At 41.6% G+C, this 288,358-nt stretch overlaps 6 protein-coding genes, 1 long non-coding RNA gene and 2 pseudogenes across 16 annotated transcripts; 6 read left to right on the top strand and 3 right to left on the bottom strand.

The window, feature by feature from the left end:
* The first annotated feature begins 102,532 nt into the window (after positions 1–102,532).
* Positions 102,533–117,100, top strand: LOC135555121 (calcium-activated potassium channel subunit beta-2-like). The gene is made up of 4 exons (XM_064987481.1): positions 102,533–102,645; positions 103,363–103,533; positions 104,579–104,774; positions 116,816–117,100. The coding sequence occupies exons 1-4, from the start codon at positions 102,593–102,595 to the stop codon at positions 117,098–117,100; spliced, it is 705 nt and encodes a 234-aa protein (XP_064843553.1). The 5' UTR covers positions 102,533–102,592.
* A 7,131-nt stretch (positions 117,101–124,231) lies between these two features.
* On the bottom strand, positions 124,232–137,622 carry LOC135556381 (zinc finger matrin-type protein 3-like). 6 transcript variants are annotated; one of them, XM_064989541.1, is made up of 6 exons: positions 137,493–137,622; positions 134,664–135,067; positions 132,679–132,819; positions 132,213–132,382; positions 131,797–131,897; positions 124,232–125,137 (listed from the first exon to the last, which is right to left on the bottom strand). In XM_064989541.1, the coding sequence occupies exons 1-6, from the start codon at positions 137,608–137,610 to the stop codon at positions 124,908–124,910; spliced, it is 1,164 nt and encodes a 387-aa protein (XP_064845613.1). In that variant the 5' UTR covers positions 137,611–137,622; the 3' UTR covers positions 124,232–124,907. The 6 variants fall into 6 exon arrangements, with proteins under 6 accessions (XP_064845613.1, XP_064845611.1, XP_064845615.1 ...); XM_064989543.1 differs by lacking the exon at positions 124,232–125,137 and adding an exon at positions 129,035–130,585; XM_064989539.1 differs by lacking the exon at positions 137,493–137,622 and having other exon boundaries at positions 124,233–125,137; positions 134,664–137,409.
* An 844-nt stretch (positions 137,623–138,466) lies between these two features.
* LOC135555193 (phosphatidylinositol 4,5-bisphosphate 3-kinase catalytic subunit alpha isoform-like) lies at positions 138,467–149,893 on the top strand (annotated as a pseudogene).
* Positions 149,894–150,087: 194 nt separating this feature from the next.
* Positions 150,088–156,396, top strand: LOC135555192 (phosphatidylinositol 4,5-bisphosphate 3-kinase catalytic subunit alpha isoform-like; annotated as a pseudogene).
* A 1,283-nt stretch (positions 156,397–157,679) lies between these two features.
* LOC135556380 (kininogen) lies at positions 157,680–160,948 on the bottom strand. Its single transcript, XM_064989538.1, has 7 exons — positions 160,605–160,948; positions 160,334–160,450; positions 160,161–160,236; positions 159,763–159,935; positions 159,027–159,134; positions 158,744–158,842; positions 157,680–158,593 (listed from the first exon to the last, which is right to left on the bottom strand). The coding sequence occupies exons 1-7, from the start codon at positions 160,815–160,817 to the stop codon at positions 158,261–158,263; spliced, it is 1,119 nt and encodes a 372-aa protein (XP_064845610.1). The 5' UTR covers positions 160,818–160,948; the 3' UTR covers positions 157,680–158,260.
* Positions 160,949–165,905: 4,957 nt separating this feature from the next.
* LOC135556385 (lysosome-associated membrane glycoprotein 3-like) lies at positions 165,906–168,571 on the top strand. Its single transcript, XM_064989550.1, has 6 exons — positions 165,906–166,045; positions 166,696–166,880; positions 167,111–167,236; positions 167,499–167,553; positions 167,672–167,845; positions 168,051–168,571. The coding sequence occupies exons 1-6, from the start codon at positions 166,000–166,002 to the stop codon at positions 168,191–168,193; spliced, it is 729 nt and encodes a 242-aa protein (XP_064845622.1). The 5' UTR covers positions 165,906–165,999; the 3' UTR covers positions 168,194–168,571.
* Positions 168,572–168,929: 358 nt separating this feature from the next.
* LOC135556383 (methylcrotonoyl-CoA carboxylase subunit alpha, mitochondrial-like) lies at positions 168,930–188,073 on the top strand. The gene is made up of 19 exons (XM_064989549.1): positions 168,930–169,326; positions 169,993–170,036; positions 171,690–171,829; positions 171,915–172,010; positions 172,147–172,268; positions 172,389–172,536; positions 172,659–172,780; positions 172,869–172,980; positions 175,656–175,737; positions 175,904–176,031; positions 177,593–177,776; positions 177,881–177,990; positions 178,078–178,294; positions 183,884–183,970; positions 185,918–185,967; positions 186,062–186,199; positions 186,466–186,570; positions 186,919–186,990; positions 187,135–188,073. Exons 1-19 carry the CDS (start codon positions 169,274–169,276, stop codon positions 187,249–187,251), a joined length of 2,127 nt encoding a protein of 708 aa, XP_064845621.1. The 5' UTR covers positions 168,930–169,273; the 3' UTR covers positions 187,252–188,073.
* A 111-nt stretch (positions 188,074–188,184) lies between these two features.
* LOC135556382 (phospholipid-transporting ATPase IF-like) lies at positions 188,185–248,142 on the bottom strand. Of its 3 annotated transcripts, XM_064989547.1 has the most exons (30): positions 247,895–248,142; positions 230,138–230,254; positions 229,919–230,008; positions 229,456–229,536; positions 229,005–229,112; positions 227,208–227,336; positions 225,769–225,872; positions 221,548–221,595; positions 221,369–221,433; positions 221,157–221,238; positions 220,876–221,026; positions 215,974–216,171; positions 215,692–215,850; positions 215,277–215,455; positions 214,918–214,986; positions 214,738–214,811; positions 214,434–214,537; positions 213,848–214,029; positions 206,842–207,045; positions 205,494–205,647; positions 203,227–203,329; positions 201,424–201,569; positions 201,257–201,316; positions 200,793–200,920; positions 200,513–200,651; positions 199,622–199,687; positions 199,336–199,439; positions 198,884–199,049; positions 193,081–193,217; positions 188,185–189,579 (listed from the first exon to the last, which is right to left on the bottom strand). In XM_064989547.1, the coding sequence occupies exons 1-30, from the start codon at positions 247,922–247,924 to the stop codon at positions 189,498–189,500; spliced, it is 3,459 nt and encodes a 1,152-aa protein (XP_064845619.1). In that variant the 5' UTR covers positions 247,925–248,142; the 3' UTR covers positions 188,185–189,497. The 3 variants fall into 3 exon arrangements, with proteins under 3 accessions (XP_064845619.1, XP_064845618.1, XP_064845620.1); XM_064989546.1 differs by having other exon boundaries at positions 189,486–193,217; XM_064989548.1 differs by lacking the exon at positions 201,257–201,316 and having other exon boundaries at positions 189,486–193,217.
* On the top strand, positions 222,810–263,842 carry LOC135556386 (uncharacterized). Of its 3 annotated transcripts, XR_010457982.1 has the most exons (4): positions 222,810–223,173; positions 246,949–247,119; positions 254,678–254,819; positions 263,086–263,842. It is a non-coding gene; the product is annotated as an uncharacterized LOC135556386 (long non-coding RNA). The 3 variants fall into 3 exon arrangements; XR_010457981.1 differs by lacking the exon at positions 263,086–263,842 and having other exon boundaries at positions 254,678–255,187; XR_010457983.1 differs by lacking the exons at positions 222,810–223,173; positions 263,086–263,842 and adding an exon at positions 237,906–237,981 and having other exon boundaries at positions 254,678–255,187.
* Positions 263,843–288,358: the final 24,516 nt, after the last annotated feature.

Genomic DNA, 288,358 nt, shown 5'->3' with positions numbered 1-288,358 from the left:
TGTCCTTTTCCCAACAGAGTTTAATTTCCCATGCAGGTTGTTGAGATGGAATACTTCAGGTAATTAACTTCAAAATATGGCCCTGGTGGAAACAGTGAGGGACATGTTGAGGGACAAAGGACAGAAGCATCTACTGTGAGAGCAGAGGAAGGTTGCAGTACATGCCCTGGTGCTGGAGGTCAGGGTTGATCTACTGGCCAATGTGGAATGTTCTAGCTATCCCCACATCCCAACATCCTCCTTCCTTCTGGTGGAGTCATTGAGTGGCAGGGAGGCCCAGACCTGAGCAGACAAGCCAGGGATCTTCGTCCCTGTGGACTGTCTACTCCACTGCATGACCTCATTACAGTTATGAGAAATCCTTTCATATCTCTAGAGTTCTCTACACACTAAACACGGGCCAGGGTCACTAAACTAGGGCTCACGTCATACGGGTCCAACTGGAATGCAGATCTTTTAATTTTTTTTTTACACACACTGAAGGCAAAAGCGTTTTTTGATGATTTCTAACATTTCTCAATGGGTGGTATGTGCTGCTTTTCCAAGTATCTGTTCATATTCAAGCAACGTATCCACCTGTTTAGCATGCTTCTCATGTGGGGGTGATTATTTTACTCGCCTCTATATGGATGCCAAAAGCAATCTGTTCAGTCTACTTTCATTGTCTTTGATTTCAAATCTGGAATTGACTTGATATTTATATATTATATTTATTTTTTATTTAACTAGGCAAGTCAGTTTAAGAACAACTTCTTATTTACAATGACAGCCTACCAAAAGGCAAAAGGCCTCCTGCAGGGACAGGGGCTGGGATTAAAAATAAAATACAAATATAGGACAAAACACACTTCACGACAAGAGAAACACCACAACACTACATAAAGAGAGACCTAAGACAACAACATAGCATGGCAGCAACACATGAAAACACAGCATGGTAGCAACACAACATGACAACATGGTAGTAACACAACATGGTAGCAGCACAAAACACAATACAAACATTATTGGACACAGACAACAGCACAAAGGGCATGAAGGTAGAGACAACAACACATCACGCGAATCAGCCACAACTGTCAGTAAAAGTGTCCATGATTGAGTCTTTGAATGAAGAGATGGAGATAAAACTGTTAGGTTTGAGTGTTTTTTTGCAGCTCGTTACAGTCGCTAGATACAATGAACTAGGGAGCAAACTAGGGATGTGTATTCTTTGGGGACCTTTAACACAATGTGACTGGCAGAATAAGTGTTGTATGTTTATTTATTTGACCAGGTAAGTTGACTGAGAACACATTCTCATTTACAGCAACAACCTGGGGAACAGTTACAGGGGAGAGGGATGAATGGGCCAATTATAAGCTGGGGATGATTAGGTGACCGTAAGAGGGACGGGTTGAGAATTTAGCCAGGACACCAGGGTTAACACTCCTACTCTTACAATAAGTGCCATAGCATCTTTAGTGACCACAGAGAGTCAGGACACCCATTTAACGTCCCAGCCAAAAGACAGCACCCTACACAGGGCAGTGTCCCCAATCACTGCCCTGGGGAATTGGTATATTTGTTTTGAACTGCGGTAAGAGGGCCTCCTGCTGGCCCTCCAACACCACTTCCATCAGCATCTGGTGTCTCATCTAGGGACTGACCAGGACCGATCCTGCTTAGCTCCAGAAGCAACCCAGCAGTATGCTGCTGGTTATGTGGACAGTCAGGGCTGCAGTAGGTATCTCAGATAGCGGGGAAGTGAGGCCTGCGAGGGTTTTTATAAATAAGTGGGTCAATCAACCAGTGGGTCTTGTGACGGGTATACAGAGATGACCAGTTTACAGAGTAGTATAGAGTGCAGTGATGTGTTCTATAAGGAGCATTGGTGGCAAATCTGATGGCCGAATGGTAAAGAACATCTAGCCGCTCGAGAGCATCCTTACCTGCCGATCTATAAATTATGTCTTCGTAGTCTAGCATGGGTAGGATGGTCATCTGAATCAGGGTTAGTTTTGCAGCTGGGGTGAAAGAGGAGCAAATACGATAGAGGAAACCAAGTCTAGATTTAACCTTAGCCTGCAGCTTTGATATGTACTGGGAGAATGACAGTGTACCATCTAGCCATACTCCCAAGTACTTCTATGAGGTCACTACGTCAAGCTCTAAACCCTCAGAGGTAGTAATCACACTACATGACCTTTGTTTTGGAGGTGTTCAGAACAAGGTTAAGGGCAGGGAGAGCTTGTTGGATACTAAGAAAACTTTGTTATAGTGCGATTATTACACTCCACATCTCTAGGCATGGGCAAAGTATGGCACTTATGACCACCATTGACAGGGACGCAGGTAGCTCTAAAATACATGAAATAGAGCAGGTATTGCTCTTTTTACAAGATAGTATATTCTATATGAGTAGTAAGCTTGATTGTATAATCCCACAGTGTATAAAGGTGTTACAGTACAGTAAGAATGATTAATTAATTTCCATTCTTATGCTATTGAGTTTCTTGCCCCTCTCTCTTGCAGTAAAAAACTGGAAACTCGATGAGCTGACCTTAGAGCGGATGGTGGCAGGTAGCCAGGAAAGCTTGTGTTCTCCATAAAAGCACTGATTGAAATAGAGGAAGGAGGCAAGCAGGCGGTTCCTTCTCTGTAGAGTGGGGGAAGGGCTGAGGAGTGAGAGGGGGAAGGGCTGAGGAGTGAGAGGGAGGAAGATAGAGGGAGAGACTGGGGGAGGGGAAGACGGAAATGCCTTTTTGTTCTACCCCAGACTAGTCTGTCTGGTTTCCCTATACACACTAGAAAATGGGGAACACCCATGGTTGTCATCTCTCTCTACAGAGGACTATACACCCAAATAATATTTCAGACAGATAGCTAATCTACAGATGTAGGATCTTAACTTCATCACTCTTTGTTGCTGAGAATTTTTTTTGCACAGCAGGAAATGCAAAACAGTAGTGAATGTGTAATGAAATTTCCACTTTAAAATGTCAGACTTAATTTGCCCTAACCAAAATGTCCATGAATTATTATCAACATAATAATTCACATATCCTGTTGCTAAAGGATTATTGTTCTGCTGTAGCAAACTGGCTCAAATTAAGATCCTACATCTGTAGAAAAGAAGTCAACCCTATTATTGTATGATCAGGTTTCCAGCATACTCAGAATATCACAGATTACAACCTCATCCCCGGCCACTTTCCCTTGGCAACACTGTCTTCTGCTTTCACAGTGAGTTGTTTTTTTGTTGAAATCCCTGAATGGGCTTATTGTCGAAAAATAAAACTCACTAATCAGCATCTTTGGCTCTGTACTCGGTGCATAAAAGCTGGAAGCCTCAAGGGAAACTGCCCTAAATGAACTTAATTGCTCTTTGGCAACTAAAGCACCCTGAAAAACAAGACTCTAATATCTAAGTATTCCTCCAGCCACTGTTAATGTGAGGGGGCTTCTAATTTGGGGTGGTAAGTAACCTAGTGGTTAGAGCGTTTGGGCAGTAACCAGACGATTGCTGGATCGAATCCACATTCATCTGTACTTAACAATAGTATGCAAGTACAAACACCACGGGACCATGCAGCCATCATACCGCTCAGGAAGGAGACGCATTCTGTCCTCTAGCGGAAAACGTACTTTGGTGCGAAAATTGCAAATCAATCCCAGAACAACAGCAAAGGACCTTGTGAAGATGCTGCAGGAAACAGGTTCAAAAGTATCTATATCTGTCACGTTCTGACCTTTATTTCCTTTGTTTTGTATTCATTATTTAGTATGGTCAGGGCGTGAGTTGGGGTGGGCAGTCTATGTTTGATTTTCTATGATTTGGGGATTTCTATGTTTCGGCCTGGTATGGTTCTCAATCAGAGGCAGGTGTCATTAGTTGTCTCTGATTAAAAATCATACTTAGGTAGCCTGGGTTGCACTGTTTGTTTGTGGGTGATTGTCTATGTTAGTTGCTTGTGTCAGCACAGTCCTTATGATAGCTTCATGGTCTTTATTTGTTTATTGTTTTTGTATTCAGTGTTCAGTTCTTTCTTTAATTAAACATTCATCATGAACACATACCACATCGCATTTTGGTCCTCTGATCCTTCTCGCCTCTCCTCTTCAGGTGAAGAGGAGGAAGATCGTGACAATATCCACAGTAAAACGAGTCCTATATCAACATAACCTGAAAGGCCACTCAACAAGGAAGAAGCCACTGCTCCAAAAATGCCATTAAAAAAACAGACTACATACTTTTTGGAGAAATGTCCTCTGGTCTGATGAAACAGAAATAGAACTGTTTGGCCATAATGACCATAGTTATGTTTGGAGGAAAAAGGGTGATGCTTGCAAGCCGAAGAACAACATCCCAACCTGTGAAGCACGGGGGTGGCAGCGTCATGTTGTGGCGGTGCTTTGCTGCAGGAGGGACTGGTGCACTTCACAAAATATATGGCATCATGAGGAAGGAAAATTGTGTGGATATATTGAAGCAACATCTCAAGACATCAGTTAAAGCTTGGTCGCAAAGGGGTCTTCCAAATGGACAAAGACCGGAGCATATTTCCAAAGTTTTGGCAAAATGGCTTAAGGACAACAAAGTCAAGGTATTGGAGTGGCCATCACAAAGTCCTGACCCCCATTTCATAGAAAATGTGTGGTCAGAACTGGTAAAAAGCATGTGCGAGCAAGGAGGCTTACAAACCTGACTCAGATACACCAGCTCTGTCAGGAGGAATGGGCCAAAATTCACCCAACTTATTGTGGGAAGCTTGTGGAAGGCTACCCAAAATGTTTGACCCATGTTCAACAATTTAAAGGCAACACTACCAAATACTAATTGAGTATATGTAAACTTATGACCCACTGGGAAAGTGATGAAAGACATAAAAGCTGAAATAAATAATTCTCTCTACTATTATTCAGACATTTCACATTCTTAAAATAAAGCGGTGATCCTAACTGACCTAAGACAGTGGATTTTTATTTGGATTAAATGTCAGGAATTGTGAAAAACTGAGTTTAAATGTATTTGGCTAAGGTGTATGGTAACTTCTGACTTCGACTGTACATTTCTATTGACATACTGTCCATGCAGTAATAATTGCACTGTTGGAGCTAGAAACAGAAGCATTTCGCTGCACCAGCAATAACATCTGTAAATATGTGTATTTGACCAGTAAACTTTGATTTGATTGAAGGTGTGTGTGGAGAGTGCTAATCCTACTGCCTCATTTACAGTGTCAACACTGAAATGTGTGGTGTTGAGGAGATACTATTAATTGTATGTAACTCACTGAAAAATCTTGACAATCAGTGGGTAAATGGTGAGATCCAAACCTACTTGTTCATTATGACACATAATCATAAATAACAACTTGCCTCAAGAGTTATTTTTGCTAATAGTAATCTTACAGATATTGTTCATAAATTCAATGTAGAGACTGTTGTCAGGCTGTTATGTCAGGCTATTACTCTTACATTACTGTCCAATTAAACTCAATGCTGAATCAAACACGGTGGCAGGGTGAGGGGGGTGGACTTTGCTACACAACTTAGTCTGTACACTGCTGCAGGATCCCTTATCTTTCATCCATGGAGTAGTAGGTCTGAATATACAACTTCAACATGACACCCTGCTCTCCATTTATTCTGATTGATTATCTACAGTATAATATGTCTACGGTACAGAGTCCCTAGGGGAAATACTTATATTAGATTATATTGGTACATTTAAGTGTACAAATGCTTTACTCATGGTTTACTATTCACCATGATGCAGTAAGTTACTCAAAGGCTTGTGCCAGCAATGTGCAAATAAAGTAATTTAACAAAAATGTATGTTAGTTTATCTCTGAACATTGAAACATTAGAGTGAACATTTCTGTGTGCAATCTCAGATCTATCCTCCAATGCATGCTGTGATGGGGAGAAAACTGGACTGAGAAGGTGCATGTCAAACTCTACAAAGCTCCACATGGTAGCCAAATGGCTTGAGTCTTGGATGCATGTAGAATAACTGATGCTTTTTGGATGATACGTAACAATCTAAATTGTGTGTGTGTGTGTGTGTATGTGTGTGTGTGTGTGTGTGTGTGTGTGTGTGTGTGTGTGTGTGTGGGTGTGTGTGTGTGTGTGTGTGTGTGTGTGTGTGTGTGTGTGTGTGTGTGTGTGTGTGTGTGTGTGCGCGCGCAGCCTGCTTTCGGGTTGAGCCTGGTAGAGGCTTTCTGGGGAATGGCAGAGGGATGTGCAGGTATTGTCTAACTGCCTGGATACAGCTAAGCCAATAAAAGCCATTGCCGTTTCCTTAGCAACAGTATGTAAGTATTCACTCTAAATTAAGCAATGTATGCTCTGAAAATCAGAAAGGGACAATCCTTGAAGATTAATTCACCTGTTCATACAATGTAGGCTGTTCATACTGTTCATACATTGTATCTTAAAACGCATATGAACTTAACATGAATCTTATAACGAATACCTAGCGGACACCCAAAGACAGAGAAAGATAAAAGGGAAAGTCTGTGTGGTTGAGCAGGTTTTATATCAGTCAAGGTCATTCCACAAAGACATGGTAATGATAAGGGTTTAGAGAGGAATGGGATGGGATATGGTGAAGGAGACACTGCATGCCTGTGCTAACCTACAGGATCCTGCATGCCCAGCAGTTACTATGTGGTTACTATGTGGTGTTATGCCAATATGCTTCATTGAAACTCCTGTTTCTCGATTGGATCCATCTCTATGTGTTAGATATACATATGTGAATTCGGCACCGACAGAGATGGCCGCCTCGCTTCGAGTTCCTAGGAAACTATGCAGTGTTTTTTTTACGTGTTATTTCTTACATTGGTACCCCAGGTAATCTTAGGTTTTATTACATACAGTCGGGAGGAGCTATTGGATATAAGAGCGATGTCAACGCACCATCATTACGACCAGGAATACGACTTTCCCGAAGCGGATCCTATCCCAGATCGGATCCCAGCCGGCGAACCAAAACAATGACTCCGTAAAAGAGGCAGACGAAGCGGTCTTTTGGTCAGGCTGCGAAGACAGGCACATCGTGCACCGCTCCCGAGCATACTCCTCGCCAATGTTCAGTCTCTTGACAACAAGGTAGATGAAATCCGAGCAAGGATAGCATTCCAGAGAGACAGAAGAGACTGTAACATTCTATGCTTCACGGAAACATGGCTCACTCGAGACACGCTATCGGAGTCGGTACAGCCAACTGGTTTCTTCACGCATCGCGCCAACAGAATCAAGCATCTTCCTGGTAAGAAGAAGGGAGGGGGGGTATGCTTTATGATTAACGAGACGTGGTGTGATCATAACAACATACAGGAACTCAAGTCCTTCTGTTCACCTGACTAAGAATTCCTAACAATCAAATGTCGACCGCATTATCTACCAAGAGAATTCTCTTTGATTATAATCACAGCCGCATATATTCCCCCCCAAGCAGACACATTGATGGCCCTGAACGAACTTCATTTGACTCTATGTAAACTGGAAACCACATATCCTGAGACTGCATTCAATGTAGCTGGGGATTTTAACAAGGCCAATCTGAAAACAAGACTCCCTAAATTCTATCAGCATATCGATTGTGCAACCGGGGCTGGTAAAACCCTGGATCATTGTTATTCTAACTTCCGCGACGCATATAAGGCCCTACCCCGCCCTCCCTTTGGAAAAGCTGACCACGACTCCATTTTGTTGCTTCCAGCCTATAGACAGAGACTAAAACAGGAAGCTCCCACGCTCAGGTCTGTTCAACGCTGGTCCGACCAATCTGATTCCACGCTTCAAGATTGCTTCGATCACGTGGACTGGGATATGTTGCGTCAAACAACAACATTGACGAATACGCTGGTTCGGTGAGCGAGTTTATTAGCAAGTGCATCGGCGATGTCGTACCCACAGCAACTATTAAAACATTCCCAAACCAGAAACCGTGGATTGATGGCAGCATTTGCCGAACCACTGCTTTTAATCAGGGCAAGGTGACCGGAAACATGACCGAATACAAACAGTGTAGCTATTCCCTCCGCAAGGCAATCAAACAAGCTAAGCGTCAGTATAGAGACAAAGTAGAGTCACATTTCAACGGCTCAGACACAAGAGGTATGTGGCAGGGTCTACAGTCAATCACGGATTACAAAAAGAAATCCAGTCCCGTCGCGGACCAGGATGTCTTGCAACTTCTTTGCCCGCTTTGAGGACAATACAGGGCCACTGACACGGCCCGCTACCAAAATCTGAGGACTCTCCTTCACTGCAGTCGACATAAGTAAAACATTTAATCGTGTTAACCCTCGCAAGGCTGCAGGCCCAGACGGCATCCCCAGCCGCGTCCTCAGAGCATGCGCAGACCAGCTGGCTGGTGTGCTTACGGATATATTCAATCAATCCGTATCCCAGTCTGCTGTCCCCACATACTTCAAGAGGGACACCATTGTTCCTGTTCCCAATAAAGCTATGGTAACTGAGCTAAATGACTACCGCCCCGTAGCACTCACTTCCGTCATCATGAAGTGCTTTGAGAGACTAGTCAATGACCATACCACCTCCACCCTACCTGACACCCTCCACCCTACTTACTCCAATTTTCTTACCGCCCCAATAGGTCCACAGACAAAGCAATCACAACCGCACTGCACACTGCCCTAACCCATCTGGACAAGAGGAATACCTAAGTGAGACTGCTGTTCATCGACTACAGCTCAGCATTTAACACCATAGTACCTTCCAAACTCGTCATCAAGCTTGAAACCCATGGTCTCGACCCCGCAACTGGGTACTGGACTTCCTGACCGCCCCCAGGTGGTGAGGGTAGGTAACAACATCTCCACTCCGCTGATTCTCAACACTGGGGCCCCACAAGGGTGCGTTCTGAGCCCTCTCCTGTACTCCCTGTTCACCCACAACTGCGTGGCCATGCACGCCTCCAACTCAATCATCAAGTTTGCAGATGACACTACAGTGGTAGGCTTGATTACCAACAACGACGAGACGGCCTACAGGGAGAAGGTGAGGGCCCTCGGAGTGTGGTGTCAGGAAAATAACCTTACAGTCAACAAAACAAAGGAGATGATCGTGGACTTCAGGAAACAGCAGAGGGAGCACCCCCCTATCCACATCGACGGGACAGTAGTGGAGAGGGTTTTAAGTTCCTCTGCGTACACATCACGGACAAACTGAATTGGTCCACCCACACAGACAATTGGTCCACCCACACATCTCATATGTGTATGCTGTACTCGATACCATCTACTGCATCTTGCCTATGCCGTTGTCGTGTCTTTGGCTATGCCGGATTAAGTGATATGACATGCTATTCTATAAAATAATTTCTTAGTAATTAATATTACCAGAGCTAATCATTTAAATGTAATTAACTAGAGAGTCGGGCACCACAAAATAATATTTATAGAGCTATTATCTTCCGAATAAACTCTTAAAGTCCTAGCAATATTTTACATCAATAGTAGTCAATATTAATCGTCATCTTAATTCAGTCTCATCTGAAAGTTGTAAATTCTTGGTTATCTGCATGAACCCTGACTAACAAGTTGAATCAGCAATACTAAATTGGGTTTAATTATTTATTTACTAAATACCTAACTAATCACACAGAATTACACATACACATATTTAAATCATAACTTGATTACAAATTACGTCATAAAGGAAAACGTCCCTAGCGGGCAGAACAGATATGACAGCTGGTTACACAAAAGAAAAGAGGCTGGGTTTGTGTGAAAGAGCGGGAAGACTGAGGAACAAAGGGTGAAGCTGTGCTATCGTAAATACAGTATCTTATGCATTCTAAATTACTGCCCATTTGGAAAAGGAAAATGCAATAGATATTTACTCTGAGCTGCGCTTCGGTAGGTTGGTGGTAGATAGAAGGCCGTGTTGCCCAACCGAGTCCTTTAGCTTTCGAAGAATGTCTCTGCTGGTAAATTGAATACGTTGTAGTAACGTCGTTGTGTGGTAGATGGGATAATCTGTCTGTTCCTTCCTAACCGTCGTTTGCAGCGGCTGTTGCTAACTCAACGGCTAGGAGGTATCACTTCTGTAGTGAATAAGAGTTCAAAGTTCATACCATTCGCAACCAAAACTCACATTGATGTTGGCTTCGTTCTGTAGTTATTATCTGAACCATTTTGACATCGGACTGTCATCCTCACGTCCTCAGAGCAGGAAGTTATATTGTCATTAAGGGCTTATATAGGGTCACTGATTGAGGAGCGGGCAGAGCCTTATTTTATGAAATCCCAAATCTCACATTTTAGAAACTAAATCACATTTCATCCCATCACAAATAATTTCATATTCAAACATTTAAATTGAACAACAAATCCATGTGAATCCGATAACTCTGATGTGTAGACTTTCCACTGTAGAGTTTATGTCATCTTATCATTGATGAGAATGCCTCAGATGACAACCGAACTGACATCATATTTATTTAGTACCACCGCATATATGTTCAATTGGTCGGATTACCAGAATATTGTTCATTTCCCCCCACCTTCTGATGTTCCCAGAATCTCTATGTTAACGAAGGATTTTGCAAATGTAACATCAGTAGGGTAGAGAGAGGAAAAAGGCGGAAGAGGTATTTAGGACTGTCATAAACCTAACCCCCAGGCAAACAGCATGACACCGTTCTGTACTATCACTCATTCATATATTTTTATGTACATATTCTTCATTCCTTCACACTTGTGTGTATAAGGTAGTTGTTGTGAAATTGATAGGTTAGATTACTCGTTGGTTATTACTGCATTGTCGGAACTAGAAGCACAAGCATTTCGCTACACTCACATTAACATCTGCTAACCATGCGTATGTGACAAATAAAATTGGATTTGATTTGATTTGATATACACTACTGTTCAAAAGCTGGGGGTCACTTAGAAATGTCCTTGTTTTTGAAAGGAAAGCATATTTTTTTGTCCATTAAAATAACATAACATTTATCAGAAATACAGTATAGACATTGTTAATGTTGTAAATGACTATTGTAGCTGGAATTGACTGTTTAAAAAAAATGGAATATCTACATAGGCATACAGAGGCCCATTATCAGTAACCATCACTTCTGTGTTCCAATGGCACATTGTGTTAGCTAATCCAAGTTTATAATTTTAAAAGGCCAATTGATCATTAGAAAACCCTTTTATAACTTTGTTAGCACAGCTAAAATGTTGTTCTGATTAAAGTAGCAATTAAGTGGGCCTTCTTTAGACTTGTTGAGTATCTGGAGCATCAGCATTTGTTGGTTCGATGACAGGCTCAAAATGGCCACTTTCTTCTGAAACTCAGTCTGTTCTTGTTCTGAGAAATGAAGGTTATTCCACGTGAGAAATTGCTGTGTACTACTCCCTTCACAGAACAGCGCAAACTGGCTCTAACCAGAATAGAAATAAGAGTGGTAGGCCCCGGTGCACAACTGAGCACGAGGACAAGTACATTAGATGGTCTAGTTTGAGAAACAGACGCCTCACAAGTCCTCAACTGGCAGTTTAATGAAATAGTACCCGCAAAACACCATTCTCAACATCAACAGTGAAGAGGTGACTCCGGGATGCTGGCCTTCTAGGTAGAGTTGCAAAGAAAAAGCCATATAATAGCCCATCCAACTACCTCATCCCCATATTGGATTTCTTTATTTATTTTTGCTCCTTTGCACCCCAGTATCTCTACCTGCATATTCATCTTCTGCACATCTATCACTCCACTGTTTAATTGCTATATCATAATTACCTCGCCACTATGGCCTATTTTATTGCCTTACCTCCCTTATCTTACCTCATTTGCACACACTGTATATAGACTTTTTCTACTGTATTACTGACTGTATGTTTGTTTAATCCACGTGTAACTCTGTGTTGTTATTGTGTCAAACTGTTTTGTTTTATCTTGACCAGGTCGCAGTTGTAAATGAGAACTTGTTAAATAAAGGTGAAATAAAAAACATAAAAAAATAAATATCTCAGACTGGCCAATAAAAATAAAATATTAAGATGGGAACACAAACACTGGACAGAGGAACTCTGCCTTGAAGGCCAGCATCCCGGAGTCGCCTATTCACTGTTGACGTTGAGACTGGTACTTTGCGAAAGAGTTTTCTAATGATCAATTAGCCTTTCAAAATGATAAACTTGGATTAGCTAACACACCGTGCCATTGGAACACGAGTGATGGTTGCTTATAATGGGCCGCTGTACGTCTATGTAGATATTCCATAAAATATCTGCAGTTTCCAGCTGCAATAGTCATTAACAACATGTGCAATATCTACACTGTATTTCTGATAAATTTTATGTTATTTTAATGGACAAAAAAAAAGGTTTTCTTCAAAAATCAAGGACATTTCCAAGTGACCCCAAACTTTGGAACGGTAGTGTATCTCCAGACATCATAGTGGATGGTTATTGGTGTTATCATGATGGAAATATGGGCATATGCTTTTGATGAGGGACTTGGTGGCTTATGCAGTATATGTATATCATATGTATGCGTCAATATGATTCCACTTAGCTCTGTGATTCTCATGTCTGGGATTCCCCAAGTGCATGCATGCATAAGGGGTCATGCATCACAGCACATTTAGAGAAGTAACACACAAACACACACACACAAACATGAACATACACACGTCAAAGTGCCTTCTAGTGAAAACTGGATATGATTCCAGTCTCCCTCCCTCATTGCTCAACAGTGACGGCCTGCCTCCAAATCCCCATCCCTCCCTGGGGGTGAGATTTTACAGGAACTCAGCCCTGCTCTGTGAAAGAAGCCCTTTCACCTACATTTCAAAAGGGGCTGGGCCTGCCTGGGCTTGTCATGCAGAATGCAGCACTGCACCACAAGACAAGAGTGCTCCCTACAGTGAGAGCTGTTCAGCCATCTGCTACGAAGCACATTCATACAGCAGACATACAGATAAAGAGACGAGCATGATATCCTATTTAAAAAGTGGAGGAGGATGATTCTTATTCAGAAATAACTCTTACTTAAGAATCCCGTGTAGGCTGTTACTTTTGTTACATATTCACAATATCACTCCCACGCGCTGCCATCCAGTCACTCCTCTACATATACAGTACCAGTCAAAAGTTTGGACACGTTTACTCATTCAAGGGTTCTTCTTTATTTGGACTATTTTCTACATTGTAGAATAATAGTGAAGACATAAAACAACTATGAAATAACACATAAGGAATATTGTAGTAACCAACAAAGTGTTAAACAAATCAAAATATATTTTATATTTGAGATTCTTCAAAGTAGCCACCCTTTGCCTTGATAACAGCTTTGCACACTCTTTGCATTCTCTCAACCAGCTTCACCTGGAATGCTTTTCCAAAAGTCTTGAAGGAGTTCCCACATATGCTGAGCACTTGTTGGCTGCTTTCTCTTCACACTGCGGTCCAACTCATCCCAAACCATCTCATTTGGGTTGAGGTTGGGTAATTGAGGAGGCCAGGTCATCTGATGGTGCACTCCATCACTCTCCTTGGTCAAATAACCTTTACACAGCCTGGAGGTGTGTTGGGTCATTGTCCAGTTGAAAAACAAATGATAGTCCCACTAAGCGCAAACCAGGTGGGATGGCGTATCTTTGCAGAATGCTGTGGTAGCCATGCTGGTTAAACATCATCATGGGGCATCATAAGCTGGCCATCATAAAACATATATTTTTTAATCTGTCTTTTTAAGATAGAAATTTTCATGTATGAATCAGTTATTCAATGCGTTCAACATCTATCAATCTCTCCTACCCATGATGCACTGACAAGGGTGGACTTAGTGATTTGGAGACCCCAGGCAGAGGCAAATGTTTAATAAAAAAAATAAAAAATTCTATTTTTTTTGTTATACCTACAGGGGTCCTAAAATTCAAAATCAAATAGCTAAATTATCCTTGGTATGACCATATTAAAACCCTGCCTTATGCTAGCTTATTAGTAGTCTCGCGTTGCCATATCTCCAAAATCACTTTGCTGTCACACCTCCCTTGGAGGTCTGAAGGTATTACAAAAAACATTTTGAATGGACGTTTCATTTCAACAACCCTCCCACCACATGCTTGTTGGTGCTACGTGTTGTTTGTCACTGTTTTCAGACCGAGAAGGACAGATTTTGCAGAGAGTTGTTCTGTATGCTAGTTTGCAACATTTTACAACATTTAAGAAAACTTGGGCAAAAAACTTAATTCTGATTTGTCAGATGTGTGTTCTAAACACAAAATCGACATACATCAACATATTTTGATTTTAATTTGCAATTTCCATCTTCACCATAGACTTTCAAAAATCATCACGCACAGTTGCACCTACGACAATAATTGTAGTGAGCACTATTGGAGCTTCACCCAAGCAAGGCATTTGATTGGTTTGACGTGTAGGAAGGAGTAACTGATTTACACTGGATCTCCACCCTTATTTAGCAGGTTTACCCAGGTTTACCCGTATTAGGGAAGCCTGGTTCTCGATGCAGCGAGCTTAGTAGAAACCCAGTCCCGGGCCCTTAGACTCTAGGAGCATACAATACACATTTCTTCAGTAAAAATTCTGGTGCTGCTGATAATACTGCCATCATAGTCGAGGCATATGGAGGCACAGGACGTGTACAGTTATCATACCCCTTGACTTATTCCACATTTTATGTTACAGCCTGAGTTCAAGATGTATTAAAAAAAAAAAAACTCACCCATCTACACACAACACCCCATAATGTGAACAAAATGTTTTTAGAAATGTTTGCAAATTTATTGCAAAAAATATATATTTTATCCGATAAGATAGTTTCAGCCAATTGCAAATTGAAAGAAAGTTGGTGGGTGCACAGCCACCGTTCAGGCACGGAATTATTTTGGATGAACATGCAAAGGTAACCTACTTTCTGAAGTGACTGGTTGTGTTCATGGCACATTAAAAGCTAATACATTTTTACTGTTTAATGATGTCTTTACTATAAAACTCATAATAAAACACACAGGTTGGGCGGGGGAGGGGGGCTCCAAATCGCTAAGTCTGCGCCTGTTAGTGCATCATGGGTAGGAGAGATTGATAGATGTTGATATCACAGAATCACAACAGTGAATACCGCTGTGTGACTCAGCACTCATCAATCCCCTCGAGCCAGACTGTAGATTGTTTACTCTCAGACCCTGATGCAGCATCGGCCAACTTGCAGCAAACAACCTAGACATGGGCATCAGTTGAAACTGGAGATGCAGTGATATTAAGAGCACAGAACACTCATTAGTTTTGGTCTTCTGAAGAGATATGATTTTTATTGAAACAAATATATGGCGTTCTTTTTGTGGAATATAAAACGTTCAAATCAATACCCGCCCAAGTAATCATTATTGGCAATTACTTAATGTCAAAATAAAGGCACGAAAAAGTATCACCTACTGATTGAAAAACAAAGCACCTTTAACCCAAGGCAGGTGTTCGCCACTCACAGTGAGAACATTCTGAGGCTTCTACCTGTCTCCCCATACAGCCACAAAGGCTTCTACATTTCCACATCACACAACTGTTATTTTCCTGGAATTATGGTGGACTTACATGAGTAAAATATGATCTATATCTCAACATCAGATGTTCAACTATTCTGTTTACACTATCCTTACTTTAGCCTTTAATGTGGTGCGGCCAAAGACACATTCCTGCTTCATGTGTGTGTGCATCTACTAGCATACCGTAAATACCACATTATTTAGACAAACAAAATAAGGATATAGTATACAGGATCTTCTCATCTTAACCATATTGCACATAATGTTGCGTACTTGATTAATGCAATGATTGTCAAATGTGTGGATATTTTAAAAGCCTTTAATTTTCTATTTGGCTAACAGAGCAAAAATGCTGTCTACTGGTATTAAGGCAATGAAGGTAATTATTGCAGGAGAAACCATTGTCTTTACACTATACCACTCAGAGGGGGGGTTGAGGTTTAGAGGCTTTTGTGCTTGGTTGAGTTTAATGATGAATTGCTCGTGAAGAGGGGGTTGGTGGTGACACGGTTATCCTTGGCCACTTTGTCTCACAGGATTTATACTGAACAAAAATATAAATGCAACATGTAAAGTGTTGGTCCCAGGTGTCATGAGCTGAAATAAAACATCCCAGAAATGTTCCATATGCACAAAAAGTTAATTTCTCTCAAACATTGTGTACAAATTTGTTTTCTCATTTTCCAAGATAATCCATCCATCTGACATGTGTGGCATATTCTGTTTTAGAGAATTTTTCAGTATGTCCAACCAGCCTCATGTATAATAAGACCTCCACATCTGGCTTCTTCACTTGAGGGTTTGTATGAGTATGTTGTGGAGTATTTCTGTCTGTAATAAAGCCTTTTTGTGAGGAAAAACTCATTCTGATTGGCTAGGCCTGGCTTCCCAGTGGCTGAGCCTGAGAAAACCATAGATTAGGGCCTAATTTATTTATTTCAAATGACTGATTTCCTTATTTGAACTGTAACTCAGTAAAATCTTTGATATTGTTTCTTATTGCGTTTATATTTTTTGTTCTGTAAACTCAGTCAGTAATTCCTTGAGGTTGTTACATACATAAGTAAAATGGTGCAGTATATTCCCATGGTGTAGATGTCTCCCACACTACCTCTTGAGGTAATGTGGGTCGACATCTCCCAGCGATTTGAATCTAGATCCGTCTCGTTAAACTAAAAAAGTATCTTCCCTGGGACTAGTATGTGTTGTCCAAGTAGTGTAGTGTAAAGAAGCCCTTACTTTCTCTATCCACCTGCTGCAGGATTTCACACTCTCACTTTCACTCTCACATGTTTCATTATATGTGCTACTTTAACTCCTTTAGTCTGAGGTGTCTAGACTGGAATAGCTTTTTTTTATGATATCCACTTTTAACTTGGAGACAACAGACCATTGTCAAACATAGCTTAATATTAATCTCTAATCAGTTACATATTGTGTTTAATTGTGAGCCATGATTTAATCTGTTGTTTATATGAACAAACTCCTTGTTAACAATACTGTACCTTACATAACACACATGACATTATACAGAACTGAAACACCAATGTACTTTAGGATATGGTTATTTCTCACGAGGGAAAGATCATTTGCAACAACTGCACAACAAGACAGCTATAGCAATATAACAAGATAAGAATTCTGCAGTCTGTGTGCGTTCCAGAATGAGTGTCTTTTTGATCCATGTGGTTATAGATGCTTTCTTCCCGCACTCACTGGGCTGACAGGCGGAGAGGGGGATAGACAATCAAAAATCGCAGGGGGAGGGAAGCAGGCTGAAATTCTAAATGAGGTTTTTGTGCTTGGTTATGTTTATAATCAATTGCTCGGTTGGTGGTTCCCAGGGGTGGATAAAGCACTCAATTGTCATACTTGAGTAAAAGTAAAGATACCTTAAAAGAAAATGACTCAAGTCAAAGTGAAAGTCACCAAGTAAAATCCTACTTGAGTTAAAGTGTAAACGTATTTGTGTCACGCCTTGGTCTTAGTATTTTGTGTTTTAGTTAATTAGTTGGTCAGGCCAGGGTGTGACATGGGTTTATTGTTTGTTGTAATTCTTAGTGGGGTTTTTTAGTTATTGGGATTGTAGCTGATTAGGGGTGTGTGTTACATAGGTTTGGCTGCCTGAGGCGGTTCTCAATCAGAGTCAGGTGATTCTCGTTGTCTCTGATTGGGAACCGTATTTAGGTAGCCTGGGTTTCACTTTGTATTTCGTGGGTGATTGTTCCTGTCTCTGTGTTAGTGTTCACCAGACAGGCTGTATAGGTTTTTCACGTTCCGTTTGTTGTTTTTGTTTTTTCATGTATCGTCGTTTGTTCAATTAATAAACATGAGTAACCAACACGCTGCATTTCGGTCCGACTCTCTTTCGACAAACGAAGAACGTCATTACAATTTGGTTTCTAGACATACTTAAGTATCAAAATAAGTTGTAATTGATAAAATTACAACTTAAAACCAGACGTTACCATTTTCTTGTTTTTTTAGCCAGGGGCACGCTCCAACCCTTAGACATCATTTACAAACGAAGCATGTGTTTAGTGAGAATGCCAGATCAGTGGCAGGAGGGATGTTCTCTTGATAAGTGTATGAATTAGACAATTTTCCTGTCCTGCTTAGCATTCAAAATGTAATGAGTACTTTAGGGTGTCAGGGAAAGTGTATTACATAATTTTCTTTAGAGAAGTAGTGAAGTAAAAGTAAAATATAAATAGTCAAGTAAAGTACAGATACCCCAAAAAGCTAAGTACTTTCAAGAATTTTTACTTAAGTATTTTACACCATTGGTTGTGACAAGGTTATCCTAGGCCACTCTGTCTCACAGGATGTGTATCAAATCAAATCAAAATCAAATCAAATGTATTTATATAGCCCTTCGTACATCAGCTGATATCTCAAAGTGCTGTACAGAAACCCAGCCTAAAACACCAAACAGCAAGCAATGCAGGTGTTGAAGCACGTTGGCATGGAAAAACTCACTAGAAAGGCCAAAACCTAGGAAGAAACCTAGAGAGGAACCAGGCTATGAGGGGTGGCCAGTCCTCTTCTGGCTGTGCCAGGTGGAGATTATAACAGAACATGGCCAAGATGTTCAAATGTTCATAAATGACCAGCATGGTCAAATAATAGGTCTGGGACAGGTAGCACGTCCGGTGAACAGGTCAGGATTCCATAGCCGCAGGCAGAACAGTTGAAACTGGAGCAGCAGCACGGCCAGGTGGACTGGGGACAGCAAGGAGTCATCATGCCAGTTAGTCCTGGGGCATGGTCCTAGGGCTCAGGTCCTCTGAGAGAGAGAAAGAAAGAGAGAAAGAGAGAATTAGAGAGAGCATACTTAAATTCACACAGGACACCAGATAAGACAGGAGAAGTGCTCCAGATATAACAAACTGACCCTAGCCCCCGACACATAAACTACTGCAGCATAAATACTGGAGGCTGAGACAGGAGGGGTCAGGAGACACTGGGGGGGGGGGGAGGGGTCGCCAACCCAGAAAGGAAGATCACATTGGACTCTGTAAACCCAGCCAGTAGTTTAAATAAATAAATAAATAAATAGGTGCAGTGTATTACCATTCCATTTCTAATTATGAGTGAAGAATGTGCAGGGTTGCAGAATCTATTAACTTTCTAAAAGTTCCCAGGTTTTCCAGAAATCCTTACGATTCTGGGAATCTTCCAAACATGATTTTAATTTAAGGAAAATAACAGGAATTTTAAAACCCTAAGCAAGTGTGAAACACAGCATCACTTTAGAGTGGTCAAGTATTAATACACAGTAGAGAGAACCAATAAATCGTAGGGAGAAAATCCCACAGGTGAATTCCATAGCCTGACAGAGAATTGAGTGTGCCTTCTGTCTGTGCTGCTATGTTCTATCAAGCATTTTTAGAAGGTACTGTACATTTATAGTATGCCATTTTCACACATACTGTATCACAACATATGTTTTACATGCAATGAAATGGTTTTTCTTCTCATGCAAATTACACATTTGCCATACTTTTTATTTTTCAAATGTAAAGATATCATTTTTAACTGTTATGAATATGGCTAAGGTTAGGAGTAATCTAACTATAAATACCCTATAACTAATACCTTGAAAACCAAGCACAAAAAGAGTCAAAAAGCAAGAGTAGCATGAAATGTCAAATGTACAATGTGAAATATACATATTTGTCACAGAACACAGATGATTGTCAGTCTACATTCATGTTAACTGTTTTCAATTTTCAAAACTAGGAAACTAAGTTAAATCTCCAAGTAAATTCTCCATGCCTACTTTCTATTATTTAAAAGTTTTAGGATTTATATGGTACACAAATTAAATTAAATGCTTTGAGAATCTACTAAACAGCATCTAAACATTGTGAGAATACCAGGGGAAAAGGCCCAGAAACACTTATAAATCCAGCTCATTTGATCAAGCTTGATGCCAGGCACACAGAGTTTCTTCCAAGTCTTTTTGGAAGTCATTCCAGTCATGGATAAAATTAATGAAGGCTTGGTTCTAGTTAATGTGGAAAGGAATGAGAATCAGCCCATTTTATGTCTCCCAGTAAGCCCTCTCTCATGGTTTCTCTGCAATAAAAAATCACTACAGTGGGATGGAGCATTTCCAAACACTTTTACATTAAACATCTGTCAGGATAGTCACTTCTGTTGGAAAGAACTGGGATGTAACTGATAAAAAAACTTGTCTGTTGTGTGGACGTGACACCAACAACAATTTAGCAGAAAGAAACATTCTCTTCAGATGTCCTATGTGCTTAACCTCTCTACATTGTCCTCAGATGTGTTACTCTAAACATTCCATTTGTCAAGGACATTTAGCCTTGATGAATTTAACCATCTTGACAATTACCCCCTAGCTATATATTGTTTTGCATCCACTCCGATGTCTTGGGGTTAGAGACTGATTATATTACTATAAGCTGTCCAACCTTTCTACCTGCACACATTACCACAGTATTCTGACATAAGAAGCATTTGGGTCCGATGTCTTCTTGAGTTCAGAGAGCCAGGACCTTTCAGCAGGCAGTCCTATCACTCAAGCTAATATTTCAACAACCCAGGGCACAGGGTTGAGAATGCATTAGTAACGGGATAATTGGAGAAAGATAAATGACAGATGCTTAATTAGAAATGCTGCAGAATTAGCAGAGGTGATTAACCTTTAGAGGCTTCATATCAATCTCTGCCCTCCACATTCGGCAGGATATCCACAACATCTCAATTTAAGCCAACTAGAAAGTTTGTGCCCTCAGGCCTGGAGGGAAACAAAAGTTATTCCCCTACCTAAGAATAAACCTCAACTAAATTTTGCAATGAATAATGTGGAAATTGAGCAGGTTGAGGTGACTAAACCTCTTGGAGTAACCCTGGATTGTAAACCTTAATGGTCAAAACATATTGATACAACAGTAGCTAGGATGGGAAGAAGTCTGTCCATAATAAAGCACTGCTCTGCATTCTTAACAGGACTATCAACAAGGCAGGTCCTACAGGCCCTAGTTTTGTTGCACCTGGACTACTGTTTATTCATGTAGTCAGGTGCCACAACGAGGGACTCAGGAAAATAGCAATTGGCTCAGAACAGGGCAGCACGGCTGGCCCTTGGATGTACACAGAGAGCTAACATTAACAATATGCCTGTTAATCTCTCTTGGCTCAAAGTGGAGTAGAGACTGACTTCATCACTACTTGTATTTGTGAGAGATATTGACATGTTGAATGCACAAGCTGTCTGTTTAAACTTCTGGCACACAGCTCGGACACCCATTCATACCTCACAAGACATGTCACCAGAGGTCTCTTCACAGTCCAGAACAGACTATGGGAGGTGCACAGTACTACATAGAGCCATGACTACATGGAACTCTATTCAACATCAAGTAACTCATGCAAGAAGTAAAATTAGATTTTTTTTAAACAGATACAAATGCACCTTATGGAAGAGAGTGGACTGTGAAGCAACACATCATAGGCACAGACACACGCATACAAACACACGATAACATAGACACTATACACACACGTACACATTGCTTTTGTGTTGTACAGATGTGATTGTAGGGTAGGGGCTTGAGGGCACACACTTAATATGTTGTGAAATCTGTTGTGATATTATTGGAATGTTTTTAAAATTGTAAACTGTCTTAATATTGTTTGATCCCAGGAAGAGTAGCTGCTGCTTTGACAGCAGCTAATGGGGATGCATAATAACTACAAATCTCATTCATACAAGGCACTGAAGAACTTCTTCATTGAAGATCATGCTTAGAGTGAAATGGTTTTTAAAATACTACTTCAGATACTGAAATATTATGTTCAGTATATAAAACACTAATATTTTACTAACATTGTAGTTCTAATTGATAACATGTACCATACAGTTGTAGTTAGACGTTTACATACACCTTAGCCAAATACATTTAAACTCAGTTTTTCACAATTCCTGACATTTTATCCTAGTAAAAATTCCCTGTCTTAGGTAAGTTAGGATCACCACTTTATTTTAAGAATGTGAAATGTCAGAATAATAGTAGAGTGAATGATTTATTACTTTCATCGCATTCCGAGTGGGTCAGAGGTTTACATACACTCAATTAGTATTTGGTAGCATTGCCTTTAAATTATTTAACTTGGGTCAAATAATTTGGGTAGCCTTCTACAAGCTTCCCACAATAAGTTGGGTGAAATTTGGCCCATTCCTCCTGACAGAGCTGGTGTAACTGAGTCAGGTTTGTATGCCTCCTTACTCGCACACACTTTTTCAGTTCTGCCCACAAATATTCTACAGGATTGAGGTCAGGGCTTTGTGATGGCCACTCCAATCCCTTAACTTTGTTATACTTAAACCATTTTGCTACAACTTTGGAAGTACGCTTGGGGTCAGTGTCCATTTGGAAGACCCATTTGTGACCAAGCTTTAACTTCCTGACTCATGTCTTGATGTGTTGCTTCAATATATCCACATAATTTGCATGCCTCATGATGCCGTCTATTTTGTGAAGTGCACCAGTCCCTCCTGCAGCAAAGCACTCCCACAACATGATGCTGCCACCCCAGTGCTTCACGGTTCGGATGGGGTTCTTCGGCTTGCAAGCTTCCCCCCTCTTCTTCCAAACATAACAATTGTCATTATGGCCAAACAGTTCTGTTTTTGTTTCATCAGACCAGAGGACATTTCTCCAAAAAGTATGATCTTTGTTGCAAACATTAGTCTGGCTTTTTTATGCCGGTTTTGGAGCAGTGGCTTCTTTCTTGCTGAGCGGCCTTAAAGGCTGTCGATATAGGACTTGTTTTACTGTGGATATAGATACTTTTGTACCTGTTTCCTCCAGCATCTTCACAAGGTCCTTTGCTATTGTTCTGGGATTGATTTGCACGTTTTGCCCCAAAGTACGTTCATCTCTAGGAGACAGAATGCGTCTCCTTCCTGAGCAGTATGACGGCTGTGTGGTCCCATGGTGTTTGTACTTGCGTACTATTGTTTGTACAGATGAACGTGGTACCTTCAGGCATTTGGAAATTGCTCACAAGGATGACCAAGACTTGTGGAGGTCTACAATTATTTTCTGAGGTCTGATTTCTGTTGATTTTACCATGATGTCAAGCCAAGAGGCACTGAGTTTGAAGGTAGGTCTTGAAATACATCCACAGGTACACCTCCAATTGACTCAAATGATGTCAATTAGGCCTATCAGAATCTTCAAAAGCCATGACATCATTTTCTGGAATTTTCCAAGCTTAGTGTATGTAAACTTCTGACCCACTGGAATTGTGATACAGTGAATTATAAGTGAAATAATCTGTCTGTAAACAATTGTTGGAAAAATGACTTGTGTCACAATGTAGATGTCTTAACCGACTTGCCAAAACTATAGTTTGTTAACAAGAAATTTGTGGAATGGTTGAAAAACGAGTTTTAATGACTCCAACCTAAGTGTATGCAAACTTCTGACTTCAACTGTAAGTACTTCATGTAAATTGTGTATTTGGATATTATAGTATTCTCGCTTAATAATTTGCCCTTAAATATAGTTTTTCCTTAGTGATGTTGGCTCCCCTTATGAAATGCAAAGACAAATCGGTAAACACTGCAAGGTGTGCTGAGATTGATACATGGCCTTGATGGATTGTAGTACATGAACTTATCCACATTGTTCATTATGAAGTGCTGTTCAAGCTAAAATTACCTGGAGAGGCCATGTAGCTGAGACACGTTGAGAATATCTTTAACACACAACGTAATTAACATCAGACACAGTATCTGTCACCATCAACATCCATACATCTCTCTCACACACACAAAGGGAGTAATTTAACTGTCCAGTCTTGATATTGGGAAGCCACAAAGCTTGAGAGATGTATTTCCGTTCATGTTAGAAAACTTCCCCCATTTTAATTGAGACTCACTGATCAAGCTGATAAAATGTGTGCACATTAATGGCCTGCTTTCGAAAATGTTGTCTATAATTTTCTGGTTGAATGTGGATTCTGTCATGCATGTGCAGACAGAACGTAGTGAGGATATAAGCCAAAAACCAACAAGCCTGCTCAGATGACGAATGAGGATGATATCACACCATACTCTGACCCCTCCAGGCATTAAATATCTGCCTCAGACATTTTCTTTATCCTGGAGTGAGAGCATGGAAACATTTCCATCACAGTGACCCAGTTTGGGGAATATACTGAGAGCATTTTTGATAATGACAGGTCTTTGGAACAAGTCAACATTTATCTTACCAGTGTGCATATAGTTGGATTTTGTTAGTGTTGATACAGATGTAGGATTTAAATTTGATCACCTGTTGAAGGAGACAATTAAAATGTGTTGTATATTTGAGGTTTAAAAGGATTTCAGAAGTTTGTAATTTCCATTTTAAAATTTCCCAAAGAATTCTCAACCCCTACAAAAATGTAAATAAATTATACTCCACGTGATAATTCCCATTTCATGTTTCTGTAGGAATGTTTTCCTGCTGTAGCAAACTAGCTCATCTGTAAATGTATGAAGTCATAGTCCATGTTGTATTACTTTCATTCTCAATTTTATTTTTTTGTGTCAATTTCATTGGACTCAGATCCTTCACAGGGAGTTGAATTCCATAATTGCCAGTGGTGATATAATAATCCATGTGGAACAGCATGCTATGTGCACCTTCCTTGAAAGGTAATTCCCTCCAGTCCTTATGATTCCTAACACAGGAGGTTGGTGGCACCTTAATTGGGGAGGACGGGCTTGTGGTAATCGCTGGAGTGGAATTAGTGGAATGGTATCAAATACATCAAACATATGGTTTGATGCCATTCCGTTTGTTCTGTTCCAGCCATTATTATGAGCCGTCCTCTGCTCAGCAGCTTCCACTGATTCCTAATAAAGGCTGAGGGGGCTGGGCAGACGACTGGGGAGACAGACAATGACATCCATGATACGGTAATTGATTATCTTCCCCCAAAGGACCAAACCGCCAGACTATAGTGTCTTCTCTTCTGATTCAATAGGGTTGGATTGACTACATGTTTCTGTTATGGTTTTTATGTACACTGTATACAGAGTAAGCAGAAGCTGTGGTTTGTTTTATCAAGGTAGAGAAGTAATATTAATCATCCTCTAGCTTGGACATGATGAAAGATGCAGACTAAGGAAAAGCACAAAGAATAACAACATGGGGTTGAGGAGGGTAGATAACTTATTCACATCTTCATATTTGCTTTGGAAATAGTTTATTTGAAGAGGTATGAGACATGAAATTTTTCACGTTTGTGTTTTGTCATCAGAAATGATTGCTTATGGGTAAGCAATAAGCAATACATCTGTGTGTAAAATATTACTGTTCTCAGATTTGTTTTATTCATAGATTTTTGATGTGAATTCAAATGTTTTATTTTTTTGCAAAACACTATACAATTCATTGTTTAGCTGGAATGGAATGTTCGTATCCTATATATTTTACTTGGATATGTGACTCTCACCCAGCTATTTTAAGATGAATGCACAGTAAGTTGCTCTGGATAAGAGACATGTAAATGTTTAACAGACAGGTCTCAATTTTTTATAGATTGATGTCACAAATGTATCATTTAACAGTTTGTTATTACAAATGTTGTTATTTGTTCCATTTGACTGCGTAAAACCTTGCAGTACTACTTATTTCTCAAACAGTGAGGCGGATACAGTGGGGCAAAAAAAGTATTTAGTCAGTTTTCCCACTTAAAAAGATGAGAGAGGCCTGTAATTTTCATCATAGGTACACTTCAACAGACAAAATGAGAAAAAAAATCCAGAAAATCACATTGTTGGATTTGTAATGAATTTATTTGCAAATTATGGTGGAAAATAAGTATTTGGTCAATAACAAAAGTTTGTCTCAATACTTTGTTATATACCCTTTGTTGGCAATGACAGAGGTCAAACGTTTTCTGTAAGTCTTCAAAAGGTTTTCACACACTGTTGCTGGTATTTTGGCCCATTCCTCCATGCAGATCTCCTCTAGAGCAGTAATGTTTTGGGGCTGTTGCTGGGCAACACGGACTTTCAACTCCCTCCAAAGATTTTCTATGGGGTTGAGATCTGGAGACTGGCTATGCCACTCCAGGACCTTGAAATGCTTCTTACGAAGCCACTCCTTCTTTGACCGGGCAGTGTGTTTGGGATCATTGTCATGCTGAAAGACCCAGCCACATTTCATCTTCAATGCCCTTGCTGATGGAAGGAGGTTTTCACTCAAAAACTCACAATACATGGCCCCATTCATTCTTTCCTTTACACGGATCAGTCGTCCTGGACCCTTTGCAGAAAAACAGCCCCAAAGCATGATGTTTCCACCCCCATGCTTCACAGTAGGTATGGTGTTCTTTGGATGCAACTCATCATTCTTTGTCCTCCAAACACGACGAGTTGAGTTTTTACCAAAAAGTTATATTTTGGTTTCGTCTGACCATATGACATTCTCCCAATCTTCTTCTGGATCATCCAAATGCTCTCTAGCAAACTTCAGACTGGCCTGGACATGTACTGGCTTATTAAGCAAGGGGACACATCTGGCACTGCAGGATTTGAGTCCCAGGCGGCATAGTGTGTTACTGATGGTAGGCTTTGTTACTTTGGTCCCAGCTCTCTGCAGGTCATTCACTAGGTCCCCCCGTGTGGTTCTGGGATTTTTGCTCACCGTTCTTGTGATTATTTTGACCCCACGGGGTGAGATCTTGCGTGGAGCCCCAGATCGAGGGAGATTATCAGTAGTCTTGTATGTCTTCCATTTCCTAATAATTGCTCCCACAATGATTTCTTCAAACCAAGCTGCTTACCTATTGCAGATTCAGTCTTCCCAGCCTGGTGCAGGTCTACAATTATGTTTCTGGTGTCCTTTGACAGCATAGTGGAGTTTGGAGCGTGACTGTTTGAGGTTGTGGACAGGTGTCTTTTATACTGATAACAAGTTCAAACAGGTGCCATTAATACAGGTAACGAGTGGAGGACAGAGGAGCCTCTTAAAGAAGAAGTTACAGGTCGGTGAGAGCAAGAACGTTTTGGAAATAAACTCTTAATATACTGTACACATATTCAAGTATTATTTTTGTTTCAACTGACATAAACTGCAATGTCTTATTGATATAATCCTACTTGCATGGTATTGCACTCCAATTAATGCTTCATGTCCACACCCAAGCTCAACACTAACCCTATCCATTACCCTAACCCTAACCCTAGCTTCATGTACCCATCCTGGTTTAACATTAACCCTATCCATTACCCTAATCCTAGTTCATACAAATCACTTAATTGCAGTGTTGAGGAGTAGTGCACTACATGTAGTTCAACTAGTAATTAACCTCTAAAATGGTTAAACTAAGCTAACAAATTGAAATGTTTTAAGATGGTTATACCATGGATCATTAAGCTATTTTATTTAGAACTTTAGGAGCGCTGTATGTATAAAACAATATATAATAATAATAGTAATAATTTGATAAAATAACTTTTGAACAGAAATGCAATGGTTCATTGGAGCAGTCTAAAAGTTTGCACATACACTGATGCCATTTAGTGGCTAAAATGTAAATAGCACCTGGGCTGGAATAATACATTATGGCCTTTCTCTTGCATTTCAAAGATCATGGTAACATGGTAAAAAAAAATACAAAAAAACGTTTTTTTTTCTTTGTATTATCTTTTACCAGATCAATTGTGTTATATTCCCCTACATTCCTTTCACCTTTCCATAAACTTCAAAGTGTTTCCTTCTTTTCAAATTATACCATGAATATGCATATCCTTACTTCAGGGCCTGAGCTACAGGCAGTTAGATTTGGGTATGTCATTTTAGGCGAAAATTTAAAAAAGGGGCTAATCCTTAAGAGTTTGCATCTGCCCTATATCTAGGAGACATGAAAAAGCTCACATATTTAACCCCCTTTTTTTTACACACAAAACTACATCCATCCTTCAATTCATTTGTATGGGTTACCTTCATAAGAGTCCCATGACACTTGTGGGGGATGTAGAGCAAAAGGGAGAACTTTGCATAGAGTGGTCATAACCATTTGGACGCTACAGACATTTTTATGAGAAGGCCGATTTTTTTTATGTCTCCAGGTCTGACAAACAGCATTGTAGCTGCAGAGGCGGAATGCAGAGGCGGAATGCAGAGGCGGAATGCCAACATAGACGGATGCAGTGCATGGAGACACAGCACATGCAAAACAACAGAAATCTTTAGCTTAAACTGATGGATTTTGATGGGGATTTTTTATTATGTTAATTAAATTGGCACACACGTGCTTCAATAGCTCTTAATGATTTAAACTATATTTTGTGGTAGCTTGGTGGTAGTTGAACTAAATTATAATCTGGGTTGTGTTTTGAGTAAAGGTTAAAAAAAACTACACACAACCTTTTGCAAAAATTAAATATGGGTGAAGTAGGCAAGATTTTCCTTTCTTTTTCTGCATCAGACCTGCCTGCATAGTGATCTGTTTTTGCAACTTGTATTCTATTACATTTTAATAATAATTTATATATAATGATTTTTCACTAAGTAGTTTGGAAGCAGTGAACTACAGTGCCCTGTGATAGTTTCAACCTATAAACACAGTGACACAGAGGGGGAGGTCTCACTTTAAACCCTCCTGTGCATCAGCGTGTCAACATGGCAGCATTCCTCTCCTCAGCAGCAACACGGAGGAGGAGTGTAAGGTGACCTTGGTTTTGAGGTCAATGCATCCTCTGACAGCTTTGGCAAAACAAAGCAGGAAATCGATACCAGATAGACCAGAGATCAATAAGTGTAACAGAACGCCAGCATACCATGGGTAGAAGTCAGGGGAAGGGAGAATATATAGGTAAGCAATAGGTGGATTTATACTGCTGTCCTATTCTATGTCATTTCCTTTCTGTGCATCCTTTATTGATAATATGGTAGATTAAAAGTTTTTTTGTTGTTGGTATAATTAAGATAATTTTGTAATTATCTTTGAAGATTCAGTTGTCGGTTAAGTATGATTTGAAACCATACCATCAAAATACTTATGAGTCTTATTTTTGTATATATTTTTATATTTATATAGTTTTAAATGTTGTTATTATTTATTTGTGTTGTTCTAAATGTCTGAATAAAAATTACAGTTAGTGCAGAAGGTGCTTTTTTTGTGGGGGGGGGTTGGACCAGGGAGCCATACAAGCTAGAACCACCACTGCCACTTGCATTACGTGCACGAGCGTTGCAAAATAAATGTACACATACAGGTTATTCAATAATTTTATCCAAACTGCTCACACACGTCAACGAGCATCTGCATAGCCAGGCGCTAAAATAGAACTTGGTTCTATTTTTTATGTTTCATTCCCTGCAAGCCCCACCTCTCCCATCTCCTCATTGGTTTTAAGGAGCATATACCCACTAGGGTGATTGAAAGATGAACTGAGGTTCACACTCCAGTCCAGTTGGTGGTGGTAATACACCTTAAAGTTGGTTGCCAACCACCATATAAAGTCCACAGAAGAAGAAGAAGACTGAAGGAGATGTTACTGGAAACTAACTAGGTTTCCCCTTTTATCTGTGGATGAATTGTCGGAGTAGAGAATACACATTTTTGTGTGACTCAAAATGGGTCAAAATTCTACCTGATCCAGAAAAAAGGACCTTGTGCACTTCAGGTAAAATAACAACCCAATGTTAATATCCAAGGACAAATTAGCTAGCAACAGCAAGCTCGCTAGCTAAATGGCCATGAATGTTGGATGTATTTCAACCTTTCCCTAAATTAATATAGTTGGTTCAGAGTTGTTTTTGATATTTCAACCTGCGTGTTCTGATTGTGTCTGGTGTGGATGGACAACATCAACATGCACATGTGTGCCAGGTCTAGTCAGCATGTAACACTTTGAACATGGTGATTTTGCTGCATCTGTCCCCCCTACCATTTGTGCTGACATTTTGCAAATATCAAACCATCCAGTGCACTCTCTCTCTCCCCTTGCCCTCTCTAATCAAAGGGAATTTGTGAATTGATTCTCCTCTCTATTGTTGGCTTGAAGCAGCATAAATCAAAATACTGAATCGCCACTGTGTCCTGCAGTTCTGCCTTCTAACGTATTCTAATAAATCACGTCTTTAACAGCTAAGATGCAGCTTTTGGCTAACTGTGGACACAAAATACCCCTCTGTATTCAAAGTAGTCCACATTACAATGCTAGAAAGCAATTGCCTTGGAAAGGGATCTACTATGTTCAATACCCATGATTGAAAGCTGTTTGATTCAAGATATAATATTTCTCCACTCTTTAAAAACCTAAAAGAAGTTGGTTGTAACTCTCACACTAATTGACTATATACAATAATTGATGTTACTATTCTGGGTATATATCCTGCTGAGTAGAGGAGATGCTTCCTCGATGGACATTTCCAGATAAAGTAACAGTCGTGACAGCCAGCCACAGTAGACTGAGAGACACAGCCAGTGCATAGAAGTGGGTATTTTTGGAATGAGGAGAGAATTAATCATGCATCAAGGACACAGTTTCATATTCTACATATTTCAGCACCACCTCATAGTTGCAGACTTGCTTTCCATTTGAATATTGTTCGTTACATTTTGAGGAGAACAAAGCAGAAAGACACACCATGTTTATACGGGAACAGCTGCTCCCTGCCCTGGGGAAATGTGAGGTCAGATCACTGCACCTCATCACATGCCAACAGTGATCCTCTAACACACTACTGTATCTACGGCAAATTTAGCTGATTAAACCCACAAAAGACTGCTGTCTGAGATCGCTCTATGAGTGCCTAGTGGTAACATGCCAGAGATAGCGCCTGCTACAAACCTTGCCTGTTTACTAGGATGGGAGCTCAGAAATACCGATAGACAGACAGCGACTAATCCCCAAAACGGAATATTCCTCTACAGTTGAGTCCTGAGAATTATTCCACACACTGACCTAAATGCATTGAATACCTCAACATGACTTTATGCTCTTTTACCCCTTCTCTAATGGATATTCTAAACAAAACTACCATAAAAACATAGTAGGATATTGAATAACTGGATTAATATGATTTTATCTTCAGGATTGGCATTCAATAGTGTTGACCTCTACTTGAAAATATATTTGGGAGTGTAATTGACCTTTTTAGTCCTTGGCAAGCTCTAGCTTTCTCTATTGTCCAAAACCTGGCCAAGATGCCTTGTTTTGTGCGGTTATGAACCCTACAGTCTTAGAAAAAGAGGGTTCTTCAGCTGTCCCCAGAGGAGAACACTTTTTGGTTCCAGTTAAACCCTTTTTGGTTCCATGTAAAACCCTCTGTAGAAAGAGTTTTACATGGAACCCATAAGGGTTCTACCTGCAACCAAAAAGGGTCCTTCAAATGGTTCCCCTATGGGGACAGCCAAAGAACCTTTGGCATGTTTTTTTCTTAGAGTGTACTGAATGTTTTGTTAAAAGTAAAGACTGAGCCAGGAAAAATAAGATGTCTTTACCTTGATGTAGGAACATTATCATGATGAAACACCTACGTATATAGCATTGGATTCAAGCCGATACTGTACATAGTAACTTGACAGTGACTTGAGAGTTGTTTTCATGTTATACTCGTGTAAGGTACAGTGATATCTGCAGTATAGAGTGCTATCTGATATCCTGCTCTCACAGTGTACAGTGTAGTGAAACTCGCAATGATCCCTTTTTCACTGGGGAAAGATGAAAACCTTGGCTGACATTCTGGATTTATTGTAAATTATAGTCGGGTGGAGGAGAGATGGAGAGAGATGGAGAAAGAGAGATGGAGAAAGAGAGCCTGTACATTCCGGGCAGTGTCAGCAGCAGAGCTGAGCTGAGCTAAGCGCTCAGCAAGGCTATTTATAGAGCATTGGTAACAGGCAAAACTAGACCAGAAGCAGGAGCACTGCAGATAACAGAGTACATTTATGGGGCCTAATCTGCCATTACAATGCGGCTGATTGCTCTCCAAATGCTCTCTCTCTGACTTGCTCTCTTTCGGCTCCAATTGACCCTGTGAAACGCGACTGGACGGTTTGGTTTAATGCTACGTTTAATATGATGATGTCTCTGGGTTTACATAAAATTGCATATCAATAGTGTGTGGCACAAGATGATACAAAATGGTACACATTACGGCGGCTGACGCTGCTAGGGAACATTCGCAGAGCCAAAGCATGTAAACATTGCAGACAGCGTTCTAGATTGGTGGAATAAAAACATGAAATTACAATGTCATACAAACGAATTAAGCTAATTATGTGTTTGAGATCTTGAAGAGTATGTTTCAGTTGAATGGCTTTCATCATCAATACAGAAGATGGTCTTCCCCTTGCACCCAGTCATACTCTTGACCAGTGATGACTACAGGATCACCTGATTGTCATCGGAGAGGACAGAACACCTGGGAGCAAAATATGACCACAGGACACGGGCTATAATTCACAGCCATAGTGCACTATTTACAGCTGGTGCAGGTATTCTTTCTCCCTCTCTCTCTCTCTCTCTCTCTCTCTCTCGACGTCCTGCAGCAATGAAATAGAGCGTCTCTACAAAGTCATGCAGAGAATTTACACTGCATGATAACTGGAACGAGAGGAACTTTGCTGCATCTGTTGTCACCAATTACTTTTAACCTTCGCTTTAGTGGATTACACAACTGCCTCTGTCTATCTTCCATTAGCCTGCTGCATCTTGTTTTCCTTCTAACTCAGGGGCTACAGCTGACAGTCATGGCAGTCTACAATACAGCTCACACCTCTAGACTACAGCACCCTTTTTTAGTTGACTTGATCTTAATTACTAAAAAATAGCCCAGGGCCAGAATGGTAGACATAACATGTTGGCGTAGGACCTCTACTAATTCCCTTTAGAACACCCCCCATCACCACGACTAGTCAGGCCAGTCAGAAGCAATGTTTCTAGAAGTCACTCACCATTTTAAGGTTCAGAGAGCAGGACAGAAGGTGAAAATAGCCCCACGTCATCCATCAAGAACAACTGCACTCAGTGCTCTCTGGCTACACAGCCGATACTGGAGTGGTAAAATGACAAGCTACAGAATATATACAGTATATATGAGTTATATAGAGATTGAATACCCATTTGCTTTTTCCCCCCCTATTGTGTCATTGACTATGTTTGCTTATTCCATGAGTAACTCTGTTGTTGTTTGTGTCACACTGCTTTGCTTTATCTTAGCCAGGTCGCAGTTGTAAATGAGAACTTATTTCAACTGGCCTACCTGGTTAAATAAAGGTTAAATAAAAAAAATTAAAAAATAATAATAATATTGTGTGATTAATGCAGTAAAATTCTATTTTCATTCTATATTCTATTTCTCCAAACACACTTCTTTGGACCTCAGGAAGAGTAGCTGATGACTTGGCAGCAGCTAATGGGGATCCATAATAAAAATACAAAATACAAAATGTCAATATGAACCGGTCTGGTTTTCTTTGGTACTGTAGGTCTGAAAGCACAAGAATGATTTATTTTCCCATCTGGTTTGCTGTTGGTTTAGAGGTGGCTAATGCCTTCATGCATCTCGTTTGACATAACTGAAAGGTATGACCAATTCACCATCATAACCCCTGTGTCTGCGTGTGCATGAGTGGTTGGATGCGGGTGTGTGCAGATACTTGTATGCATGTTTGTGAGATGTTGGCACAATTTTTTTTTGCTTTCATTTGGGGTTGTTTTCCTCCCCTCATGTTACCCTGAGTGTTCACACTTGAGAAGGCTGCTTAATAAGTATATGCCCCCTTATTTTCGCCTAAAATGACATACCCAAATCTAACTGCTTTGTCTTGGGCAGGTCGCAGTTGTAAATGAGAACTTGTTTCAACTGGCCTACCTGGTTAAATAAAGGTGAAATAAAATGTATAAAAAAAAGGATGCTTGCATAATTTGTGCTTTTGGTAAGGACAAATAAAAGGGCAATAGAGAGAGGGGAGTGAACAATAAGAAATGTCCTCAAATGTTATTTTTTTCTGTGGTGGCTTTTCTCACCACAGTTCATCAGTGGTAATGACAGTAAGAGGGTGTGAAAATGAATTGTTTCATTACGTTATCACTCTGCTGTTTCTCTGGACATCCCAAGTTACACTTGGGCTGGCTAATGGATACTCTGGTACTTTACACACTGTGAACCTGCTGGACTTATGTGTATCCCTATTTCTACACAGGTCAAATTCTCATTGATTCACAGAGCTGTGATACAGTGCCTTCAGAAGGTTTTCACACCACTTTACTTTTTCAAAATGTTGTAGTGTAACAAAGAGGGAGACTAACGTTTATTTAATTTTCTTAAAAATATATATATATAACACTAATATACCTATATTAGATAAGTATTCAACCCACAGAGTCAATACATGTTCGAATCAACTTTGGCAGTGATTACAGCTGTGAATCTTTCTGGGAAAGTCTCTAAACACTTTGTACACCTGGATTGCCCATTATTCTTTAAAATAAATTGTAAAACTCTGTCAAGTTGGTTGTTGATCATCATGAGACAGCCATTTCCAAGTCTTGCCATAGATTTTCAAGCCGATTCAAGTCAAAACTGTAACTAGGACACTCAGGAACACTCAATGTCGTCTTGGTAAGCAACTCCATTATATATTTTGCCTTGTGTTTTAGGTGATTTTGTCTCCCAGTGTCTGTTGGAAAAGCATATTGAATCAGGTGTCCTCTAGGATTTACCTGTGCTTAGCTGTATTACATTTATTTTTATCCTAAAAATACTCCATTGTCCCTGCTGAAGACAAGCATTCCCATAACACGATGCAGCCACCACCATGCTTGAAAATATGAAGAGTGGTACTCAGTGATGTGTTATGTTGGATTGCCCCAAACATAACGTTTTGAATTCAGGACAGAAAGTTAATTCTTTGCCACATTTTTTGCAGTATTACTTTAGTGCCTTATTGCAAACAGGATGCATGTTGGGAATCTTTTTATTCTGTACAGGCTTCCTTTTCACTCTGTCATTGTTAGCATTGTTGATCCATCCTCAGTTGTCTCCTATCCCAGCCAATAAACTCTGTAACTGTTTTAAAATCACAATTGCCCTCATGGTGAAATCCCTGAGTGGTTTTCTTTTTAAAAATCATCATTGGCCTCATGGTGAAATGTCTTAGCAGTTTCCTTCCTTACAACCTATTTTTAAAGCACATTTTTACTCCTGAATTTATTTACTGTATGCTTGCCATAACTAAAGAGTTGAAAACCTATTGACTCAAGACATTTTAGCTCTTCATTTTTTTATGAATTTGTAAACGTTTCTAAAAACTTAATACCACTTTGATATTATGTGGCATTGTGTGTAGGCCAGTGACACAAAATCTCAATTTAAACCATTTTAAATTCAGGCAGTAACACAACAAAATGTGGAAAAAGTCAAGGGGTGTAAATACTTTCTGAGAGCACTGTACAGTATTTGATGCATTGAATATACATTCACTATGCAGTTAGATGTTCAGTGGAAAGCATGTGGGAATAAATCCAGCTAATTTCATGAAACTTTCATCACTTGGGACCTCACTGTTAAAATATACAGACCAAAAAATGAATTACAGTATGTAGTAAAACCATAAAAAGTAGTGCACCTAAGCTGAGATCTGGTGTTTGAATGTAAACCCAATTTAAGTGTTATGATACACTGAAAGTGCTTTAAAACAGAATGGAAGTACTCTGAAACACCCAAAGTGGTTCTTCCATCTGAATAATTGTGTTTTTAAGACTGTTCTGAAAAACAAACGTGTTGGTGTAAAAGGCAGAACACAAAAAGGCAAAACACAAAAAGAATGTGTGTCTCATATAATAACACAGTAAAATGTACAAATGGTTTATAGTATGAATATTGATAGGGTTATAAACATTTTATTTAATTTTCAGTCAATATTTTGAATGAAGTTTTAAAGAAGACTGGGAAGTGGATACTTTTCCTATGGTAGACTTTGGCACTAATTATAGGCTACAGTTGCAGAGGCAACTTTGTAAGATTATACAATGTTTCATTCAGAATGTTTAGGGAAATGTACGTTATAGTAGAAGTAAGATGTAAAAGTGTGCCTTCATTACTGGTATTCATGTGAGAAGGTGGATGTGATCCCAGGGCTCCTACCTGTCAAAACACTGCCTTAATCCTCTCAGCCAGTCTTCAGGACTATGCTGAGCACATGGGACCCTATTCAGACTTGAGATAAGTAGATTTAACATGGACTCAATAAAAAATGTACTGAAGTAAACAAATTAATCGGGTCCACATTAAATCAACTTATCTCAAGTCTGAATATTCTTTCATGCATTCATATCAGAATAATTGTGAACTTCAAGCATTGTTCTGCTGTTCTGTTCAGAATTCTCCCAGTCTGAGGAATGGAGGTGGAGAGAGGGCATTCGTGGGAGATTTGCCCTCTGTCAAACCCTATGGCCATGTATAAAACAAGCAAGTTCGCGGGCATCTCCCTTCGCCAAACACTCCAAAACACAGATGAAACTCTCCAAAACAATCCAAGAAAGTATGTGTCAATGAAAATGTGAGTACACAATGTTGTCACATTGAAGAAAGAAACAGAAAAGGAATTCTCTCAATAAGAACCATTTGTTTTGTGTAGTATTTTGGCCACGAATGCCAATAGTCCAAGTAAAACAGCCATTTTGATTCATGGATCTGTTTTCTTGATGCTACATGTAGTTGTTAATTGTTTGCACCTTTCGTGTACTTGTTTTTTATGCAAATCATGGTCTGCTTTTTAGTTATGCTGCAGATTCTTTTGCCTATTAACTTTCCTACTAAGTTTTATCTACAGTTTGATGTATACTCCACACGCTAAATGCAATGTTATTGAATCCCACCTTTGGCATTCATGTTATCTTATTGTTATATATGTATAGTTTAATCGCGTATATGCTTTTTGCATATTGCTATTGATATGTTTAATAATTGTATTCTTATTGTAATTTATTTATATTATAGCATTTGATAACCTCATTTTGCATTAATGTACTATCATTACTGTTTATAATTTCTCGGTCTCGCAACAAAAAAACCATGCATACTGTACATACTGTACTACAGTACCCACCAGCTGGCCAATCCTAACCAAAGCCAATCAAGACAAGGATCACAGAATAATGATAACTAAACTGTGAACTGTCAATCATATCATGCCATGTACCATCATCTGAATATAAAGACTCAGGTCAGGACATTAGCATAATGGAGGAATGGTGGATTGCATTGAGCTCTGGGCTGAAGTTTTGTACAAGTTTTGTATGAGTGCTACTGCTAAAATGATCAGTCATTAGCTCGGTTTCTACCCAATTGGCGACAGAATTTCATAACATTTTTCTAAAATCTGCATATAAAACTATGTGTGCATTTTCCCACCTGAGTTGTTTCCATCAAATTGACTTGTTGCGGATGAAAGGCTGTGCATGATGACATAGTGCACATACAAATTACTTTTGTGGTTAAATTCCCATGTACCGAATAAAAAATACAATTTAAATGGGTTTCAACTCCACTGAGGGTTTTGTCACAAGGTCTAAATATGTGCCAACTCCTGAATACTAATAATCTGTTCACCCGGTTTACCCCTGTACCTCAGCTTCAGTCTCCTAGAAACAGGTCTACACCTTTAACTGAGTCCCAATACTATTTTTAAACCAGATCTACTAATGCATCTCAGCCCAAATACCCATACGAACCAGGTTTAGACATGTGGCCATATGCCAATACTCTGATAAACCAGGTCTACCCTTGTGACTATTCAGCAAAACTCACATACACCTGCTCTACCCTTGTGCAAGAGACAGTAAACAAACCTATTGACATTCAATATTTGTTAAGTTATTACACTCATTTGGTTTACGGTCTATGCATGGCTAATTCTCCCTGAAATAACAAAATATTACAGTTTTACAGACAGAATCACCGATTGAAACATTTGTAATGTATAATGGAAAAACCTTTGTAAAATAATCTTGATCAAGTAAATCCATAACCCAACTCCACTTCAATCTACTGAAAAACAAAACATATGCTATGATTAAATATATACAGTGCCTTCGGAATGTATTTAGACCTCTTAAGTTTTTCCACATTTTGTTACATGACAGCATTATTCTAAAATTGATTAAATTAAATAAAAACAAATCAATCTATAAACAATACCCCATAATGACAAAGCAAAAACAGGTTTTAGACATTTTTCAAATGTGTAAAATATGTAAAACAGAAAAACCTAATTTACATAAGTATTCAGACCCTTTGCTATGAGACTAAAAATTGAGCTCAGGTAGATCCTGTTTCCATTGATCATCCTTTATATATATATATCTGTCGTTTTGAAAGTCCCCAAAAACAGTGGCCTCCATCATTCTTTAATGGATGAAGTTTGGAACTACCAAGACTCTTCCTAGACCTGGCTGCCCGGCCAAACTGAGCAATCAGGAGAGAAGCGCCTTGGTCAGGGAGGTGACCAAAACCTGATAGTCACTCTGAGAGAGCTCCAGAGTTCCTCTGTGGAGATGGGAGAACCTTCCAGAAGGACAACCATCTCTGCAGCACTCCACCAATCAGGACATTACAGCCCGCTTGGAGTTTGCCAAAAGGCACCTAAAGACTCAGACCATGAGAAACAAGATTCTTTGGTCTGATGAAACCAAGATTGAAATCTTTGGCCTGAATACCAAGTGTCAAGTCTGGATGAAACCTGGCACCATCCCTATGGTGAAGTATGTTGATGGCAGCATCATGCTGTGGGGATGTTTTTCAGCGGCATGGACTGGGAGACTTGTCAGGATTGAAGCATAATGAACGGAGCAAAGTACAGAGCGATCCTTGATGAAAACCTGCTCCAGAGCAGGACCCCAGACTGGGGTGAAGATTCACCTTCAAACAGGACAACGACCATAAGCACACAGCCGAGACAACACAGGAGTAGCTTTGGGACAGGTCTCTGAATGTCTTTGAGATGCCAAGCCAGAGCCCGGACTTGAACCCTAACAAATATCTTTGGAGAGTCCTGAAAATAGCTTGAGAAGATCTGCAGAGAGGAATGGGAGAAACTCCCCAAATACAGTTAAGCCAAGATTGTAGTGTTACACCCAAGAAGACTTGAGGCTGTAATCACTGCCAAAGGTGCTTCAACAAAGTACTGAGTGGTGTGGGGGCTGTGCTTTGGCAAAGTGGGTGGGGTTATATCCTTCCTGTTTGGCCCTGTCCGGGGGTGTCCTCGGATGGGGCCACAGTGTCTCCTGACCCCTCCTGTCTCAGCCTCCAGTATTTATGCTGCAGTAGTTTATGTGTCAGGGGGCTAGGGTCAGTTTGTTATATCTGGAGTACTTCTCCTGTCCTATTCGGTGTCCTGTGTGAATCTAAGTGTGTGTTCTCTAATTCTCTCCTTCTCTCTCTCTTTCTCTCTCTCGGAGGACCTGAGCCCTAGGACCATGCCCCAGGACTGCCTGACATGATGACTCCTTGCTGTCCCCAGTCCACCTGGCCGTGCTGCTGCTCCAGTTTCAACTGTTCTGCCTTATTATTATTTGACCATGCTGGTCATTTATGAACATTTGGACATCTTGGCCATGTTCTGTTATAATCTCCACCCGGCACAGCCAGAAGAGGACTGGCCACCCCACATATGCTCTCTCTAATTCGTTCTTTCTTTCTCTCTCTTGGAGGACCTGAGCCCTAGGACCATGCCCCAGGACTACCTGACATGATGACTCCTTGCTGTCCCCAGTCCACCTGACCGTGCTGCTGCTCCAGTTTCAACTGTTCTGCCTTATTATAATTCGACCATGCTGGTCATTTATGAACATTTGAACATCTTGGCGATGTTCTGTTATAATCTCCACCCGGCACAGCCAGAAGAGGACTGGCCACCCCACATAGCCTGGTTCCTCTCTAGGTTTCTTCCTAGGTTTTGGCCTTTCTAGGGAGTTTTTCCTAGCCACCGTGCTTCTACACCTGCATTGCTTGCTGTTTGGAGTTTTAGGCTGGGTTTCTGTACAGCACTTTGAGATATCAGCTGATGTTCGAAGGGCTATATAAATAATTTTGATTTTGATTTGATACGGAGTAAAGGGTCTGAATACTTATGTAAATGTAATATTTCATTTTATTTTTATACATTTGCTAAAAAAAGTTGTGAATACTTTCCAAATGCACTGTATTTATACATAAATTAGAGCCACTGTATTTCACCATTGGTCACAAATGTGATCGCTAGATGTTTTCATACCATGAGCAGCATGGATTCAATGTATTGAAAATGAAGGCACATATGTAAACTAGACCCTTTAAACATTCTATTTATAAACAAAATATTTTAACATTACAACAATGTATTTGTTTTTAAAGTTGTTGAATGCAGACTTTGTCTGTAAATGTACAGCTTGGTGAAACATGACCATTTTGAGAAATAATTTGAAACATCTCTAAATCATACTAGACACCTTAATAATGCATAATATGACACATCTGTTGATAAGTACAACTAACTTCTCTAGAGCTTGTTTAAGCACAAAAGCTTTGTGCTGGCACTATTGTGACCAATGGGATTAAATGGGTTAAGCCATCTGCAAGGTGAGGAACAGAACATTAGGATATTGGATGAATAAAATATGATGCTGGAGGAACTCAGCCAAGTTCTGAGATGAAGAAAAATGTGCAGTGCACTCAGTATCAGGGCAGGATGAAAAAGGGAGCTGCCTACTCAAGCTAATCCCTGAACAATTTACTGTTCACTCTATCGTGCCTGTGTATCTTCACCCAATATACAGAATTGCAATTCTTTACAAAATAATGTTTAACTTGCTTTAAAAATAATATAAACATTCCCAATAAAGATATATATAAAAAAATGTTTTTAGTGTTTCACTTAAAAGGAACTGTGTTTGGTTATGATGCATTATGATTGCATTATAGTGATTATGTTGAATTTAGTAATGCATTATAGTGATGTAACGGTTTTCTTTACTTGAAGGAGAGGCGGACCAAAACGCAGCGTGGTGGTTATTCATGTTTAATTTATAAAGACACTATACATGAATAAACTAACAAAACAAGAAATGTGAAAAAAAAACAGCCCTATCTGGTGCAAAGACAGAGACAGGAACAATCACCCACAAACCCACAAATGAAACCCAGGCTACCTAAGTATGATTCTCAATCAGAGACAACTAATGACACCTGCCTCTGATTGAGAACCATACTAGGCCGAAACATAGAAATAGCCAAATCATAGAAAAACAAACATAGACTGCCCACCCCAACTCATGCCCTGACCATACTAAATAATGACAAAACAAAGGAAATAAAGGTCAGAACGTGACAAGTGAATTATAAGCTGGATAGTTCGAGCCCTGAATGTTCGTCTGAAAGCTGTGGTGCATCAGTCCGTATACCACATGTATAACAAAATATTTATTTTTAAATTTGTAACCAGTTTATAATAGCAATAAGGCACTTTGGGTGTTTGTGGTAAATGTGTTGAGTCGTGTGTTTGTGTTGCGTCGTGCCTAAGAACAGCCCTTAGCCGTGGTATATAGGCCATATTCATACCAATTCCTTTCAGCCAATTTGTATCTTTAATATATGGCAGGTAAACAAGTTCCCTACCTTCTCCCTTTTCCACTTGCTTCAACCATTTTTGTGGTAATGCTGCAATCAGTTGGTTCGGATTGAGCAAACATCCCCATATTTATTTTCGATAGCTGCATATGTGACATAACTCCACCATTTACATTCATAAAAACATTAATACATATACCATTTTGTTTTGTTTAACCATAACATTTGTTGTAATATTTGTTCTATTTTTTTCTGGAGGACAAAACTGAAATTGTCACCAGCTTTGTATGGCTTGTTTAAGAAAGGTGAAACTTTAAACAAAATGTCATTTTAAATTAGTCAGAAATGAGAAGTTGTAATCTGCATAAAGCCAAAAATGACATTTTTTAACAAAGGAGAAAACTCTTAAAAATCTACTGGAGAACCATTTTGAGTTTAACTTATGTATGAGTGAAGCTTTTAGTGAGAGGTTTAAGGTTTTAATATTTCATAATTTTAGCCCTACAAACTCAAATTAATGATATAAATATGTAAGTTTTATTTTGTCTGACTTATCATTCCAAATAAAATGAAATATTTTTTGCTCATATGAGTTAAAAATTAGTTGTCTGGAGTAGGCAGTACAATTAGTAAGTAAGTAAATTGTGATAGGACCAAAGAGTTAAATAATAGTATTCACTATTGTATTTACTTCTCTGTGGTTGCAAAATCGTATCTATTTTTGCAAACTTTCTATTGAAATTGATTGTGGTAAATTCATTTAAATTTGTTTAGATGTGAATACCAAGTATGTCGACTTCTCCATCTGCCCATTTTATTGGTAAACTACAAAGGTAGTGTAAATATTGGGTCTTTTAACAATTCAATATGTAATATTGTACACTTTTCATAATTATGTTTTAGTCCAGAGAGGCTAGAAAAGTGATCAAGATCTTAAATGTGCAGGGATCCAGATTGCAGACGTAAGAAAAAACTTGAGTCATTGGCACACATTGACACTTTTGTTTTTATAGCCTGGATTTCTAACCCATTGATGTTCTTGTTGGATCTAATGTTAATAGCTAACATTTCAATGGCCATAATAAATAGATATGGAGACCACGGACAGCCTTGTTGTACTCCTCTTAAAAGCTCAACACTTCTGAGAAGTAACCATTATTTAGAGATTCACCGAAATTAAAGTAATCCAGGCATTTATATATAAATTCTAGTTGTACTTTATCAAATGCCTTTTCAAAATCTGCTACAAAGACCAGGTCTGGTATCATTGATGTTTCATAATGTTAAATTGTTTCAAGTAGTAGAAGACTTTGCTTAGACAAACTAGTCTGACTAATCAACGTTTGTACTAGAAGTATGAAACCTCGTGGAATGCTCATGTGTGTGCATGTGTGCGTGCGCATGCATGTACACTATATACAGTTGATGTCGGAAGTTTACATATACCTTAGCCAAATACATTTAAACTCAGTTTGTCACAATTCATGACATTTAATCCTAATAAAATTTCCATGTCTTAGGTAAGTTAGGATCACCACTTTATTTTAAGAATGTGAAATGTCAGAATAATAGTAAAGAGAATGATTTATTTCAGTTTTTATTTCTTTCATCACGTTCCCAGTGAGTCAGAAGTTTACATACACTCAATTAGTATTTGGTAGCATTGCCTTTAAATTGTTTAACTTGGGTCAAATGTTTCAGTTAGCCTTCCACAAGCTTCCCACAATAAGTTGGGTGAATTTTGGCCCATTTCTCCTGACAAAATTGTTGTAACTGAGTCAGGTTTGTAGGCCTCCTTGCTTGCACATGCTTTTTCAGTTCTGCCCACACATTTTCTATAGGATTGAGGTCAGGGCTTTGTGATAGCCACTCCAATACCTTGTCTTTGTTGTCCTTAAGACATTTTTCCACAACTTTGGAAGTATGCTTGGGGTCATTGTTCATTTGGATGACCCATTTGCGACCAAGCTTTAACTTCCTGACTGATGTCTTGTCTTTGGATGTTGCTTCAATATATCCACATAATTTTCATGCCTCATGATGCCATCTAGTTTGTGAAGTACACCTGTCCCTCCTGCAGCAAAGCTCCCCCACAACATGATGCTGTTCTTCAGCTTGCAAGCCTCCCCCTTTTTCCTCCAAACCTAACGATTGTCCTTATGGCCAAACAGTTCAATTGTTGTTTCATCAGACCAGAGGACATTCTCCAAAAAGTACAATAGTTGTCCCCATATGCAGTTACAAACAGTAGTCTGGAATTTTATTGAGGTTTTGGAGCAGTGGATTGTTCCTTGCTGAGCGGCGTTTCAGGTTATGTCAATATAGGACTCGTTTTACTGTGGATATAGATACTTTTGTACCTGTTTCCTCCAGCATCTTCACAAGGTCCTTTGCTGTTGTTCTCGGATTGTTTGTCACTTTTCGCACCAAAGTACGTTCATCTCTAGGAGACAGAACGCGTCTCCTTCCTGAGCGGTATGACGGCTGTGTGGTCCCATGGTGTCTGTACTTGCGTACTGTTGTTTGTACAGATGAACGTGGTACCTTCAGGCATTTGGAAATTGCTCCCAAGGATGAACCAGACTTGTGAAGGTCTGCAATTTATTTTCTGAGGTCTTGGCTGATTTCTGTTGATTTTCCCATGATGTCAAGCAAAGAGTCACTGAGTTTGAAGGTAGGCCTTGAAATACATCTACAGGTACACCTCCAATTGACTCAAAAGATGTCAATTAGCCTATCAGAATCTTCTAATGCATAGTGCGAACTTTAATGTTTGGTGGAGAAATTATGTTCTGGGGCTGTTTTTTATGGTTCTGGCTAGGCCCCTTAATTCCAGTGAAGGGAAATCTTACCGCTACAGCATAGAGTGATTTTCTAGACGATTCTGTGCTTCCAACTTTCTGTGCTTCCAACAGTTTGGGGGAAGGCCCTTTCCTCTTTCGGCATGACAATGCCCCCGTGCACAAAGCGAAGTCTATACAGAAATAGTTGTCGGGATCAGTGTGGAAGAACTTGATTGGCCTACACAGAGCCCTCAACCCCAACGAACACCTTTAGGGTGAATTGGAATACTGACTGCGAGCCAGGCCTAATTTCCCAACATCAGTGTATGACCTCACTAATAGTCTTGTGGATGAATGGAAGCAAGTCCTCGCAGCAATGTTCCAAAATCTAATGAAAAGCCTTCCCAGAGGAGTGGAGGCTGTTATAGCAGCAAAGTGGGGACCAACTACATATTAATGCTCATGATTTTGGAATGAGATGTTTGACGGATGAGTGTCCACATACTTTTGATCATGTAGTGTATGTGAACATGAATTTTTGGAATGAACATTGCCATAATAGCATGTGACAGATCCAGGCCATACTCCAGCTTTCATAAAAGAGCAGCGAGTGCTATTGATCCTGGTATTTTCACTGGGGATTTTCTGCTCTGGTCAATTTAGAAGACATCTACTAAAACTGGCAGAGCAGAGATAGGAGAAGCAGGTTTCGCGGCAGACCCCTGCTCTCACACTGTGGCTACGGTAAAGACATAAAATAATATCAACCATTGGCATAGTTTTATGAAAAAATTACATTATAAAAAAATGGTGTCATAATAACTCGTTATTACAGATGACTTAAGGAAATGTACCTCATTGCTATGGATGACGCTAACTGACATACAGAAAGGCGCCTTAATGGTCAAGTGCCCCTCTCCCTCCAACTGCACCTCTCAGGGAAGTACTTTCCTACAACACTTTACACCCAATATTTTAATCTGAAAGAGTTATTTTAAATCTGGGTAATGTTGACAACCAACAATTTATTTCTAAGGAGTGGAGTGGACCATGGCTGTCCTGCATCTTTACTATGATAATGACTCTTACATAATTCCTTATTCTGCATATAGGTGTTGTCGCTATTATTATTACTGAGTGATGAAAACATCATGAAAACAACAGTTTCAGGAATTCAGTTTCATTTAGGAAATCTATTCACAAAGTATATAATACCAGTCAAAAGTTTGGACACACCTACTCATTTAAGGAGAGTGCTGCAACAGATGATCTGGCCTCCACAATCACCCGACCTAAACCCAATTGAGATGGTTTGGGATGAGTTGGACCACAGAGTGAAGCAAAAGCAGCCAACAAGTGCTCAGCATGTGGGAACTCCTTCAAGACTGTTGGAAAAGCATTCCAGGTTGAGCTGGTTGAGAGAATGCCAAGAGTGTGCAAAGCTGTCATCAAGGCAAAGGGTGGCTACTTTGAAGAATATAAAATAACTTATATTTTGATTTGTTTAACACTTTTTTGGTTACTACATGATTCGATATGTGTTATTTCTACAATGTAGAAAATAAGAAAAATAAAGAAAAGCCCTTAAATGAGTAGTTGTGTCCAAACTTTTGACTGGTACTGTATTTAAAAATAAAAATAAATACACGTGATCCTGTTTCAATATAATCAAGATATGAAATGATTGCTCTTTTCAAATACAATCTCTTTTTGGGCTTAGTTAAATTTTCAGTGTACAAATTACGTTTGTCCCCCCCTAACCATCCACTCTGTAAAAAATTAGGCCATGGCTGAATCTACTTGCTTACCCCTGGCTTGGACTGTGTTGGACAGGGCAGAGCAGAGAAACTCTGTTATTAATTCAATTATGAAAACGAGGCAACCCAGAACCTCCCTGGGCATCCAACAGATCTGCTGTTTGTTTATGGAGAAGAGGATCTGCGAAGGGATAATTATCTTAAAGGAGGACAGGCCAAAGGATAATTAAATCGACACAAGATAGATGTAAGAGAAGGAAGTGAGAGAGAATTTACAGATGCTCTACCCGATAGAGTACTGAGCATTTTGATGTGGTAGGGATCCAAAATAGAAAACAGAGGGGAGGAAGGGAGGTTGCTGTGGGATATTCAGGAGAAAAAACATAAGTAATTGAAACGATCCACAATGCTGAAGTTCAAATGAAGTTTATATGAATAAAATTATAGAAGTTGCGCAATGAGCTAAGCACTTCCATCACTCCTATTTTTTTCTCTCACAATGTCAGTCTTCAATACAACCCTAATTTTGTATTCAGAATGCTGTTTGGAGAATACGATCAGTATGCAATCTAAGTATTTATTAATCACACAAAGACCCCTGATATGCTCCCCTCTTTTCCCCCCACACCATCATATTTCACAGTGTCAAAGCAACCCATGAGTTCTTTGTCATGAATTTATAGGCCAGCAGAAGCTAAAAAAAATATTCCTGCAGAATATGATAGCCTGAAGTGCAGTGACATAGATAAGTTCCTCATTAGTAATCACTTGAAATATTCATTAGATGGGGCGATGCAGCAGGATGAGCAGCATGTTTGAAAGTTCCAGAGGTCAAGACACTCACTGTTTCTTTTTTCTGGTATATTATGCATGCATCAGTCTAGGTTATTTCAGGCAAGTCATTTGGCAATCTTCATTTTCACTATGGTAGTTCTCCCTCTCTCTTCAGCTACTCCTTAGTCTAGCCTTGCATCCGTTCAGTAAGTACAGAGACTGAAACTGGAGACCAGATTCTTCTGATGGTTCTAAATGAGACCATAGAACCATAATCCTGTGTTGCTATCAGGCTGACACAAAGTACTTTTTAATACTGCCATTAATCAGGATGTATCGTCATTTTTGGGCCTAAGCAGTCCTGATATGTGAACATTAATATGGGCTTTGTTGAGCCAAGGTCCTCATCGTGTCTGGATGTGAATTGAAGTGTTAGGGACAGACAGAACTCAATCAGAGGATTAGCGCCACTACCTCAAATTACACTAAAACTTCCTTCGTTGTTTTTTACCATCTGTCTCTAGTTACGAACCCACCATATAATTATACACAGTAGCTTAGTAGCTTAGATGCACGTAAAAGGAAAGGACCAACAGACCAGCTAATTTACATAGCTTTGTCCATATCAAACTCTAGTCCCAAGTCAAATCCAATGTTTGGTATTTGTGTTACAGGTTGAATAAGGGATGTCCTGAAGGCATTATGGAAAGATCCCTCTAATCCCATCAACAACATTCATCCATTACCAGGTTCCATCCTGGGAGTACAATGTCCCTGGTCACAATGGGTTTTCCCACACTCTTTTGTTGTCTCTCCTTAGAGGTGGACAGGGGACTATAAATAGTGTTGTTGTGTGCCGTAGGATCCTCTGAGTTAATGGTGACAGGGAATGTGTGTGAGTCCGTTCCAGGAACCAAAGGCTTAGTGGGCTGGCCTGCTTATGGAGGTAACCGGGTTCAGAGTCACCAGCCCCGAAACCATCAGCCTCGCCTCATCGGCTTTATCTCCCTGAGCCATCGGTAAAAGGGGATCAGAGGTCGACGACCTCCCTTGACATGCTGCAAAAGCATCATGACCTATGTATGTGTCATTAAGGAAAACACAATGGAGCGTATGCTAGGTCAGGCTTAGCAAGACGATACAAAAACGTTGAGGCATGTTTGCTGTATGATGAGCTATGGCTACACTGTAAAACTGAAATGGGTTTGCACTTGAGATTAGTGATCTGAGAAGTTGTAGGTTAAAGGTTTAGGGTCAACTGTAATCACAGCTGCCTGGACACACAATAACATGGGGAAGGTCAATATCCTTGAGATTAGATGCAGCATTCAATCAATGTGGCACAGTAGTCACAATGTTATTTTTCCCTTGAGCAGCTTTACCCCAGTTGCGGGATTGATTGAATTTCTGCTTTTGACTGCCAACAAAGCCAAATCCAACAACCATATTTCCGTTAAACTCACTGCAGCATTGTGAAAATACCATAGTCATACATAGCAAATGGATTCAATAGTTTTCTCGTCAAAATACACAACTCACAAAGCATAACACTTCAGTAAAAGCTGCTGAATCCAGATATCCATTTTATACAGTGCCTTGCAAAAGTATTCATCCCCCTTGGCATTTTTCCTATTTTGTTGCATTTCAACCTGTAATTTAAATGGATTTTTATTTGGATTTCAGTTAATGGACATACACAAAATATTCCAAATTGATGAAGTGAAATGAAAAAAATTCATTGTTAAAAAAAATGCTAACTAAAAGGTGGTGGGTGCATATGTATTCACCACATTTGCTATGAAGCCCCTAAATGCAACCAATTGCCTTCAGAAGTCACATTATTAGTTAAGTACTTAAAACTTCTTCGGGATAGGGGGCAATATTCGGGAAGTTTGGATGAATGAGGTGCCCAATGTAAACTGCCTGTTACTCAGACCCAGAAGCTAGGATATGCATATAATTGATTGTATTGGATAGAAAACACTCAACGTTTCCAAAACTGTTAAATAATGTCTGTGAGTATAACAGAACTGATATGGCAGGCAAAAACCCGAGGGAAAATCCATCAATAATTTTTTTTTTCAGCTCACCACTGATTACAATGGCTGGCAATGGGAATATAAAAGGAAAACCTCCCAGATTGCAGTTCCTAGGGCTTCTACTAGATGTCAACAGTCTTTAGAAAGAGTTTCAGGCTTGTTTTTTTAAAAGTGGTAGGCATGTTGTGTAAATCAAATGTTACAACCCCCCCCCCCCCCCCCCCCCAAATGTATTTTAATTCCAGGTTGTAAGGCAACAAAATAGGAAAAATGCCAAGAGGGTGAATACTTTCGCAAGCCACTGTGCCTTCAGAAAGTATACACACCAGTTGACTTATTACAAATGTAGTTGTGCTACAGTCTGAATTCATTTTTTCCCCTCATCTATCTACACACAATACCCCATAATGATAAAGTGAAAACATGATTTTAGAAATTTTAGCAAATGTACTGAAAATTAAATTCAGAAATATCTCATTTACATGACTATTCACCCCCCTGAGTCAACACATTCTAGAATCACCGTTGGCAGCGATTACAACTGTGAGTCTTTCTGGCTAAGTCTCTAAGAAATTTGCACACCCAGAATGAGCAATATTTGCACATTATTGTCTTAAGAATTCTTCAAGATTGTTGATCATTGCTAGACAGCCATTCTAAAGTCTCACCGTAGATTTTCAAGATGATTTAAGTGAAAACTGTTACTAGGCCACTCAGAAACATTCAGTGTCATCTTGGTAAGCAACTACATTGTGTATTTGGCCTTCTGTTTTAGGTTATAATCCTGCTGAATGGTGAATTTGTCTCCCAGTGTCTGTAGGAAAGCATATTGAACCAGGTTTTCCTCTTGGATTGTGCCTGTGCTTAGCTCTATTCTGTTTATTTTTATCCTAAAAAACTCCCTGTCTTGACAATGCCATGCAAACACATAACATAATGCAGCCACCAACATGCATAAAAAATATTAATATTGGTACTCAGTGATGTGTTGTGTTGGATTTGCCCCAAACAGAACGCTTTGTATTCAAGACATAAAGTTAATTTCTTTGCCACATTTATTGGCAAATGTTTTGGAATAATTTATTATGTACAGGCTTCTTGTCACTCTTTCATTTAGGTTAGAATTTTGGAGTAACTCAAATGTTGTTGCTCCATCCTCAGATTCCTTCTTTCTCCTAACTCTGTGACTGTTTTAAAGTCACCATTGGCCTCAGGGTGAAATCCCTGAACAGTGTCCTTCCTCTCCGGCAACTGAGTTAGGAAGAACGCCTGTATCTTTCTAGGGACTGGGTGTATTGATGCAGCATCCAAAGTATTATAACTTCACCATGCTCAAAGGGATATTCAATGTCTGCTTTTTTTGTTGTGAACAATTATAAAACATAATTCCCCTTTGATATTATGATGTATTGTGTGTAAGCGAGTGAAACAAAATCTCAGACTGTAACAAGTCAAGGGGTGTGTCAAGGATCAAGGGGTGTGAATATTTTCTAAAGACGTCTCCAGTATCCTGGTCTTGTGCTGAGCACACCAACAACAAGACTCTCCCATAGACCAATAGCAGTTTTCACACCTGTCGACGCCATTCAGTGAGCTAAACCTACAGACCCAGCCACGATAACTGTGCTGTGGGCATAGAATGTACAGTGTGAGGAGAGCGCTTCTACATGGGGCTGTAGTCTTGTTTAACTTCTTATGGCTGGGGGCACTATTGAGTAGCTTGGATGAATAAGGTGCCCAGAGTAAACTGCCTGCTACTTAGGCCCAGTTGCTAATATATGCATAGTATTAGTAGATTTGGATAGAAAACACTCTGAAGTTCCTAAAACTGTTTGAATGATGTCTGTGAGTATAACAGAACTCATATGGCAGGCAAAAACCTGAGACAAAATCCAACCAGGAAGTGGGAAATATGAGGATTGTATTCTTTCAAGTCATTGCCTATCGAATATACAGTGTCTATGATGTCAAATTGCACTTACTACGGCTTCCACTAGATGTCAACAGTCTTTAGAACCTTGTTTGAGGCTTCTACTGAGTTCTGCCAGAGTGGCATGAGCTGATCATGTGTGCTCACGTGAGAGTTAGCTTGCGTTCCATTGCATCCTAAAGATTGATTCTATACTTTGTTTGACGTGTTTCTACGAACTGTAATATGACTCTTCTTCTGAACTTTCGCCTGGACTTGCCCGCGCGTCGTGAATTTGGAATGTGTATTAAACGCGTGAACTAAAAGGAGGTATTTGGACATAAATTATGGACTATATCGAACAAATCAAACATTTGTGGAACTGGGATTCCTGGGAGTATATTCTGATGAAGATCATCAAAGATAAGTGAATATTTATAATGCTATTTCTGACTTTGTTGACTCCACAACATGGCTTGTTTTGTTGTCTGAGCGCTGTACTCAGATTATTGCATGGTGTGCTTTTTTGGTAAAGCTTTTTTGAAATCTGATAGCGGTTGCAAACCTCTTGAAGCTAGGGGGCACTATTTTTATGTTTGGAAAAATTATGTTCCCAAAGTAAACGGCCTATTTCTCAGGACCAGATGCTAGAATATGCATATAATTGACAGCTTAGGATAGAAAACACTCCAAAGTTTCCAAAACTGTAAAAATATTGTCTGTGAGTATAACAGAACTGATATTGCAGGCGAAAGCCTGAGAAAAATCCAATCAGGAAGTGACTCTTATTTTGAAATATCTGTGTTCCTATATAGAAAATATAGAAAAAATATCTTTATGGAACAAAAGGAACATTTGCTGTCAAACTGGGAGTCTCGTGAGTGAAAACATCCGAAGATCATCAAAGATAAACGGTTAATTTGATTGCTTATCTGATTTTTGTGACCAAGCTTCCTGATGCTAAGTGTACATAATGCCATGCTAGGCTATCAATAAACTTACACAAACGCTTGTATTGCTTTTGCTGTAAAGCATAATTTCAAAATCTGAGACAACGGGGTGATTAACAAAAGGCTAAGCTGTGTTTCGCTATATTTCACTTGTGATTTCATGAATATTAATATTTTCTAGTAATATCTTTTGACTGTTGCGATATGCTATTCAGCGTTGCTGATGACAAATATACCAGATCCGGGATGGGTAGTTCTAAAGTTACATGCATAACAATTGCATCTTTTATCAATGTTTCTGATAATTGATGTGGCTCTCTGCAAAATCACTGGATTGTCACGTTCTGACCTTTATTTCCTTTGTTTTGTCATTATTTAGTATGGTCAGGGCGTGAGTTGGGGTGGGCAGTCTATGTTTGGTTTTCTATGATTTGGGTATTTCTATGTTTCGGCCTAGTATGGTTCTCAATCAGAGGCAGGTGTCATTAGTTGTCTCTGATTGAGAATCATACTTAGATAGCCTGGGTTTCACTGTGTGCACCAGATAGGGCTGTTTTGGTTTTTTCACATTTCTTGTTTTGTTAGTTTATTCATGTATAGTGTCTTTATTAAAGTACCATGAATAACCACCACGCTGCGTTTTGGTCCGCCTCTCCTTAACCTCAAGAAAACCGTTACAGAATCACCTACCACAGCAGGACCAAGCGGCGTGGTGACAGGCAGCGGCAGCAGGAGCAGCGAAAGGAGGAATGGACATGGGAGGACGAATTGGACGGAAAGGGACCCTGGGCACAGCCAGGAGAATATCGCCGCCCCAAAGAAGAGCTGGAGCAGTGCGAAGGCGGAGAGACGCTGGTATGAGGAGGCAGCACGGTGGTGTGGATGGAAGCCCGAGAGTCAGCCCCAAAAATGTATTGGGAGGAGGCACACAGGAAGTGTGGCAAAGCCAGGTAGGAGACCTGCGGCAACTTCCTGTGCTTATCGGGGGGCGAGAGAGACCGGGCAGGCACCGTGTTATGCGGTGGAGCGCACAGTGTCCCAAGTGCGGGTGCGGTACATACCAGCTCCGCGTATCGGCCGGGCTAGAGTGAGCATCGAGCCAAGTGCCATGAAGCCGTCTCTACGCATCTGGACCCCAGTGTGTCTCCTTGGGCTGGCTTACATGGCACCAGCCTTGCGCACGGTGTCCCCGGTTCGCCTGCATAGCCCAGTGCGGGCTATTCCACCTCGCCGCACTGGCAGGGCGACCGGGAGCATTCAACCGGGTAAGGTTGGGCAGGCTCGGTGGTCAAGAGCTCCAGTGTGCCTGCACGGTCCGGTCTATCCGGTCCCACCTCCATGCACCAGGCCTCCGGTGGCAGCCCCCCGCACCAGGCTGTTTCTCCGTCTCATCCATACAGGTGCTCCCGCCTATCCAGCGCTGCCGGAGCCTTCCTCCTCTCCAGCGCTGCCGGAGTCTCCCACCTGTTCGGCGCTGCCAGAGCTCCCGCCCCTCAATCCAGAGGCGCTAGAGCCCCTCATTCCAGAGGCGCCAGAGCTACTCAGTCCAGCGCTGCCAGAGCCTTCCTCTCCAGCGTTGCCGGAGCTTCCCGTCTGCCCAGCGCCATCAGAGTCGCCAGTCTGCCCAGCGCCATCTGAGCGACCCGTCTGCCCAGTGCGGCCTGAGCCACCCGTCTGCCCAGCGCCGCCAGTGCCGACAGTCTGCAAGGAGCCGCCAGTGCCGCCAGTAGGCAAGGAGACGCCAGTGCCGCCAGTCAGCCAGGGGCCGCCAGTGCCGCCAGTCAGCCCAGAGGCGCCAGAACCCTCAGCCCAGAGGCACCAGAGCCCCTCAGCCCAGAGGCGCCAGAGCCCCTCAGCCCAGAGGCGCCAGAGCCCCTCAGCCCAGAGGCGCCAGAGCCCCACAGCCCAGAGCCCCCGCCCCTCTGTCCAGAGCCCCCGCCCCTCTGTCCAGAGCGTCCGCCCCTCTGTCCAGAGCTTCCGCCCCTCTGTCCAGAGCTTCCGCCTCTCTGTCCAGAGCTTCCGCCCCTCAGTTCAGAGCTTCCGCCCCTCTGTCCCGAGCTGCCCCTCTGTCGCGAGCTGCCCCTCAGTCCAGTGGGGTCATTTAGTAGAGTCACCGTGGTTCTGAGGCCACGGAAGCGGACAAGAAGGCAGACTAAGACGATGGTGAAGTGGGGTCCGAGTCCTGCGCCAGAGCCGCCACCGCGGACAGACGTCCACCCAGACCCTCCCCTATAGGTTAAGGTTTTTCGGCCTGAGTCCGCACCTTTGGGGGGGGGGGGTACTGTCACGTTCTGACCTTTATTTCCTTTGTTTTGTCATTATTTAGTATGGTCAGGGCGTGAGTTGGGGTGGGCAGTCTATGTTTGTTTTTCTATGATTTGGGTATTTCTATGTTTCGGCCTAGTATGGTTCTCAATCAGAGGCAGGTGTCATTAGTTGTCTCTGATTGAGAATCATACTTAGGTAGCCTGGGTTTCACTGTGTGTTGGTGGGTGACTGTTCCTGTCTCTGTGTTTGCACCAGATAGGGCTGTTTTGGGTTTTTCACATTTCTTGTTTTGTTAGTTTATTCATGTATAGTGTCTTTATTAAAGTACCATGAATAACCACCACGCTGTGTTTTGGTCCGCCTCTCCTTCACCTCAAGAAAACCGTTACATGGATGTTTTGAAAGAAAAACATTACTGAACGTAACGGGCCAATATAAACTGAGATTTTTGGATATAAATATGAACTTTATCGAACAAAACATACATGTATTGTGTAACATGAAGTCATATGAGTGTCATCTGATGAAGATCATCAAAGGTTAGTGATTCATTTTATCTTTATTTCTGCTTTTTGTGACTCCTCTGTCTTCGGCTATGCCGGATTAAATGATATGACATGCTATTTTATAAAATTATTTCTCAGTAATTAATATTATCTAATTGAGCTAATCATCTAAATTTAATTAATTTAATTAATTTAGTCAGGGCACCACAAAATAATATTTATAGAGCTGTTATCTTCCGAATAAACTCTTAAAGTCCTAGCAATATTTTACATCAATAGCAGTCAATATTAATCGTCACCTCAATTCAGTCTCATCTGAAAGTTGGAAATTCTTGGTTATCTGCACGAACCCTGGCTAACAAGTTGAATCAGCAATGCAAAATTGGGCTTAATTATTTATTTATGAAAAACCTAACTAACCACACAGAATTACACATACACATAATTAATCATAATTTGATTACAAATGACGTCATAAAGCAAAATGTCCCTAGCGGGCGGAACAGATATGACAGCTGTTACACAAAAGAAAAGGGGCTGGGTTTGAGTGAAAGAGCGGGAAGACTGAGGAACAAAGGGCGATGCTGTGCTATCGTAAATACAATATCTTATGCTTTCTAAATTACTGCCCATTTGGAAAAGGAAAATGCAATAAATATTTACTCTGAGCTGCGCTTCAGTCGGTTGGTGGTAGATGGAAGGCCGTGTTGCCCAACCGAGTCCTTTGTCCTTTGAAGAATGTCTCTGGTTGTCAATTGGATACGTTGTAGTAACGTCGTTGTGTGATAGATGGGATACTCTGTCTGTTCCTTCCTAACCCTTGTTTACAGCTGCTGTTGCTATCTCAATGACTCGGAGGTATCACTTCTGTACTGAATAAGAGTTTAAAGTTCATACCATTCGCAACTAAAGCTTCGTTCTGTAGTTATTATCTGAACCATTCTGACATCGGACCGTCGTCCTCACATCCTCGGACAGGAGGTTATATTGTCGTCAAGGCTTATATAGGAAGGGAGAGGAGGGCGTGTTTGAAAAGTTTTATAGCCCATGTCCCTTCACAGGGGCGGGCCTGTTATGTACTTGAGTGAAGACCCAAAAGCGGTTTTAACAGAAAACAGAGTTCTTTAATGAAAAACAGGAATGGCATAAATCCTCTTCCAACGTAGTCAATGGAACAAAAAGAACGTTAGTATAATGCAGGATGCACCTGCCAGGCAGACTCCGACAGGATAGGACAAGGTGGAAGCAAACGGGACGACAGCTTGCTTCTGGCATCAAAAACAAGAATCAGACACTGAAAGTAGCAGGAACAGAGAGAGAAATAGAGACCTAATCAGAGGGGGAAGAGAGAACAGGTGGGAAAGAGTGAATGAGCTAGTTAGGGGAGATGTAGAACAGCTGAAGAATGAGAGACAGAGAAGGTAACCTAAAAAGACCAGCAGAGAGAGACAGAGTGAAGAGAAAGGACAGGAACAGACATAACAAGACATGACAGGGCCACTGATTATAAAAACCCAAATCTCACATTTTAGAAGCTAAAATCACATTTCATCCCATCACAAATAATTTCATATTCAAACATTTACATTGAACAACAATTCCATGTGAATCCGATAACTCTGATGTGTAGACTTTCCACTGTAGAGTTTATGTCATCTTATCATTGATGAGAATGTCTCAGATGACAACCGAACTGACATCATATTCATTAAGTACCACTGCATACTGTATGTTCAATTGGTTGGATTACCAGAATATAGTTCATTTTCCCCCACTTACTGATGTTCTCAGAATCTCTATGTTAACCAAGGGGTTTGTAAATGTAACATCAGTTGGGGTAGAGAGAGGAAAAATGGGGGAGGAGGTATTTATGACTGCCATAAACCTACCCCCAGGCCAACATCATGACACCTCTCTTTGGCTGGAAAAATGGCTGTGTTTTTCTATGACCTGGTGCAGACCTAACATAATCCTTTGGTGTGCTTTTGTCATAAGGCCTTTTTGAAATTGGACACTGTGGTGGGATTAACAACAGGTTTATCTTTAAAATGGTGTAAAATACTTCTCTGTTTGAGGAATTGTAATTATGAGATTTCTATTGTTTTGAATTAGGCGCCCTGCGCTTTCACTGGCTGTTGTCATATCGATCCCGTTTGCGGGATCTAAGCCATCAGAAGTTTTAATCCTCTGAAGCCTGTGGCCATGGGAGGTGTCACTGGTCCTTTTGTAATGAGGAATCTGTATGGGGTGGTGTTGAGCTGGAGGGGAGTAGCATGACACAGCTCTCCCATAAGGGTGACAGGCCACCCTGCAGGTCTATTAACAGAGCTCAGATAACCCATTGTGACATCTCTCCATGCCAGGCTGTCCCTGAGGGTGAGAGCTACCTCACCCCTTTTTTTCTCTGCCCTACTTCTCAATGTTTACAGCTTGGCCGGCTTGCCACTGTGCAGCATCAAACGGCGGTGCCGACACATAGCCGGAGAACATTCTGTCTTAAATGAGAGAGGTCTGAGACTAGTACCCACACTGGCACAGTACACTATGTTCCAGCCGGGGAGGTTGGTTATGGAACAGATAATAGAGTCATGATGGCACATTCACTATTCCGCACACAGCCTCTGCGTCAGGCAACCCCTAAGCTATGGCTTCGTTCCCAAAACATTTTATATTTATGCAGAGTGTATGTGCATGGAGACTCACTATTTTATCTCATCAGATCCACAGTCAAAACACAGGACAGTTTTTGGTGTGCGCCCTGACAAAACAGGTTTATTTACAGCGTCCTCAAAACAGTTAACAGGTGAGTGACAAATATGTAATATCTGACTACATTACAGAGATGAAGAAAAAGCTCATTTACATTTCTCTATGTCTAGGTCTTTGTGTTGGAGATATCAGACAGCCTTTTATCCTCATCACAATGAAACCGGATGATCGAACATCCTGCTACTGAACATGTCATAACCTCATTGATCACAACCAACGTTCATTATGTCCTTTACCAAATGGCCCTACCCAGTAGTACATGCAGTCCTGTACTGTTTTTAGAGTGGGTTTGGATGTTTTGGTTTGTTTGGTTCTTTTGTCAGATGTTCCTGGCATGGTACAGACATTTCCACAGTGTTGCGAGGCGTGGGTGTTGATCCTCCTGAGGTGACCACTTTGTAGCTCTACACCAGCCGTCTACTGCAGACCCAGTGTGGGTGTGAGGAGCATGGTTACACCTGATGCCAACAATCAGAAGGCTGAAGCCAAGCTGCAACTACAGAACAGACCCCTTGTGTAGGTGCCAGATGCACAAATGGTACTTGGGGAGTTACTAGGCTACGTAAAACAAAAGTATTACTGTTAGTCTGCCAGGGAATGATCACTGTTTAATCTAACTGCACTGTCCAATTTACAGTAGATATTACAGTGAAATAATACCATGCTATTGTTTGAGTAGAGTGCACAATTTTGAACATGAAAAGTTATAAATAAACAAATGAGGCACATTTGGGCAGTCTTGATACAACATTTTGAACAGCGATGCAATGGTTCATTGGATCAGTCTAAAACTTTGCACATACACTGACGCAATCTAGTGGCCAAAATCTAAATTGCACCTGGGCTGGAATAATAACAGTTGTTTTGTTCTTTGTATTGTCTTACCAGATGTATTGTGTTATATTCTACAACATTCCATAAACTTCAAAGTGTTTCCTTTCAAATGGTACCAGGGATATGCATATCCTTGCTTCAGGGCCTGAGCTACAGGCAGTTAGATTTGGGTATGTCATTTTAGGCTTGTGAAATTTTAAACGTAATAGACATTTAAACTGACATCAACGGTTAGCCAATTGATGTTACATTTTGGCAGGTAATGACTTCTGACCATTACAGAAATGTCTTAATTGTGTTCAAACTTGTCTTTCAAATGTTCTCCTGTTATTATGCATTTACGCCTCTACACTGTGTCATGGCTTGTCGCTGGGGATAAGTGTCAACTAAATCACACAATGCAAATATTTCCCAGCAGGTTATTCAGATTCAGGGAGGAGGCAATTTGATTTGCATCTCAGTTACTATTTCCAGTTGTCCCACTTATAGTTCATTGCATTTTCTCTCACCTCCAATATTCAGAAAACAACACACTAAGATGATCACATTTAGCATGATACTGATAAACTGCTTATTAAACTAAACGTTCCTCCAAAGGCAATTATCTTGAATATGATAACTCTTCTGGATGTATTGAATAAGAAGTAATTTGGGTAGGAATTATTTGTCATCGGCTTCTCAAAAGAACACGTTATCTCAACTGTTGTGAATTTCTGAGTAATTTGGATGCAATCTGCTGCTCTTTCCCTTCTCTGAACACAGAACAAGTTAGGCAATCGTTCAGGGAAAATAGGTCATTTACAGCAGACCATAATTATGCAATGCACACATCTCCTAAAGGAAAATGTCTGGGGCTCCAAAGCACATTTTACAGAGATCTGAGGGAGAGGGGCACAGGGCAGGCAAACACTTCAGAGAACTAAAAGCACAATGACAACAAAGTGTGTTGATACGAAGAGATAAGGACATCCTGTGCGGCTACCCCATCAGGGAGTAATCCAGTTAAACTCTCTTTAGTCACTGACCATCCAAAGAAAACAGTTGATTATTCGTTTTTTGGAGCATGTGGCGGAAAAAGGGAGAAGTCTGGCAATGAAATATAACCTCTTGTCTCAGAGGTGACCGTAATTCTGGAGCCAAGATTGCAACAGCCCAATGATGGGTGAAGTGGGTTTCTCTGCACCATTCCCATGGCAACCAGTCACATGACTTCTGGGAAATGGCAGTATGGTCTCTTATTTCATTATGATGAGACAGACGGCCCCTCCTCCACAGCTCCTCTCTACACTATCCGCAGCTCTCATTCAATTCACATATTGATTCACTAACAGAAAAAAAGCTACACACGTAAAATGCTCCTTTTTAAAGCAGAAGGTTGTAAAGCTCTTACTTGAATTCTCTGAAATGTACCTAATGATTCTAGACAGCTTCCATGCATTATTTACATGAGGTAACCAAGAGACAGACTACTACTGATCATACAGGCACGTTGTTCATGGAAAAGGCCTGTGATGAGGTGATTCATAACAAACTGCCTGGTTTAACACATAGGGAAGCTGAGTGTCCAGTCAACAAAAATAAACACTGAATAAATTAATCGTGAACATAATGGGCTCTAATGAAAATCACTGTGTCTCAGGGGGCCAGAGCTGAGACCGCTTAGGTAGGAGGGGAAATTGTATAATTGCCTCTGACATAATAACAAATGATATGATTGTGTGTGTGTGTGTGTGTGTGTGTGTGTGTGTGTGTGTGTGTGTGTGTGTGTGTGTGTGTGTGTGTGTGTGTGTGTGTGTGTGTGTGTGTGTGTGTGTGTGTGTGTGTGTGTGTGTGTGTGTGTGTGTGTGATGAATGGAAAAGGTTCTCTTTTATACAGATTATGGTTTGCAGAATTTGACAAGTATGTTATGCTTTCAGATGTCAAAGCTCCCTCATCCACTCAACACCCAACACCTAGCTCCCTTGCCACCACCTCCAGGCCCGGCGCCATTAAGTCACTGCAGTTGAAATCAGTGAGGGGGCACAATTTTGAGGGTTATTGTGTTGGAATTATATTTAATTCTGTTTATATCAAGCTATACCATAATAAACATATATTTCAAATGCCTTCACTCCAAAATCATTGACTGCTTTTGATGTGACAGGTAGGCTACAGATTTCATGCTAATCTCTGCTGCGCTAACAGCACAATGGACAGCGACCTACATGCTAAAGCAAGACCGTTTTGGTAATGAATATATGCAAAAAGATAGATGGGGTAATTCACCTATTACAAACAGCCTATATGAATGCAACCATACACACAGTTGTCTTCCCAAAACAATGCAAACTACATGCTGAAAGTAGTAGCCTAGTTATTCATGCATACAAACAAAAATACTGAATACCAGTTTGGTTAGAATACCGACACAAATGTGAACGCAAACGAATGAATGTAAATAGAACAAAACAGCGATATCGAGTAGTAGGCCATGTAAACAGAATAAAATCTATAAAGACATGACACAATCTCTTTAAAAAAATAGGACTATAGGCCCGCTTCAAACATGGAAAGTCATGCTGCTCTTGAGTTCAGGAACATATTGTGATATGGCACAATACACTTCTGTGAATCAAATTCAAACACGTTTCCAATACATACAGTTCTATTTACAACCATGAAATCAAATAGGCTACAAGAAAAGCATAATAGAATGTATCTATGTCTATGATGAAATAAACCCAGGGGCGTCATTTGAGTTCTTGTATTGGAATTATATTGAATTGTGTTTTTTTGTGTGTTTTTTCACCTTTATTTAACCAGGTAGGCTAGTTGAGAACAAGTTCTCAATTGCAATTGCGACCTGGCCAAGATAAAGCAAAGCACTTTGACACATACAACAACACAGAGTTACACATGGAATAAACAAACAAACAATCAATAATATAGTAGAAAAATCTATATACAGCATGCGCAAATGAGGTAGGATAAGAGAGGTAAGGCAATAAATAGGCCATGGTGGCAAAGTAATTACAATATAGAAATTAAACACTGGAATGGTAGGATGTCCAGAAGATGAATGTGCAAGTTGAGATACTGGGGTGCAAAGGAGCAAGATAAATAAATAAATACAGTATGGGGATGAGGTAGATTGGATGGGCTATTTCACAGATGAGCTATGTCCAGGTGCAGTGATCTGTGAGCTGCTCTGACAGCTGGTGCTCAAAGCTAGTGAGGGGGGTAAGAGTCTCCAGCTTCAGAGATTTGTGCAGTTTGTTCCAGTCATTGGCAGCAGAGAACTGGAAGGAGAGGCGGCCAAAGGAAGAATTGGCTTTGGAGGTGACCAGTGAGATATACCTGCTGGAGCGCGTGCTACGAGTGGGTGCTGCTATGGTGACCAGTGAGCTGAGATAAGGCGGGGCTTTACCTAGCAGAGACTTGTGGATGACCTGGAGCCACTGGGTTTGGCGACAAGTATGAAGCAAGGGCCAGCCATCGAGATCATACAGGTCTCAGCGGTGGGTAATATTTGGGGCATTGGTGACAAAACGGATGGCACTGTGATAGACTGCATCCAATTTGTTGAGTAGAGTGTTGGAGCCTATTTTATAAATGACATCGCCGAATTCGAGGATCGGTAGGATGGTCAGTTTTACAAGGATATGTTTGGCAGCATGGATGCTTTGTTGTGAAAAGAAGCCGATTCTAGATTAAATTTTGGATTGGAGATGTTTAATGTGAGGCTGGAAGGAGAGTTTACAGTCTAACAAGACACCTAGGTATTTGTAGTTGTCCACATATTCTAAGTCAGAACCGTCCAGAGTAGTGATGCTGGACGGGCGGCAGGTGCGGGCAGCGATCGGTTGAAGAGCATGCGTTTAGTTTTACTTGCATTTCAGAGCAGTTGGAGGCCACGGAAGGAGGGTTGTATGACATTGAAGCTCATCTGGAGGTTAGTTAACACAGTGTCCAATGAAGGGCCAGAGGTATACAGAATGGTGTCGTCTGTGTAGAGGTGGATCAAAGAATCACCAGAAGTGAGAGTGACATCATTGATGTATACAGAGAAGAGAGTCCGCCCGAGAATTGAACCCTGTGGCACCCTCATAGAGACCGCCAGAGGTCCGGACAACAGGCCCTCCGATTTGACATACTGAACTCTATCGGAGAAGTAGTTGGTGAACCAAGCGAGGCAATTATTTGAGAAACCAAGGCTATCGAGTCTGCCGATGAGGATGTGATTATTGACAGAGTCGAAAGCCTTGGCCAGGTCAATGAATACGGCTGCACAGTAATGTCTCTTATCGATGGCGGTTATGATATCGTTTAGGACCTTGAGTGTGGCTGAGGTGCAGTCATGACCAGCTCTGAAACCAGATTGCATAGCGGAGAAGGTACGGTGAGATTCTAATTGGTTGGTAATCTGTTTGTTAACTTGCCTTTCAAATACCTTAGAAAGGCAGGGTAGAATAGATATAGGTCTGTAGCAGTTTGGGTCTAGAGTGTCTCCCCATTTGAAGAGGGGGATGACCGCGGCAGCTTTCCAATCTATGGGAATCTCAGACGAAAGAGGTTGAACAGGCTAGTAATAGTGGTTGCAATAATTTCGGGCAGATAATTTTAGAAAGAGAGTGTCCAGATTGTCTAGCCCGGCTGATTTGTAGGGGTACAGATTTTGCAGCTCTTTCAGAACATCAGCTATCTGGATTTGGGTGAAGGAGAAGTGGGAGAGGTTTGGGGAGTTGCTGTGGGGAGCACAGGGCTGTTCACCGGGGTAGGGGTAGCCAGGTGGATTTGTTTATATCAAGCTGTACCATAATCAACATAAAAGTTCAAATGCTTTTGACCAAGAAGTGACAGGTTCACGTGAAATCTCCACTGTGCTCTATCAGCACCATGTACGTCGCCCTAAAAACTAAAGCAAAGTTTTGATTAAAAAACAATCAGCTAGATTGCTTCTTACCTTTTCAGAAGAGCCACATTTACATGTCCTTAAAAACAGCCTATAACTAATTTCAAAAACACCATTTTTTGTGTTTCAATCTGTAGAATTTGCCAAAACTTTATAGCATACTGTTGGTTTTTAATTTCCTAAAACAACAATTGTCCAACTCACGGTTCAGCTGTTTTGAGCACTAAATGCATCAGGGCATGACATGCATATGCTTAGGAGTCCACTGTATTAATATTTAAAAAATACACTGCTCAAAAAAATAAAGGGAACACTTAAACAACGCATTGAAAATCCAAGTCAATCACACTTCTGTGAAATCAAACTGTCCACTTAGGAAGCAACACTGATTGACAATACATTTCACATGCTGTTGTGCAAATGGAATAGACAACAGGTGGAAATTATAGGCAATTAGCAAGACACCCCAATAAAGGAGTGGTTCTGCAGGTGGTGACCACAGACCACTTCTCAGTTCCTATGCTTCCTGGCTGATGTTTTGGTCACTTTTGAATGCTGGCGGTGTTTTCACTCTAGTGGTAGCATGAGACGGAGTCTACAACCCACACAAGTGGCTCAGGTAGTGCAGCTCATCCAGGATGGCACATCAATGCGAGCTGTGGCAAGAAGGTTTGCTGTGTCTGTCAGCGTAGTGTCCAGAGCATAGAGGCGCTACCAGGAGACAGGCCAGTACATCAGGAGACGTGGAGGAGGCCGTAGGAGGGCAACAACCCAGCAGCAGGACCGCTACCTCCACCTTTGTGCAAGGAGGAGCAGGAGGAGCACTGCCAGAGCCCTGCAAAATGACCTCCAGCAGGCCACAAATGTGCATGGGTCTGCTCAAACGGTCAGAAACAGACTCCATGAGGGTGGTATGAGGGCCCGACATCCGCAGGTGGGGGTTGTGCTTACAGCCCAACACCGTGCAGGACGTTTGGAATTCGCCAGAGAACACCAAGATTGGCAAATTCACCACTGGCGCCCTGTGCTCTTCACAGATGAAAGCAGGTTCACACTGAGCACATGTGACAGACGTGACAGAGTCTGGAGACGCCTTGGAGAGCGTTCTGCCGCCTGCAACATCCTCCAGCATGACCAGTTTGGCGGTGGGTCAGTCATGGTGTGGGGTGGCATTTCTTGGGGGGGCCGCACAGCCCTCCATGTGCTCGCCAGAGGTAGCCTGACTGCCATTAGGTACCGAGATGAGATCCTCAGACCCCTTGTGATGTGATATGCTGGTGCGGTTGGCCCTGGGTTCCTCCTAATGCAAGACAATGCTAGATCTCATGTGGCTGGAGTGTGTCAGCAGTTCCTGCAAGAGGAAGGCATTGATGCTATGGACTGGCCCGCCCGTTCCCCAGACCTGAATCCAATTGAGCACATCTGGGACAACATGTCTCGCTCCATCCACCAATGCCACGTTGCACCACAGACTGTCCAGGAGTTGGTGGATGCTTTAGTCCAGGTCTGGGAGGCGATCCCTCCAGAGACCATCCGCCACCTCATCAGGAGCATGCCCAGGCGTTGTAGGGAGGTCATACAGGCACGTGGAGGCCACACACACTACTGAGCCTCATTTTGACTTGTTTTAAGGACATTACATCAAAGTTGGATCAGCCTGTACTGTGGTTTTCCACTTTAATTTTGAGTGTGACTCCAAATCCAGACCTCCATGGGTTGATACATTTGATTTCCATTGATAATTTTGGTGTGATTTTGTTGTCAGCACATTCAACTATGTAAAGAAAAAAGTATTTAATAAGAATATTTCATTTATTCAGATCTAGGATGTGTTATTTTAGTGTTCCCTTTATTTTTTGAGCAGTGTACATACAGTACCAGTCAAACGTTCAGACACAACTACTCATTCAAGGGTTGTTCTTTATTTTTACTATTTTCTACACTGTAGAATAATAGGGAAGACGTCAAAACTATGAAATAACACATATGGAATCATGTAGTAACCAAAAAAGTGTTAAACAAATTGAGATTCTTCAAAGAAGCCACTCTTTGCCTTGATGACAGCTTTGCACACTCTTGGCATTCTCTCAACCAGCTTCATGAGGAAGTTACCTGGAATGCATTTGAATTAACAGCTGTGCCTTGGGTTAATGTGTGGAATTTCTTTCCTTCTTAATACATTTGAGCCAATCAATTGTGGTATGACAAGGTAGGGGTTGTATACAGAAGATAGCCCTATTTGGTAAAAGACCAAGTCCATATTATGGCAAGAACAGCTAAAATAAGCAAAGAGAAATGACAGTCCATCATTACTTTAAGACTTGAAGGTCAGTCAATTCAGGAAAATTTCAAGAACTTGTAAAGTTCCTTCAAGTGCAGTCACAAAAACCAACAAGCTGAATAGAAACTCATGAGGACCAACACAGGAAAGGAAGACCGAGAGTGAACTGCACCTCAGATTGCAGCCCAATAAATGCATCACAGAGTTCAACAGACACATCTCAACATGAACTGTTTAGAGGAGACTGCTTGAATCAGGCCTTCATGGTCAAATTCATGCAAAGAAACCACTACCAAAGGACACCAATAATAAGAAGAGACTTGCTTGGGCCAAGAAACACAAGCAAAAGACATATCCTTTGGTCTGATGAGTCCAAATTTGAGATTTTTGGTTCCAACTGCTGTGTCTTTTTGCAGAGTAGGTGAATGGATGATCTTCACATGTGGTTCCCACTGTGAAGCATGGAGGAGGAGGTGAGATGGTGTGGTGGTGCTTTGCTGGTGACACTGTCTGTGATTTATTTTGAATTCAAGGGACACTTAACCAGCATGGCTACCACAGTATTAGTGGGACTATCATTTGTTTTTCAACAGGACAATGTCCCAACACACCTCCTGGCTGTGTAAGGGCTATTTGACCAAGAAGGAGAGTGATGGAGAACTGCGTCAGATGACCTGGCCACCACAATCACCTGACCTCAACCAAATTTAGATGGTTTGGGATGAGTTGGACTGCAGCATGAAGAAAAAACAGCCAACAAGTGCTCAGCATATGTGGGAACTCCTTCAAGACTGTTGGAAAAGCATTTCAGGTGAAGCTGGTAAAGAGAATACCAAGATAATGCAAATCTGTCATCAAGGTAAAGAGTGGCTACTTTGAAGAATCTAAAATCTAAAATATATTTTGATTTGTTTAACACTTTTTTGCTTACTACATGACTCCATATGTGTTATTTCATAGTGTTGATCTCTACACTATTATTATACAATGTAGAAAATAGTAAAAATAAAGAAAAACCCTTGAATGAGTAGTTGTGTCCAAACTTTTGACTGGTACTGTGCAGTGCCTTCAGAAAATATTCAGACCCCTTGACTTTCTTTTCATATTTTGTTACGTTATCTCCTTATTCTAAAATTAATTACATTTTAAAAATCCTCGGCAATCTAGACATAATACCCCATAATGATGAAGTTAGAACAGGTTGTTATTTTATTTTTGCAAATGTTTAAAAATATATATATATACATAAGTATTCAGACCCAGGTGTAACCTGTTTCCATTGATCATCCTTTAAATGTTTCTACAACTTGATTGCTGTCCACCTTTGGTAAATTCAATTGATTGGACATGATTTGCAAAGGCACACGCCTGTATTCAGTGAGGGAAAAAAGTATTTGTACATTTGCCCACTGACAAAGAAATTATCAGTCTATAATTTTAATGGTAGGTTTATTTGAACAGTGAGAGACAGAATAACAACAAAAAAATCCAGAAAAACGCATGTCAAATATTTTATAAATTGATTTGCATTTTAATGAGGGAAATTAGTATTTGACCCCCTCTCAATCAGGAAGATGTCTGGCTCCCAGCTGTCTTTTATACGGGTAAGGAGCTGAGATTAGGAGCACGCTCTTAAAGGGAGTGCTCCTAATCTCAGTTTGTTACCTGTATAAAAGACACCTGTCCACAGAAGCAATCAATCAATCAGATTCCAAACTCTCCACCATGGCCAAGACCAAAGAGCTCTCCAAGGATGTCAGGGACAAGATTGTAGTCCTACACAAGGCTGGAATTGGCTACAAGACCATCGCCAAGCAGCTTGGTGAGAAGGTGTCAACAGTTATTCACAAATGGAAGAAACACAAAAGAACTGTCAATCTCCCTCGGCCTGGGGCTCCACGCAAGATCTCACCTCGTGAGTAAAGGGTCAGAATACTTATGCAAATGTGATATATATAATCTTTTATTAATTTGCTAAAATTAAGAAAAAATGTTTTTGCTTTGTTATTATGGGGTATTGTGTGTAGATTGAGGGAAACATCTATTTAATACATTTTTGAATTAGGCTGTAACGTAACAAAATGCATTTCCAAACGCACTGTAAATAAAGGAAGAGAAGCTGAGGCCTAGCCCCAGAGAGAGAGAGAGATACGCCGGCAGCATGCTACTGACACTGACATCAATTTCTTCATACTTGTCAGATAGGCTACTGCATCTGCTATACAGATAATGGCATTCAGGGGGTTGGCGATATTGTTTGTTATTCTGGAGGCCTAAAACATTCTTCCACACCTCAAGTTCAACAGTCAGAGCTGTCAGAGTCATTTGGAGCACCCTTTGCACACTGCCTTCATACCATAGGACTGTAGAATAATAGGCTAATAGCCACACCAAACCTTCACAAAAAATTCTAAACTTTACTAGGGTAATATAAAAAGTAAGTCAAGCCATTGTTTATAGGGAAAATAAGAGCAGGATATTATATTGCTGCAAACAGAACATTACAGTTGGAACTTAATTCCAACTGTAAAATGGCTTGAATGAAACAAAACACTTGATCTGGTTTAAACCTTCACACAAAGTTTTGAAGAGGCTGTTTTGCAGCAATTAACAAGAAAGGCTAGTGCCTACCATAAGCAAAAATGACAGCAATAGACTCATGATATTTATTTTACAACAGACCTACTTATAACCCATCTTAAACTAAATACGGATCACACTATAAAAAATAACAGATCAAACAATTCAGCCAACAAAAATGTCCCAATACAACAAAGAACTGGTTTGGATGATTAAATAGCCCTACAATAATAACAACAAATGACTATAAATAACAGAAAATCTATAAATTAAAGTTTCAAAATGTCATCCTACCTGAATAGCGAGTTGCACAGTAGCCTGCTTTGGCTGCTCCAACATTCTTCTCATCTCCAGTGTTCCAGACTAACAATTTTCAGTTGGTGGCACCAGCCCATAATTTGGTCGCACCAATTTTTTGGTGCAGCATCATGCAATAGAAAACATTAGTAGGCCTATCATCTTACGAAGTCATTCTCAGTGCTTTATTAAAAGGTGTAACAGACCACTGAGAAGGTATTGAAGAAATATGTTATTTCATAATTGTGTGATGTGATTCAACATATTTTAAAGTGCAAATTATCCAGTGAATGTTATGATTTTGGATAGACAATTATGCTACTGTTAGATATTTTTTGTTGAAAAAAATATATATATATATTTTTAAACTTTCAAATAGAGATACATTTGCCAGCATCTTTATTTGCTCTAATATAATAGGCTAATATATTTGGGGCTAATTCACCACCTAAGTAAATGGAAATTCAAAACACATTAGCTAGATCACTAACTCTAAAGATAATACCCACTCATAGTAGCCATGTACTAATCAAAGTACATTTCATGTCCAAATGAAGACAATGAACTCGCAATGGTGGGCATTTTGCATGCCCCATATCTCAGTCATATCAAATATCTTTGTAAAATAGTTGCTATTGAGCTCATCATTGAGTTGAGAAATAAAAAGTATACCTAAAGAAAGGTGAGAACATCCTCTCTCCATCTGTGATAACAGGATAGCTATTTTTTCCAAGCAATTGGATTTTAAAATGCTATACAATCAGAACACTTTTCTTTCTCCAGGAGCAATTTGCCCCCAGGAAAGGAGAGAGAGAGAGTGGCTCACTCAACACAGCAGCAGGCCCCAGCGAAACAGGTACACCCATTCAGTGTTGTTGTTTATGTATGTAGCTAGTGAGCTAAGCTGTAGCATTAGCAATATTTTTCAAAAGGAGACAACACACAAATGTGGAAATTCTGGAGATGTTTTAAGTCAGGACTCAGATCCCCCCCCCAGCCATTGAGAACCCTGAATCTGAAGACCCCTTGTCCACTGAAAAAGTCCCAGTTCCCTTTGAAGATGCTGGTGGTGATGGAGGCAGACCGACAGTGGATGAAGTACAGGAGTTCTGTGATAGCTGGAAGGCTGCCAGCCATTTCACCCCTCCTGGCCCTGCTGTTTGCTTTGATGAGTCCCAGTTTGGAGTGCAACGCCCCTTGCCATTTCCATCTGAGGCAGAGTGCTTCAAGTTGTTTCTGACAGAGGAGCTGGTGGGAGACATAGTAGAGACCAATCGCTATTCCTTGGAGCTACAGGAGAAGAGAGGGCCAGGAGTGGGGGGGACAACCACAATTAGTGAAATGTATACCCTGCTGGTGACAGTCCTTCTCATGGGGATAGTAAAGAAGAACTCCCTAAGAGAATATTGGAGCACAGATCCTATGTTTGCAACTCCCTTCTTTGCCACCCTCTTTTCTCAAGACTGCTTCCTAATTCTGCTGTGATGACTGCATTTCATCAACAATGCTACTGACATCCGAAATGACCCATTATACAAAATAAGAAATGTCAAAAGCTGGCAGTAAAGTAGCATGACAAACGAGACATCCATGTCCTCTCCACTGTCCATACAGCAATCATGTCGGCTACAGGGAAGGTGGACCACCTGACGGGAGAGAAAAATCATACCAGACTGTGTACTTGACTATAACCTCAACATGGGGGCAGTGGATAAGGCGGACATGATAAACAGCTTTGTGGAATGTACTCAGAAAACAACCAAGTGGTATAAAAATATATTTTTCCATCTGATCAAAGCAACCCTCAATGGCCACATAGTGAGATGGAACAAGGGATTTTTTTTGTAATTGGACATACAGTTCACATGCAAATCACATACAGAAACTATTAACATAATAAGGCACTACTTTGATAGAAACACAGCCTGGATTTGAACCAGGGTGTCGGTAGTGACACCTCTAGCACTGAGATGCTGTGCCTTAGACAGCTGTGCCTCTCAGGAGTCATAAGGACAGAGTAATTTCGAAATACAACAAGCCAATACTTCTCTGATGCAATTAGCATTGTTTTTCAGAGCAAATAGAAGAATGTTGCTAGCTACAGAAGCACGATTGAATATAACACCATAAAGGTCACAGAGTATTTTGTTGTTTTTGATATGCAGTATTTGGGCTAATTTTAGACTCCAGAAGAAGTGAGCCATCGGATTCGGCACGAACTAATAATGATATTCCCTTCAGTCGTTCGACAAAGGTAGACGAGACATATCCTGTGCCCCAGTCGTCCCACTGTCGGTCTTCATTCAGCGTGTATACTCTCACACGCCGCCGAGTATCCGACATGGTTACGTTGAGGAAAGATTAACGCGTTAGCAAGCCAACACTAACGTTAGTTCACCCTATCTTTAAAATAGTTGCCTAGCTATGTTCTTATCGTAACGTTACCTTGCGTGTCCATGGTTATAAGGAAAATACACAAATATTATGCTCCATACACACAGTGAGCTACAGTATAACACAACATACAGAAACTATAATAACATAGTAAGGCACTTATTTTGATAGAAACGTAGTCTGTATTTGAACCTGGGTGTCTGTAGCGGTTGCTCTAGCAGACGCTGAGACGCTGTGCCTTTAGACAGCTGCGCCACTTGGAAGTTGTAAGGCTCCTATCTCGCTTTCTCTCTCTCTCCTCAGCAGAAGGGCAGAAGCGGACAATTTGGCTTGCTACAATTTTATCTGCTTTTTATTTATTTGATCAGCCAAAAGCCAGCAATTACCAGCTAACAGAAATCCTGCAACCCAATGGCTTTTCATACCCCCCCACACTGCGACGCGCTCTGTTCATTGTGTTGACACAGCGCAGTGGAGATACAGATTTTGCACCAACTTGTCACTCCATCATTTTAACTTTTTTGTTATTTTTATATAGGGACATAAAACTTAAACTGTGGTTGCACAAATCTCAACTGAGGGGCCTAAGCCCCCTTTTGCCCCCACATAGATCCAGGTATGCACCCCCTTACTCTAAAGCAATCCCCAATTCTCTGTATGGCATAATGGATACCTTATATGCCAAAATACATATTGGAGTCCACAGTTGTGTACTAATCTTTACATATTGTAGGGCATTCACACACAGACCCACACTCATACACACCTACACACAAACACACAAACACACATGCAGTAGAATACACTTCGGTTTCCACACACACACACACACATGCAAACGTGCACACACATTCCCAAACACAAACAGACTGTCTTTGATGAGAGTGCAGGCTTGACTGGGTTGCCATGCCAACAGGGTAGAACAAAGACTGAAGCCATAACGCCAGTGTTCATGCAAGATGTAACAGCTATCACTGTAGCCTCTGAGCAACCAGAAATAGAAAAGCAATTCAATCGTTCAATTCGTGTCTGTGCTTTTTACTCTTATTTTTCTGCTTTACGTAACCTAGACTGATTTCTCTAACAGGTTGTATTCTGTATTCAACTGTGGCTTGAATGAGACATCTTCTAATCAGAATAGGTTTCACTCCAGCTGGGCATCTCAGGGAGAAAATGATTAATGTGGTGGAGCTGGTGACATATCTCAGTCATAGTGAAACACCAAGAGCATGCAAAGAGGAATCACCAAAGGCCTTGACTTTCCCCATGCTGTTTTGAACTTACAAATCCTAGCAGGTTTTCCTTTCTTTTGGAATGCGGGAGGTGCGGGATGGAGCATCCCACTGCAACCATTGCTGACAACTTGTTTTTCAGATCCCACATATCTCCCTGTGGGATAAGCCTCGAGTGTCCTCTGTTCTGTTCTGACTGCAGCAGCATCTCATCAACTCACATAACACCACAGTTAAAGACCAACCCCCATTTAAAACACCTGAATACCACTGATATATTGTGTTCAACACTGACAACATGCTAATTACTATCTGAGCGAGGCGAGCATGACCATAAACATACAGTATGGCCCTTGTAATGCCACACACTGCTCCACCACATTAATCATTTTCATGAGCACATGGCTTCCAGGGCACATACAGTACATTCTTATGATCTGTGTTTGAGTCTGCGCCAACATATCCTCTGCATGAGAGAGTTTCCGTGTCAAAATTCTCAGCTATTTTTATCTCAGTCTCAGCTGGTATTTTCAGTCCTGGGGGATTTGCTGTTGTTGTTTTTTTCCTTTTAATCTAAAGGCTGCAGTGAAGTGCGGTGCCAATGCTAAACAGTTGAATTAGTCTATAATGCAGTGGCATATTTACAATAAAATAAAATAAAAACGCAGCATGCATCCATTTCAAAGATTTTGCTGAGTTACAATTAATATAAAGAAATCAGTCAATTGAAACAAATTCATTAGGCCATAATCTATGGATTTCACAACTGGGAATACAGATATGCATCTGTTGGTCACAGATACCTTAAAAAAAGGTGGATCAGAAAACCAGTCAGTATCTGGTGTGAACACCACTTCGTATAGTTGATCAGGCTGTTGATTGTGCCTGTGGAATGTTGTTCCACTCCTCTTCAATGGCTGTGCGAATTTGCTGGATATTGGCAGGAACTGGAACACACTGTCTTACACGTTGATCCAAAGCATCCCAAACATTCTCAATGGGTGACATGTCTAGTGAGTATGCAGGCCATAGAAACGCTGGGACATTTTCAGCATCCAGGAATTATGTACAGATCCTTGCGACATGTTGCCGAGCGTTGTCATGCTGAAACATGAGGTGATGGTGGCGGATGAATGGCACTGCAATGGGCCTCAGGATCCCGTCACGGTATCTCTATTCATTCAAATTGCCATCGAGAAAATGCAATTATGTTTATTGTTCGTAGCTTATGCCTGCCCATACCATACCATGGGGCACTCTATTCACAATGTTGACATCAGCAAATCACTCACCCACAGACGCCATAAACGTGGTCTGCGGTTGTGAGGCCGGTTGGACGTACTGCCGAATTCTCAAAAATGACATTGGAGGAGGTTTATGGTAGAGAAATGAACATTCAATTGTCTGGTAAGTGCTCGGATGGACATTCCTCCAGTCAGCATGACAATTGCAAGCTTCCTCAAAACATTGGAGACATTGGTGGCATTGTGTTGTGTGACAATACTGCACATTTTAGAATGGCCTTTTATTGTCCCCAGCACAAGGTGTACCTGTGTAATGACCATAATGTTTAATCAAATTCTTTATGTGCCACTCCTGTCAGGTGGATGGATTGTCTTGGCAAAGGAGAAATGCTCATTAACAGGGATGTAAACAAATTTGTGCAACATTTCTTTTGAGAAATATGCTTTTTGTGCATATGGGACATTTCTGGGATCTTTAATTTCAGCTCATGAAACACGGAACCAAGACTTTACAATTTTTGTGTTTATATATTTGTTCAGTGTATATAGATGTGGTTGCAAGTTGTGTCTGTTAAATCTTGGGTTAATGACCCTCCATATTGTGTTTTGGGTTTCATCATTAGTCATATCAAATAATCCCACTGGACACAGACATTAATTCAACGTCTTTTCCACGTTTGTTCAACATAATTTCACACCTGACAAGGCCAATGAAATCCACGCCTTGCTGGAAGCCCCACCTTCCACAGGTGATAAGCGTGAGGCTCGAATTCATTCCTTCAATTTATTCTGCTCTTCACCTCGGTGTGGACAGGAACAATTCACGCTTCTAAAACAAACAATTTGTCTTACGCTACCCCAACTAAGCTGTCCCTTATTGGAAGAGTGTGCTCACCCCCTGGACCTTGTGTGCTGAAGGGTGTATGGTCCTCATAAGTTTCCTAATTACAGTCTTGCAGCATAAGGCGGTCGTTTCGGGTGTCACTGTCAGGCCTACGGGCCATGGCCCAGTGGTGGGACACTCTGCTATTCTCAGGGGCCTGAGTTGTATCCTGTAAGGTGATAACAACTGACTCATCCCCCCCCCCAAGGGTGGTGTGCGCTATTCGGGGGCAACTTGATCTGGCTTGTGCTGAGCAGAACCGACAATATGTCAGTGGTGGCGTACATCAATGGATGGGGAGACACTCTCTCTCCGTCCTAAACTTGACTCATTTCCTATTGCTGTGGAGCAGTGCGTACATGCTTTCACGTTGGGCGACACATATCCCTGGTTGCCTCAACTCGGGTGCAGCAGTTTTATCCAGGTGGGACCCTCTCTCTCAGGTCTCCCAGGTATGGGACATTTTCGTCAGGGCCATTGTAGATCTATATGCATTGGGAGAAAATGCACAATGTCATCTATTTTTCTCGATGAGGATCCCGAGTTCCCCGTTGGGAACAGACGCTCTGGTGCGCCAGTGGCCTCTGATCCTCCTTTATACATTTCTGCCAGTGGTTCTGATTCAGCCCACATTGGAGAGGCTGCACCGGGAGGGCTTATCATTGACTCTTGTGGTTCCCCATTGACCCAGGCAGCCTTGATTTGCCAAGATCATTCATCTTTTAGGAGGGGACCTGTGGCAACTCCCAGGCACATGGGCAGGTTTGGCAAGCAAGGCCAGAGATTTGGTTCCTATGGGCCTGGCCCCTGAGAGGGCCAATCTGATGGCTAGAGGTTAACCGCCAAATGTTATTGCCACAGTTCAGTATGCAAGGGTACCCTCCCCGAGATGGCTGTATGCATGTGTTTGAACTCTGATGCCAAGATAAAGGACTTGTTCCTTTTCAGTGCTCTGTGAGGTACATCCTTATGTTCCTACAGGAGCCTTTCAAGCAGGGGCAGGCATTCTCCACGTTATAACGGTACTTGGCTGCTATCTCAGCGTGTCATGTGGGAATTGACGGAGCCTCACCTGGGGCCCGTCCCCAGGGTTATGGGGTATCTGAAAGGTGTACGTTGTCTCAGACTGGTCAGACTGGAGCCTCTGGAGTTGAGAGAATGCCAAGAGTGTGCAAAGCTGTCATCAAGGCAAAGGGTGGCTACTTTGAAGATTCTCAAATATAAAATATAGTTTGATTTGTTTAACTTTTTTTTGGTTACTACATGATACAATATGTGGTATATCATCATTTTGATGTCTTCACTATTATTCTACAATGTAGAAAATAGTAAAAATAAAGAAAAAACGTTGACATTTTTTGACTGGTACTGTACATTGAAAGGACCCAGGATATCCGGTTATGTGACCAGCTTTTTGTCTGTCATGCTAATCCATGTTGTGGCAGGGCGCTCCCTATGCAGGGTCTCTTCCACCTCCCAGGCATACAACAGCAAGGGGCAATGGTTACCTAACGGTGTATGCGCCCACTCCACCAGGGGTTTGGTGGCATTTGGCCGTTGTTTAAGAGATAGACATGCCGCTAGAGTCCCTCCTCGACAACATCCGGTGAAATTGCAGGGCGTGAAATTTAAATATACTAAATTCGTAATATTAAACATTCATGAAGATAGAAGTATCTTACATCATTTAAAAGCTTAACTTCTTGTTAATCCAGCCGCTTTGTCAGATTTCAAAAAGGCTTTACGGTGAAAGCATACCAAGCGATTTTCTGAGGACAGCGCCCCGCGTACAAAAGCATTAACATCTTCCAAGAAAGCAGATGCGATGTGAACGTCAGAAATAGCGATAAAATAGATCCCTTACGTTTGAAGATCTTCATCTGGTTGCAATCACAAGGGTCCCTGTTACATAACAAATGGTCCTTTAGTTCGATAAAGTCCTTTATATCCCAAAAAAGTAAGTTTATTTGGCATGCTTCATTCAATAATCCACCGTTTCCCCTCGTTCAAAATGCATACTAAATTAATCCCAAACATGACCAATAAACTTGGTCCAAACATGTCAAATAATGTTCCTAATCAATCCTCAGGTACCCTAATATGTACATAAAAGATCAAATTTAAGACTGAAAATAGTATATTCAATACGGGAGATAAATAACCAAGTGCGCGCCCTCACCGGAGCGCGTCACAAACATTTCCAACCAAGCAGATGCACCATGAAAGTCAGAGATAACGATCAAATAAATTGCTTACCTTTGAAGATCTTCATCTTTTTGCAACCCCAAAGGTCCCAGTTACACAATGAATGGTTGTTTTATTCGATAAAGTCCTTCCTTATATTCCAAAAATTTAAGTTTATTTGGCGCGTTTGATTTAGAAATACACCTGTTCCAACTCGCCCAACATGCAACAAAGGAATGTAAAAAGTAACCTGTCTACTTGGTCCAAACATTTCAAACAACGTTTCTAATCCAACCTCAGGTACCCTAATATGTAAATAATCTATAAAATTTAAGACGGAATAAACTGTTTTCAATACCGGAGAAAAACAACGAGGAACGTGCACTCATTCACGCGCACCAAAAGACTAGAGTCCTTCTGAGTGACAATTAGAAAGAATACGAGTACTTCTTCATTTAAAAAAAAACATTGAACATTTTCTAAAGACTGTTGACATCTAGTGGAAGCCATAGGAACTGCAATCTGTTTCCTAATAATTAGGCTTTCCCATAGAAAAATATTGGAAAGTCCAATGACCTCAAAAAAACATTTCCTGGATGGATTGTCCTCGGAGTTTCGCCTGCCAAATCAGTTCTCTTATACTCACAGACATTATCATTAACAGTTTTAGAAACTTTAGTGTTTTCTATCCAATACTACCATGCATATCCTAGCTTCTGGGCCTGAGTAACAGGCAGTTTACTTTGGGCCCCTCAGTCATCCAAACTTCCAAAAACTGCCCCCTAAAAGAGATATTTGTCCAGGGGCGAGTTAGGAGTCACCATACACTTTTGTGAGGTTTGAAGGAATGAATCTGAGTCTCACGCTTATCACCTGTGGAAGATTGGACTTCCAGCAAGGCGTGGATTTCATTTGCCCTGTCAGGCTTGATTTTAGATGCTTCAACCGAAGTCGCGAGTGTGTCTCCCCATAATATTTTGTAGCTCATTTCCCTCCTTCAGGGAACAGTAGTCATTACCTTACGATTTACAGTGGTAGCATTTATGCATGGGGCATACCCTCACCAGCTCTAACACAATTGGCCAAACCACACCACAGCAGAGCATGTTGTGTCAGTCACATGCAGCCAGGGGAGGGCTGAGGAAGAGGGGCCTCTGTGGGAAAAGGGTGTCACATGGTAAGCCACACCGCCCCATAGGCATCACTGCCACAGTCTGACTCCTGTCAGAAGCTCCTTTTCATGAAACAAACCCCTGCCACATGTGGTGTGGACAAAGCACTGCCAAGAAGAAAGTTAAACAACCTACATCTCTGCTCTGTAATCCCACTCTCTTATTTCTCTGCCTCTCTCTCTTCCTCTGCCGCTCTCACTCTTTCATGAGCTTTTCCGTCATGAGATTCACCGTTGATGGTGGAGCCACTTTGTTGGTCGGCTCCCATGAATAAGCAATTGACATTCCCTGAGCATGATCATGGCTGGCCTGTCTCTAGATACCAGACATTTTGGGAGGAGGGTGAGAGCAGGCATGTAAATAGCAGTCTTATGGGTGGCTAAGAGGGGCCTCCAGTTCCAGGCCACATGGGTCTCCCTCCAATGCTCCACGCCACCAATCTGACCTATATTGTCTGTACTACAGTACCTCTCCCTATCACCAACCTGAGCTCAACACACCACAACTACTAACATCTCATTTCTGATCATTCAGGCTACATCACATCCGGCCGTGATTGAGAGTCCCATAGGGCTTCATTGTAAATAATAATTTGTCCTTAACTGACTTGCCTAGTTAAATAAAGGTTAAATAAAATAAATAAAATAATAATACAAAAAAAATACTGTGTTAATGTGTTCACACAGGCTGGTTAATGGTGTTAAAATGGTCTCCGTGATTGGGAATCAATGGATAGATGTGATTTCACCATTCTAATATTTTTTGCTGATCCCTCCAATGCCAATGTTTGGGGACTTTTTATGTGAGTATGACCACAGGAGAAGCCATTCCCATTAAGTGGCCTTGATTTAAAAACTAAGGAACACCTTGAAATCAATGTTCACTGTGTGGTTTTGGAAAATAGAGGGGGGGGGTAAAAAAGAGAGGTCACTGCTGGAGTTTTAATGGAAACAGACACCAAATTGAAGGCAGCTGAAGCACAAACTGTTCAGAAGAATGGGAAAAAACTGTAGGCTGTGCTGGGAGGGACAACACTGTAAATCAATTAAATAGAACATTACTCTCCCCCTCCGCATCTATTTGGACAATGAAGATACAACGTTTAATTTGGCTCTATACAGTACTCCAGAATTTTGGATTTGACATCAAATGTTTAATTTGAGGCGAAAGGACAGAATGTCACATTTTATTTTTGTTGATTTATTTGCCATTTAGAAATTAAAGCACTGTATGTATGTACTCCCCCAGTTTGAAGGTGTCATAAGATTTTGACAAATTCACTTATAGTGGAATCAAAAGTGTAGTATTTGGTCTCGTATTTCTAGCATGCAATTACTTCATCAAGCTTGTGACTCTGCAAACTTGGACGCATTTGGTGTTTGTTGTGGTTGTGTTTCGGATTATGTTGTGCCCAATATAAATGAATGGCAAATCATATATTCTGTCATTTTGTAGTCACTTTAATTGTAAATATGAACAAAAAATGTTTCTGAACTCTTCTACATTAATGTTTCAATGTAGTCATGAGTCAATCACCACCTTCCGGAGACACCTGAAACCCCAACTCTTCAAGGAATACCTAGGATAGGATAAGTAATCCTTCTCACTCCCCCCCCCCTCCCCCTTAATGATTTAGATGCACTATTGTAAAGTGGCTGTTCCACTGGATGTCAGAAGGTGAATTCACCAATTTGTAAGTCGCTCTGGATAAGAGCGTCTGCTAAATGACTTAAATGTAAATGTAAATGTAAATGTTGATGCTACCACGATTACAGATAATCATGAATGAATGCTGAGTAATGATCGGTGAGAAGGTTACAGAGGCACAAAATCTTTCCCCTAAAACCACTCACCATTACCCATAACAAGTGAGGTTAGCCGTTTTTTTGGGGGGGTTGGGGGGTTGATAAAAATGTACATTTCACACAAGTGAAATTGTCCAAATACTTATGCACCTTCAAATGGGTGTACTAGGGTGGCAGGTAGCCTAGAGGTTAGCCGAGTGTTGGGCCAGTAACTGAAAGGTCGCTTGTTCGAATACCCGAGCTGACAAGGTAAAAAATCTGTCCATGTACCCTTGAGCAAGGCACTTAACCCTAATTTGCTCCAGTAAAACAACACATTTCACTGCACCTATATGACAATAAACCATCCTTTTAGATACATAAAGTGCTTTAATTTCTAAATGGTAAAACCAGATATATATACCGAACAAGAATATAAACGCAACATGTAAAGTGTAGGTCCCATGTTTCATGAGCTGAAATAAATGATCCCAGAAATGTTCCATATTTACAAAAAGCTTTTTTCTCTCAAATGTTGTGCACATATTTGTTTACATCCCTGTTCGTGAGCATTTATCCTTTGCCAAGATAATCCATCCACCTGACAGGTGTGGTATATCAATTTGCTAAATAAACAGCATGATCATTCCATAGGTGCACGTTATACTGAGGACAATAAAAGGCAGATCTAAAATGTGCAGTTTTGTAACTCAACACAATGCCAGAGATGTCTCAAGTTTTGAGGGAGCTGAATGCAAGAATGCCCTCCAGAACAGTTGCCATAGAATGTAATGTTAATTTCTCTACCATAAGCCGTTTCCAACGTTGTTTTAGAGAATTTGGCAGTACATCCAACCAGCCTCACAACTGCAGACCACGTGTAGCCACACCAGCCAAGGACCTCCACATCCAGCTTCTTCACCTGCAGGACCGTCAGAGACCAGCCTCCCGGACAGCTGATGAAACAGGAGAATTTGTGTCTGGAATAAATCCCTTTTGTTGGGAAAATTGATTGGCTGGGCCCTGCTCTCCAGTGGGTGGGCCAGTCTCCCATGTGAGTTGGCCTATGCCCTCCCAGGCCCACCCATGGCTGTGCCCCGGCCCAGTCTTGTGAAATCCGTAGATTAGGGCCTAATAAATATATTTAAATTGACTGATTTCCTTATATGAACTGTAACTCGTAAAATCATTGAAATTGTTGGATGTTGCGTTTATTTTTGCTCAGTATATATGAAAATACCATCAAAAAAAGGTGACATTCTGAACTGTCACCTCATATAAAACATTTGATCTCAAATCCAAAAGTGTAGAGCCAATACCAATAGGACTGTACACCGAAATACACTGTGGTTTTATGTATTGAATGTGCCATGTTTATGAAAGATCATGCTGTTATTATGGCAGTGTGAAAATGCCTCTAATGTAGCCTGGTGTATCATGTGATGTGATAGCAATTTTAATCTGAAAGCCAGACTTTGTCTCACTGATAAATGTATTAAACTTCACATTTTATGTTGTGTTGTGTTGTACATGATTTTCCAGATACATTTCTGGTGAAACGCCACTGTAAGAACATAATGTAACCTTCCTGACATATGAATCCACACTGTACAACCCTCTAGTGGAATAAAGGAATACAACTACATCTTTTTTGTTATTTTCATATCAGAATATGTCTAACTGCTCCTCCTACTGATGAAACCAGGACACTGAAGTGTGGTTACCTGTTTCCTGTAGCCCTTACAGGAAACAGGTATGTAAAACAAGAGGCTACCGGTATATATTTAAATGTATAATCAGTAAATTATGCAAATGTAAATAAAATAGTCCCAATTCAAGAAGCATAATATACTCATATACTCATAATATCCTCATCTGTATGCAGACAGCAACAGACAGCAGCCTGTTCATTTATCATTTATTTGACATGAGGTAACAGACAGTGAAAGTACAGTAAAGGATGATACTGTACTAACTATACAGACACTTGGTCAAATTCCCTCGCAAATGCCCACTAGCAAATTTGGCTTGACATGCAATTTGTTACCATGGCTCTTACCAGTGACCTTTCTGCACTAACATTAGAACTTCCTCCATTTCTTGGGGGAAAAAACACTTCAGGCCCTAGCAGAGTACAACGCAATGAAACAAAGCAGTTACACCAGGCGACACAGAGAGAGAGAGTGGGGTCAGCTAATGTCTTCTTTTTTTATTTAGCCTTTGAATAAATTATTATTGTGGCTCCTGTTGATGAACCTCTGATTACGCGTAGCTGTCCTGTACTATGACTCTAGATCAGTGCTCAACAAGAGGGTACTATTAGATTAACAATTAGGACAAACATGAAAAGGAATTAAGATATTACTCTATCACTTTTATGTAATGACAATTTCATTTCGGGACTTTTACTATCTGCAAGCCTGATTTTAAGAGTGGAGACCAAACAAGTGAATGTCCAAACACATACACCTGTCATAAAGCGACTCAGTCAGGGTTCATGTTGATGTTCAGTTACATGTCTGGAACAGTGTTCTGGAGCATTATACTGTCTCTTGTAAATCAGGATTGCATTGGTGTACTTCTACCACTAGATGGTAATAGAGGAGTGAGTAGAGACATGGTCCTCGTTAGACTTAGCTGCTGTCACTGTGCCCATATACCTTACATTACATACATTCAGTGGGTACAGCGGGACGGTAGAACTTTTGGGATTGCTTAAAAACGCTTGCGGCAAAACATTTTCAAGTTATGTTTTTTTTTATAATGCATTGGGTGTATGACTTCTTACTTTCTGTCTTGAAAAGGGGTTTATTAACAATATTTTATTTATTTATTTTACCAGGGAAGTCAGTTAAGAACCAATTCTTATTTTCAATGACAGCCTGGGAATAGTGGGTTAAGTGCCTGTTCAGGGGCAGAACGACAGATTTGTACATTGTCAGCTCGGGGGTTTGAACTCACAACCTTCCAGTCCAACACTCTAAGCTACCCTAATAAACAAATGTCTGACTGAAAATCCAAACTAGAAGTCTAAAATATGGACTTATTCAGATGACTTTGCTTCTGTCAGAAATCCACACAAAAAAAACAAGTCACGGCATCTCTTTCTCACACACACACACACACACACACACACACACACACACACACACACACACACACACACACAAACTCATTTTAAGCATGAGTGAGGGGTAGACAGTCCATTGTGCCAATCACTCACATTGCACTGTAAGTTATGTCAAACATTTTGAGCACACATGCTTACAAAAGGAGTTAGCGGGGCTATATCACTAATAGTCCTCAGAAACTGGCTTAACCAACAGGACATCTGCAGAGAAGTTCAAGCAACTGCCAACAGTCTCTCATCTCATCAACTTGGTATGGGATTATCAATAAAAGAAGTTTAAGTAAAAAAAATCTAGACAGCTAAAGGTAGGACCTGGCAAAGTCTCAGCACCAAAACGAAACACTGTTTCTACTGCCGTTTCCAGCTGCTTTGGGGGACTTAGATAGATAGATGGAAATGCTTTTGTTAACTGTTACTAAACATTCATTGAAGATCTTAACTCGTTGTTTGATACATTGTTCATGATTTGATTGAATCACTGGGAGTGATGTAACTTGTCTTTCCTTCCGTCAGTCCAGTGTTGTATATGATGTACTATTGTTGTTGCTTCTTTTGTATGAATTTGCAATGGCATTTTTTCAGTTTAGTTTGTGAGTTTGTTTGATTGCTTGCAAGGGGGCAGAGAAAGAGTAAGTCTAAATGTCATTATATGCATCCATCCCAAATGTTAACAGCCTAGAGATATGAAGAAGCTAACGTTAGTATTTTCCACTTTCACCCTCATTTAGGATTCCTCTACATCCCTAATTAGACTTAGAGAACTCTTTGAAGGTTCCTGAAAGTTTTGCACTGGGATTGATGTATACAGTATGCACCATAGCTAAGGGCAATCCAAGGTCGGCTTACTTTGCATGTGTTCTTCCATGATTTAAAATCATTGTATTACATTTGTATACATATGCACCACACAGAACGCACTGCAACTGCCTCTGCAACACAATGCTGCAAGGCAAACGCTGCGTTCCATTGGAAATTACTGTATTTCTGGTGTACCAAAACGCAATGACGCTGTTGGTGTGTTCGAGGCGTTACCGTACAGTCTGCGCAGACAGCCAGAGCAGCCCAGCCCGTTAGCACGTAGTACGCGGGAGACGCTGACACGCTCACCACAGACATCCTTAACACTCCATTTAGTCAATCCAGCTGGGGAAATGAATGGTTCAGGTAAATATAGCCTATAGAGGAGGTAATGCCTGCCCACCTCTTACTCTGAACTCGACCCGGTTCGAGCCAACACACGCTCTGTTGATGATTGTGAATGGATTTGTTCATCTGGGGTTGGTATTCTAGCTCAATTATATCTAGTCATGTGATGACTAAATTATTTAAAAATGTCTTGAAAGCCTTCTGGTGAATGGATGTAGTAATGGTCAAACAATTACCTCTTTTTCCCCTTGTCTTAGGGATTCTTGATATAAATATAGAGATGTTATCACTTTTAATGAATAATGACCAATAATACATGCAAGAGCTTCCTGGACAAAGTCCCAAAACATTGGTATGCCTGCACTGCAGCAGTCCAATTAACTTAACTTCATAGCAGGACTGCTTCATATGTTCCTGATATGCAATACAGCTGTCAATACTGTCTTAACTGTTAGTATTCGGTACATTTCAAGTAATAGAAAGCCGAAAGGTATGCTATTTAACTTATAACACAAAGTAAAGGATACTGTCTCAAGCCCATTCTGACTTAACAGTCAGGTGCCAAGTGCCAACTGCACAGCCAGCAGACAGAAATAGCACTCCAGAAACAGTCAATGACATCATGGGTTTTCTCTAATGTGCATAATGTGGGGGGTGTTTTAAATGATGAACATTTCAACTACGATAGCCACACAGTTTTAGCATATGACAACACCAGTGTGCACTCTGTTTGCAACCTGATGCTCAATGTCTTGTCGGGAAACTCTTATTTGATTTTTTATCAGAGCAAACAAGTCCTGGTGGGTTATTTGTTGTTGTGATACATAGTGGGGACGAGGGATGACTTTTGACAAATCTCTTGGCAAAAAATATGTGTATTCTCCACAATATACACCTCGCACTGTTAAGAGTCAGCTGCCGCCCGCTCTGCTGTGTGTTGGCACTACTATTAGGGGAATTCCTGTCCAACATGCAGGCCATTTAAGCGTTTGACCACAGAGCCATGCCCGCCGTGCCCCTGTGACACTAGAGAAAGGCACACGCTGCCAGTGACCTTTTTAAGAGAGGTGAATATAAAGGCTATTTAAAATAATAACAGTCACCAATGAAACCATATAATATCCCACTATCTGATTTTGTTTTTTAAAGTATAATTTAACAGGGCAAGTTAGTTAAGAACAAATTCTTATTTACAATAACTGCCTACCACGGAGACACTGGGAGAATTGTGTGCTGCCCTATGGTACTCCCAATCACAGCAAGTTGTGATACAACCTGGAATTGAACCAGATTCAGTAATGAAACCTCCAGCACTGAAATGTAGTGCCTTAGACCCCTGTGCCACTCATTCACACAATCATAAAACAATCCATTTATGCTGCATGTTTCGTGGAATCTACACATCTTTCCATAATGGATTGGGTGGAACTTTTCTCGGGTAATCCAGTGGAGTGGAGTGCAATAGAGATTGCATCATCTGTGGATCTGTTAGGGCAGTATGCAAATTGGAGTGGGTCTAGGGTTTCTGGGATAATGGTGTTGATGTGAGCCATGACTAGTCTTTCAAAGCACTTCACGGCTACAGACGTGAGTGCTATGGATCGGTAGTTATTTAGGCAGGTTACCGTAGTGTTCTTGGGCACGGGGACTCTGGTGGTCTGGTAGAAATTTGGTAAGCCGGATTTAAGTTTCCCTGCATTAAAGACCCCTGCCACTAGGTGCGCCACCTCTGGGTGTGCGTTTTCCTGTTTGCGAGCAAAACCCTGAGACGTCCTTAGAAATTGTCTGCCGCCCCTTGTCTTACCACATGCCGTTGTTCTATCCTGAACTTTATGTCCTGAATACCAAGTTATATAAAACCGTTACAGAGTGGTGCTCTGTAACGGTTTTATATAATTTGGTATTCATGACATTCAGGTTTTCCTCCTCTTCTGAGGAGGAGTAGGAAAGATCGGACCAATGTGCAGCGTGGTAAGTGTCCATATTTTAATGAAATATAACCGAACACTGAATACAAAAGAACAAGAGAAATAAATGAAAACCGAAACAGTTCTGTATTGTAAAACACAGACACAGAAAACAACTACCCACAACCCATAGTGGGAAAACAGGCTGCCTAAGTATGGTTCTCAATCAGAGACAACGATCGACAGCTGCCTCTGATTGGGAACGATACCAGGCCAAACACAGAAATACAAAACCTAAAATACACAACATAGAATGCCCACCCCAACTCACTCCCTGACCAAACTAAAACAAAGACATAAAAAAGTTACTACTGTCAGGACGTGACACACTCTTCATATTTTAAATTATGGTGGTAGCTGGATCATGTTATAGGTATGCTTGTCATCAGCAAGGACTAAGGAGCTTTGTAGGATAAAAATACATGGAATAGAGCTAAGCACAGGCAAAGTCATGGAGTAAAACCTGGTTCATTCTGCTTTCCCACAGACACTGGGAGACAAATTCACCTTTCAGAAGGACAATAACCTAAAACACAAGGCCAAGTGTACACACAAAAAAATAATATACATTACCGTTCATAAGTTTGGGGTCACTTAGAAATGTCCTTGTTTTTGAAAGAAATGCATATTATCTGTCCATTAACATAACAGCAAATGGATCCGAAATACAGTGTAGACATTGGTAATGTTGTAAATTACTATTGTAGATGGAAACGGCAGATTCTTTATGGAATATGTACATAGGCGTACAGAGGCCCATTATCAGCGACCATCACACTTGTGTTCATATGGCACGTTGTGTTAGCTAATCCAAGTTTATAATTTTAAAAGGTTAATTGATCATTATAAAACCCTTTTGCAATTATGTTAGCGCAGCTGAAAACTTGTGCTGATTAAAGAAGCAATCAAACTGTCCTTCTTTATACTAGTTGAGTATCTGGAGAATCAGCATTTGTGGGTTCGATAACAGGCTCATAATGGCCAGAAACTCGTCAGTCTATTCTTGTTCTGAGAAATGAAGGCTATTCCATGCGAGAAATTGCCAAGAAACTGAAGATCTCATACAATGCTGTGTACTACTGCCTTCAGCGCAAACTGCCTCAAACCAGAATAGAAAGAGCAAAAGGACAAGTACATTAGAGTGTCTAGTTTGAGAAACAGACATTTACATTACATTTAAGTCATTTAGCAGACGCTCTTATCCAGAGCGACTTACAAATTGGTGAATTCACCTTCTGACATCCAGTGGAACAGCCACTTTACAATAGTGCATCTAAATCATTAAGGGGGGGGGGGGTGAGAAGGATTACTTATCCTATCCTAGGTATTCCTTGAAGAGGTGGGGTTTCGGGTGTCTCCGGAAGGTGGTGATTGACTCCGCTGTCCTGGCGTCGTGAGGGAGTTTGTTCCACCATTGGGGGGCCAGAGCAGCGAACAGTTTTGACTGGGCTGAGCGGGAACTGTACTTCCTCAGTGGTAGGGAGGCGAGCAGGCCAGAGGTGGATGAACGCAGTGCCCTTGTTTGGGTGTAGGGCCTGATCAGAGCCTGGAAATACTGCGGTGCCGTTCCCCTCACAGCTCCGTAGGCAAGCACCATGGTCTTGTAGCGGATGCGAGCTTCAACTGGAAGCCAGTGGAGAGAGCGGAGGAGCGGGGTGACGTGAGAGAACTTGGGAAGGTTGAACACCAGACGGGCTGCGGCGTTATGGATGAGTTGTAGGGGTTTGATGGCACAGGCAGGGAGCCCAGCCAACAGCGAGTTGCAGTAATCCAGACGGGAGATGACAAGTGCCTGGATTAGGACCTGCGCCGCTTCCTGTGTGAGGCAGGGGCGTACTCTGCGGATGTTGTAGAGCATGAACCTACAGGAACGGGCCACCGCCTTGATGTTAGTTGAGAACGACAGGGTGTTGTCCAGGATCACGCCAAGGTTCTTAGCGCTCTGGGAGGAGGAAACAATGGAGTTGTCAACCGTGATGGCGAGATCATGGAACGGGCAGTCCTTCCCCGGGAGGAAGAGCAGCTCCGTCTTGCCGAGGTTCAGCTTGAGGTGGTGATCCGTCATCCACACTGATATGTCTGCCAGACATGCAGAGATGCGATTCGCCACCTGGTCATCAGAAGGGGGAAAGGAGAAGATTAATTGTGTGTCGTCTGCATAGCAATGATAGGAGAGACCATGTGAGGTTATGACAGAGCCAAGTGACTTGGTGTATAGCGAGAATAGGAGAGGGCCTAGAACAGAGCCCTGGGGGACACCAGTGGTGAGAGCGCGTGGCGAGGAGACAGATTCTCGCCACGCCACCTGGTAGGAGCGACCTGTCAGGTAGGACGCAATCCAAGCGTGGGCCGCGCCGGAGATGCCCAACTCGGAGAGGGTGGAGAGGAGGATCTGATGGTTCACAGTGTCGAAGGCAGCCGATAGGTCTAGAAGGATGAGAGCAGAGGAGAGAGAGTTAGCTTTAGCAGTGCGGAGCGCCTCCGTGATACAGAGAAGAGCAGTCTCAGTTGAATGACTAGTCTTGAAACCTGACTGATTTGGATCAAGAAGGTCATTCTGAGAGAGATAGCGGGAGAGCTGGCCAAGGACGGCACGTTCAAGAGTTTTGGAGAGAAAAGAAAGAAGGGATACTGGTCTGTAGTTGTTGACATCGGAGGGATCGAGTGTAGGTTTTTTCAGAAGGGGTGCAACTCTCGCTCTCTTGAAGACGGAAGGGACGTAGCCAGCGGTCAGGGATGAGTTGATGAGCGAGGTGAGGTAAGGGAGAAGGTCTCCGGAAATGGTCTGGAGAAGAGAGGAGGGGATAGGGTCAAGCGGGCAGGTTGTTGGGCGGCCGGCCGTCACAAGAAGCGAGATTTCATCTGGAGAGAGAGGGGAGAAAGAGGTCAGAGCACAGGGTAGGGCAGTGTGAGCAGAACCAGCGGTGTCGTTTGACTTAGCAAACGAGGATCGGATGTCGTCGACCTTCTTTTCAAAATGGTTGACGAAGTCATCTGCAGAGAGGGAGGAGGGGGGAGGGGGAGGAGGATTCAGGAGGGAGGAGAAGGTGGCAAAGAGCTTCCTAGGGTTAGAGGCAGATGCTTGGAATTTAGAGTGGAAGAAAGTGGCTTTAGCAGCAGAGACAGAGGAGGAAAATGTAGAGAGGAGGGAGTGAAAGGATGCCAGGTCCGCAGGGAGGCGAGTTTTCCTCCATTTCCGCTCGGCTGCCCGGAGCTCTGTTCTGTGAGCTCGCAATGAGTCGTCGAGCCACGGAGCGGGAGGGGAGGACCGAGCCGGCCTGGAGGATAGGGGACATAGAGAGTCAAAGGATGCAGAAAGGGAAGAGAGGAGGGTTGAGGAGGCAGAATCAGGAGATAGGTTGGAGAAGGTATGAGCAGAGGGAAGAGATGATAGGATGGAAGAGGAGAGAGTAGCGGGGGAGAGAGAGCGAAGGTTGGGACGGCGCGATACCATCCGAGTAGGGGCAGTGTGGGAAGTGTTGGATGAGAGCGAGAGGGAAAAGTATACAAGGTAGTGGTCGGAGACTTGGAGGGGAGTTGCAATGAGGTTAGTGGAAGAACAGCATCTAGTAAAGATGAGGTCGAGCGTATTGCCTGCCTTGTGAGTAGGGGGGAAGGTGAGAGGGTGAGGTCAAAAGAGGAGAGGAGTGGAAAGAAGGAGGCAGAGAGGAATGAGTCAAAGGTAGACGTGGGGAGGTTAAAGTCGCCCAGGACTGTGAGAGGTGAGCCGTCCTCAGGAAAGGAGCTTATCAAGGCATCAAGCTCATTGATGAACTCTCCGAGGGAACCTGGAGGGCGATAAATGATAAGGATGTTAAGCTTGAAAGGGCTGGTAACTGTGACAGCATGGAATTCAAAGGAGGCGATAGACAGATGGGTAAGGGGAGAAAGAGAGAATGACCACTTGGGAGAGATGAGGATCCCGGTGCCACCACCCCGCTGACCAGAAGCTCTCGGGGTGTGCGAGAACACGTGGGCGGACGAAGAGAGAGCAGTAGGAGTAGCAGTGTTGTCTGTGGTGATCCATGTTTCCGTCAGTGCCAAGAAGTCGAGGGACTGGAGGGAGGCATAGGCTGAGATGAACTCTGCCTTGTTGGCCGCAGATCGGCAGTTCCAGAGGCTACCGGAGACCTGGAACTCCACGTGGGTCGTGCGCGCTGGGACCACCAGATTAGGGTGGCCGCGGCCACGCGGTGTGGAGCGTTTGTATGGTCTGTGCAGAGAGGAGAGAACAGGGATAGATAGACACATAGTTGACAGGCTACAGAAGAGGCTACGCTAATGCAAAGGAGATTGGAATGACAAGTGGACTACACTTATCGAATGTTCAGAACGTTAAGCTTACGTAGCAAGAATCTTATTGACTAAAATGATTGAAATGATACAGTACTGCTGGAGTAGGCTAGCTGGCAGTGGCTACGTTGTTGACACTACACTAATCAAGTCGTTCCGTCGAGTGTAATAGTTTCTACAGTGCTGCTATTCGGGGGCTAGCTGGCTAGCTAGCAGTGTTGATTACGTAACGTTACGTTAAAAGAACGACAATAGCTGGCTAGCTAACCTAGAAAATCGCTCCAGACTACACAATTGTCTTAGATACAAAGACGGCTAAGTAGCTAGCTAGCTACGATCAAACAAATCAAACCGTTGTACTGTAATGAAGTGAAATGAAAATGTGATACTACCTGTGGAGCGAGGCGGAATGTTGACCGGGTTGTTGAAGTTCAATTCGGAAGACGTTGGCTAGCTGTTGGCTAGCTAGCTAGCAGTGACTCCTACGTTAAGGACGACAAATAGCTGGCTAGCTAACCTCGGTAAATTAAGATAATCACTCTAAGTCTACACACTCTAAGCTACACAATTACCTTGGATACGAAGACAGCAAAGACAACTATGTAGCTAGCTAACACTACACTAATCGAGTCATTGAGTGTAATAGTTTCTACAGTGCTAGTGGACGTTAGCTAGCTGCTGTGCTAGTGGACGTTAGCTAGCTGCTGGGCAGAAAGCAGTGTAGACTACGTTAGGACGACAAAATACGATCAGCAAAGACAACTATGTAGCTAGCTAACACTACACTAATCGAGTCGTTGAGTGTAATAGTTTCTACAGTGCTAGTGGACGTTAGCTAGCTGCTGTGCTAGTGGACGTTAGCTAGCTGCTGGGCAGAAAGCAGTGTAGACTACGTTAGGACGACGAAATACGATAATTACGCAATTATCTTTGATACAAAGACGGCTATGTAGCTAGCTAAGAAGAAATTGCTAAGATTAGACAAATCAAACCGTTGTACTATAATGAAATGTAATGAAAAGTTATACTACCTGCGGACCGAAGTGTAGATGCGACCGCTCGCTCCAACCCGGAACCCGGAACCCAGACATCTCACAGGTCCTCAACTGGCAGCTTAATTAAATAGTACCCACAAAACACCAGTCTCAACGTTAACAGTGAAGAGGCGTTTCCGGGATACTGGCCTTCTAGGCAGAATTGCACATAAAAGCCATATCTCAGACTGGCCAATAAAAATAAAAGATTTTGATCGTCAAAAGAACACTGACACTGGATAGAGGAACTCTGCCTACAAGGCCAGCATCCCGGAGTCGCCTCTTCACTTTTGACGTTGAGACTGGTGTTTTACTTATGTAAGTTAGATATTTCTGTATTTAATTTGCTATATACTGCATATATACATACAGTACCAGTCAAAAGTTTGGACACACCTACTCATTTAAGGGTTTTTCTTTATTTTCACTATTTTCAAAATGTTTACTATTTTTTTGCCATCTGCTCGGTACAGTTGAAACTGAGATTCCTCCATGAACAGCACACTTCTTCAGCATGCCCTTGGCCATCGAAGGTGAACATTTGCCCACTGAAGTTGGTTACGACTCCAAACTGCAGTCAGTTCAAGACCCTGGTGAGGACTAAGAGCACACAGATGAGCTTCCCTGAGACGGTTTCTGAATGTTTGTGCAGAAATTCTCTGGTTGTGCAAACCCACAGTTTCATCAACTGTCCGTATGGCTGGTCTCAGACGATCCCGCAGGTGAAGAAGCCGGATGTGGAAGTCCTGGGCAGGCGTGGTTACAAATGGTCTGCGGATGTGAGGCCGATAGACGTACTTCCAAATTCTCTAAAATGACATTGGAAGTGGCTTATGGTAGAGCAATTAACATTCAATTCTATAGCAACAGCTCTGGTTGACATTCCTGCAGTCAGCATGCCAATTGCACACTCCTTCAAAACTTGATACATCTGTGGCATTGTGTTGTGTGACAAAACTGCACATTTTAGAGTGGCCTTTGATTGTCCCCAGCATAAGGTGCACTCATGTAATGATCATGCTGTTTAATCAGCTTCTTCATATGCCACACCTATCAGTTGGATGGATTATCTTGGCAGGAGTACAAATGCAGCTTAACGTGCTGTGTCCTCTTGGTTAGGAAGTCTGTGTTCCACCGGCAAATACATTCAGCTGGGTGAGTTTGTGCTGTAGCAGGTCCAAAATGATTGTGTTGACGGCTGAACTAAAGTGAAATAAACAATATCCCCATGCATGTCCTTGGATTCTTGAGGGGTTGTAGGATGTAGTGAATGCCCATGTTGACGGCATAGTCCACAGACCTATTGGCTCGTTAGGCAAACTGCATGGAGTCAAGAAGGGCGTCAGTGGTGGTTTTGAGATGGGACACGACAAGGTGCTCAAAAGGTTTTTATTGTCATAAAAGAAGAGATTGTTGACATAAACAATTCTGTATTTAGCTTATTGTGCACAGAAGGTGATGGGATGTTTTGTTTGTGTTCTACCGGTGTTTAGTCTTTCATAAGTACTGTTAAGTCATACCACATTTTCTCAATTGGATGCTTAGGGTCATTGTCCTGCTGGAAGGTGAACCTCCGTCCAGGTCTCAAATCTCTGGAAGACTGAAACAGGTTAACCTCAAGAAATTCTCTGTACTCAGCTCCATTCATCATTCCTTCAACGCTGACCAGTTTCCCATTCCCCGCCGATGTAAAAACATACCCACAGCATAATGCTGCCAGACGTTGTGTTTTCCTTGATGGCCAAAAAGCTCAAATTTAGTCTCATCTAACCAGAGTATCTTCTTCCATTTGTTTTGGGAGTCTTTCACATGCATTTTGACGACCACACCAAACGTGTTTGCTCATTTTTTGTAAGCAATGGCTTTTTTTCTGGCCACTCTTCCATAAAGCCCAGCTCTGTGGAGTGTACGGCTTAAAGTGGTCATATAGACAGATACTCCAATCTCCGCTGTGGAGCTTTGCATCTCCTTCAGGGTTATCTTTGGTCTCTTTGTTGCCTCTCTGATTAATACCCTCCTTGCCTGGTCTGTGACGTTTGGTGGGTGGCCTCTCTTGGCAGGATTGTTGTGGTGCCATATTCTTTCCATTTTTTAATAATGGATTTATTGGTGCTCCGTGGAATGTTCAAAGTTTATGATATTTTTTTTATAACCCAACCCTGATCTGTACTTCTCCACAACTTTGTCCCTGGAGAGCTCCTTGGTTTTAACGGTGCTTCTTGCTTAGTGATGTTGCAGACTTTGGGGCCTTTCAGAACAGGTGTATATATACTGAGATCATGTGACAGATCATGTGACACTTGCAGACAGGTGGACTATATTTAACTAATTAGGTAATTGGTTACACCAGATCTTATTTAGGGGCTTCACAGCAAAGGAGGTGAATACATATGCACGCACCACTTTTCTGATTTGTATTTTTTTAAATAAGTTATTTTTTTCATTTCACTTCACCAATTTGGACTAGTTTGTGTATGTCCATTACATGAAATCCAAATTTACATCTATTTAAATTACAGGTTGTAATGCAACAAAATAGGGAAAAAATGCCAAGGGGGGTAAAGGCACTGTATTTTGCAAGGCTCTGTATTTATATTTCTGACAACTTTCACTTTTACTTACATTCCTAAAGAAAATAATGTACTTTTTACTCCATACATTTTCCCTGACACCCAGAAGAACTTGTTATATTTTGACAGGAAAAATTGTCAAATTCACGCACATATCAAGAAAACATCACTGGTCATCCCTACTGCCTCTGATCTGGCGGACTCACTAAACACCAATGCTTTGTTTGTAAATTAATGTCTGAGTGTTGGAGTGTGCCCCTGGCTACCCGTAAAGTTTTAAACAACAATACAATTCTGCTGTCTGGTTTGCATAACAAACTCAGAAAAAAAATAAACGTCCTCTCACTGTCAATTACGTTTATTTTCAGCAAACTTAACATGTGTAAATATTTGTATGAACATAACAAGATTCAACAACCGAGACATAAACTGAATAAGATCCACAGACATGTGACTAACACAAATTGAATAATGTGTTCCTGAACAAAGGGGAGGTCAAAATCAAAAGTAACCGTCAGTATCTGGTGTGGCCACTAGCTGCATTAAGTACTGCAGTGCATCTCCTACTCATGGACTGCACCAGATTTTCCAGTTCTTGCTGTGAGATGTTACCCCACTCTTCCAACAAGGCACCTGCAAAATCCCAGACATTTCTGGGGGGAATGACCCTAACCCTCACCCTTCGATCCAACAGGTCCCAGAAGTGCTCAATGGGATTGAGATCCGGGCTCTTCGCTGGCCATGGCAGAACACTGACATTCCTGTCTTGCAGGAAATCACACACAGAACGAGCAGTATGGCTGGTGGCATTGTCATGCTGGAGGGTCATGTCAGAATGAGCCTGCAGGAAGGGTACCACATGAGGTGAGGAGGACGTCTTCCCTGTAATGCAGAGCATTGAGATTGCCTGCAATGACAACAAGCTCAGTCCGATGATGCTGTGACACACTGCCCCAGACCATGACGGTCCCTCCACCTCCAAAGTACAGGCCTCGGGTGTAACGCTCATTCCTCCGAGGATATACACGAATCCGACCATTACCCCTGGGCGTCTTTCTTTTGGTGTTTTTCAGAGTCAGTAGACAGTACTCTTTAGTGTCCTAAGTTTTCATAACTGTGATCTTAATTGCCTACCGTCTGTAAACTGTTAGTGTCTTAACGACCATTCCACAGGTGCATGTTCATTAATTGTTCATGGTTCATTGAACAAGCATGGAAAACAGTGTTTAAACCCTTTTACAATGAAGATCTGTGAAGTTATTTGGATTTTTACGAATAATCTTTGAAAGACAGGGTCCTGAAAAAGGGACGTTTCTTTTTTTGTTGAATTTATTGTAAGGAATTTGAAATTATTAATACTTTTACGTTTGATACTTAAGTATTTTTAAAATCAAATACTTTTAGACTTAACTCAACTAATATTTTACTGGGTGACTTTCACTTTTACCTGAGTCATTTTCTATTTTCTATTAAGGTATCTTTTATTTTACTCAAGTATGACATTTGAGTACTTTTTCCACCACTGGATATAGAAAATGTCAGTGTCCATAAAATCTTTCATTAAACCTTTGCCTCAATAGCAAAACAGTTGATAAGAACAGTTGAGACAGGGGCAGTTGTGCTTGAGAAGGTAACTGAAATAACGAGGGAAATTACACTTTCAGGATACGTATTATTGGCCAGTCGTGACACATGGTCTTTGTTGGTGTGTTGCTGCAGCAGAGCCTCTTTGAATGGGTCTGAATGAGTGTGATTAAAAGCCTGCTGGGTGGATTCCTGCCTGGAGGCATGGCCTGAGGAACACCACGGGTTTTACATCAACCAATTGACGGCTGCTGCCGGAAGCCTCCTCTTTCCACTCACAACAATATTGACAAATGCTCAGACTGCATTGACAAGAGTGGTGTGTAAATCTTGTTGCCTGTCGCTATCGAATAGTCTCCTGGCAGACAGTGCATGGGAAGTCCCAGTGTTAGTGTAGCGAGCGGCCATGTTGGATGACTCACCAGAAACACTGACCCCTGACTCTGCTGCATGCCCAACCTCTTTGGAACAAGGGTGAGATTCAGGCTGTTTTGATACTTAGGGTTAGGGCTACTCTCAGTCTGGTTTCTCCTCTGCTGCATGGTTAGAAAAGGCTGAAAGCTCAGGGAAACAGACAGGGCTTTGCCATGAAGAGCCTGAGTCACCTGAGTGCATGCTCACCCTCGCTTACATTGATCACACTCATTTCTTCAGCAGGTACAGCATGTCTTTCATGACACATTTATTAATAAAGTGAACATGCTGTTGGAAGATTTCTTTGCTCAATATTTAGTCCAACGTGCTAACTCCCATTCCAGTTATAACCAGGTTCTTACAAATGGTCCCAAAAGACATACCATGACGTAACATGATTGTAAATTGGGAGTGATTGTGTGCTTGGTATAAAATTAAGATATGGATAGTGAATGTTTGAATCAATACTGAAACAAACAAGTTCAGCTACTGTGTATCCACTACATTTCTCTTTTTGAAGTGAACATTCTACAATATAATCTCTTTGTAGAACCAACAAGCCTTGTGTATTGATGGTCCTGGGTATATAAGCTGCATGTGTTTGTTTCCTTCTACTTTTACAGTGTCCTGCTTGACACAAATATTTTAAGAAAACGTGTTGAACATGTACTGTCTGGGCTACTACAGTACATTCTACACTATATGATGCCCCAAAACAGAAGAGAAAATATATATGAAGTCTATTTTAAGCAGAGTCCTAATTAGTCTTAAACTAACAATGCATCCGGTCTGGATATAAACACTTGCAATGTGATCTTTACTCAGTGTGTGCCTTATTACAAAAAGTAGAGTGAGTAAACTTAATTCCCAAAACTACTATGAATTTCTTACAATTATGTATTTTCCCTATGATAAGTCATGGGAGCATGAACTGTTACTTTTTGACGCCTACTGTAGTCTTCATGTCATTAAGTTGTGTTCATTGTCTCACTACTAGGATAAGACATGATATTGAACAGTCAGTCCAAGAGAACCACTTTGTCCCTCACAGATTTGTCTTTAATGGAGAATGATTGATATCAAAATATCAGTAAGAATAGAAAGATGTTTTCAAGATGCCTCAGAAGAAGGTCAAAAACACAATTACAATCATAATGACACTGCCATAGCCTGCTATTTCTAAATCACGAGAACTAAAAATATCAAATATAAAACACACACCATGCTCCAAGTACTACTGATTCAATGACATAAATGTCCTCAGTTTGAAAGCTTAACTGAGGCGCTAAATGTTACCCCTGCGCCCAGTTATCATTCCCTAATCATCCCCTCCATGGACAGGCTCTGCCCACCCTGCCTGGGTCCCTGTAATTTGGCTTCCCAGCAGCTCTGGAGAGAAGCCTGGACCAATGGATTGCTGTAGTGGCCCGGCACCAAGTCCTTAGCCTCAATTTACAGACCACAAATAGTACAGCACCTGCCTTTTAAACACACCCCCTGCTCTCCATCCATCGATGTAGAATTCCAACCCCTTCGCCCCCCTCCCCTGTTACTATCACATAGGATCATGGTGTTATTTGGCAGTGATTGTGGGAGTGATTGACGTACATTTTGTGTTTTTGAAATCCAAGGAATGTCTTATTGACGCTATTTTGCCGAAGCCAGCCCTCTTTCCCCATACAGGAGGTGTCAGAGATCTTCTGGCACTATGCACCTTCAGGAAGTCCAGTAGGGTACTCTCTCCCATTTCTTACAATACCTTGACAAATTTGAAATGAACTGGCTTTTTGAGAGGAACAATCCCATACTGGATTCAAGCCATTCCTGTAAGAAAATGTTTAACATTGAGACAGAAGCCTCAGCCCAAAATGGCCACTCAGGCAAGCAGAGCTACAGTAGGTTAGTGCTCAGGTGGAACCAGGTTGATGCTTAACACATTTAAGCATTGTGGATTTGTTTTTATAAGCTCATTAAAGTCCCTATTTTTGGCAGCTTATGCTTAAGTAAAGGCAAACCGCTTTAGTTGTAATTTTGCAGATGCACTGCCATGGCCATGCTGGAAAGAACTGCAAGTGGACACAGGGCTTTTAGATGTAAGCAACTGGCTGGCAATGCATAAAGATGAGTGAGAGGAACGGGGAATGGAGAAAACTCTCTACATTTCCCAGAGAACAACTTTATTGATAGCCATAAAACATTCTAAGAGTTCCCCATGTTTTGGTTATTTTGCTTAAGTAGTACAAGTCTGCCTGCTGTTAGCCTACACGTTAAAGTCACTGCATTACTCATGCACTTTGGAGGCACTATTTGAGATCTGATGAGGACACTGTGGAATATATGTTTGTCTCCATTTAGCTAAAAGAAAGGAAAGTGCAAAGGGAAATGCGTAGGTGTTGAACAGAAGATGTGTCTGCGGGAAGTTTTTAAAGATATTCATTTAAGGACAAACCTGAAAGTCACTGTGTGTGGCACTCTGGTGTCCAGGGAGTGTTGCTCAGAAAACTCTGGAGGAGTTTCACCTAGCTGACCTTGACATATTTTCTGAATGAACAACATGGTTTTTCCACATGGCCTTAAGGCTTAACACAGTGGAATGGTTGGCATATGCTGCTGCCTGCATGTCAGCACCGTACGCTGTCTTGGAGCACTGTCCTGTTTTACTGTGACACCCCCATAAGTCATTGACGATGCGGTCTGGCAGATTCCTCCTGGTAGTTCTCTTAAATCAGGATTGTAAAACATGAGAGCCCAACATGGTTCTGTGTGTGGAGACTGTATATGTCCCAGACAGCAGAGCTGTTGGATGCTCTTGTTCACTCTGCAGCCATTAGCCTCCGGATAAAGTTTATATAATGAAATTCTAATTAAAGCAATTGACCTGAAAGAATGCTCCCATCAAAATATCATAATAATTGCCTGATGATGACAGTAGATGAATACATGCAGACAGGACAAAGTTTGCTTTGTTATTGTGTAAAACTTGCAAGAGAGTATGACAGACAACAAGCATCTAAATTAAATGTAGTACTAGTGGCACAGGTTCTTTGAATTAATACATCTCTGTAGACAGTCTTCAATAGACGGCTAAATACATTCCATATGTGCAAAGGCAGACTTTAGTGAGACAGACAACACAATGAGCAAGCACATTCCAGTGAATCCCCTCATGTCATTTATCGTTATACCCCAGACTCCTGACTTTTCTGTCAATACTTCATGACACTAGGCACAGAGTCAAGATAAGGCATCAGTCTGTGATCACTCTGATTCATCTAATTGGTCTGCTGTGAAAAGAGAGGCAGCTATTTCACAGTAGCCAGAAATACTGTCAGCATCTAAGTGAAGGCACAAATTTAATAATAGGATACAATACCGCTTTATCTCTATGTTTTAATCTCATCAACAAGGTTCTCCTTTGGAGTTTACCTTTGGTAATGTCATTAGCGCAATTTTATGCAAGATTAGGCATGTAATTATGTGTTAAATATGAGAGGTGAGCAAATCACAGGGCTAATGAAGCCATCTCTGCTAATGGGACACTATGGACACTAGTGATGCAACATAGCTAATCATCCTGCTACTATACTAGGAGGCAACAGGTTGTCCTTTTAAATGAGATGCATTGTTTTCTACATTTGCTCTGACTCAACAGCAGGCATATAAGGTGCTTTCTAATTACAGTGTGTAGTGTACTGTGCACATTCTGTTCATCTCATGTACAGTATAATTTCCCCTCTTGATGAACTTGTCAACAATTGTCCTTTCATAAAGACAGAGCTCATATGCAGGACTGCCCCTAATAAACACACTGCTAAATAGATTCTCCTATGTGCCACATCAGACATCTGGCAGGTAGTTCGGTGAGAATAGTGCAAAAATCTGTTCTCGTTTCAATGTGTCAGGGCTCCAAAAGGCAGCATTAGCACGTTGCTTGGCTAAAGACACAGTGACAAAAAGGTACGCCCCCTCAATCTGCTTCCAGGCATCCCCTGACTAGTGTGTGGAGCCATCAAATAACAGTGTTTATTTAGAGAGAACCCTATTGAATGTAGAGAGAGTACGGTTACATGTACCGCTTGGTTTGAAAGTTAGAAATTCAATGTCTGATATTTTGTTTATTTATACAAGTTTTAATCTGTAATGACTGTGCTTCATCTTATAGCACAACCAAAATGACCTTTATTGCAGTTGAGATTACATTAAAGTACATGGTGCAAGTCATAAATGCCTTGCAGAATATCATAGCATTTGTGAAGATTTTCATAGACCTGCGACCTTGAGCATGCAGGCTTTCTATGATTACATAAGAATATATTTATTGTTACAGTAACCTCAAAATGTGGCAATGATGTGTTACTCATTTTAAGGATGAATAAATACTGTTACATTCGTTTGTAAGATGTCCTTAACTGTAGGCTATTTACTATATTACAAAGGTAATATTGAGTTTGGTTGTGTTTGGTTGATGTTACGGATACCAGTATTCTGTGTGTGTGTGTATCCTGTGTTCTTTTCTCTCCTTCTCCCCTCACAGGTGAAAATCATCACTCCCCAATCAGTCACCAATCCAATCAGGAGACACACCTCGTCCTGTTTCCTACCATATCACAGTTCCTTTCCCTTTGTTTAAAAACCCTGTCAGTTGTTTGCTGTAGAGCTCAATCTCTCTGTAATGCCATGTCTGTAGGTCTCTGTGTTTAACTCTCGCGGTGTGTATTAACCTCTCTTTTGTTTGTGCACCTCCATAGCACTTTGTCCTCACCTGGGAGTATTGTTTTTGGTTATGGTGTTTGTTTGCTGGTGGGAAAAATGGAAACCAAGACAAGTCGCCCTTGGGCATACACTACCCGTAGGTAGACTTTGTTAAATACACTAGTTAGAACTGGGTGGACCACCCACTGTATTTTTGGTTAGTTAGCTGTTGTTGAGGTAGGCTAGTCTAGCTTAGGGGTGTTTTTGAATAATTATCATTTCCAGCTCTGCCCCTTTTCCTCCCCCCCCCCCCCCCCAATTACCGTGTGTTTTCAAATAAACCTGGAGTTTGACGGTAGATTTCAGTTGTCCTGGTTATTTCATTCACACTTTGTCACTATTATTATTTGCCTGAGTTATGTTACGAGTCTCATTACCATCCCCCCCCTAGACTGTCGGGGCAAAAGGGATTTGTAACGGTTGACAATGCAACCCAAATATCAACATTTAAAGGATGTATTTACTGCTTGGATAGTTCCATCTGAGCCACTTGCTTAATTATACTCTTTCACTTGTATTTTTGGTTGAGAAGTAAATCCAACATAACAAATGCGAACTTGCCAACAAGTTAATAGGTTATTTACGATATTGCAAAACTGATATTGATTATTGTTTCTCAATGCAATCAAATATCAACATATGAAGATGTATCTTCTGCTTGGATAGTTCCATCTGTGCCACTGACTCTGGCTTTAATTCCAGTTTGTCTACAAATTGAAATGTTGGATTCACGTCTCCATTTCAACCAAACAAGTTCAAGAATTGGACTAAATCAAATCAAACTTTAAATACAGTTTGATTTAGTCCCCCTCCCCATGTCATTGATATATGATTGAAAAGGTATGTATGCTTATGTTTTCTTTGCTCTGTTAATTAAACCTACCCTTTGGAATAACTTTGATAGCAACAGTTAATCTATTAAGTGGAGATATATCAACCGTCATTCTCACAATAGCACATTGGTAATAGTCAGTGACACATCAAAACTAAGCAGGGCTGGGCTTGGTTAAAACCCTGGATGGGTGACCAAAAGGATAGCTGTAGATGACCAACGCTCCAATAAGAGGTGCGGCCGAGCCTGTAGGTTTTTTTCTCATAGTGGATATTACGTTGAGGATCTGAATTTGTTTCAAAGGTAGGAATTTAACATCTTATACAAGCTTTGTCTATGTTAAATTGGCTACCCTAATGATATAACCCTGTGGTTGAAATTTAAAAAAAACAACAGTTGATTACTTTTTTCAAATCCAATGTATTTTCCACTTGGATTCTACATCACAATACGTTGAAACCATGTTGATTTAACCAGTTTGTACCTAGTGGGCACTTACCACTATTAGGGCAACAATTAAGAAGTTTAAAAACACTGGAACAGTGGTTAACCTGCCTGGTATTGGATGCAAGTTTATCTTGCCCCTGTGCACAGTGATGAAAATAGTTCAGGAGGCAAAGTGAAATCCAAGGTCCAAAGTTGAAGAATTACAGAATGTGATCGCATCTTTGCGTTACCAGGTCTCCAAATAAAATTAGACACCACCTCCATGCCAATAGCCTCTTTGAAAGGTTTGCCAGAAAATATATTTCATTGAGAGCAACCAGCAAATGTATCATCGCTCATTCAATAGCCAAGCATGCTCAAAAGTAAGTATTCAAAATATTTCACAATATGGGTAGACTATTCCTGTGCGATAGGAGCACATCGCCTATTTATTAATCTCAGTCTTTAAGGCAGGAGATAGAAACACAATCCATTGATGAGCAAAGACAGACACTCACACAATCAAAACCTTATCTACATAATGAGAGTGGATGTTTGTGTTTAAATCTAATATGAACATAAAGGGTCTGGGCAATCCCACCACTTATTCATTTTCCCTGAAAACTACATTGCTAGGAAGCTCTCTAAGACCAATCAACAGAGAGAGGTTCAGGGGAGGAGGGAGGCTTTGAATGCCTCTCACCTCTTACTGCTGAATAGTCGGAAGGGATCAATGCTTTCGCAAGTCCTCTGCGACTGGAAACCTCATCATTATTCCACCAGCCCGTCGCCGTCGCTCAGACTATGAATAGTCAATAACAAATGAACAGGCAGGAAATTAGGTGCCAGGCGAGTGGGCTTGAACCACACAGGAAGGCGTGTCTGCCATGAGTGCTGTTCGTGTGCCTCAGGTTGATGCGTGCTGCAGCTCCCTCTTTGCCTTTGTGAACTCCAGCTCTTCAAACATTCAAAAGATGATTCGCCTTGGTGACTATCCTAGTGGATGGCGAGTGGCTCTAAACTCTGTGGAATACGTATTTTTTTCTGCTTTTTCTTTCTGCAGAAGATGAATAGGGTTGATTAAGTCCTTCAGTGAGAACTCTTCTCACCTGGCTGTGGGGTATCCTGACCAGGCTCTGAGGGGTGGCACTTCCAGGATAGGTGTGTTGGAGACAGGGGCACATGGGTCACTGAGTGTACGTGTCTGTCCTTGGCAGGTGGTCTCAGCAGCCCTGTGTGACGCCCTCTGTGAGTGGTGGTGGGCACAGAGAGTCCTCAGAGAGGATGTTCCTATGGGCAGGAAGCAAAGGAGCTCAGGGATCAGGAAGTGAGAGAAGGTATGGTACCCTTTATACTTTACACAGCACAAAGAATCATGGGGCAGATCTATGATGCACTTCTGAAAAGTTTGTCATTTTGTTTTTGAAAAGGAACAGACAAACTTAAGACATGAAATTTGTCACCGTAACAAATGCTTGGTAAATCTGACTGAGTTTTATGTTTTTTTTTAAATCAGAAATCTAGTTAATTTCATTATACTTACATCTGTAACGAGCTTTACTAAGATTGGGATGTGTTTCATTCTACAATGTCTGATTCTTTTTTTGTTGGTTTGTCAAAGCTTTTCATCTTTTTTACATCAATGAGAATCAAATTTGTGCACCCAGCTTTAAGCTGTAATAATTGTGAATAAAAGGGAAAATCTGTCAGTTTGTATTTGGAAAAACTCCACCCCTGAACTCCACCCCTGCAAAAAAAAAAATTCATCTACATGTCTACAAGTCAACAGTAATATTAGCTATGATGTTTTCGCATTATTCGTGAAGGAAAGTAAATCACACGATCAAGTGTGCAAAATGTAAAAAATTATTTATTTAAAGCTTTGCATGTCCATGCCCAAGAGAAGAGAATTAAATTCATATGGTCCCTTAAAAGGCTATTAATTGTATTGATTTGACTAATGCTATTTGGTCAAGTCAGATGACCTCATGATGCAACCCTGTTAAGTGTGTGTGTGTGTGTGTGTGTGTGTGTGTTGGTAATGTATGAATCAGGACTATTTATCAGAAGGTCCGGGAGTATGACGTGCTAGACAAGAGGAAGACAGTGACAGCGCTGAAGGCTGGGGAGGACAGAGCTATTCTCCTGGGACTCAGCATGATCCTCTTCTCTGTGATGATGTACTTTGTGCTTGGCATTACCATGGTGCGCTCCTACTCAGACAGGTAATTTGCTCTCACTCACCAGGTCAATCACAATGTCCTGAAGTCTTTCTTCATGTAGCCACATGCATGTCAAAGAAAAAGCTGCTGTTAGATCTTCATCATGTCAACATGTGTATATTACTTTGGCTATTTCAGGATAATCGCTCAAATGCTGTCTGAACTGTCACTGAAACGCACCAGTTAGCCAAGATGTCTTTAAAGTGCATGGCAAACTATACAATCCCCCTATATTAGCCTCTCCCGGGAGCTACCACTAAGTAGCTAAAACTGTGCATTCCAAATGGTGTGGTCCCTCTATACTTTAGTTGTGGACATAAATTGCAGTCAGAGGCATTTAAGATGCCAGCTGAGGCTTATGAGTAGCATTTGCGTTATGAGCTCAATGTAATTGTTACAGCATGAAAGCAGGGGACACAGGGGACAAACTCAGTACACAATAGCCTATCACAATACAGCACCAATTACACTGCAAGGCACCAACGTCATTCCAAACCACAGTGTGCTGCAATTTTTTATTTAATTTCACCTCAAGTCGTTCCTTTTCTATTTGGATTAGGTGAAAAAGTAGTGCAACATTTATCCTTGCAGAGAAATTGAAAAGCAAGTTATTCAGAATATTACTTTTCCCTAGGTCTAAGGTTATTTTCCAAATATCAGTATGTAGACTATAAAGCATATTCAAGGGCTATTCAAGTTATTCAAGAGGTTAAGATATACCGGTAAAGTGGACAGACTTCGGAATTCAGCTGGAGATAATCACCATAATCTGCTATTTGCTAGTGTTGTCAATCTTTTCTCCCATTTCTACTACTCAACTGATTGTCTGCTTCATATCATGCAGTATCCTGAAAATTCCTACAACTTCTCCCTTTTTCATTTAATTCATTGTTAGTCATGGGTGTTGTGTCGTTGGATACAGTTGATGTTGAACTTACTCGTGTGGCATCCAGACAGCAGTATGTCAGAGGGCACCGGGGTAGAGCTATACACAGGTCAGTAACTCTTTAATGTTGCTCCCTACCCTCCCCACCCCCATGCCATGTAGTGTGTGGACGGAGGAATCCGGCTGCACTGTGCTCAACTCCACCATCGTGGCGGAGATTAACTGTACCTACAGCTGCGGCTCCGAGTGCTGGAAAAGCTCCAAGTACCCGTGCCTACAGGTGTTTGTCAGTCTCAACACATCCGGAAAGGTTGTACGACTCTCCCACAATGAGGAGGCACAGGACGCCAACCCAGAGGTGAGACAGAGGACATGCCAAAACATAACATGTCAAACGGTAATCCTATATTTCATTATCTTGCTTCAGCTACGGTAATATACACCTGGTTTTACTGATCTTTACTAACAAATGATGTGGTAGCAATGTACAATCAAATGATTCAATACAAAACAGTATATAAGCACAACTATGAAATGTGTATTTACCATGTAATTCATTTAATGTAGGGCAGTTCCACACTAAGAGTGATGCTGAGGCTCAGATTTTTTACTTTAAAATGTCTAACAAAAACCAATGATTGCAAAGTTAATACAGACCATACAACTCTATGCACAAGGACTACTTTGAACAATTTCTCCAGAAAATTGTATAAAAACACATTTACTTGGAGAGCAGTGCAGATGCGAAGTTTGGTAACAGAATGGCGGCACCAACAGCACAAACCGTTATTCTGTTACCAAACTTTGCATCCCCACTAGGCACATTGGTTGAATCATTGTTGTTTCAACATAATTTGTCAGCGTATTGTGATGTGGAATTTACATGGAAAATACATTTGATTTGTGTGGCTCAGTCGGTAGAGCATGGCGGCAAATCCCACTTATGCAAAAGTAGTGGAAAAGTCGCTTTGGACAAAATTAAATGGGATTAAAAAAAGTTAGCAAATCTTGTTTTGAGGCTGAAATTTAAAGCACAGGATTATGTCATCACTGTGATCAATTTTCAACATAGGCAAACCTGGCATAAAATATGTTGAATTTGTACCTTTTGAAACTTTATATCCACTATCAGAAAAACAATTATAGTTGGGGAGCACCTCTTACTGGTGAACTGATCTATCTACAGCTATTCATTTGGTGTCCCATCCTGGGTTTTAACTATGCCCAGTCCTGCTTAGCTTTGATATTTGTCACTGACTAATACCGATGTGCTACCATGAGAATAATTGTTGAAAGATCTCTTAATAAATAAATATATTCACCGTGTTGCTATCGAAGTCATTCCAAAGGGTAGGCTTACCAAAGCAAATAAAATGTTACCATACTTTATAAGTCATGTATATCATCAATAATACTATTTAGGCCTATACAGTGCATTTGGAAAGTATTCAGACACCTTGACTTTTGTCACATTTTGTTACGTTACAGCCTTTTTCTAAAATTGATTTAATTGATGAGGGAAAAAAAACAATCTATGCACAATACCCCACAATGACAAAGCAAAAACAATTTTTTTGACATTTTTGAAATCGGTCTGAATACTTTCCGAATACACTGTGTAGCGTTTCCACGTCATCATCAACTATTGTTTCAATTCAACCTAGGGTTCAACTAACAGTAGACAACACATATCGGCTTAGGGTTTCTGAACTTTGGTTGATTTCAAATGTAATCTTCAAGTTAATCATTAATGTTGGATTCACGTCTCCATCTCAAACAAAAATCAAAGTTATAACCCCCTAAAGTCGATTGTCCGCGCGCCCTAAATCTAATTAGCATAATACAAAAATCCTCATTCATCCGTCAGTTTAAAATAAAGATATCTGGTTTTGCTTGGGATGCGTCTCAATCAACCACATTCCCGGTAAAAGGTGACAGAGCTAGAGCAGTGTTTGTCAGACCATGATACATCCCGAAATTCACACAATCGCCTGTAGCGTCTGAACAGTTTGGCCTACAAAGTATTAAGACCACTCTATGGAAAGATGAGACACACAGTACCAGTCACAAGTTTGGACACCTACTCATTCAAGCGTTTTTCTTTATCTTTACTATTTTCTACATTGTAGATGTGTTTGAGCCAATTAGTTGTGTTGTGACAAGGTAAGGGGTCAAATACAAAGTCCATATTATGGCAAGAACAGCTTGAATAAGCAAAGAGAAAAAAACAGTCCATTACTTTAAGACATGACGATCAGTCAATCCAGAACATTTCAAGAACTTTGAAAAATTCTTCAAATGCAGTCACAAAAACCACCAAGCGCTATGATGAAACTGGCTCTTATGAGGACCGCCACAGGAAAGGAAGACCCAGAGTTACCTCTGCTGCAGAGGATAAGGTCATTACAGTTAACTGCACCTCAGATTGCAGCCCAAATAAATGCTTCAAGTAACAGGCACATCTCAACATCAACTGTTCAGAGGAGACTGTCAATCAGGCCTTCATGGTCAAATTGCTGCAAAGAAACCACTACTAAAGGACACCAATAAGAAGAGACTTGCTTGGGACATGAAAAATGAGCAATGTACATTAGACCAGTATGCAAACTCCTCCGGACCGAGGGGCGGCTCCGGACCGAGGGGCGGCTCCGGACCGAGGGGCGGCTCTGGACAGGCGGGAGACTCTATAGCCAAAGGACGGAGAGACTGCCAGGTGCGGGGGGCAGCCACCGGATGGCTGGTGCGTGGAGGTGGCACTGGATGGAACGGACCGTGCAGGCGCACTGGAGCTCTTGAGCACCGAACCTGCCCAACCTTACCTGGTTGAATGCTCCCGGTCTCCTGGCTGTGCCCAGGATCCTTTTCCGTCCAACTCGTCCTCCCATGTCCATTCTTCCTTGCGCTACTCCTGCTGCCGCTGCCTGTCACCACGCTGCTTGGTCCTGTTGTGGTGGGTGATTCTGTAACGGTTTTCTTCCGTTGAAGGAGAGGAGGACCATAACGCAGCGTAAATAGAGTTCAACATGTTTAATCAAGACCATACACGAGAACACTACAAAATACAAAACAAATGTGAAAAAACCGAAACAGTCCTATCTGGTGCAATGACACAAAGACAGAGGACAACCACCCCCAAAACCCAACACAAAACAGGCTACCTAAATATGGTTCCCAATCAGAGACAATGACAAACACCTGCCTCTGATTGAGAACCATATCAAAAACATTCTATGTTTTGTGTTTCTATCTGGCAACCCCTTTTCTTGTTAACAAACTATAGTTTTGGCAAGTCGGTTAGGACATCTACTTTGTGCATGACACAAGTCATTTTTCCAAAAATTGTTTACAGACAGATTATTTAACTTGTAATTCACTGTTTCACAATTTCAGTGGGTCAGAAGTTTACATACACTAAGTTGACTGTCTTTAAACAGCTTGGAAAATTCCAGAAAATTATGTCAAGGCTTTAAAAGCTTCTGAAAGGCTAATTGACATCATTTGAGTCAATTGGAGGTGTACCTGTGGATGTATTTCAAGGCTAACCTTCAAACTCAGTGCCTCTTTGCTTAACATCATGGAATAGTCAAAAGAAATCAGCCAAGACCTCAGAAAAAAAATTGTGGAACTCCACAAGTTTGGTTCATCCTTGGGAGCAATTTCCAAACACCTGAAGGTACCACGTTCATCTGAACAAACAATAGTACGCAAGTATAAACACCATGAGACCAAGCAGCCATCATACCGCTCAGGAAGGAGACACGTTCTGTCTCCTACAGATGAACGTACTTTGGTTTGAAAAGTGCAAATCAATCCTAGGACAACAGCAAAGGACCTTGTGAAGATTCTGTAGGAAGCAGGTACAAAAGTATCTAAATCCACAGTAAAACGAGTCCTATATCGACATAATTTGAAAGGTCGCTCAGCAAGGAAGAAGCCACTGCTCCAAAACCGCCATTAAAAAGCCAGACTATGGTTTGCAACTGCACATGGGGACAAAGATCGTACTTTTTGGAGAAATGTCCTCTGCTCTGATGAAACGAAAATGTTACTGTTTGGCCATAACGACCATCATTATGTTTGGAGGAAAAAGGGGGGAGGCTTGCAAGTCGTAGAACACCATCCCAGCCATGAAGCACAGGGGTGGCAGCATCATGTTGTGGGGTTGGCAGCATCATGTTGTGGGGTTGGCAGCATCATGTTGTGGAGGTGCTTTGCTGCAGGAGGGAATGGTGCACTTTACAAAATAGATGGCATCATGAAGAGGGAAATTATGTGGATATTGAAGCAACATCTCAAGACATCAGTCAAGTTAAAGCTTGGTCGCAAATTGGTCTTCCAAATGGACAATGACTCCAAGCATACTTCCAAAGTTGTGGCAAAATGGCTTCAGAACAACAAAATCAAGGTATTAGTGGCCATCACAAAGCCCTGACCTCAATCCTATAGAACATTTTGTGGGCAGAACTGAAAAAGTGTGTACAAGTAAGGAGGCCTACAAGCCTGACTCCGTTACACAAGCTCAGGAGGAATGGGCCAAAATTCACCCAACTTATTGTGGGAAGCTTGTGGAAGTCTACCCAAAACGTTTGACCCAAGTTAAACAATTTCAAGGAAATGCTACCAAATACATTAAATTAGTATGTGAACTTCTGACCTACTGGGAATGTTGGTTAATGAAATAGAAGCTGAAGAAAATCATTCACTCTACTTTCTGAAAGTTTCACTTTCTGAAAATAAAGTGGTGATCCTAACTGACCTAAGACAGGGACTTTTACTATAATTAAATGTCAGGAATTGTGAACTGAGTTTAAATGTATTTGGCTAAGGTGTATGTAAACTTTTGACTTCAACTGTATATCTATCTTATCTGCCTTTATAAGGTCTTCAAAAGCCAAGTCAACAAATAGATCACCGACCATTTCGATTCCCACTGTGCCTTCTCTGCTATGCAATCTGGTTTCCGAGCTGGTCATGGGTGCACCTCAGCCACGCTCAAGGTCCTAAACGATATCATAACCGCCATCTGGCAGTCTCTATGGGGTGCCACAGGGTTCAATCCTTTACACATCAATGATGTCGCTCTTGCTGCTGGTGATTCTCTGATCCACCTCTACACCGACAACACCATTCTGTACACTTCTGGCCCTTCTTTGGACACTGTATTAACTAACCTCCAGACGAGCTTCAATGCCATACAACTCTCCTTCCATGGCCTCCAACTGCTCTTAAATGCAAGTAAAACTAAATGCATGCTCTTCAACCGCACCTGCCCACCTGTACAGCAAGACTACTCTGGATGGTTCTGACTTAGAATATGTGAACAACTACAAATACCTAGGTGTCTAGTCGGACTGTAAACTCTCCTTCCAGACTCACATTAAGCATCTCCAATCCAAAAATAAATCTAGAATTGGCTTCCGATTTCGCAACAAAGCATCCGTCACTCATGCTCCTTAACATAGTCCGTTTTACGAGGGTATCTTACCAATCCTTGACTTCGGCGATGTCATTTACAAAATAACCTCCAACACTCTACTCAGCAAATTGGATGCAGTCTATCACAGTGCCATCTGTTTTGTCACCATTGCCCCATATACTACCCACCACTGCAACCTGTATGCTCTCGTTGGCTGGCCCTCGCTTCATATTCGTTGCCAAACCCACTGGCTCCAGGTCATCTATGTATTTTTCTAGGTAAAGCCCCACCTTATCTCAGCTCACTGGTCACCATAGCAGCACCCACCTGGAGCACGTGCTCCAGCAGGTATATTTTACTGGTCACCCCCAAAGCCAATTCCTCCTTTGGCCGCCTTTCCTTCCAGTTCTCTGCTGCCAATGACTGGAAGGAATTGCAAAAATCACTGAAGCTGGAGACTCATATCTCCCTTACTAATTTTAAGCACCAGCAGCTCACAGATCACTGCACCTGTACATAGCCCATCTGTAAATAGCCCATCCAACTACCTCATCCCCATACTGTCCATTTTTTTTGCTCCTTTGCACCCCAGTATCTCTACTTGCACATTCATCTTCTGCACATCTATCACTCCAGTTTTTAATTGCTAAATTGTAATTATTTCGCCAATATGGCCTATTTATTGCCTTACCTCCCTTATCTTACCTCATTTGCACACACTTTTTTTCTATTTTGTTATTGACTGTATGTTTGCTTATTCCATGTGTAACTCTGTTTGTGTCGCACTGCTTTGCTTTATCTTGGCCAGGTTGCAGTTGTAAATGAGAACTTGTTCTCAATTAGCCTACCTGGTTAAATAAAGGTGGGGGAAAAACGAGAGAGAAAAAAACTTGATCAAACCTGACGAACTGGCACAGACATGTCAGGATTTGGCCAGGGTTGTTCCAGTTGTTTGTCAGTAGATGTCCCCATTGTGCTTTTTGTCCCTGTGTTTTTCCCTTGACCCCCATTATTGTTTGCACCTGTGTCTTGTTTCCCCTGAGTGTATTTAAACCCTTTGTTTCCCTCAGTTCTGTGCTCTGTGTTTGTATGTTGGCACCCTGCCCTAGTGTTCTGTGTGCGCTTGTCGATTCCGGGTAACGTTCTTGTGGTATTCTGTTTTTTTGTTTTAGTTTAGTTTTGGTGAGTTTCTTTTTAGATCTTTTTGTGTTTTTCCTTCCACCTTTTGGATTTGCCATTTTTTATTTTTAGGATTTTTTCTTCATTAAATACACCGTCTTAAGTACTGCTGTGTCTGCCTCATCTTCTGGGTTCTGCTGTCTATTCGTGGCTCAGTTGGTTAAGTGACTGTTTCTCACTCCGGAGACCCAGGTTGAAACCGGGTCCTGACAGAAACACAGAGCCAAAAATGAACCCAGAGGCAGCCAGTTCCCAGGACCTTTTTGCCACGCTGTCCCACCACCAGGAGACTGTCCAACGCCACGAAGCCGCCCTGGTTCAGCAAGAGGCCTTAATGGCAAGACATTCTCATCTTCTGTCGGAGATGCTGACTTCCATTAAGCAAATGTCTGATCGACTTACCCCGGCAACAGTTCCCGTCCCAGTACCTCAAGTTCACGTACCCATGGCAGTTAACCCCCTGGCTGAACCTCGTCTTCCACCTCCCCAACGGTTCTCAGGTGATCCAAGTGCTTGTAAAGGGTTTCTCACTCAATGTTCTCTCTCCTTTGAGCTGCAACCCTCGTCGTTTCCCACCGACCGGTCTAAGATCGCATATATCATCACCCTGCTGTCGGAAAAAGCCCTGGCCTGGGCTACTGCTGTGTGGGATGCCCATAGTTCCTGCTGTGCCAGCTACTCTGCCTTTGCTGAGGAATTCAAACGAGTGTTTCAAGGCCCAAGCAGTGGTTCTGACTCAGCCAAACAGCTCCTGACTCTCCATCAAGGTTGGCGCAGCGTGACGGACTATGCCATCCAGTTCCGCACGGTAGCAGCAGCGAGTGGCTGGAACAACGAGGCGCTCACGGTGTGCTTTCTGAAAGGCCTTTCCGGCACTATCCAAGATGAACTGGCCACTCGGGAACCACCGGACAATCTCGAGTCCCTGATCAAGTTGGCCTCACGCATTGACCAGCGTCTGAGAGAGAGAGAACTCAACCGTAGACCTCTAGCCCCTATCAGTCCCAGCTCCGAGCTCCCACCTTTATCATCACTGGCTCCACCGGAACCCATGCAGATTGGACGCATCTCCCAGGCTGAGAGAGACCGCCGGATGAGGGAGCGACGCTGTCTATATTGCGGCAAACCGGGCCATTTCCGTTCACGTGTCCCGGGCTCCAGGGAAACGCTCTGTCCCGTACAGACCGGGGGAACTGTAACGGGAAACATAACCTCCTCCCATCCGTCCAACTCCCGTCTGCTCATTCCAGTCACCCTCTCCTGGGACAACCACAAGCTTCACCTTCAAGCCTTGGTAGACTCTGGAGCCGCAGGTAACTTCATGGATGGTGTCTGGGCGAAGGAGAATGGCGTTCCCTCTGAACCTCTAAGTGACCCCATGAGGGTTACTACATTGGATGGAAGCCCTTTGGGATCTGGACTTGTCACTCATGTCACTACCTCCTTGAGACTTTCAGTTTCACAACACCAGGAATTGATGAACTTTCATTTGATCTCCTGTTCCGAGTTCCCTCTCGTCCTTGGATACCCCTGGCTTCACAGCCATAACCCTCACATCGACTGGTCTGTGGGCACTATCAAGCAGTGGGGTCCTACGTGCCAAGCTACTTGTATTTTCCAGAATTCCCGAGTTCTACTCCCGAGTCTTTAGAATCCATCGACCTGACCCGAGTTCCCGAGTGTTACCATGACCTCAAACTGGTGTTTAGCAAACAGAGGGCCACCATGCTACCACCCCATAGATCTTACGATTGCCCCATCGACCTGTTTCCGGGCACTTGCCCCCCAGGGGTCGGATCTTTTCCCTATCTCCACCCGAACGAGCTGCTATGGATACCTACATCAAGGACTCTCTGGAAGCAGGCCTCATGCGTCCATCCACCTCCCGGCGGGAGCAGGGTTTTTCTTTGTGGCCAAGAAAGACGGTGGATTACGTCCTTGCATCGACTACCGGGGACTCAATGACATAACCGTCCGTAACCGTTACCCGCTACCCCTTATGGCCACAGCCTTCGAGCTGCTCCAGGAAGCAGTTGTTTTCACTAAGCTTGACCTGCGGAACGCATACCATCTTGTGCGGATCAGACCTGGTGACGAGTGGAAGACCGCTTTCAACACGCCTACTGGTCACTATGAATACTTGGTGATGCCCTTCGGCCTGACCAACGCCCCAGCGGTGTTCCAAGCGCTCATAAACGATGTGCTTAGGGATATGCTTAACATATTTGTGTTCGTTTACTTGGATGACATCTCCCTTCAAGAACACACTAAGCATGTCAGACAAGTACTCAAACGCCTCCTGGACAGCCATCTGTACGTTAAGCCGGAAAAATGTGAATTCCATTCATCCCGAGTACAATTCCTGGGATTTGTAGTGGAACCCGGTCGAGTCCAAATGGACCCTAGGAAGGTAGGGGCGGTAGCGGATTGGCCCACCCCCAAATCCGTTAAGGATGTTCAGCGTTTCCTGGGCTTCACTAACTTTTACCGCAAGTTCATCAAGAACTTCAGTTTGGTGGCAGCTCCTCTCTCAGCTTTAACCAAAGGTGGCAATGCAAGGTTTTTTGGGGAAGAGAAGCTGAGACGGCCTTCCAAGGACTCAAGCAGCGCATCCTCTCTGCTCCCATCCTGATACTACCGACTACGGATGAACCATTTGTGGTGGAGGTAGACGCATCAGAGGTTGGTGTTGGAGCTGTCCTGTCTCAGAGGGGTGAAGACAAGAAGCTTCATCCGTGCGCTTTCTTCTCACACCGGCTTACCCCGACTGAGAGGAACTACGATGTGGGGATCGTGAACTCCTAGCGGTTAAGATGGCATTGAAGGAATGGAGACACTGGCTCGAGGGGGCTTCTCACCCGTTTCAAGTGCTTACGGACCACAAAAATCTGGAGTATATCCAGCAGGCGAAGCGATTGAACTCTAGACAAGCTAGATGGTCTCTTTTCTTCAATCGATTCCAGTTTATCCTCACCTATCGGCCCGGGTCGAAGAATCTCAAACCGGATGCCCTGTCCCGAGTCTACGCTCCTGCCATTCGAGATGACACGGACATGCCTGTCCTTCCTGCTGCTAAGATTGTGGCTCCGATCTCGTGGCAAGTTGAGGATACCGTGAGACGTGCTCAAGCTAGCGAACCGGACCCTAAAGGAGGCCCTGCCAATCGGTTGTTTGTCCCCAAGGCAGTGAGGACTCAGGTCCTTCTGTGGGGGCACTCCTCTCGCCTCACCTGTCATCCGGGCGTAGGTCGCACCTTGGAGTTCATCCAGCGTAAGTTCTGGTGGCCTACCATAAGAGAAGACGTTGCCACTTTCGTCAATGCCTGCCCCGTGTGCTGCCAGGGCAAATCTTCTCACCTCCGCCCTCAAGGACTCCTTCACCCTTTACCTGTTCCCCACAGACCCTGGTCCCATATCTCATTGGACTTTATTACTGGACTTCCTCCATCCCATGGCAATACTACTATCCTAGTCATAATCGACAGGTTTTCAAAGGCGGCCAGGTTCGTCCCTCTGACTAAGTTACCTTCTGCCAAGGAAACGGCTGAGTTGGTAATTAATCATGTGTTCCGAGTCTTCGGCATTCCTCAAGATGTGGTTTCTGACAGAGGTCCCCAGTTCGCCTCAAGGTTTTGGAAGGCCTTCTGCCAACTCATGGGGGCTTCTGCCAGTCTATCTTCAGGGTACCATCCGGAGTCCAACGGCCAAACAGAGAGGATGAATCAAGAGCTGGAAACCACCCTCCGATGTATGACTCGTGACAACCCGTCCACATGGTCATCCTTTTGTTTGGGCCGAATACGCGCACAACACCTTGCGCTCCTCCTCCACTGGTATGTCCCCCACGAGTGTCAGTTTGGCTATGCTCCTCCATTGTTCCCGGACCAGGAGGCAGAAGTCAGTGTGCCTTCAGCCTTGAGATTCGTCAGACGCTGTCGGCTTATGTGGAGGAAGACCCGTCTTAATCTGATGCGTTCCTCACAGAGGTATCAACAACAAGCCAACAGACGTCGCCGTCCCGGGCCTACCCTGCGCCCCGGCCAGAGAGTCTGGCTCTCCACAAGAGACTTACCTCTACGGGTGGAGTCTCGCAAGCTGTCCCAAAAATACATCGGTCCCTTCAAGGTTGCCAGGAGAGTTAACCCAGTTTCTTATCGCCTACACTTACCCAGATCCCTTAAGATTAATCCCACATTTCATGTGTCTTTGTTAAAACCTGTTGTTTTTTCTCCCCTTGTCCCGGCAGACAGACCTCCCCCTCCGCCTCGTGTCATTGGAGGCCAGCCGGCTTATACCGTCCACCGGATACTGGATTCCCGCCGGGTGCAGCGGTCCTGGCAGTATCTGGTGGACTGGGAAGGCTACGGTCCTGAGGAGCGCTCCTGGGTTCCTGCCAGAGACATCCTGGACCCTGACCTCATTCGTCAGTTCAGGGTCCTCCACCCTGAGAGAGCTGGTAGGAACGTCAGGAGCCGTTCCTGGGGGGATTCTGTCAGGATTTGGCCAGGGTTGTTCCAGTTGTTTGTCAGTAGATGTCCCCATTGTGCTTTTTGTCCCTGTGTTTTTCCCTTGACCCCCATTATTGTTTGCACCTGTGTCTTGTTTCCCCTGAGTGTATTTAAACCCTTTGTTTCCCTCAGTTCTGTGCTCTGTGTTTGTATGTTGGCACCCTGCCCTAGTGTTCTGTGTGCTCTTGTCGATTCCGGGTAACGTTCTTGTGGTATTCTGTTTTTTTGTTTTAGTTTAGTTTTGGTGAGTTTCTTTTTAGATCTTTTTGTGTTTTTCCTTCCACCTTTTGGATTTGCCATTTTTTATTTTTAGGATTTTTTCTTCATTAAATACACCGTCTTAAGTACTGCTGTGTCTGCCTCATCTTCTGGGTTCTGCTGTCTATTCGTGGCTCAGTTGGTTAAGTGACTGTTTCTCACTCCGGAGACCCAGGTTCGAAACCGGGTCCTGACAAGACAGACAGAAAACACAGGTATAAATACTCAGTGTGGAAGTTGGGCGACACCTGGTGACAGGTGAAACAGATCAGGGCGTGACAGTGCACAGTGATAATAGAATATCTGACATTGTATTACCATTTGAACTTTGTTGTGCTTTAAAATGGTTGGAAGCGTGCGGAAAACACATTTAGATGACAACTAAACCAAAATCAGACATTGTTTTTCTATTGGAACTTGGTTATGCTTTTAGGTGGTTGAACGCAGTGACAACACATTGTGAATTCAACAAACCTCTGGCTGTCTTTTTGAGTTGGTGAATAAAGGTTGAAATCTCAATGATCAACGTCTCAACCAAATATTACCCACATTTTCACGTTGAAATGATGTGTGCCTAACTCTTCATGTTAATGTGTTTTGTAAAATTGTCTGTGAAAATTGTTAAAAATAGTCCTTGTGCATAGGTATTGTTTGTTTAACTTTGCAATCATTGTTTTTTGTTCGACATACATTTTAAAGTGAAAAATAAAACATTTTATTTACTGTGATCTGATTCTCAGCATCACTCTGTTATCGTGGAATTGCCCTGTAACAATGAGAAAACAATATGGTTTAATCCACCCTAATTTGCTAAAAAGAAATAAAGTTTATCACAATGCACCCACATAAAAACACTGGAAACGGAAGGGCCTCGAGTTCTAATTAACTTCAGACGACTCCACCTCAATACATTACTTGAGGTGAGAGGTGAAAAACTTGCAGCTGACGACAAATTCTAGAGGTTACATTTCAATTCAACTCATCCAAGACAAGCAGTTAACCCACTGTATTCTTAATAAATATGTCTTTGTTCTCTTAGTGCTTCTATGTGCCCAAATGCCAGAAGGACTTCAATGCGATCCACAGTGTCGTAGTGAACATCTCAGAGTGTCTGAAAACACAGCAGCAGGTGCTGTGTTACATGGACCCAGGTGAACAGCAGGACAGTGCTCTACTGACACGCATCTATGGACGATTGGCAGTGTTCCACTCACTCTTTTGGCCAACCTGCACCCTCATTGGTGGAACCATCATCATCGCTATGGTGAAGCTCACCCAGTACCTGTCCATCATGTGTGAACAGGTGGGCAGGATCAAAAGGTGAGAGTAAGTCCAGCGACAGGGGACAGGTGCCAGGCTACAAGGCCAGGGGCCAGGCTACAGGGGCCAAGGGATAGGCTACAGTAGCAGCACAAGGTCCTGGTTTTCATATGCAGCCTAGGAACCTTAAGGAAGCTCTTTATATTCCATTTGCCCTAAAGACTTGTGTATGAGAGCTGAGCAACAGGGGATCTGGGGGCTTATATGCTCCACATGATTCCTCTGGGCCTTCTGAGGAAATCAATAGGACTGATATGGGCTCCCGGCAGCTGTGTCATGGCAGGTGAAAGTCAATGACTTTGGGGCACAATGATTTTTCCTGGGATCACTTTTCTGCACCTCCATAAGTGGCACAATCATACAAAGTGATGGCTTGAATGAAGTGGCCAATACTGGACCTAATCTGCCCTTGAACCCCTAGACAGCATTGATGATCCATTCACACTGTGACGGCAAGGCAGTGATGCCAAGAGGGTTTGACCGAGAGAACTATGTCGAAGCATTGTCCAGAATACTGATCTAAACTTGGCTCCTTGTGTTATTGTGTGTTGGTGGAGGGTTACACAACTACAGGCGGCTGGGGGCGACACCCCTAAACGAGGTGTTGACTATCTATGCTGTATCCCTGGGTCTGTAGAGACTCCATTCCAAGCTAATAGTTTGGGATAAACACTTCCTTGCAATATGGTGTAGCAGTAATTACATATCACAATAGGTCTTAGTCACTAGGATGATTAGATTGTACTTCAATGCAACTTCCCAGGGCAACTGTTCAATACAAAATGCCTTAATTTCTGGCCCTAAGACTGTGATAGATTGCTCAGCATTTCAGACAGGAATTCTACAGGACCTACTCTGAAATGGGTAGATATACTGAGGCAAACTGCATTTTCAGTGCCTGGGCGTGGCTGCATAAAACACCTTAAGTTAATTTCCCCCTCATCTTTTTCTTTAAAGTTTCCTTAACTTTAAGTCAGTTGCACAAAACATTAAGGTGAATTTCCCCCTTAAATTTAGTGAAAAGGTTAAGGGTTCCAGTGAGGTCCTTTTTAAGTGTTTCATTCACTATGGATATCAATGTAAACAGCATTTGTGGAGGTGAATGTTGCTTTCATCTGCTCTGGTGACAAAAGGAAAACATCAACCAGCTAGCTACTTAGCTAAACAATGGAAGGTGCACAATCCATGGATACAAAGCTAGCTGGCTAGTTAGCTATAGCTACTCTGTAAGCTACTGTGGCTTGACGTACTATAAAGCAATAAAAACAAGTTGAGAAAAGTATCTACAAGAAATGCGGTTTATTATCTTCTGAAGCCATTTGGTTGTCCTGTCTTGATTGTAGAGGTTATATTTTGCTTTCTCACAGCATTTATTCTGTGAAACAGGCTGTCTCCATGGTAACAAGATACTCTTTCTGTCATACATGCCTTCAAACTACCATAGAACCCCTTTAAGTATGCCTTTAACTAATAAAATATTTGAGGGGAACTGCCGGGCGGCAGGGTAGCCTAGTGCTTAGAGTGTTGGACTAGTAACCGAAAGGTTGCAAGTTCGAATTCCCGAGCTGACAAGATACAAATCTGTCATTCTGCCCCTGAACAGGCAGTTAACCCACTGTTCCTAGGGCGTCATTGAAAATAAGAATTAGTTCTTAACTAACTTGCCTAGTTAAATAATAAATAATAAGTTAAAAAAATATGCAACGCCCTTAAACAATTCCCTTAGGTAAGGAAAAATTATTCCTTAAAGGAAACTCTTAAGATGTTTTATATAAAACACCTTAAGTAAATGCCTTGCCTTTAAGTCAGTTGCCCTGGTTGCAAAAGGAAAATATCAACCAGACAGCTTGGTGTATAGCTTGCTAGCTACATAGCTAAACAATGGAAGGTGCACAATCCATGGCTATAAAGCTATCTGGCTAGCCCGCTAGCTACCCACTAAGTGCATTAACTTGAGGTACTAGAAAGTAATAAGTAACAAGTTGAGAAAAAAGTAACAGCAAGAAACATGTTTTATCTTCTGAATCAATTTGTTTCTCCTCTGTTGAATGTAGAAGTTCTATTTTGCGATCTCCCCCCCCCAAAAAAAAATGTGATTTATTTGATGAGATCACATTCAGACAGTGAATCAGGTAATTTCCATGGTAACCAGAGACTATTCCTGCGTACATGCCTTCAAACTACAGTAAACCCCCTTCAGTATGCCTTTACCTAAGGGAAATGTTTGAGGTGCTCTATGCAACGCCCTTATAGAATTCCCTTAGGTAAGTGGAAATTATTACTTAAGGGAAACCCTTAAGGGAAACACATACGATGTTTTATGCAACCAGGTGCACACATTTATTTGAGAAGAAGCACAAATCGATGATGGAAATAAGTCATGGCACGTTTTACCACAAATATTTACAGAATGATGATTGCACACATTCAGACCAAACTGGGTAAATATTGACAATATTTAATTATTGTTTCCTTGATCACTCTTATGTGGTCATCAGCAGTTTATCCCTGACTGTAATTGTTACATTATTGACTGTTGCTTACTTATCAATCAATACAAATCAATTGTAAACGCAATTTTGTCTTGCATTCATACATTTAAAGACAAACTCCGCAAAGACAGAACATCCTTGGTTTGTCTGTAGTGATCATTGGGTTGGTCAAAGTAGTTAAAAGGCTCAAGAAATCCACAAAAAAACTGAGCCTTTAGTATAAGAGTAGTCTGTTAACTGTGAAACCAAGTCAAATGTATTGGTATACTGCCTTACTTTATGATTGATAGAGTGTGTGGGTGAACAACTCATGTCTGTCCTCCATTAATCCTACAGTCTACTGTACAGCACAGTCCTTGGGATTTGAAGAGTTTCATTCCAAAATGCTGTATATCCATTTCCATTAGCTTTTGTTTAAAGAAATTGTAAAATAGATTGGGGTGTTTTTTTACTATCTAATCATAGTTTGGGGTTGTCCAATGACAGATGTGTAGTTGTTTAAAATCACTTGATGGTTTCATTTCAGAGGGACAAATAATCATGTTTTCTTTGCAAAATGCTATATATCCGCCTTACTCAGAAAAATAATTAGTACTGCTAGGATTTACACAGTGAAATGTAACAAATAATTACATTTTTAATGAACAACTGTACACATTTGTGACATCAATATATAAACAAAATACTAAATAATTGTATACAGTAATATGAGATCTGTATGTAAAACTATTACATTTGTGATTTAGCAGATGCTCTTATCCAGTGTGACTTATAGTAAGTGCATTCATCTTAAGATAGCTAGGTTAGACAACCACATAGTGTATCACAGTCAGATATACAAGATACGAGCATTCCATTCCAGCTAAACAATGGATATAGAGCGTTTTGCAAAAAAAACACAATTTCATACACATCTAAAATCTATTAATAAAAATCTGATAACATTTTACAAACACATGAAGGTACCCAAAAGCAATCATTTATCATAAAAACCACAAATACACAAAGCAGTAGGACATTTGAGGTGCCGGTACTCAGCTCTGCTAAGCTCCTGTCAAGCACTGTACTGTAGCATTTTGGAAATCAACTCTTCATTTACTCTCTCCTCAGCTCAACAGTATTTCCAGACAGACCAGTTGATTTTACCATCGCGGACAAATGGATTTGCTGGGAATGGTACCTGAATAGTGTCTTCAAAGGGCACCTTATTTAAAGTATACTGACTGGCTGTGATGAATCTGTAGTTGGAGAGTAATCAGTCACTGGGCCTGTACGTGCCTTCCACGGGTGGCTGGACCCAGCTCTGGCGACAGCAATCCCTCACAAATAGGTCCTCGGAAATCTTCCTTTCATTGAACAATTTCCAGTCTACAATTTCCAATGTAGTGATTTTAATAGGAATGATTAAAAAAGGGAAGTGCAGTCCGAGTGCTTGGTGGTTTGAGAAAGTGTGGGTGTTTGTCATTGACAGGGGATAAATGCCCTGGCTGATGCAGACGCACAAGAAGTGGAAACGTATCACCGAGTGAGAGAATGGTACAATGGCCATGTAATTTCATTCTTTCCCCATTCCATTAGAGATGAGGCACTATTAGTCACAAGGTAGCCAGTGCTGCTGACACCCAGACTGCTGTGGGGATTATAGTGTGAAATGAGACACTATTCAAACCAATGCAGTCACATAGACCACATTTTATACTATTGATCAAAAAGTAAATGACAGGAAGATATCTACTTTACAAAATGAAGGTATTTCCTTTAAATTGTACTTAACAAAGCTCTGTCAATTACATAGTAGCTCAGAAGAGAGTGAGAGTCAGAGGATGCCATTTATATATTTGGCACTATACTTAACATTTCTTACATCTCACTATGAATATGGAGTAACATAAAATCTCCAATAAGTAGCCCCAAATTGGCCTTTTGGCTCAATTCTGTGATTCAAACATATGAATGAGTAATGACTACTTCTCTATCATACTGTATCTGAAAACAGTGGTGGAAGGAGGACGCCGAAGGGACATGGGATCAAGGGAGGGTATTTCACAACTATGGAGAACAAAAACTGAGCAGTGGTCATTGTGTCAATTGAACCAGCCTGCTCACCTTAACCAATGTAAACAGCCCACACGTCACTTGGATAAAGAGCACTTAGTGCCTGCTGTTTTCAGCTCTTAATAAGGGTATATGTTTTTACAGAACCCACTTTGCCCCATTCCCCTGGTGACCAACAGAGAGTCATTCTACATTTTAGTCATTTAGCAGACACTCATATCCAGAGCAACTTACAGAGTTAAGTGCCTTGCTCAAGGGCACATCAACATATTTTTCACCTAGTCGGCTCATGGATTCAAACTAGCGACCTTTCGGTTACTGGCCCTATGCTCTTTTCTGCTAGGCTACCTTCGGAGTCCACAGCTAAATGCAGGATATTTATGGCGTGACTAATGGACGAATGGACAGATCCATAGCTCCCCTCCGATTTCATTGTGGGGGACAATAACAATGTTTAACCTTCCACATGAAAATAGAAATAAGAAAGAAAAAAGCGAAAGAAAAAGGACACAGCCCTCCACACAACTTATCCAATCAGTCTTGCAAGAGAGAGAGCTTGGTGACAGCTTGGTAAGTAAGTGCTGTCTCGTATGACTGTGTATCACTAACCATGATCAAAAAAGGCAACAGCAAAGATGTATGTAGCTCCCCATGAAAGATGCAGCGCCCCCCTTGGACAATTCAGTGTAATTTTGTAAATGACAGATCTCTATGGCAAGACTCATCATTCACCCAAGTTTTGTCGAAATCGGGCCAGTGGTTAAGATATCGTGTGTGGCCAACTTACGTATAGTTGATTACTATAGCGCCCACCTTGGGCCAATCGGTGTAATTTTGTAAATGCCGGATCTCTATGGCAAGATGCATCATTCACCTAAGTTTTGTCAAAATCGAGCTAATGCTGTCTGAGATATCGCATGTGACTAACTAATGTACGTACATGCAAACGTACGAACAGCGACACAGTCACCGCCCCGATTTCATCATGGAGGTCAACTAGTCCAGAGGTCACACCTATCACCATTAGTTGTTTGCAGGTCTGTGACTGTGATTACTCTTGTGTTGTCAAGTGACCAGTGTAGACTAAATGTGACCCTTTGGCACCCTCTGCTGTCCAGGAGTCAGCTTTACTTCTGAGCCATAACAGTTCCGAGAGCTAGATCCCTTGATATATATATATATATATATAATTATAATATATAATATTTACATTTACATTTAAGTCATTTAGCAGACGCTCTTATCCAGAGCGACTTACAAATTGGTGAATTCACCTTCTGACATCCAGTGGAACAGCCACTTTACAATAGTGCATCTAAATCATTAAGGGGGGGGGGGGGTGGTGAGAAGGATTACTTATCCTATCCTAGGTATTCCTTGAAGAGGTGGGGTTTCAGGTGTCTCCGGAAGGTGGTGATTGACTCCGCTGTCCTGGCGTCGTGAGGGAGTTTGTTCCACCATTGGGGGGCCACATTTTATACTATTGATCAAATAATCAAATAATGCTGCAGGTGGTTTGATTGTGAATCCTGCACATGCATTTAGGACAGTAGTCCTAATGTCCGAAAAATGCATTCAATTGATGTATTTCCTTTTTATGTTGCACTGACAATATCACAAAAGGGTTGCTCTCACCAGTTGGCACCTTTAAGTTTGGGTAAAATCATAAATATTTCCCCAGACAGTTATAAAACACCTGTGGTCCATTTTGTGTCTCTGTCAGGTTCCTGAGGTCACTATTGGCTTCAGTAGGAAAATACCCTAACATCTATCAAGGCTTTTTAGTCTCCCTTTCGGAAACATTTCAACTCTCAGGAGACTTCAAAAGCAATGTTCAAAAACAAATCTGCCATTTCTCAACAAGCGAGAACAAGAGAGAATCTTACAGTACTAGGATGTTGCCTGGGAACTCCAGGTATCTGAAACTGAGGTTATCCATCTACTTACCTCATCTCGGAGCAAAAGGTGTCACTGCAGTCCCTGGTTTGAATCTAGGCTGCATCACATCAGGCCGTGATTGGTAGTCCCTTAGGGCGGCTCACAATTGGCACAGCGTCGTCCGGGTAGGTTGCCATTGTGAAAAATAATTTGTTCTTAACTGACTTGCCCAGTTAAATAAAATAAATAATTACATTTAGATCCTGTCAGTTACTGTTGCCTTTCAGGAGTCATTCATCAGTGGTTTCCTATTATGAGTATACTATTAGCCTATACAAATACACCAGCATATGGTGGAATTATACACATACCACCTGATTTCCTGGGACTGCAGGCCTTTTAGTTTGAGGGTCTTTAGATGGTGGATGGATGACTATGTATACAAACACTGGGGGCACTATTTTCTGCTGCCGTTAAGCCAGCTCAATTGTCAAACACATGCTTGTTTGCAATTCGACCTGTTAAAGGCAGCGTTCTACACTGAACAAAAATATAAACGCAACATGCAACAATTTCAAAGATTGTACTGTGTTACAGTTCATATAAGGATAATCTGTCAATAGAAGTAAATTCATTAGGCCCTAATCTATGGATTTCACATGAGGAACACAAATATGCATCTTGTTGGTCACAGATACCAATGGTAGGGGCGTGGATCAGAAAACCAGTCCGTATCTGGTGTGACCAGGGGGCCTTTTGTTCTCTCAAAGTTTTTTTATTTATTGTTTCACTACAAACTACTTAGAAATGCAATGCATTATGTCTACTTTGCAATATTTTTTACAACTTAAAGCTAAACTGTAAACTAGGTGTTAAGTACTTACTATGATGACTACTGAATTCACGATCATGTTTGGTACAGAGTTGAGTGGCGCAGTACAGCGTTTGAGTGGCGCAGTAGTCTAAGGCAATTCTGGGTTTGAGTCCAGGCTCTGTCGCAGCCGGCCGCAATCGGGAGACCTATGGGGCAGCGCACAATTGGCCCAGCATCGTTTGGATTAGGGGAGGGTTCGGCTGGCAGAGATGTCCTTGTCCGGTCGCGCACTAGCGACTCCTGTAGCAGGCCGGGCGCAGTGCACGCTGACACAGTCGCCAGGTGTACGGTGTTTCCTCCGACACATTGGTGTGGCTGGCTTCCGGGTTACGTGGGCATTCTGTCAAGAAGCAGTGTTGCTTGGTTGGGTAGTGTTTCGGAGGACTCACGGCTCTCGACCTTTGCCTCTCCCGAGTCCGTATAGGAGTTGCAACCATGAGACCAGACTGTAACTACTACCAATTGGATACCACAAAATTGGGGAGAAAAAAATACAAAATAAATAACTGCAGTCAGTTCAAACCTTGGTGATGACTAAGAGCACACAGTTGAGCTTCCCTGAGACGCTTTCTGACAGTTTGTGCAGACATTCTTTGGTTGTGCAAACCCACAGTTTCATCAGCTGTCCGGTTGGCTGGTCTCAGACGATCCCGCAGGTGAAGAAGCCACCTGTGGAGGTCCTGGTCTGGCGTGGTTACACATGGTCTGTGGTTGTGAGGCCGGTTGGACGTACTGCCAAATTCTATAAAACAATATGGGAGAACATTCAGTTCTCTGGCAACAGCTCTGGTGGATATTCCTGCAGTCAGCATGACAATTGAACACTCCCTCAAAACTTGAGACATCTGTGGCATTGTGTTGTGTGACAAAACTGCATGTTTTAGAGTGGCCTTTTTTTGTCCCCAGCACATGGTGCACCTGTGTAATGATCATGCTGTTTAATCAGCTTCTTGATATGCCACACCTCAAATTATATTGGCAAAGGAGATATACTCACTAACAGGGATGTAAACAAATTTATGTACACATTTTGAGAGAAATACGTTTTTTTTGTGCGTATGGAACATTCTTGGGATCTTTTATTTCAGCTCATAAAACATAGGACCAACACTTTACAAGTTGTGTTTACATTTTTGTTCAGTATAGTTTCTTGCAATAACCCTCTGTGACTGTAAAGAATATTTCTCTCCAAACTGTGATTCCTAAAAAATTTGTCCGGAGATTTGGTCAACTGCGTCAGATTTGTCTAAAATCCTAAATGAATCAGGAATGAGCAGGGTCAGCTATACCACAAGGACCACTTATTCATGTCCTCATTACATGTAGTGCAACAAGACCACTCATAGTCTGTAAATTTAAACAAACAATAATGGAATCACAATGGTCACAACCAAAACTGTCAACTCCATCTACCTGATAGATTAAGATACATTTAGTTAAGGTTTTAGAGTCATAAAGAAACTGAGGAAAAACTAATTGCTACTGTGTATCCCACTTGAATGAAGCAGAAAATGTCATCTTTGTCAAATCAAATCAAGCTTTATTTATACAGCACATTTCAGACATGGAATGCAACGCAATGTGCTTCATATTGTCATCTACCTAAAACATAAACTCAGTAAGATTTTTGTATTACGTCAACTCCGTCAGAGTGCTGAAAGGTCTGATGGTATGGTTATGATTTAATTGGTGATTTTGAAATTCATTATTTTACATATTTTACCAAAAAAATGCCTGTTTTGAGAATCTGTTGTCTACTCTGCCAGTGGCTTGTCAACTCCGTCACTGATGGCTAACCCAATTAAAATAGATACTTTTTGTTCAATATTCTGTTTTTTTTATCACTGTTCTAAAAACATGTGTTTTTAGTATTTGCTGTGCTAGCCCTTGAGGATAGTCTAATGTTTGCTTTATAAATGTAGTTTTAAGTTCTAAATCTAGAAAAAACATGCCAAAATGCAAACAAAATTTCCCCTGGAGCATTAATGCTTTTTAACAAAACAAAAAAACAGTTTGGAGAGTTGTATTAAATATTTGAATAATATAATGTTAGAATTAAACAATCAAAGCCTTTAAACACTTGTTGGACAATAATTGTAAACATTTAATTGCTTTTATGATGTGTTTGAGGGGGGGTGGGAGGTTGTTCCTTTACATGGTTTGTCCCCACTTTCAAGAATCCCTGAACTCTAAAAAAGCTCAATTATCTCTCAGCCTCATGGCAGAATGTGTAAAATAGCATGAGATTAGCTATAAAACAGCACATTTTTATTTCTGAACACTTCTACATTAATGTGGATGCGACAGATTACAGATAATCATGACTGAATCATAAATAAGGATGAATGAGAAAGTTACAGAGGCATAAATATCATACCCCCTGAAAAACGATTTTTGTAAGTTTGTAAGTTAAGCACTCATCATTAGTCACGATTCATTCAGGATTATCCGTAATCATGATAGCATCAACATTAATGTAGAAGTGTTCAGAAACATTTTATATTATTAATTACAATAAAAGTGATTACAAAATGACGCAATGCATTATTTACCATTAATTTCTACGTTTTAGCATCATTGTTCAAATAAATAAGTAGGGGAGTGTATATATGAAGGGTTACAGCAGCCGGGTCACACTCTTTTCGCACCACTTCAATACAAAAGTGATTTTCGTAGAAGTTTAGGATAGCATTTGTGTTAAGCCTTGCCATTTTCCTAACTTTAACCACAGTCTCATAACCTGCTATGTTAATTCTCCTGAAATGCTGTGTAAATTCTCCTAACTTGCTACCATGCATATAACATAACATATAACATAATTACTTCCTGTTATCCTCCAACAATTGACAAACCAATCAGAATAGAGCAAAGTAGTTACTAGATAAAAAATTGATTACCATTACGATCCCAGAACAACTGATTCATTATATTTTAGAACTACACAACATTTAGAAAGCAACGTCTCCTATAAAATAATCCTAAACTCCTTTCAGTCATCCACTCAGAAAACATAACATTTGACATAGTTTATCTGAGCAGTAAAGGGGGATAAAAAACAAAGATATTTTAGGGTCATATGCCATACATACCGTCTACTAATCAAGATTAACATCTCATTAGAGAGGCTTCATTTTTGATCAACGCTGAGTATTAGAGCAGTATTTATGTCTGGGAGCATAATCTGTAGACCACCATATTAACGGAAAACACAAGTTTGTCAGCTGACCCTGTCATACAATGTGTCCATACACACATTCTCTCTCACACACACACTGCCACTCGCCCCATGCAACTCCAAATCCCCAACCCAGTTTCCCAACTCAATACATCCAGATAAATAACATGTATAACATTTTTTAATTAAATAGTTAGTCAATATTATACTGTGACCAAAATAGGTGTTCCAATTGTTTCAAAAACAACTGTTGTCATTCTGTTATTCTTCAAATATACGTACATTCAAGACATTATATAATTATTTCTCTAAAGGGAAGTCAATTCAATTTAATTGGGATCTTTGGATCCCACATTTGCAATATTGCACCAGAGGCAATATTTCTGCCTCCAATGGAAATGGAGTTGATTGTTCTTGAGAATCATGTTTGTGCCGAAGGCAGCCATGAGATCAAATGTGATTGTGTGACATTAAAGGCACTGCAGCTATCCCTTATTTTCATCCCTTATCCCTAGATATAGTTCACTTCATTCGACATTTATAAACCCATCTGTCTTTGAGAAATTATATTTCTGAACAACAGATGAAGAGAGCCAAACTCAGAGCCAGCCATGATGCATAGCGGACAATGATATCTTGTTGGAGGAGAGGAGAGTAGGAAATCAACAATGACCTGAGTACACAGATCGGTCCATTGGATAGTGTTTGTTGTGCCTGTGAGGATCTCCCTGGGGTATGGCCTGTTCCCATGCCAGGTCACACTCCCTGATAGAGCGGCAAACAGATGTGCTGCTGCAGCACTACTCTACTCCCAGCAAGGAATGGCTCCTGCCTAATGCCTCAGAGGACAGAGCACAGACTGCACAGCCACAGCCATAAAACTAGCATGGATGGATGTGTAGCAGCAGTCAAACACAACTCCACTTACTTAAACAGAAATAGGGCATCGAGTGAGATGACCACTAACATTGGACTAATGAATTGCACTCAGACCCACACTGTATACTCTGTGAGATACACACTCCCCTTTTAAGGGGTATGTTACATATCATTATGAAAGTGGTTAATTCCACTGCTGTGCTAGTTCCAGATAGAAATAGCTTATTTGCTCTGGGTGGTTAATCTGGACAATATAGATCACTTAATGTGTAACATAATCAATGTATCCCATTTAATGAGTGGTTTCAACTCCCAAGAAAATCATAGCCCTGGGTGCAGTCCTTCACAAAATGAATGTTGAGAGGCACTGAATATGCATTAAACCGATTGAAAAAAAGTGGAGATGAGATTTCTGGGAGAGTTCCGGTAGGCCATCGCAATACAAGACAAATTAGGTTTAAGGAACGGGCAACATGTGGATGGATCCAACATTAAATGTGATCGACTTCCCTTTAGACCACTCCCTGTAAACATTTGATACAAATCAGATCGAGACACATCAATAGAACTTATAGAACAATAGAACAAATAACAATAATTAAAGCAAATCCTGTAATAGTGTAATGTTTTCTCCGGCTGGAGAAGCCTGCTACTTTTAATCATCTAACAAATTCAATCAATCAATCAGTATGAAACTCCACCCACTCCTCTATAACAAGAGCAATACTCCTTCCCATACACTACCTTGTGTCCAATATAATGGTCCCTTCTCTGTCTCTCTCGAACTGGCCTAGTTCCTCCACTCCCACTAGTAGCATATTATGAATACTTAAATATATTTATATTCTGATAATATCATGCACACATGTACATGGCACAAACATAATTTATACAGTGAAATATTAAAGTATAATCAAGTGTATACAAATAAAGTGATGTTGCACATGAAGCTCCCCCCTACATTAGATAACAGTAGATATTTTATCTGGCTAATTTGTTTAAACAAACACTCATAAAGAGAAAACAATACACAGTAAATCTTATAAATCAAAAGGCAATGTTAAATTAAAACAAATAAACCATGGTCTGACTAGAACTACAAAAAAGGCCATTTTAAAATAGATTACAAGAGCATTTATGACATAGAAAAACACATCATCTGAGAGCCAGAGAGAACACATCATTAACGAGCGATCATTTTTCTGTGACTGAAAAAAAAGAACCAGACAATGAATGCCTAGATTTACTTGTACACATGCATTGGATTAAGGGGTAGATATATAGGAATAAGAACTCAAGCTTTGTGTTCCTCCTCTGAACAAATTGGGCTTTGAACAGTCTAAATTCCCTTTTCTCTAAATTAGAACAGAGTAGAGGTCATGTGGAAATAAATCCCCCCAATTAAATCTAGTCCTGCTCTGGCCTGCTCTATATTCTCCTGAGTTACTCTGCTCTTCGAAAAGCACACCTCCCATAGGGAAGTCAAGCGCTTAACGCAGCTGGCTTTTATAGCATCCCAAAATAATAAGGGACCAGGACCAGAGGTTGAGTTGACTGGCATGTCCAAGATGCTTGGAGTCATACCAAACCCATGTAAACACACATGAGGAAAGAGAACAGTCAGTCAGATTTTTACAATTGAAAAAAATACCTATCGCTTAATAATTGTCATCGCAATCACAGTACATTCACCTGGGCTGGTAGAAGCCTGTAATATAACTTTGCTTTCCTCTACTACACATAGCAATGTTCAGCTACTCAAACTCAAGTAATAACAGGGTTTAAACTGGGGAAAGGAAACCGATTGTGTGATAAACTTCCCCAAAACCCCACAGCCTGGCGGGTTCTTTCTATACTATTGGCAAAATTCAGTGTGAATCCCCCCCCCCCATTCCCCTCTCCTTCCCTGTGCTGCGGCGCTGATCTCCTAAGTGTAGCCCAGATTCTCCATCTCGCTGCGGTAGCGCTGCTCCGACACCTTGCTCTTGTGCTGCTTGCTCTCCAGGTGAAGGCGGAAGTTGGCCTCCTCGCTGGCCCCAGAATTGCACATGGAGCAGTAGAACTGGCCGCTGGGCGTCACACACATGGCCAGGTCTCTGGGGATCCTCTGCCTGGGCCGGGGGTTGTAGTAGGGGGCTGGGTCACACATCAAGACATACACACCATAATGATGTAGAGTGAGTGATGGAGTGAGTGTTGAGCTGCTGCTCACCAGTGAACACTGTGTGAAAAGATGGAAGTGGCAGATAGATGCCAGGCACTGCATGGGGATGGAAGGCTGGCTGTGCATAGGATGAGCTTTCCACTGCCATGGCCATATGAATGTTACAAGAAGAAATAAAAGTGTCCCTCATTAGAAGAAGGGAGATGTACTGTATGTTGGTCAGAAAATAGATGCTCTGCTGTATCTGTGTGTATGGCTGGAGGCAACCATCACGGGCCCTTGCAGAGTAACTCTGACAGACAAAGCACATTTCTCAGCGAGAGACTGTTACACAGTTCTATTTCTGGAATTAAATCAGCAAAGTCTCTGAGCCTTGAGGGAAGGGAAGCGAGTAGGTGCAGTTGTGTCCTATGATCCAAGGGGAGAAGGCCATGGTGCAGGGTATGTGGAGTGGGGTGGTGGGAGGTTGGGGGTGGATAATAATAATTAAAAACAATTGGTGGGAGTTTATATTTGTCCTATTTCACACATGTACAATTGTGTATTAATGTGCATTTCACAACTCTTCGGAGAGTGGTACGGGGATGAACAGTGGACTGTGAGGGCTCTGTCTGATGGACACCTGCCACCTGAGCAGGCTGTGTCTGTGGATCAGCAGAGTGGCCGTCGGTTGCTGTGTTTAGTGAGGGCCTGTGCTTAGTGAGTTCACAGTGACTAACCAGCCTCAGCCTCGGCCACCCCCTCAACTTTCCTACGACATTTCCCTGGCAAAGGTGGTGATGAGAGAGGGGTATTCACTGCTGCCACTACCATGGAGCAAAAAACAATAGCCTCCACCTGCTGGCTGCCTGGACATGTGATATACATATACATATTCACATGCATATCAGTCTCATTCACCAGCCGTCAAAGGCTTCATTGGTATCAATGAAAAGGAAATGGGCAACCACATCTACCCTCAAACATATACTGTACCTTCTGAAGAAGACTATGAATATCCCTGAATTCATCTGATCGTTATGGGCCGTTCTGGCTCTGACAAGGCTTACTTACTTTACTTACATCTGATCTGTACATCAAAATTGTGGAACAACAACACATTTTTTCCTTATATATTGTTAAAAGTTATTTGCTGTTTGGTCATACTTTATTACTGGTATGTCTTTGGTTCAGTGTGATGTACCTGGCATGGCAGGAGGCACCTGTGAGGTCCTGCGGTTCTTGATCAACTTGTACTCGCTTCCCTCTTTCTTCGGACGCCTCTGGACACACTCAGTTGACTCTCTGAAAAATTGATAGATCACGTTACTGATAGCAAGTCTTTAGAGTAACCCATGTGCAGTTTATTAACCTAACAGTTCTTAAATATCTAACAATCTAACAATAATAGCCACTATGATGGACAACATAATGGAATGCATCTTTCAAATGCTTTTGCATTTTTCTTTAAATGGAAGCATTGAAACATAATCTGGATTGCATGGCTGAAGGGGCAGGATTTCTGTGTTAAGTATGGTTGGTTTAATAGCCATGTGCACATTGCATCTGTTGTTTGTCTTCCTGGTGGTAGGTGGGGAGGCAGTAGAAACACCCACTCACATGATGCTACTGCTCTGCTGGGCCTCAGCCAGCCGCAGTCTCTTGGCATGGTTCTTGCCCTGGTAGTGCGCCTGAGCCACGGCAGGTGAGCTGAACGAGGCATCACACAGCTTGCAGTAGTCGTTCTCCGTGGCTAAGATCACCCTGCTAGCACCGTTAAATGACAGCGGCTGAACAAAAAACAATGAGTGAGTTTATACAAAGGGATCTTTCACCAGCCAAAATGACACTCTTGCCAGTTCCAACGCTACATATCAAAAGAGTTAAAAACTTCAGTTCTGACAGTTTTCTACAAACCATCATGGATGTTTCTAATGAGGAGATTCTATTTGATTGCAGTTCTCTAGATCAACAACAGAGATCCAAACAGTGAATGTGCTGAAAATGCACAGGCCTTGTACTTGCTCATACAGTATTATACTTTGCTGAACAAAAACATATTCCTTGTGCCAACGCCAAGCGTTACCTGTTTTGGAGTTGTACTCTCAGTTGGTGGAGTCGTGAGGGGTTGCTGGGAAACTGGTTCTATTACCTCCGGAATCCTGATGGCAGGCAGCTGCTGGCTGCCTGCATAAAAATTTCTCAGCTTCTTACTGTGGTTTTTACCCTGGAGAAGAGACAATGTATGATTCAATCCCACAGCCACAGTTGAGTCCACTCATCGCACTGTCATTGTCATAGTGTCATAAACCAAATCATTGCATCATCAGTGAGCGCAAGGGTTAAGCATTCCTTGTTCTACTTACATTTATGAGGGGATAACAGTGATGACTGACTGCCCAACAAACAAACATCTTTTTTCACCTTTATTTAACCAGGTAGGCAAGTTGAGAACAAGTTCTCATTTACAATTGCGACCTGGCCAAGATAAAGCAAAGCAGTTCGACACATACAACAACACAGAGTTACACATGGAGTAAAACAAACATACAGTCAATAATACAGTAGAAAAATAAGTCTATATACAATGTGAGCAAATGAGGTGAGATAAGGGAGGTAAAGGCAAAAAAAGGCCATGTTGGCGAAGTAAATAGAATATAGCAAGTAAAACACTGGAATGGTAGATTTGCAGTGGAAGAATGTGCAGGGTAGAAATATAAATAATGGGGTGCAAGGAGCAAAATCAATAAATACAGTAGGGGAAGAGGTAGTTGTTGGGCTAAATTATAGATGGGCTAGCAGGGTCTTGTAGATGACCTGGAGCCAGTGGGTTTGGAGACGAGTATGAAGCGAGGACCAGCCAACAAGAGCGTACAGGTCGCAGTGGTGGGTAGTATATTTGGTTACAAAACGGATGGCACTGTGATAGACTGCATCCAATTTGCTGAGTAGGGTGTTGGAGGCTATTTTGGAAATGACATCGCCGAAGTCGAGGATCGGTAGGATGGTCAGTTTTACGAGGGTATGTTTGGCAGCATGAGTGAAAGATGCTTTGTTGCAGAATAGGAAGCCAATTCTAGATTTAACTTTGGATTGGAGATGCTTAATGTGAGTCTGGAAGGAGAGTTTACAGTCTAACCAGACACCTAGGTATTTGTAGTTGTCCACATATTCTAAGTCAAAACCGTCCAGAGTAGTGATGCTGGACGGGCGGGCAGGTGCAGGCAGCGATCGGTTGAAGAGCATGCATTTAGTTTTACTTGTATTTAAGAGCAGTTGGAGGCCACGGAAGGAGAGTTGTATGACATTGAAGCTCATCTGGAGGGTTGTTAACACAGTGTCCAAAGAAGGGCCAGAAGTATACAGAATGGTGTCGTCTGCGTAGAGGTGGATCAGAGACTCACCAGCAGCAATACACTATGTGTACAAAACATTAGGAACACCTTCCTAATATTGAGTTGCACACCCCTTTGCCCTCAGAACAGACTCAATTTGTCAGGGCATGGACTCTACAGGGTGTTGAAAGCGTTCCACAGGAATGCTGGCCCATGTTGACTCCAATGCTTTCTACAGTTGTGTCAAGTTGGCTGGATGTCTTTTAGGTGGTGGACCATTCTTGAAACACACGGGGAACTGTTGAGCGTGAAAAACCCAGCAGCTTTGCAGTTCTTGACACACTCAAACCGGTGCACCTGGCACCTACTACCATACCCCGTTCAAAGGCACTTAAATATTTTATCTTGCCCATTCACACTTTGAATGGCACACATAGACAATCCATGTCTCAATGGTCTCATCTACACTGATTGAAGTTGATTTGAGTGACATCAATAAGGGATCATAACTTTCACCTGGATTCACCTGGTCACTCAATGTCATGGAAAGAGCAGGTGTTCCTAATGCTTTGTACACGCAGTGTAGTTGACATCATTGAGAAACATTTTCTGCCATAAAAATATATGTGTTGGGGTAGGCCTACAAGTAAGCTTGTCCCCAATTGCTACCACATGTATCCTAATCTCTGGTGGACGAGATTAGGGTACAAGCTACATGTACAGTAAATCAGCTCACCTGGTAGTGGGCCTGTGCCTGCTGGGCAGAGTTGAGGGTGACGTTGCACAGTTTGCAGTACAGAGGCTTACACAGCTCATCCAAGGTAGCGTCCTGGTCTGTGGCCCCGATCTGAGCATCTTCCTCCTGGGGCTTGGTGCTGAGGGCCACCTGGGCAGTTGGAGGTGGGACAGGGCAGGGGACAGGGCAGGGGGGGCCCTGCATCAGCTGGAGGTGAGCAGGTGGTTTGGCAGACAGAGGGCTGTAGAGGGGGAAAAGGAGGGGGTCCGGGGCCACTACCACTGGTGTAGACGGCCTGAGGGTCTGTGGAGGGGGTCCAAGGGTATGTGTAGAAGGCATTGGCTGGAACAACGGCTGTTGCTGGCCAAAAAGGCTCATTGAAGGCGTCAGCATAGACTCTGGTCCTGAGGGCCAATGCAATGATGGCAAAGTATGTATTAGACTAGATTCTACACTTATTATAGCCATGTAATGGCTGTATAACATTGGGAGGAAGCAAGAACTACAGTCATCAACTGTGTTCATTTCTCCCTAGTGAAACTGACACTAACAAATAGAACAATGGTGGGTTTCACAGTCCAGCAGTCATTGTGAAAATTACACTTCCCCTGCAGTCAAGCATGGGCTCTGCTCCTTGTGAAAATAAGTTCCTCAATCATCTCTTGATCTGGTGCTGATTCAAACAGACTATTGCCTGCTTGACTGGATACATTTCAGGCAATCATGTGTGGCCACATTTTTTCTGCATAAGGGTTGATGTGGGTGATGGGTCAGTGGCTGTGCTCATGTCTGATGTTTCTGCTGCATCAACTCAGATTGGAGACCCAATAACAGTGTGGGATGTTTTTGATTCCAGCAGCCATGCAGTGACACCAAGTGAATGGCATGCTTGAAATGGAACTTTCCGATAACAAACAAAATTATTTTCCCGGCAATACTAGGCTCACTGTGCACATCAATGTTATTCTGATAAATAACATAATGTAATCCAAACACCTGAAAATTCTCAAATATGAGTGTGACATTTTTTTCCAAGAAAATAGCTAACTTTATATACATGTTTTCTGGGTTTTGCAATGAAGTAGAAACCAAACTGCTAATCTGCTTAGCCTTTCGGTCCAGTATACTGTAAACTGCTTTCCTCATGCAGAGTAACAAGGAGACAAACCTGAATCACATGCTCATTGGAGAATGTAGCCTAATCCCCAAAATAGTCAGGAACCTACATTGTCATAGCCCAAGGTCAAAGTAAAAGTCATATTTTTGAATATTGGGTATAAAATACTCCTCCTGAGACGTAACACTGGGATCTCAAGTAAAATGCAAGTCCTGGGATATTAATGAGCATAGTAGTCATTGGCCATGTATCATGAGGGATGGCCTTGGGTCTCTGAGTTGGAGCGAAGTAGCTTAATAAGAAAAGTATTTGGGGGTTTTAAAGGAGAGGGTTCTAATTCTATCATTTGGTATCTGTGCAGAAGAAAAAAATAACCAAGAACCTTCAAAAGTTGAATAGCCCTTCACAGTGAGAGTTGTTTGTCACATACTTATAGTTATTTCATGCCTTTTATACTGTCACCTCTGCCACATCAATTATGGAGTGAAAAGTGTATGCCTCATGCAGTGGAATCAAGTGCATGACTAGTCTTTGAATGGAGAAAGGTTGAAGGGAACTCATAAGAACTTCATATTTTAATTAGAGAATTACAGTCCTCTTATTCTGACAAGCATTTTGCTACACTCGCATTAACATCTGCAAACCAAGTGTATGTCACCAATAAAATTTGATTTGATTTGCGAAATGTTCAATGCCTTGCAAAGTCTCAAGATAGACATGGTTTTAGCATGGAGATGTGTTGAAAGACCCTGAGACCTATAGTATTTTGTTAACACTCAGTCATGCACATAACAGATTAATTGCGGCTTAAACGTGCCCATTAGTTAGCCTAGTTAGAGATGGCAACACAGCAGTTAGGCTATTGAGTTAGCAGTCTGAAAGGGCTCATTATTGCCAGTTCAAGTGAGCGATAGTTGACACGAAGAATATAGGCTAAGATTAGGGGGCAGCTTGGAGGCTGTCATAAAACAAGACTGAATGATCAAATCTGTCAATACTAATGTTTACCAATACAGCTATATGAAATCAGGGTATAGTACAACATGAAGTTGCTTATCAAGCATGTATAACATCTCCAGGGATGTGACCTGCCAGACTCAGCTCTTTCAACCTATTTTAGTGGACAATCCTTATCAACACCATTATCATCATGTGAATAATGTACACTACACCATGGTGTGTCAATGAGCTTGTGCCATGACAAGAGTAGACAGATTTCAAGAGTTGGGAACCGAGACTGTCAAAAACATGGTCCTCCCCCTAAACAAGGGGACCATCATGTTATTCTACACCCACCGGTCTGACCATTATTACTTTAGCTGATTTTACATGAAACACCAATCCACCACATCACAACTACACTGAAAGAGAATGAGGAACAGTGATGGTGCTGTGGATACTGCAAATCAACACATTTTTGTTGACATATATTTTGGGTTGAATTGATCAGCAACCTAATATACCTCTGATTACAGATTTAATTTCAACATGACTGTTGGTCTAATCTCTTCAAATTAATGGGAAGGCTCAACCTCGACAAAAATGTTTTATAGCTGTACACTAAGCTAGTTCAACATACAGTATAACACCAACATGTTTACACCCTCTTAAATCAGCAAATTGCACTGGTTACATTGTAGCTGAGGCTGCATGCATCCATCCATTCGCAGTGTCACGGCTACTGACAGCAATGAATGCGACCCTTTTCCTACCTGGTAACCGGGCGAAATAATGTCTGTTATTCCGATAGTTTAAAGGCACCGAATTTCTGTAATAATCGGCACTTTGATAATAAGAAGCATCTCTATTCTTGACATGTAACGCCATCATTGCATCCTGGCCAACTTCGAATCAGTTTAGACGTGAGAACCCAGCAAGCTACTTTCACAGGGGAAGAGGAGGGGTGTGTTTTCAGAGTTATACACTATTCTTTTGACATTGGGCTACATTTTAGTAAAGCCTTTCATAATAAACCCTAAACATGGTAACCACACATTTAAAATATTTGGTAAAGGCGAGTCTTTGAAAAATATGTTTTATGCGTGTGTTGTTCTCTTGTTGGTACAGTCCATTTACTGCATTCAAGCTATCCGACACTTGGAAATTCATGGTCACCCCAGCGCTAACACACTACATTTACCGATATGATATCACACCGAACACAGTTGATTAGAACTGGAGGATTTGAATGACATTTTGGTGTAAATAAAATACCATATTGATAAATCTTTATACTCAGTATTAGGGTAGTATAGGACTTGGTCTTGATAAATCCAGTGATAACTCTTTATACTCAGTATTAGGGTGGTATGTGATTTGATCTTGAATCAACCAGGGAAATTATGAACTCGACTAGTTTAGGGACAGTTCGAGGTGTCATGAAAAAAAGGCATTCCCCAACGTGAAAATATTTTCACATGACCCTCCCCTTGTACTGTAAAATAAATTTGCACCCCTCCTCATAGAATTAACTCAAAATAATGTTTACGACCACAAATATCAATAACAGTAGCGACTCTGTGTTTATAAACGTGGATATTGCTTTTGCTACTTAAACATGTTTTTGTGGCATGGTCGATGCCAAGCAGGGCTATGGGCTGGATGGTTATAGAAAAAATAGACAGATACTTCACCGGATGTATAAATGTGAAACATCCGCTTGGCATTTCGACTCACTACAAAATTATGTAGTGAGAGGAAGCCCAGTGGCCGGCAGTTGGAAAGGATGAAAGCAGATGGATTTTGGCAGGTATTCTGCTAATTTTCTCATTGATAAAACATTTGATCTCAATACCGTTTGCTGTTCCCAAAGCTAGAATCTGTTTTGAATAGAGTTGACTAAGTTTTATAGACTTTGCCCTTTACTAAAGTTTTTACAAATCATGTTGTTTAGAAGTGCAAAGGTGAATTGAGTTATTACACACGCGCACTTCACAGTGCAGGCGTTCCCTAACGGAAATATGCAGATGTATTCTAGAACAGGCTAATAGGATCTCGCTAGCTCGTGCTTGGCTCTGCCCACCTCCTTGCTTGTTCTACCCACTGTGATTTATTTGTTCCCATTGAAAACGACAGGCTATTGTCTATCTTTTAGTTATAAAAATCTTTGATTGAGGGTACTCTCCCTGCCTGTTTCTTTACACTATGCTCACAACCGGCTGCAGACAATGCTAATCAGATTTTCTACATTTTGATGCCATATTTCTTATTATATAAAATATATGCAACGAATTCATTTTTTCCACCAACATGTTTCTGAGCCAATGCACCACGCAACCAATAAACAAAGCATACTTACTTCGGGCACTTTATCATCGTTTGCGTTTTCAACAACACAATAAACTATGTCAATCTCGACACTCAAGATAATGCATACCACCCAATGTTGGTTTACCCAATTCGAAGACTTGGTTTGACAATCTCTGAATGTCATTCAACTGTTTGGTGTTTTGTAACAGATGTCTCTTTCTATTCATCAAATGGCCAGCTGCACAGTTTGGATTCATTTATTTTATTTGTCAAGTAAAAAAATAAATGCATATATATACACACACAGTACATTTTTAAGTGACCGGGATTTATTTCCATTATGGTCCCTATTTTTTACATGAATACGTCTGTAGATACAGACGCATTATAGATTTTAAAAATGCTCGACCTCCAGATGAGTATGAGGGAAGAGTTTAAGTACAGTACTTACAATCTTGTTTTGGTTGGTCTGTAGTTTATTCTTTAGATGTTTGGGCTGCTGGTGAACCATGATGTGCAGGCATCATCAAAGTGACACTAGATTAGCAATTTGCCGGTCTTTTCTATCTATAGCTAGATTTCCATCCAATTGGCGACAGATTTTCATGTGAAAAAAAACATGTTTTCCCATTATAGTTGTGTTTCTACCAAATTGACTTGTTGCGGATAAAAGTCTAAGCATAAATATGTAGTGCACATGAAAACAATGCGTGCGGCTAAATTCCCATACCAAATAAAAAATACTAATTAATCGATTTTCATCGTATTTTCAACTCCAGGCCTACAGATGGTTTTGACACAAAAAAATGTTGATTAGGTATGTGGCACATACGCTCTAGCCAACAGTTTGCAGAATTTGGGGTATTTTGGATACCAAATGAGAGTATTATGATCAAAAGCGCAAGATCATTTTTAGTTGTCAAACTGCAGCCAAACATCGATCATCATGTCACCAGAATAAGACCATCGATATTTATTGAAAGGAGCATCAAGCTCATCACCATGCACTTTCACCACCCTGTGAAGTTCATATCTTATTTCATCTGTAGCCTAAAAAACTGCATGCTTTCCCATGATGTCATGACATTTTTTATCTGACGTACTTTACTGGCATAAAAAGGTTGGATGGAAACATGGTTAATGTCAAGTAGTTTTGAGGATGCAAGAATTATAGGCTATTTTGGTCTAACATGCACCCCCCACAGCAACTCGCCCAAGCCTTCCCCATTTCTCCTTCTCCCAAATCCAGTCAGCTGATGTTCTGAAAGAGCTGCAAAATCTGGACCCCTACAAATCAGCCGGGCTGGACAATCTGGACCCTTTCTTTCTAAAATTATCTGCCGAAATTGTTGCCACCCCTGTTACTAGCCTGTTCAACCTCTCTTTCGTGTCATCTGAGATTCCCAAAGATTGGAAAGCAGCTGCAGTCATCCCCCTCTTCAAAGGGGGGACACTCTTGACCCAAACTGCTACAGACCTATATCTATCCTACCCTGCCTTTCTAAGGTCTTCGAAAGCCGAGCCAACAAACAGATTACCGACCATTTTGAATCTCACCATACCTTCTCTGCTATGCAATCTGGTTTCAGAGCTGGTCATGGGTGCACCTCAGCCACGCTCAAGGTCCTAAATGATATCTTAACCGCCATCGATTAGAAACATTACAGTGCAGCCGTATTCATTGATCTGACCAAGGTCTTCGACTCTGTCAATCACCACATCCTCATCGGCAGACTCAACAGCCTTGGTTTCTCAAATGATTGCTTCGCCTGGTTCACCAACTACTTCTCTGATAGAGTTCAGTGTGTCAAATCGGAGGGTCTGCTGTCCGGACCTTTGACAGTCTCTATGGGGGTGCCACAGGGTTCAATTCTTGGACCGACTCTCTTCTCCGTATACATCAATGATGTCGCTCTTGCTGCTGGTGAGTCTCTGATCCACCTCTACGCAGACGACACCATTCTGTATACTTCTGGCCCTTCTTTGGACACTATGTTAACCCTCCAGGCAAGCTTCTATGCCATACACCTCTCCTTCCGTGGCCTCCAATTGCTCTTAAATACAAGTAAAACTAAATGCATGCTCTTCAACCGATCGCTGCCTGCACCTGCCCGCCTGTCCAACATCACTACTCTGGACGGCTCTGACTTAGAATACGTGGACAACTACAAATACCTAGGTGTCAGTTTAGACTGTAAACTCTCCTTCCAGACCCACATCAAACATCTCCAATACAAAGTTAAATCTAGAATTGGCTTCCTATTTTGCAGCAAAGCATCCTTCACTCATGCTGCCAAACATACCCTTGTAAAACTGACCATCCTACCAATCCTCGACTTCGGAGATGTCATTTACAAAATAGCCTCCAATACCCTACTCAACACATTGGATGCAGTCTATCACAGTGCAATCCATTTTGTCACCAAAGCCCCATATACTACCCACCATTGCAACCTGTACGCCCCCGTTGGCTGGCCTTCGCTTCATACTCGTCGCCAAACCCACTGGCTCCATGTCATCTACAAGACCCTAGTAGGTAAAGTCCCCCCTTATCTCAGCTCGCTGGTCACCATAGCATCTCCCACCCATAGCACACGCTCCAGCAGGTATATCTCTCTAGTCACCCCCAAAACCAATTCTTTCTTTGGCCGCCTCTCCTTCCAGTTCTCAACTGCCAATGACTGGAACGAACTACAAAAATCTCTGAAACTGGAAACACTTATCTCCCTCACTAACTTTAAGCACCAACTGTCAGAGCAGCTCACAGATTACTGCACCTGTACATAGCCCACCTATAATTTAGCCCAAACAACTACCTCTTTCCCTACTGTATTTATTTTATTTATTTTGCTCCTTTGCACCCCATTATTTTTATTTCTACTTTGCACATTCTTCCACTGCAAATCTACCATTCCAGTGTTTTACTTGCTATATTGAATTTACTTTGCCACCAAGGCCTTTTTTGCCTTTACCTCCCTTATCTCACCTCATTTGCTCACATCGTATATAGACTTGTTTATACTTTATTATTGACTGTATGTTTGTTTTACTCCATGTGTAACTCTGTGTCGTTGTATGTGTCGAACTGCTTTGCTTTATCTTGGCCAGGTCGCAATTGTAAATGAGAACTTGTTCTCAACTTGCCTACCTGGTTAAATAAAGGTGAAATAAACAAAATAAAAAAGCATGCCTACAGGATTCTTTTGAAGTAACCTCAACAGATTAAAACATTGTGACTTGTTGTGTTTATGCCACATATAGGAAGTCCAGGATCCATTTGCAGAGGGAGGTGTTTAGTCGCAGGGTCCTTAGCTTATTGATGAGCTTTGAGGACCCTTATCGGCAGACTCAGGAGCCTCGGTTTTTCTGATGACTTCCTTGCCTGGTTCACCAACTACTTTGCAGACAGAGTTCAGTGTGTTAAATCGGAGGGCATGCTGTCCGGTCCTCTGGCAGTCTCTATGGGGGTGCCACAGGGTTCAATTCTCGGGCCGACTCTTTTCTCTGTATATATCAATGATGTTGCTCTTGCTGCGGGCGATTCCCTGATCCACCTCTACTCAGACGACACCATTCTATATACTTCCGGCCCGTCCTTGGACACTGTGCTATCTAACCTCCAAACGAGCTTCAATGCCATACAACACTCCTTCCGTGGCCTCCAACTGCTCTTAAACGCTAGTAAAACCAAATGCATGCTTTTCAACCGATCGCTGCCTGCACCCGCACGCCCGACTAGCATCACCACCCTGGATGGTTCCGACCTTGAATATGTGGACATCTATAAGTACCTAGGTGTCTGGCTAGACTGTAAACTCTCCTTCCAGACTCATATCAAACATCTCCAATCGAAAATCAAATCTAGAGTCGGCTTTCTATTCCGCAACAAAGCCTCCACTCACGCCGCCAAACTTACCCTAGTAAAACTGACTATCCTACCGATCCTCGACTTCGGCGATGTCCTCTACAAAATTGCTTCCAACACTCTACTCTGCTCTCTCAAACTGGATGCAGTTTATCACAGTGCCATCCGTTTTGTCACTAAAGCACCTTATACCACCCACCACTGCGACCTGTAAGCTCTAGTCGGCTGGCCCTCGCTACATATTCATCGCCAGACCCACTGGCTCCAGGTCATCTACAAGTCCATGCTAGGTAAAGCTCCGCCTTATCTCAGTTCATTGGTCACGATGGCAACCCCCACCCGTAGCACGCACTCCAGCAGGTGTATCTCACTGATCATCCCTAAAGCCAACACCTCATTTGGCTGCCTTTCGTTCCAGTTCTCTGCTGCCTGTGACTGGAACGAATTGCAAAAATCACTGAAGTGGGAGACTTTTATCTCCCTCACCAACTTCAAACATCTGCTATCTGAGCAGCTAACCGATGGCTGCAGCTGTACATAGTCTATCGGTAAATAGCCCACCCATTTTTACCTACCTCATCCCCATACTGTTATTTATTTATTTACTTTTCTGCTCTTTTGCACACCAATATCTCTACCTGTACATGACCATCTGATCATTTATCACTCCAGTGTTAATCTGCAAAATTGTAATTATTCACCTACCTCCTCATGCCTTTTGCACACAATGTATATAGACTCCCTTTTTTCTACTGTGTTATTGACTTGTTAATTGTTTACTCCATGTGTAACTCTGTGTTGTCTGTTTACACTGCTATGCTTTATCTTGGCCAGGTCGCAGTTGCAAATGAGAACTTGTTCTCAACTAGCCTACCTGGTTAAATAAAGGTGAAATAAATAAAAAATGATGTTGACCGCTGAGCTATAGTCAATGAATAGCATTCTCACGTAGACATTAACACAGCCAAAAAGTAATAATTATGACTAAACCTCACCCATTTCTAAACTCTCTTCCTAAAATTTGATTTTAAACCTAACCGTATGCATAATCCTAACCATAAATTATGACCAAAAAGCACATTTCTGTAGCCAATTTTAGACCTTGTGGCAGAGGAATCTGACTTTGTGGCTGTGCTATGTAGTGGAAACCGCTGAACACCCACTGAACCCAGCAAGAGAAGGTGGTGAATCTAGGTAGCGCAAGCTGTTAGCAAATGAGGTCTAATCGTAGTGCCAGTAACAGGCAGCATGCCTTGGTAAATGGTAACATTTAACGCTAATAGCTGGTTAGCAAAATCTTATTAAAATAACTAGCCAAATAGATATCTTTAGATCTCAATGATAAATCACTGACTATAACCAGAACAGGAGCCTTAGCTAGCTAACACGTAAAGTTGTTGGCTACCGTTAGCAGCCGTTAACGGCACTACGATTAGACCTCATTTGCTAACAGCTTGCGCTACCTAGATTCACCACCTTCTCTTGCTGGGTTCAGTGGGTGTTCAGCGGTTTCCACTACATAGCACAGCCACAAAGTCAGATTCCTCTGCCACAAGGTCTAAAATTGGCTACAGAAATGTGCTTTTTGGTTATCAAAACATAATGAGTAGAAAAGGTCAGCTTGCAAATATCTTGTGAATGCCAACTATAGTACTTAACGGGATTTTGTATTCTTAACTTCTGTCTGTCAATTATATGATCTAGCTAACTATAGTTAAGTCACAGCTATATTTACTAGATATAACTTGACAGTTGTGATAATATTGTATGGCTATTGCAATCCATCTAAAGTTAGCTAGCTATCCAACTATCTAACATCATTCATCACAGCTGTAACCTTATGCTATAACATGGTGTTATTAGAATAACAGTCGGCTATTTTATCATGAAACTACCAGCAGAGTCGTTAGTGAAATTTGCTACATGATTATGATTGGACTGTTATTTTTCTCCCTCTTGCCTTGGTAAGCCAGCTACACACCCCCACTCCTTGCTGCATGATTTTCTTGTTCGAGCTAGCTACCTACCTACATTTGTTGAGGGGTTGTATCACAGAGTTTGATGTGGGCTATTTATTGTGATGATAACGATTCTGCTTCTTCCCTCTGTCTTCACACAGTCTGGTATTACAGACTAGACGTAACATAGTGGATCTGGAATCACTGGCCACTTTAATAATGGAACACTAGTCACTTTAATAATGTTTACATAGTGCTTTACTCATCTCATATGTATATACTGTATTCTATTCTACTGTAGTTAGTCAGTGCCAGCCCGACGTTGATCGTCCTAATATTAAAGTGAGATGACAAAATTATTGTTAATATAGCTATTATGTGATCCATTTTGGTCAAAATAGGCAAAAAATTGTCACAATACTCCTCGCTCAGTCTATCCCAATATTCCTCTTCGCTCTCAGATTTGCCCTACGGCTTCGCCGACCAACCAAATTTTTTGTGGGGCTGCCTCTCGGGCTTCCGTCATGGTCATGAACTTTGGAGTCGCCGTTGATCCTCCTGCGTCTGCTTCCATCGAAGGCTTTCGTCACCTGCCATTATCTCCTCCCAAGTCCAGAATGTCTTCTCCTTCCAAGTCCAGAATGTCTTCTCCTCCTGGACACGCTGCTTTGTCCGTTTGTGGTGGGATCTTCTGTCACGTTTGTTATAAGGAGTGGACCAAAGCGCAGCGTAGTTTGTGTTCATCATAAATTATATTAAACGTGAACCAGCAACAAAACAATAAAGCGTAACGAACAAACGTATAGTCTTGTAGGGCTCAAAAGCAACAATACAAAAACAAGATCCCACAAAGCACAATGGGAAAATGGCTACCTAAATATGATCCCCAATCAGAGACAACGATAAACAGCTGCCTCTGATTGGGGATCATATCAGGCCACCATAGAAATACAATTCCCCTAGATAACCCATCCTAAGTCACACCCCGACCCAACCAACATAGAGAATAAACAGCTCTCTATGGTCAGGGCGTGACAATAAATCTCTATGTAATTAGGGGAAAAAACAAAAGTGCTACTTTCGTCCTGGTTCTCCCCAAAATGCTACAGCCCACACTTCTTTGTAAAAGAGGAACTGTTGTTCAGTATTTTTTTTGTCAATAGGTGATTGTGTTTCGATCTCCTGTCTTGGTATAGGCTCTGAGATTAAATAGTAGGCTATATTATGATGTGCTCTTATCTCACAGCAATACTACAGCCTAGGCTTACACATACTGTCCAGGCTACAGGTCTATTTACTTTTGAGCATGCTTGGCTATTAAATGAGCGATGGATAAATGGTAGCCTAATATTTGTTGTGTGTCCTCCATTTCCCCCAAAATAACAATATTTGCTTCTAATACAATTCTTAAACCATTTTAAGTTGTGCGTACTCATGGTCTGAGATTTGAGTGGAGATAGGCACACTTTCCTTTCAAGTTCAAATTTGATAAATACCAACAGTTTGTGGGAAAAATGGCAAACACAAGTTTTTGAGTCTTTTTCATGTGTGTGCACCTTTAATAATTGAGGCCCCAGTTCTTTTTAAGGTAAGAAGCCAAATCTCTTTGATTTGTCAATTACCAAAGTCTTAATCTTTTTTGTTGTTGTCTATATCCTCAGCCATACATGTTTCTGTATTTAAATAAACTAGGTTTAGTGTTTCCTTTCTCCACATCCTGTGTTTGAGGAAGCTCCCTCATTTGACTTGCACCCTGATGACAAGACTGACCTTTCACATTGACCAGAGCATAACTGTTTTCCTTGCCGTACAGTAGTTGTCATTGTTAGCTGCATGTTTACTGCCATTAATGGTTTTAGACAGTGATAGCAAAACAAGTTAAAGGTCTTGTAGAGCTTACCTTGTATAGCATAGGGATACTTGTTGTTGCACTCTCAGGGAAAGGGAAAACTCTGGTATTTGGTGACAAATGTTGTAGGCTCTCGCTGTATGTGGAGGAGAAATAACTTCACTTCTGGAGACAGGTGCATTTCTGTTTGTCATGTGACTCACAGACTGAGTAGGCTAGATCATCATGGACATTGATGGAAATAAACATGATTCGGCATAGATGTTATCAAAACATAGGTTAGTTTGTCATTAGGTGTAGTGTTTTCATGCATTAGGGTCTGGTGAGTTGTGGCTAGTTATTCTGCTGCCCAGGAGGGGTGTGGAACTCTACACAGTCACACTACAGCAAGAGGCGGGGCTGGATATAAGCTACGGTATAACGTTTGTTTTTATAATTTGAATGTGCTCTTTTTTTCTTCTTCAGGAGATAAGGAACTATTCTCTATGAACTTTGTCTGAGTGTGGACTGTAGAAATGCCTCCTGGGCCATCTTTTGGCAAATTATATTTGATGCCCCCCCAGGATCTTTGTGGACTGCTTGTTACCAAACGGGATGATCTTGACCCTCGAGTGCCTTCGTGAGCCCACGCTCATCGCCATCAAACACTAACTGTTCAAGGAGGCCAGGAAGTACCCCCTGCATCTCCTACTACATGCCTCTTACATCTTTATCAGTGTTACACAGGATGCAGAGCGAGAGGAGTTCTACGATGAAACTAGGAGACTGATCTCAGGCTCTTTCAGCCTTTTCTGAAGGTCATGGAACCCGTTGGCAACCGAGAGGAGAAAATTCTTAACAGAGAAATTGGTAAGACTTAGGCTACTTACTACCCTGCTTCCTCTTTGTAGAGAGTAAAAATAACTTTTAAACAGGCTTACGTTTATATTAGATATCTTTTAAAACATCATATCAGTAAGTGAGTTTCTTTTGTTTCAGGATTCGCAATATGTTTACCCTCCCAATGTGGAATCGACACAAGAACTTCCAAAGCACATCCATGGCAAACAGAACAAAGGTAGGCATTGTTGTATCAATTAAAATCGAGCAATGTGATTGTAATGTCATAATGCTGCAAGATGCCTAAGGCAGATCTAGTGGGTGTCAAAAAACAACCTGTTTTTACTTTGTCAACACATATGCATTAATAAGCAACAAACAAAATTATCCTTTTTCCTTTTCATGATAATCTCTTTCAAGGTTGTTCTCAGCCTGTGTGGTAATGATTATTCTCTTTTCTGTTCCTTATTTTATAGGTCAAATCATTATAGTGATTTGGGTGATCGTCTCTCCTAACAACGACAAACAGAAATACACCTTGAAGATCAACCATGATTGTGTGCCAGAACAGGTGATAGCCGAGGCCATTCGGAAGAAAGCCAGGAGAATGCTGTTGTCCCCCGAACAACTCAAGATGTGTGTACAGGAGTACCAGGGCAAGTACATACTCAAAGTGTGCGGCTGTGACGAGTACCTCCTGGATAAATGCTCCAGGAGGTTTGTTTGTTGGGCCCTAGTGAGTACTGCATGTAAACAATGCATATACAGTGGGGTAAAAAAGTATTTAGTCAGCCACCAATTGTGCAAGTTCTCCCACTGAAAAAGATGAGAGGCCTGTAATTTTAATCATTAGGTACACTTCAACTATGACAAACAAAATGAGAAAAAAAATCCAGAAAATCACATTGTAGGATTTTTAATGAATTTATTGGCAAATTATGGTGGAAAATAAGTATTTGGTCAATAACAAAACTTTATCTCAATACTTTGTTATATACCCTTTGTTGGCAATGACAGAGGTCAAACGTTTTCTGTAAGTCTTCACAAGGTTTTCACACACTGTTGCTGGTATTTTGGCCCATTCCTCCATGCAGATCTCCTCTAGAGCAGTAATGTTTTGGGGCTGTTTCTGGGCAACACGGACAAGTGTGGAGAAGAAAAAATAAATACATACACTACCGTTCAAAAGTTTGAGGTCACTTAGAAATGTCCTTATTATTGAAAGAAAAGTACATTTGTTGTCCATTAAAATAACATAAAATTGATCAGAAATTCAGTGTAGACATTGTTAATGTTGTAAATGACTATTGTAGTTGGAAATGGCAGATTTTTAATGGAATATCTACATAGGCATACAGAGGCCCATTATCAGCAACCAATGGCACGTTGTGTTAGCTAATCCAAGTTTATCATTTTAAAAGGCTAAATGATCATTATAAAACACTTTTGCAATTATGTTAGCACAGCTGAAAACTGTTGTTTCTGATTAAAGAAGCAATAAAACTGGCCTTCTTTAGACTAGTTGAGTATCTGGGGCATCAGCATTTGTGGGTTCGATTACAGGCTCAAAATGGCCAGAAACAAAGAACTTCCTTCTGAAACTCGTCAGTCTCGATCAACTCTGTGTACTACTCCCTTCACAGAACAGAGCAAACTGGCTTTAACCAGAATAGAAAGAGGAGTGGGAGGCCCTGGTGCACAACTGAGCAAGAGGACAAGTACATTAGTGTCTAGTTTGAGAAACAGACGCCTCAAAAGTCCTCAACTGGCAGCTTCATTAAATATTACCATCAAAACACCAGTCTCAACGTCAACAGTGAAGAGGTGACTCTAGGATGCTGGCCTTCTAGGCATAGTTCCTCTGTTCAGTGTCTGTGTTCTTTTGCCCATCTTAATCTTTTATTTTTATTGGCCAGTCTGGCTGAGATATGGATTTTTCTTTGCACCTCTGCCTAGAAGGCCAGCATCCCGGAGTCGGCTCTTCATTGTTGATGTGAAGAGGCAAGTCCCTATTTTTTTGTTTGTTTATTCTTCCTGTTGTCCATGAAGATTTATGTGCGAATCGGCGTCTACCATGGAGGGGAGCAGATTTGTGACAACGTGAACACGCAGCGTGTGCCTTGCTCTAATTCCAAGTTTTACACACACACAAAACACGTGGTGTCACAGACAGTGACTCACTCATCAAGATATATATTGTTGCTATTTATCCGATGGTAATGTGTTGTTCTGTGATTTTTACACTTATAATTGGTTCAGGATGATTTACCGTGGCTGTGCTTGTCTCCTAGGTGGAACGAGTGGCTGACATACGACATGTACATTCCAGACATCCCCCGGGCTCCCGCCTCTGTCTCTCCATCTGCTCTGTGAAAGGCAGGAAGGGAAAGAAGGAGGCAAGCACTCAGTTTAATCAGACACCCCAGACCTTTAAGAGTATAAATGATACCCACTGGCTAGAACAGTGTTGAATGGTCTTACTTGAATGACCCGAGGTGTCCTCTATGTGCATGTTGAATTACTTATCGACTTGTGGCGTGGAGCGATCATGGCTGTGTAACCTAGGCATGAAGACTGTAACCAACACCTGGGCTGAGTGATATCACCTGAACGTCGGAGAGATGGGTTTTCGTGCCTATGATGAATTAGAGATAAATGTCTCTAAAGGCCATCCTTCGCGAGCAACCTACTTTACACCTCGAAGCCAATTAACTTGAACTAAAACATAGTCTGTTTGTTTGCCTCCTATTCTTTTCAATTCAATTCAGTACGACTTTTATTCCACAAGGGGGCAATTAGGTTGTTTGTGTTGTTAGTTACAAGTACCCCATATAACATTAACATAAGCCTGTGGGACTGCATTCACTATTCTTTGTGGAAGGATGGCCATTCACAATATGTGTGTTAGTAACCGAAGCCACCCTTTGACCATGATCCTCCCCTCGGGAGCATTGTCCACTGGCATGGGAGAACGTCAACCTCTATGACTTCAACCCCAACAAGGTAAACATGTTAGTTAGCATGTTAATATGACCATGCCTATATTTCGCACACACAGGAAACACCCTGTCTAGAGCTGGAGTTTGACTACTTCAACTATCCTGTCAAGTTCCCAGACATGACCACTGTTGAGGAGCATGCTAACTGGACAATATCCAGGGAGCTGGGCTTCAACTACTACCAGTCAGGCCAGGTAATAGCATATATGGATATACACTGAGTGTATAAAACATTAGGAACACCTGCTCTTTCCATGACATAGACTGATCAGGTGAAAGCGATGTTCCCTTATTGATGTCACTTGTTAAATCCATTTCAATCAGTGTAGATGAAGGATAGGAGACAGGTTAAATAATGATTTTTAAGCCTTGAGACAATTGATACATGGATTGTGTGTGTGTGCCATTCAGAGGGTGAATGGGCAAGACAATATATTTAAGTGCCTTTGAACGGGGTACGGTAGTAGGTGCCAGGCGCACTGGTTTTAGGGGATCAAGAACTGCAAAGCTGCTGGGTTTTTCCCGCTCAACAGTTTCCCGTGTTTATCAAGAATGCTACACCACCCAAAGCACATCCAGCCAACTTGACACAACTTTGGGAAGCAATGGGATGAACATGGGCCAGCACCCTGTGGAATGCTTTTGACACCTTGTAGATTCCATTCACCTGAGGAATTGAGGCTGTTCTGAGGGCAAGAAGGAGTGCAACTCAATATTAGGAAGGTGTTCCTAATGTTTTGTACACTCAATGTGCATGGTAGCTGGTCTGATGTGATGTCTGATCCTTTGCAGATTAAAGAGTGGCGCGAGACCACACATTAACAGACAGTGATAGCGAGCAGCTGAGACCGGTTCGCAACCGAGACCCCCTGTTTGAGATCACCGAGCAGGAGCAGGACTTCCTCTGGAAGCACAGCTCCTGTCAGAAGCAGTACTGTCACTACCACAGAACTAGAATCGGTAGTCACCACCACACTGTACCTGGACAGAACCACCTAGTGAGGCCTTGACTAGCATGTCTACTGTCGCTTACTCACCAGGCAATAGTGTATAATTATACCTTTCCCAAGATCCTACTGGCTGTCAAGTGGAACTCAAGAGATGAAGTAGCACAGGTGACATGTTTGTTTTTAACATTACAGAGCCAACATTTTTTAAAGACACTTCTCTCAAAAATGGAGAATGAAAGAAAATGTATTCTGAAAGTCTTCAGTCACCTTTCTGTGAACTCTTGTGGGAATTGAATCCTCTTCTACTGCAGCACTTTTACCAATGTAATAGTGGTGAAGTTACTGTTGTTTTTCTTGCTCTTAGATGTATTGCCTTCTGAAGGATTGGCCAGCAATAAACCAGAGCAAGCCATGGAGCTGCTGGATTGTAACTATTCAGACCCAATGACCCGTGACTTTGCAGTTCGGTGCCTTGAGAAGTACTTGACCAATGACAAACTCTCTCAGTACCTCATTCAGTTGGTCCAGGTAGGATTTATTTGGCTTTGGCTTCCAGAGTGACTTTCCTCTCACGTTTCTTTGATTGTTTGGACGGTTGTCAAATATAAAATGTCATAATGACTATAATCTCCATACTCTCGTCAGGTTCTTAATATGAGCAGTACCTTGATAACCCACTGGTACGATTTCTGCTGAAAAAGGCCTTCACTAACCAAACGATAGGACTTATTTTTCTGCCACTTAAAGTGAGTTACTAGTAGTTACTTTACTGAGTCAATTCCATTACTTTCACAGAGGTGACTAATTGCTAATGCCCTATAACTCATCCACATTCACTGTCCATTATGTGCCCCAGGTCTGAGATGCACAATAAGACGGTGAGCCAGCGGTTCGGCCTGCTCTTGGAGTCCTACTTCCACGCCTGTGGAATGTACCTCAAGCACCTATGCAGACAGGTGGAGGCCATGGAGAAACTCATCAACCTCACTAACATCCTCAAACAGGAGAAGGAGGAGACTCAGAAAGTAACCCAGCACTCCCTCTCTTTCTAATACACTCAGGCTTATTGTGCAACATGATGATCTGTTAGAGAATCTCTGTGGCTTCAGCTTACTATTCCGCGTTTCTGTTTCACTTCCGAAACTGACATCAGTGGCTCTGTTTACCTAATGTTGTGAAAACTAGGCTTCACATTTCAAATAGGACATCTATCTTCACAGCTTGCTCTGTGTGGCCCTTGCAGGTGCAGATGAAGTTCCTGGTGGAGCAGATGAGGACGCCAGACTACATGAATGCCTTGCAGAACTTCACCTTTCCTCTCAACCCTGCACACCAGCTGGGAAACATACGGTGGGCATGCCACACTGGCACTCCTGTGCCTTACCCACATTCTGTATATAGACACTATTGAAACTGTAGATGGGGCTAAAATGGTCAGCAATCTCTCTTAAATGGCCCTAGTGGGAATATTACATTAATTTGATCTAAGAGAGAGAAGGGAACCTTTCTAGTTCCCCCTCATAACGTTCTGCTCATGCATGAAAATGTGATATGTCATCGGTAAACCGATTGTCAACCGAAGTGCTCAGCCGCTGGGCCCCTCAGTGCGGACAACTTGCAATCAAACACTGTTCATCCAATTGATCAATGAAATTAATGCAGCTGCATGTGTTGCTTGCGCCTTGTAAAATGCTCTGAAACCCACAGGCTTGAGAAGTGGTGAATCATGTAATCTGCCAAAAGGCCACTGTGGCTCAAAACCCTGGGAAAACCCTGACATCATGTCCGAGATCCTCTTCCAGAACAATGAGATCATATTAAAAAATGGAGATGTTGAGTCCGAGTCAGGTTTCATATTCATTCTGCGTTCTAAAGAAGAGCTTTACCTGTAATGTACTGGATCAGTTTGGTTAAATGGATGGAATATATTTAAATTCTGCCATGGACCACTGAATATGACTGTTTGTTTCAGACCTGCGACAGAACATGCTAACACTTCAGATCATCAGAATCATGGAGAACATTTGACAGAACCAGGGTCTAGACCTGAGGATGTTGCCATACAACTGCATGTCTCTAGGTGACCGTGTGGGGCTGATCAACGTGGTGAGGAGCTCTCACAACATCATTCAGATCGTGTAAATGTGGCCTGAAGGGGGCACTACAGTACAACAGCTCAGAACTACACAAGTGGCTCAAAGACAAGAACAAGGGAGAGATATGAAGAAACTATATGTCGTATGGGCACTTTTCTTCACAATTGTGTTGGTTTGAAAATCGTAAATCATGGCTCAGATTTGACATTGTAACTCTGTATGTAGGTATGACCTGGCCATTGGCTTGTTTACATGATCCTGTGCTGGGTATTGTGTGACCACCTTCATCCTAGGCATCGGTGACAGACACAACAGTAACATAATGGTGAAGGACAATGGGTAGGTAGGACCTGAGTTCTCAAGCTATTGTCATGATTTTTTACAGACTCTTTTCATACTGTCTGCTTTAACAAATGGACTGATATCAGTATATACTGCTAAATCAACCATTTTCAACATAGACTATATATTTCAATAGCCAGATTTATGATTGGGGCGGATTTTTTGAGGCTAGAGAATTCAGAGGCAACAAGGGGAATGGTATATACTGATTCTTCTGCATTTTCCCTCCTATTCTGTTTCTCAGGTTCTAGGAGATGTGCTATAAGGCCTACTTGGCCATCAGGCAACATGCCAACCTGTTTTCCATGATGTTGGACTCCGGGATGCCTGAGCTGCAGTTGTCTACATCTGTAAGACCATGGCACTGGACAAGACTGAACAGGAGGCCCTGGACTACATCATGAAGCGGATGAACAACGGCCACCACGGCGGCTGGACCCCCAAGATCGACTGGATCTTCCACACCATCTGCCAGCACGCACTCAACTGAGCCCAGGCAGGGATACCTTCACCCTGCCGGACACACCTGCCAACTGTGATCGGCACATCCATACCTCATGAACTGATGGGTGATGCCCGACCGTCTAACTGAGCACTTAACAATTCAGAGCTGTATTTGTTTCCTGCAGCAGCTTAACTAACTCACCTTCTCTAAAACCGTTGTTTTTTAAACTATTTATTTAACTAGGCAAGTGAGTTAAGAAGTCATTCTTATTTACAATGACGGCCAATGCTGGGCCAATTGTGCAGCGCCCTATGTTACTCCCAAACACGTCCGGTTGTGATACAGCCTGGAATCGAACCAGGGTCTGTAGTGACGCCTCTCGCACTGAGATGCAGTGCCTTAGATCGCTGCGTCACAGGTGTTTTGTCCATACATTTTCTCTCTGGACCTGTAGAGACACCTTCCCTCTGTGTTTATTTGTCTTGTTCCTTTCATTTTTGTAAAAGAGAAGGTTTGAATTCAGTCACCTCTGGATGTAAAAGTGTTCCATTGAATGGTTCTATTTGGTGGGTATTTCTAGCGCCACAGTTTTTGAATCCATTGTCATACTCCTCTTGCCATCATATTTAGCAGATTGTGCAGATGTTTATTTTTGGGACACACACAAACGCTGTGTGTGTTACTACAGCAGTGCTGGAAGTAATGAATGTGCTGTCAAGAAATCTTTCAGTGTAGAAAGGAAACCTTAATGTAGTTGACGTACAATGAGCAAGGGCTGGATTTCTCCCTCTTGTGTCTTTGAGGTCAATGGTAACACACCTCTGTTGCTCAGTGAGACGCCTTCAGTTGAGCTTGGTCATAATGAATGTTGAGAAGTGCATTAAGCTAGACAGTCATAGTCACATCTTGTAACTGATGTTTTGATCATGTCAATGGTGCAGTTGGATTGTGAACTATATGAATGTCACAGTGCTATAGGTTAGAATGGGGAAGTACATTGTGAACATAATACTTTATTTGTAAATGTTGGGAGGTGGATGAAGTCTGATCAGTGAATGTGAGATATTTAATGGCTGTTCTGAGGCAGCTAGTCAGCACTGTTTGTGTGTGTGTGTGGACTAGACTCTTCCGCCCCCTGTTTTCTATTGTGTTCTTAGTGTAAACCTTTCGATAATAGTTTGACTTCGGTGACTCTGAATAGAAGCTGTGGGATACGGTTTTCATTCCATAATGGCACCTCTTTCATATGAAGGACATTTATTTTCAGGTGAAAACTCTTGAATTCTCCATAATGTTCTCAAGCATAACTCTGATATATGCTGGTGAGAAATAAGGTACCATCTGAAGAAGTGGCTGTTCTCAGTTGCAACACTCACTACCGAGTTCCAAAATGCTTCTATAAGAAACTTCAGTACAATAGCTGTTCGTCGGGAGCTTCATGAAATGGGTTTCCATGGCCAAACAGCTACACAGAAGCCTAAGATCACCATGCTCAATGCCAAGTTTCACCTGGAGGGGTGTAACGCTTGCTGCCATTGGACTCTGGAGCAGTGGAAATGTTTTCTCTGGAGTGATGAATCACACTTCACCGTCCGACGGACTAATCTGGGTTTGGCAGAAGAACGCTAGCTGCTCGAATGCATAGTGCCAACTGTAAAGTTTGGTGTAGGAGGAATAGTGGTCTGGGGCTGTTTTTCATGGTTCGGACTAGGCCCCTTAGTTCTAGTGAAGTTCCAGTGAAGGGTATCTGTACTTTACTTTACTATTTATATTTTGGACAACTTTTACTTTTCTGCATTCCTAAAGAAAATAATGTACTTTTTACTTCATATATTTTCCCTGACACCCAAAGGTACTCGTTATATTTTGAATGCTTAGCAAGACAGGAAAATGGTCCAATCCACGCTCTTATCAAGAGAACATCCCTGGTCATCCCTACTGCCTCTGATCTGGCAGACTCACTAAACACACATGCTTCACTTGTAAATTATGTCTGAGCATTGGAATGTGCCACTGGCTTTCTGTAATTAAATATTTAAAAAAACAAGAAAATGGCGCCATCTGGTTTGCTTATTATAACGAATTTGAAATGTTTTGTACTTTTACTTTTGATACTTAAGTATATTTTAACAATTACATTTACTTTTGATACTTCAGTATATTTAAAACCAAATACTTTTAGACATTTACTCTAGTAGTGTTTTACTAGGTGACTTTTACTTGAGCCATTTTTTATAAAGGTATCTTTACTTTTACTCAAGTATGACATATGGGTACTTTTTCAACAGACTGTCTTATAAGCAATTGTATCCCTTTCCATCTACATTTTGTCAGATGCATTCATTTCAAGCTTATAGCAGACCTGCCAACCTGTATCCATTTTGAGTATCGTGTGCACACATTTCGAGGTCAAAGAACATTGGTACGATACCAAGCTTAAACTATACCATTTTTGTTGTTATTTTGAAATAAGCCTGCTGCACTGCTTTTCACTCGTAATATAACTGCACCATACACTCGTTCCGGAACAGAAACTGTGTAGCATATTTAGCGGGCGGGAACATGCTCTGATCTCTGCAACAGTGTTAGGCGCAAGCACATTGACGAGCAGAGACGTGCTTTTGTGGACGGAAAGAGACTCATGGCAGAGAGAGCTGTTCCGGAAAGAAAGCCGTTTACATTTTCACTGGACTGCACGTAAAGACGCTTATTAGAATATTCATTACCCCTTAATATAACCTAGAATAATGTGTTGTCACTGAGGGGGTCATTGAGACCACGTCAAAATTAATTCAGGATCCAACACTGTTAATTAGACTACTGTTTGCTACATTGATTTATATAATTTAAGACTCGAGGTTTCAGGAAATTTCAGTTACAGGGTTTTCAAAAATGCAAAATGCTCCAACTTCCAGAGGGCTTCACAGATCTCCCCTTCCCTTAGTCCTATGTCTGCACCACCTTGTCAGAAATGTAAATATAATACAGTGAGTGTGGTAAACGGTTTGTAAATATTTCCCACTTGCTGAACAGCACCAGGGGAGGCATTGTGATGCTGTTCTTGAAACATCATTTGTAAGAAATAAAAACCACGTTTGTATGTTGAAAACAAAGTTGTCAGGGCCATTTGATATATAGCACGGAGTGTTAGCACAGGGAAATCCATACCGATTGTTTGATGACCAAACTATTTTAACATTCACAATCTCTTTACAGAAGGAAATTCAAAGATATGTGTCAACTTATTGAGCTATAGGTTGGTGTAAAAGGAAATAATCATTTGATGTGTAAATGGTGTAATTGTTATTTCAGAACAAGGTTCAAGGGTCATCTTTGTTACTCCTCTTTATTTAATACAGTACTTTTATTCTGACAGGTTTATAGACATATTGAATTATATTTTTAATATACTGTATTTTGTCATTACTATCAACAGTGCTACTATGATTGTATTTATTACAGAGTCATCTTGCATGAGAGTTGGTTAAAATAATATTATTTTAGTCATTCTGATAAAAAGTTGTAAAGAAAGTTTGACGCTATAGGAACAAGTAATAATATTTTTAACCAGTGACATCTGCATTATTAAATACAGTATACTTTGTGTTTCAGTTTTTGTTCCTCAGTTAAATACTTGCATTGTATCCAGACTGACTAGAATTATTTGAGTGTTAGTGTGTTGCTTTACAGAACAACAGCACCCAGCACAATTGAATTATTTTAGTTATTTGTTTTTTTGTATCAAATGGCTAAACAGTCTAGATGCACTTTGACAAATTTGAAGGAATACTAAAGCAAGATTGAACTGCATTGTCAGAAAGAGATATAAAAGCATGGTAATTTTTCATTTCAAATCAGCAGGTGTGCTTATGATACAAATGCACTATACATCGTGCACTTCTTCTTTTTCACAGCAAGATTAAATCACTTAAGCCCTCCTCTACCACTGGCAAAGGTGTTGTGCTTTTGTCCTGTGCAGGCCCCGGGGTTGTTGGGGGGACAAACTGCTTCCAGGGCTTGGAGGGGCAGTGGAAGGGGCTCTCAGCAGCAATGGTGGGAGCCAAAGAGGGCAGGGCTGGGTCTGTGTTAGCCATGGTCACAGCAGTTGGGCTGCGCTCCTGAGACTCCTCTGATGACTCCTCTTTGGCTGAAGCAGTAGAAGCTTGGGTTGTTTTAACTTCAGCAAAATTGTTGAAGTTCCTCAAGGGAGACCATCCAGGAGGTCTTCTTCTAAAGACTTCCTGTGAATGGAAAGATTTTTCTTGTCAAAATCCTCCATCATTTAGCCAAATCCCCAAAATGTACAGCTACACATCACTACCCTATTCATTTATCAGATTTTCTGAGCATCATTAATATGCTATGGTAGTACTGTTTGCACAATGTCTCACAAAATTGTCAAGGGGACCCGGCGCACATTCCACATTTGCTTCTGCAGTCTCATGCCTCCAAGGTGCCACATCTACAGTGGAATTGCAGTGAGCGAGTTCCTAGTGAGATAGCATACAAGATGATAGCGATGCCAGGGACAAGCATTAATGATACAACACATGACAGTGAATTATTATGAAATGTATTTCATTTACGTACAGAAATATTACAACATCAGAATCATATATTAGATCAAATACAGTAGGTTGTTTAAAAAATACTATGAGCTCTAATGGAGTTTACCACATCAGCATCTGGATGACATTCGTCGTTCAGCTCTTTGTGGTCCGCTTTGGAGCAATTGCTTTTCCTCATATCGAACATCAGTCTATACCTGAATCCAGCAACCACCTGAGAAGAGCGTGTGAAAGAAAGTAGATGTTATTGAAATACAATAGTTTGAGCCCCCCCCCCTCACACTCAATGAACTCTGGAATGACACTCCTAACGCAAATAAGCGCATTGCAGTCCAACGGTCACAATCATAAAGATACATTTCGCCACACGCACCACACCTCCCAATGCCAGAACCAAGGTGATGATTTGGTGTGTTTCCATTGGAAGGGATGAGCAAAGATACTTATCTTCTTACAAAATATGACATTTTTTTCTAAATCTCTGTTTCTTTGTGTTGTTTGTCATTGTTGTAAGGCCCAATACCCCCGATCCCAACTGGTTACGCTGTTACCTGATTCACACTATAGGGCGCCAACCGTACAATGCTGGCTCTGATAGTTGCTTTTCACAAGTTCCTTTCCAGCATGGGTTCAGAAGCTATGGTGGATACGTAACCAGGCCAGCCCTGGTCTAGTTCAGCTCAGCATGATTTGACTTGGTTGGGCCCTATTGTGTGAATCAGGCTTGAATTGAATTCGGTGTTTAGAGTCATGGTGCTTAACTTTCCACCAGGGGGTGTAGTTGGCTAGTCTTTGTAATGTTCAATAACTCCCAGTGAGATTTGCAACTGATTTACATGTACCTGTCTAGTAGCGAAACCAACACTGTTCAGGATGAAGTGGTGGCTGGAGTCAGAATCAGCATTGAACCTGGTGATGGAGTATGTCAAGGGATCCTTCAGGTCCTCACTGTCCACATCAATCTCCCTAGGACACCCCAGACATGTGGACCGTTCAGCAACAACTGGGGGCTCCACTGGAAGTCAGAGAGGGTTGTCAGAATCACAGTTTATCTCAGCTGATCAATAGAAAATTATTTTAGCCACATTTTTCCCAGAATGTTTGGGTGATTCTAGTCACTGTAAATACATATTCTGCAGCATGAGTCATTCTATGGTCAATATATATTGGGTTGTCTAGAAATAGACTTGTCGGTGTTGTATGGCTTGGTCTACTTGATGTGAAGTGAAAAACTAACCACCTGGGTCACAGAAAACTGCCAGGACCTTTTTATCTGTCTCTGACATGTGGACTGTTGCCTTACAAGGCCTTGGCACCTAATAAACAAAGAAAAAGTGGAAAAAAACTTTAATTGCCAAGAGATGTAATCTAATAACAATGCATTCTTCACCAAGCGAAATTATTAAAATGTACCTTGTTCCCGGTGGGGAGGTAGTCACAGTCTCTCCAGACTTTGTCTCCCCCTGCTGGACAGTCAGTGACCCTGCTATTGAATTCCACAAAGTACTGAGTGCATGAGTCATTCTGAGCCTACAAGAGAGGAACGCAATACTGGACTGTGACTCGGTGTAGGAATGTTCGTATTCCATCTTCAACAACAGAATGAACTCAAGATGTATGCAAATAGGATAGGATAAATGACTAAATATATTATTACAATATTCTCAATCACTAAGCCACCTACCTTTGAGGACTCCAGAATCTGGTAGAGTGCTAGTTGATTTCCAAAAGGAAGCTTCTCATTATACTTGACTAGGGCCAAGTCCACAGCTGCCTCCACATCTTTGTCATCACAGAACGCCAGGACCTGCTCTGGCTCCAGCTCCTGCCCCTGTCCTGGAGCCCAAAGCTGGAGAGAGAACACCACCAGCACACACAGTCTCACTCCAAGCTTCATAATGAATGTCCCAGGTCCAGAGAGAATCAAATGTGAGACCAGATTTTGTTCCCTACTGGACTCCTACCTCTGAAATGATTGACTGTAGTCTATTCGCCAACACAAACCTGTTCAAATAAAATGAGACTGTTCACACACAAAAAAGAAAGCCATCCAGGCAGTTCCAGTGACAGAGGAGTAAATGTTTACTTATCAGCTGTCACCACCATGCCTGCACTCTTTAAAAATCAATACCCTTTTCTGAGTTGTGGAGAGTTTATGGCATTGCAAGAAAAATATTGGACATGTTTAACGAGATATTATCTTCCTACAGTCACTTGTTGTGGCACCAGTTTGTTTGACACATCTAAAAAGATCCATACATGACTGATAACGAACTATGTAAGAGTCAAGTGTACGAGTCAACTAGGTTAGATTCACGTGCCTGAGGAGGGTTTATTTTCCTGTCTCCTCTATAATGTAAGGAATTAAACCTATCTTACTGTGCTGTGAATGTGCTGGTCAAATGACACATTATCCCAAGGGAATAACCTGTAGTAGCCACTTCATATTATGCCTATAATGACTATATCAAAACATTTTGGTCTAATGAAAACTAATTGTCTATCCCTAAAGTAAACATAAATATTAGTTTAGTTTTAAGTGGGTGTCATACGGTAATACAATAATAAAGGTCTCTGCTATTTAGATGTAAATGGGGAGGGAATAAGACAACCTCTCTACCACAATAAAGACTTTGGATGGATAAATATCACGCCTAACCAGACACTTTCCAAAAATGATTGTCAGTTTGTCAATGCAGAGTTAAGCCTGACCTGCATTGACACTGCTGCAGTACTGTGTATTTTAGGAGATACTTTGTCCCTCTCTACCTTTGACCCCGATTGCCTCCAATGCCTGCCTACGCACAGTTTGATTTCTCGAGCTCAGCCATTCCCAGAAACCAACTACAACTCTTGTGCAATAATAATATGAATAATAATACAAATGCAATCTTTGATTAACCAATGTAAAACATATTTTCAATTTAGAGGCTAACATATTTTACTCCTGGCTAATGCAAACAAGTAATTATCATAAAAAATATGATTCAACAGACTAGATGGGCTGGTTCCTTTTTGACCTAGTGGGCCTGTCTATTTTGAGGGGGTTGCACAAAATTATCATTATCTGGCTAATAATGTGGGCCTCAAGGAAAGAAATTTACCGGGTTTTTCTTCAGAAATACCAGAGACGATTTCTGGTACCAGTCCGCTCTGATTCAACATTTGACCTTTAAATGAACATTTAGGCTATGTTTTTAGGTAATAAAAAAAACATTATTTCACCTTTATTTAACCAGGTAGGCTATTTGAGAACAAGTTCTCATTTACAACTGCAACCTGGCCAAGATAAAGCACAGCCGTTCGACACATACAACAACACAGAGTTACACATGGAATAAACAAACATACAGTGAATAATAAGGTAGAAAAAGAAAAACCTATATACAGTGAGTGCAAATGAGGTAAGACAAGGGAGGTAAGGCAATAAATAGGCCATGGAAGGAGAGTTGTATGGCATTGAAGCTCGTCTGGAAGTTAGTTAACACAGTGTCCAAAGAAGAGCCAGAAGTATACAGAATGGTGTCGTCTGCGTAGAGGTGGATCAGAGAATCACCAGCAGCGAGAGCGACATCATTGATGTATACAGAGAAGAGAGTCAGCCCGAGAATTGAACCCTGTGGCACACCAATAGAGACTGTAAGAGGTCTGGACAACAGGCCCTCTGATTTGACACTGAACTCTATCAGAGAAGTAGTTGGTGAACCAGGTGAGGCAATCATTTGAGAAACCAAGGCTGTTGTCACGTTCTGACCTTAGTTTTTTTGTTATGTCTTTGTTTTAGTATGGTCAGGGCGTGAATTGGGTGGGTTGTCTATGTTTGTTTTTCTATGAGTTGGTATTTCTGTGTTTGGCCTGGTATTGTTCTCAATCAGAGGCAGCTGTCAATCGTTGTCCCTGATTGAGAACCATACTTAGGCAGCCTGTTTTCACCCTTGATTTGTGGGTGATTACTTTCTGTGTCTTCCACACGGAACTGTTTCGGTTTTTGTTATTTCACATTGTTATTTTGTATTTTTCTGTGTTCTATTAAAAGTATCATGAACACTTACCACCCTGATCATTGGTCCTCCGATCCTTCCTACTACTCCTCGTCAGAGGAGGAAGAAGACTGTTACAGAATCACCCACCAACCAAGGACCAAGCAGCGTGGTAACGGGCAGTGGCAGAAATCTCAAGACTCCTGGACATGGGAGGAGATTCTGGACGGCAAGGGACCCTGGGCACAGGCTGGGGAATATCGCCAGCCTGATAAAGAATAACTTGGAGGCAGCCAAAGCAGAGTGGTGGCATTTTGAGGAGTTGGCACGGCAGCGCAACAGAGATGAGAGGCAGTCCCAAAAATGTCTTGGGGGGCACACGGGGAGTGTGGCTAAGTCAGGTAGGAGACCCGAGCCAACTCCCCGTGCTTACCGTGGAGAGAGGTGGACCGGGCAGGCACCGTGTTATGCCGTGAGGCGCACGGTCGATTAAGAAGGCCTGCTCGCGGAAGTGTTTTAGGGAGCATTTGAATGTGATGAGGGGTGGTCGTTTGACCGCAGACCCATTATGGATGCAGGCAATTAGGCAGTGGTCGCTGAGATCTTGGTTGAAAACAGCAGAGGTGTATTTGGAGGGCAGGTTGGTGAGGATGATATCTATGAGGGTGCCCGTGTTTACAGATTTGATAATTTGTGAGAGATTGAGGGCATCAAGCTTAGATTGTAGGATGGCTGGGGTGTTAAGCATGTCCCAGTTTAGGTCACCTAGCAGCACTAGCTCTGAAGAAATATGGGGGGCAATCAGTTCACATATGGTGTCCAGGGCACAGCTGGGACAGAGGGTGGTCTATAGCAAGCGGCAACGGTAAGAGACTTGTTTCTGGAAAGGCGGATTTTAAAAGTAGAAGCTCGAATTGTTTGGGTACAGATCTGGATGGTAGGCTATCTCTGCAGTAGATTCCAACACCGCCCCCTTTGGCAGTTCTATCTTGTTGGAAAATGTTATAGTTAGGGATGGAAATTTCAGGGTTTCAGGTGGTCTTCCTGAGCCAGGATTCAGACACGGCTAGGACCTCTGGGCTGGCAGAGTGTGCTTGGGCAGTGAATAAAACAAACTTTGGGAGGAGGCTTCTAATGTTAACATGCATGAAACCAAGGCTTTTACGGTTACAGAAGTAAGCACATGATAGCGCCTGGGGAATGGGAGTGAAGCTAAGCACTGCAGGGCCTGGATTAACCTCCACATCACCAGAGGAATAGAGGAGGAGTAGGATAAGGGTACGGCTAAAGGCTAAAAGTACTGGTCGTCTAGTGCGTTCAAAACAGAGAGTAAAAGGAGCAGATTTCTGGGCACGGTAGAATAGATTCAAGGCATAATGTGAATCAAATCAAATCAAATTTTATTCTTCACATACGCATGGTTAGCAGATGTTAATGCGAGTGTAGCGAAATGCTTGTGCTTCTAGTTCCGACAATACAGTAATAACCAACGAGTAATCTAACCTAACAATTTCACAACAACCACCTTATACACACAAGTGTAAAGGGATGAAGAATATGTACATAAAGATATATGAATGAGTGATGGTACAGAACGGCATAGGCAAGATGCAGTAGATGGTATCAAGTGCAGTATATACATATGAGATGAGTAATGTAGGGTATGTAAACATATAAAAGTGGCATTGTTTAAAGTGGCTAGTGATACATGTATTACATAAAGATGGCAAGATGCAGTAGATTGTATAGAGTACAGTATATACATATGAGATGAGTAATGTAGGGTATGTAAACATTATATTAAGTGGAATTGTTTAAAGTGGCTAGTGATACATTTTTCAACATCAATTTTTCCATTATTAAAGTGGCTGGAGTTGAGTCAGTATGTTGGCAGCAGCCACTCAATGTTAGTGGTGGCTGTTTAACAGTCTGATGGCCTTGAGATAGAAGCTTTTTATCGGTCTCTCGGTCCCTGCTTTGATGCACCTGTACTGACCTCGCCTTCTGGATGATATGATGGTGTGAACATGCAGTGGCTCGGGTGGTTGTTGTCCTTGATGATCTTTATGGCCTTCCTGTGACATCGGGTGGTGTAGGTGTCCTGGAGGGCAGGTAGTTTGCCCCCGGTAATGCGTTGTACAGACAAAGGTATGGTAGGATGTGGATACAGTGAGGGTAAACCTGTGCATAGATTGACGATGAAAGAGATATTCTCCCTAGAAATATCATTTAAACCAGGTGATGTCACCGCATGTGTGGTAGGTGGAACTAAAGTGTTAAATAAGGTGTATTGAGCAGGGCTAGAGGCTCTACAGTGAAATAAGGCAATAAATACTAACCAAAACAGCAATGGACAAGGCATATTGACATTAGTGAGAGGCATGCGTAGCTGAGTAATCATAGGAGTCCAGTGAGTGGCTTCAGGCGGCTTGCGGGCCGGGGCTAGGAATCTAACAGTAGGGCTTTGGAGGGACGTCGCGCCGGAATAGTCTGTTGTGGCCCCCTCGTGCTATTGCATTGGCAGACGGATCAGCAGGGCTCCATGTGGTAAACCAGGCAAATTGCAGAATAGGTATAGTGGCCAAATTATTTGCCCGGTGGGCCTCTTAAGCTAACAGCTAGCAGGCCCCGGCTAGCATGCTAGCGGATGGGATTTCAGGGGACGACGCGATGGCAGAGCCAGTTGATAAAAACCCCATTGGGCGAGTCACGTCGGTGGTCCAGTCGTGATGAGTCGGGAAAGCCAGTTGGCAAAAAGAGGTCTTGTAGCCCAAGTAGTGGCTGATGGACCTCTTTGGATAGCTGGGAGATGGGCCTAGTAAAGCTAGCTTCAGGCTAAAGAGTTGAGTAGACACAAAACAGAACATATCTGACCTGCAACAGCACAAGGTGCAGTTAGTTACATCATATACTGTCCATCAGCCAATTAAATAATTTAAAAATTAAACACTCTTTGCCCCTCCCCTTGAATGAGCTCATCACTTGAGCAAAACATTTTGGTCTTCTGGAGTGGAATTCACCACATCACATCTCACAACCCACATTTGGTGACAAACACCTAACTGAACGCACAAGAAGACAGACAAACTCAGCAACAACATGCATCGTGAAACAATACTTTTTCTACTGGTTGTGATCATAATGGGTGAGTTACATGCACCTTTATCTAATAATGTCTAATAATGTTTAATCTATTCAGTGTTAGTGGTAGTCTGATATAAATTGAAACTAGGCAATGCTGCAATGCAGTTAACCACGAAGTATGGAATCGTTAATTTGCAAACAGAATAATATAGGTCATTTGAATCTGATTTTGATTCTGAGATGATAACACTGGTACTCTATAACAGTGCTCTGTTGAGTGCACTCTTAGAAAAAAAGGTGCTAGAACCTAAAAGGGTTATTCAGCTGTCCTTATAGGTTCCAGTCGGAACCCTTTCGGTTTCCATGTAAAAACCCTTTCCATAGAGGGTTCTACATGGAACCCAGAAGGGTTCTACCTGGAAACAAAAAGGGTTCTCCTATTGGGACAGCCGAATAACCTTTTTGGAACCCTTTTTTCTAAGAGTGTAAAACATTGCTCGTAAACTTCATGACATTTTAAAAACATAATCATGACCACTTCAACACATGTAGTAATACCAAACAAGTTGTTAGAATAGCTTATTTAGGTTTATTGTTTAAAAAAAAAGTTTAAAAAAAAGAAGCATCTGAAACCAAAGGGTGCTTATGAATGTTGTCTTGTGGTTTCTGCAAACTGTTTCACTTTACACTTCACTGCATACCCCTTTACAGGAAACAGCCTCATGACTGCTGCATTGGATCCTAAGCCCACTGAACAGGCCAACCTACCACAGAGGCCTGTCCTTCAGCCCAAAGAGACTGTTCCTGTCACCGGGAACTATGTGCTGAAAGACCCTACAGGCACGTCGTGCATCAAACTCTCCATGGGAGTTGAGTACGTAGTTATTGAGAAGAAGGTAGGGGCAGTCACTTTCTCAGCACTTTTTGTTTAGTACATTTCAGCACTTCTTTGTCAGGGGTGAGATCTCATGTGGGTTGCTACCAAACTGTGAAAAATAGACAACAGTCACAAAAAAATGCTACAGATTAATATTATATAAGTAGCTGTAAATCCTACAACATCACTCGTTTGCTATTGTTTTTGTCCTTTTCCAATCCAATGCTACGTTGATGCTTTTTTCCCCAGAAACCTTCCTATTTCAACTTAGACCCTACCACCACCAAGACTACTGGTAGATGTGCTGAAAAGGAGTCAGTTCTCTCCCTGGCTTTTCTAGGAAAGGGAGGCGATCTGAATCTCACCTTTGAAAAGGTACAAATTCAGAAACCTCCATTTTCTCATGTCTGACACGTATGACCACATTTTATATGGAAAACCTTTTTTAGCCCCATATCTTTCTGACTCGTACTGAGATAATGGCTGTGAATTCACAGGTTGACTTTTCCATAATGAGCAGAAGCAGAGTCATAGATTATACATGGCTCTGAGTAGAAGCATACTCATTCAAATACATTTGCATGATGATTTGCATGTTTGGCTTTCAATAAACACTTAAGTATTTGTCTACCCACAGGAAGGGAACCTGACCTATGTGTCAAAGATCACAGGTAATTTGGCACCAGGCAAAGGTAAGTAAACCATTATCATCTCACAAAATAGACACATGGTGTTAAACAAATGCATATATCTTTTTCTACAGATGCCATTGTCAGAAAAACAAGGCTGATCTTATTCCTCCACAATTAGGAATTAAGAACTATTCTGGGGTAATAGAAAATGAGAAGCTGTTCCCAACTGCCGCTGGCCGCAGCCTCAAGTGCTTCTCTCAGACCGAGTTTCATCTGTCTGAGAACCTTCGTGTGAAGATTGTGTCTCTTCAGTTCCAAGCTTTCAAACTCACCAATGGGAATTTTGGAGAGGGTAGGTCACTTTAACTGGGGCCTTTCTGTTCACGATTTACAAAACTATTTTATTTATGATTTTACTGTAACGTTGTATATGGTTTAATGCTTTGAAATGTAACATTGTAAATGTAATGTTTTGTCCTTTCAGCCCATCAAAAACAATTATTCAAAGTGCTAAGATCCAGATGTTGTTTTCTAATGTCCCCCTTATGACATTTCAGAGGTTGAGTGCAGGGCTGATTTCATCAAGAAGATCATTCCCATTATTTTTGGTGCCACGGTTGTGGGGCTCTTGCTGATTGCTGTCCTGTCCTTCCTGATAATCCGGGACCACCACAGACAAGCTGGCTATGACAGGATCTGAAAAAACATGAACACTTTTTATAGCCATGTTTTGTATTTCCTAAATGTTTTTTTATCCATTGCTCAATTATACACTATTGTTGTTTTTAAATATCAAATATTTCTGCAAAGAAAATATAAATAACATTTATTACAGTAAAAAATATGTGAATGTGGTTAACACTTATAGGAAAGCTCTGTGTAAATTTTCAATCACAATCAGCAAATATGGTCTGAATAATGTGGCTTTATTTTAGCAATTAGAATTTTGATGCTTGGAGATTATATTCTGGTTTGAAGAGTGCATACATTCCCGTGTGGCTTTATCCAGCTGGATTGAAATACATTATCATCAAATGCATGTATATGCCTTTTTATAAAAACACACTGCCCAAAAACATATCATTCTGTAAGACATTGTTAATTCGGTCTTGAACCTCTCTGCGACCTCTCCTGAGGGTTAGCGCTATTCGTGATCCTTAGTATTTCCCGACCTTAAACACTAACCATAACCATTTTACATTTCAACTTCAATAGTGTAGGAACACTCAAGGACCCCGCAAAGCACAGCCAGTCCAGAGAACCGGTTGACACTAGATAAAACACGCCACAAACCTCGTCTATTTCTACAATTTATCTTCTTGATTTTTAACCTAATCCCAACCACACTGCTAACATTATGCCTAACCCTTACCTTAAATTAAGACCAAAAAGTAAATGTTGGTTTTCGTACATTTTTAACATATAGACCGATTTTACTTTGTGGCTGTGGTAACTAACGGAAACGCAGAGACCCCACCTCCGTCTCGACTTTTTCTATTGGTTGATCATCTCACGGGTACCCAAGAGAGACAGTCTTAGCAAATGGAACTTCATTTTTGACATCACTGCATTTGTTGTTATTTTCACCAAACTAGAGCATTTTATAATTTCATAGAATAGCAGTTCCACCGATCAACTCTAGTTGATAATACTTATTATAAAATACAGTATCGTAACTAGCTAAGGCTTAATTGGTAAATCAAAATAATCGATTTCATAAAGACAAACGCTTATCATTTCCTCATTCGGCTGCTACTGGACAGTTTGTTAGACAGCAGACATGTTTGCTGTCCTGAAAGTTCAAACCCTACAGGGTCTAAGAATATTTCAACAGTAAGTCGATAATGCTTGTCGTATGTTATGTTTACTATTACTGCAAGTTATCTATTCAAAATAAATGAACTGCTAAGAAGAAAATAAAAATGTTTATAGCTTTTTGTCTAGGCAGTTGGCCAGCTGGCTAACTAGCTAGCGTCGCTAGACAGCAAGTCGAACGTGCAGAATATTGTAGTTATCATCTTAGTGTTAAACAAGTAACGTTAATATTATATAGCCAAAACGACTAAGTCACTATCTTGTGTCGTGTATTTCAACATTACTAACGTAGTTAACATTATTTTTTAATATGCACCGATTTTGTGCAAGGTTAAATAAAGGTAACTAACTTAGCATAACAGCTAACAAACCAGCTATCTAAACAATTTGAATGGTGAAATGTTTTGTTTCCAAAGCAATGGGCAGTTAAGTTAATGCATATATATCAGCTAGCTAGCTAGTTAGATAATAGTCATTATCTTTGAGCAATGGTCATTATGCATTCGAGTATTAGCCAGCTGTGAAGGCAGCCACCTGCACTGTGGTACATGGTACAATTAGCATGTATGCCCTTGAAAGCCATTCATTCATGTAAACGGCTGAAACTACTGTAGGTGCTCTCTTGACATGACCTGTCCAACCAAGGTCTGTGTCCTACAATGACCTGTGATTGTCTTATCTTAGGAAATGTATATGGACCAAAGGATCAGTACGGTTTGCCTCAGTTGGTAAGTAACATGGGACAATAATATTCACAGAAGTGCTGACTTTAATATGGTCTCTTTTTCAAGTTATTACTCTCCATCAAGATTGAACTGCAGAGCAAGCATTGTAAACTTAGCAAAAAAAAGAAAATGCCCTCTCACTGTCAACTGTGTTTTATTTTCAGCAAACCTAATGTGTAAATATTTGTATGGACATAACAGGATTCAACAATTGAGACATAAACTGAACAAGTTCCACAGACATGTGACTAACAGAAATGGAATAATGTGTCCCTGAACAAGGGGGGGGGGGGGGTCAAAAGTAACAGTCAGTATCTGGTGTGGCCACCAGCTGCATTAAGTACTGCAGTGCATCTCATGGACTGCACCAGATTTGCCAGTTCTTGCTGTGAGATGTTACCCCACTCTTCCAACAAGGCACCTGCAAGTTTCCGGACATTTCTGGGGGGAATGGCCCTAACCCTCACTCTCCGATCCAACAGGTCCCAGACGTGGTCAATGGGATTGAGATCCGGGCTCTTCACTGGCCATGGCAGAACACTGACATTCCTGTCTTGAAGGAAATCACGCACAGAACGAGCAGTATGGCTGGTGGCATTGTCATGCTGCAGGGTCATGTCAGAATGAGCCTGAAGGAAGCGTACCACATGAGGGAGGAGGATGTCTTCCCTGTAACGCACAGCGTTGAGATTGCCTGCTATGACAACAAGCTCAGTCCGATGATGCTGTGACACACCACCCCAGACCATGATGGACCATCCACCTCCAAATCGATCCCGCTCCAGAGTACAGGCCTCTGTGTAACGCTCATTCCTTCGACGATAAACGCAAATCCGACCATCACCCCTGGTGAGACAAAACCGTGACTCGTCAGTGAAAAGCACTTTTTGCCAGTCCTGTCTGGTCCAGCGACGGTGAGTTTGTGCCCATAAGCGACGTTGTTGCCGGTGATGTCTGGTGAGGACCTCCCTTACAACAGGCCTACGAACTCTCAGTCCAGCCTCTCTCAGTCCAGCCTCTCTCAGTCCAGCCTCTCTCAGTCCAGCCTCTCTCAGTCCAGCCTCTCTCAGTCCAGCCTCTCTTTGTCTATTGCAGACAGTCTGAGAACTGATGGAGGGATTGTGCGTTCCTGGTGTAACTCGGGCAGTTGTTGTTGCCATCCTGTAACTGTCCCGCAGGTGTGGCATTCGGATGTACCGATCCTGTGCAGGTGTTGTTACACGTGGTCTGCCACTGCGAGGACGATCACCTGTTCGTCCTGTCTCCCTGTAGCACTGTCTTGGGCGTCTCACAGTATGGACATTGCCATTTATTGCCCTGGCCATATCTGCAGTCCTCATGCCTCCTTGCAGCACGCCTAAGGCACGTCCGCGCAGATGGGTAGGGACCCTGGGCATCTTTGTTTTAGGTGTTTTGTCAGTAGAAAGGCCTCTTTAGAGTCCTCTAAGTTTTCATAACTGTGACCTTAATTGCCTACCGTCTGTAAGCTGTTAGTCTTAATGACTGTTCACAGGTGCATGTTTATTAATTGTTTATGGTTTTTACTAATTATCTTTGAAAGACAAGGTCTTGAAAAAGGGACGTTTCTTTTTCTTTTGCTGAGTTTAATTTACTAAATTGTTACATCACTCATAGATCAGGTCTCTTTTCCTTTAGGGCAAGGCAGGATAGAGAAAGTACTCATTGCCAACAGAGGAGAGATTGCCTGCCGTGTGATGCGAACAGCAAAGAAGATGGGTGTGCGCTCTGTGGCAGTATACAGTGATGCAGACCGTCATTCCATGCATGTGGCCATGGTATGTCAAGGCTGTCAACTTTGACCCCTCAGTGTTATGTTTGTAGATGCAACTGTATTGATGAAGTTTCTCTCATATTCCTTAGGCAGATGAGGCCTATAACATTGGGCCAGCTGCATCCCAGCAGAGTTACTTGTCAATGGAGAAAGTCTTGGAGGTTGCCAAGAGATCTGGATCACATGTATGTCAAGTGCAGTATTGTATTTGTAGTATATTTTTAATTCTAATTTATTATGACAATCCACTGTTTCTCAAAGTCACCATACCAGCTATCACTGAAGAATAAGTTGATGTTTGTAATTGTGTTTTTGTTATAGGCTGTCCATCCGGGATATGGCTTCCTGTCAGAGAACACAGAGTTTGCTGAGGCGTGCAAACAGGAGGGTATCATTTTCATTGGTCCTCCATCATCTGCCATCAGAGATATGGGTATCAAAAGGTATAGTTAAATGACTCCTCTCTTTTCAAGTCACTTTTCAGTTTTGTTTGTTGTAAGTCTGATCTGAATAAGGGTTATTAAAAAGTTAAATCTTAAATCTACTCCTTTTCTTTTTCCTAGTACATCAAAATACATTATGTCAGCTGCGGGTGTTCCTATCATCGAGGGTTACCACGGAGACGACCAATCAGATGAGAAGCTCCAAGCTGAGGCTGTCAGGATCGGCTACCCAGTGATGATAAAGGCTGTGCGTGGCGGGGGTGGTAAAGTAAGTAAGATATTCTAAATTCGGTTTTGAACCTCTCAATGTCCAAACCAAAATGATTGTTTCATGAAATGATAGTGTGGTTAGTATTTCAAGGCTCCTATGGTTCTGATTGGTTTATCTAGGGAATGCGCATTTCACACACCGCTGAAGATTTCCATGAGCAGCTTGAGTCTGCGAGACGAGAGGCTCGCAAGTCCTTCAACGATGACGTCATGCTTGTGGAGAAATTTGTAGAGGACCCCAGGTATGTAGAAGACTCTATCTATTTGTTTTGGAGATTCAGACAGTACCCTTGTTTAGATGTTGTGTGACCAGATTCCTTCCCTGACCAGACATGTGGAGGTCCAGGTCTTTGGGGACCAGCATGGAAATGCTGTCTACCTGTTTGAGAGGGACTGCAGCGTGCAGAGAAGGCACCAGAAGATCATTGAGGAAGCACCAGGGGTAAGTGCAGGGTAACGGACTCCGCCCAGTACCCTGCCCTGAACTTTAGTCACTGTTACTAGCCGGCTACCACCCGGTACTCTGCCTTGCACCTTAGACTACTTCGACACTGGTATTTTTTTATAATGTTACATACTGTTTTACCCATTTCATACTGTATTATAGTCAAAGTTAATCCTATATAACTACTGCAGTACACACCTTTTCTATTAATATACTGTCCACAATGTCTATACACACCATCATATATACATATACACTGAGTGTACAAAACATTAGGAACACCTTGCTAATATTGCCCTCGGAACAGCCCCAATTTGTCGGGGCATGGACGCTACAAAGTGTTGAAAGCGTTCCACAGGGATTCTGGCCCATGTTGACTCCAATGCTTCCCACAGTTGTGTCAAGTTGGCTGGATGTTCTTTGGGTGGTGGACCATTCTTGATACACACAGGAAACTGATGATCATGAAAAACACACTCAAACTGTCAAACTGGTGCGCCTAGCACCTACAGTACTACCATACCCTTTTCAAAGGCATTTAAATATTTTGTCTTGCCCATTCACCCTCTGAATGCACGTATACACAATCCATGTCTCAAAAATCCATCTTTAACCTGACACCTCCCCTTCATCTACACTGATTGAAGTGGATTTAACAGGTGAGGGATCATAGCTTTCACCTGGCCATTCTGCCATGGAGAGAGCACTGTGTATATTTATATTCCGGACACTGACACTGCTCATTCTAGAGGTCGACCGATTTATTATTTTTCAACGCCGGTACCGATTATTGGAGGACAAAAAAAGCTGATACCGATTAATCGGCAGATTTTTAAAATGTATTTGTAATAACGACAATTACAACAATACTGAATCAACACTTATTTTAACTTAATATAATACATCAATAAAATCAATTTAGCCTCAAATAAATAATGAAACATGTTCAATTTGGTTTAAATAATGCAAAAACAAAGTGTTGGAGAAGAAAGTAAAAGTGCAATATGTGCCATGTAAGAAAGCTAAAAGCTCAGAACATGAGAATATATGAGAGCTGGTGGTTCCTTTTAACATGAGTCTTCAATATTCCCAGGTAAGAAGTTTTAGGTTGTAGTTATTATTAGGACTATTTCTCTCTATACCATTTGTATTTCATATACCTTTGACTATTGGATGTTCTTATAGGCACTTTAGTATTGCCAGTGTAACAGTATAGTGTCCGTACCTCACCTCGCTCCTACCTGGGCTCGAACCAGGAACACAATGACAACAGCTACCCTCGAAACAGCGTTACCCATGCAGAGCAAGGGGAACAACCACTCCAAGTCTCAGAGTGAGTGATGTTTGAAACGCTATCAGCGCGCACCTCGCTAACTAGCTAGCCATTTCACATCACATCGTTACACTCGTCTATTCTCGGGAGTTGATAGGCTTGAAGTCATAAAACAGCAGAGCTGCTGGCAAAACACACGAACGTGCTGTTTGAATTAATGCTTATGAGCCTCCTGGTGCCTACCATTGCTCATTCAAACTGCTCTATCAAATCATAGACTTAATTATAACATAATAACACACAGAAATGCGAGCCGTAGGTCATTAATATGGTCGAATCCGGAAACTATCATCTCGAAAACAAGATGTTTATTCTTTCAGTGAAATACGGAACAGTTCCGTATTTTATCTAACGGGTGGCATCCCTAAGTCTAAATATTCCTGTTACATTGCACAACCTTCAATGTTATGTCATGATTACGTAACATTCTGGCAAATTAGTTCGCAATGAGCCAGGTGGCCCGAACTGTTGCATATACCTTGACTCTGTGTGCAATGAACACAAGAGAAGGGACACAATTTCACCTGGTTAATATTGCTTGCTAACCTGGATTTCTTTTAGCTAAATATGCAGGTTTAAAAAATATATAGTTCTGTGTATTGATGTTAAGAAAGGCATTGGTGTTTATGGTTAGGTACACGTTGGATCAACGACGGTCCTTTTTCGCAAATGCGCACTGCATCGATTATATGCAACGCAGGACACGCTAGATAAACTAGTAATATCATCAACCATGTGTAGTTATAACTAGTGAAGGTGTTAAAAAGGTGAAGGTGTTAAGGTGTAAAGGTGTTAAAAACAAAAAATTACCAATTTCCGATTGTTATGACACCTTGAAATCGGCCCTAATTAATCGTCCATTCCGATTTAATTGGTCGGCCTCTAGCTCATTCTCATATTTCTTAATTCCTTTTTGGGATTTGTGTATTGTTAGGTATTACTGCACTGTTGGAGCTAGAATCATAAGCATTTTATTTATTTAACTACGGTTGGTAAGTTTGTTAAGAACAAATTCTTCTTTACAATGATGGCCTACCAAGGAACAGTGGGTTAACTTCCTTGTTACCGTGTCAGCTCGGGATGCGATCTAGCAACCTTTCGGTTACTGGCCCAATGCTCTAACCACTAGGCTAGCTGCATTTCACCAGACCCGCGATAACGTCAGCAAAATATATACATGCAACCAATAACATTAGATTTTTGCTCTCAGCTCTAAAGTAACATGTCTTGGTTTCCTGTGTAAATGCTGAATAGGAGACTTGACTGCACTGTGGTTTGCACAACCTAGGCCATGCAAGTGTAATTATTTTTTGTTTGTGTTTGCACCTGTGCTTTGTAGCCTGGTATAAGCGAGGAGGTGAGGTGGAAACTGGGAGAGGCAGCGGTGAGAGCAGCCAAAGCCGTCAACTATGTGGGAGCAGGTGGGCAGAGAATGGACCTCAAACATTGTTGCTTTGAACACTCACTCACTAGAGGGTTATGAAAACTGTTGTTGTAATGTTTTAAATAGATGCTTTCCCATCCTTTGGACTACCCTGTGCACCGGTGTGACAACCACATTTATAGTATGTCCCTGATTCTATGCAGGCACTGTGGAGTTCATCATGGATGCACAGCACAACTTCTACTTCATGGAGATGAACACACGTCTGCAGGTGGAGCACCCTGTGTCTGAGATGATCACTGGAACTGACCTGGTGGAGTGGCAGCTCAGGGTAAGATGGAAAGAGGGATGCCTTCAGAAAGAGGAGGTTGGGGACATTGATGTGTTGTAATAGACTGGGTGTACAAAACATGAATAACACCTGCTCTTTCCATGACACAGACTGACCAGGTGAAAGCCATGATCCCTTGTTGATGTCACTCGTTAAATCCACTTCAATCAGTGTTGATGAAGGGGAGGAGACAGGTTAAGGAAGGATTTTTAAGCCTTGAGACAGTTAAAACCCATATCTTATGTGCCATTCAGAGGGTGAATGGGCAAAACAAAAGACTAAAGTGCCTTTGATCGGGGTATGGTAGTAGGTGCCAGGCGCACCGGTGTGAGTTTGTCAAGAACTGCAAGCTGGTTGTTTTTTCACGCTCAAAAGTTTCCCATGTGTATCAAGAATGGTCCACCACCCAAAAGACATCCAGCCAACTTGACACAACTGTGGGCAGCATTGGAGTCAACATGGGCCAGCATCCCTGTGGAACGCTTTCAACACCTTGTAGAGCCCATGTCCTGACGAATTGAAGCTGTTCTGAGGGCAAAAGTGGGTGCAACTCAATATTAGGAACACCTTTCTAATTTTTCGTAGACTCAGCGTTGAGTGTATTTATGAGCTCCTCTAGAAGGCCTCATAATCCCAGAGATTATGGATTTTAATCTGCATAAAGATTAAATGAACAATTTGTTAAAGCTCCACCCTGATGTAGGGCTCCACGATATAGACAGAAAATCTTATAGCAATCTTTTTTATTTTCGATTTGTGATCTAGATCAATACACTTGGGTGAATTATTGGAATCATAGTAATATAATTATTTACACTGAATGTACAAAACATTAACAACACACTGAGGGAGCATGATGTAGCCTGGCCACCACTGTAAGTATTCAGAGGTACAGTAGATAATTAATAACATTGGCTTTCTCTCTGAGGTTACGCAGCACAGCGGTAGTGATAGCTAGCCACAAGATTACCACATTAGATTACAGAGCAGTAATGCCATCACACAGCAGTCCTAAAGATAAGCTAACCATCAATGTGATAATTCACCCCAGCCATTACCAAATGTTCATACAATGCAAACTAATATTTTGTCCTCAGAACAGCCTCAATTTGTCGGGGCATGGACTCTACAATGTGTCAAAAGCATTCCACAGGGATACTGGCATAAGTCTTCAAAAATCCTTCTTTAACCTGTCTCCTCCCCTGAAGTGGATTTAACGAGTGACATCAATAAGGGATCATAGCTTTCACCTGGTCAGTCTGTCATGGAAAGAGCAAGTGTTCTAAATGTTTTGCACACTCAGTGTATATTAAAAATCAGTGGAAAGCAGCATCGTGGAAAGCAGCATCGTTCCTCTTTTGGATCAATCTGACTGCATTTGTCCTAACAGAACAGCATGCAAATGTATAGTGAATCTAACCTGCGAGGAGGAGGAACTGTGTTGCTTGAGTGACAGGCCGAGGCTTTGTGTGTGTGTGTGTGTGTGTGTGTGTGTGGGGGGGACAGCCACAACAGGAGAGAGACGACAAACTGAGTCAACTATAAACTATTTGGCTCTCAGGTGGCTGCAGGTGAGAGGCTGCCCCTCCTGCAGGAGGAGATCGAACTGATGGGCCATTCATTTGAGGCCAGGATATACGCTGAGGACCCCAACAATGACTTCCTCCCTGGGGCAGGACCCCTCCTTCATCTGTCTACACCCCCGGCAGACGAATACACACGCATCGAGACGGGCGTCAGGGAAGGTACAGTACACCCAGCTTACCTGTAACTACTTACACCTATTTTACACTAGACTGTCAAACAGAACTCTTAACCACAGTGATGATGTACCTGTCTGTGTTCTCAGGAGATGAAGTGTCAGCCCACTATGACCCCATGATCGCTAAACTGGTGGTGTGGGGAGAAGACCGATCTGCTGCTCTGAAGAAGCTCAGATACTGTCTACGCCAGTACAACGTAAGAGCATTATATACACACTGGACACATCCCATTTCTGTTTCTGTCAGAGGCTTTTGCTTGACCTTTGACCACTGATCCCGGCAGATTGTAGGACTCAACACCAACATTGACTTCTTGCTGAGTCTGTCTGGGCATCCAGAGTTTGAGGCGGGGAATGTGACCACCAGCTTCATCCCCCAGCACTATGAGCAGCTGTTCCCTAAACCCATCCCTCCCTCCAGGGCCACACTGTGTCAGGCTGCCCTGGGCCTGCTCCTTAAGGAGAGGGCCAGCACTCAGACCTTCAGAGACAAGTCCAACGGTGAGGAACAACAACAGGCCTGTCTCTACAGGTCACTGAGAACTACACTACATGACCAAAATTGTCTCTGTGCAGGCCAGTCAAGTTCTTCCACACCGATCTTGATAAACCATTTCTGTATGGTCTTCACTTTGTGCACAGGGTCATTGTCATGCTGAAACAGGAAACAGTTGGAAGCACAAAATCGTCTAGGATGTCATTGTATACTGTAGCGTTAAGATTTCCCTTCATTGGAACTAAGGTGCCTAGCCCGAGCCATGAAAAACAGCCCCAGACCATTATTCCTCCTCCAAGCTTTACAGTTGACACTATGTTTTGGGGCAGGGTAGCCTAGTGGTTAGAGCGTTGGACTAGTAACCAGAAGGTTGCAAGTTCAAATCCCCGAGCTGACAAGGTACAAATCTGTCGTTCTGCCCCTGAACAGGCAGTTAACCCACTGTTCCTAGGCCGTCATTGAAAATAAGAATTTGTTCTTAACTGACTTGCCTAGTTAAATAAAGGTAACAATATATCTATTTAAAAAAAGGTAGCATTCTCCTGGCATCGGCCAAACCCAGATTTGTCCGTCAGAATTCCAGATGGTGAAGCGTGATTCAAAAAAACATGTTTCCACTGCTCTGGAGTCCAATAGCGGAAAGCTTTACACCACTCCAGCCGACGCTTGGCATTGTGTATGGTGATCTTAGGCTTGTGTGCAGCTACTCGGCCATGGAGACCCATTTCATGAAGCTCCCGACAAACAGTTATTATGCTGACGTTGCTCCCAGAGTCAGTTTGGAACTCGATAGTGAGTGTTTGCAACCAAGGACAGACAATTTTTACGTGCTTCAGCACTTGGCGGTCCCATTTTGTGAGCTTGTGTGGCCTACCACTTTGTGGCTGTGCCGTTGTTGCTCCTAGATGTTTACACTTCACAATAACAGCCCTTACAGTAGACCGGAGTTGTACAGTTTGACAAACTGACTTGTTGGAAAGGTTGCATCCTATGACAGTGCCACGTTGAATGTCACCGAGCTCTTCAGTAAGGCCATTCTACTGCAAATGTTTGTCTATGGAGATGTTATACACCTGTCAGCAACAGGTGTGGCTGAAATAGCTGAATCCACTAATTTGGGTTGTCCACATACTTTTGCATAGTGTGTGCTTGCATGCATATATCCGTACAGTTGATGTCGGACATTTACATACCTCAGCCAAATACATTTAAACTCAGTTTTTCACAATTCCTGACATTTAATCCTAGTAAAAATTCCCTGTTTTAGGTCAGTTAGGATCACCACTTCATTTTAAGAATGTGATATCTCAGAACAATAGTAGAGAATGATTTATTTCAGATTTTATTTATTTCGTCACATTCCCAATGGGTCAGAAGTTTACAATACACTCAATTAGTATTTGGTAGCATTGCCTATAAATTGTTTAACTTGGGTCCAACGTTTCATGTAGCCTTCCACAAGCTTCCCACAATAAGTTGGGTGAATTTTGGCCCATTCCTCCTGACAGAGCTGGTGTAACTGAGTCAGGTTCGTAGGCCTCCTTGCTCGCACATGCTTTTTCAGTTCTGCCCACAAATTTTCAATAGGAATGAGGTCAGGGCTTTGTGATGGCCACTTCAATACCTTGACTTTGTTGTCCTTAAGCCATTTTGCCACACCTTTGGAAGTCTGCTTTTAGTCATTGTCCATTTGGAAGACCCATTTGCGACTAAGCTTTAACTTCCTGACTGTCTTGAGATGTTGTTTATGTCCACATAATTTCCTTTCATCATGATGCCAACTATTTTGTGAAGTGCACCCGTCCAGCCTGCAGCTTAGCACCCCCACAAAATGATGCTGCCAACCCTGTGCTTCACGGTTGGGATGGTGTTCTTTGACTTGTAAGCCTCCCCCTTTTTCCTCTAAACATAACGATGGTCATTATGGCCAAACAGTTCTATTTTTGTTTCATCAGACCAGAGGACTTTCTCCAAAAGTACAATCTTGGTCCCAATGTGCAGTTGCAAACCGTAGTCTGGCTTTTTTAATGGCAGTTTTGGAGCAGTGGCTTCTTCCTTGCTGAGCGACCTTTTCAGGTTATGTCGATATAGGACTTGTCTTACTGTGGATATAGATACTTTTGTACCTGTTTCCTCTAGCATCTTCACAAGGTCCTTTGCTGCTGTTCTGGGATTGATTGGCACTTTTCACACCAAAGTACGTTCATCTTTAGGAGACAGAATGCGTCTCCTTCCTGAGCGGTATGATGGCTGCGTGGTCCCATGGTGTTTTACTTGCGTACTATTGTTTGTACAGATGAACTTGGTACCTTCAGGCATTTGGAAATTGCTCCCAAGGATGAACCAGACTTATGGAGGTCTACAATTTATTTTCTGAGGTCTTGGCTGATGTCTTTTGATTTTCCCATGATGTCAAGCAAAGAGGCACTGAGTTTGAAGGTAGGCCTTGAAATACATCCACAGATACACCTCCTATTGAATGAAATGTCAATTAGCCTATCAGAAGCTTCTAAAGCCATGACATAATTTTCTGGAATTTCCCAAGCTGTTTAAAGGCACAGTCAACTTAGTGTATGTAAACTTCTGACCCACTGGAATTATGATACAGTGAAATAATCTGTCTGTTAACAATTGTTGGAAAAATGACTTGTCATGCACAAAGTAGAAATTTGTGGAGTGGTTGAAAAACAAGTTTTAATGACTCCAACCTAAGTGTATATAAACTTCCAACTGTACGTTATACAGTACCAGTCAAAAGTTTAGACACATCTACTCATTCAAGGGTTTTTCTTTATTTTTTAAACTATTTTCTACATTGAAGAATAGTGAAGACATCAAAGCTATTAAATGACACACATGGAATCATGTAGTAACCAATAGTGTTAAACAAATCAAAATGTATTTGAGATTCTTCAAAGTAGCCACCCTTTGCCTTGATTACAGCTTGGCACAATCTTGGCATTCTCTCAACCAGCTTGATGAGGTAGTCACCTGGATTGCATTTCAATGAACAGGTGTGTCTTATTGAATTTCTTTCCTTAATATGCTTGAGGCAATCAGTTGTCTTGTGACAAAGTTTGAGTGGTATATAGAAGATGACCCTATTTGGTAAAAGACCAAGTCCATATTATGGCAAGAACAGCTCAAATAATCAAAGAAAAATGACAGTCCACCATTACTTTAAGACATGAACGTCAGTCAATCTGGAACATTTCAAGAACGTTTAACGTTTCTCCAGGTGCAGTTGCAAAAACCATATCATTAAGCGCTATGATGAAACTGGCTCTCATGAGGACCGCCAATGGAAAGGAAGATCCATAGTTACCTCTGCTGCAGAGGATACGTTCATTAGAGTTACCAGCCTCCAGAAATATCAGCCCAAATAAATGTTTCAGAGTTCAAGTAACAGAGACATCATCAACTGTTCAGAGGAGATTGTGTCAATCAGGCCTTCTTGGTCAAATTGCTGCAAAGAAACCACTTCCAAAGGACACAAATAATAATAAGAGGAGACTTTCTTTGGCCAAGAAACATGAGCAATGGACATTAGACTGGTAGATATCTGTCCAACTTTGAGGTTTTTGGTTCTAACCGCGGTGTCTTTGTGAGACACAGAGTAGGTGAACGGATGATCTCCGCATGTTCATGAGGGGATGGCTGCCGTCTTATCGGCTCTTAACCAACCATGCTATTTTTTTTTTAAATATTTCTTTTTCATTGTTTAACTTGTTTTGTACATAATGTTGCTGCTACTGTCTCATCACCAAAAAGAGCTTCTGGACATCAGAATTGTGATTATTCCCCTCAGATTAGACTGAGTTTTTCTTCTATGAGTCGGATGGGAGGGATATACGACAGACACCTGACCAGCCCAGATCACCTTCATTCGCTGGAGAAGGAAACTGAGATTTTGTGTAAAAAGATCAGGGTGCCTTGTGAGGATCAGGTGACAAGTGGCTAATCTGTCTTTGCCTTCCATCCTGCTAGTTAACATTTTGCATGACGCACCAGCAATTTGCATACCACACCAACAGATCCACAGATGATGCAATCTCTATTGCACTCCACACTGCACTTTCCCACCTGGATAAAAGGAACACCTATGTGCGAATGCTATTCATTGACTATAACTCAGCGTTCAACACCATAGTGCCCTCAAAGCTCATCACTAAGCTAAGGACCCTGGGACTAAACACCTAAACACTAAACACAACGATGAGACGGTCAATACGGAGGAGGTCTGAGACCTGACCGTGTGGTACCAGGACAACAACCTCTCCCTCAACGTGATCAAGACAAAGGAGATGATTGTGAACTACAGAGAAAGGAGGAATGAGCACGCCCCATTCTCATCGACGGGGCTGCAGTGGAACAGATTGAGATCTTCAAGTTCTTTGGCGTTCACATCATCAACAAACTAACATGGTCCAAGACAGTCATGAAGAGGGCACGACAAAACCTATTCCCCCTCAGGAGACTAAAAAGATTTGGCATGGGTCCTCAGATCCTCAAAAGATTTTACAGCTGCACCATCTAGAGCATCCTGAAGGGTTGCATCACTGCCTGTTATGGCAAATGCTCGGCCTCCAACTGCAAGGCACTACAGAGGGTAGTGCCTACGGCCCAGTACATCACTGGGGCCAAGCTTCCTGCCATCCAGGACCTCTATACCAGGCGGTGTCAGAATCAAGCCACCCTTGTCATAGACTGTTCTCTCTGCTACCGCACGGTAAGCGGTACCGGAGTGCCAATTCTATGTCCAAAAGGCTTCTAAACAGCTTCTACACCCAAGCCATAAGACTCCTGAACAGCTAATCAAATGGCTACCCAGACTATTTGCATTGCCCCCACCCTCTTCTACGCTGATGCTACTCTATTATCTGTACATAGTCACTTTAATAACTCTACCTACATGTTACCTCAACTAACCGGTGCCCCTGCACATTGTACCCGAACCCCCTGTGTATTGCCCCGCTATTGTTATTTACTACTGCTCTTTAATTATTATCTTACTTTTTTTTTGTGGTATATTCTTAACTGCATTGTTGGTTAAGGACTTGTAAGTAAGCATTTCACTAAGGTCTACACCTGTTGTATTCGGCGCATGTGACAAATAAAATTTGATTTGATGCGTGGTTCCCACCATGAAGCATGGAGTAGATGGTGTGATTGTGTGCGGGTGCTTTGCTGGTGACACTGTCTGACATTTTATTTAGAATTCAACCAGCATGGCTACCACAGCCTTCTGCAGCGATCCGCCATTCCATCTGGTTTGTGCTCATTTGTTTTTCAACAGGACATTGACCCAACATACCTCCAGGCTGTGTAAGGGCTACATTTTGACCTAGAAGGAGTGATTGAGTGCTCCATCAGATGACCTGGCCTCATATATATATATATATATATTACTTCTATTTTACTTGGTATTATTGTTTCACTCACATCTCTGACCTGTATTGTTGGAGCTTAAGAATTGCACTGAACCCTGCAATTACAGTAAATCTGCGACCATGTGCATGTGACTAATAAACTCTGATTAGATTTATGCAACTGTTGGAGGAGATCCTAAATTCTGTTCTTTTCTCCCATCGCAGATCCCTTCTCTCCTTTTGCCTGCAGTAACGGCCGGAGGGTGAACATCCTATACAGTAGGAATATGACCCTCCAGCTGGGTGAAACTAGTGAGTCCGAACCTCCTTCACCTCCTCCTTCATAGACTGATTTTTTTTTTGTTCATGACATAAAAAGCGTAAGCCTATGCAACATTATCCTATTGAAGTCAGTATTGTAGCATTGAGGTTTGCAGTAGGCTAGGGATCATCATCAACTACTGTAGATTCAGCCGCGGGACATTTAAAAAAATAATAATTATTGAGCGGATGGTCGGGGGGCTGGATCAGAATTACAAATAATTTGTAGACTGCAAATTGAACGCAAGATGCCCAAACAAATATATTTGACTAAAACATGATCATTTCTCAAACCTTGCTTACATTTGTATACGATCATGTGTCTCTCTTATTATGTGTGACTACATGGGAACCTATTTACAAAATTAATATCACTTAGAGCTGATTTCCTGGCGTTTTTAGTCTCATGCAAAATAAATAAATACATTCTCAGAACTTGGAGGGACAAATAAAACCACTCGCGGGCCAAATTTGGGGAACCCTGCAGTAGGCTATAGGCCCAATACATTCTCACCACATATTGGCTGTGCTTGAATTGCCCTGCCAGTGCATTGTTGTTCAGACCATTTAAAAATATATATATATTTCAAAATTTGATGTAGACAGTATGATCACACCGGTAATAGATCAGTTGTTGTATTACTTGTTAGGCACAGCTGAGTGAGCATACATTTTATTTTACTGGGCTGATGGTGCCATCATCAGTCTGTGAAGGGAAAGCGCAGCAGACTGAGGGTCCGCCTCTCAATGTCCCTCCGCTCTCCCTTTTCTCTGCTGACACTGACCAAAAAGGGACACTGTCTTCCAGCTGATGGCGAAACTCGAGTTTGCACTATTACACAATCATGTTGTTACTCCTATGAACAGAGAAAGTTCCTCTATTAAAAAAGACCCAAGCCACTAATAATAAAACAAACCTATCGATACATGTTCCTACTCATTCATTACAGCTGCAGTGCTGGTTGTAGCGTGAGTGGAAGTAGGAAGAACGCATATTTGATTCCTTATAAAAGTGTTGAATAAAGTGTTGCCAGTGCCGAGTAAACTTAAACCATGCAGTCACTCAAAACCAGCAGCTCTTTGCTGTATTCGTTGACAGTCTCTCTCTAGTCATGGTTTTAAACGTTTTTAAATCTCGTAGTAGGCTTTCTTTTACACCTGCTACATTACTGCAGACATGGTATTCTGAGCCATCCAACCAATTGGCCAGCGGAAGGCATATAGTGCACTTGATTTGCTCTCTGGGACTGCCAGAAGGCAGAGTTGGTACCTTCAGACATGAAAATGGTTATAAATGGGGATACTTTGCCTACCCGGTGCACAGGGCAGCTGAATCGGGTGAACTTACTGCCAACAATGCGAGTCAAAAAAATAGTAGTAACGCAAGGCTTTATCGTTGTTGTTTTTTTCAGAAATGTTTGCAGATCGTCTAGTTGGTGACCACTGTCATAGAGAAAGCAGCCAGTAGAACCTGGTTTGATTGAAATGCTAAGTCAATCTTCATGTTGATGAGGAGCCCAAGTCTGTCCTCCTAGACCTTATTCTAATGACTGTTTTTAAATAATGTGGTAATGACATTGATTAATTAGTGTGTCTGATTCCTCCCAGTCTATAAGCAAGCCCATCTCCTCACTATAGTTGAACTTTCAGCAGTCCATATGACATCATTAGTCACTACCATCCTCATGTTTCACTTTTGCTGAGAATATTTATTTTAATACAGAGAAAAGTACTTTAAGAGCTTTAAATCTGCTTTTTGTTTACTTGTCACATGAAATGTATAAGTCCTTTCCACTGTTATTCATATTTTGTCATACAAATAAATCTTTAGAATGGGACATATCATAGATTTTCCTTTTTATAGAAAATGCATGAGTCCATTTATCAAGTGGCAGAGGAAAGACTTCACACACAACTTGTTTTTTTTTCTCTCTGCAGAAGTGGAAGTAACGGTTACATACAATTCAGATGGGACTTATTCTATGGAGGTACATGTTCTGTGTGTGTTGTAAAAATTGCCATACATGTCTAAAGTTCTGTGGCACATGATTTACAATTGATGTGTCTTGTCCCCTTCATCAGATTGGAGGGGAAGTGTTCCAGGTGTCAGGGGAGGTGGAGACAGAGGGACAGACATCATTCCTGCACTGCTCTGTCAACGGGGTGAAGTCCCGGCCCAAACTGGTCATCCTTGATAACACAGTACACCTCTTCTCTATGGTGAGTCTCGCTCCACTACAGCAGGGTCTGTAGTGGGTTTCTCAAACTCGGTCCTGGGGCCCCCTGGAAGCACGTTTTGGTTTTTGCCTAAGCACTAACACAGCTGATTCAAATAATCAAAACTTGATGAGTTGGTTATTTGAATCGGCTGTATAGTGCTAGGGCAAAAATCAAAACGTGCACCCAGGTCGGGCCCCAGGACCCTGCTCTAGAACACTGTCACTTTCCTTCTCAGGTCTTCTAACCCATCCTCTTCTCCCCATCAGGAGGGCAGCGCAGAGGTGAGCATTCCAGTGCCCAAGTTCCTGGCTGGTGTGAGCACAGGAGCACAGGGAGGAGCTGTGGCACCCATGACCGGGACCATTGAGAAGGTAATACATTATGGATCATCTCTTTTTTTTTCTCTCACCACCATTATTTCTGTCTATAAAAGCTGACCCAGCCACTCTGACAGATGATCTTGAATACGTTGCTCTGGGATATGATTTCCTGCGAGATGGTCAGTAAGCACTCAGGCATTCTGATTCATGGGATATTAGCTCACTCAGCAGATTATTTAATCTGTACCTCCCTATTGATGACATGGGGTGCATCGTTCAGACGTGCCAATTGATAAGTCAGTTGTGGAAAAACAGACATTGAGACAACTGTCCTAACATTAACAGGGCCATTTTATAATCTATAGGTAAGGTTCTTAATTTAATCTCCTCTTCCTCTAGGTGCTGGTGAAGGCAGGTGACACTGTGCAAATGGGAGATGCCTTGATGGTGATGAATGCCATGAAAATGGAGGTGAGCTTGTCATTTCCTACACTAAGGAGTCCACTCCCAACCCACACACACTCGCTCACTTTGACTTTTCGAACCCTGTAGCCACTTACATTGTGCTGTAAATGAACTGTGGGTCCTCAGACTGTGTTCTCTCGCTCTCTGCAGCACACCATCCGAGCACCTAAAGCTGGAGTTATCAAGAAGGTGTTTTTCAAAGAGGGATCCCAGGCCAACCGACACGCAGCCCTGGTGGAGTTTGAGGAAGCCGCTGAAGAGGAATAATCGTGTGAACTTTCAGAGTTACTGTAGAAGTCATAGGAAAGAGGCATTTACTATAGGAGTTGCAAACTGCTGTACCATCACTACAGGTCCATGTGGATCACATTGTACACAGTATGAGATGACAAAAGTCCCTTTAACAATACTGGTATATTTGCTTTGGGTTATTTTATCAGATGGCTGTATGAAAGTAGAGATGGCTTTTGTACTGTCCTCTGCAAAGTGCTCTTGTAGTCTGTTTCTCTATGTAGCTTGGTTCATGGTACTACTGTAACCACTAAACCACTAGCTTTTTGGTGGGTGTTCTTGTTCTTCCTCTCCTTCAAACTTCTGTTTTTTCTTCCTCTAGCTTCAATATAGCCAGGTCCCATATGCTCTTGTCAAACCAAACATGTTTTATGATAAGGAGTTTGAATGATAGCACAAATGGGTCTAGCACTCAGGCTACATCTCATGATTCACTCCAGGCTGTGAAATTCAAATAAGGGCTATTTGCTAACAGCCTCACCTCACAGGCCTACCACATTGTTTAATGACCAGAATCTTGTTACTTTACAGTCCAATAGGTAATACCAGGGCAAAGATGGCCTGTCATCTCTCATCATGTGACATACAAAATAGACCATCAAATAACCAAGAAGAGAGAAGGGCCAGAGCACATGTTTTATAGGTGTTGTAATATGTCAGTTAGTGTTGAATCCCCGCAAGCACACACTCCTGTGGTGAGTTATGTCTACTAAACTGTGCGGTCATCCATTATTCACGTTGATTTGGAATTAGCTGAGGGTTGTCAAGTTGTTTTTCTAAAAGATTGTTTCAGATAAATTCTCTGTCTCATTTTGTGATTTTATAGAGGTATACTACTATGCTGGGCACAGTAGTGTGTGTGTGTATATTAGTTCCATACACGGTCTGCAGGAAAGGACAAAGGTTACATGCTTTTTAAAAACATTTATTCCGTAAACATCAGCAATGAAACCGTTTCACTGACAGGTGAGTAACAGAACTCTTTAAATTAACATGATCAAGAGCTAGGAACATGAACAGCAAACTTCATTGTTCCTAGTGCAGATGCATCCTTATTGCCAATGAAAATGGAGACTTCCGAAATAGATTTCAATATTCAAACACCTTTTGTTTACTGACCTATTGAGTGGCATTTATTAGAAGCTCTTGGTGAATACTGGCTTGAGGCCAAATTTCACAATCTGAACTAATAGCTGCATATATAAAACTGACAAATGACAACTGTAGCATACTAGTACAATAAGTATACTTCGCCAGTGACCAATGCTGACCTTGATAAATCGTGCCAGATGTGCTTACAAATATTCGTAACGTGCAAAGAAAAAAAGCTCCACTGACTACTTGATGGACATTTCAGCATCTCCCACTTCAAGCTGATGAGGTAACTGCTACAAATAGTAACCAAATAATTCCCACAATTTTATATGAACTTGGCCATATTCAAATAAATCTGTGTGTGCAGATGGTGTGCATAAGTCACAGTCATAGATAGCAAGTTTAAAACGGTTGTCTCAATGACCCTCTCGACTCTGGCCATTCCGTTATTGTGGGCCAAAGGCCCCAAAAGATAGGATGCAGTTGAGTTCAGTCAGGTGATGAAAATAAATATGCAAACAAACATGAAGTGGTTAATAGCATAGGGGGGGAAAGGCACACACACACAAACAAAAACATGATTTCAATGGTAATTGGCAATGAAAGGAAAACAAGAACTGTAATAGGTGCAAGCCATATATTATACATTGACAGCTATTTAATATCTCTGGGAGCTATTATATGGACATTCTTGACATTTCTGAACAAAAGTACTACTAACAATCTGTGCAGAAAAGGCATATTTTAGGGACAGTTTCGAGACCTGATTATCCAACTGCTTTCACATTTTCATACCTTGAAAAATCAGGTCATAAAATGGAGGATATGGCTATAACGAGGCCCACCTAATTTCCTCAGGAAAGATGGCAGACCTTCCACAGTCAGGTGAAGCAGCAGCAACACTAACCTACAGGCGTAAAGAAGTAGACCATGTTCTCTTTTCACTCAAGTCTGACAAATTATTTCATCTTTGGTACCATCTTATTCCCTTTTATTATTTACAGGAAGAGAACAGAGGCCCATGTAGCATCTCTTGCAAAGCCTCATGTCATTGCTGGTCAGCCCTGGGCTGTGTGGTGAGTAGTTCCTCTCTGTGTGGCAAGGTGGCACTACTGCTCTCTGCTACCTTAGCAATGAGCGGCCTCCATGGGTGCGAGCGTCAAGATGCTCCGATCGTTGGAATAGAAGGGGTCCGAGTCGCTCCATGATCTAAAAGCATCAACGACAGAGGAGTGAGGGGTGTGGGAGGACGACTAAGCTGAAAACCTGCCTCGAGTGCTTCAATCCATCTCGAACCTGCCTAAAATACCCTTTTATTTACTGTTGGATGTGACATCCATCTTGCCATGGCATGGTACAGTAGGGTGATGGTACAGGAGTAGTTGAAGACATTATCTGTATTGATATGAGGAGGCCCTGCCTTGGAACTGAAACCCTGTCATTCTGCTCATCTTCTACTGGCTTCCTGCCCTGTCACCAGACTCATTTCCTGCCCTACACTTCAACCTACAGGGGTAGCAGCACAAGCAAACGGAGTTAAACTCAAAAGGAGGAGAGAGAATAGGGTGAGTACAGTGAGGGTTAGTACAGGATGACAAACAGTCAACTTCCTTCTCTCAGTCACTATATGCATAACCAGGTATACTAAATACTTTCTTTGAATGATATGAAGCTCAGGCCTTGGCTATACAATTATATATGTGAACAATTTACACTACTTACTGCTAATAGGAAAATATCATTAATCAATATATCAAAGACATCTTAAATATGTGCATATTTATAGTAAAATACATATCTAGTATCAAAGAGCCCTTGAAAAGAGGGCTCTCAACTCTTCTTCAGGAAAGGCAAAAGGCCCCTCCCGATTTCAGATTATACAGGCTAACATTGCCACCAGGGGGCATAGTAGGGACTTGCCACATCTCAACCATATTCAGACTCCTGTAGAATATAATATAAATCATCTTGTTCATCACTATACCCATTTTATCATCTTTGAATCACAAGTATCAATACCCTATACGTGCTATATGGATTATAAGACAAAGACAACCGTTTTAAGATCTTGTATGCACATGGTGCTGTATGACTTCAAAATAGGTATTTCTTGATAAATGTGTATGTTGGTGTTAAATTGTCTAGTCTTGTGGTACTCCCACTTGATATCAAGCTATTAGTCAGTTGTCTATGGCGATCTATCAGAACAGAAAACCAGGCAAGCAGCAGAATATTAGATTGAATAGTGACGTCAAGGTGATATAACAGCTGCATATGAATAACGTAGATGGGGGAAATTGAATATTATCTAGATTTTAGACAGAGCGGCAACAACGAGAGGGGTTCAGACAAAGTGCAGCAAAGCAGGAGTAACGTTATAGAAAAGATCAGGACACACGTGAACACAATGTCTGGTTATTCAGCATACACAATACCAAAAGGCAGCCCCATGCAACAAGACAGTTCTCTTCTCAAAAGCACCTAAGGCTTCAAATACTTCACTTTATCAAATAAATAGCAAAAAGACTCCTATTCTCATTTTGAGACTACGGTTTTCCAGTACATCTCTGTCAGGGAGTGTGGTCCCCGTGTTTCAGCTGAGGCACACCGACACCAAACACTGCAGTATGTCAAAACACAAGCATCATTCAGTAACAGTACAGGGTACGGTAAAGTAGGGCTGATATACTGCCATGCTGCCAGTCAGCGAGTGTGGCCGATGGTGGGGTCTCTCCCCCTGTGCACTGGCAGTATCCTAGCATTAAGGCCGGGAACAAGTCTCAGGCTAACTTTGACTATTTTCTTTCTGAGTGCTTATCTCACCTCAGTGTTGAGAGAGTGAGGGTGTGAAGTAGATATTTGGGCAGACAAGGAAGGGGCTGAGAAAGCATTACACTGGCATCATGCTGTCATTGTCCATAGATACAGTATAACAAACTTTGGCAAGTCAGAGACCAAGAGTACAGTCGTGGACAAAAGTTTTGAGAATGACACAAATATTAATTTTCACAAAGTCTACTGCCTCAGTTTGTATGATGGCAATTTGCAAATACTCCAGCATGTTATAAATAGGGATCAGATGAATTGCAAAGTCCCTCGTTGCCATGCAAATTAACTGAATCCCCAAAAATATTTCCACTGCATTTCAGCCCTACCACAAAAGGACCAGCTGACATCATGTCAGTGATTCTCTCGTTAACACAGGTGTGAGCGACCGGGAGGCCCATGGGGCAACGCACAATTGTCCCAGGGTCGTCCGGGTTAGGCCGGCAGGGATATCCTGGTCTCATCGCGCACTAGCGACTCCTGTGGCGGGCCGGTGCACGCTGACCAGGTCGCCAGGTGTACGGAAACACATTGGTGCGGCTTGCTTCCAGGTTGGATGTGCATTATGTCAAGAAGGGCAGCAAAGAAGCTACTTCTCTCCAGGAAAAACACCAGGGACAGACTGATATTCTGCAAAAGGTACAGGGATTGGACTGCTGAGGACTGGGGTAAAGTCATTTTCTCTGATGAATCCCCTTTCCGATTGTTTGGGGCATCTGGAAAAAAAAAATCTCTCTTCTCAGCCAAGGGAGTGGGCTCACTCACAATTTTGCCTGAGAACACAGCCATGAATAAAGAATGGTACCAACACCTCCGCTGAGAGCAACTTCTCCCAAACATCCAGGAATAGTTTGACGAACAATGCCTCATCCAGCATGATGGAGCACCTTGCCATAAAGCAAAAGTGATAACTAAGTGGCTCGGGGAACAAAACATCAATATTTTGTGTCCATGGCCAGGAAACTCCCCAGACCTTAATCCCATTGAGAACTTGTGGTTAATCCTCAAAAGGCAGGTGGACAAACAAAAACCCACAAATTCTGACAAACTCCAAGCATTGATTATGCAAGAATGGGCTGCCATCAGTCAACATGTGGCCCAGAAGTTAATTGACAGCATGCCAGGGCGGATTGCAGAGGTCTTGAAAAAGAAGGGTCAACACTGCAAATATTGACTCTGCATCAACTTCATGTAATTGTCAATAAAAGCCTTTGACACTTATGAAATGCTTGTAATTATACTTCAGTATTCCATAGTAACATCTGACAAAAATAACTAAAGACACTGAAGCAGCAAACTTTCTGGAAATTAACGTGTCATTCTCAACTTTTGGCCACGACTGTACAAGTAAAAAGCAGAACGAGAATGCTACATCTTTAACAATCTTTAACAATAGATCAATAGAGACTTAGACTCAACCTGGGCTTTGCCTACACTGTGAAGGAAAAACACACGGACTCGGCAGGCTTTGGAAAAGTTAAAAGCACAAAACTTCAGGCAGGTGACAGAAAGCCCCCGACTGAAAGAAGACTTGCATACGAGTACACACTTGGAAGGAGAGATTACATAGACACATGGCTACATTGGTGAACATGTTGTCCCACTGAATATAGAAGACAAATAGACTAGAAGGACTCCATGAAGTCGATCATAGCATACGAGATAAATATGTCTCTATTAAAGAACATTTAAGATCCAGGATCCAGATACTAGTCTCCCTCCCTACAAACCTTTCTCTGTCCTACCATTAAGACCGTAGTCTAGTCTACCTCTCTCTCTACTAGGCTAGGCCTTCACTACTCCTGGGGAGCAGTGGGCTCATCCTGCTCCAGCTTGTAGGAGATGCGCCTGCAGCAACAGAGGCTACAGAGGGTGGGGTCACACCTGTTGGCGTAGGCAGGGTCGCAGCGGCCCATCACTTGCGCCACCATCCGGCCCAGCCGAGCGCACCCGTTCTCCCCCTCTGAGTAGCAACACATGGAGTCCACGCAGCCGATGCCCTGGTAGTTAGTCTCAATAAACTGCAGAGAGAGAGAGAGAGAGAGAGAGAAACAGTGGAATGGTGAGGAAGGGGAGACAGAGGGGTGGCAGAGCACAACAGAATGTTAGAATCAGAACACACAGGTCACGCCAATATCCACAAAACAGCCCAATGACTGTCCAGGGAGCCGGGAGGGGATTTTGGGGATTTGGAGCATGTCAAAACAATAAGAGGTGGGTGATGCACAAGGTGTCAGACACAAATGTACATGGCCAAGCTGGAGAGGTGAAAATCAATCAAATTTATAAAAAAAAAAAAATAAATCTATAAACGATGCAGTATTTTCCAAGGCAAGGCTGTCCTTGTCCCTGGCCTGGGCAAGCCTTGAAGGCACTAATCAACACACAGGAGTTACAGGCAGTTGCCATGACGTGTGCTTAAAATCCTATTCTCACATTAATCTCAGTCAGCTCAGCTCCACATAACAATGACAAATAACGGTGATTCACTCGCAATCAAAGACAATCTACGGCTACAAATGAATGGCGAAGGCAGAGAATTTTGTGAATATAAAATGCATAGCATTAAGTGGAGGAATGTCGATTCCTAGACGACTCTGATCTCTTACAGCCAACTCTTGATTTTCCCGAGTAAGCACCTGCGCAGTGAGTGCTTGAACACTGCTAAAGAAGCAGTCCTGAACACATCGATACTATCAATACTGGTCTGTGGTTACAAAGCTCAATTCCCTCCTCTCCCTACCACTCAGAAACTACTGCATATTTGCAACAGCAGCAGAAACAGTGGTTAGAAGAGTGAGAACAAAATAGGTATTAGGCTACACTGCCATGGATGTATCATTCTACTGTATCCTACATTAAACACTGTCCTCCAAATGCTACTGTATGAAAAACTGATGTGCAAAGGCAAGCCAGTTTTCAGGAGATATGTATATTCTTCTCAACAGGACTGATTACACAAACATCCTTCATGTTGCTTCCACCTTGACCTGTAGTTAGGGGACCACTAACATGGTTGGAGGAGGTGATGATGATTGACAGTTAAAGTAACCTTCCAGTGTTTCCAGATTTGTAGAAAAACATTGTTTGATATGATTTTTGCTGGTTTAAAGGCATACACAGACAGACAGGTGAAAAATGACACGAGTCATGATTAAGTAAGGTTGGGTTTTGTTTTCAAAAACTGAAAGCATTGTATTTGGGACAAATCATTCACTAAACCTCAACTAAATCTTGTAATGAATACTGTGGAAATAGAGCAAGTTGAGGAGACTAAGCAGCTAAGATGTGTAGAAGTCTGTACATAATCAAGTGTTGCTCTGCTTTCTTAACAAGGCAGGTCCTATAGGCCCTAGTTTTGTCGTACCTGGACTACTGTCCAGTCGTGTGGTCAGGAGCCACAAAGAGGGACTTAGGAAAATGACAGTGGCCCAGAACAGGGCAGCACGGTGTCCCTTTTAATGTGAACGGAGAGCTAACATTACTGTGAGCCAGGAGATATTGACATGCATATTATTAGAGGATTGATTGACTTCATCACTACTTATATGTGTGAGAGGTATGTTGAATGCAGCAAGCTGTCTGTTTAAACTACTTGCACACAGCTCAGACACCCATGGGGGGGGGGCAGTATTACATAGAGCCATGACTACATGGAAATCTGTATCTTAGACTGCTGCGCCACTCGGGAGGCCCATTGCTCTGTTTTTTATCTGACATTTTACTGCTTGCATAAGTTACTTGATGTGGAATAGACTTCCATGTAGTCATGGCTCTATGTAATACTGCCCCCCCCCCCATGGGTGTCTGAGCTGTGTGCAAGTAGTTTAAACAGACAGCTTGCTGCATTCAACATACCTCTCACACATATAGGTAGTGATGAAGTCAATCAATTGCCTACCCTCACCGCCCCCAGGTGGTGAGGGTAGGCAACAACATCTCCACCCCGCTGATCCTCAACACTGGGGCCCCACAAGGGTGCGTTCTGAGCCCTCTCCTGTACTCCCTGTTCACCCACGACTGCGCGGCAACGCACGCCTCCAACTCAATCATCAAGTTTGCGGACGACACAACAGTGGTAGGCTTGATTACTAACAACGACGAGACGGCCTACAGGGAGGAGGTGAGGGCCCTCGGAGTGTGGTGTCAGGAAAATAACCTCACACTCAACGTCAACAAAACTAAGGAGATGATTGTGGACTTCAGGAAACAGCAGAGGGAACACCCCCTATCCACATCGATGGAACAGTAGTGGAGAGGGTAGTAAGTTTTAAGTTCCTCGGCATACACATCACAGACAAACTGAATTGGTCCACTCACACAGACAGCATCGTGAAGAAGGTGCAGCAGCGCCTCTTCAACCTCAGGAGGCTGAAGAAATTCGGCTTGTCACCAAAAGCACTCACAAACTTCTACAGATGCACAATCGAGAGCATCCTGGCGGGCTGTATCACCGCCTGGTACGGCAACTGCTCCGCCCACAACCGTACGGCTCTCCAGAGGGTAGTGAGGTCTGCACAACGTATCACCGGGGGCAAACTACCTGCCCTCCAGGACACCTACACCACCCGATGTTACAGGAAGGCCACAAAGATCATCAAGGACAATACCCACCCGAGCCACTGCCTGTTCACCCCGCTATCATCCAGAAGGTGGGGTCAGTACAGGTGCATCAAAGCTGGGACCGAGAGACTGAAAAACAGCTTCTATCTCAAGGCCATCAGACTGTCAGACTGGCAACCACATCAGACTGGCAACCACTAACATTGAGTGGCTGCTACCAACACACTGACTCAACTCCAGCCACTTCAATAATGGGAATTGATGGGAAAGGATGTAAAATATATCACTAGCCACTTTAAACAATGCTACCTAATATAATGTTTACATACCCTACATTATTCATCTCATATGTATACGTATATACTGTACTCTATCATCTACTGCATCCTTATGTAATACATGTATCACTAGCCACTTTAACTATGCCACTTTGTTTACATACTCATCTCATATGTATATACTGTACTCGATACCATCTACTGTATCTTGCCTATGCTGCTCTGCACCATCACTCATTCATATCTTTATGTACATATTCTTTATCCCCTTACACTGTGTATAAGAAATTAGTTTTGGAATTGTTAGTTAGATTACTCGTTGGTTATTACTGCATTTCGCAACACTCGCATTAACATCTGCTAACCATGTGTATGTGACAAATAAAATTTGATTTGATTTGAAAGGGAGTCCCATAGGGCGGAACACAATTGGCCCAGCGTCGTCCGGGTTACGGAAGGGTTTGGCCAGGGGACTTTACTTGTCTCATCACGCTCTAGCGACTCTGTGACAGGCCGGGCACCTGTAGGCTGACCTCTGTCATATGTTGAACGGTGTTTCCGTCGACACATTGGTGCGGCTGGCTTCAGGGTTAAGTGGGCGGGTGTTAAGAAGTGCGGTTTGGCGGGTCATGTTTCGGCAGACGCATGACTCAACCTTTGCCTCCCGAGTCTGTTAGGGAGTTGCAGCGATGAGACAAGATCGAAATTGGAAAGAAAAGGGGGGTAAAATACAAAAAAGAAGAAAAAAAAGAAAAGAGCAATATGGGGATGGGTGGACAGGGGAGGATCCACACACAGAGGCCTGGCTGGGCCAGGGAAGCAGTAGGGTTACTACCTTGGCAGCAGCTAATGGGGATCCATAATAAATACAAATACTACCTAGGGGACCATAGGGCTGGGCCTTGGGCGGGGGGAGGAGAAGCAGCTAGCAGTTGCCAATTGTCCTCCCCTCGGCTCCTGCCTTCAGCAGAGTCATATTCTGAGCTGACTGAACTCTTATCCTCTTCCATCTGGAAGCACAAAACAACCCATTAAGTCTCATGCACGGAAGAAAACAGAAGAGAACAAGACAAATGAGCACAAAAACCACTCCCACATCCATAGGAGGTAGAGGATAGCCGCACCAATCAATGTGTCCAAAACAATTAGTGTACACTAACATTTTAACTAGGAGACTGGGCACAAAGACGTTCCAAAGAATCAATGAGCCAGTTTAGTAACTTCAGTGTACTCTCAATTATGTAAATGTATCCATTTTAACTGGATGATTGAGGAATTCATTTAGAATTTGGCTTAGAAATTATTCTGTCAACATGTCAATCCAATTAGGAAATTGATCACTTGCTTTTGGATGGAGTGGTTGTCATTTTCTCTCCTCATTGTGCATATCTTAAGAAAATAATGCTATTGTTTAAAAGCATGCTGTCCAGAATATGATCCGGAGATACAGTGAACAAACTACTATGAAAATAGCATTCACCAGCTAGCAGCTTCTGCTCACTATAATTTTGGCTCACTATAATTTTTACTGTATTAGCAGCATACATTAAACCGTCTCAAGCTGTGCACTAGGCTAAACTAAAGTGGCATGCAGTTGATAGACGATTTCCTAGAGTCAACATGCAGGGGTGCATAACAAAATGCCTTAGCCTTATCTTTCCCTTTCTTTCTTTTTTACCCCTATCGATTTTTCCTAGAAAGCTGGTTAGTTAGTTTGTCGTCTGCATGGGTAGGCCGCCATTGTAAATAAGAATTTGTTCTTACCTGACTTGCCTAGTTAAATAAAGGTTAAATAAAAAAAACACATTCTTATATTAAAAATGTAGCAGGGCCCCTCCTACACTACCTAATTTTGCCCAGCTGATTCTTGGCTCTGGAAAGAGGCTGCAGTGCGATGAAGTCATCACCTATGACGACTCGATTGGAGTATATCTACAGAGCAGAGGGAAGGAGGCAAGGGCGCAACACAGAGAAGGTCAGTTAGGAGGGAAGACGACATACACAGTAGACACAAAGGTTGATCATAACACACTCGTACAGACACACACCAGCCTGAGAAAGGAAGAAAATCATCTATCACAGAGACAGGAAATGAGACTCAACCCTGGGAAAGGGAGCTTTTATCTTCTAAGACCCACTGAGCAGCACTTTAACACTTAACTTTCTCCATCACAGATGCTAGAATTGTTGACTCGCCAACTATTTGATGCAAAAAAAAGGCTTAATACGTGTAAGTCAACAAACAAAAAGAGGACTTAATACGTGCAAGTCAACAAACAAAAAGAGGACTTAATACGTGCAAGTCAACAAACAAAAAGAGGACTTAATACGTGTAAGTCAACAAACAAAAAAAGGCTTAATACATGTAAGTCAACAAACAAAAAGAGGACTTAATACCTGTAAGTCAACAAACAAAAAGAGGACTTAATACGTGTAAGTCAACAAACAAAAAGAGGGCTTAATACATGTAAGTCAACAAACAAAAAGAGGACGTGTTAATATCAACCTTTTAAGCAAAGAGGAAGTTGTGACCACAAGAATGGAACCGTTCAAGAGGCTGTTTTGTAAAAAAACTGTTTGTTCAGCAATATGCTCCTACCATATGGCCATATCCACTGTCTTACTCTCCCACCTATCAGACACGCTACAGTAGATTAAGATCTGGAACAGAGATGCACCCTCTTTGTTTGGAGCATGCCTTTGTGAGTTGCACAGTGAATTGTTGTTCTTGTGTTGTCTGAGGTGAGAAGCCATGCTTTGGTGTCATGCGTTTCCTGTCAGTGCAAAGTGTATTACCGCAACCCACCCCTTCCCCCCCTCCTCTCCCCTGTCCCTGGGTGTCCTACCTGAGACTTCTGGGTGCTGGTTGGCTGGAGGTGCCTATAGATCACCTTCTTGATGATGTCGGGGAAAAGGCAGGCGATGAGGATGATGATGATGGCGAACCAGGCAGAGCTGCTGGAGAGCAGCTGGACAAAGACAAAGTACATGTCCTGGGTGTGGAGGAAAGGCCTGAAGGGGGGGGGCAAAGGTCAGAGAATCACACTGTTAGCCAGCCGACATCTGTTCAGGCTTAACTAACCCTGTGAGTAGAACACCCTTTGAGTAGAGCCTGGAATAGAACTTCAAGGTTTTCGACTGTATGGGATAGACAGTCACCGAGGTGAAATTCTAAGTAGATTGTATGCCACATGAAGTACAATTACACTTGTTGATCTTATCACATACTATATAATGAAATGTCATGTGTATTAGAGATACACAGGTTGTGTGGGAAAGAGATGGCAGCTCAGCTCACCAGATGATTCCCCCATAAAACAGGGAGAAGATGAAGTAGAAAGCGATGGAGCCCCAGGTAACAAAGTGATTCATCCACGTCCAGAAGTGGGTCTCCAAGGCCAGCTGTCGACAGAGTGAAAGAAAACAACATAGTTTGGTCAGAAAAGCATGTGAAAGGTTATAGGAGAGTAGACGAGTGAGGTGACTGTGACAACAATACCAAAAGGTGACAGATTTCATGTGGGATTGCTTTAAGAATTATTTATGAATTGAAGAGTTGCAAAAACTCAACGGACATTATTTACCTTCAATGTAACAGTGATAACCATTACTGTGAATACCAAAGTGCCAAAGGTCCAGTTTCCAAACATCTACAAGAAAAATAAAACATTTAAGAATTTTCAAAGAGACAATACAATGGCTTTAACATCCATCATAGGAATACTGCTTTAATAGTGATGTAGATTGAGTCACGTGTTAGTAGTCACATATTTCCAGAAGACTAGGCCTAAGCCTTCTAAGCTAAATTGCTGACAAACTTGTGACACTGGAAGTTACTGACTCGTTATCACTCACCCCTTGAGAAACATGGCACATCAAAATCATAACCAAGCAGGGTGTTCATACAGAATGGACCAATGACAGCAACAGATGTTAGGGGGGTAACTATGACAGGGCTATGCATTAACTGTGATTCAGTCAACTCTTACCAGTTGTCTGTTAGCTCTCAAAATCTGATGACATGCAGAGCATGAAAAGAGGGAGGATGTGAAGAAGAGAAATGAACAAAAGAAAGCAAAAAAGAGCAACATGGTGAGTGCTTTTTCAACAACACCAATCTAGTAGAACGACTGACACAAACAAACAGAATAGAGACAGGAGAGAGAGAGGGGGCTGCAGCCCAAATAGAAAAATCAAAACAGCACAGCCTCCTAGAACAGTCTGGAATTTACTGCCATCACACTGCTTAACTTAAACTGAAAAGGAAATATTTCATATTACTGTGCACCTTAAAAGACCCAAACAATATTTCCAGAGATCCGCACCGAACATTCAAAGTCATGTTCAAAGTCAAGTTCCCCTTGAAGCCAAGCCAGGTGGGGGGGGTGTGGAACTCCTTACCCTTTCCTCCCCCGGCAGAACCACTACCAGAGGTAGAACATAGAGTACAGTATATGCAGCCCAGCCCACCTCACCTGTCCATTCCCCATGAGAGACGTGTCCTCCCCCATCAGGATGTAGGAACCAAAGAAGAAGACAAAGGCGTGGCAGAAGCCCAGCAGTGTCCAGTACAAAAAGGTCTTGAAGGAGAGGAGGGAGTTCTTGCTGATGTCTCTGTTGGTGTGAAAGGATACAAAGCAACATGGTTCTGTCCGTAGCAAATGCCTGTTGTGTTTTCATGTAAATGCAGCCTAAGGAGGTACAGCCCCATTCTGTATGGGAAAATAATATGTCAAATAGAACACCATGTCCTACCTGTAGAGCACTGGCTTACTCTGCAGCATGTGTGGATGGACCTGTTGCTCAAACAGGCTGTACACCAGTATGGGCAGGGAGGTGAAACAGATGTTGTAGAGTGTCAGGTAAACACTGTCATACAGAGTCTGGGGAAACAGGGAGGCAACAACGAGGTAGGACAAGATTGGCACTTCACCCTGGGCCATGTACAACACAGCACACATCCACACCTGCCCCCCCCCCCCACCGTCAACAAGGGCCTACACTTGGCTAACTCCTTCTGTATGTGGATGATTCCGAGATGGACAGTTCGAGCTGATGATCCCTCAGGGGGAGATATAGCTCCACGTGGTACATTCAGAACAACAGGCATGTATATCACACAGAACAATGTACACAAACAACACTCACAAAGCAACAGTAATAAGGGACCACAAAAAAAATGAACAAATAGAACTAATGAGACACTGAAAGACACTTACTTGTTGTGAAAACAGACAGAAGAACTGGTATAAAAACTGGGGCGTAATAAAGCACACATTCTAAAAGAAGACAAAAAGGGATTTAGACCCGAGACAAGCACATCTAGCTCCTGTATTGACTATCATTGTGTAAGACACCGCAAAGCATCCTTAAACATAGAACTCACCTTGTAGAAAAAGTACTGTACAAGGGTTGCAACTCTAATGTAGTAGAAGTGGCCATGGACGAGCAGTAACTTGGAAAGGAATCTAAACCTTGCTATTGCATAGTCACTGTTTCGTACTGCTTGTCTTCCCTCCTTGCCCATGATACCTGAAATGTTTTTATAGTCTGTTATTAGCCATTTTGTTCTGAAACTACATGCAAAATGCACTATTGAGTAATGGGTTATTGTAATTTGATTAGGGTGGAGGACTTGAAAATAAAGGAGAGCCGCACACTCTTAAGAGCTCAGATGCAAAAATGTAATGTCCAACGTTTCGACAGGCAAACTGTCTTCATCAGGGTATAATCACAAACACTGCAGGGTGACTCGTTTATATAGTGTCAAAAGACACACAGGTGTCTGTAATCATGGCCAAGTACGGCCTAATATTATTGGTTAATTCTCAAATATTAAAATTACATAAAGAACATACAAAAAAACCAAATGGATAGCATACGATTTAGACTACATAAGCCTACAAACAATTACAATGGCAAAGTCACAATAATCACAAGACTGGCTTCAAATCAATCTCTTCGGTCTCAACGTAGACTTTAAGGGTCTTTAAATGAAAGATCCAGGCAGCCTCTTGTTTTAACAATAAATTATCGAGGTTCCTCCCTCTCCTAGGGAGGGTGACATGTTCGATGCCAATATAACGCAGAGACGAAATCGAGTGTTTGCTTCCAAAAAGTGCGCCGCAACTGGGTAAGTTGAGTTTTTACACCTGTGGTGCTACGATGCTCTGAGATACGTACTTTTAATTCACACTTTGTTTTACCCACATCATTTTTACCACAAGGACAAGTTATAAGATAAATAACTGCCTTAGTGGAGCATGTAATAACACCTTTTATTGGGATTTGTTTCCCTATTTCGGGGGTGTTTGAAGGATCTACATTTGTAAGTGCCATTGCATTGAGCACAGCCATTACACTTGTAATTTCCATCCAGTAGGGGCGCAAATAGATGTTGTTCAGGGATATCTTGGGGTGGTAAATCAGAGTGTACCAATTGGTCTCTAAGATTTCTGCCCCGCGAGAATACGACCAAGGGAAGGTCCGAAAACACATTACCGAGACTATCATCGGATAGTTTGTGAACGATTCCCTTAATTTGTTCAGAGCACTTTGAATAGCAGGTAGTTAGAACGCAAAAAGCATTCTTGCGAGACTGACCTTGAAAAAGGTCATTTCTCGTTTTGTTTTGAATTTTCTCAATGGCAATATTAATCTTATCATTTTTGTACCCCCTCTTCTTGAATTTTCTTTGAGTCTCTATTTCTGTCGAAATCTGATTGTATTTTACAAATTCTTTTGATTCGACAGAATTGGCTGTAGGGCAAACAATTTTTGAATGATCTGAAGCCATTCTTGTGATTATTGTGGCTTAACCATTGTAATTGTTTGTAGGCTTATGTAGTCTAAATTTAATCTATGATCGTATGCTATCCATTTGTTTTTTTGTGTGTTCTTTGTATGTCATTTCAGTATTTGAGAATCAACCAATGATATTAGGCCATACTTGGCCATGATTACCAACACCTGTGTGTCTTTTGACACTTTATAAACAAGTCACCCTGCAGTGTTTGTGATTATACCCTGATGCAGACAGTTTGCCTGTTGAAACGTTGGACATTACATTTTTGCATCTGAGCTCTTAAGAATGTGCAGCTCTCCTTAATTTTCAAGTTTTCCACTCCGCTAGCCAGCACCTCGCCTAAATAGGTGTGCGTTTCTTTTTCCTCTAGGGTGGAGGACTTACCTATGCCAACATGGGCCTCTTGAATCATGCTGACATCATTGGCTCCATCCCCAATGGCTAAAGTGATGGGTTTCTCTGGAGACGTTTTCAGCAATCTCACCACCTGCCAAGCACAGAATTCTCATTAAGCAGCCCAAATGAGACCAGGAGCATGTCCATGGCAATTAGCCTTTACTGTAACACCAGCTACTGCAGATAAAACAACAGCACTGGCCAGATACTTTACTCTCCACAGCCATGACCACAAATTTAAAAGTCTGAGAAACCAAAAGACAAAACTGAAATAGCTAGCCATCTAAGGAAGTTTTTCTGAACAATTTCAGTAAGTGTCACGTAAGTGCACTGTTGTAAGTGAGTTGTAAAGGAGTCTACAGACCTTATGCAAACTATGGAAACACAGCGCAACAGAGTACTTGAATGTTGTTTTGCGTCACAAAATGGGCGGTTCCTTGAAGAACATAGTTCTGCCTATGTTGCTGCGTCGATACGTCGACAAATCACGTTGTGGACTGCCCTGGGACTTTAACCTTTTATAACTAGGGGGCGCTATTTTAATTTTTGGATGAAAAACGTTACCGTTTTAAACAAGATATTTTGTCACGAAAAGATGCTCGACTATGCATATAATTGACAGCTTTGGAAAGAAAACACTCTGACGTTTCCAAAACTGCAAAGATGTTGTCTGTGAGTGCCACAGAACTGATGTTACAGAAAAAACCCAGATAAAAATCCAATCAGGAAGTGCCGCATTTTTTGAAACCGCCTCATGGCAATGACTCCTTATATGGCTGTGGAGGAGCTAGGAGTCAGTTTACGTTGTCCACGTTTTCCCCAAGGTGTCTGCAGCATTGTGACGTATTTTTAGGCATATCATTGGAAGATTGACCATAAGAGACAACATCTACCAGGTGGTCGCTTGTTGTCATCCGTCGCAATTATTGCATTATCTCCAGCTGCAGTATTTTTCCGTTTGCCTCTGATGAGAAACCGACTGCCAGGAATGATTTTTCATCGAATAGAATTGTGAAAAACACCTTGAGGATGGATTCTAAACAACGTTTGCCATGTTTCTGTCGATATTATGGAGCTAATTTGGAAAAAAGTTTGGCGTTGTAAGTGACTGCATTTTCGTTTTTTTTTTCTTAGCCAAACGTGATGAACAAAACGGAGCTATTTCTCTTACACAAAAAATGTTTTTGGAAAAAATGAACATTTGCTATCTAACTGAGAGTCTCCTCATTGAAAACATCCGAAGTTCTTCAAAGGTAAATGATTTTATTTGAATGCTTTTCTTGTTTTTGTGAAAATGTTGCCTGCTGAATGCTAGGCTTAATGCTATGCTAGGCTATCAATACTCTTACACAAATGCTTGTGTAGCTTTGGTTGAAAAGCATATTTTGAAAATCTGAGATGACAGTGTTGTTAACAAAAGGCTAAGCTTGTGTTTCAATATATTTATTTAATTTCATTTGCGATTTTCATGAATAGGAAACGTTGCATTATGGTAATGAGCTTGAGGCTATGATTACGATCCCGGATACGGGTTTGGAGTCGCAAGAAGTTTAAACAATGAACCAAATATTAGTATCCCCCCAAAAAGGTATTTGTTGAGAAGTGAAACAGTAAAAACAACTGGTAGCCATGTACCTTTCTCCGTAATATATGATGACATTCTATTTTTAGCTGATGGGAGAGAATACATTGAACCAGCATTTCAAATTCCAATAATGTTGTAAGTTACACTGGCAAGTACAACAATATTTGCCAGGGCACATTATTTAATTATAAATCTCATTACTTCATATTGAATCTAAAAAGGGTCGTTGTTTTGCTGTGTTTTTAGCTAGGCTAATTCCCACTAGCTACTACTAGCAAGAGAAGACAAAAAAAAAAAAAAACTCTGCTATTGCCCCCTTGTGGATGGGGGAGTCTGGGAAAGACGGACCGACATCGTGTCATCAAAAGGTGTGCGCTGCTCCAAAAAATCTGATTCACACAGGAGCACACATACGGTAAATGATCACTGTTGTAATTATAAATCATCTACTTGAATCAAGTTAATTCTACTAGCAGGTGTTATGTATTACTACAAAATGATTTATACTAATGTATTATTATTGCTAATTTATATAGGCAATAATCTTCACATTAACAATACATTTGTTTTAAATACTTGTGGGCATGAGAAATATGAAATTGGCGCTGTTGACTGATTAATTCATAAAGGAAAGCCCTAAAAGGCTGGTAGTGACAGGGAGGGGACTTGCCTTGGCCTTCTGCAGGGGTGCCATGCGGCAGCACAGCACGGCAGAGCAGTTCTTGCACACCTCCATGAAGAGCTTCTCGTGCCCCCGCAGTGCAAGAGACAGGCTGGCCCCGTCCACCACCAGGCCATGCTGGATCACATGGTCCTCTCTGATCCTACACACACACACACACACAGAGAAAAGGACACATAAAAGAGCCGGTATAACTATACAGAACTAATGATGAGGTCCTCGACACACACACACACACACCTTTGTTTTACTATCCTTGTGGGGACAAAATAAAATTGATTGATTCTCATTCAAAATCCTATTTTCCCTGACCCTAAAAAAGCTTTTTTCTTTGTGGGGATCAGCGAAATGTCCCCAATTGTCTGAATTTCCCTTGTTTTATTATCCTTCTCGTCACCCTCGGGATAGTAAAACCACACACACACACACACACACACACACACACGCATCTCGAATGATTATGCATCATCTCCCAACGTAAATCCACTCATTTTAAATGGAGTATAATAAAAACCTTAATTGTCTTCATTTCTCATAACCATTTCGAAACTTTGTCACACGACGAATATAGGATGTGTCGTGACTACAAAAAGGTTCCGTACTCTTCCCTGGTTTCCAGACTGAGTCATCTGCAATGCATCGTGCCTAATGACACTATCCCCCCAGGGGACCATAAACAAGACTCCTTCACCATTAATAAGCCAAGGACCATTGGAAAAAGGACTGCATCCGTGGGCAAGAAGACATCTCTATATATCAGTGGTGATAAACAACAGAAGGTTCCCAGAGCTGCTCTGGAACATCCTGACATGTTTAGGCTACACATAGCCTAGAATTCTCAACTCCACGATCGCCGATGGAGTGGGGTGCCGAGGCTATGACGTTTATAAATAAACTATGGATTGCAGCACCCAAAGAAAATAATACAACTAAACAGGACAAACGTAGGTACAAGTTACGCATGAAAGAATTCAATTTCTTTAAAGTATCGACTGATACCGACTCGATGTAGTCGGACGTAGACTACACTCCTCGCCACTCAACTCCATCGGGGATCGTGGAGGTTAGAATTCTTGGCTAGGCTACACAGTGATTCTCTTAATTGGAGCACTGTCCTTAACACTCATAACTGATAACGATAAATATAAAGTTAAACTCTGCCTCCTATAGTTCTTTATTGCACCCAGACCTGTATATTACCCTGAATACATTAACATGCTGATGAGGGCTCGTAGACTAGTTAACCCAGAGAAACACAACATGGACAGACATGGTGAGTGTCTGACGTGAATGGCATGGGGAGACTTGGTGGTAGATGTTAGTGACAGTGTCCTACCTCCTGGCCAGTTGTCTGAGCTGCTCGGCACACTCGTTGTCAGACTTCTGCTGCACCAGCTCCAGGATGTTCATGGTGCGGTGAAAGTGGCCGCAGGACAGGCTGACACTGACCGCCGTCTCGTGTTTGTCCCCGGTCAGCACCCACACTTTGATCCCAGCCAGACGAAGCGACTCGATGGTCTCCTGGACCTTCTCCTGCAGCCTGGGGACACAGACACACAGCACGTTAGCCTCCATGCCATATGAAAAACCAAAAGGTAGCCCCAGAGGTGGGTTCATTTCCAGTAAACAAAATCGCCCCGGTAAGACTAGGGGGAGGCTCTGTACGAGTGCACTGCACAATGATTGCAGAAAAAGGAATAATGTTAGTTATGTGTGTGTCTTTCTTTCAGCTTCAAATGTTTTATCCCGCTACCACATAATGCAAATAAATGATTGATTTCACCTTTAACCTATCTGATTAGCTTTAAAAGGTTCAATCCACAGTCGAAACAATAACAAAGCAGGCTCCCCGCCTCAGTTTTGATAAAAATCTGACGGATGAGGCTGGAGAAATGTAATCACTCAAATGCCTCGTCAGTCCTAGCATCCATAGCTCTGTCCAATATATAAAAATTATAGTTAAGCATGTTGAGACTATACAGTTAGTTTACATTTACAAATGTTGACAAACATTGCAGAAAAACCAGCTTATATTTTGGGTTCGACAGTTGAACTAAGTTCATGAGGCATTTATGAGTTGAGCGATTAACCAACATTTTTTTTTGTGAGCCCAATGTGCCGTTTCTCTAGAGCGAAATCAAACTATTCACGAGATAAATCAAGTCAAGTACTATGTGGGCTGATGGGGTGAAGGGAGTTGTAGTTTTCATTAAGCAAATATTAAACTTAATTCAGTGTAGAAACATGGTAATTAATGACAATGACCATCATACATTGTGCCTGCTCTTTCCGCCTCAGAGATGGATACACTTACGCCTCCTATGTTAGGTTAGATACACATACTACATGAGAGAATAATGTACACAGTAATGAGAGAGGGATAGAGACAGTTTGTGAAAGTATGACTTATCTACTTTGAAGAACTAGTAAAAGGATTTCATCAGACAGCTCTGCAGTATACTTTAGGCAGGTTAGCCTAGCTGAATAGGCTAGGCTAAAGACGGTACAATATTGGGAGCACAGAAATAACGTCTGGCTGGCTGGCTGCTACTGCCTGAGCAGAGATGAGATGATGACTTTAAGGAATAAAAAATAATAGTAATCAAATAAAAACCAAGGTATATACACACACACACACACACACACACACACACACACACCTGAAATATTTTATTATTTCGTCATCAAAAAGAAAGGAGGACCAAGGCACTCTTCATATAATTGATTAAAATGCCTTTATTAGTATGGCATGTTCAATAGAAACAAAGTTTGATGAAGGCCATGCAGCCGAAACGCATTGGGTTTTAAAAACTTTGTTTCTATTGAACATGCCATACTAATAAAGGCATTTTAATCAATTATATGAAGAGTGCCTTGGTCCTCCTTTTTGATGACCAATTTACCCCTTTTACCAAAGAGCACCTTCTATGCATTTAATGTAGACTTAAAAAAATCTAAAACCGAAATCTGTGATTCTTTTTTTATTTTTTATAATCGAACCAAAACTGAACCGACCTCAAAAAGCACTAATCGCTCAGCACTACAATGGGTATACCGTAGAACTTCAATTAATAGCCTGGGCGTTTATTTGCTTCAATCACAACCTGCGCTTAGAGGCTTCTATTGAGCCATTTCCTTCATCCACACAGCTTTTGCTACCAAACTTAATTGTGACCATTATAAACATTATAATAAAAACATCCATTGCTCTTCTTTTGCACCGTCTAGATGAAGTTCACTCCTAACCAATTAATTTAGACCAGACGTTTATATGAAACAGGTGGTTATTTGCTGAAATGTATGCCGATGCCCAGCTGTTAAAAAAGGGACAGGCAATTATTTGATACTTGCCATTAATATTTAAGTTTGACATTATTTCACTAATTTATAAGTTCAAAAATGGATGTACAGTAGCATCTGCAGATTGACCCTTTAATGCTGCTGCAGCTAATTGGCACACATCCATATTCCATAGGAGTGTGTTGAGATCTCCCTCCTGAAGTAAACATGTAGGATGTGACTCATCATGACTCAAACCAATCACTTAATTCAGTTTCATTTACCATTTAATTTGCTATGGATGTTGATATGATATCAGAATCAGAGGTAACGAGGGCATCAATGAGATGTTAGTTAGTTGATTGACTAATGGTCTGACTATGACAAGACTTAATTTTACAGTCACCCTAAGCTTGTTGTACACTAGAAACACTAATTTGAATACAGAGATAGAAATGTTAAAGTTAAGTGGTAAAAGCCAGATTGATTAAGAGCTTAAAGAGTGGGTGCTTAAGAGTAATCATATAGAGGCTTGTTCCTTTGAAGACTTTTGGGGGTGAACAGAGCAGCATCCTCTAAGTACCATTACTACTGGAGGAGGGAGGGAGAGAGAATATGATGGTGTGGGCTGTCTGCATCTCACTGCAGAGCAAGCGCACACACACAAATGCCAACAGAAAGTCTCTCCCGGACTGCCACTCACTGACCAATGATCAAATCCAGACTGCCTGTACCTCCACGGCCACTCTGTTCAGTATGTGTGAATGACATGGAGCTACACCAGACAAGTCTGAGTTATTCTATATAATACATGTAATAATCAGCGTAGATGTGGATCGTCATTTTAAGATGCATGCTAATCTAACCCAGAGGCAGCTAATGGCAAGTGAGCCCTTGTTACATAATTGTTCTAATGGAGCATGGATACGTCCCATTACATTTCATTGCGACGGCCCCCTCAACACAATCGCAAAAAACGAGCTACAATGTTGGATCCTGAGCCTTTGTAAAGGCTTGCCTTGAAGCCCCTCTAACACAATTTTAAAGAGCCTATATCCCTAAATGTTGACACCCTCTCCCTTCCAGCAGCATGCTTGCAATGCCTTTGTGCTCAGCGGCAGCACACTAGGCAGGGCTGTATGTAGAAAGGCATGAGTCATGTTTTAAGTGGCATTAGACCCAGGAGGGCTGAGCCCTCGACCCCCTACACAGGGAGGCTGCTGCACGGTGCTCGTGAGTCACAATGTGCTGTCAAGGTTTTAAAAAATCTGTTGACAAGGAACAGAGGAAGCAATCTGCCACTAGTGCCATCTTAACAATGGCTGAGCCTCAAGACCATTTTCACATTGACGATAGCAAAGGGACATTTTAGAGAGATCAATTCTTGAGAGACAATACTGCTGTGTAAAGCTGCTAAATTAGCACGTTGCGCATCACACTCACCTGACAGTTGCTCCCCTCCGAGCAGAGCAGTGCAAACAGAAAGAGCCAGACCAATGTTTTTTGGGGTCCGATACAGATTCTCCGGGGGACAAAATGTACCGAAACCGATATACAATGAGCTCCAAAAGTATTGAGACAGTAAATTTTGTTTTAGCCTCTGTAATCCAGCACTTTAGATTTGAAATTCTACAATGACTATGGAGGTTAAAGTGCAGAATGTCAGCTTTAATTGTAAGGTATTGTCATCCATATCAGGTGAACAGTTTAGAAATTACATCATTTTTTGTACATAGTGTGTGTGTGTGTGTGTGTGTGTGTGTGTGTGTGTGTGTGTGTCCGTCCGTCCATCCAGGGATCAAAAGTATTGGGACAAATTCACTTGTGTATTAAAGTAGTAAAAAGTTAAGTATTTGGTCCCATATTCATTGCACGCAATGACTACATCAAGCTTGTGACTCTACACATTAGTTGGATGTATTTGCTGTCTGTGTCACTGATCCAATACCTTTGGATCTCACTGTATCTAATAGTCCAAGAAACATGCTTCAAATGTTGATTTCTTACATTGTGAAATGAATGATATCATGAGAAGTGTTCATTCAGATAAGCATGAGCTTGCTTTTTTCCCTCCATACTATTTATTGAATTATCCGTGGAATTATTGGCCGATACCGATATAGCAGTAAATAGCCACTATCAGCAGATAATGTTGGTGAACCGATATATCGTTCAGGCTCCAAACAGAATTGTCTTATTGAACTCAACACTCCTACAGTATAAATGGTAATACCAGAGCAATGTTTTTGAAACAACTAAAATGGCAGTAACAGCCTGTTAAATACTAAAATTGTAACAGTCGCTGCCGCCTGCTGGTTGCACTGAGCCACATAAAACTATGGAAGCCCATTCCCACCAGCATTTTTTGGGGTGTCGATAGGCCTACCACAGAGGTAGACAATCCTGGTCCTGGAGTGCTGCAGGTACATTACATGACCAAAAGTATGTGGACACCTGCTCCTAGAACATCTCATTCCAAAATCATGGGCATTAACATGGAGTTGGTCCCAACTTTAAAACACATTTCATGAAGCTGCTGAGTGTTGCAACCGAGGACATACGATTTTTCTGCGCTATGCACTTCAGCGGTCTCGTTCTGTGAGCTTGTGTGGCCTGCCACTTCGCGGCTGAGCAGTTGTTGTTCCTAGACGTTTCAACTTCACAATAACAGCACTTAGTTGACCCGGTCAGCTCTAACAAGGCAGAAATTTGACGAACTGACTTGTTGGAAAGGTCTCATCCTATTACAGTGCCATGTTGAAAGTCACGTGCTCTTCAGTAAGGCCATTCTACTGCCAACGTTTGTCTATGGCTGTGTGTTCAAAGTGTCAGCAACAGGTGTGTCTTCACACAATACCTCATAATGACAAAGCGAAAACAGTCTTTTTTATGTTTGCAAATCTATTAAATATAAAAACTGAAATATCTTATTTTTATAAATATTCAGACCCTTTGCTATAATACTCGAAATTGAGCTCATGTGCATCCTGTTTCCATTGATCATCCTTGAGATGTTTCTACAACTTGACTGGAGTCCACATGTGGTAAATTCAATTGATTGGACATTATTTGGAAAGTCACACCTGTCTATATAAGGTCCCACAGTTGACAGTGTATATCAGAGCAAAAACCAAGCCAGGTCGAAGTAATTGTCCGTAGAGCTCCTAGACAGGATTGTGTTGAGGCACAGATCTGGGGAAGGGTACCAGAAACATTTCTGCAGCATTGAAGGTCCCCAAGAACACAGTGGCCCCCATCATTCTTAAATGGAAGAAGTTTGGAACCACCAAGACTCTTTCTAGAGCTGGCCACCCAGCCAAACTGAGTAATTGGGGGAGAAGAGCCTTGGTCAGGGAGGTGACCAAGAACCCGATGATCACCCTGACAGAGCTCCACAGGTTCTCTGTGGAGATGGTAAAACCTTCCAGAAGGACAACCATCTCTGCAGCACTCCATCAAATCAGGCCTTTAGGGTAGAGTTGCCAGACGAACGTCACTCCTCAGTAAAAGGCACATGACAGCCTGCTTGAAGTTTTCCAAAAGGCACCTAAAGACTCTCAGACCATGAGAAACAAGATTCTGATGAAACCAAGATTGAACTCTTTGGCCTGAATGCCAAGTGTCACATCTGGAGGAAACCTGGCACCATCCCTACGGTGAAGCATGGAGGTGGCAGCATCATGTTGTAGGGATGTTTTTCAGCAGCAGGGACTGGAAGAGTAGTCAGGATCGAGGAAAAGATCAATGGAGCAATGTGCAGAGAGATCCTTGATGAAAACCTGCTCCAGAGCGCTCAGGACCACAGACTGCAGCGAAGGTTCACCTTCCAACAGGACAACGACCCTAAGCACACAGCCAAGACAATGCAGGAGTGGCTTTGGGACAAGTTTCTGAATGTCCTTGAGGGGCCCAGCTACTCAAGGACATTCATCAAGGAATGTATTGATGTCTTCAGTATTATTCTACAATATAGTAAAAATAAAATAAAAACACTTGAATGAGTAGGTGTTCAAACTTTTGACTGATAATGTACGTACATACATACATACAGTATATTTGTAATTCATGGATTCTATTTGAACTGCTCATAAAAGTGGGGTAAATGTGTACATTTTCCTGTTTCAAAAATACATTGCTCAAAACTAGCTGTTTAGTTACTTACTACTCTGCCCCTCAGTGACTACCAGCAGAAGCAGCTCCTCCTTCGTGGGCACACAGGCCATGTGAACAATGCTTAAATTGTTTTTCCAGCTATTCGCTATGGGATGGAACTGCCCCAATGAATTCGGAGGATTTCATAGCATAAATAATAACGGCAAAGTAAATGGACCAATCCTGGGGCACTCAAATGTGTGTCCATTCCGTCAGAACTTCTGGATGTGCTCTAGTCTCCATCACAATGAGTCTCTTGCTTACTTGCCAGACAGCTTACTTCCACATGTGAGACTAGATCTGCTCTATCAGGTACAGATGGGGCTAAACCAAAAAGCTAATTGCAATTAACTTGTACATAAATAATCATAACAGTCACGGGAGCCTGGGACCTGATAAACCGGAGGGATACACTAGCTAGAACCTTATCGTGGATCTGGTAGGACAAAAGGTTCTACTGTAGGTGACAAGGCGACGTTGTTTGGACTAAAACAGCATAAAATCAGGTGTATCGTAAAGCATGATCAAATTCGTTTGCGAGCTACAGTAATGTTGATAAACATTGAGTTTGGTTTGGTTTGGTGGTTTGGTGCAAAAAAAACATTTGGAGGAGGGGTCAAATGAACCAGTTATGGACTTTTGAAAAGCAGCTAGCTGTTAGCTTGCCAGCTAGTTAACGCCCATGCCAATTTCAAGTCTTTCTAAACTAATATCTAGCTCGGAAACATGAAGTTACTTCAGAAAAAAAGTTGAAATTGATTGGTCTTCCAGGTCGGTTAAATCAAAAACATGAAGTACAGTGTATACAGTGCCTTCAGAAAGTATTCAGAGACCTTTCTGATATCATTGCTTGGTGCTCATAATGAGCTAACCTTTGACCAGACAGACACCAAACAGTGTTGTTGACATACTTGTCTTCCACCCCGGTCGCTCCCAACAGCTCCAGGTCCTTTTCTATGAAGCTGAAGACCTCGGCAAGCCTCTCCTCTCTCTGCTGCAGGGCCGCGCGGGCCTCGTGAAGCCGCCGGTCCACCACCTCATACTCCTCCACATTGAAGTGTCTGCAGGCCACCACCAACGTCCGCAAGCCCTTCTGAAGAAGGGTATGAAAGAGAAACGAGTAGCTGACAGGGACCAGCTTTATATCAAATGAACACTCACCAGCCAATCACAAATCAAAAACAAATCTCTATAGATCCTGATGTCTGGATAAATTATCTGTTAAGTTGCAGGATTTATTGATTTTCTGGGGGGAAAAGGACCACAAGTAATATTTACACTGCTGTAAATAAAAATAAATAAAAAAACATGTCTTATTTTAAGAGTCAAAAATAAGCCACGAAAGCCCTCACATGGAAAAAAAAGACAGGAGGCGACCCAGCTGCACTGGTGCTCTTCAGCACAGACAATAAAAGATGGCATTCAGCGTAGCAGAAATCTGCTGTACATAAGGGCTGGAAATAGTGCCTTGTCTAATATGTGATGTGGTATACTCACCAAGGCAAATTCATCTACATGTACTCTTGTTTTGTCAATTTCTCCACTTTTAGTAAATGGAAGAACGGCGGACTCAGCTCCCTTTGTAAATAGTACTTTCCCCCCTACAGCAATAGATAAAATATATTGCATTGTCATAGTGAGTGTGGGCCAGATATGAAATACAGGGTAGCAGTAACAGTTAGGGAAATTAACTGAACAATGTAGCAGGACCAAATCAAAGGTGGGTTACATAATGTAATGAAATCCTAATACAATGTTTATGAATAAGCCATTTGTTTAATATGGAGAGAAATCAGTGTACCTGAGGGTGTCTGTAATATGACACTCATTCTCCTTCGGGTTGCATCAAACTCTAGTACATGGAGTAGTTTATACCTGTGGGGCAAGGGAATAATAGGTTTTACATCACTTTCTATGCACAGTACAGATTCATCATGGACATTAAATGTCCGTCTTTTTAACCATAGAAAATTATACTTACTTTTCTGACTTTCCAAATGTTTTTATTTCCATAACTTCTCCATGGCTACCAATAAAGGTTACCCCCATCCTGCAATTCAATTGTTTCATGTGACATTGCTGACCATAAATACTGTAACATGCAGACTGTCACCCATACATAACCCATGACCATAAATGTAATACGCAGACTGTGGTCTGGAATGTGGTGAACCTCAAACTATTTGTCTCAATAAATGTTCATTTGTCTGAGTGCATGTATGTCCATAAAGACCTGTGTGACCAGCATTGGTCATATAGCTATATATATATGAATTTGATTTACCAACAACAGTACAAATGGGTTGAACAGCGAAACATGACAGCTATCCTCCTGGGTACCTTTTAGTGGCTTCCACCAGTGCTTTCTCATCTGGCGAGGAGGCATAGTACTCCATCTGGGAGGAGAAGCCATTAGCGTGGGGGAAGGGGTTCCCCGGGCCGTCGCCTGGCTGCTCGTAGCTGATCTGCACTGTGTGGCACAGCGATACTGCCTTCAGGAACAGCAACTCCTCCCGACTCTGAGAGGTGGCAGACAGACGGAGAGCGAGAGAGAGACAGACATGAGAAAATACTTAAGAGTCATCAAACCAGTGCGAGGGTCCAAATCCATGAGGACAGTCAATTAATAATTGTTTAACACATGATTGGAAATGCAGACCTAACCATGTATATTTAATGAATGCACAGACAACACATGGATAAATAGCGTATTGCAAGTCAATTGGGCGATATGAAAGGTTTTAATGGTGTTTACTAGAGGAGGCACAGATCCGTCAGGCGAGTCATCCGTCATCCCCTCGTGTATAAGCTTTCCATTGATTTCCTGGTATTTGATACCATTGATTGAACATTCACGGAACAGCATCTCATTCTCCGTCAGGGTGCCGGTTTTATCCGTAAACACGTATTCCACCTAGAACACACACACACACACACACACACACACACACACAGTGGCTGATCATAACACACAAACTCTGCGAAGACGTTGAGCATGGGGCGCCATAAACAGTAGTGAAGTGCTTTATGTCCAGACCTGTCCCAGCTCCTCGTTGAGGTCAGACGTGTTGACCTGAGCCATCTGGTCGCTCTCCTCATGATAGAGGTCCAAGTCCCAGCCAATGAAAAACGAGCCCAGGAATTTCTGCATCTCCACAGTGACGTAGAGTGAGATGGGGATGATAAAGTTGTACAGGACCAGAAACGCCAGGAAATCAGAGATGAACTTCAGGATCTGTCAACAAGGAAGTAGGTGGAAAATAATAAAACGGGGAAATAATAGTATAGTGTATTGAAGTTAAGACTGATGTAAAATCATTTCTATTATATTTTTTATTTATAAACAGATAAAAGACAATTCATAAAATAAATCCCCAAATACAAGGAACTGGAAAACAAAAGTTGTCAAAGCCCGAAATGAGGCAGGAATCAACAAGGCAGAAATAAAAACAATTCAAAGAGAGGACATGGAAGGCACAGTATGTGGGTATGTATGGGTGTATATGTGGGGGCAGTGCGGGAGTGTTTGAAGATGGGGTGCCTGTGTGTTTTGTGTGATTAGGAAAGTTTGATGAGAAAAGTGAGTGAGTAAGGAAAATTATTGCAAATACCAGAGCCCATGTGTGTCTGCAAGCAGGAGTTGTAACAGGGAGAGTTTTTGCGCAAATATGGGATATACATTTTTTTTTTTAAACAGAGCAGCGCAAACTGGCCCTAACCAGAATAGAAAGAGTGGGAGTCCCCGGTGCACAACTGAGCAAGAAGGCCAGCATCCCGGAGTCGCCTCTTCACTATTGTCGTTGAGACTGGTGTTTTTGAGGGTACTATTTCATGAAGCTGCCAGATGAGGACTTGTGAGGCGTCTGCTTCTCAAACTAGACACTAATGTACTTGTCCTCTTGCTCAGTTGTGCACCAGGGCATCCCACTCCTCTTTCTATTCTGGTTAGAGCCAGTTTGTGCTGTTCTTTGAAGTGAGAAGTACACAGCATTGTTCAGTTTCTTGGCAATTTCTCACATGGAATTGCCTTAATTTCTCAGAACAAGAATAGACTGACGAGTTTCAGAATAAAGTTCTTTGTTTCTAACCATTTTGAGCCTATAATCAAACCCACAAATGCTGATGATCCAGATACTCAACTAGTCTAAAGGCTAGTTTTATTGTTTCTTTAAATCAGAACAGTTTACAGCTGTGCTAACATAATTGCAAAAGGGCTTTCTAATGATCAATTAGCCTTTTAAATTTATAAACTTGGATTAGCTAACACAACGTGCCATTGGAACACAGGAGTGATGGTTGCTGATAATGGGACTCTGTACGCCTTGGTAGATATTCCATTAAAAAAAGAAATCTACAAAATGAACAAAGTCTACACTGTATGTCTGATCAATTTGATGTTATTTTAATGGCCAAAAAAATGTGCTTTTCTTTCAAAAACAAGGACATTTCTAAGTGACCCCAATCTTTGGAATGGTAGTGCAGACACACACACACACGTTTACACACACATTTAGGTTGGAGTCATTAAAACTAGTTTTTCAACCACTCCACAAATTTCTTGTTAACAAACTATAGTTTCGGCAAGTTGGTTAGGACATCTACTTTGTGCATGACACAAGTCATTTTTCCAAAAAATTGTTTACAGACAGATAATTTCACTTATAATTCACTGTATCACAATTCCAGTGGGTCAGAAGTTTACATACACTAAGTTGACTGTGCCTTTAAACAGCTTGGAAAATTCCAGAAAATGATGGCATGGCTTTAGAAGCTTGATAGGCTAATTGACATCATTTGAGTCAATTGGAGGTGTACCTGTGGATGTATTTCAAGGCCTACCTTCAAACTCAGTGCCTTTTTGCTTGACATCATGAGGAAATCAAGAAAGCAAAAAATTGTAGACCTCCACAAGTCTGGTTCATCCTTGAGAGCAATTTCCAAACACCTGAAGGTACCACGTTCATCTGTACAAACAATAGTACGCAAGTATAAACACCATGCGACCACGCAGCCGTCATACCGCTCAGGAAGGAGACGCATTCTGTCTCCTAGAGATGAACGTACTTTGGTGCAAAAAGTGCAAATCAATCTCAGAACAACAGCAAAGGACCTTGTGAAGATGCTGGAGGAAACAGGTACAAAAGTATCTATATCCACAGTAAAAACGAGTCCTATATAGACAACCTGAAATGCCGCTCAGCAAGGAAGAAGCCACTGCTCAAAAACCGACAAAAAAAGCCAGACTACGGTTTACAACTGCACATGGTGACAAAAGATCGTACTTTTCAGAGAAATGTCCTCTGTTCTGATGAAACAAAAATAGAACTGTAATGACCATCTTTTATGTTTGGAGGAAAAGGGGGAGGCTTGCAAGCCGAAGAACACCATCCAACCGTGAAGCACGGGGGTGGCAGCATCATGTTGTGAGGGTGCTTTGCTGCAGGAGGGACTGGTGCACTTCACAAAATAGATGGCATCATGAGGAAAGAAAATTGTGTGGATATATTGAAGCAACATCTCAAGACATCAGTCAGGAAGTTAAAGCTTGGTCGCAAATGGGTCTTCCAAATGGACAATGACCCCAAGCATACTTCCAAAGTTGTGGCAAAATGGCTTAAGGACAACAAAGTCAAAGTATTGGAGTGGCCATGACAAAGCCCTGACCTCAATCCTATAGAAAATTTGTGGGCAGAACTGAAAAAGCGTGTGTGAGCAAGGAGGCCTACAAACCTGACTCAGTTACACCAGCTCTATCAGGAGGAAACTTCCGACTTCAACTGTACACACACACACACACTGGGGAGAACAAGTATTTGATACACTGCCGATACTGCAGGTTTTCCTACTTACAAAGCATGTAGAGGTCTGTCATTTTTATCATAGGTACACATCAACTGTGGGAGACGGAATCTAAAACAAAAATCCAGAAAATCACGTATAATTTTTAAGTAATTAATTTGCATTTTATTGCATGACATAAGTATTTGATCACCTACCAACCAGTAAGAATTCCGGCTCTCACAGACCTGTTAGTTTTTCTTTAAGAAGCCCTCCTGTTCCCCACTCATTACCTGTATTAACTGCACCTGTTTGAACTCGTTACCTGTATAAAAGACACCTGTCCACACACTCAATCATACAGACTCCAACCTCTCCACACTGGCCAAGACCAGGGAGCTGTGTAAGGACATCAGGGATAAAATTGTAGACCTGCACAAGGCTGGGATGGGCTACAGGACAATAGGCAAGCAGCTTGGAGAGAAGGCAACAACTGTTGGCGCAATTATTAGAAAATGGAAGAAGTTCAAAATGATGGTCAATCACCCTCGGTCTGGGGCTCCATGCAAGATCTCACCTCGTGGGGCATCAATGATCATGAGGAAGGTGATGGATCAGCCCAGAACTACACGGCAGGACCTGGGCAATGACCTGAAGAGAGCTAGGACCACAGTCTCAGAGAAAACCATTAGTAACACACTACGTCATGGATTAAAATCCTGCAGCGCACGCAAGGTCCCCCTGCTCAAGCCAGCGCTTGTCCAGGCCCGTCTGAAGTTTGCCAATGACCATCTGGATGATCCAGAGGAGGAATGGGAGAAGGTCATGTGCTCTGATGAGACAAAAATAGAGCTTTTTGGTCTAAACTCCACTCGCCGTGTTTGGAGGAAGAAGGATGAGTACAACCCCAAGAACACCATCCCAATCGTGAAGCATTGAGGTGGAAACATCATTCTTTGGGGATGCTTTTACAAAAAGGGGACAGGACGACTGCACCGTATTGAGGGGAGGATGGATGGGGCCATGTATCGCGAGATCTTGGCCAACAACCTCCTTCCCTCAGTAAGAGCATTGAAGATGGGTCGTGGCTGGGTCTTCCAGCATGACAACGACCCGAAACACACAGCCAGGGCAACTAAGGAGTGGCTCCGTAAGAAGCATCTAAAGGTCCTGGAGTGGCCTAGCCAGTCTCCAGACCAGAACCCAATAGAAAATCTTTGGAGGGAGCTGAAAGTCCGTATTGCCCAGCGACAGCCCCGAAACCTGAAGGATCTGGAGAAGGTCTGTATGGAGGAAATCCCTGTTGCAGTGTGTGCAAACCTGGTCAAGAACTACAGGAAACGTATGATCTCTATAATTGCAAACAAAGGTTTCTGTACCAAATATTAAGTTCTGCTTTTCTGATGTATCAAATACGTATGTATTGCAATAAAATGCAAATTAATTACTTAAAAATCATACAATGTGATTTTCTGGATTTTTGTTTTAGATTCCGTTTCTCACAGTTGAAGTGTACCTCTGATAGAAAATTACAGACCTCTACATACTTTGCAAGTAGAAAAACCTGCAAAATCAGCAGTGTATCAAATCCTTGTATCAAATACACACACACACAACTAGTGTTCAGGGAAACTAACTCATTTTCTGGTGCACTGCTCAAATCTCCCCTTTCGCCCTCAGAACAGCCTCATTTCATCAAGGTATGATATGTAACCTGATACAGCAGTCCTCCGATTTAGCCAAACAGAAGTTGATTTATAAGCAAATGACCTCTACCTGCATTGCTCCGAGCAATGGCCGCCATTATGCCATCAATGACTTGAATGGGGACACCCGTTCTATTCATTTTATTTCTACAGCAGCACATGCAGTCAGGAGCGGAGGAAAAAATGTGTCTTAAATGATTATGTTAGCTATTTAAATGGTTATGACAGTGACCATAGTCATTTGGCTGGTCAATTACCATCATACAAAGATCCATGACAGTGACCGCCCTAGTGGAAACATCTTCCCACCTTCACTCATTCACTGCATTATCCACAAAACCAACAAACTATTTGTAAATAAAGAATACATATCCAAGAATCCTATGAAATCAAAGATCATCAGTTAAAGAGAGTGATTTACCAGTGTGAATAAAGTGTCTCAGACAGTGACTGACCTGGCTGCTGTTCCTCTCCTGCTCTGTCTTCTGGTTGTAGAAGGGCTCGTCCCACTTCTTCTCAGCCTGCCAGGCGTACTTCAGGATGGTGCTGAGGATGGCCTCAAACAGCAGGATGCCCAGGTAGATGAGCAGAAAGGTGTTCATGGACCTGAGAGACAAACACCAAACGACACACACACTCTCTGATATACTTACTGTAAAGCTGAACCTGAAATCTGAGAAGAAAAAACTCAAGTGTTCAGTGTTGCTGTAGAGGTGCAGAATATCCTAATGCTCACTTCTCCACTGCAGAGCGCTTCTGGGATTTGCACTTGTAGTTCAGGGCCATCTTGGACTCCATCCCAGTGTAAACTGCTACACCTGCAAATCAAGAGTGGAACTTTACTGAACCATGCATAGACAACAACCAACTGGGCAACTAGGGACAAAAGAGGATAACTGAGGACAGAAAGCAATATGACGACAACAGTGAGAGCAAGAAGCCACTTACCAAAAATTTCTTTGGTATTTTTCAATCTTGCTCCTCGAAGCAGCAAGTTTTCAGGTCCAAGGGGTCTAATGAAGCAGATACAACATAATAACTTTTCTTTCACCAGCAAATGGAAACAATGTGCTATTCAATCCATGTAACCCAGATAAAAATCCAATCAACTAGAATTGCAATCTCACCTTACAATCTCTTCTTCTTGTTGGGTTACTGTTATTCGCCCAACAAACCTGAAAGTAGAGGCATTTCTTCTGAGTGGGAAGAGTTACAGAGTAGCAGAGAAACTGCAACACCCAGAATCCCTAAAAATACCTCCATTCCGGCCAGTAGAAATGTGAAAAATAATAAGTGGTCCTTTTCAGTTATGGCAGTGGGCCACTTTGCGGTGATTTTCCTTTGTTCCATTCAGAATACATAACAATGATACATACAATTTCAATTCAATGTATTTAATGCAGTCCTGAATCATTTAACTGAATATATCTATTGTTCCCTGGATGGCAGATAGATGGCAGTATAGCGCAGCTGTTGAACAGAAAGGCCGAAATATAACGTTTGCCGAAATAGAACGCAACTGCTCAGCTACAGCGACCAACACATATCAGTTTGCTACTAGCTAATTTTGCAGTCTGGCGACATGGATCGATTTATTGTAAAAAATAAACGTAAATCTATTGACAATGAAAATGAGGGGGACGAGCTGGAGAACAACGTGACAGCAATGAACGAACAACCACCGGAGAACCAGGAAAATCAGGAAGATGGCGGCTGGGTAATGCAGCTAGCTAACGTAGCTCCGGTGCCTAAGAAAAGGATACGGTCGATTCAAGAACACAGAAAGTTCCAAGAGAAATGGACAGACAAGTATTTTTTTGTACTGCATGCTGGGACTAGTTTTGTCTTATTTGCCAGAAGGCATTCAATTGTTTTAAACGAGCATATTTAGAGCAATATTTCCAGTCACACCATTCCCACTTTGACAAAACATATCTGCCACAAAGCAACCTGAGAAATAACAAAATAGTGCAACTCTAAGGAAAACAAAAACGACGGACAGATCTAGCACTGTTGCAGAGAGAACGGCAGAGGCAACATATGAGATTGCTTAGATACTCGCAAGAAACAAGAAGGCCTTCACAGACGCGGAGATTCTCAAATATGTTTTTTTGGCATTAGACAAAATATTGTATGCTGATTTCACAAACAAGGGAGCTATTTTAAAGCAAATTAAGGGACTGCAACTCTCAGACTCGACCATAACAAGACGCATAGAAGACATCGGCGAGGGCAGAGGAAAGCAACTGATTACTGACATATTCGTGGCTCAGTGTTTCAGTATTGCGTTTGACGAAATCACTGTTGAAGTGACATTGCCCAACTATGTGTTTGGGTCCACTTCCCTTAAAAACAAGTCATTCAGAGAGGAACTTTTGTGTTTCCTTCCCATTCAGGGACAAACACGAGGAGAGGGTATTCTGAAAGCCCTTGTTACATTTTTTGCCAATAACAATATTGACTGGTCAAATCTGTTATCTGTGTGCACTGACCGCGCCCCAAACATGCGAGGGAAGGAGAAGGGACTCATAGGCCTGATGAAAGAGAGGATATTCCCAAATTAGTCATGTTTCATTGTATCATTCATCAGGAAGCACTTGTGGCTAAACTCAAAGACTGACTTACAGAATGTGATGCAGCAAGTCGTGCGCGTGGTGAACATTATTATTGCGTGGGCACGGAATCACCTGCAATTCCGTGAGTTGCTGGAGGAAACCCAGACAGAACACGGCGACTTGATATTTCACAATGAGGTAAGATGGCTGTCTCGTGGCAGAGTTTTGGAAACATCCCTCCTCCCTCAAATCTGTGAATTTGTTGCAAGCAAGGGGAGAGAGAAGCCAGAGCTGGATAATCCACAGTGGATATTAAAGCTGCCTTTTTTGACTGACATCACCTGAATACAGTGAATCTCCAGCTCCAAGGTAAAGCTAAAATTCCGGGCAAAATGCTGCGTGGTCACAACGTTTCAAAATAAAATCCCCACACTCTTCATTCTTGACAGTTTGTTAATTTCCCGAAACTCAGAGCAGTCACCACATCCAACCCAGACATACTGCAACATTTTATCTATGATGCATTTGTGCGTGTGTTGGAAGAGTTGAAGTTGGAGTTTAAGTCAAGATTCAAGGATATCATGGAGTTTTTCGACTTCATTGAGAACCCATTTCATGCGCCAGTGTCATCTCTGGCCCCAGTCATAACAGTCCTCTGTCCTGACCGTGCAGGAATAGAGAGTGAGAGAGTGGAGCTGCAGGCAAATGACACATTGCAAGGTGAACTAAGATCAGGTGTTACCCTGGAGCCTTGTGTCAGAAACAGCGTATCCACTTCTGAATCAGTGTGTGCAAAGAGTGACATTTTTTGTCAGCACTTACTAATGTGAAGCAACATTTCAACAATGAACATGTTGAAACAAAAACAGAGAAAGACTGACCAATGCACTCCTGGATCGCCTCACACGGATAGCAACAAACTACAGTGGGGAGAAGAAAAAAATCCAGAAAAATCACATTGTAGGATTTTTTATGAATTTATTTGCAAATTATGGTGGAAAATAAGTATTTGGTCACCTACAAACAAGCAAGATTTCTGGCTTTCACAGACCTGTAACAACTTCTTTAAGAGGCTACTCTGTCCTCCACTTGTTACCTGTATTAATGGCACCTGTTTGAACGTGTTATCAGTATAAAAGACACCTGTCCACAACCTCAAACAGTCACACTCCAAACTCCACTATGGCCAAGACCAAAGAGCTTTCAAAGGACACCAGAAACAAAATTGTAGACCTGCACCAGGCTGGGAAGACTGAATCTGCAATAGGTAAGCAGCTTGGTTTGAATAAATCAACTGTGGGAGCAATTATTAGGAAATGGAAGACATAGAAGACCACTGGTAATCTCCCTCGATCTGGGGCTCCACGCAAGATCTCACACCGTAGGGTCAAAATGATCACAAGAACGGTGAGCAAAAATCCCAGAACCACACGGGGGGACCTAGAGAAGGACCGTCAGAGAGCTGGGACCAAAGTAACAAAGCCTACCATCAGTAACACACTACGCCGCCAGGGACTTAAATACTGCAGTGCCAGATATGTCCCCATGCTTAAGCCAGTACATGTCCAGGCCCGTCTGAAGTTTGCTAGAGAGCATTTGGATGATCCAGAAGAAGATTGGGAGAACGTCATATGGTCAGATGAAACCAAAATATAACTTTTTGGTATAAACTCAACTCGTCGTGTTTGGAGGACAAGGAATGCTGAGTTGCATCCAAAGAACACCATACCTACTGTGAAGCATGGGGGTGGAAACATCATGCTTTGGGGCTGTTTTTCTACAAAGGGACCAGGACGACTGATCCGTGTAAAGGAAAGAATGAATAGGGCCATGTATCGTGAGATTTTGAGTGAAAACCTCCTTCCATCAGCAAGGGCATTGAAGATGAAATGTGGCTGGGTCTTTCAGCATGACAATGATCCCAAACACACTGCCCGGGCAACGAAGGAGTGGCTTCGTAAGAAGCATTTCAAGGTCCTGGAGTGGCCTAGCCAGTCTCCAGATCTCAACCCCATAGAAAATCTTTGGAGGGAGTTGAAAGTCTGTGTTGCCCAGCAAAAGCCCCAAAACATCACTGCTCTAGAGGAGATCTGCATGGAGGAATGGGCCAAAATACCAGCAACAGTGTGTGAAAACCTTGTGAAGACTTACAGAAAACGTTTGACCTCTGTCATTGCCAATAAAGGGTATATAACAAAGTATTGAGATAAACTTTTGTTAGTGACCAAATACTTATTTTCCACCATAATTTGCAAATAAATTCATTAAAAATCCTACAATGTCATTCTGTCTATCATAGTTGAAGTGTACCTATGATGAAAATTACAGGCCTCATCTTTTTAAGTGGGAGAACTTGCACAATTGGTGGCTGACTAAATACTTTTTTGCCCCACTGTATATATTTAGAATGAATTCATTCAAAGAGCATAAGGGACATTTTCGCTCATCCAACTACTGAGGTTACCCTTGATATGGGTCATATACATGTGATGTAGCCTATTTGATGTGTGTATGTATACATTTGTGATGCGCTGGGCATCAAAAATCAATTGCATGTGCTCTATTGCTCTGAATTTGCTCTCAACTTATAATTGATAATATTGGAAGAAAAAGTACACCAAATTAAAGATCTGTGCATTCCTCTGAATGATTGTCTCAACTCAAAGTGGCCCCCTTACAAAAAATAGTGAGTAACACTGAGTTATGAGGACAGTGAAAGGAGAGCTCAGCGTTCTGACTGGCCAGTAAGAGCAAGGTCTTCTGTTCTGGACTGTAGCTGTGACTGTACCGTACCTATAAAGATCTGCATCTGGCTGCTGACACTCCACCACAGCATGTAGGGCCTCTAGCCTGGACACCGACTGAGACACCAATGTCTCTGGCACAGAGTAATGAGTCTACAAGACCAAAGAGAGAGTAGGGATATCTTTATGGAAAGGGACAAATATAGCACTTTTATAGAATATAAATAAAAACATTTACAATGAGACAGTGAGCCTAGACGACAAAGAAATAGCCTAGTACATTGTAATGATTTACCAATGAATGTAGCTCAATAGTGCCGTACAAATTGCAACCGTTCCACAGCTCCAGCGTCTGTCAACTGTTTGACAGGTTGAAGGCCACGAGGCTTGTTAAGTTTCCATTTATAATTGAACTGAACCACTCCATGACTGCTTGAGGGGCAAAATCCAATCTGGTGGCTAAAGGAGTCTGTCCACATGCTTTCCAGCTGAAACAGTCTGTGCATATATTATGATGACATTTTGTGACATTTTCGGGTGTTGGTGCACACAAACATTTTAATGGAGGCAAGCCGAAGTCGGTAGACGAGGTCTATGGCCCTTCGTCGGTGATTGGTCAACAGTAGGGATTCTTCAATGAAGTGTTTTATTGAATCATTCTCATGCAAATTTTTGCACTTGAGAAATACTGCACCAAAACATATTTTGTTAGATGTAAAATTGCGTGACTAGGATGTAATCTGCAAAAATATCAAAATCAATGACACATTTCTTGAGTTATCTAAGATTAATATAGACTATTTTGTGGCAGGGACTGGCTACGGTGTCTCAAGATGGACAAACAGTATTATTTAAGATTTTTTTGTTTTTAAGGGAGTATAGTATGCGAGCACACTCGTTCGCTTAGCAGAGTTTGACTAGGCGCCAGGCCAACAGAAGCATGCTGACGCCTTTACCCATGTGCAACCTTTTGTTGCTCTAACCCACTCAGTGAGAAAGCTCGTCCATCCCCCATTGGATTCTAATGTCATTACTGCAACACAAACAGCCATAAAAGACAAGTAGCTGGCACAGAAAGATGACAGAGGCTGCACTCCTGAGATTGCACAAGAAAGAATACATTGCAGTTGTCAAAAAAATTCTTCTGTTTGTGGCAATATTCTCTTCAAACGTCAAATATCCAGAGTGGGCTCCCTGATACTTTTAATGATATGACCAATTTATTAAAAGAAGAAAAATTGATAAAGAAGTTATATGGCAGAAGCATTTTGATTAGAAGCAGATAATTAGATATTGCCTCTGGCAAAAACACGATCGCAATAGAATGCATAAGTACTAGTTCAGGGAAATGAAAGGATGGAGACGGGCCATGAAAAGAGCAGTTTGTCCTCCCCCTATGAGAGGGGAAAGCTAATCCTTTTAGGGGATCATCCTTTTAGGGCTCAGAGAACGAAAGAGAGAGCGGGGAAAGAAGATTAAAAGCCCAACCTTCAGATTAGTCTCTCCGTCCAGGCTGGTTGTGGTGATGTGACACGTCCCCTCGGCTCGGTCCGATGATAAGAGGACCAAGTCAACTGGGAATGTCTCATCTTTGGCCACCCGGACTATATCCCCCACCTGAGTAGACAGCACCGAAAGACAGGTCACAACAGATTAATGAGAAGCAAAACTCCCCCATGAAATCCATGACCTCAGAATCCAATATTTTCTGAAGGACAGTGTAGTTCAATAGTAAATGCCACCATGCACTGTTTAAAAACAAAAGTACAGTTTTTCCCATGTGAAAACTGATACATTCCAGCTGCAGAACTGTTAAAACAATAAACTAAAACAGCCCTTGAATACACTTCTGGAATCTTCTGGCAGTTAAATGTATGATTTATTTTACCTTCAAAATGGATTATCAAAATAAACGAAAGATTAGTGCTAATCTTTCCCTTTCAAGATGATTCAATATGCATCTTGATACATGGGCTCCGATACAATACAGGAACAATACATTTTAGTTTGAAACAATTCAGTGCGATTCGGTTTGATTAGAGAACGAATCGATGCGATACACTAACATTTGTTGCAAAACACATTAATTTTCCATTCGAAATTCAAATCTGCTGCTGATGGAACTCATGAGCTGGATCTGTCTGAGCCGACTTCTCTTAAGTGTGTGTGTGTGTGTGTGTGTAAATGATGTATGTCTATGGTGCATGCACTATGTAGGCACCGGAGCTGAAGGGAGACTCGGCATCTACCACCCCACTACCACTATCAGATTACAGGGGGCAATGTAGCCTTTGTACCCACAATTTGGTTCTGCAATCACTGTCACCCACTAATTAACTTGTCATTTTTGCACATTAAGTGTTTTAGCTAGTAATGTATCAATATTTATTGTTTACAAAATAGCTATGCAACTGCCAATGAATAGTGCCTTGCGAAAGTATTTTGCAACCTTTTGCCACATTTCAGGCTTCAAACATAAAGATATAAAACTGTATTTTTTTGTGAAGAATCAACAACAAGTGGGACACAATCATGAAGTGGAACGACATTTATTGGATATTTCAAACTTTTTTAACAAATCAAAAACTGAAAAATTGGGCGTGCAAAATTATTCAGCCCCTTTACTTTCAGTGCAGCAAACTCTCTCCAGAAGTTCAGTGAGGATCTCTGAATGATCCAATGTTGACCGAAATGACTAATGATGATTAATACAATCCACCTGTGTGTAATTAAGTCTCTGTATAAATGCACCTGCACTGTGATAGTCTCAGAAGTCCGTTAAAAGCGCAGAGAGCATCATGAAGAACAAGGAACACACCAGGCAGGTCCGAGATAATGTTGTGAAGAAGTTTAAAGCCGGATTTGGATACAAAAGTTTGAATCTATTTTCTGACTGATTTTGGATCCGCGGACCGATGCACTTGCATCTTAAACATTTGAAATCGGGGAACGATGCATATAGTTGGCTAGCTACATCTGGCTCACATTTGTTAATTGGGAACAAATGCTCTTATTCAATAACTACCTGGTGAGTAGATAACCAACATTTAGGCAAATAATGTAGCAACTGAGACTTGTCTGTGGGGGGGTACCTTGTTTTCACATTCCTGGCCAATTGGTTTACTGACAAATCTTTAACACAGTGGTACAAAGCACCAGCCAAAAGTGGGAGTTATATGAAATATAACCATTTGTGTGACATTCGTGTGTGGGTGTAAGGTTTGCTAAGTGTTAGGATGGTGTGCTGTACAAGGAAGGACTCATTATGACAGTGAGGTGACTCACTCGTATGTTCTTTGAGCGAGTCTGCACAAGGCTGCCACTACGAACCACAAACACAGGCGCCCCGTTCACCTCGTTGTCCGCCTTGTGCCTCAGCCAGTCCTCATAGCCCTGAGTGGTGGGGGGAGGGAAGGAAAGAAGGGATGAGATTAGACTAGGGCTGCCCAACCCTCTTCCTGGAGATCTACCGTCCTGTGGGTTTTCAGTCCAACCCTAATTTAACATATATTAGCTGCTCAACAAGACCTTAACTAGCTGAATCTGATAGGCTAAATTAGGGTTGGGCTGAAAACCTACAGGACAGTAGATCTCCGGGAAGAGGGTTGGGCAGCCCTGCTCTAGACATTCTGACATCTAGACAAAGTATATATGATAAGCAGCCATATTTAATTTGCTGAATATACGGTTGATGTTTTAGAAAAAAAAGAGGAATTAAACATGTTAATACTCTCACCTGTTTGATGGCAGTTACTGTGATGACAAAGAACAGAGGAAGTCCGCTGGTGACAGGGGAAGTGGGGGTATCTATCATTAGCTGGAAAATAAAGAGATTATGTCAAAGGAAACAACAGCTGGCAATAATGTGGTTTCCTCATATAACCTGAAAACACTCTGGCCATTCATAAGCTGATGCCATCTATCGCAGAAAATGCACAATGAATAAGTATAATGAATTAACAAATGTAGAATTGGACACAGTAGTGGCCATAGAAAGCTTCAGAATATCTGAAGAAACCGTGTGGTCTCTGTGTAGCCTGATACATACTGAAGGTTAGCTGCTTGGGACCTCCAGGCGCAGTATGCTCAAGAGCACACAGCAATTGTTGGTTACTGCCCACTAAATAGAACTGAGTCACGTCACACAGGCCAGCAACAATTAGAAACATGGTCGACTGGGTGCTGAGGAAAGCCCTTACCTGGACCAGGAATATGATGAGAAAATAAAAATTGGCTATTCTTCTGAACTGTTCAAACAGATTCTTGGGAACAAAATTCCAAACGGTGTACTAAAGAGAGGGGAGGGGAGAACAAACGTCAGAGTGTGAGTGGTCTGACACTGAAATTAAGTGGTTGAGTAACTTGAACATTTGTTGACACTTGACACAAAAGCTAGGGATTCAACACCTCGGCCTTACCTTGGATGATATGATTCTGTTGTCTGCAAACCGCTGAGGGACATAATGGCCATGTTGAGGGAAGCGGTTTGCAATGTAAACCGTTCTGGTATCACTTTGATGGGGAGGGTCAAAGCCCTGGAGGAGAGAGAGAAGAGAGGGTAAGCAACAGGTCAAACTTATACAACTTACTCAGAACCAATATGGACAACTTTTACATAGAGACTGCCTGGTCAGAAAATTGACAGCCCAATTTTGAAGAGCACTGCGTCTGTAAGTCTATATTTAAGACATGTTGAATGCAAACACTACTTTGCACTCTGATTATCTGTCAGAAACACTAGATTACATCCTGATTATAGTCTGTAGCCAGTGATCAAGCATTGTACTGAACAAAATATCTTTGACCGAATTCGCATAATTCTACGGCTGCACCATTGAGAGCGTCTTGACTGGCTGCATCAACTGCAAGGCACCCAACCACAAGGTGCTAAAGAGGGTGGTGAGTACAGACCAGTACATCACTAGGGCCGAGCTGCCATCCAAGACCTCTACACCAGGCGGTGTCAGAGGAAGGCCCAAAAATTGTCAAAAAGACTCCAGCCACCCAAGCCATGCTGCCGCTCTGCTACCGCACAGCAAGCGGTACCTGTGCACCAAGTCGGGAACCAACAGGACCCTGAACAGCTTCTAAGACAAATAAAGAAGACTAGCTATTTAGCAATCAAATGACTACCTGGACTACCTGCACTAACTCTCTTGCACACACATTGGACTCTACCCATGCACCATGCACTTACATCCCAACACACACACACAACTTGCAACCACACACACACACGCAGACTGACACGCACGCATACTGTTGGAAAAGGATTTCGCTGTTAATCTACACCTGTTGCTTACGAAGCATGTAACAAATACAATTTGAATTGGTTTGAAATTAGCCTATTCAAGTCAATGACACTTCTCTCGAGGGCTGGTCAATAACTTCCTTATTGCTGGGAACTGAAAAAAAAATCCTAGAATGCTATAGGAAATCTTGAAATTACATTTCTGTACACAATTTTCAAAAGAGTAAATTAATCTGGGTCACATGATGGGGAATAATAATGAAGACAGAGTGTGTGTGTACATTGCTCATGAGTATTGAGAATGAGTGAGCCACGTCACCAATGCCAGACATCAACACATGCATTCAATTACTGTTCCAGCCCGCCCTCAATGGGCTTTTGTGTTTGCACAACACTCACACACACTGCACTCCCCATCTTGGCCATGTTCACTGCACCCAGGCAAAATCTCTCATCTAATGATCTGCCTGTGCTGCTAAGCCCCAAGCACATTTAAAAGCAGTCTTAGTCCTCCTTGGTGATCAAACATCATCATCATCTGTGGTCACTAGTTTGAATCATAGGCTATGTGTACAGAATGTGCTGCAGTGGGGAATGTCAGAGGGGAGGAGCCGACAATATTACAAAGAGTACAGTTATATTTTCACCAGGCAGGCATGTTGACAGAGTTTCTGGAAATTCTTGTGTAACTAGTATCAGTGTCAATATGGCTGTCTGGGCCAGGGAATGAGTGACTTTTGTCACCTGGTCTGTTGTGCCAAATAAGTGTCAAGTCATTTCATGCTCTAACAAAGCCTACAACTCCCATGAGGGAAACCCCAGAGCCCAGCTACATATAGGGGATAATGAATGAGGGGCTATAATAAATCAAACATGGTAAATCCATTTGAATTCAATCACTTTTTGACAACACCCCTTTCGATTTGAATGAAACCTACCATACATATTTGCCCATTTTACATCTAAGGTTTTTGGGTTGTGTCCGCCATCAGTTGAGACACAACATGCTCTTGAATACAGGGTGGGTGTCATGTTTTGGCTAATAAATGTACTAGAATTGAAGCAAAATACAAAAATCGAATTTCAAAAACGGTAACAAAAAGATGGAGGTCTACACAGAGAATGTTGACGAATGGGAATACCTGTTGTTTTTAAAATATACTGTCAATCCTCCATAGGAAACCTATTGAAATCATATAAATAATAGAATAGGCATGGCCATATACATTTGACATTCAACGTGGGTGGACCTGCGGCCATCTTTGTTGTAGTAATTAAAGGTGGACATTTAATTTATAAATGTTTTATACGTTTCATTTTTTTATACCCCAGATAAACATACACACAAGAACATCAATTTACAGATTAACACAAACAGCGACTACACCTCATCTGCCCAGACCTGCATGCTCACACCCCCATCCCTAGTGCCTGCAATATATTTTACCACATGGCCTTAAATTGTACTAATTTGTTTTTCTTTGGTTGCCCATGCTATTTCAATATGTGCATAATAAATCCTTAGATTTTTCCATTGTGTAAAAATGGCAGATTTCCACATTCTTACCTATCATATGAAAAGCAGTGGTTAGAGTGTTGGGCCAGTAACCAAAGGTTGGCTAAATTGAATCCCTGAGCTGACAAGGTAAAAATCTGTTGTTCTGCCCCCGAACAAGGCAGTTAACCCACCTTTCCTAGACCATCATTGTAAATAAGAATTTGTTCTTAAATGACTTGCCTAGTTAAATAAAAGGTTAAATATATTTTTAAAAATGATTTTAGAGTATTCAAAAAATATTTTTAGCAGAGGGAGCATATTGGTCAGGTATAAATCAGGAGATCGGCAAATAAGTGTTAGTTTATATTCATGTTTACCAATACTGATACCTGTTACGTTTGTGTCCTGTCTAATTCTTTCTGCAACCGGTTCAATGGCCAGTGCAAACAGGAAGGGGAGAGGGCACACCCCTGTCTTGTGCCCCTTTCTAAAGCAATTTCATCAGAATACATTATTTGGGTTTGCTTTTGCTTTATGACATTTATAAATCATTTGTATAAAATGTATTATTTCCATTGGAAAGTTGAAAGCTTTCAAAGTTTTGAATAAAACAAAAGGTAATTCAAGACGGTCAAAAAAAAAAATGTGGCATCGGACACTGATCTATCTCCAGTTTCTTTGCATATTGTATTAAACTGAAACATGTTCTTGTATTTGTTTGTAAGTGTCTAGTTGTAATAAACCCTGTTTGATATGTATCAAGTCTGGTAAGACTTTAGCCATTTTATTGCTTAAGCTTTTTTATTATTTTGTCACAATGTATTAAAATGTTGGTCTATAATCAGCAGGGGACTGGTTTTAATATAACTGAAATAAACTGCTTGATGTTGTTATGTGTAAATAGGGGCACAACGTTGTTCCAAAATCTGGAATAGAATTCTAATCGGAAAGCCATCCATTCCGGGTGATATTCTCCGTGTGAATGTTTTAACAGTATATAATATATTTTTTGGGGGGTGATCTTGGTTTTTAGTGATTCTTTGTCTACTGATAATTGCTAAAGGGTTGTTGAGTCTAAGAAGGCTATAGGATCTGTCCTCCTGTTTAATTCTGTTTAATTCTGATTGATCTGATCTTATTGAGGGTATGATTTAGGTCAACTGCTAAAATAATAGTTCCTGTCTGGATTTGATATAATTTACTGTATATTAAGTGCATTTGGAAAGTATGCAGACCCCTTGACTTTTCCACATTTTGTTCATTACAGCCTCATTCTATAATGGATTATATTGTTTTCCCACCCCTCCCTCAATCTACACACAATACCCCATAATGTTTGCAAATGTATAAGGAAAAAAACAGAAATATCACATTTACATAAGTACACAAACCCTTTACTCAGTACTTTGTTAAATTAATGCACCTTTGGCAGCGATTACAGGCTTGAGTCTTCTTGGGTATGACGCTACAAGCTTGGCACACCTGTATTTGGGGAGTTTCTCCCACTTTTTCCACATAATTATTCTGAAATTGATTAAATAGTTTTTTTCCTTCATCAATATACACACACAATACCCCGTAATGACAAAGCAAAAACAGGGTTTAGTTTTTTTGTGCAAATTTATAAGAACAGAAATATTACATTTACATTATTCAGACATTTTACTCAGTACTTTCTTGAAGCACCTTTGGCAGTGATTACAGCTCCAAGTCTTCTTGGGTATGGCGCTACAAGTATTTGGAGAGTTTCTCCCCTTCTTCTCTGCAGATCTCCCAGGCTTTGTCAGGTTGGATGGGGAGCATTGCTGCACAGCTATTTTCAGGTCTCGCCAGAGATGTTAGATCGGGTTTAAGTCCGGGCTCTGGCTAGGCCATTGAAGGACATTGAGACTTGTCCTGAAGCTACTCCTGCATTGTCTTGGCTGTGCGCTTAGGGTTTTTGTCCTGTTGGAAGGTGAACCTTCGCCCCAGTCTGAGGTCCTCTGAAGCAGGTTTTCATCAAGGTTTTGTCTGTACTTTGCTTCATTCATCTTTCCTTTGACCCAGACTAGCATCCCAGTCACAGCAGCTGAAAAACATCCCCACAGCACGATGCACCAACATGCTTCACCGTAGGAATGGTGCCAAGTTTCCTCCTATGCGTGACGCTTGGCATTCAGGCCATAGAGTTCAATCTTGGTTTCATCAGACCAGAAAATCTTGTTTGTCATGGTCTGAGAGCCCTTTAAGTGCCTTTTGGCAAACTCCAAGCGAGCTTTCATCTGCCTTCTGAGGAACGGCTTTCGTCTGGCCACTACCAAAAAGTCCTGATTGGTGGAGTGCTGCAGAGATTGTTATCCTTCTGGAAGGTTCTACCATCTCCACAGAGGAACTCTGGAGCTCTGTCAGAGTGACCATCGGGTCTCTGGCCAAGGCCCTTCTCCCCCAATTGCTCAGTTTGGCCGGGCAGCCAGCTCTAGGAAGAGTCTTAGTGGTTCCAAACTTATTCCTTTTAAGAATGATGGAGGCCACTGTGTTCTTGGGGACCTTCAATGCTGCAGAAATGTTTTGGTACCCTTCCCGGATCTGTGCCTAGACACAATCCTGTCTCGGCACTCTACGGACAATTCCTTCGACCTCGGCTTTTGCTCTGAATTGCACTGTCAACTGTGGGACCTTATATAGACATGTTTGCGCCTTTCCAAATGATGTCCAATCAATTGAATTTACCACAAGTGGACTCCGAATCAAGATGTAGAAACATCAAGGATGATTAATGGAAACAGTCTCATAGCAAAGGGTATGATTACTTATGTAAATAAGGTATTTCTGTGAATATATATATATATATATATATATATATATATATATGCAAAAAATAATCTAAAAACCTGTTTTCACTGAGTCATTATGGGGTATTGTGTGTAGATTGAGGATTTGAAATTGTATTTAATCCATTTTAGAAAAAGGCTGTAACGTAACAAAATGTGGAAAAAGGGAAGGGGTCTGAATACTTTCCCGAATGCACTGTATACAAAAGTATGTGGACACCCCTTAAAATGAGTGGATTTGGCTATTTCAGACACACCTGTTGCTTAAGTGGGAGAAATTGCACAATTGGTGGCTGACTAAATACTTTTTTGCCCCACTGTATATGATAAACAGAGAGTAGCAGCAGTGTAAAAGAGGGGTTGGGGGGTGGGCACACAATGCAAATAGTCCGGGTAACCATTTGATCAGGAGTCTTATGGCTTGGGGGTAAAAACTGTTGAGAAGCCTTTTCGTCCAAGACTTGGCCCTCCGGTACCGCTTGCCATGCAGTAGTAGAGAGAACAGTCTATGACTGGGGTGGCTGGGGTCTTTGACAATTTTAGGGCCTTCCTCTGACACTGCCTGGTATAGAAGTCCTCGATGGCAGGTAGCTTAGCCCCAGTGATGTACTGGGTCGTACGCACTACCCTCTGTAGTGCCTTGCAGTCGGAGGCCGAGCAATTGCCGTACCAGGCAGGGATGTAACCAGTCAGAATGCTCTCGATGTTGCAACTGTAGAACCTTTTGAGGATCTGAGGACCCATGCCAAATCTTTTTAGTTTCCTGAGGGGGAATAGGCTTTGTCGTGCCCTCTTCACAACTGTCTTGGTGTGTTTGGACCATTCTAGTTTGTTGGTGATGTGGACACCAAGGGACTTGAAGCTCTCAACCTGCTCCACTACAGCCCCGTTGATGAGAATGGGGGCGTGCTCGGTCCTCCTTTTCCTGGAGTCCACAATAATCTCCTTCATCTTGGTTACGTTGATATTCTGGTTATTCTGGCACCACCCGGCCAGGTCTCTGACCTCCTCACTATAGGCTGTCTCGTCTTTGTCGGTGATCAGGCCTACCACTGTTGTGTCGTCTGCAAACGTAATGATGGTGTTGGAGTCATGCTTGGCTATGCAGTTGTGGGTGAACAGGGAGTACAGAGGGGACTGAGCACGCACCCCTGAGGGGCTCCAGTGTTGAGGATCAACGTGGCAGATGTGTTGCTAAAATAATAATAGGTGAATATTGCACAATCCAGGTGTGCAAAGTTATAGACTTACAGCTGTAATCGATGCCATGAGGTGTGTCTAACATGTATTGACGCAGACAGCTAAATACTTATGTAATTAATAGATTTTAGTTATTTAATTGTGATCTAAAAATCCATTTTAATTCCACTTTGTAATAAAATGTGAAGAAATACCTGGAAGTTGCATACTACGTCACATCTGTGCAGATATGTGAACCACGTTATTGCTCTCTCTCGCTCTGTTGGGGGTGCATGATGTGCGAGGGGCACTCAAGATGGCGGCATGAGAGGGTGTAACATTTCTAGCTGAGGAACAATTTTAGGGTTCTCTCAGTTTATAGTTTTAGACTACAGTTGCAATTAGTTTTTTCACAAAAAAATGATCTAACCATACAATGTAGCTAATGTGAATAATTTTGTAATTAATCAAACCATTGAAGTATATATTTCACGATTTCCAATGAACAAGCTAGCTATCGAAAAGTTTTGGCGTGTGTAGTTAAGTTAGCCTGCTAACGTCTTCATAGCTAGTAGCATGGAATCAGGACATGACCAAACTGTTGCTGAGATAATGGATGTTGAAACTTCCAAGGAGAAAAGAGGCATTGTTGAAACTCACTCATATGCTTGCAGTGTAATAAAGGGGGATGAATGTGATTCATACACAAATACCCCAACCAAGGAGCAACTTCCAAAGAAGCTGAGAAGTGAACCATCAATGAGCCAGCCACAGGACAACACCGTCCGCATCCTCAAGGCTAAAATCAAAGAGAGTGCAGATGACATCATGAATTTGGTGAAAAAGAACACTATCAGTATCATTAACCTGAAGAAATCGATTGATTTCAATGCTGAGTAAGTAACAACTCTGAAGCAGCAGAACGCAACATTGAAAATTCAGGTTGCAAAGCAGGAGAAGAAACTCACTGAAATGGAGTCATAGGTAAACAAGAACACGGTATGGTCGGAGATGGAATATTCAAATTTATGGAATAGCAGAAAAATCTGACGAGAACATCAAAGCAAGAGTGAAGGACATTTGCAGGGCAATGGTCCCGGAGGAAGAGCGAAATGTTGTTGCAGGTTCTCTGGATGTAGTGCACCGCCTGGGAAGGCTGAGAGATGGGGAAAACAACCAGCCACCACGACCAGTGATCATGAGATTCATCTCCAGAACAGCGAGGGATTTGACATGGAAAAGTGCAAAGAAAAATGACTATTTAAAGAACAACCTGAGGGTCAAGGAGCATCTGACAGCATTTGACAAAGAAGCTCTGAAACGTCTGTGGCCGATGATTGAGAGAGCAAGGAAGGAAGGGAAAAGTGCATACTTTGCAGGAGCCAAGGCTTTTGTTAATGGAAGGGAAATTTCCGCTGACAACTAGCTTGTTGACTGCTGGATTTACCAAGTGAGTTGTGCAGGACTGAGTTTTATTTGCATCTGATAAAACTTTATATTTCTTGAGGAAAGAGCATTGTTTATGTGAGTGAAACTATGTATTTTCTTTATGGGCAGGGAAATTCGCACGGGCACTTAATGTTAGCTTGGTGGCTATTTGTTTTACCAATCTGTGGTACAATGTTATTTGCAATTGTATAAATATTATATATAATATTTGCATGGTGCAAAGGATTGTTTTTATTTGCAACTAGTAAGAACTTGTATTTTTGTGAGAACCCGATTCATGTGAACAAGTTTAATATTTTTCATATAGTCAATGTGATAGTAAATGTCCATTTCTGTTTGTTCTATTAATGCCAGGGGAGTCCGTAATATTTTGAAAAGGAAATCTTTATTTTTGTATTGTATAGGTAAGAGTACCGACTTTTATTTAATTCAAGAAACTCATGCCTGTTCCACAGATACTGCATTTTGGAAGTGTCAATGGGGGAATGATGTTTGGTACTAATCAGTCAGCAGGTGTCGCTATTTTAAAAGGCAACTTTAAGGGTCATATATTGAGTCATGAAGCAGATAATACAGGGAGATGGATTATACTATTGGTAGATGTCAACCACATTCAATTCATTGTTGTAAAAACTTGTGCTTCCAATAACAAGTCAAGTAACTGCATTTTATTTATAGACATTGAGAGGAAAATAAAGTAAAATGTCTAAATTTCCACTGGGGTGGAGATTTTAATACAGAATTACGTGATCATTTACATAAATGGCCTCCTAAGGATAGCAGTTCTGTTTGTGAGATAAGGAATATATGTCTACGGTTAGGTGTTCTAGATATTTGGAGACATAAGAACCCAGATAAGATTATGTTTACATGGAGTACCAAAGATGTATCTATACAATCTCGTATTGATTTCTGGCTGATATCTGAAGATATGGCTGACAAGGTTCATACGGTCTCGATTGAACCATCGATTTTAACAGACCACAAAGGGATCTCAATAAAGATAAATATGCATGGTTTGTCAACAAAAAAAGTTAGTAAAGGTTACTGGAAAATGAGCAAGACTTTACTAGAGAATAAAGTATTTAAGAAGGAAGTAGCAGGAATTATTGATAAATACTGGAATTGTGCCTCTTATGAATACATTTGGAAGTTACTGAGAGCTAATTAAATTTTATATAAGGCTTTTGGCTATTTCAATGGGGAAAGAAATTGCTCGTGCCAAGAAAGAGAAAGAATATGACATCATAAAAGGGAATTATGGATTATACTAAAAAACTGAACTAACTAATCAGGAATTACTGGAGCTATCATCATTGCAAATGCAGTTAGACTGTATCTACGAGGAAAAGGCCCGGGGAGCGTTTGTAAGATCAAGACAAAAATGGATGGAAAAGGGAGAGAAAAATACAAAATATTTCTTTAATTTAGAAAAAAAGGGCAGGTGAAAAGACATTCATATGTAAATTAATGATTAATAATACTCCCAATGAAAATCCAAAAGAAATCTCTCAGCATGTTGCCCAGTTTCATCAGAATCTGTATACATCAGCCCAGCCAACTTCCAATGTGGATATTGTATTAGACAATGTAGCAAACATTGCTAAGAAGATAGATAATGATTTCAGGGATTTTTTGATGAGAAGTTATCTGAAATTGAGATAAAAGACTGTATTAAAAGCCTTAAGGACAATATGTCCCCTTCGAAATGATGGTTTCTAAGCGAGTTTTATAAAGCATTCAATGATAAATTGATTCCTTCCATTCTTGCTATGTTTCAAGAATCAATAGAAAAATGGGAGTTTCCGGCTTCCTTAAAGCAAGGTGTTACTTTGATTCCCAAACCTAATAAGGATACTCTTTATATAGACAACTGGAGACCCATTAGCCTGTTGAATAATGATGGGAAATTATTTGTCCTTGTATTTGCTAAAAGGTTGAAACAAGGCTTGCATCATACAATTGATGAAGAACAATCTGGTTTTATGCATGGTCGACACATTAGTAATAATATCAGGTTGATCTTAGATAGGATTGACTATAATGACCTCATCCTTGATGATAGTTTTCTTATGTTTGTTGATTTTTATAAAGCTGACACTGTAGAACATGAGTTTATGTTCAAAGCAATACTTTTTTGCGTTTGGTGACTTTTTTTGAAAGCAGTCCAAACTTTATATAGTGGTTGTACTAGCTCTGTAAATGAGCTCATAGGACATCCCAAAGATTTGATATTGGCCGTGGAATTAGGCAGGGCTGCCCAATCATTTTTATTGGTTACCCAAATTATGGCTCTTCATATCAAGAAAGAGAATTTTCAAGGTGTTTCAGCACTTGGCAATGAATTTAAACGATGTCAACTGACTGATGATACCATCATATTCTTAAGAAACAGGAATGAGGTTTCTAAAGCAGTTTCCTGTATTGAAGACTTAGTTTCGGGTTTGAAAATGTATATTAATAAGTCAGTCTTATTTCCACTCAAGGATTGTGTTTTACAGGAAGTATATGGTATCCCAATTTAAGATAAGGTTATTTACCTTGGAATTGTTATATGCAAGGATGAAAGACAAAAGGAGTGAATTAAACTTTAACCCCACTATTGAGAAATCAAAGAAGAAATTGAACCCCTGGTTGCTGAGAGATATTTGGTTATACGGTCGGGTTTTATTGTCCAAAGCTGAAGGTTTATCCAGATCAGTTTATGTCTCATTATCACTTGAATTATCCCCTAAAATCGTAAAAGACTTAGATAAGATTCTTAATAATTTTATTTGGGAGGAACTAGCCTCAATATCTATGAAAAGATATTCTCACTAATACCAAAGAACAAGGAAGTCTTGAGGTTTTAGATTTCAATACTCTAAATAATACTTTAAAAATAAATTGGATTCTGAAGTATGTTAAGAACCAGCACAGTATTTGGAATGTCTTCCCTAAGTATTTATTTGACTCTGTTAGTGGTTTAGAATTTTTGCTTTGATGTAATTTTGATAAAATCCCAGTAAAGTTGGCCAAATTCCATAAGCAGGCAATTTTAGCTTGGATGTTAGCGTATAAACACAATTTTCCACTCACACTTTATATGGAACAAAGATATACAATTTTTAAATAATTATCTTTTTTTTCATAACTGGTTTGAGAATTGTAATTTAAAATGTTACATACGATAAATTCTGTGAAACATGTTTTGGAAAGATTCAAGCGGAATATTTCTGTGGAATGGAGAAAGAGACCATTTTGCATTTGTTTTTTGCCTGTATTTATAGTAGAATTTTTTGGACTGACATACAGAATTTTGTTACAAACAAAATAGGACCGGTTGTACTATTTAATGGTTTTGATATAATGCTTTATTTCAGAAATGTTTACATAAAAATGTAGTATATTTAATTCAACTGCTAATAATACTAGGTAAATTTCATATCCACAAAGCAAATGGTCTATAAATGAATTTAAAAATGAATTTATAAATGAATATAAACAATATTGCATTACTTTAACTAAAATTAAAAACAAAAAGGCAATTAAAACTTCTATTATTAATGAATATGATTTGTTTGTTTAGGATTCCTGGCAATGTAAATAGTTTGTATGTATGCTTGTTTGCATGTGACTATTCCTCTTTTGTTTGTTGATATTTGTTAAATTTTTTATTGTTTTTAAAGGATGCATGTGTGCCTCTTGCTAGCTGTCACTCAAATAGCAAGGAGCTGAAGCTCAATAGTTGAACATGAATTGGTGGGGGGCTGACCCACGTGGGGGACATTTTTAAAAAGTGGTGCTGTACAGCTTCCAGAAAATTGCAGTAATTCTGCTAATAGATTATGCGTCTATAAACTACACATTGACACATCCAGCCCAAAGCGGGAGATTTAAAAAAAATACTTGGTCGTCGCCAAAGTTCCATATCATGTATTTAATAACTACCAGCTAGCTATCTTTAAGTGGAATTGACAGCATTAATTATTTTGAAGATATTTAACAATCATAATATCAGTCAAAAATATCAAATTCCCAGTTTAGGCTACAAACTTTACAAGAGTTTTTTTGTTTTTAAAGGTAATATTTGACAAAATCCCATGGTGTACAGTAAGGCATTATTTGCAGAATAAATGGATGCAGTTCAATGTATGATTAATATAATTCACCAATACATTTCTTGGTAGTCCAGAAAAATTGCTATCAGGTTGTAAATTACAGCTGGCCTGGTACATTGTTTGTTGTCTCCACCCATTCGGGATGCAACGTTTCAATTACTCAATATGTTTGACAAAAACAGACAAATGTAACTAAGGCTGGGAATGTCAATACAATCAAACTAGCAAGGGCAATGATCATAATAAGTCAGTCATAACGTGGCTAATAGGCTAGCATATCTATTTATGTAGCAAGCTAAAAACACGGAGCCTAACGTTAGCCAGTTAGCTATCTGCTGGGAGGATGTCATGTCATTGGAGGAGTGGGTGACTGACCAACTTTTTCCTCTCATATCGTTTTTTAGGGGCTACTGCTAGAGATGCAGGTGTTATTTGGTTAGCTAGCAAGAAATGCGAATCGCTTTGCTAACTAGCTATGCTGAACTTGAATGACTGTTATCCAGTTAGCACATCTCTTGCACTCGTAAATTCACTGGCATTCTACTCAAATTTCTGAGCACTCTCGTCTGATTGTACATGAGCGCAGAATAACTGATGAATTTACGAACACACGCTGAATATGACCGGTGTCAGTAAACTTCAGCAAAACAGTTATACAAAATGTTGTTGCCTGCAGCACAGTTAGTCACTAACGCTCTACATAACATGTAAACTGGCTCTGCTAGGGCGAGTAAAATGGTCAGTGAGGTTCTCTCCCATTTGAGTCTGGAAGTAGCTAGCAAGCTAGCCAGTTAGCTTGGTCCTTGACCTCTGTTTTAGGAACACTTGGCGCAACCATACTCCTCAAGCAGAGCGTCCAGTGTCAATAGTGCAGTGTACGCTCTGAATTTATGAACAGACAATGTGACAACGCTCTGAATTTACGAATGCAGTGCACACTAACACATAGGAGGCAATTTACAAATGGATCCTTAGTTGTCAATCAAATGTACTTGTCATCAATGGGCAGGCAGGCAAGTTCCCATTCAGTCGTCAAAACGTGGGTTGGGACAAGCATGCATTGGGCAGGCAAGCTGCAGAAGGACGAGCAAGCTACTATTCCCCATAGTTTATAAGTGCAATTTTGACAGCCAACTAGCTGAAAACGTTTGAGAGGGTTTATCTAATGTTCCCTTGTTAGATTTTAGCTCATCTCGCTCTGGCTATCATTAGTTGTTGGTGTGCATAACTGAGGGAGAGAGAGCCTACATTTTCAAGGTTGTTTGATCAATAGGACTGTAAAGTTCACAATGTAACATATTTTAAGAAATCTATTCAGATGTATTTTGTGCGAGCGAGCGGTGTGGTTAGCATGTCAGGGTCACAAGCAGTTTATCGGCAAGAGTTGGCAAGATGAGGAAAAGTTCAGCTAACAAGGGCAACTACAAGGAGCTTGCAGATGTAATCGCACATTATGATGCTTTATTTTCTGAGCATATGGAAGCCCCTACAGTCTTCTCCAGGTTGTCGAAATCAATTCAGAAAGATTTGATCACTTCCATTAAATGTGAGATTAAAAAGAGGTTGACGCAGCGCATTCTTTTGCTCAAGTAGGCTTACCACTTTCCTCCGGTATTTATTTAGCAAAGGTGATAACACAATCACTCCTGACAGACACACTCAAACTCTTTACATAAATGTTGCAGCAGCCGAGGCTACACCTAAACATTAGAGATCTGACATGCTGTATGGGATGAAATCAAGATGATTTTTCAGTCTTATCAACTCTAGGCTACTAATAATAACAGCTGCATACAGCCTATGCGCCATGTCCATCTGGCTAGGGTAAACAAATTGGGAGCGTTATGTATTTATAGTCCATTTGTTTGTCAGGAGGAAATGTGAATGTTATTTTTTTTTGTTTATATTTAAACATGGTCTGACTAGGCTGCCTATACCTTTTCAATCCAAAATTATTAACTGGAATTAATCAATCAACATAGTGATGACAAACTGAATTAATTTTTAATTAGACCTACAGTTGCATAGGCCTGTATGACGCAAACATGCATAAAGCAAATTCAGCCCTGTGAGTTCTATTGTCCATCAGTTGTGGTCTGTGTGGAATAACCCCTGTTAGTCTAGTATAAAACAGAGGTGGGACCAAGTCATTGTTTTACAAGTCACGAGTAAGTCTCAAGTCTTAGCACTCAAGTCAAGTCCCAAGTCAAGACAGACAAGTCCGAGTCAAGTCTCAAGTCCTAAACAAGTCATAATGTGCTCTTCACCAAATGTAATACCATTTCATATTTTTTGAACAAGTGTAATAGTTAGCATATTACATTTATGCAAATCATGAATGCTTTAAAAAAATATCTATATACTTATTACTTTCCAAATAAATGTAATATTTCCATGGAAACACATGGGTAGCCATGAGAAAGAGACACACACACAGTGATAGACTATCGAGGATCGCAATCGGGCGATGTAGGCTTGTACACAATCACCCAACCTTACACACTCTCTCTCTCTCTCTCTGTGGTTACAGTAAGCCTACTATGTCAATGGTTTAAGGAACAGCAGTAATATCAGGCAGGATTTAGGCTACCAACTGCCTAGCCAGTTGTAGCTCAATCTTGGGTGCAATGATCACGTTCCCGCACCGACTGACTGTGTGGAGGCTCATTGATTTAACGTTACATTAGCCTACATGATACACTAGTAAAGTAATAAAATATATAGCTGTCGGCTATATTAGCCACAACTTAGTTTTTTGTGCAGCTTCAAATGTCAAAAAAAGTTGTCAATTGTTGCGCCTCCGTCTAATTTTCTTCCCACATTTTTGCAATCTGTTTTTTGTTGATACAGTGCTGTCATCTATATCCGAAAATAATAATTTGGGGTATCATCTTTCCAAGGGCTCCATCTGACGTTCCTCTGCACTGTCACGCATAACTTTTTCTCAGCTGGCACACTTTGATTGGCTGCAGTCCGATTCAAACTGTAATCCGTTAAATGAAGAGTTGATGCGCTGCACACTTTTTAATATTTGGGCTTGGGGAGGGTATCAAGTCATAAGTCTCAAGTCCAAGTCAAGTCACTGGTGTTAAAGTCATAAAGCATATAACACCTTTTTAGAACTGATTAATCATTGTCATTCCCTATAGGGTCCGGTGTTTTCCTGGTTAGGTTACAAGATAAGGAAAAACTCCGGGCCCCAGGGGGGAAAACAATTGTCCCATCACTCTGGGACCTATGGTGCCAACAGTCTGCTCGCAGTTGTCAGTTATCGTCAGGTACAGCGCATTCGGAAAGAATTCAGCCCCCTTGACTTTTACTACATTTTGTTAAGTTACAGCCTTATTCTAAATTGGATTAAATTAATTGTTTTCCTCATCAACCGACACACAATACCCCATGATGACAAAGTGAAAACAGGTTTTTAATGCTCAGACCCTTTGCTATGAGACTTGAAATTGAGTTCAGGTGAATGATGTTTCCATTGATCATACTTGAGATGTTTCTACAACTTGATTGGAGTCCACCTGTGGTAAATTCAATTAATTGGACATGATTTGGAAAGTTACACACCTGTCTATATAAAAGGTCCCACAGTTGACAGTGCATGTCTGAGCAAAAAAAAACAAGCCATGAGGTTGAAGGAATTGTATGTAGTACTCAGAGACAGGATTGTGTCGAGGTACAGATCTGGGGAAGGTTACCAAAACATTTCTGCAGCATTGAAGGTCCCCAAGAACACAGTGGCCTCCATCGTTCTTAAATGGAAGACAATTAGAGTCACCAAGACTCTTCCTAAAGCTGAGGATTCAGGAGAGATTGGCCTTGGTCAGGGATGTGACCAATAACCTGATGGTCACTGACAGAGCTCCAGAGTTCCTCTGTAGAGATGGGTGAACCTTCTAGAAGGACAACCATCTCTGCAGCACTCCACCAATCAGGCCTTCACGGTAGAATGACCAGACGGAAGCCACTCAAAAGGCACATGACTACCCGCTTGGAGTTTGCCAAAAGGCACCTAAAGGTTCTCAGACCATGAGAAACAAGATTCTCTGGTCTGATGAAAATAAGATTGAACTCTTTGGCCTGAATGCCAAGCGTCACGCCTGGAAGAAACCTGGCACCATCCCTACGGTGAAGCATGGCGGTGGTGGCAGCATCATGCTGTGGAGATGTTTATCAGCGGCAGAGACTGGGAGACTGGTCAGGCTCAAGGGAATGATGAACGGAGCAATGTAGAGATCCTTGATCCAGAGCCCTCATGACCTCAGACTGGGGCCAATGTTCACCTTCCAACAGGACAACGACCCTAAGCACACAGCCAAGACAATGCAGGAGTGGCTTCGGGCAAGTATCAGTGTCTGAGGCCCAGCCAGAGCACGGACTTGAACCCGAACGAACATCTCTGGAGAGACCTGAAAAAAGCTGTGCAGCAACGCTTTTTGCTGTGCAGCAAGGGAAAAGGGTCTGAATACTTTCAGAATGCACTGTATGTGGATGATCAGGGCTTTACTCAGGAAGGTTTCTTGGGCTACTTTGTGTCAAGTGGGTAGCGATGTGCAGCCTGCTAGACTATGAATTCTGAGATGTCTGAGTAACTTCATGGAGAAAGTTGTTGCCCAAACCTATCATGGTGCTTCTGTAATGAAATGTGGCTGCTATTTGTATTTACAGCTAAATCCCCACCTGTTCCCTGATTTGATTTTTTTTATTTTTTATAAGAGGTGATTACCCTTCCAATCCACTACAATTGTCATTTCGCTCCTCACATGTATTCTCTCCTCCACTGGCACATTGACTGTTTCCTCTCCAAGCACTGAGTAGGCCTGTCAATTCTCATTACTATATGTAGTCAATCACATTACACAAATTATTTTACTCCTTGCTTGGACTAACTCATTATTATCCCTGGTCTAAATGTGTGTTTTTGTTGTCTTCCCAGTCAAATCCGGTCCTGCACTCAGTGGAAGAGTTGACCTCTTCTCCAACACCATTCATGATGAGCCTGTCCTGCACTGAAGCCTACAGCATATACACACCTCAACTAAAGTCAAGCCTCTGAACACCTCAACTCATCCTCATTCAATCGCTGCTGTAATCCCGTCCCAACACTGTAAGTAGCCCTCTCATTCCCAATAATATTGTAATATAAATGTGTTATTCTTCAGGTAACAAAAGTGAAACACGATTTGTCGTCTGTGGTCCGCACCTATACGTGGGTCTCCCATCCTCAATTTGTTCATATCCCACTAGCGCCTAATTGTCCAAATGAACGGCTGCGTTCACACTGTATTGCAATAGAATTTTCACAAATGCCTTTGTCATTCCCAAACATTCTATGACTTTATGAATGACCATATAAGTGTTTGCGCATCAAATGTACAAAACGTGTCATTCTTCCTGGGCTGGGGGTGTATTCTGAACAGATTTAATAAGTTCCACTTTAAGATGAATACACTAATTGTAAGCAACGTTAACTCTCGATAACGTCTGCTAAATTACTCAAAAGTAGCTAATTATAGTTAGCTAGTTTAGTATAACGTTAACTAACTGGCCAAAAGCTTAGCTCATCGTGCATAACAGAACAGCCAACTTGCTAGATACATTTGAGTTGCGTTAGAATGTATAAGTGAGCCCTGGTTGGATTAATGCAGTAGCTAACAGCTAGCCCTACTCATATTTGGTAAATAAACAAGCCAGCTAGCTCAGCGGCGAACTTACAGGCAGCCAGTTGGTCGGATTCTTAACTCTTCAAAGCAACTAGGTAGCTAAATCATATTGTTTCATGTGCATCAACGTCTTTCTCAATAGCAAAGTCGACTTGCTAGCGGATATGTCTAGCTAGTTAACGAGTCTTTCTAGCTAGTTAACGAGGATACTTTACTTACCAGCTGTTGCCGTATCCACCGTAGTAGCATCCTTGCCAAATGTCATCCAAAGTAGCCAGCAAGGTGGCTAGCTAGCTATTCCCGTAAACCCTTCCCAAACCATAAATATTTCCTTTTACAGACATATATTGTGTTCGTTACACAAAACATCCAGGCTGTGTGATTATGTGATCAAACATGATCCCTAACATTACGTGGAAGTAATTATGTCCCTATTAATGTGACGGCTGCAAAGTCTGTCTCATCCATAGAGAATGATAGAGGCCTCTAGTGGCCAAAAGTCTGGTTTGGCATGCGCAGCGCCATTAAGGGCTTCCAGCATTTTTTTTTTATGTAGTCAACGTGGTGGGACTCCTGGTGACCCTGTTGGAGTCATATCCCACTCGTTCATCAGCCGTGATCAGCCAGTTGTGAAGAACATTTAGTATTTCAAAATGTGACCCACCAGCTGGATTGGGTCCTATATAGCAGCATTTGAAATTGTTTTTTTTACATTGGATAAAAGTAGACACAGAACTAGAAAATGGTATATTAATGGGAAAGTAATTATGCTTGGAAAGTTGCTAAAAGTTTGAGAAAATGGCCTGGTAATGTTTTGGTACACCTACTGGCGAGCTCTTTGTCTACACCATTCAGCATCGTTCACACCCTCTTAAGCCTTAGCCCCACTAGTCTCTTTAAGGATTCACAGTAGTAAACAACCAAAGATTTCAAGATTAAGTGGTGATGGTAGTAAAGATGCACTATCTAATCCAGACCCATATTCTAATCTGACTTTGGTGCAGGCTATGTTCTTCACATTAGTCTCTGGTCTGCACGTCACAATACTTTTTTTTTTTTTTTTACATTGTTTTTACACACTATATCAAATAGAATCAAGGTTTACTTGTCACATGCACAGGATACAGAAAATGTAAACGGCATAGTTAAATTCTTACTTTCATAGTGGAGTCTTTTGTTTAGACATGTAGCTAGCTAGCCAAACAATGAACCATAATCCCAACTCTAACGCTGGGTTGAAAACAACTGGGAACTCAGAAAAAATTTCTCCGACTGGGGGAAAAATGTACTTGAATGGTCATCCAACTCAGTATTCCAACTCAGAAACTTTCTAGAGCTCTGACTTTCTGATCTGAAGATCAATGACATCATGATTCGACTTTGCATTTTTCCAAGTTCCCAGTTGTTTTCAACGCTGCAATTACTACCATGCATGACTCTGCAAGTAGCTAAAGCTAAACAACTAGGTTAAACTTTAGCTAGCAACACAAATGGCTTTCTGAGACTACACAGATCATACACATAATGTTAGCTTGCGAACCAGCTAGTCATTTGCGTTGCTAGCTATCTAATGTTGAAACTAGTTGTTGAGCTTTAGCTACCTGCATGGTAGTATTGCAGCGTTGGAAACAACTTGCTTTAACTTGCAATGAAAATGACTTTCTGACAAAATTAGAAAAGTATATCTGAAAATGTTGCTAGACGTTTACCCGTATACATGGATGAACACTTCTCCCTCTGTCATCGACGCCATGGTTGCCCTTAGTTTGAAGATGTAATCCAGAGACAGGTTTTTTATACAACAGCCTTTTATGTTCTCTTTTGAAATCTCTCCATTTGGCAATCATTTCTCTGCTTCCACCGGGCATTCCACTAATTTTAAAAACTCGGTCAACATCGTTCATAACGACACCATTTCTTTTTCACCACTGTTATCAGAAGACTACAGTCTCTGGTTCAATTAAAATGTTTTTACCTAAATCTGGGATTTAATCATTGTCTGATTCATTTTCAGAATCGGAGTCAGCATGGCACGATCATCCTCAAAGTACAGCGCAACTTTTTCAGTTCCTCATATCTTTAAAAAAAAAGCAGTGGTAGAAAAGATTATCCACACATACTGAGCAGTTCATGTTAAAGACAGATACAAGGCAGACTAACCCGAACTCCTATCTTGGCATGTCCAGCCCATCCATTTGTTAATCAAATCATGGCTAGCGGTAAGGGTCCTATGTTTTTCCCTGGCTAAATCAACTAGCCTTGTACCTTAACAATTGTATTTGTATTAATGGGGGGGATTCAAATGCCTCTCCTGTGAAGTAGTGATGTGCAACATACACCTAGCTTCTGGAAACCGGTCACACATGCTGTCAGACGCTAACACAGCACAGATGCAAAGATGAGTCCTCTGTCTATCTCTATGGTCTTGCGTCTCCTGTTAATCATCCTTTGTGGACCCCAGGAAGAGTAGCTGCTACATGTGTGGAATGCCTTTTAGGTCTTTGCGTGCAAAAATGATATGTCAACGCTTATGACCAATCATGATCTGAATGACTGCACGTCACAATACTTTTTTACATCGTTTTTACACATTGATTACACTAGCACTCATATTTCATGTCAGTGATGCAATGATGCTGGTAAAGTTGTTGCACAACTGCCATTGCCGCACAAGGGAGATACACACTTCCTAGCAAAATGACCTCATTTGTTGCATTAGTGATAGTTATGCCCCACGTTCACATGCTAGTCAGAACTAGGAAACTCAGAAATGTACGACTTGCTATCTGGTTGTAGTTGTACATGTGCCGAGTTGAACGAATTAGCAAATCGAACGTTTCCTAGTCACCGACTAGCATGCAAATGCCGAATTAAAAACAACGGATCTCGGAAATCTGACTTCAAACGACAATTTGTTCAATATGAAAAATAGTTTAGAACATTCTGACCTTAAGATCAATGATGTCATGATTTGACCTCGTTTATTTCCAGAGTTCCCAGTTGTCTTGAAAGCACCATAACTATCTAGCCAGGGGTCATCTAAAGAACCCCTAATTTTATAAGACAGTTTTTGTATTTGATTGAAGATTGTCAGACCTGGTCTGGTCAAGCCATGCTTATAAGTTTATCTTGCGGCAACATGGCTAGGTAGCTGGGAAGCTTATTGCTAAGAATATCAAATTATTGCAGCTTCTGATCATTGTTTTCAGGCTGGTTGCATTGACGCTAGCTAGGTTACTACTAGCTACCCCAGAAATTGCTAAAACATCTGAATCAAAGCTATTTGTGAGTGACTTTGTTATTCTGCAAACTGAAGTCAACATAGTAGGTAGACCGCTTGCATCCAGTTAACAAGCTGTTATCACTGACAAAATGCTTGATTTATTCTATATTTTGACCGGCCCGGTTCCACAAGGGGGCTTAGCCCTCTCATTCACTTGTGCCCCACAGTATTAGTTTTGTCACTATATAAAAATGTAATGCTTGAGTGAAACGTTTTCCACATTTTGTTATGTTACAGCCTTATTCTAAAATGGCCTAATTAAAAAAATATCTTTAGTGAAAAGTTTTTGGGACATTTTTGCAAATGCATTAAAATATATCTTATTTACATAGGTGTTGACCCTTTTGCTATTAGACTTGAAATTGAGTCCAGGTGCATTCTGTTTCCATTGATCATCCTTGATGTTTCTATAACTTGATTGGAGTCCATCTGTGGCAAATTCAATTGATTGGACATGCTTTGGAAAGGCACACATATGTAATATAAGGTCCCGCAGTTGACAGTGCATGTCAGATAAAAAATCAAGCTACGAGGTTGATGGAATTGTCCGTAGAGCTCAGACAGGATTGTGTCGAGGCACAGATCTGGGGAAGGGTACCAAAAAATGTTGGTGGCATTGAAGGTCCCAAAGAATACAGTGGCCTCAGTCATTCATAAATGGAAGAAGTTTGGAACCACCATAGATGGACCATCCTAGAGATGGCCGCCCGGCCAAACTGAACAATTGGTGAAGGGCCTTGATCAGGGAGGTGAAAAAGAACCCAAATGGTCACTCTGACAGAGCTCCAGAGTTCCTCTGTGGAGATGGTTGTCCTTCTGGAAGGGTCATTCATCTTTGCAGCATTCCACCAATCAGGCCTTCACGGTGGAATAGCCCGGCGGAAGCTGCTCCTCAGTAAAAGGTACATGACAGCCTGCTTGGAGTTTGTGAAAAAACACCTAAAGACTCTCAGACCATGAGAAAGAGTCTCTGGTCTGATGGAACTAAGATTGAACTCTTTGGCCTGAATGCCAAGCGTCACGTCTGGATGAAACCAGGCACTGCTCATCACCTGGCCAATACCATCCCTATGGTGAAGTGTGGTGGCAGCATCATGCATCATGCTGTGGAGATGTTTTTTAGCGGCAGGAACTGGGACGATCAAGGCAAAGATGAACGGAGCAAAGTACAGAGATCCTCGATGATAACTTGCTCCAGTGCGCTCAGGACCTCAGACTGGAGTGAAGGTTCAACTTCCAACAGGACAACGACCCTAAGCACACAACCATGACAATGCAGGAGTGTCTTCGGGACAAGTCTCTGAATATCCTTGAGTGGCCCAGCCAGAGCCCTGACTTGAACCTGATCAAACATCTCTGAAGAGACCTGAAAATGGCTGTGCAGCAACGCTCCCCCATCCAACTTGACAGAGCTTGAGAGGATCTGCAGAGAAGAATGGGAGAACTCCGCAAACACAGGTGTGCCAAGCTTTTGGCGTCATACCAAGAAGACTCAATTCTGTTATCGCTGCCAAAGGTGCTGCAAGAAAGTACTGAGTAAAGGGTCTGAGTACTTATGTAAATATCATATTTCAGTTGAATTTTTAATACATTTGCTTCCTACTCCAGTGCTCCCTCTATTTCAGTCGGGATCCCCCACCGCCAAGAGGTCCAAGGTTGCCATGGCCATTTTCCTGCTGACCGGGCAGATGTTGGAGAGGGCTATAGCTGTCTGGGAGAGAGGAGAGGACGCGCTAGGTTCATACAAGAGGTTCAGGGCGGTCTTTGACCATCCACCGGAGGGCAAAGGAGGTGAGCAAATATTCCAAATCTTGCAGGGTGCCCAGACCTCTGAGGAAGCTCTCACCTTCTGGACCGTGGCACCCTTCAGGGGATCGAGTGAACAGGCACTCTGCACCCTATTCCGTAGAGGACTGTGAGGAGGTCTAGATGGAGACTTTTCCTTGGAGGCGCTCATCATGATGGTCATCTGTCTGGACAACCTTCTTCGGGAGGGCTGATACCTCCCTCACCCCCTCCTTTGGCTGTCCTGAGGCAGAGCCTGAACCCATTGCGGTAGGGTCCACACACCTCTCTGCGGCAGAGCAATATCGCCAGAAACCACTGGGGCTGTGTTCCTATTGCGGCCAGGAGGGCCACCAGTTTCAGATGAGTCCACTAGGGCAGAGGGATGCCCCTGTGGTCATCTGTCTCCTAGAGTAGATGTGAGTATTCCGTCAGTTTTTCCGCCAAAGCCTTCCCGGTTTCCATTTCGCTGGCTTTCCCTCGGGTGTTGTCTCTAGTGGACTCTGGTGCCTCTGGAATTTCATCAACCAGGCCTTCGCCTCCTCCCTAAACATCACCTCGTACCTGCTCTCCTTTCCTTTCTCGGTCCAAGCCATTGGGATTCGGCACGATCACATTACATCACGCACATCACAACACCCCTCACCGTGGGACCAGTGCACCAAGAAAGCCTTCCCTTCCTCATTGCGCCAGTACACAACGTCATCCTCAGACTCTCCACCATATCCTGGTTGAGGATCAAAATCATTGCCTGGGCATGAAGATGTCGGGAGACCTGCTTTCCCTTACCCTGTGGTTCCACAGGTGCCCATCATTCCATCCGCCAGGCTCTGGAGAGGGAACCCGCATCTACGTTCCCACAGGGTTATTAAGGGATCAAATCAAATCCAAATCAAATTTTATTTGTCACATACACATGGTTAGCAGATGCTAATGTGAGTGTAGCGAAATGCTTGTGCTTCCAGTTCCGACAATGCAGTAATAACCAACAAGTAATCTAACTAACAATTCCAAAACTAATTTCTTATACACAGTGTAAGGGGATAAAGAATATGTACATAAAGATATGAATGAGTGATGGTGCAGAGCAGCATAGGCAAGATACAGTAGATGGTATCGAGTACAGTATATACATATGAGATGAGTATGTAAACAAAGTGGCATAGTTAAAGTGGCTAGTGATACATGTATTACATAAGGATGCAGTAGATGATAGAGTACAGTATATACGTATACATATGAGATGAATAATGTAGGGTATGTAAACATTATATTAGGTAGCATTGTTTAAAGTGGCTAGTGATATATTTTACATCCTTTCCCATCAATTCCCATTATTGAAGTGGCTGGAGTTGAGTCAGTGTGTTGGCAGCAGCCACTCAATGTTAGTGGTTGCTGTTTAACAGTCTGATGGCCTTGAGATAGAAGCTGTTTTTCAGTCTCTCGGTCCCAGCTTTGATGCACCTGTACTGACCTCGCCTTCTGGATGATAGCGGGGTGAACAGGCAGTGGCTCGGGTGGGTGTTGTCCTTGATGATCTTTGTGGCCTTCCTGTAACATCGGGTGGTGTAGGTGTCCTGGAGGGCAGGTAGTTTGGATCTGCTGTTGACCTGGGCGCACACATCCCTCGCCTCTGGACACAGGTATCACCCGCACAATTCCATCCCTCTCCGCTAAATACTGGTGGTCCACCTTGTCGCATGACGATGCTTTCTATGTCAACTCCTGCTCTATGTGCCCAAACTATATATCCCTGGCACACTCCAGCAGGGAAACTCCTTCCCATGCCTCAGCGGCCTTGGTCCCATCTCTCCATGGACTTCGTTACTGATCTCCCTCTGTCTGATTGTTTCACCATTATTGTGGTTGTTGTGGACAAGTTCTCTAAATCCTGCCGTTTTATCCCTCTCTCTGGTCTCCCTACCGCTCTCCAGGTTGCCGAGGCACTGATCCAGCAGGTCTTCTGGCACTACGGCCTTCTGGAGGACATGGCCCCTGACGTGGCCCCCAATTCAAGTTGCGGGTATGGAGAGCCTTCATGGAGAAGCTGGGGGCCGCGGCCAACCTCCCATCCAGGTACCGGCCTCAGTCCAACAGGCAGGTGGACCATCCTTTCTCCCCTGCCTCTGGGATGGTTGCGTGGCAGGGAGAATGTTGGACAAACCTACCTAGCTATCATTTTTGGTCCTGCTCTTATTTCTGGGACTCAGACGTTTTCCCATTGGTCGTACAAATAATGGTGTATTATGACCCGTGTGCTTGTTTGCAGTGTTTCATTTTAAAACATTTTGACAGCACTACTGACCCTTGTGGTAGCGCTTGGCTTGCTCTTGCAAATTCAGCATACACAATATAATTTTGTTATTTTACACGTCAAATTAAAACCTTATATTGCGTATAGCTAACTGAGATCCTAATAAACTAAAATAAACTCTCCCCAGCTACATCCCTGTCGTGACTAGATTCAATACCGTTAAAGATGAGATTTACTATAGAAATACCATGATAGTTTGGACCAACATTTTTTTATAACTATCTGTGTTTGGATATTTTGAAGCCAGACAGCAACTTGCCGTTTTTCGTTGCTATGGCGATAGCTACCTCGAGGTAGGTTAGTTTAGTAGTAAACAAGCTAGCTGGAGTCCCTCCACGATGACAAAAATACTATTTTTAACCATACCATTGGTTTCGTCATCTGTGATGATAGCTAGCTAGGATTTATATGGATGTGACAATTAGCCAACCTCACTACCCTCAGGATGCACAACGACAAGCTGGTGCGAATGACTAATGCACCGGTGTCGTCGGTACTTTCATCAAATAAATAATACACAATATTATTTTGTGTAAAACTATAACCACAGTCACAAAGTCATAATTATGGCTTAACCCTGCTCATTTCTAAAATGTATCATTAAAATCTGATTTCAAACCTAACCTTAAGCATATGCCTAACCTTAAATTCGGACAAATCTATTTAGTCAATACAGGACTAAGATTGCATCGTACTATACTAGCTCCCACGCTCGTAGGATGTGGCAGGGCTTACAAAGTATTATAGACTACAACGAGAAGCACAGCCGTGAGCTGCCCAGTGAGACAAGCCTACCAGACGAGATAAATTACTTCAATGCTCGCTTCGAGGCAAGCAACACTGAAGCATGCTTGAGAGCATCAACTGTTTTGGATGACTGTGCGATCACGCTCTCCGTAGCCGATGTAAGACCTTTAAGCAGGTCAACATTCACAAGGCCGCATCTAATCTCTTTTTTTACTTAACCATCAATGCAGTTAACACTTTTTTTTTAAGGGCTTGTAAGTAAGGTGTACACCTGTTGTATTCGGCGCATGTGACATACAATTTGATTTGGTTTCTGGTGGTGGTATCTTGCTGAAACCGCAATCCGTGGCCACAGGGTTTCCCCTGTATAACACAGCCACACGCACAAAATTGTCTACAAAAAGTTCGGGTGAGGCATACGGTTAGCAGTGTAAATTTAAGCTTAGGTTTCAGGTTTAAAATCAGATTTTATGAAAAGAATGTGTAGAAATGGGCGGGTTTAGCCGTAAAACGTTTTCTTTTTATGTGCAAGAAACTCAACAAAGGGGTTTGCTTTAGCCGGCCTATCAACTGGGATTATAGTCAGCACTGATTGGGAACAATGTCGTACAGAATGGAGACCCGAGCTAGCTTCAACCAGAGGACAAGAAGAATAAAGAGTTCCAGAGTGTAGGAAGGTGGCTGGACAAACTTGAATCTGGTCCGATGGGGGCAGGTATTGGAATGGCGGCAGCTGATGCAGTGTTCGACTTTGTTGACGTGAGTGACGTTGGTAATTATGACTGGACAACGGTAATAAAGAATGGAGCTAAAACTAAAGTTGGAAATGAACAGCTGTTTCTAGTTGGAGTACACTCCATGAATAAGCATGTTTATTTGGGAGACCCGTTATGAAGATGGTGAAGGACGAATTGTGAAAAGTGGAGTCGATCAGAGTGACCAAGAGAGGTATGATGGTAATTTCATGTGTATCGAAAGCGCAAATAGAGAAAGCTCTATAAACATTCAACATATGGAGTGTAGAGTTATGATTTTCAGAGTAGGGCACCGGGGAAATGTGTCATCTCGCTGGATAGAGGCTTCTTGTTATAGGGACAACATGACGGGAATAGTTGGGTCATGTCAATTAACCCATACTGTGAATGGAAAGGAGGAAAGACATTTCTGTACTATTGATGTTTGGTGAAAAGTCTCTCCTGACCCATGTAACAATATGTGGTCTGAGCATATGTACAAAAACCGCTACACTGTCATAAATGTAAAACGTTGGCCACATGTCAAGTATTTGCAGACAGAATATCAGTGTTGAAGAGTCTGAGGATGCTGCAACTGTGATGGGAATCATGTTCCAGAATTCTGTTAGGTTTAAGGAGGTCATAATCGTGAGGATCAGGGCTGCCGAGCAGGTCTCCTATACGGAGGCAGTACAAATTAGATGACGCTATGGCAGTGGATGAGTAGCAGCCTGTTGATGTTGTTCATCAGACAAAATATCCTGAAATACTAATGGTGAAGGTTTATAATTTTTTTAAATTACGTTCATTGTGCTGGTGATTAATTGTACAGGAGAAACAAATAAATTAATAAACTGGATATCACCTTGAAAGCAGCAAAAAGGTTATTGGACCTTCAGGACTTCATGGCTGAAATATTGCAGGGAATACGGTCAGAAGATTTTCCCCCTCTGAAAGTCTCTTGTGCACGCACAATGCGAGCAGTACAACATGCACCCTAGAGTTGGACAATAAAGACCACTTGCCATTTCTAAAGGCTGATCCTCAGCATCACCAAGATGGCATAGCAGTTCAGACATCTTTTGTCCTCGTCTTGTCCCGTATATATATTTACTTCTTTTTTCATACCTTTTTTTTTAATTTAAATTTTCCATAAACTCATCCTCAAAACACTCTCCTGCAACCCGCCTCACCAATTTATATTTATAAAAAAGTATTATTTACCTCAAATCTGTAATCATCCAAGAAGCTAGCCAGGAGCTAGCCAGGAGCTAGGTCAGAAGCTAGCCAGGAGCTAGCCAGAAGCTAATCAGGAGCTAGTTAAAGCTTTCGTTGATTCCGGAGCGAACATCAGTTGTTCCAGAGCTAGCCAGCTGAGGAGTTCCATCAATCACTCCTGGGCTGCGGTCACCTATCCGGACCCGTTTTGCTGCCTACGCGGAGCCCCACCGGACCTTCACGGCTGAACTGCCGACGTTGTCTACCCGAGGGAGTTATCCGTCTGGTTCCTCCGTCGTGATGTTGCCTGGGCGCCCATCTGCGGCCTGCTAGCCATTAGCTGTCTTATCGGCTGCTATCTGAATAGATAATCGGACAATTTATTTATTTATTTTTATTGTTATTATTTTTTTTCTTCTTCTTGGGCCTCTAGTTATATCTATTGTTTTTATTTTTGTTGTTGTTGTTGTGTGATTTGGATTGGTCCCCTCTACCACACGGAACCCCACTAATCTACTGACGGAGCGCAAGAGGTGGCTAATAACAGACGTCCATCCTATGCTAGCTTGCTACCGATGGCCTGGCTGGCTGTCTGGCTCGCCGTTACCCCCAACCAACCTCTCCACTCTCTGGACCCTTTTAATCACTCGACTAAGCATGCCTCTCCTTAATGTCAATATGCCTTGTCCATTGCTGTTCTGGTTAGTGTTTATTGGCTTATTTCACTGTAGAGCCTCTAGTCCTGCTCACCATACCTTATCCAACCTATTAGTTCCACCACCCACACATGCAATGACATCTCCTGGTTTCAATGATGTTTCTAGAGACAATATCTCTCTTCATCACTCAATACCTAGGTTTACCTCCACTGTATTCACATCCTACCATACCTTTGTCTGTACATTATACCTTGATGCTATTTTATCGCCCCCAGAAACCTCCTTTTACTCTCTGTTCCAGACGTTCTAGACGACCAATTCTTATTGCTTTCAGCCGCACCCTTATTCTACTCCTCTGTTCCTCTGGTGATGTAGAGGTGAATCCAGGCCCTACAGTGCCTTGCTCCACTCCTATTCCCCAGGCGCTCTCTTTTGACGACTTCTGTAACCGTAATAGCCTTGGTTTCATGCATGTTAACATTAGAAGCCTCCTCCCTAAGTTTGTTCTATTCACTGCTTTAGCACACTCTGCCAACCCGGATGTTCTAGCTGTGTCTGAATCCTGGCTTAGGAAGACTACCAAAAATTCTGAAATTTTAATTCCAAACTACAACCTTTTCAGACAAGATAGAACTGCCAAAGGGGGCGGTGTTAGCCTGCAGAGTTCTGTCCTACTATCCAGGTCTGAACCCAAACAACTTCTACTTTTAAAAATCCACCTCTCTAAAAACAAGTCTCTCACCGTTGCAGTCTGCTATAGACCACCCTCTGCCCCTAGTTGTGCTCTGGACACCATATGTGAACTGATTGCCCCCCATCTATCTTCAGAGCTTGTGCTGCTAGGTGACCTAAACTGGAACATGCTTAACACCCCAGCCATCCTACAATCTAAACTTGATGCCCTCAATCTCACACAAATTATCAATGAGCCTACCAGGTACCTCCCCAAAGCCTTAAACAAGGGCACCCTCATAGATATCATCCTAACCAACTTGCCCTCTAAATACACCTCTGCTGTCTTCAACCAAGATCTCAGCGATCATTGCCTGCATCCGTAATGGGTCAGCGGTCAAACGACCCCCACTCATCACTGTAAAACGCTCCCTGAAACTCTTCAGCGAGCAGGCCTTTCTAATCGACCTGGCCGGGGTATCCTGGAAGGATATTGATCTCATCCCGTCAGTAGAGAATGCCTGGATATTTTTTTTAAATGCCTTCCTAACCATCTTAAATAAACATGCCCCATTCAAGAAATTTAGAACCAGGAACAGATATAGCCCTTTGTTCTCCCCAGACCTGACTGCCCTTAACCAACACAAAAACATCCTATGGCGTTCTGCATTAACATCGAACAGCCCCCGTGATATGCAACTTTTCAGGGAAGCTAGAAACCAACATACACAGGCAGTTAGAAAAGCCAAGGCTAGCTTTTTCAAGCAGAAATTTGCTTCCTGCAACACTAACTCAAAGTTCTGGGACACTGTAAAGTCCATGGAGAATAAGAACACCTCCTCCCAGCTGCCCACTGCACTGAAGATAGGAAACACTGTCACCACTGATAAATCCACCATAATTGAGAATTTCAATAAGCATTTTTCTACGGCTGGCCATGCTTTCCACCTGGCCACAGGGTTCAATTCTTGGACCGACTCTCTTCTCTGTATACATCAATGAGGTCGCTCTTGCTGCTGGTGAGTCTCTGATCCACCTCTACGCAGACGACACTATTCTGTATGCTTCTGGCCCTTCTTTGGACACTGTGTTACTAACCCTCCAGGCAAGCCTCAATGCCATACAACTCTCCTTCCGTGGCCTCCAATTGCTCTTAAATACAAGTAAAACTAAATGCATGCTCTTCAACCGATCGCTACCCGCACCTACCCGCCTGTCCAACATCACTACTCTGGACGGCTCTGATTTAGAATACGTGGACAACTACAAATATTTAGGTGTCTGGTTAGACTGTAAACTCTCCTTCCAGACCCATATCAAATATCTCCAATCCAAAGTTAAATCTAGAATTGGCTTCCGATTTCGCAACAAAGCATCCTTCACTCATGCTTCCAAACATACCCTTGTAAAACTGACCATCCTACCAATCCTCGACTTTGGCGATGTCATTTACAAAATAGCCTCCAATACCCTACTCAACAAATTGGATGCAGTCTATCACAGTGCAATCCGTTTTGTCACCAAAGCCCCATATACTACCCACCATTGCGACCTGTACGCTCTCGTTGGCTGGCCCTCTCTTCATACTCGTCGCCAAACCCACTGGCTCCATGTCATCTACAAGACCCTGCTAGGTAAAGTCCCCCCTTATCTCAGCTCGCTGGTCACCATAGCATCTCCCACCTGTAGCACACGCTCCAGCAGATATATCTCTCTAGTCACCCCCAAAACCAATTCTTTCTTTGGCCGCCTCTCCTTCCAGTTCTCTGCTGCCAATGACTGGAACGAACTACAAAAAGCACTGAAACTGGAAACACTTATCTCCCTCACTAGCTTTAAGCACCAACTGTCAGAGCAGCTCACAGATTACTGCACCTGTACATAGCCCACCTATATTTTAGCCCAAACAACTACCTCTTTCCCTACTGTATTTAATTTATTTATTTATTTTGCTCCTTTGCACCCCATTGTTTTTATTTCTACTTTGCACATTCTTCCATTGCAAATCTACCATTCCAGTGTTTTACTTGCTATATTGTATTTACTTTGCCACCATGGCCTTTTTTTGCCTTTACCTCCCTTATCTCACCTCATTTGCTCACATCGTATAGAGACTTGTTTATACTGTATTATTGACTGTATGTTTGTTTTGCTCCATGTGTAACTCTGTGTCGTTGTATGTGTCGAACTTCTTTGCTTTATCTTGGCCAGGTCGCAATTGTAAATGAGAACTTGTTCTCAACTTGCCTACCTGGTTAAATAAAGGTGAAATAAATAAATAAAAATATGATATCACCCACTCCTAGCCAATACAGTCCATACAAAGCGGAGTGGACCAACCAAAATGCCATGAATCTGTTTCCAACCAATGCATCCACACATTTTGCACTCTACAATCCTTAACGAATAAGTTTCCCCTTCTGTTTGTCTCTGACAATGACTTTGACATCGATCTCACTAAAACATGGCACAGAGAGGGTGACTTTTACCATTTTACAGAAGCAAATATACTGAACGCAACATGTAAAGTGTTGGTCCATGCACAAAGTTTATTTCTCTACAATTGTGTGCACGAATTTGTTTACACCCCAGTTAGTGAGCATTTCACCTTTTCCAAGATAATCCATCCAATTGATAGGTGTGGCATATCAAGAAGCTGATTAAACTTCAAGATTATTATCCAGTTGCACCTTGTGCTGGGGACAATAAAATGCCACTCTAAAATGCCACAGATGTCTCAAGTTTTTGAGGGAATGTGCATTTTGGCATGCTGACTGCAGGAATGTCCACCAGAGCTGTTGCCAGATAATTTAATGTTAATTTCTCTACCATAAGCCACCCCCAATGTCGTTTTAGAGAATTTGGCAGTACATCCAACCGGCCTCACAACAGCAGACCACGTGTAACCACGCCAGCCCAGGATCTCCACATCCGGCTTCGGGATCGTCGGAGAACAGCCACCTGGACAGCTGATGAAACTGAATATATCTATCTGTAATAAATCCCTTTTTCTCAGGATAAACTCCTTCTGATTGGCTGGGCCTGGCTCCCTAGTGGGTGACTCATACTTTTATATATTTGACTCAAATATCAAAAGTGAGTGAAAGCTTAAAGATAATTTGCTTTTACTGTAGATGAATACATTATTAATACTATCTCACGGTCGTCGTAGGGAGGAGACCAAGGCGCAGTATGATTAGCATACGTTCCTCTTTATTAAAGAATAAACACTGAAAAAACGAACAAAATAACAAAACGAACCGTGAACCTAATATGGCTAGTGCAGACAGGCAACTAAACATAGAATAAGAACCCACAAATACCCAAGGGAAAATGGCAACCTAAATATGATCCCCAATCAGAGACAACAATAAACAGCTGCCTCTGATTGGGAACCAATTCAGGCCACCATAAACCTACATGCCTAGATTAACAAACACCCCTAGACATATAAAAACCCTAGACAATACAAAACAAGCATACCCACCCTCATCACTAGGCACTTTCCTCCATATACAGTTGTGGCCAAAAGTTTTGAGAATGACACAAATATTAATTTTCACAAAGTCTGCTGCCTCAGTTTGTATGATGGCAATTTGCATATACTCCAGAATGTTATGAAGAGTGATCATATTAATTGCAATTAATTGCAAAGTCCCTATTTGTCATGCAAATTAACTGAATCCCCAAAAAACATTTCCACTGCATTTCAGCCCTGCCACAAAAGGACCAGCTGACATCATGTCAGTGATTCTCTCGTTATCACAGGTGTGAGTGTTGACGGGGACAAGGCTGGAGATCACTCTGTCATGCTGATTGAGTTCAAATAACAGACTGGAATTATTATTATTATTATTATTATTCGACCATGCTGGTCATTTATGAACATTTGAACATCTTGGCCATGTTCTGTTATAATCTCCACCCGGCACAGCCAGAAGAGGACTGGCCACCCCACATATGCTCTCTCTAATTCTCTTTCTTTCTCTCTCTCGGAGGACCTGAGCCCTAGGACCATGCCCCAGGACTACCTGACATGATGACTCCTTGCTGTCCCCAGTCCACCTGGCCGTGCTGCTGCTCCAGTTTCAACTGTTCTGCCTTATTATTATTCAACCATGCTGGTTATTTATGAACATTTGAACATCTTGGCCATGTTCTGTTATAATCTCCACCCGGCACAGCCAGAAGAGGACTGGCCACCCCACATAGCCTGGTTCCTCTCTATATTTCTTGCTAGGTTTTTGCCTTTCTAGGGAGTTTTTCCTAGCCACGGTGCTTCTACACCTGCATTGCTTGCTGTTCGTGGTTTTAGGCTGGGTTTCTGTACAGCACTTTGAGATATCAGCTGATGTACGAAGGGCTATATAAATAAATTTGATTTGATTTGACTGGAAGCTTCAAAAGGAGGGTGGTGCTTGGAATCATTGTTCTTCCTCTGTCAACCATGGTTACCTGCAAGGAAATACATGCCGTCATCACTGCTTTGCACAAAAAGGGCTTCACAGGCAAGGATGTTGCTGCCAGTAAGACTGGTCAACACTGCAAATATTGACTCTTTGCATTAACTTCATGTAATTGTCAATAAAAGCCTTTGACACGTATGAAATGCTTGTAATTATACTTCAGTATTCCATAGTAACACCTGACAATATCTAAAGACACTGAAGCAGCAAACTTTGTGGAAAATAGTATTTGTGTCATTCTCAACTTTTGGCCACGACTGTATGGTGACAAATGATGTGTTATTGATGAAGCAGCAATAATATTTTGTATAAAAATAATTGATGTAGACCACCCAAAACTGAAAGCATATTTACAGGTAATTGTTTCACTAAAGTGTTGTATAACATTTTTCAGAGCAGTGTATGACAATTACTCAAGTACCATTTCCATAATTATATCATTCTCCCACATGATTACAAGAATGAGGCACCTGTCTAACAGATCAAGTAAGTCTATGTTGGTTTTACTTACACTACCTCAGATAAACATGCATAATATTAAAACATGCTTGATATTAAGACCAACATCTGAATCATTTCATTCTGAATTCTCTCCTCCTGTAGTGAAGCATAGTTGTGAGGTCCTGATAAAATGGCCCTGTTCAACAGTCTTGAGGAGCTCTACATACATGTGTAAGTTGATTTAATTATCACTCGCTACATGAAGCACAGACAATTGTTGTTGTTTTTTTACAATTTGTGCACTAACACTCGCACTTTCCTCCTGGAGAAATCACAAAGCACAGACGCAAGTGAGAATCACACACTACGTCTGATTGATGTGATACTTTATTTTCTCACTAGATGGCAGTATTTGCTTAGAAATGAATCCTTCCCAATTTAGGAAATCTGATGACAAAATTGTGCACCCATTGCCTTCCTCATACAGGTAGATATCAATGCATGTTCGTGAACTCAGACAGAAAATCTATTGAGTAGGTCTGATTTCAATCTCTTTCCTTTCATGGAAATGACAGTCAGATTTATTGGGGTCTTTCATTCAGTTCTTTGAGGTACAACGCATCATCATGATAAGATGGACACAAGACTTGGTGGGTGGTATGAAAAGCCCTCCTTCCTGTTTCTGTAATTTTTAACTGAATGAAGATCAGTATCTGTGCTGTGAGCCTGTGGCGAAACCTTTGTCAAAGATGATAATAAGAGACACGGAGGAAAGAGAAGTACATTGGTCATTTTAGTTTCATTGAAAATGGTTTTCTATGTATGGTGAATCTTAATGCCATTTATTCACCTTTTTGAACACGAAGAAAGACAGGATCTTATATTACAAAAACTCTATTCACTGTTTCTAAAGCCTTTAAGGTTTTGTAAGCTAATTTAGCATAATTCTTTCATGGAGTACTATTTTAAATGAATGACTATTGAATCCATCAATATGGATGTAGTAATATCATTGTAATTATGTGCTTTCTCTGTATACAGTTGTAATGATCAACTGAAATGGGTTAAAATGCTGTGAAAATGAGACGCTGGGTATAGGTCATAGAGCATCCATTCTTTAAAGGAAATCAGTCCGTTTGGGACACATTCATTAAAGTATAAACGCAAGTCTAAAATGGAAATGTGTGTTTAAATTGCAGCTTGTGTCCTCTTCCATAATGAGAATTAGTTTTGGGAAATGGTTGGTGATAATGCCCTCTGATCCTCCAATTTGGATTAATTCTCAGTGCAAAGTTTTCCCTTTTTTAATTAATTCCTAATATTCTAAATACAATTATTATGTAGATTAAAAGCTCTCAGAAGTAATTTGGGATTATTTGGTGAAAAGGCCTAATATATATTGTTGATGTCCATTTAGACTCCATAATCATTATAGTACCATAAAGTGCAATAACAGAATTTTGCTATGCATTAATATACTTTTCAGTATAGTACACATGTAACTTTTTTTGTGTAATCTTTACAAAATGTTTAGGTATATTAACATTCAAAGTAACCCTTGTCAGAGGAAGGCCCTAAAAATGGTCAGACTCCAGCCATCCTAGTCATAGACTCCCCTCTCTGTTACCACACGCACGCAAGCGGTATCGAAGTCGAGGTCCGAAAGGCTTCTCAACAGCTTCTACCCCAAAGCCATAGGACTTCTGAACAGCTAATCGAATGGCTACCCCCCCCCCCCCCCACCACACACACACTTTGACGCTGCTGCTATTCTCTGTTTATTATCTTTGCATATCACTTTAACTCTACCTACATGTACATATTACCTCAATTACCTTGACTAACCGGTGCCCCCCCGTACATTGACTCTGTACCAGTACCCCCAGTATATAGCCTCACTATTGTTATTTTACTGCTGCTCTTTTATTTTTTACTTGACAAGTACTTCTCTTAAAACTGCATTGTTGGTTAAGGGCTTGTAAGTAAGCATTTCACTATAAGGTCTACACCTGTTGTATTCGGCGCATGTAACAAATACAATTTGATTTGTCCTATTCCACTCTTCTTATCTGGCTTTATCTGTCTTGTTTTAACATGTGTTAATTTTAAGGTCATGCAATGGTAATAAGCTGATGATGGGTCGTATGCAGTAGGTGTCCTTGTAAATGGGGCCTGTCATGCCAAATACTCTCTGCTTGCCAATTTGTGTACCCCCATGCGTCACATTATGATTCGATAAGCTGTTAACGTCTGTTGCTATGTCAACGGTGTGGTGAGCTAATGCGTAACATTTTGGAAAACATTGCAGTCAAATGGACATTTTCAGCGGAAGAGTCAAAATAGGCCTTCAAGGACATTCAAACTCATACAACTGGCAAAGTCTCAACAGAGAGAATCAAAGACACACAAATGCACAGCTTGAATTCATTTCACAGCCTGTCCATCTTTCTACTTTTCTCACAGTGGACCAACCAAAGGTGAGAAATATGACGACAGAAATGGAGGATGATGAATAAATAATGTTACCAGATAACTGGGTTCTAAAGCTGAACACAGAGATTGTGCACTTTTTCGAGAATCACTCAATTGGTATGGCACTAACTGCTGTATTCTTGAATAGAGAGAATGAGAAAAACAAGTGGAATTTCTAATACTCATATCTGAATGAAGTAACAGTTTCAATGTTGTGTATAAACTGAGTTGTGCTTACTGCCCATTTGTTAATCCAGTGACAATTAGTTCTTACTTGTGCCTCTTGTTTGTGTTTATAAATATTTTGTAGATGAGGAACTACCTCCTATTAAACAGGGGGAATGATCACAGACAGACACAGCACCTTCCAGCCACAACTACCCACTGTGGTAACACCTAGACAGTTGCTGTGCAGGGCAGGCCCTCACCTGTCTCGCCCCTCTTGCTGACTATAACATATTCCTATTCTGTCACATCTCACAGTTAGGCTTGTGATCTACTTTCCTGAGAATATTCAAAAGACCATGCTAGACAATGCAACCTTGGTGGGAGACCGAAGTAGCTGTCAGTGAAGCTCATGTGGGGAGGATGTAGTTTCAATGCTAATGTAACTCTGATATGGAAAACTAACACCCTCAGGCATTACTTTGCTGCTCAATGCTCTCAGGTTGAAAACAGAAAGAGCTGCTGTAAACATATCTCACCTTCCATCATAAGCAATTGTAATACTGAAAATGTACAGCATGTAGAAAGAGAAGCATACAGTGTTTTAATAGTCAACTTATGGTACAATGTGTACTGTAACATTGACAGTTCATGTACTCTCCAGGAAATGACATAATTAGACATTGATAATTATGTCATTTCCTGGAGAGTACATGAACTGTGTCAATGTGTTTACAGTACACATTGTACCATAAGTTGACTATTAAAACACTGTATGCTTCTCTTTCTACATGCTGTACATGCTGTACATTTTCAGTATTACAATAATCACCCAATAGGCTATTCTTGTACAAAAACTGTTTTTATAAACTTTTGAAATAAATGTATTTAACATATTGTCATGAGTGTAAGTCAACAGCACCTGTCAGTCTTTCAGAGACACCTATCTTAGTCTTTCTGTTAGATACGCCATCCGTTTGAAGAGTAATCAAGCAGATGTGTTGAAAATGATTACCCTCATCCACACAAGTGTTCTAAGATGAGAGTGGGGAACTTTTCTGAGTTTACTTTTCTGAGAACCTGTACTCTGTCAAAAACAAGCTGCCTCCACAGGATAGATAATAACAGGTTATAATATTCACAGTTGCTGTAAATCAACCTAATCACACGGTTGATCACTTGTTATTTGATGATAATATAATCTGTCGCGGACAGATTCTGCGTGTAAAACAGAAAGTGACAAACGTTCACAATAATTTTACTTCAGGGTAATTGAGATTAAGGCTAATATAAAAAGAAAGACAGGCGTGTAATTTCTATCAACAGAGTTCATTACAGCTCTTAGAGGTCAAGTACAAACAGGGTTGAAAATAACAGCCTTTCATAGAAGAAAATTAGGGGTATGACAGGTGTGTGTGTGTGTCCTTGTGTGCTTGCATGCGTGCTAACAGGTGTTTGTGGACGTGCGTGCATTTGTGTGTGTGCGCGTGTGTGTGCTGTAAGTAGGCAGAACGGGGCTATGCTAGGTTTAATTAATTCGATCAAGAGCCTTTATGAGATGCTTGATAGGTAGCCATTAACCTGGCAGGATATGGTGAGATTTAGAGCATTCAAATGTTTCCTTCAAGGAGACATGCCATTTACAATACTGACATTCTGAAACTAAAAGTCAACCATCTACAACCTGTCTCCCATTTTATTGTCTCTATTGTAGGACATACTGTGATTCCAAGCAGAGTTTCCTGCAAGACCGTGAGAATGATGGAGATACAGCAGCAGGAGGACAATTGCTTCACTTACTACAGGTGCTTTTCTCTGTATCCACTTTGCTCTATTCAGTATTCACATGGTTGCCTCATGATATCCCACCTGCTCAGGGACCCATTTTAAGTTTTCAACCCAACCCTCTGTGGTCTTGGGGTTCACTGACCCTCATTATATATATATACTTGAATATTATGTCAAGTCCAAGGTAATATACATTATCTCCTATTTAACATTTCACTTGGATACTGCATTCTTAATGTGTCCTTGTTATCTCCAAGCACGCTTATTCCCAGGGTGCAGTGATGATGAGATGCCCTTTAAACTGACTGGGATATAGAAGGGGCTGCTGTCTGTTCCTTAGCAACCCTTCCACCAGAAACAAATTAAAACCTGCAAGGTGACTTTATGTAAACTTTCACACCAAAATAATGGCTTGAGACGAGAAACAAACACGTTTAGTTTTGCAGCAAAGGAGCATAAAAACATAATTGAACATAAAATCCACATGGATGACAATGACACACAGTTCTAGTGAATACACTGAGCTGGACATTAAGTCAAGACAGTTATCAATACTAATATATACAGTAGGCCTACTAGTGATCAACATTAGCAGCAGCACAAAAGTATAGCAAGCCAAAGTTGCCTAATAGGTAAAGTGCTCTTCGCGTTCTTAGATCATCTGGTCAACAACATATCAACAATGTGCTGACAAAATCAGAAATTATAATCAACATCACCTTCATCATCAACAACATACAGATTAAATCAAATCCAACACAAAAGTGTGAAATGGTTTTAAGAATCCAAAGTCCAGGAAAACCCTTGAGACATTCATCCTATACAAACCAGAAATATGTTATTATAAACATGCTTCAAGCAAAAGGGCCTTCGGAATAGACAGAACTCACACAGTGGTTTGTGTGTTGGCACCATAACACACACACACATACAAACATACACGCTCACCTATACATGTCTACTAACTTTACCCTGTCACTGTTTGAAGGCCAATCTGTGCTGGAATTGGTGTCAATGGAAACAAAATAAGATGCTGTAATCCAAACTAAATGTTGCATTTAAGCAAGCATTCAATCCTGTCCCAGTCAATACCAGTTGGTACAGACTGAGGCTCCAACAATTAAATCATTTCGAAATTGTTTTCATTCCCTCTGTTTCATGCATTCGTATTCACGCACATCATCAGCTGGCATTAATGACAAATGTCAGACTATGACAGTGGGAGTGCACCACTGTGAAATGCCTCATTGCATTTCTCTGCTGGAGTCCAGAGCCTTGTTTACACATTTCTCAGATAAATCTGCCTTTGATTGTAGCTCTTTGCCAGAAACAAAAGCAATGGACCATGCCTGATTGGGAGAAGTTGTACTGGACTGAACCCCACAGGACTTTGCTTTGTCTATGCTCTGGACAATCTGATTTTGGATTATAGGTCGCGGTGAGTCTGTTCAATGGAGGCCTACTTAGTGAGGTGTGTTGCTAACTAAATATGCAATATTGAATATCAAATTGGCTTCCCTCCTACAAGGGATATGATGTGTGTGTCAATGAGGGATGGTCAAGAGATGGTCATATGTCATCATCCTCTCATTGCCACTGAATCTGACCCAACGACTGAAGAGAAGAACCTTCCGTCTAATGCTCCCCCTCATACTCAAGTGTCTATGGGTAATATTCTGATTAATGTTCTACTCACGCTTCTCAACACTGACAGGCAATTTACTTCGAGGGCTCATTCTTAATCTGTTCTTTTCTAATCTCTTTTCCTCTCAGTCCCCTTCTCCATTTCCTCATTTAGAATTGAGCGTTTATTCAACTCTCCGGTACGGATGTGAAGTGTGTAGCGGAGAATAAAGGGACACGTTTTTTAATACAGTAAATAGACAGATGGCATTGGCGCTGTCTCCCATGCTGCATGGAGGGCTCTTGATTGACAGCAGAGGGGTTGAGGCAGATATTCTCCCGGATAAAGGCTTATTCTTTGCGATGCAACTTGTGTCAGCTGCAAAGCTGAAACCAGACATCCAGGGGGTGTTCAGTAGTCATCCCCTGTCACATGTGGCCTGTCAATCATCTTGCTAATCATCACATCGTCTTTCGTATGACAGATGAGGAGGTGCTTGGGTACATGAACCAGTGACTACAATGTTGCTCATCGAAATCGCCAAGCACACTGTTGTTGGACCACTTAGAGAGTTGACATAAACCATCTGTCGAGGGAAGATAATGTCAGTTATTAAGTCTATCTATATTTTGCAATGGGAACAATCCTACTACGACCACAAGTGGTTTTGCAAAACGATTCTCTCTGTATGCTGATATCTTTGTCATGGAAGAGGAAAACATGTCTGTATTCTTCTGTTTATTGCTTAACATCAATTTTCGAATCTTTCTCCAAACAGCCATTATAAGTAATTAACATCTGTCATTTGATGATGTGATTTTTTTCCCAGCCCTCGTTGTGTCTATGTCAAACCTATGTTGTCCTAACAACAGAGCACAAGCACACATCAACATCCGCACATACACAGTGCATTCTTTTTCCACATTTTGCTACGTCAAAGCCTTATTCCAAAATGGATTAAATTAAACATTTTCCTCATCAATCTACACACAATACCCCATAATGACAAAACGAAAACGTAAAAACTGTTTTTACTTTGTCATTACGGTGTTTTGTTTGTAGATTGATGAGCGGGGGAAAAAATATTAAATCAATTTTAGAATAAGGCTGTAACGTAACAAAATGTGGAAAAAGTCGAGGGTTCTGAATGCTTTCGGAATGCACTGTAAATCATGTGCCACTGCTATTCCCACTGTGCCATCACCACTCTGTTGTCCCACCTCAGATCCTGGATGTGCAGAAGGTGGTTGTCTCGCTGGTATGGAGGGATTCTGCTGGGTCCAGACCATTTCAAACACATCAACAACTCTGCCAGATACATCCTGGTCCAGGAGGGATACACATCCTCTGCAGTGAGACCCTCTCTCCCTATTAGTAATGTGTCCAAGTTTGGCACAAGTCCACACTAAAGTATATAAGTTCAGTGACTTCAGTCTGAATGTTGAACAATGCCTTGAAAGCTGTTTGAGTTTCATGGGAAAATGTAAGTTTAAATATTTGTTTCTAATATCAAGCTTGATGGGGAATTGTTTTTGTGTTACTCGTTGTTGGAAGCTTTTGAGAAAAGCAGCATTAAAGAGGCATATACAAAGACACTAATCTGAAAGTTGAATGAAAACTTTCCCCTCTCCGTATCTGAAACAAAGCTATTTATGGAAAATTGGGATGAGACCAGGTCAGAGTGTATTAGATGTTCTACTCTGAGATAAACTGGTTGTTGTTCTGTTTCCCCTAATTTCTGTGCAAATGAGGACTTTGAAACAGGTGTCAGGATTGTCATCATTGATTACGCTCAGGTTTGAAGATGCTGGCACTCTATTGTTCCTCTGGTCTGTAGTCTGCACTTCAAAGGTGCATCAGAAAGAGTTGGGGGAAATACTCTCATTGTTTGGTTTTGATTGAATTATCTACTTAAACAAAAAACAGTTCATTCAGAACATGTATTGTTTTTTATAAGTCAATAACAGTTGGGCAAATAACCAATTGGAGATGGTGTCCAACTTTACACTTTGTAGTCATGATTGCTGTATGTAAAACCCTTAGCCACGACAAGGACTTGTGTGTCTCTGAAGGAAATTATGCATAACTCCTTCAGATCCTCCAGATCACAGTATGTTTATCCGCCTTTATGACTGCTTCTCTGTTATTGTTTTAGAGTGCAGAACGATAAGAACCATTCAATCGCAAACTAGAGGTCATGTACAGTATTATAGAGTAATGGCAGAGTGCCACTTAATATCTTACGTATAAGTAGGGGAGTGGAAGCATGTACCATTTACTACACACGACCCAAATCCCAGCCCAAACAATACTGCCATGAGATGAAACAGCATCCAATGTCGTCTCTTATAGGCTAGCGCGAGGACTCGCTCTTTGAAAGGATGGAGTTGTGTAACGGCCCTGGTTTTACAAACGTGGATCTCGACTCTGCCACAGGAGCATACATTTGTGGCACAGTTGCTGGCGCGCTGGGCTTCGTGCCAGAACGTGCACACAAATGGTGTGCAGTGCTTACAGCTAGGGCTGTTACTGTGACCGTCTTACTGCCACACCGGTGGTCACGAGTTATGACCGCAGTCAAATTCCATGTGAACCGTTAGTCACATAACTAGGCTTCTCCAAACTCTGAGGCTGCTGATGGTCATCAGTAGCCTACCAAACTTGCTAACTGCCTGGTACTCAGCACTTTATTGTCCCTCTAATCACTCTGACATCAATGCAAATGTTCTCAAAAATCAAATCAAATACTTAATGAGATCCCATGAGCTCATGTTGATCAACATTTCTATAGGTTATGCAATTGCATTAGAAAACAAGAGTTTTGATGGCCTCTATTAAAAAGAGGAGGATCCCATCAGCTTTCTATAGGCTAGGCCTACTATATTTATTTCTCAACTTTCTTAATATGAAGCACATTTCTTCGCTTTACAACAGGAGTATAGCCTACCTGGCTGGCATGAAAATGAATCATGGGAAAAGCGTACTCCATCCACTATTTAAGTGCATAGATGGCATGTATTGTTCTGAGACAGGTGCATGAAAATTGTCCGTTATATATCTAAACTAATTTTAAACATACATTATATTATTTAGCATTTGTAAAGACATTATTACATCAAGAATAGTCTGAAGGGTGACAATATTATCCTATCACTTGTTAAGTGTGGGGTCCAGCTTGTGCAGTAAGACAAGAAACAGTGCATGGCTTTTTTTGCATCTTTTTAAAATCATAGTCGCACACCTTATGTAGCCTAGCCGATAGGCCTTATTGTTTTGATAAGATTTGTATCACAACTAAAGTGGCCAAATAACTTCTTAAAATGAAGCACATTAATCTGCTTTATAACTGATGTAGAGCCTAACTGGTATACATAGACGGCACGTGAGTTTCATGTTTGGGGAAGACAATTTTCACCATAAAAAAATTCACCTTTATAATAAAGCATTACATGCATAGTAGCATTTGCTGTCACTTTTCAGAACAGTGTTCTCCCGCTAATTGATTGCATTTTGGAACATTTGCGCTTAAAGCCTACTGCCATATGTGCTTTTTGATGTTTTTTAGGCCTAATCATGTTGTTGCACAAGAAACAAAGCAGAGCTCATGCCCTTTGTCGTGACTTTACTTTCATTAATCTGAAGACTGTTATTTATCTAATCAACTAACTATGTTTAATTGTTACTCGATTAAATTAATCATGTAACAATTAACTCATTGGGATTTGGAGCACCACGAGAGTGGTTCTTTAAAGAGTTACCATCTCCCAAATTCTTTACCTATCACATCCATAAACAGTCAACTTATTAATCATAACCTCATATCATATCATAACCCTACATCTGCAAAAACCCAAGCCGTACTTATGATTCAGTACTACACAAATTGGTTCAATTATTTATTTACTAGCTAACTAAATGGTAACACAAGATGAACATACAAACTTAGTACATTAGAAACAGGTCCCTAGCCGACTGACAACAATATGGCTGCTTGTTACAAAAGACATGGAGAGAGAGAGGGAGACATAATGTTGGTACATTTAGAAACTACTCTCACTTATTCTTTGCACATGAACCGCCGCCCGCTTGGAGTAAGAAATCATGAATGTATTTATGTGAAAATGCCTTGGTTTGCTGTGTATCTCTCCTAACTTGGCCGCCTTGGAAAGTGGGTTGGGCCTTTTCGCGGCACGTTTGTAAGGCTCTGATTGTCCAAAAGGGGTTTCTCTGTTGTTCTCCTCTGGCATCGTCCAGTATCCAATGACTTGTCGTGTAGTCCTTAACAGAACTACAAGTTATTTCTCCTTCCATTCACTCTGGAAGATGCTTCTTTTAAGAAAGGCAAGCCAGCCGTGTCGATGGTTCCCAGTGGGGTGATGAGGGTAGCGTACTATGGTGGTTTAAAAAGAGTAGTAGAATGTTTCCAATTCAATTAGCTTTTCTAGATACTTTACCTGTCATTTCATACAGTTTGTTTTGACACGCTCTCTGACCTCACTCAAGGAGGCAGTGACTACTTACTTGTACAAAGTTATAGAAACAATTTCCTCTTATAGTTTCTAAAATCACATCCCTCACAAAAACACTTTCAGAATGTTTCATATAGCATGTACAACGTAGAGGATGGAAACATTGTACATGTAGTATGTATAGTTTTCAAATTACAGTATTTCCTTTATAATAGTTTTAATGACATCACAAAATAACACACAATATGACATTAGTCTTCTTTAGACCGCTTTTGACCATTCCCCACGTTCTATGTTAGAAATATTGTTCCAGTATTCGCTTTAGAATGTGCTAGCATTCCAAGGGGAAAAAGCATGTGACACAAAGGCACATTCCTCTGGTAAATTTGGAGAGGGAGAGAGCTGAATGTTCTGTCCTTGATTTACAACAGTGTATGAGGTGTTAACCCCCACCAGTTCCCTCCTCCCCCTCTGTGGGGGAGAGAGGGTCTGGTTGAAGTTATTTATTGCAAAGCTGATCTGACTTATTTGAATACTCACAGGACAGTCATGACACTTTCATGCTACTTTTTACAAAAAATCATTAGTCACATCATGCATCCTTGGAATGTATTACAAAACATATAGCCCAACGTTTATCACAACTAAAGTTGCATAAATAACTCTAAATAAAGCATATAGGAGGACCTGTTTCTTTGTTCACCGCTCAATTGAGCCGCATGTGTGCAGTCCCTTGGAAATCGTTTGGAGAAAATATCCTTTCTATTTCATTCAGCTATGTTCAAATTAATTCATCATACTATAAAATTATGCCACAGAATTGTAAGCACACTTTTTCTGCTAAATAAACTGTGTAGCCCACAGCCATATCAAATGCATTTATAAAGCCCTTTTTACATCAGCAGAGATGAGTCTTCAGTAAAGACTCCCATATGAATAGGCAGACCATTCCATAAAAAGGGAGCTCTATGGGAGAAAGCCCTGTCTCCAGCTGTTTGCTCAGAAATTCTAAGGACAATAAGGAGGCCTGCATCTTGTGACCATAGCATATTTGAAGGTATGTACGGCAGGACCATATCGGAGAGATATGTATGTATGGAGCAAGTCTATGTAATGCTTTGTAGGTTAGCACTAAAACCTTGAAGTCAGCTCTAGCCTTAACAGTAAGCCAGTATAGAGAGGCTAGCACTGGGGTAATATGATACAATTTTGATTCAAGATTCTAGCAGCTGTATTTATCAGTAACTGAAATATATTTAGTGCTTTATCCGAGTAGCCAGAGAGTAGAGCATTGCAGTAGTCTAATCTAGAAGTGACAAAAGTATGGATTAGCTTTTCTGCATAATCCTTTTAACAAAAAGTGTCACATTTTTTGCAATGTTAGGAAGATGGAGAAAAGCTGCCCTTTAAAAATTCTTGATATGTTTGTCAAAAGAGAGATCAGGGTCCAGAGTAACACAGAGGTCCTTCACAGTTTTATTTGAGACAACTGTACAACCTTCAAGATTAATTAAAGAACAGTTTGCAGTTCTCCCAGGGTTAGCTCGATGATTGTGGAGGCCAGACGACCTGGCCTCCACAATCACCCGACCTCAACCCAATTGACATGGTTTGGGATGAGTTGGACCGCAGAGTGAAGGAAAAGCAGCCACAAGTGCTCAGCATATGTGGGAACTTCTTCAAGTGTTGGAAAAGCATTCCAGGTGAAGCTGGTTGAGAGAATGCCTAGAGTGTGCAAAGCTGTCATCAAGGCAAAGGGTGGCTACTTTGAAGAATCTCTAATATCAAATATATTTGGATTAGTTTAACACTTTTTTTGCTTGCTACATGATTCCATATGTGTTATTTCATAGTTTTGATGTCTTCACTATTATTCTACAATGTAGAAAATAGTAAAAATAAAGAAAAACCCTTGAATGAGTAGGTGTGTCCACATTTCTGACTGAAACTGTATATTAGCCCTTTCTCAGACTCATTTGATGATACAGCAGTAGGAATGCAAGGATATAACTCCTATAGAAGAGACAGGAATGCTTATGGAGGAGGTGTTGCTGTGTACTGTATATCCAGAGCCATATTCCCATAATGCTTAGAGAAGAGCTTATGTCAAGTGTTATTGAAGTGTTGTGGTTGCAGGTTAACCTGGCACATCTAAAGCATTTTCTTTTGGTAAGGTGCAAAAAGTCAGTATCTAAATATGTGTGAAATGCTCGATAGTGTATGTGATGTAAGCAAAGAGGTCTACTTTCTTGGGGACCTGAATATTGACTGGTTTTCATCAAGCTGTCCACTCAAGAGGACGCTTCTAACTGTAACCAGTGCCTGTAACCTGGTTCAGGTTATTAATCAACCTACCAGGGTGTTTACATACACTACAGAAACAATATCATCCACATGTACTGATCACTAATACTGTAGAACTTTGTTCTAAAGCTGTATCCGTATACATTGGATGCAGTGATCACAATATAGTGGCTATATCCAGGAAAGCCAAAGTTCCAAATAGCTGGCCCTAAAATAATGTATAAGATAATCTACAAAAGATTTTGATGTGACTCTTATGTGGATGATTTTCAAAATATTTATTGGAACATCCAGACTCTGCACTTGATGCATTTATGAAATTGCTTCTTCCAATTATTGATAAACATGCACCTGTTAGGAAACTGACTGTAAGCCCCATGGATTGATGAGGAATTGAACAACTATGGTTGAAAGAGATGGCGCAAAAGGAGTAGCTAATGAATCTGACTGGCTGACTTACTGAAAAGTGAGAAATTATGTGACTGAACTCAACAAAAAGAAGAAACTGTATTATGAAGCCAAATGTAACGGTAAATGAGTGAATAGTTGTGGAGTCAGGTGCAGAGAGCAAAAGGATACGGGAAAAACACGCTTTAATGTCCAGAAAATCACACGAACAACAAATGTGAAAAAAATAAAGGACAGTGAAAAAACCCAAAAATGCAAACCACTAACCACTCTAACACATACAGATGAACAAGCCTGCACAAACAGAAGTGGGCTGAACTAACTTAAATAACCCCACCCTAACAACCAAACAAGAAACAGGTGAAACCAATTAGACAAAACCAAACGAACACAGAACAATGGATCGGTGGCAGCTAGTAGACCGGCGACGACGACCGCCGAGCGCCACCCGAACCAGAAGGGGAGTCACCTTCGGTAATATTCGTGACACCAAAATCAATGATATAAAGAATGATGGATAAAAACTTTGGAGTACTCTAAATGAAATTAGGGGCTGCAAGACACATTCAACTCCATATTTCATGTATTGAGATGGCTTATTGATCACAAAACCATTTGATGTTGCAAATGATTTTAATTATTACATCTTTGGCAGTGGGCAAACTTAGGTAGGAAATGCCAAGTACAACCGATTGGCAAACACACTGCAAATAAAGAAATCATGTGACTAAAATTAATAAAAAGAAGAAACTACACAATGAAACAAAGATCAATGATGTAAAGAATGATAGTAAAAAGTTTTGTAGCACATAAAAGACATTTTGGGAAAAAGGCAAACTCTGCTCCATCATTCATTGAATCAGGTGGCTCATTTATCACAAAACCCACTGATATTGCCTTGAACGATATTTTTACTTGGCAAGATTAGCAAACTTAGGCATGACATGCCAGCAACAAACGCTGATACTATGCATCCAAGTATATTTTACCAAATGATGAAAGACGAGCATTGTAATTTTGAATTCCGTAAAGTAAGTGTGGAAGAGGTGAAAAAAATATTTTGGTCTATCAACAATGACAAGCCACAGGGGTGTTTGACCAGATACAATGCTATATCACAGTAAACAAAGGAAGGACATTCAACAAGCACAGCACTTACACAAATGACTGATGATTGGCTGAGAGAAATTGCTGATAAAATATTGTGGGGGCTGTTTTGTTAGACTTCAGTGCGGCTTTTGACATTATCAATTACATAGTCTGTTGCTGGACAAATGTACATTACCGTTCAAAAGTGTGGGGTCACTTAATAATTTATTTGTTTTTGAAAGAAAGGGAAATTGTTTGGCCATTAAAATAATCTCAAATTGATCAGAAAGTATAGACATTGTTAATGTTGTAAATGACTATTGTAGCTGGAAACGGCTGATTTTTAATGGAATACAGTGGGGCAAAAAAGTATTTAGTCAGTCACCAATTGTGTGTCACACCCTGACCATAGTTTATTTGTATGCTTCTATGTTTTGGTTGGTCAGGGTGTGATCTGAGTGGGCATTCTTTGTTGGATGTCTTGTTTGTCAATTTCTATGTCTGGCCTGATATGGTTCTCAATCAGAGGCAGGTGTTAGTCATTGTCTCTGATTGGGAACCATATTTAGGTAGCCTGGGTTTCACTGTGTGTTTGTTCCTGTCTCTGTGTTTGTTGCACCAGATAGGGCTGTTTCGGTTTTCCACGTTTGTTGTTTTGTTCGTGGTTCATCTTCATTAAAGATGTATCTAACTAACCACGCTGCATTTTGGTCCGATCCTTGTTCCACCTCTTCGTCAGAGGAGGAGTTAGAAGAAACTCGTTACATTGTGCAAGTTCTCCCAAAGATGAGAGAGGCCTGTAATTTTCATCATAGGTACACTTCAACTATGACAGACAAAATGAGAAAAAAGTCCAGAAATTCACATTGTAGGATTTTTAATGAATTTATTTGCAAATTATGGTGAAAAATAAGTATTTGGTCAATAACAAAAGTTTATCTCAATACTTTGTTATATACCCTTTGTTGGCAATGACAGAGGTCAAACGTTTTCTGTAAGTCTTCACAAGGTTTTCACACACTGTTGCTGGTATTTTGGCCCATTCCTCCATGCAGATCTCCTCTAGAGCAGTGACGTTTTGGGGCTGTTGCTGGGCAACACAGACTTTCAACTCCCTCCAAAGATTTTCTATGGGGTTGAGATCTGGAGACTGGCTAGGCCACTCCAGGACCTTGAAATGCTTCTTACGAAGCCACTCCTTCGTTGCCCGGGCGGTGTGTTTGGGATCATTGTCATGCTGAAAGACCCAGCCACATTTCATCTTCAATGCCCTTGCTGATGGTAGGCTTTGTTACTTTGGTGCCAGCTCTCTGCAGGTCATTCACTAGGTCCCCCCGTGTGTTTCTGGGATTTTTGCTCACCGTTCTTGTGATCATTTTGACCCCACGGGGTGAGATCTTGCGTGGAGCCCCAGATCGAGGGAGGTTATCAGTGGTCTTGTATGTCTTCCATTTCCTAATAATTGCTCCCACAGTTGATTTCTTCAAACCAAGCTGCTTACCTATTGCAGATTCAGTCTTCCCAGCCTGGTGCAGGTCTACAATTTTGTTTCTGGTGTCCTTTGACAGCTCTTTGGTCTTGGCCATAGTGGAGTTTGGAGTGTGACTGTTTGAGGTTGTGGACAGGTGTCTTTTATACTGATAACAAGTTCAAACAGGTGCCATTAATACAGGTAACGAGTGGAGGACAGAGGAGCCTCTTAAAGAAGTTGTTACAGGTCTGTGAGAGCCAAAAATCTTGCTTGTTTGTAGGTGACCAAATACTTATTTTCCACCATAATTTGCAAATAAATTCATAAAAATTCCTACAAGGTGATTTTCTGGATTTTTTTTCTCATTTTGTCTGTCATAGTTGAAGTATACATATGATGAAAATTACAGGCCTCTCTTATCTTTTTAAGTGGCAGAACTTGCACAATTGGTGGCTGACTAAATACTTTTTTTTGCCCCACTGTATCTACATAGGTGTAGAGGGCCCATTATCAGCAACCATCACTCCTGTGTTCCAGTGGCATGTTGTGATAGCTAATCCAAGTTTATAATTTTAAAAGTCTAATTGATCATTAGGAAACCCTTTTGCAATTATGTTAGCACAGCTGAAGACTGTTGTTCTGATTAAAGAACTGGCCTTCTTTAGACTAGTTGAGTATCTGGAGCATCAGCATTTGTGGGTTCGATTACAGGCTGAAAATGAAACAAAGAACTTTCTTCTGAAACACATAAGTCAATTCTTGTTCTGAAAAATGAAGGCTATTCCATGTGAGAAATTGCCAAGAAAATCAAGATCTCATACAACGCTGTGTACTACTCCCGTCATAGAACAGCGCAAAATGGCTCGAGCCAGAATAGAAAGAGGAGTGGGATGCCCCGGTGCACAACTGAGCAAGAGGACAAGTACATTAGTGTCTAGTTTGAGAAACAGACACCTCACATGACCTCAACTGGCAGCTTCATGAAATAGTACCCGCAAACACCAGTCTCAACATCAACAGTGAAGAGGCGATTCCAGGATGCTGGTCTTCCAGGCGGGCTTCCAGGCAAGTTTAAGTACCTGTTCTGACAGAGCTGACTAAAACATCTTGAAAAGGAATGAACCAGTGTTTTGAATCTGTTCAGACCCAGAAATGTGTTCCTGAAACAACATCAAAGAAAGGGGGGAGGACATGCCTTTCACGACCATGGTCATTCATTGGGGGCAGTATAGCTTGCAAATAGGTTGCCTAATGTGACCTTATTGTTACCCCTTTTCATAGAAGGCTAGATTTGGCTCCAATTTATTTTGATAAATTACCAAGTATGCTTATTGCAAATTTCAGGATTGAACTATATCATTTTACTACGCTGTGAAGTGGTTGGCTGATTAACAATCAGTACATTGAAATGATCACCGGTTTAGCTGTACAAAGTGAGCTTAGCAGGGAACATGACATGTGGCTTCAGACTATTTTTATTTTACCTTTATTTTAACAGGGAATCCCATTGAGATCAGTGTATCTTTCTCAGGGGAGCCCTGCATGCACACAAAAGTACAATAGAATACAAAATCACATACATACCTGAGAAACAAATAAAAAATCACATTCCTCATAAGAGGTCCCCAATATGCATGTTGAACTGCCCAAGCGGCATCAGTACATCCAGTTGTAGAGAACTCTGTAGACTGTTCCATACAAGGGGTGCAAATAAACTAACAGCTGATATAGCTAACTCTGAGGAGAGAACAAAATAGACATAGTTTTAGCTAGAATATGGGTGCACTTTTGTTTCGGTAGTGAGTAAACCAATGGTCGTTCTGCCCATGAGCAAGGCAGTTAACCCCCAACAACAACTGCTCCACAGGTGCCGATGATGTGGACGTTGATTAAGGCAGCCCCCCGCACCTCTCTGATTCAGAGGGGTTGGGTTAAATGCGGAAGACACATTTTCGGTTGATTGCATTCCGGTTGAATGCGTTCAGCTGTGCAACTGACTAGGTATCCCCTTTCCCCTTTTCCCCAATTTGGTCTTCTTGTGGAATATTGAACGATTTCTCATTTCCAGATTCAGATCAGAGAAATATGCGTAGTAATGTGGATAGCCATTTGTTATGCAACTACAGTTGTGGTCAAAAGTTTTCAGGGTGACACAAATATACATTTTCAAAGTCTGCTGCCTCAGTTTGTATGATGGCAATTTGCATATGCTCCAGAATGTTATGAAGAGTGATCAGATGAATTGCACCCTATTTGCCATGCAAATGAACTGAATCCCCCAAAAACATTTCCACTGCATTTCAGCCCTGCCACAAAAGGACCAGCTGTTCTTCCTCTGTCAAACATAGTTATCTGCAAGGAAACACGTGCCGTCATCATTGCTTTGCACAAAAAGGGCTTCACAGGCAAGGATGTTGCTGCCAGTAAGATTGCACCTAAATCAACCATTTATCAGATCATCAAGAACTTCGAGAGCGGTTAAATTGTTGTGAAGGCTTCAGGACGCCCAAGAAAGTCCAGCAAGCAACAGGACTGTCTTCTAAAGTTCAGCTGCGGGATCAGGGCACCACCAGTACAGAGCTTGCTCAGGAATGGCAGCAGGCAGGTGTGAGTCCATCTGCATGCACAGTGAGGCACATACTTTTGGAGGATGGCCTGGTGTCAAGAAGGGCAGCAAAGAAGCCACATCTCTCCAGGAAAAACATCAGGGACAGACTGATATTCTGCAAAAGGTACAGGGTTGGACTGCTGAGGACTGGGATAGTCATTTTCTCTGATGAATCCCCTTTCCCATTGTTTGGGGCATCTGGAAAAAAGCTTGTCTGGAGAAGACATGGTGAGCCCTACCATCAGTCCTGTGTCATGCCAACAGTAAGGCATCCTGAGACCATTCATGTATGGGATTGCTTCTCAGCTAAGGGAGTGGGCTCACTCACAATTTTGCCTAAGAACACAGCCATGAATGAAGAATGGTACCAACACATCCTCTGAGAGCAACTTTTCCCAACCATCCAGGATCAGTTTGGTGACGAACAATGACGTTTCCAGCATGATGGAGCACCTTGCCATAAGGCAAAAGTGATAACTAAGTGGCCCGGGGAACAAAACATTGATATTTTGGGTCCATGGCCAGGAAACTCCCCAGACCTTAATCCCATTGAGAACTTGTGGTCAATCCTCAAGAGGCAGGTGGACAAACCAAACCCCACAAATTCTGTCAAACTCCAAGCATTGATTATGCAAGAATGGGCTGCCATCAGTCAGGATGTGGTCCAGAAGTTAATTGACAGCATGCCAGGGCAGATTGCAGAGGTCTTGAAAAAGAAGGGTCAACACTGCAAATATTGACTCTTTGCATCAACTTCATGTAATTGTCAATAAAAGCCTTTGACACGTATGAAATGCTTGTAATTATGCTTTAGTATTCCATAGTAACATCTGACAAAAATATCTAAAGACACTGAGGCAGCAGATTTTGTGAAAATAAATATTTGTGTCATTCTCAAAACTTTTGGCCACGACTGTACACTGAAAGCATAGAAATCTGATACACTGACAACAGGGTGAACAACTCACTGGTTGTCGATGAATACTATATGTTTTCCCTCTTCGTAATGAAGTGGTGCTCTTCGAACTCTTCTTTTTTCCCTCATTTATTCAGTATTATTTTCCTTTATTGTTTTGCAGGATGAGACATCCAAAGCTGGGAGAAGAACAAAAAGTCAAAAAGCAAGGAGACAAAGTAAAAGTGATATCCGGAGGTGGGCAAACTTTTTGGCTCGATTGGGATTTTGAAATTCAATGGAGGGCTGCATTTTTTGGGGAACCAATTGTTTGTTAAAATCAATTTGCAGGGGCCTCCCAAGTGGCGCAGCGGTCTAAGGCACTACATCGCAGTGCTTCCCTACAGACCCGGTGGTCGCTACAGACCCGGGTTTGATCCCAGGCTGTGTCACAGCTGGCTGTGACTGGGAGACCCATGAGACAGCACACAATTGGCTCAGCGTCGCCCGGTTTGGCAGGCCGAGATTTCCTTGTCCCATCGCGCTCTAGCAACTCCTGTGCCGGGCCGGGCGCATGCACGCTTACAAGGTGTACAGTGTTTCCTCCGACACATTGGTGTGGTTGGCTTCCGGGTTAAGCAGGCATTGTGTCAAAACATTTATCACCATAATGTAAAATTAATGTGTGAGTCATTTATATTCATAAAAAAGTGCTGCGTACATGATTAGGTAAGTGCATAAAGTGTTCTCAGAACATTGCTGTAATTTTGGGGATTGCCAGACTAAATCTTTTTTTATTATTTTTTTATAACCAAGATGTCTTAATTTCCAAAAAGTCACTCTCTTTCTGTATCCCTCGCCCTTCCCTCCTCTCACCAATGTGTCTAGATGTTTTGATATTTGAGGACCTCTGTAGTTGACTCCCCTCAACCTCTTGTCAACAGAACTGCTGTGAATCAGCAACATAGTGTTCAATAGAAATTTCATCTGGGTTTTACAGACAATAAAATCACATTTCCAAATGCCCTGTTCATTATGCTGACACATAGACAGTTCTGCTTTAGTAGCCTTAATATCCATTACCATGCCAACTGTATCAGGGAATCAATCTTCTTTTGTATCTCAATGTGTCAGTCCAGGTTTATGAGTAGAGATTTGCTGTTTTCAGTCAGATTTTAAACCTGAAAATGTGTGGCGGTTCAGGAGGCATAAAAATAAAATCCTCTGTTGTGGAGTGGTTTCTCTGTTAGAGGTGTTGGGCAGGCTTTCCAACACTCTCGTTTCATACAGAGTCAGTTTATTTTTCAATATAGTCCTAAGTGAGTCTTTAAATATGAGTTGTGAATTATCATTCCACCCCTCCATTTATTTATAATTTACATGACAGATTACACATACAGTGGGGAGAACAAGTATTTGATACACTGCCGATTTTGCAGGTTTTCCTACTTACAAAGCATGTAGAGGTCTGTAATTTGTATCATAGGTACACTTCAACTGTGAGAGACGGAATCTAAAACAAAAATCCAGAAAATCACATTGTATGATTTTTAAGTAATCAATTTGCATACCATTCACAACTTTCATTGACAATTTTGATACCTTCTGGAAATAAAGCTCATATTTCAAGGAGAATGGGATCCACCGAAATCATTTGAGTTTCTGGATCCTTTCACAGCAATATAAGGCTGCATTGAAACAATGACTTATCATTGCCCCAAGTGTTGTATGTGATATCAGTAGAGAGGTATATTTTTTGGGTGATTTAAATATTGACTGGCTTTCATCAGGCTGCCCACTCAAACTGTAACTAGTGCCTGCAACCTGGTTCATGTTATCAGTCAGACTACCAGGGTAGTTACAAACAGCACAGGAATGAAATCATCACATGTATTGATCACATCTTTACTAATGCTGCAGAAATTTGTAGTATTGTAGTGATTCCTATGTTGTTGATGTAAATAATATTTGTTGGTCCGTTGTGTGTAATGACGAGCAACCATACGCTGCACTAGACACATTTATGAATCTGCTTATCTCAGTTACTAATAAGCATGCATCCATTAAGACAATTACTGTAAAAACTGTTAAATGGATTGTGGATTGATGAGGAATTGAAAAATGGTATGGTTGAGAGGGATGCGGCAAAAGAAATGACAAGTAATTCTGGCTGTACAATCGATTGGCAAACATACTGCAAATTAAGAAATTGTGACTAAACTGAATAAAAAGAAGAAGAAACTACATTATGAAACAAAGATAAATGACATAAAGAATGATAGTAAAAAGCTATGGAGCACCTTAAATGAAGTTTTGGGCAAAAAGGCAAATTCCGCTCCATCATTCATTGAATCAGATGGCTCATTCATCACAAAACCCACTGATATTGCCAACTACTTTAACGATTTTTTTAATTGGCAAGATTAGCAAACTTAGGCATGACATGCCAGCAACAGACGCTGACACTATGCAGCCAAGTATATCTGACCAAATTATGAGACAAGCATTGTAATTTAGAATTCTGTAAAGTAAGTGTGGAAGAAGTAAAAATTATTTTGGTCTATCAACAATGACAAGCCACCGGGGTCTGACAACTTGGATGAAAAATTACTGAGGAAAATAGTGAATTATATTGCGACTCCTATATGCCATAACTTCAATTTAAGCCTACTAAATGTGTGCCCTCAAGCATGAAGGGAAGCAAAAGTTATACCCTACCTAACAATATTAAAGCCCCCTTTACTGTCTCAAATAGCCAACCAATCAGCCTGTTACCAACCCTTAGTAAACTTTAGGAAAAAATGGTGTTTGACCAGATACAATACTATTTCACAGTAAACAAATTGACAACAGACTTTCAGCATGCTTATAGGGAAGGACATTCAACAAGCACAGTTCTTCAGCACACAAATGACTGATGATTGGCTGAGTTAAATTAATGATAAAAAGATTGTGGGGCTGTTTTGTTAGATTCAGTGTGGCTTTTGACATCGATCATAGTCTGTTGCTGGAAAAATGTATGTGTTATGGCTTTACACCCCCTGCTATATTGTGAATAAAGAGTGACCTGTCTAACAGAACACAGAGGGTATTCATTAATGGAAGTCTCTCCAACAAAATCCCCAGGGCAGCTGTCTAGGCCCCTTACATTTTTCAATCTTTACTAACGACATGCCAACACTGAACAAAGAGCTGCATTAGTTTCAGAATGGGTGGCAAAGATATGTTAGTCCTAAATATTTAAAAAACTAAAAGCATTGTATTTGGGAAAAATCATTCACTAAACCCTAAACCTCAACTAAATTGTGTAATGAATAATGTGGAAACTTAGCAAGTTGGGGAGACTAAACTACTTTGAGTAACCCTGGATTGTAAACGGTCATGGTCAAAACATATTGATACAACAGTTTCTACGATGGGGAAAAGTCTGTCCATAATAAAGCGATGCTCTGCATTCTTAACAGCACTATCAACAAGGCAGGTCCTACAGGCCCTAGTTTTGTCGTGCCTGGACTACTGTTCAGTCGTGTGGTCAGGTGCACTAATAGGGACTTAGGAAAATTGCAATTGGCTCAGAAAAGGGCAGCACGGCTGGCCCTTGGATGTACACAGAGAGCTAACATTAATAATATCATGTAAATCTCTCCTGGCTCAAAGTGGAGGAGAGATGTTATTTGTGAGAGGTTTTGATATGTTAAATATAGCGAGCTATCTGTTTGAACTACTGGCACAGCTCCAACACCCATGCATACCCCACAAGACATGCCACCTGAGGTATCTTCACAGTCCCCAAATCCAGAACACACTATGGGAGGCGCACTGTACTACATAGAGACATGACCACATCAAGTAACTAATGCAAGCAGTAAAATTTGATTTATAAAACAGATAAAAGTACACCTTATGGAACAGTGGGGACTGTGAAGAAACACAAACACTGGCACAGACACACATGATAAGACATACTCTACACACACATACATGTTGTATTGTAAATATGTGATAGTGGAGTAGTGGTCCAAGGGAAAACACTAAATGTATTTGGTAAAGTATTATGAAATGTAATGTCATGTAGTATTTTTAATTGTGTATAACTGCCTTAATGTTGCTGGATCCCAGAAAGAGTAGCTGCTGCCAAGGCAGCAGCTAATGGGAATCCTTAATAAACACAAATACAATGTTGACATTAGCAAACCGGTCACCCACACAACGTTATACATGCCATCTGCCCGGTACAGTTGAAACCGGGATTCATCCATGAAGAGCACACTTCTCCAGCATGCAAGTGGCCATCGAAGATGAGCATTTGCCCACTGACGTTGGTTACAACACCAAACTCCCGTAAGGTTAAGACCCTGGTGAGGACAACGAGCAAGCAGATAAACTTCCCTGAGACGGTTTCTGACCGTTTGTGCAGAAATTCTTTGGTTAGGAAAACCCACAGTTTCATCAGCTGTCCAGGAGGCTGGTCTCAGACGATTCTGCTGGTGAAGAAGCCGTATGTGGACGTCCTAGGCTGGCATGTTTACACGTGGTCTGCAGTGACTACCTGCACTGGCTGGATATATGCACACTATCCACACACATAAATACACACACATTGTTACACACACACAGGTGCTACTTTTCTTTACTTTTAGTATTATATATCCTGATGCCTAGTCACTTTACCCCTGCTTAAACCTTTTTGGACAGTGAAGCTAAAACTTTTGATTTGGCTCTACACGTCTGTCATGATCGTCGTAAGAAGCGGACCAAAGCGCAGCGTGGTGTGAATGCATCATTTAATAGATGACAAAAAACATGAAGTAAACTGTACAAAAACAATAAGCAAATAACGACCGTGACGCTATCATAAGAACTGGTGGTGACACAAGCAACTAACATAGACAATCACCCACAAACAAACAGTGAAACCCAGGCTACCTAAATATGATTCTCAATCAGAGACAACTAATGACACCTGCCTCTGATTGAGAACCATACTTGGCCGAAACATAGAAATCCCAAAATCATAGAAAAACAAACATAGACTGCCCACCCCAACTCACGCCCTGACCATACTAAATAA

This window comes from Oncorhynchus masou, chromosome 15 (assembly GCF_036934945.1).
Source record: "Oncorhynchus masou masou isolate Uvic2021 chromosome 15, UVic_Omas_1.1, whole genome shotgun sequence".
Classification (NCBI taxonomy): Eukaryota; Metazoa; Chordata; class Actinopteri; order Salmoniformes; family Salmonidae; genus Oncorhynchus; species Oncorhynchus masou.
This window is presented reverse-complemented; position numbering and strand designations above follow the sequence as displayed.

Coding starts and splice junctions, on each gene's coding strand:
- LOC135555121 (XM_064987481.1), top strand. CDS start 102,593: ATGTTCCTATGGGCAGGAAGCAAAGGAGCTCAGGGATCAGGAAGTGAG. Junction 103,534..104,578: donor GTGCGCTCCTACTCAGACAG/GTAATTTGCTCT, acceptor CATGCCATGTAG/TGTGTGGACGGAGGAATCCG. Junction 104,775..116,815: donor CACAGGACGCCAACCCAGAG/GTGAGACAGAGG, acceptor TTGTTCTCTTAG/TGCTTCTATGTGCCCAAATG.
- LOC135556381 (XM_064989539.1), bottom strand. CDS start 135,188: ATGAACACAGTTGATGACTGTAGTTCTTGCTTCCTCCCAATGTTATAC. Junction 131,898..132,212: donor CAGCAGAGCAGTAGCATCAT/GTGAGTGGGTGT, acceptor TCAATTTTTCAG/AGAGTCAACTGAGTGTGTCC. Junction 125,138..131,796: donor GGTGCCTCCTGCCATGCCAG/GTACATCACACT, acceptor ATTGTTTTATAG/AATTTGGCAGTACGTCCAAC.
- LOC135556380 (XM_064989538.1), bottom strand. CDS start 160,817: ATGAAGCTTGGAGTGAGACTGTGTGTGCTGGTGGTGTTCTCTCTCCAG. Junction 159,936..160,160: donor GGCAGTTTTCTGTGACCCAG/GTGGTTAGTTTT, acceptor TCTGACTTCCAG/TGGAGCCCCCAGTTGTTGCT. Junction 159,135..159,762: donor TTGGTTTCGCTACTAGACAG/GTACATGTAAAT, acceptor CGCTCTTCTCAG/GTGGTTGCTGGATTCAGGTA.
- LOC135556385 (XM_064989550.1), top strand. CDS start 166,000: ATGCATCGTGAAACAATACTTTTTCTACTGGTTGTGATCATAATGG. Junction 166,046..166,695: donor ACTGGTTGTGATCATAATGG/GTGAGTTACATG, acceptor ACCCCTTTACAG/GAAACAGCCTCATGACTGCT. Junction 167,846..168,050: donor CAATGGGAATTTTGGAGAGG/GTAGGTCACTTT, acceptor ATGACATTTCAG/AGGTTGAGTGCAGGGCTGAT.
- LOC135556383 (XM_064989549.1), top strand. CDS start 169,274: ATGTTTGCTGTCCTGAAAGTTCAAACCCTACAGGGTCTAAGAATATTT. Junction 172,781..172,868: donor AAATTTGTAGAGGACCCCAG/GTATGTAGAAGA, acceptor TTCCCTGACCAG/ACATGTGGAGGTCCAGGTCT. Junction 178,295..183,883: donor CTTCAGAGACAAGTCCAACG/GTGAGGAACAAC, acceptor CTCCCATCGCAG/ATCCCTTCTCTCCTTTTGCC.
- LOC135556382 (XM_064989546.1), bottom strand. CDS start 247,924: ATGCTACTACGGTGGATACGGCAACAGCTG. Junction 214,030..214,433: donor ATGTAGATGAATTTGCCTTG/GTGAGTATACCA, acceptor ACCCTTCTTCAG/AAGGGCTTGCGGACGTTGGT. Junction 201,317..201,423: donor TACAGTACTTTTTCTACAAG/GTGAGTTCTATG, acceptor GTCTTCTTTTAG/AATGTGTGCTTTATTACGCC.